The 288,358-nt window shown below is 41.5% G+C and overlaps 6 protein-coding genes, 1 long non-coding RNA gene and 3 pseudogenes across 17 annotated transcripts; 5 read left to right on the forward strand and 5 right to left on the reverse strand.

The window, feature by feature from the left end:
• Positions 1–456: 456 nt before the first annotated feature.
• LOC106995190 (uncharacterized) lies at positions 457–20,016 on the reverse strand. Its single transcript, XR_013412717.1, has 3 exons — positions 19,780–20,016; positions 7,480–7,564; positions 457–595 (listed from the first exon to the last, which is right to left on the reverse strand). It is a non-coding gene; the product is annotated as an uncharacterized LOC106995190 (long non-coding RNA).
• A 192-nt stretch (positions 20,017–20,208) lies between these two features.
• Positions 20,209–46,391, forward strand: ATP6AP2 (ATPase H+ transporting accessory protein 2). Its single transcript, NM_001257625.1, is given in 9 exon segments — positions 20,209–20,349; positions 28,250–28,380; positions 30,501–30,632; positions 37,065–37,160; positions 37,342–37,479; positions 38,489–38,542; positions 39,396–39,545; positions 40,566–40,685; positions 45,374–46,391. Coding segments are annotated over 9 exon segments (1,053 nt in total). The 5' UTR covers positions 20,209–20,312; the 3' UTR covers positions 45,569–46,391.
• A 15,779-nt stretch (positions 46,392–62,170) lies between these two features.
• On the forward strand, positions 62,171–63,529 carry MPC1L (mitochondrial pyruvate carrier 1 like). Its single transcript, XM_001093662.5, is given in 3 exon segments — positions 62,171–62,831; positions 63,166–63,370; positions 63,373–63,529. Coding segments are annotated over 3 exon segments (399 nt in total). The 5' UTR covers positions 62,171–62,690; the 3' UTR covers positions 63,426–63,529.
• Positions 63,530–66,340: 2,811 nt separating this feature from the next.
• Positions 66,341–86,591, reverse strand: CXHXorf38 (chromosome X CXorf38 homolog). 6 transcript variants are annotated; one of them, XM_015127180.3, is made up of 7 exons: positions 86,340–86,581; positions 86,042–86,176; positions 78,327–78,446; positions 76,330–76,479; positions 75,856–76,035; positions 70,016–70,175; positions 66,341–67,860 (listed from the first exon to the last, which is right to left on the reverse strand). In XM_015127180.3, exons 1-6 carry the CDS (start codon positions 86,553–86,555, stop codon positions 70,017–70,019), a joined length of 960 nt encoding a protein of 319 aa, XP_014982666.1. In that variant the 5' UTR covers positions 86,556–86,581; the 3' UTR covers positions 66,341–67,860; position 70,016. The 6 variants fall into 6 exon arrangements, with proteins under 6 accessions (XP_014982666.1, XP_014982665.1, XP_077843724.1 ...); XM_015127179.3 differs by having other exon boundaries at positions 66,341–67,981; NM_001193763.1 differs by lacking the exon at positions 66,341–67,860 and adding an exon at positions 68,425–69,560 and having other exon boundaries at positions 86,340–86,591.
• A 2,153-nt stretch (positions 86,592–88,744) lies between these two features.
• MED14 (mediator complex subunit 14) lies at positions 88,745–174,690 on the reverse strand. 4 transcript variants are annotated; one of them, XM_015127216.3, is made up of 31 exons: positions 174,662–174,690; positions 169,088–169,114; positions 166,187–166,292; positions 154,041–154,214; positions 153,267–153,396; positions 152,403–152,531; positions 151,669–151,776; positions 150,657–150,789; positions 149,493–149,643; positions 148,854–148,965; positions 142,616–142,741; positions 140,067–140,145; positions 135,957–136,116; positions 131,597–131,791; positions 131,072–131,206; positions 127,356–127,432; positions 121,499–121,659; positions 121,266–121,412; positions 120,508–120,599; positions 119,413–119,565; positions 118,515–118,784; positions 113,865–114,005; positions 110,521–110,632; positions 105,716–105,847; positions 103,395–103,577; positions 101,991–102,226; positions 98,488–98,667; positions 98,287–98,394; positions 93,976–94,101; positions 93,406–93,598; positions 88,745–90,918 (listed from the first exon to the last, which is right to left on the reverse strand). In XM_015127216.3, the coding sequence occupies exons 4-31, from the start codon at positions 154,212–154,214 to the stop codon at positions 90,845–90,847; spliced, it is 4,017 nt and encodes a 1,338-aa protein (XP_014982702.2). In that variant the 5' UTR covers positions 166,187–166,292; positions 169,088–169,114; positions 174,662–174,690; the 3' UTR covers positions 88,745–90,844. The 4 variants fall into 4 exon arrangements, with proteins under 4 accessions (XP_014982702.2, XP_014982701.2, XP_001085867.2 ...); XM_015127215.2 differs by having other exon boundaries at positions 174,526–174,690; XM_001085867.4 differs by having other exon boundaries at positions 174,002–174,690.
• LOC100430800 (putative uncharacterized protein MED14OS) lies at positions 174,177–180,188 on the forward strand. 2 transcript variants are annotated; one of them, XR_013412718.1, is made up of 3 exons: positions 174,177–174,594; positions 177,011–177,448; positions 180,004–180,188. XR_013412718.1 is itself a non-coding variant. In XM_015127217.3 (2 exons), the coding sequence occupies exons 1-2, from the start codon at positions 174,253–174,255 to the stop codon at positions 177,068–177,070; spliced, it is 402 nt and encodes a 133-aa protein (XP_014982703.1). In that variant the 3' UTR covers positions 177,071–177,708. The 2 variants fall into 2 exon arrangements, 1 of the variants encoding a protein (XP_014982703.1); XM_015127217.3 differs by lacking the exon at positions 180,004–180,188 and having other exon boundaries at positions 174,253–174,594; positions 177,011–177,708.
• A 16,820-nt stretch (positions 180,189–197,008) lies between these two features.
• Positions 197,009–197,980, forward strand: LOC705536 (divergent paired-related homeobox pseudogene; annotated as a pseudogene).
• A 608-nt stretch (positions 197,981–198,588) lies between these two features.
• LOC705648 (claudin-7-like) lies at positions 198,589–200,219 on the reverse strand (annotated as a pseudogene).
• Positions 200,220–262,290: 62,071 nt separating this feature from the next.
• On the reverse strand, positions 262,291–270,493 carry LOC144338656 (TNFAIP3-interacting protein 2 pseudogene; annotated as a pseudogene). Its single transcript, XR_013412912.1, has one exon. The product of XR_013412912.1 is annotated as a TNFAIP3-interacting protein 2 pseudogene (transcript).
• On the forward strand, positions 270,304–273,577 carry LOC705904 (putative E3 ubiquitin-protein ligase makorin-4). Its single transcript, XM_002806197.4, has one exon. It carries the CDS (start codon positions 270,426–270,428, stop codon positions 271,935–271,937), a length of 1,512 nt encoding a protein of 503 aa, XP_002806243.3. The 5' UTR covers positions 270,304–270,425; the 3' UTR covers positions 271,938–273,577.
• The last annotated feature ends 14,781 nt before the right edge of the window (positions 273,578–288,358 follow it).

Raw genomic sequence — 288,358 nt, forward strand, 5'->3', positions numbered from 1 at the left:
TTTTTTGAGACAGAGTCTCACTCTGTCGCCCAGGTTGGAGTGCAGTGGCACTATTATAGCTCACTGCGACCTCGATCTTCTGGGCTCAAGGGATCCACCCACCTTAGCCTCCTGAGTAGCTGGGACTATAGGTGCACACCACCACGCCTGGCTGATTTTTAAAAAATGTTTAGTAGACATGAGGTCTCGCTATGTTGCCCAGGCTGGTCTCAAGCTCCTGGCATCAAGCAATTCTCTCACTTCAGCCTCCCAAAGTGCTGGGATCACAGGCATGAGCCACCATGCCTGGCAATAAACATTTTTCAGTCTTTTTCTATATTAGGCACTATGCTATAAGCTTTATCTATTATCTCATCTGATCCTTACAACAGCCTTTGGGGTACATTATCTTCTTTACAGTGAGGAAACTGAGGCATAGAGAAGCTAAGGAATCTGCCCCGTTACTCAGTGGCCATGCTCAGATTTGAGTGGTGGTAAGCGTCCCGAACTCTTAATCACTATCCTCTACTGCCTCAGTGTGCCCAGCAACAAACTTGGGTGCTGAGAGAGCAAGATGTTCAAGACAAGTTCTTCACTTCAGGGAGCTGACCTAGAGCTAGAGAGATAAAAAAAAAAAAAAAAAAAAAAAAAGATCAAAAGAGCTCAGGAACAAATAATCCAGAAGGGTACTTAATAGGACAGATTTTACCAGTTTGGGATTAAATAGGTTCACATGACTTTTGTTTTTTCAACACCATGCCCTGCCTCAACATTTAACATTTTCAAGCTTACACAAAAGGAGAGAAAATAGTATAGTGAATCCTCATGAACCCATCACCCAGAATAACTAGCATCAATTTATAGCCAATCTGGTTTCATCTGTACCTCACTTTCTACTGGATTGTTTTGTTTTGTTTTGTTTTGTTTTGTTTGAGACAGGGTCTCACTCTATTGCCCAGGCTGAAGTGCAGTGGTGCAATCTCAGCTCACTGCAGCCTCGACCTCCCGGGCTCAAGTGATCTTCCTGCCTCAGCCTCCTGAATAGCTGGGACTACAGGCACATGCCACCATGCCTGGCTAGCCTACTGGGTGTTTTGAAGCAAATCCCAGACATCATATTTTTTAACCCACAAATACTTCAGCATGTGTCTTTTAAAGAGAAAGAATCCTTAGGCCAGGTACCGTGGCTCATGTCTGTAATCCCAGCACTTTGGGAGGCTGAGGCGGGCGGATCACCTGAGGCTGGAGTTGAAGACCAGCCTGGACAACATGGTGAAACCCTGTCTCTACTAAAAATACAAAAATTAGCTGGGCATGGTGGGGCGCAACTGTAATCCCAGCTACTCAGGAGGCTGAGGGACGAGAATCGCTTGAACCAGGGAGGCAGAGGTTGCGGTGAGCTGAGATTGCGCCACTGCACCCCAGCCTGGGCGACAGAGCGAGACTCCATCTCGAAAACAAAAAAGAATCCTTGTAAACATAACTGTAGTATCAATATTGCCCCCAAAATCATTAACAATAATACCTTAATGGTTACTGTCACTTTTTTTTTTTTGAATGAGGTCTCACTGTCACCCAGGCTGGAGTGCAGTGATGTGACCATGGCTCACTGCAACCTTGAACTCTTGGGCATAAGTGATCCTCCTGCCTCAAGCTCCTGAGTAGCTGGGACTACAGGCACACTATTATGCCCAGTTATTTTTTTTTTATTTTTTGTAGAGACAGGGTCTTGCTATGTTGCCCAGGCTGATCTTGAACTCGTGGCCTCAAGCAATCCTCCTGCCTTGGCCTCCCAAAGTGCTGGGATTACAGGCCTGAGCCACAGCATCTGGACTGTCCCTGAGTTTTGTTGATAAAAACCAGTAGTCTTTTTCTGTCCAGCCATCCTACTTCACTGCAGCCCAGCACCTGTCCAGGCCCTAAAAGCTCTCCAAGGAAGGCTGACTCCTCCCTTGGGGGACCCCTGGGATGAGGCACCAAGAGCTGGGATCCCAAGTGTATGGCTCCTTGCTTTTCCCTGAAACACTCAGCTCTTGTTTCCACAACACGTCTGAGGGGTTGCAGCAGCAGCCCCAACACACCCTCGATAAGAATCTGCCTTTCCTGGCTGGGCGCAGTGGCTCACGCCTGTAATACCAACACTTTGGGAGGCCGAGGTGGGCGGATGACCTGAGGACAGAAGTTCAAGACCACCCTGGCCAACGACATGAAACCCCGTTTCCACTCAAAATACAAAATTAGCCAGCATGGTGGCATACATCTGTAGTCCCAGCTATTGAGGAGGCTGAGGCAGGAGAATCGCCTGAACCCAGGAGGTGGAGGTTGCAGTGAGCCGAGATCGCACCACTGCACTCCACTCCAGCCTGGGTGACAAGAGCGAAACTCTGTCTCAAAACCTGCCTTTCCCAACAACAATCCGTACCCCGATGTTGAGCTTCGTCCAGCTTCTTCCTGCTTGATGAGTTCCCCAAGGGTTCCCATGTCCCCTGTCTGGCAGCTGAGCCCACCAAGACCCTTCTCCACCCATCAGAGAGGGTCAGACCCTGAATTCTCTAATCTCAGGAATCTCTTTGACCCCTCACAAAAACTTGCTCTGGGATAGTCTTTGTGTACCAACGGTTACTAGGAGAAACAGGTTATATCGAGACACAAAGAAAGATCTTGCTCTACCCCTCCCCGGGGCCAACGGTTGTCTGTTGCCAGTAAGATTTACAGCCGTAAGAGGGGTGGACCAAGGTCAGCTCCAAGGTGATCTGCTACCTCCTCCTAGACAGCCTGTGTTGTTGTTTTGCCTTCCTTTTGTTTGCTACTTAGTCTCACTTACTGCCCAGGTTAGAGTGCAGTGGCACAATCTCAGCTCTCTACAACCTCCGCCTCCTGGGTTCAAGCGATTCTCCTGCCTCGGCCTCCAGAGTAGCTGGGATTACAGGTACGTGCCACCATGCCCAACTAATTTTTGTATTTTTGGTAGAGACAGGATTTCACCATGTTGCCCAGGCTGGTTTCAAACTCCTGGCCTCAAGTGATCCACCCCCTTGGCCTCCCAAAGTACTGGGATTATAGGCATGAGCCACCGTGCCCAGCCATGTTCCTTTATTTTTTGAACTGGTAGTACATTTGCATGGTTCAAAATTCACAAAGTAACAAAAGATATATAGTCTCCCCACTCCTGCCCTCAGCCACCCATATTTTCTTCCCAGAAGCAACCAATTCGATCAGTTTTTTGTGTGTTTCCTTCAGAGTTATTTTATGTATATACTAGCAAATATACACATATCTCTATATATTCCACCCCTTTTTACATAAATGGTGTTATGCAATACAAAATGTTGTGCTACTTTTTTTTTCACTTAACAATATATCTACAATTGATCCATAGAGCTTTCTGTTCTTATTATAGCTTCAAAGTACAGTGTATTCCGAAGTATAAATGTATTCTAAGCTACTTAACTGAAAGTATTTTGTTGGTGGACTCTGGTTGGTTTACATGCCACTTACAAATACAGTTATGCCTCACATAACAATGGGGATACGTTCTGAGAAATGTATGGTTAGGCGATTTTATCATTCTGCGAAATCATGGAGTGTGCTTACACAAACCTAGATAGCCTAGTACAGACCTAGACTGTATGGTGTAGCCTATTGCTTCTAGGCTACTAACCTATACAGCATGTGACTGTATTGAATACTGTAGGCAACTGTAACACAATGGTAAGTATTTGTGTATTTAAACATAGAAAAGGCACAGTAAATGGTATGATTTTATGGGACCAACTTCATATATACGGTCTGGATTGTGGATTAAAACATCATTATATGGTGCATGACTGTAACCGTACTGAATAAACTTATGAACAGGACCCAGACAGCTTTTAACAAGTAAATTCTTTTGCTTAGAAATAAATTAAAGTTCCAACTAAAGGAGGCATCCTGCTGTGTAAGATAAAGAATAATAAAATACCCCAAAGGATCAGAAAAGATACAACTTACTTTTGGCTGGCTCAGGATGAGGGAGACGATGTGTGTGGAGTGAAAAAGACTGAGTCTAGCCGGGCACGGTGGCTCACGCCTGTAATCCCAGCACTTTGGGAGGCTGAGGCAGGTGGATCACCTGAGGTCAGACGTTCAAGACCAGCCTGGCCAACATGGTAAAACTCCCTCTCTACTTAAAATACAAAACATTAGCTGGGCTTGATGGTGGATGCCTGTAATCCCAGCTACTCGGGAGGCTGAGGCAGGAGAATTGCTTGAACCCGGGAGACAGAGGTTGCAGTGAGCTGAGATCGCGCCATGGCACTTTGGCCTGGGCAACAAGAGTGAAACTCTGTCTCAAAACAAAAAAGAAAAGAAAAGAAAAAGACTGAGTCTGCAAGAGGGGAAATCACAGATGGATTCATTTAGAAAAAAATTAAGTTACATTGAGCTATGTATAGAATGCACAGTATTGGGGGGTGAGTTGTTAGCTCAACTAAAAAAAAAACAAAACTCTAACTTAAAAACTCCAGTATTAAAATGGCATTATATATATTGCTTGCCTAGGAATGCAAGTATCAGGCTGTTCAAATAAATCACAGACCTACTGCAAAATCTGACCCAGTTCTTAGGAACACAGACTATAAAACACTGTAATGGAGGCAAAAATCCACATCAAAATCTCCATTGTCTCAGAAGACTGGATTTAAAGAAGCCCTTCTCTATTCAGTGACACTATAACTGGTAAATTAGAATAATACTATTCTTGCCTTTTGTCATTAACATATGCTTGCCACTTCTTGGCAAATGTCTTTGGTTTCTTTTTGGTTGGTGGGTAGAAAGTGAGAGTAATGCAGTTAAGGTGGCAAATTTTCCCACAAACAGGCACTGCAGACATGACATCTTCCCACAATGCACTTGATGCTCTGAATTATTAATTAGGGCGTTATATGTATTGCTTGGTGCATGAGGTTATATTTAACTCCATGTACTGAACAATCTAAGCTTTCTACCTTCCTGGGTTTGAAAATTAATTTGTAACAAGATTTCTTGTGTGTTTGTTCAGAAAAACATTCTTGTAACAAGGGTGGGAAATCATTTTAAACTGAGCTAGAGAAGTGAAAAGTCAGTTGAGGTCTGGGATAGAATCCCCAAATAGGAACATCCACAATTAACCCCTGGCACCCCCAGGTTCAATCTTCCAGAAAATTCTGTCTGGAAGTATTGGAAAAGACATCAATCAGATCTGAGTTCAAATCTAGATTCTGCCAAAATCTAAAATACGGCCAGGTGCAGTGGCTCACACCTGTAATCCCAGCACTTTGGGAGGCAGAGGTGGGTGGATCATTTGAGGTCAGGAGTTCGAGACCAGTCTGGTCAATATGGGGAAATCCTGCCTCTACTAAAAATACAAAAATCAGCCGGGTATGGTGGCAGACACCTGTAGTCCCAGCTACTTGGGAGGCTGAGGCAGGAGAATCTCTTGAACCTGGGAGGCAGAGGTTGCAGTGAGCTGAGATTGCGCCACTGCACTCCAGCCTGGGTGACAGAATGAGACTCCATCTCAAAAAAAGAAAAAAAAACTCTAAAATACAAAAATATTTTGCAAGTATTAAAAAGATTTTTGCAGACATTTTGTGAAACGGATAGTACTGCAGCATTTTATGTAAAGACAAAACACTGGAAGCAATTTAAATGTCTGTTGGAATGGGTTTGGAAAAATAAGTTATGATACGCTGATTATGTTGTGAAGTGACCTAGGCCAGTTTGGTCAGGCACACATGGAAGCTCTCTGCAGCCACCAATAGTCCAAAGTAAGTGGAGCCTACTTATTCCCCACCTTTCTAGTGGGTTAGAACAAAAGCAAGTTTCAGGCCCAAATTGGCCAAATATATTAACAAGCAGGCACAACAATTGTACAACCTCTTTGATGGACTCAAACCCAGCTCTTGGTCCTTCATGCAAGGTTCATTTGCGGCGAAGGCTACAGTGTTCTGAAAACAGGATTCCTTTAGCCTTGTAGGTGGAATCAGGCAACCAGAACGTCCAAATTCATGGCTGGACAAAGGCCTTATTGGACATCTAGCCTTAGGTGATACTGAGCATGGGCCACATGCCCATCTAGATTCAATCACCTTGGTTGTGCAAGGGTGAGGAGGATCTCTAACATAGCGCACAGCCAATCCATATACCTTGAATACTTCTTAATTCAACAATAAGAGCCTATTTCTAATAGCCATTGTGCAGATTGACTTGAACATTATGCTCATTAGCAACATATCTGGCAACACCTGTAAAGGGCAACTGACTGTTCCAAGAGGGTAGCTTAAGGTAACTACAGTAACACACATTGCTAATACACTATCTGTATATTACAGACACCATTACACAGACAATAGAATACGATGCACCTATATACTTCCTGACATGGCATGGTAGCTGAGATATTTTATCTTTTTTTTTTAGAGAGAGACAGGATCTCACTATGTTGACCAGGGTGGTCTTGAACTCCTGGCCTCAAGCAGTCTTCCTGCCCTAGGCTCTCGAAGTGCTGGGATTACAGGCATGAGCCACCTTACCCAGCTGCTGAGACATTTTAAAGTAAAATAAGCAAGAATGTGTAATGTGATATTTTTCTTAAAAAAATTAAAAATTATATATATGACTGAATAGGTATAGCAGAAAGTATAGACCAATATAGAACTTATTTTTACCTCTAGAGAGGGAAGAGATAACAGAATCCCTCCATGTTTTCCTTTTTTCTTTCTTTCTTTCTTTCTTTTTTTTTTTTGAGATGGAGTCTTGCTCTGCCGCCCAGGCTGGAGTGCAGTGGCATGATCCACCTCTGCCCACTTCCCAGGTTCAAGCAATTCTCCTGCTTCAGCCTCCCTAGTAGCTGGGATTACAGGCATGCACCACCACACCTGGCTAATTTTTGTATTCTTAGTAGAGATGTATTTTCACCATGTTGGCCAGGCTGGTCTTGAACTCCTGACCTCAAGAGAGCCGCTCACCTTGGGCTCCCAAAGTGCTGGGATTACAGGCATGAGCCACTGCACCTGGCCCACGTTTTTCTTTATGCATTTCTGTATTTTGAGGTTTGTTTTCACAACTACGCATTACTTTGGTAACATAAATTTTAAAAATAAAAACTTTTTATAAAGTGATGTTGCAGAATAATTATGTGATGAGATGCTGATAATATATTGTTGGGTAAAATAGTATTCCATTAGCTATGACAGCCATTGTCTCCCTACCTATATGCAAACCCCCATGGCAGATTGTATTTTCCAAAGATGGCCACACCAATAAATATCCTAACCCACAGGCTCTTCTTACAATGTGACTTTGACAAGCCTCTGCTGATGGGTGGGGGGGTCCGTGTTCCCTCCCCTTGAACCTGGGCATCCCCTTATATCTGCCTTGACCAGTAGAATACAGAGGAAGTGATGCTCAGTGACTTTCTAAAGCTAGGTCATAAAAGGTGCTATGGCTTCCACCTGCTTTTCTCCTTTTGGGGACACACACCTGAGCCTTTGGAGTCCAGAGTTTCCATGGAATCCATCTGATTACCCTGAAGCCACCTGCTAGAATGTCCACGTGTGGAGAGGTCCTGTAGAAATAGAGACAGAGTTGCCCAATATGCCCCGACACTTCCAGCCCCTAGATGTTTGAGTCTTTCCAGAACAGGTGCCAGGCATGTGAGTGAGGAAACCTTAAAGATGACACCACCTCCAGCCACCATCTGACTGCAGGAGCACTGAGAGACCCCAAGCCAGGTGCCACCCAGCCAAGCTGCTGTCAAATTCCTGATCACATAGATCCTGAGAGATAACAAATGGATATTGTTGCTTGAAGCCACTAAGATTTTTGTTGTTATTGTTGTTGTTTGTTTGTTTCTTTCTTTCTTTCTTTCTCTCTCTCTCTTTCTTTCTTTCTTTCCTTTTTTCTTTCTTTTGAGACAGAGTCTCACTCTGTCTGCCAGGCTGGAGTGCAGTAGCATGATCATGACTCACTGTAGCCTTGACCTCCAGGGCTCAGGTGATTCTCCCACTTCAGCCTCCCTGATAGCTGGGACTACAAGTGTGCACACCATGCCTGGATTTTTTTTGTGTTTTTGTAGAGACGAGGTTCCACCATGTTGCCCAGGTTGGTCTCGAACTCCTAAGCTCAAGCTATCCACCCGCCTCGGCCTCTCAAAGTGCTGGGATTACAGGCGTGAGCCACCATGCCTGACCCATCTTCATCATTATTATAGGTCAGGATGATGGGGTGTTCTCTAGCCAAGTACCGTCCTAAGCACTCTGCCCATGTTAACTCATGTAATCCTCACACGACCTATGGGGTCAATACCATTATCAACCCCATTTTACAGATGAGGCAACTGAGCACTGAAAGGTAAAGTAACTGATCCAAGGTCACACAGGCAGTTGGATAACAGAGTCCATGTCTTACCAGCTCTTTACCCCACATTGTTGTTAGATACCCTGGTATCCTGCCAGTAAAGGACCCACTTTTTGTTGAGGTCTCAAGGGGACCGAATGAGTCACTTGCAACCAAATCATTTCTGATGAAGCCAAGTGTGTATAAGACCATTCCAATTTGGTAAAATTTAATACAACTACATTTAACATTAATACAAGAGGGGAAAACGCAATGGTTGCAGGAAACACTGTGATGGGTTCAGGTACAAGTGTCACTTCAGGTCACTGGGGCTTCCAGAATTGAGACTCGTCTGCTGGTGTGGTAACTGCCAGCGATAGAGCTGGGGCAGAAAGAACTGTGGATAGGAAGGAGTGGAGGAGGGCAGGGGGCCATTAGGTGGGGAACATCCATGCCCAAGTCAAGGCAGTTCAGGAGAAGAGAGGAAGGAAATGAATCAAAACTCCAGCTGGATTAGGTAAAAACTGAGGAAATCTAAATAAAGTATGGACTTGGGTGACTGGGCACGGTGGGTCACGCCTATAATCCCAGCACTATGGGAGATCGAGGTGGGTGGATCACTTCAGGTCAGGAGTTTGAGACCAGCCTGGCCAACATGGTGAAACCCCTTCTCTACTAAAAATACAAAAATTAGCTGGACGTGGTGGCAGGCACTTGCAATCCCAGCTACTCAGGAGGCTGAGGTGGCAGGATTGCTGGAACCCAGGAGGTGGAGTTTGCAGTGAGCCGAGGTCGGGCCACTGCACTCCAGCCTGGGAGACAGAGCGAGACTCCGTCTCAAATAAATAAATAAATAGATAAATAAATAAATAAAGTATGGACTTTATTATTAACACATTAATATTGGTTCTGACAAATATACCACACTAATGCATCATGTTAACAATAGGGGAAAGTTGGATGTAGACTATATGATAATTCTCTGCACTATCTTTGTGGCTTGTCTATAAATTGAGACCTATTCTAAAATAAAAAGCTCATTCAAACAAATTCTAACTGGAAAGTTGAACCAGGCACCAAGTGGAAAGCTGAACTGTGGATGAAGGAGAGAGCAAATGCAGGATGAGAAGTCTGAACACCAGGAGAGTTAGGAACATGGGGCTGTAAGCTTCTCCAGGACGAAGGCTCAGTCTGAGGCACTCTTCTCTCCTCATCCCCAGCGCCACACCTAGTGCACACGGAACTCAAGATCTGTGCAGAAGAAATGGGTGAGGCCAATAACAATGCGAAGCCAGGCTTCCATGCTCCTCTGGAGGCTCTCCCTAATACCCAAGAGCGGGTCAGTGCAAGGTGCTCCCGCAGGCCACTAGGTGCAGGGTTCCTGGAATGGCCCTCCTGGGGATGAGGAAGGGTATCTAGAGACTGGAGATTTTTCGTTAATAAGTCATCGCATTCATAAAGAAGGGGAAGTAGCTTCCAGAGGTGATGAAAGAAGAGGGAGCACGGTTGTTTTCCTGAGGCTGGTAATGGATCCGTAATGACCAATTCACACTCCCGAGTCTAGACTCTTTCCCCTATGGTCAGCAGGACGATGCTCAATAACTGGGGGAAGCTGGAGTGTGGTCTCCCTAGAGGAGGGAGGGGCTTGAAGACATTGCTGGAAGCTTTAAACAGCTGCAGGGATGGGGAGGAAGGGAGGAAGCAGTGAGTGGGGCAGGAGAAAGGGTGGTCAGGCAGGTTTGAGAGCCCACACGACAGCCACTTCCCAGGGGTAGGGGAATTTCCACAGCAGTAATCAGCAGCCCATTATAGAAAAGGAAGGTGAGCAGCAACATGCTGGAAGGAAAGGGAATCAGGCTGTGGTTTTTTGAAACATGGGTTAAAAGCGGAATGGGGAAGGCAAAAGAGACAGAAGGGGAACTGGTGGGAGGAAATAGAGGAACTGCTCACAACATCAAGCACCCCAACCAGCTCCTGTCAGCTCCAGAGATTCTGTCTTAAAAAGAGTTGTAGCAGAGATGAAATCTTGCCCTGTCTTTGGTTTTTTACTTATCTGTGCTACCGGAAAGGGGTCCAGATCCAGACCCCAAGAGAGAGTTCTTAGATCTCGCGCAAGAAAGACTTTGGGGCGAGTCCATAAAGTGAAAGCAAGTTTGTTAAGAAAGTAAAGAAATAAAGAATGGCTACTCCATAGGCAGAGCAACAGCTTGGGGTGCCCAACTGATAGTACTTATAGTTATTTCTTGATTACATGCTAAACAAGGGGTGGATTATTCATGAGTTTTCCAGGAAAGAGGTGGGCAATTCCTGGAACTGAGGGTTCCTTCCCCTTTTAGACCATATAGGGTAACTTCCTGACATTGCCATGGCATCTGTAAACTGTCATGGTGCTGGTGGGAGTGTCTTTTAGCATGCTAATGCATTATAATTAACATGTAACGAGCAGTGAGGATGACCAGAGGTCACTTTCATCACCATCTTGGTTTGGGCAGGCTTCTTTACCGCATGCTTCATCAGCAAGGTCTTTATGACCTGTATCCTGTGCGGATCTCCTATCTCATCCTGTAACTGAGAATGCCTAATCCTCTGGGAAAGGCAGCCCAGTAGGTCTCAGGCTTATTTTACCCAGCCCCATTCAAGATGGAGTCACTCTGGTTCAAATGCCTCTGACATCTGGAAATTGAACTTACTGTGATCCCTTTACTCCCAGAAAGTTCCCTCCATTTCATACTTACTGATAATAGAAACCATTATTCGTTAATTTATTCATTCACTCATTCATTCATTCCTTCATCCATTGCTGTGTGCTTATGTGCTCTGTGTACATTGGGCCCTGCTAACTTGGAGCTGAACCATGTGGAAATAAGCTTTTTCTTCTTTACCCCTTCCGATGGGACATACATTCTCAGTTTTTTCCCTAAGATTCAGCTCTGAAGTTAGCAGGGCCCAGTGTTCACACAGTGCATTGTAAACACACAACATTAAATAAAGGGATGAATGAATAGGTGGATGAACAAATTCACAAATAATGTTTCCTATTCATGTGAGTTTAAATACACTCATCCCCTAGGGGCAAACTGAGAATACCCTACTTTTGAAACTTTTTAGATACAATTTGATATGGTAACATGCTTACATCTTTTTTTCCCCTTTCACACAGCTAACAACTCCAACCTGCATGAGTCTTAAGTGGACAACTTGTTGCATTTTCACCTATGTCTATCCCTCATGTAACCACCACCTAGATCAAGACACAGAACATTTCCGGAACCCCAGACAGTTCCCTTATGCCCTTCAAGTCGGCCTCCCTCACCTTCAGAGATACTGAATATTCTGACTTGTATTATCACAGAGTCAGAAGACACACTGCATTCGATTAGGTTTTTTCAGGGGAGTTGGGAAAATCCCAGAGTCACTGAAGTCAGTATGGCTCAATGAGATGAAGTGCCCACTAAAACTTGGAAATAGGTTTGTCCTCTGCCTCGGTCAGGGTTTAGTCAGGAAAACAAGATATATCAAGTAAGGCCAGGCTCGGTGGCTCACACCTGTAATCCCAGAACTTTAGGAGGCCAAGAAGGGTGGATTGCTAGAGCCCGAGAGTTTGAGACCAGCCTTGGCAACAAAGTGAGACTCCATCTCTAATTAAAAAAAAATCTCAGACCAGGCGCGTGGCTCACACCTGTAATCCCAGCACTTTGGGAGGCTGAGGCAGGTGGATCACCTGAGGTCAGAAGTTCAAGGCCAGCCTGGTCAACATGGTGAAACCCCGCCTCTAGTAAAAATACAAAAATTAGCCCGGCAGCTGAGGCAGGAGAATGGCTTGAACCCGGGAGGTGGAGGTTGCAGTGAGCCAAGATCACACCATTGCACTCCAGCCTGGGCAATAAGAGTGAAACTCCGTCTCAAAAAAAAAAAAAAATTCAGGCCAGGCGCAGCGGTTCTCACCTGTAATCCCAGCACTTTAGGAGGCCAAGGCGGGTAGACCACTTGAGGCCAAGAGTTTGAGACCAGCCTGGCCAGCATGGCAGAAACTCTGTCTCTACTATAACATACAAAAATTAGCTGGACGTGGTGGCACATGCCTGTAATCCCAGCTACTGGGGAGGTGGAGGCTGCAGTGAGCCAGGATCATGCCACTGCACACCAGCCTGGGTAACAGAGCAAGACTGTCTCAAAAAAAGAAAAGAAAAAAAAAATGCTGACAGATCTTAAGAAAAGTTTGTACTCATCAGAAGGTGAGGTTTGTCAGTGGAAGTATATAAGGAGCCTGAGAAAAGAATAAGGATAAGAATAAGGATAAGAATAAGAATAAGAATAAGAATAAGCAAGCAGTGTCCAGATGAGAACATGCTCATTTTAGCCAAAAATATTTTGGTTACAAGCCCCCAGACACCCAATCAAACCAGCTGATGCAAAAGGGAAGGTTGATGTCACATCCATTAGGACGGCTACTATCAAAAAAAAAAGAAAAAGAAAACAAAAAAACTCCAGAAAATAACAAGTGTTGCTGAGGATGTGAAGAAATGGAAATGAAACCCTTGTGCACTGCTGATGGGATTGTAAAATGGTGCAGCCTCTAAGGAAAATAATATGGCAGTTCCTCAAACAATTAAAAACAGACTTACCACATGCTATGGTTTAAATGTGTCCCCTAAAGTTGATGCGTTGGAAACTTAATCCCCAATGCAACAGTGTTGAGAGGTGGGTCCTTTAAGAAGTGAGTAGGTCATGAGAACTCTGCCTTCATGAATGGATTAATGTTGTTATTGAGGGAGTGAGTTAATTATTTCAAGAGTGGGCTTGTTTTAAAAAGCGAGTTTGGACCTCTCTTGCTCTCTGTCTCCCTCTTGCCTTCTGCCATGGGATAGCACAGCAAAAAGACCCTCGCTAGATGCCAGCACCTTGATATTGGACTTCCCAGGCTCCAGCACTGTAAGAAAGAAATACTTTTCTTCATAAATTATCCAGTCTGTGGTATTCTATTATAGCAACATGAAATGGCAGCTCCAGACACCATATGACCCAGCAATTCCACTCCTGGGTAAATACTCAAAATAATTGAAAGCAGGATCTCAAAGAGATTTTTTTTTTTTTTCTTTCTTTCTTTCGAGACAGGATCTCACTCTGTCACCCAGGCTGGAGTGCAATGGTGCAACCTCGGCTCACTGCAACCTCCGCCTCCCAGGTTCCAGCGATTCTCCCACCTCAGCCTCCCAAGTAGCTGAGAATACAGGTGCCCACCACCATGCCCAGCTAATGTTGTTGGTTTTTTGTTTTGTTTTGTTTTTTTGTATTTTTGGTAGAAACAGGGTTTTACCATGTTGCCCAGGCTGGTCTCGAGCTCCTGGGTCCAAGTGATCTGCCCACCTCAGCTTTTCAAAGTGCTGGGATTACGGGTGTGAGCCACAACGTCCAGCCTCAAAGAGATATTGGTACACCCATGTTCATAGCAGCATTATTCACAATACAAAAAGGTGGAGGGTGCCCATCCACGGATGAATGGATAAACAAAATGTATTGTATCCCTACAACAGAATACTATTCAGTCTGAAGAAGGAAGACAATTCTGACACATGCCACAACAGGAAAGAACCTTGAGGATTTTTTTTTTTTTCCTAAGTGGAATAAGCCAGTCACACAAAGATAAATACTGTATGATTCCACTTACACAAGGTGTCTAGAGTAGTCAAATTTATAGAGACAGAAAGTAGATCAGTGGTTACCAGGGTGTAGGGTAATGAAGGAATGGGGAATTCTTGTTTAATGGGTACAGAGTTTCAGATTTGCAAGATGAAAGAGTTCTGGGGATAGACTGTGGTGATGGCTGCACAACAATGTGAATGTACTTAATGCCACTGAACTGTACAGTTAAAATGGTGAAGATGGTCAATTTTATGTTACCTGTATTTTATTACAATTAAAAATAATTTTTACAGAGGTGGTGGATCACCCGGGGTCAGGAGTTTGAGACCAGTCTGGCCAACATGGTGAAACCCCATCTCTACTAAAAATACAAAAATTAGCTGGGCATGGTGGCACGTGCCTATAATCCCAGCTACTCGGGAGGTTGAGGCAGGAGAATTGTTTGAACTCAGGAGGCGGGGGTTGCAGTGAGCTGAGATAGTGCCATTGCACTCCAGCCTGGGCAACAGAGCGAAACTCCGTCTCAAAATATAATAATAATAATAATAATTCTTAAAGAAGAGGAGGTTGAGTTATAAGAATTCTGGGCCAACACACATAGTTCTAAGTCAGGGGATGCAGCTGAGTCTCCTCACGGATGAGAGAATAATTTTAGAGCTGGCAGGAATTGCAGGCACATTTGGTCTTTCCTGTCTACTTGTCTCTGGATGTTTGCTTTGCTCCTCTCTTTCTGCGGCCCAGCTTCTCCACCTCTGAGTATGTGGCAAAAGATGGTAATTCACAGGTCTCCCTGTTCAACTGTCATACAAGAATCACTAGCATCTTTTGGCCTCAATCCCAGAATTCTAGGATAGAGAAGCCCATTGGCCCAGTCTGGGTCATGTGACCACTCCTGCTTTAGTCTGCCAGGCATATGGACTCATAAAGTACAGACAGGGCCAGGCACAGTGGCTCATGCCTGTAATCCCAGCACTTTGGGAGGCCAAGGCGGGTGGATCACTTGAGGCCAGGAGTTTGAGACCATCCTGGCCAACATGGTAAAACCCCATCTCTACCAAAAGTACAAAAATTAGCTGGGTGTGGTGGTGCCTACCTGTAATCCCAGCTACTCAGGAGGCTGAGGCAGGAGAATCGCTTGAACCCGGGAGGCGGAGGTTGCAGTGAACTGAGATTGCGCCACTGCACTCCAGCCTGGGCGACAGAGCAAGTCTGCCTCAGGAAAAAAAAAAAAAAAAAAAGTACAGATAGGACTGTAGAGGTCATGGAAACAGTGGGAAGCTATCATAAATGGCAAAGTGTGGTCCTTGCAGTCATCCCCAATATATGGTTTATCATAGTGCCCTGTCAGTCTGAAACAAATATTCAGTCTGCTTGGTGTGTATGTTCCAGATGTGGACATGGATACAACAGAGTTTAACGCGTTAAATATTTGCTCTGATTGTATACTCACCAAGTCTATTCTGAGTAACTCAAAGAGTCCTATGTCACTTGCATTTTTGGAGAGAATACACTAGCCAGGTTGACATGAATATGCAGACTACTACGTACTTATATATCTCACTGTAAATGAACAAATTGCTATTCGCAACATTAAAATCTTATGAGCTTATTATTTTGGGTTGATGTCACCCAGTTGGATTAACTCTGGGATGCTGATAGAATTAGGATTCTCAGGCTGGAAGGCCAAGGCCTGGCTTTTGCCTCATAGTGAATTCCCACAGGAGATAGCATCTCTACTATCTCTTGGAAGACAGCCGTTAGCATGCCAACCACAACACTGGCCTTTCTTTGGAAACTTCCACACTCACTGAAGACATGTTTTGTAAACACAAGATTCTGCAAACACAAATTGAAACCACATACAAATAATTTCTACCAAGTGAAAAAGAAGTGCGCCTTCTCAAGACTCAAAAAAAAGCAAACTAGATTTTTAAAACCTTTCTACGGGAAAATACAGCACACAAGTGAACATACAATTTCAATGCTCAGAATATGGATAATCACAAAATGAACACTAGTGTAAAAACCACCACGACCACTCAGAAACGACCAGCATGCCCAAATACTTCTGCATGTCTCTTTCAGACACATCTTCCTCCCCTCCACTCTGGAGGTAATCACTATTCGAATTTTTTATGGTAACCGTTTCCTTGCTTTTCTTTAAACTTTTGTCACCTATGCTGGATTCTTTAAAAATATAGTTTCTGGTTGTTGTGTTTTTTTTTTTTTTTTTTTTTTTTTGAAAGGGTTTCCCTCTGTCACCCAGGCTGGAGTGCAGTGATGAGATCTTGACTTACTGCAGTCTCAACCTCCTGGGTTCATGTGATCCTCCTGTCTCAGCCTTCCCAGTAGCTGGGACTATAGGTGTGCACTACCATGCCTGGCTAATTTTTTTTTTCTTTTGAAGCAGGGTCTCACTCTGTTACCCAGGCTAAATTACAGTGGCACAAGCTTGGCTCACTGCAACCTCCGCCTCCCAGGTTCAAGCGATTCTCCCACCTTGGCCTCCTGAGTAGCTAGGACTACAGGCATGTACCACCATACCTGGCTAATTTTTGTATTTTTTGGTAGTGATGGGGTTTCACCATTTTGGCTAGGCTGGTCTTGAACTCCTGACCTCAAGTGATCCACTCACCTAGGTCTGCCAAAGTGCTGGGATTACAGGCGTGAGCCACCGCACCCGGCCCAGACTTTCCTTGTTTTTGATTACCTCTGAGGAGCAGCGGTCAGATATTTTGTAGAATGCCCCTCCATTGGCATTTGTCTGATGTTTTTCTCATGATTTGACTGGGGTGATGGGTTTGGGGGAGGAAGATCATAGAGGTGAAGTGCCTGCCATTATCATTGTATCACATCAAGGGCACACACTGTCAACATGACCGATTACTGTTGGTGTTGACCTTGATCACCTCACCTAGATAGTATTAGTTGGGTTTTTCCACTGTCAAGCTTCTCTGCCCTCCCCCACACCTTTCCATACTGTATACAGTACCTTTTGAAGAACAGAAATTCTTAATTTTAACTGCATGGTCTGTGAGAGGGGCATGATCTTCGCCTCCACAGGGCTCCTGGATGGGATGTCTCATTTGCAGAGATCAGCTCATGTTACTGAGCTCACTCTGGGATCACTCAGAACTCACTGCTGGACTTAATTGGGGGCTGAGGGCGGGACTTAGGGAGCAAATGGAATTACGTATTCTTTCAAATCTTGCATCGGGACCTCTAGTTTTGAAACTCAAGAGCCAAGAATTTGACATTTGTTTTCTGGTTCTCCTGAGAGTCCTCCCCTCAGGGCAACGGATGGCTGGAGTCTTGCCTATTTGGCCTGGGGCGAGAGGGGAGAAAGGCTTCTTTTAGGCTAACAAATGGGGTCATAACTTCAAATATTGTATTACCCTGCCACACACATATCCATCTCTAAATGCTTCAGTGGAAAAGTTAACCGTACATCACCAGTTGTTTACTGAGCGCTAAAGATTGAATCAGCAGGGCTGCATTCACCAAGCAGAACTGCTGACGATTCAGAATATGACCTTGAGTACATATGCCCTTCCCTAGGCTTCAATCTCTCAATCTATGAAACAAGGAGAGGGCTTCCGACAATGTTTATCTTGCTAAATTCCAAGGCTGTAAGGAACAACAATGCGTCTTTGCGACCTCAGGTGAAAAGGGTCCTTAGATGTAAAGAATAAGCTATTCGCCCTTAGCTCAAAAAGGGATGTTATTTCTCAAGATATAAATGGAGTGTGAAAGATTGCGAGGTTTTCTGGGGAAATGGGGGTGGGGGTGGGGATTTATTTTATATTCCAGTCCATTTACAAAATTTTTCATCTTCCTTAAATACAAAGAAATAAGAATGTACTAGAACTCCTTTAAGAACAGCGACATTCACTCCTTTGTTTCCTCAAGCTGGATGAAACCGCAGGAGGTCTGCCCCACTTTTAGCTGATTATGTCCCTAAATAAGGTTTAGATAAGCTCTTGCAGGGCCTGTGATTCAAAACCTGTTCTAAGACATGCAGAAAGATGGACAAAGAATGAAACTTTAGTTGGTGTGAAGAGATTGTGAATTTATCATGCTTAAAAATGAATTTTTAAAAGTGATTAATTTTTTTCAGCGGGGCGTGGTGGCTCACGCCTGTAATCCTGGCACTTTGGGAGGCTGCAGTGGGTGGGTCGCCTGAGGTCAGGAGTTTGAGACCAGCCTGGCCAACATGGTGAAAACTCCGTCTCTACCAAAAATACAAAAATTAGCCGGGCATGGTGGTGCGCACATGTAATCCCAACTACTTGGGAAGCTGAGGCAGAATTGCTTGAACTCGGGAGTTGAAGGTTGCAGTGAGCCGAGATCTCACCACTGCACTCCAGCCTGGGCAACAAGAGGGAAACTCTGTCTCAACAACAACAACAACAACAACAACAACAACAACACAAGTGATTAATTTTTTTCGAGTCAGTCACATTAGAGTGGACGTTTTGGAGGGGTGCTTTAGACATTTTGGTGCTAATAATTTCACATTCCTAATGGAAAAATCTCTCTTCTTCCTTTCAGAGTTCTCTAAAGTCCCATTTGTACAAATTCTCTAGAGGCAAAGCAAGTTTGAGAGTTTCCTGTTTCTTGATGATAGGTGAGGAAATCGACTCTATTCCCTAAATTGGGAGTGGCTTTGGTAAGCATAGTGTGTTCTAGAAAGTTCAAACTTTTTAGGGAGTGTTTTTCTTTTTTTGCTTTCTTTCTTTTTTAATAATAAAGAGACAGGGCCTCGCTATGTTATCCAGGCTGGTTTTCAACTCCTGGCGTCAAAGGATCTTCCCACCTTGGCCTCTCAAAGGGCTGGGATTACAGGAGTGAGCCACCACACCTGGCTTTGAGAGTGTCTTTCTGATTCAGTTTTCAGTTGGGCAAGGTTTTCCTAGGGTGAGTCTGCTACCTGGGGAACTCCTGGGGTCACTGCTTTTAACTCACTCTCATTTTTTCACCCTCAGGAAACTCCAAGAAGAAAATGGAGACTGGGAACTGAAGAAACAGTAAGGCTTCCCCGCCACCCCCCCCCCCCACAATAAATCTGTTTTACATTTGTGCACTAAATCACGCTCAAATGCCTTAGTGTAGGTCTCTTATGTGCAATTTAAAATCCTCAATGTCTCTAACTGAAAGTTTTAGCTCTGTGCCTCCTCTCTTATATAATCTCTTATTTGATTACTGATGCTCAACCTGACGGGGCTTTCTCCCCACCTTACCTGCAGTTTTCACTGAAAAAATCTCCCCATCTCCTATCCTTGGATATGAAATCATTTCCACCTTTCAAGGTCACCAGCTGGGGCGTCATTTTCTACCTAGAGACGCTATAGTGTGCCCCTTCTTGCCTCACATCATAGGCAAAAGACTATGAACTGCGGAAGGGGAGGATCCTGGTCTAATTACTATGTCTAGCCTTCATACATCCTCATGGAACACCTTGCCCAGATTGAAAACTGAGTGAATGGACAAATTAAGTAATTAATTAACTTTCTGTCCCATGACTCCTTGTAGATTGGAAAGCCTTTGGAGGTAGAGTTGCCAGACTTAGCGAATCAAAATATAGGCTACCCAGTTATATCTGCATTTCAGATAACCAGTAATACTTCTTTTAATATAAGTATGTCCCATAAATTAATTGCGACATCATAACAAATAATCGTTGTTTACATGAAATTCAAATTTAACTGGGCGTCCTGTATTTTATCTGGCACCACGATGTGGAGGGCAGGGGTTCCCTTTTGCGCCTGGCTTCTTCCCAGCAGGTGCTCGGTGTCTGTGTACCTGTTAGAGCGAAATCCTAACCAGCGCCGCCTTTCATAGCTGGCGTCCGTAGCCGGGCGGAGGCACACGACCAGGAAAGCCAGACATCCGGGTTGGAGACCATCGCTCGAGACTGGCAGAAAGGTCTGCACTCGGGAGGCAGCCTCAACCCGTGGGCTCCGGGACTTCTCGACTGGCTCCATCACCCAATCTGACCACCCGCCCTACACCCCACCTGGTGACCAGTCATCCCCGATCGGGGGGCGGGACTGCCCGACTTTTCAATCGCTGCCTACCATTGGCAAAACTCTCCATCCGTTACTTTAAGCCCCGCCTATCAGACTGACGCTCCCCAAGTTACGTCTCTTCCGTAGGCCGCGACGTAGCTGGTGATTGGTGGAGAAAGCGGCAGCTGTCCCAGCGGACGCGACGAAGGGACGGGCCCCGGGAGTCTGGAAGAGTCCGAGCGCGTCGCCCCCTCACGCTGCGGTTGTCGCTCGTGTCCCGCCGGCTCGCTCCGTGTCGCCCTGCACTGCTGCGGCCGGCGCGGCACCATGGCTGTGTTTGTCGTGCTCCTGGCGTTGGTGGCGGGTGAGGAGCCGGGGGCGGGCAGGACGTGCCTGGGGAGGCCCTGCGCCGCGGGGCTTGGGGGTCCGGGGCGGCCGCGGGCGAGTGACTGCGAGGCAGGTGCCGCAGTGCGGTCCGTCAGCGGCGGCCTCGCCTCAGCCGCCTCCCTGTCAGCATCTTCTCCGGATCGGCGGTGGCGGCGCGGCCTCACGGGCCGCCGGGGCCGGGGCTGGGCTGCGTAGGGGACCCTTGAGCCGGCCTCCACCCTCCACTTTGAGGAAGGCGCGTCCGGCAGGCCTCTTCCGCCTGGAGAGGCCCTTCAGAGTACGGAGATACATTTCTCAATGAAGTGGGATTCATTGAGTCGCAGCCCGCTGCCGAAAAAGGGAAGGCAGACTTTTTAGCTGCCACGATGTTTTTGCATTTGTACGGTGTCTTCATTTCTAGTGGTTGTCATCAGTAATTGCTGAAATCTCCTCCCCTCCCCTCCCCTCCCCTCCCCTCCCCTCCCTTATGTATATTTCAGGATACAAAAGTTGAGATGGAGTCATTATTTTTATATGATTATTTCTTAAGGCGAATACAAAGCACCTCTCAATAGTTTGTCACAGTTCCAAATTTTAAGGATTTGGAAACTAGGATGTGAGTCACATTTTTAGGGTCACATGTCAATACATGGTAGCTTTCTGAGTAGAACCTAGGTTCCTAAGCATTCAGCAAGAGGAGAAGAAATCAGCTAATACGTGGCCTCTTATTGCATATCATGTGGTAATGTATTTCATTTGACAGCAGTCCTTAGAAGTGGGTATCTTCTTCGTTTTGCAGGGTGATCAACCTAAATAAATTACTCAATGCTAAACAGGTAGTAGCAAAGCTGAATTTGATTTCAGATGAGGTGGTACCAGCGCATGGGCCTTTTCCATTATATATGTTGTGTTGCACAGGTAACGCTATTACTGTATGAGAATGTGGGAGTAATGGGGGCTGAGACTGGAGGCACACACAGTAGTGAACAAGAGGCCAAGTTGAGAACAGTTTGGAGGAATGGGTGCTCTGATCCTCAGTGTGTCAGTTTAAAACCTGTGGGAGGCCGGGCACGGTGGCTCACGTCTGTAATCCCAGCACTTAGGGAGACTGAGGCAGGCGGATCACCTGAGGTCAGGAGTTTGAGACCAGCCTGGCCAACATGGCAAAACGCCATCTCTACTGCAAATACAAAAATTACCCGGGCGTGATGGGGCACGCCTGTAAATCCCAGCTACTCAGGAGGCTGAGGTACAGGAATCGCTTGACCCCGGGAGGCGGAGGTTGCAGTGAGCCGAGATCGCGCCACTGCACTCCAGCCTGAGCGACAGAGCCAGACTTTGTCTCAAAAGCAAAAACAAACAAACAGACAAACAAACCAAAAACCTATGTGAGGTGTTGGGAGGTCCTGCTTTTGGAATGGCGATTTAATTCTGCACCAGTATGCTCTTGAAATCTGCAGATCTCCTCTGTCCCTAGAGGTGCGGGGGTTTTTGTGTGTTAATGATAGTTACGTTGTATCCATGCCCCAAACATTTTCAAGTTTTTTGTTTCTTCTGTTTCTGGCTCCGGAAAGGTCATTCTGATCTACTGAGATACTTTGAGGGAATTAATTTTAATTCAGTTTTTGAAATTTTAAAAATATTCCCTTTGATCCTATGGTTTAACTGAACATCTATTGAGATTCCATGTTTTAATGTTTTGACTGATATTATTTTGATTCAGTGAGGTGTAGGCTTTTTTGTTTTGGGTCTGAGATAAAATAATTGCTTCTGCACACGGTTTGAACATGCTTTCCTTACTAGCATAGCCGAGTTCATACAGAACAAGAACCTGATCCTGTCAGCTTCTGAATTGCTCAGTCTTGTCAGATGAGGCTCAATTATTATTTTCCACAATGACTAAATGTGATGTAATGGAAAATATCTTTAAGAGCTCTGACTTCTATATTCCAGGCAGAAACAAAAATAGAAATCCTTTAAAACAGTGTTGCCAAACTAGAGAGAGAACTAGGGACCTAGAGAGAGAGGAAGGGAACTAGGGTTTTGAATACCAAATCATGAGGAGTATTTGAAAAAATTCAGATATTTAGCCTGGAGAAGAATGGCCAAGGGTGAACACATGGAATTTGAAGTGATGTCATGTAGAAGAGGAGAGAGATAGGACCCATTTTATATTAATTGATTCCATCCACCATTCATAGATGATCATAGCACAGTATAGTGGAGTTCCTAGAGGGAAGGACACTTATCGCAGACGGGGGAGGCTGAGAAAAATTTCCCATGGGAGGTGCCTCCCAGGGCTAATGTGTTGAAAAGTTGGGGTGGGAAGAAAAGGTATTTGAAACAGAACAGCATGTGTAAAAGCAGAGCGATGTGAGAGTAAAGGGGCAATTAGTTTGGTGGGGCTAAAATGTACAGCGATTAAGTTGGGGAGATCCCAGAAATAATGTTGATGAGGTTACTTGGGTGTTAATGCTTTGGGTTTTGCCTCAGAGTCTCTGGGCAGTGAGAGGAGGCATTTAAGCAGAAGGGTGAATAGTCAGATCTGTATTTTGAAGCAGTTATGGGAAAATCTGGATTGGAGAGTGGCATGACAAGGGTCATAAGGCAACCAATTCTAGCATACCTGGTGAGGGCCTGAAGAGTGTGGCCTGGACATCGAGGGAAAGGATTTGTGAGATAAGAAAGAAAGATGAAATTCAGTGGCTAATTAGCTGTGTTGCTGAGGAAGGATTTAAAGACAACTGATTCCAGCCACTGGTTGGAAGGTGGTATCATCCGTCAAGATAGAGAATACAGGAGAAGCGTGTGGAAAGGTGGTGAATTGGGTGTTTTTGGTGTTTGCAGCCTTAGGAGTAGTTGGGCTCAGCCTCAGAGAGATGTAGAATAGGAAAGTAATAAAAGTCAAGATTGAGCCCTCAGATCTCCAAAGTGGAATATGCTAGGTGATCCATTTGGATGCCAGAAGAATGTACTAGAACTTCCATTTATATCTTTTTTGTTTTTGTTTTTGAGACAGAGTCTCACTCTGTCGCCCAGGCTGGAGTGCACTGGTGTGATCACAGCTCACTGCAGCCTCGACTACCCAGGCTCAAGCGATTCTCCCACCTCAGCCTCCCTAGTAGCTGGGACCGCAGGTGCATGCCACCATACCCAGCTAATTTTTTGTTTGTTTTTGTAGCGATGAGGTCTTGAACTCCTGGGCCCAAGTGATCCTCCTCCTCAGCCTCCCAAAGTGCTGGAATTACATGCAGGTGTGAGCCATTGCACCTGGCCTCTATCTATCTATCTGTCTATCTAGCGATCATTTTTTTTTTTTCTTTTTTGAGACAGTCTTGCTCTGTCACCCAGACTGAAGTGCAGTGGCACAATCTCGGCTCACTACAACCTCCGCCTCCTGGGTTCAAGTGATTCTTGTCCCTCAGCCTCCCAAGTAGCTGGGACTACTCTTGTTGCCCAGGCTGGAGTGCAATGGCACGATCTTGGCTCACCTCAAGCTCCACCTCCTGGGTTCAAGTGATTCTCCTGCCTCAGTCTTCCAAGTAGCTGGGATTACAGCCATGCGCCACCACGCCTGGCTAATTTTGTATTTTTTTAGTAGAGACGGGGTTTCTCCATGTTGGTCAGGCTGGTCTTGAACTCTCAACCTCAGGTGATCTGCCTCCTGAGTAGCTGGGACTACAGGCATGCACCACCACATCCGGCTAACTTGTGTATTTTTTTTGGTAGAGATGAGTTTCACTATGTTCGCCAGACTGGTCTCGAACTCCTGACCTCAAATGATCCACCTGCCTCAGCCTCCAAAAGTGCTGGGATTACAGGCATGAGCCACCACACCTGGCCTAATTTTTATATTTTCAGTGGAGATGGAGTTTCGTCATGATGGCCAGGCTGGTCTTGAACTCTTGACCTCAAGTGATCTGCCTGTCTCAGCCTCCCAAAGTGCTGGGATTACAGCTGTGAGCCATCATGCCTGGCCTATCTGTTTTTATCTTATCTCTTTTTAAGTAATAATGGTCAGGTATTTTGTAGACTGTCCCTCAATTTGGGTTTATCTGATGTTTTCTCATTATTAGATTGGGAAAAATATACACAGGTATCTCATCCTTTTTAAAATTTTTGTTTTTTTGTGCTTTGTAATATAGCACAAATCAAATACATAATCTATTACTATAGTAGAAGTGTATACTTTACATGGAGAGGATGAGAGGGACAGAGAGAAGAGAGAAAGGCTACTTTCCAATTTTGTGCTGATAGGGTTGAAATCTAAAAAGTTTGGCCGCCAGTGCTTTAAAGGGCAGGAAGGGAAAGAAACAGAGGAGAAGCAGTCAAAGGGATTGCAAGGAAAACCAGGGGCTGTGGCTGCATGAAGACCAAAGCAGGGGCTTTTCAAGGACAGAGTTGGTAGTATCAAATGCTTTGGTAAGTTAGATAAAATTAAGGGATGGAAATTGCCTTTTGAGTTTGGGGAGTCGTTTCAGTGGCATGGTGGGCTTGGAAGGTGTGGGCGGCCAGGTGCGGTGGCTCACGTCTGTAATCCCAGCACTTTGGGAGGCCAAGGCAGGCGGGTTGTTTGAGGTCAGGAGTTTGAGACCAGTCTGGCCAACAGAGTGAAACCCCGTCTCTACCAAAAAAATACACAAGTTAGCCACATGGGGTGATGCGTGCCCGTAGTCCCAGCCACTCAGGAGTCTGAGGCAGTAGAATCTCTTGAACCTGGGAGGTGGAGATTGCGGTGAGCTGAGATCCTTACCACTGCACTCCAACCTGGGTGACAGAGCAAGACCCTGTCTCAAAAAAAAAAAAAAATTAAAAGTTTTGAAAAATTGTGTGGGTTAAGTAGTAAATGTAAAATGAAGTATAGAAGCAAACGGTGGTTGACTGCTCTTCCTGGATTCTTCCTCTGAAGGGGAGCAAGGCTGGTAGCTGGTGGAGACTGGTAGGACCAAAGGAGGTTTTTTTATGGTTTTAGTTATAGAATGGGAGTGCCCTGAGTTTATTTTTATGCTGAAGTGAAAGGGCCAGTGGAGAGGGAGAAAATTGGTGGTTTGAGGTGTGACTTCATTCATTCATTAACTCAACAAGTACTTATTGAGCAGCAATGTGTCGGGCTCTCTTCTCAGCCCTGGGGATAGTGTGTGAACAAGACTGCACTGAAATCCCCGCCTTCATGGAGCTTGTATTCTATAGGGGCCATCTTTTGATGGCTGTTACCATATAGCCACCTAGCTCCTGATATGTTGTCTGTCCTAGAAGAGTGGCTTACTTAATAAACAGTGAAGGAGCGAAGGTCCCTGAGAAGGCTGAACACAGGATTGTCTTCGACTGGAGGAGGGACATCCCTGCCCTCATGTCTGGAGGGAGAGGAGATGTAGATAATTTGTGGTGGGGAGAGGAAGCAGGTAGCTCAAGAAATTCCTCTGTTCTCTCTGAAGCTGGAGATGAGGTTATCTGGTGAGACTGAGTCAGGGAGTGATAGCATAGGAAGTTGAAAGTTAGGAAGCCCATTTCAGTTCAGTACAAGGAAAAACTTTTCAAAGGATTAGAATGTTGGGAAAATGAAGCCAGTTGCTGGCAAATGTAGTTCGTATATTGAGGTGGTGTCCCCATCACTGGCAGTATTGAAATAGAGGAGGGGTGACTTTCTGCCAGGTATCCCTGAGACATGCTTATACTTACAATAAGCAGAAGTTTGGACAAATGACCTTTCTCTTTATAGGAGTCCCTGACTCTAGGTTTTCTAAAGCTCTGGGCTTCTAAAGGACTGTTATACAAGCATGGAAGTTGAAACTACGAAGTTGGGGCAAAGTTATTTGGTATAGGTTTGCTGGAATTGAATGAGTAGGGCCATGTCTCAAAACAAGGGTATCTCCAAATCAAAATATGGTTTTTTAAATGTGTATGGTACCTGGGGCTGGGTGTGGTGGCTCACGCCTGTAATCCCAACACATAGGGAGGCTGAGGCGGGCTGATCACTTGAGGTCAGGAGTTTGAGACCAGCCTGGCTGATATGGTGAAACCCCGTCTCTACTAAAAATACAAAATTTAGCCGGGCATGATGGCACACACCTGTAATTCCAGTTACTCGGGAGGCTGAGGCAGGAGAATTGCTTGAACCTGGGAGGCGGAGGTTGCAGTGAGCCAATATTGTGCCACTGCACTCCAGCCTTGGCAACACTGCGAGACTCTGTCTCAAAACAAACAAACTAAATATGTGTATGGTTCTTGGGAAGCATAGGTCTCTTGGTTACTCATTTTTTTTAGTGTTTGCAGTACTACTACTTTAGTGAACCAAGATATCTATCAGTTACAAAAGACCATTCCATTCTGCTAAATTTTTTTGGTCTATCTTCAGCTAGAGCAGTTTGGAAGTTCCTGTTCTGACGGCTGTGCTGGATTGAAATTTGTAACACTATGTATCAGCACCATCCTGAAACCTTTTATTTACTGTCAATACTGCAACACCAAAACATTTACTGTTGCTTCCAACTTTATTTCCATACCCTGTTAGTGGTACTTTCCTTAGGTCAAGAGAATAACACTGATGCTTTACTAAAGTCTAATTTTCCCATACTAGATGTGGCTAACATTTGTTCTAGACTTAGAGCTAATTTTTTTCATAGGAATGCAAAATTTAAAAATCAGCCAGGCATGATGGCATGCACCTGTAGTCCTAGCTACTCAGAAGGCTGAAGCAGGAGGCTGAGGCAGGAAGATCCCTTGGGCCCTGGAGTTTGAGGCTGCAGTGAGTCACGCAGACTCAAACTCAGCTTGGGCGACACAGTCAGACCCTGTCTCTAAAAAAAAAGAACTAGGTAAAAATTTCATCCTTAAATGTAAACAACCAATTGTGTTCACTTTGGTTGCCCAAAGACTACAAAAAGCTCAGGGGCTCTGCCCTTAGGCCTGGCAGTGAAGCAGTTCCCAGGCAGAGTTTCTGTTTTCAGGGGTGCTCAGGATTTGGAGAAAAGTTCCTTTCAGTGACTGAAATTAGCTACTCGTCCCCGTGTAAGCTAGACATCACTGGGTTAATAGATAATGGATGAAGAGGCCAAATACCTCATCCTTGGCTGTGGAGGGCTTGTAAAATAGTCCCTTTCTCATCTTTATCTTTTAATCCCCAAACCTTAGACTAGTTGACTTTATCATTACAGAATACCTTTTCTTACCTCTTGACATGTCAACTACAATTTCCTGGACTTTGTTTCTAAAGTCTGAAGTGTTTTTGTGTTTCTCCTTGTGACATGTATGCCCCATCCCCCCAACATTTGAGAGTCCTTATTTCACTAGGGTTGCCTGTGGGACATAAGGGAAGATGTTACCTATTCTAAGACATACTAACCTGCTAAAATCTTATAGTGAAATACTTGGAACTTTATGAATTTGTATTGTGTAGAGAGGATTGATGGTAGAAATAATTTAGAGATTTCAAGCTTTTCTTCCTTTTTAGTCTGTGCCTGGGCTTTGTTTTTTAAATTTTGGAGATATGCCACTGATTTCTAATTCCTGCCAAATTGCTACATGCCTCTATTAAGAGCCATCAGTAGGAAGGTGTCTATATCATTAGGAAACCCTGTTTTATAGTCGTACCTTTGTTGATCTCTTTTTGAGATTTTGTTTGTTTGTTTCTTGTTTTTATCAGGCAGTCCCTGAACCAGAATAGGTTCAGAGAGGCTCTGATAGTTGTACTTTTGTTCCAGCAGAATGTGTGGACTTAAATCCTTAGAGTGATACTTTGAAAAAGAATTTGTTATTGTTTAGGACTCAGCATTTCGGCCAGTCATAATTTAATATGTTAAGTCAGTGGTGAATGGGGAAACATGTATTATATTTAATAATTGTCAAGGTAAATGATTTATGGTGTTGATAATTCATTTACTAATCTGTTTTCTTTTCAGGTGTTTTGGGGAACGAGTTTAGTATATTAAGATCACCGGGGTCTGTTGTTTTCCGAAATGGAAATTGGCCTATACCAGGAGAGCGGATCCCAGACGTGGCTGCATTGTCCATGGGCTTCTCTGTGAAAGAAGTATGTATATATTTTTTTAAATGTTTGGAGCTGCTTCTAAGAACATTTTTACTGATTTCTGCTAATAGCCCAAGAAAGCATCAAACAAATGTAGGTACATTTGGTACAGATTACAAAAGTTAAAAAGCTCATCTGGACCAGGCGCAGTGGCTCACGCCTGTAATCCCGGCATTCTAGTAGGCCAAGGTGGGAGGATCAGTTGAACCCAGGAATTTGAGACCAGCCTGGGCAACATAGTGAGACTCCCATCTCAATTAAAAATAAATGAATTAATTTTTAAAAAGCCCATTTGAGTTGGGAAGATTTTGGATAAGTGCTTCAAGCTTGGCTTCTGAAACAAATCATTAGAAATCATTAACTATATAATTGTTTATTCATTGTAGTGAAATTCTTTATATATTAGAGAATGCATCTGTCCTACTGCTAATAGGATATCTACTTTGTTTTTTTTTTTTTCTTTTAGAATAGGCGATAGATTCACTACGAATGATAAAATATATATGCATTATGCCTGAGGTTAGGAAAATAGTGTAGTCAGTAGCCATGGGGCAGCCAAGGACCTTGGTTTCCTAGAATGAAGCTGTGACCTGTTGTAGTAATTGGTTGCTTATGTGATTGTAGGGGGTGGGAGGGTCTAGATCCAGTCAGTATGAGAGATCAGAAGCTAAGGGCTCAGAAGAAAGGAAATGCAGCTTGCTCTGTGCTATCATCTCCTTCTCTTTGTAAGTCTGCTGCTTTTGATGTGGTCTCTAGATATATATCATCAGTCACTGAAAGGAACTTTTCTCCAAATCCTGAGCACCCCTGAAAACAGAAACTCTGCCTGGGAACTGCTTCACTGCCAGGCCTAAGGGCAGAGCCCCTGAGCTTTTTGTAGTCTTTGGGCAACCAAAGTGAACACGATTGGTTGTTTACATTTAAGGATGAAATTTTTACCTAGTTCTTTTTTTTTAGAGACAGGGTCTGACTGTGTCGCCCAAGCTGAGTTTGAGTCTGCGTGACTCACTGCAGCCTTAAACTCCAGGGCCCAAGTGATCTTCCTGCCTCAGCCTCCTGCCTCAGCCTTCTGAGTAGCTAGGACTACAGGTGCATGCCATCATGCCTGGCTGATTTTTAAATTTTTCATAGAGACAGGGTCTCACTATGTTGTCCAGGCTAGTAGGTCTTTAACTCCTGGCCTCAAGCAATCCTTTCTGCCTCAGCCTTCTAAAGTGCTAGATTACAGGCACGAGCCACCACACCCAGCCTGTACCTAATTCTTTTATTTGTTTTGTTTTGTTTGCAACAGGGTCCCGCTCTGTCACCCAAGCTAGAGTGCAGTGGCCTGATCTTGGCTCACTGCAACCTCCACCTCCTAGGTTCAAGAGATTCTCCCACCTCAGCCTCCCAAGTAGCTGGGACCACAGGTGCACAACACCATGCCCAGATCATTTTTATATTTTTTGTAGAGACAGGATTTTGCCATGTTGCCCAGGCTGGTCTTGAACTCCTGGGCACAAGGAATCTACCTGCTTCAGCCTCCCAAAGTGCTGAGATTACAGGCGTGAAGACCATACCCGACCATCTAGTTCTTTACAACCTTAAACTTGATTACAGATGGCTGTTAAAATAACTTTGAGAAAGAATTATTAGTAAACTAATGATAGTTATTTTTAGTAGGAATTGTTTTATTTATAAAGAGCTTAGTCTAAAGAGGATGTTTTAATGACCATCTTGCTATGTTGCTGTGAAAGATAAAAGTGATGCTGTATATAAGGGCAAAAAATGATGTGGGGGAAGAAAATTTCCGTAGCTACATGAAGAAAAGAATTATTTTGTGATCTGTTATTTGAAAGGTACCTATGTTTTGTTTACTTGCTTTTTTCCACAAAAGGTGTGAGATAACTTACTATTAGACTTTGTTTCAAATCTGTAGAATTTTAAGAAAATGAAGAGGGTAGAAATCAGCATTCTTAATTAGGAGATTGCAGCGACTGCCACAAATAAAATGTTTACTTTCCCTGTGAATTTTCCTTGTCAGTGTCATCCCAGAACCCCTTAACTCTGCTTATTAGATGTTATTGGGGAGGTGGGTTCCTGAGTTGATAATTAAGCACCGTTTTGTGCTTTTCAATGTTTAGGACCTTTCTTGGCCAGGACTCGCAGTGGGTAACCTGTTTCATCGTCCTCGGGCTACTGTCATGGTGATGGTGAAGGGAGTGGACAAACTGGCTCTACCCCCAGGCAGTGTCATTTCATACCCTTTGGAGAATGTGAGTATTTATTATAAAAAATTAAAGGGATGTGTTTTACATTTTCCCTTGTCAGCTGCCATTATGAATTGCATTCTAAACATACTTATCTTATCTGTTTCTGATGCACGGTTTCTTTTGAAATTCTTTTACAAACACAATTTCTTTTTAAGAAAATTACATGATGATTGTAATTGATTGAGGCTTGGCTGTTCTCTGTGGATGAGAGTACTGTTTAAGATAAGAGATAGAGAAATTGCCCCACTCAGAATAGCCAGAGGCTCGAAAAAGAGAGCCACCAAAGGAGAAACCAGGTGGGGGTGTATCCTGCTGCCATTTTCTTGGCCATTGTCTTGTCATCTTCCCTGCAGGATTTTACCTCTTTTTGTGTGTAAGGACACTGGAGGCTGCTTGCTGGCTCACTTACTCCTTCACTGGCCATTCAGGCAATGTGGGTGACTGTGCTGATCTGAGAGGCCCTCCTTCCATTATAAGCATAGAGAAGTGCTTGAAAGAATGTCACAAAAACATTTTTACTAGCATAAGTAAATTTGAATGCAAGAGGGGGCGATATACACAGGTGTTACATATGGATGGAAAACTCAGAAGCCATAGTGGTGAGCAGGAGCTGATGCTGAAACTGTGTTTCCTGCAGAAATCCAGGGACTAGAAAATGCTGTCAACTTGTTCTTGAAAAGAGGACTGGTAAAACTAGTAAAGCTGGCTTGCTGCCCTTGGCTGTTGGACCCAAAGAGTCCCCTGAGAGAAATTAGAATTAGAATTATAGGCTTATGCTGTGTAGAGTGGTTCTTTCCAAATTCACATGACCTGCCCCATAGGGACACCTCCACAGCCAAGGGCTCCTTTGGTCAAATATGGAAGATGAGTGGAATTTACAAAGCACCTGAAGGAAAAAAAATGCCACGAGAAACTAGGTGCAACAAACAGAATTCATCTCCTTAGAACTACAGAGAATAGGCCAATTTCCAAGAGACCTAAAAATACATACGTTAAAATTGTGAAAAAAAAAAAAGGGCCAGACATGGTGGCTCACACCTGTAATCCCAGCACTTTGGGAGGCCAAGATGGGAGGATTGCTTGAGGCCAGGAGTTCGAGACCAGCTTGGTCAACATAGCAAGACCCTATCTCTGGGGAGGGGAGAAGAAGAAAGAAAGAGAAAAAATTTGTGAAAAAAAGGAAGGAACAGAAACTATGAGGGAGTTATAAGATATTTTTGATATATGGTGCTTTAGTTGATACTTCAAAATATTTCATAATTTGTATTGTGATTCTTTAACCCATGAGTTATGTAGAAGTATTTTTTCCAAATGCATGAGTTTTAAAAACATAATTTCTAATTTTTAAATTTCTAAGTTCACTGCATTGTAATACTGTGGTCTATGTGATGCTGAAGTTTTGGGAATTTTTTTTTTTTCAGACTTTCCTGTGGTCTAGTATAGATTATTTCCAAGCACACATGGCATACTTAGAAAAAATTACTATGCACTAATCCACAAGGCAAATCTCAACAAACAATAAAGAATCAGTATCATATAAACTACCTTCTCTGACCACAATGCAGTTAAATCTGAAAATAATAATAAAACAATATCTTAAAAGGGTATTTGGAGCCCGACACCATGCCTCATGCCTGTAATCCCAACACTTTGAGAGGCCGAGGCGGGTGAATCACTTGAGGCCAGGAATCCGAGACCAACCTGGCCAACATGGCTAAACCCTGTCTCTACTGAAAATACAAAAATTAGCCAGGCGTGGTGGCACACGTCTGTAGTCCCAGCTACTTGGTGGCTGAGGCACGAGAATTACTTGAACCCAGGAGGTGGAGGTTGCAGTGAGCTGGGATTGCGCCACTGCACTCCAGCCTGGGTGACAGAGCGAGACTCTACCTGAAAAAAAAAAAAAGAAAAAGCTATTTGGATCAACATTTCTCCTTTCCCCATCCACCTGTCTTCCCCAGCCTCTTCTAACCATCATTCTGCTCTCTACTTCTATGAGTTCAACTTACAAGTGAGGTCATGTAGTATTTGTCCTTCTATGCCTGGCTTATTTCACTTAACATAATGTCCTCCAGGTTTATCCATGTTGCAAATGACAGTTTACCCCACTTTAAAGGCTGTATAGTATTCCATTATGTTTATATACCACATTTTCTTCTGCCGAGACCAGCTGGGTTGGGGAGACCAGCGGTGCTAGAGGAATTAAAGACACACACACAGAAATATAGACGTGTGAAGTGGGTAATCAGGGGTCTCACAGCCTTCAGAGCTGAGAGCCCCGAACAGAGATTTACCCACATATTTATTAACAGCAAAGCAGTCATTAGTGTTGTTTCTATAGATATTAAATTAACTAAAAGTGTCCCTTATGGAAAATGAAGGATGGTCCGAATTAAAGGAATAGGTTGGGCTAGTTAACTGCAGCAGGAACATGCCTTTAAGACACAGATCGCTCATGCTATTGTTTGTGGTTTAAGAATGGCTTTAAGCGGTTTTCCGCCCTGGGCGGGCCAGGTGTTCCTTGCCCTCATTCCTGTAAACCGACAACCTTCCAGCTTGGGCGTTAGGGCCATTATGAACATGTCACAGTACTGCAGAGATTTTGTTTATAGCCAGTTTTGGGGCCAGTTTATGGCCAGATTTTGGGGGGCTTGTTCCCAACACACATTTTCTTCTTTCTGCTTTTTTCTTTTTTTTGAGACAGAATCTTGCTCTGTCACTCAGGCTGGAGTGCAGTGGTGCGATATCATCTCACTGCAACTTCTGCCTCCTGAGTTCAAGGGATTCTGGTGCCTCAGCCTCCTGAGTAGCTGGGATTACAGGTGCACGCCACCACGTCCGGCTAATTTTTTGTATTTTTAGTAGAGATGAAGTTTCATCATGTTGGCCAGGCTGGTCTCAAACTCCTGAGTTCAGGTGATCCACCCACCTCAGCCTCCCAAAGTGCTGGAATTACAGGCATGAGCCACTGCATCCAGTTGCACATTTTCTTTTATCCATTCGTTTGATTATGGACACCGACGTTGCTTCCATCCATATCTTAGAAATTGTAAATAGTGCTGCAGTGAACATGGGAGTGCAGTTACCTCTTCAGCATACTGACTTCAATTGCTTTGGATATATATACCCAGAAGTGGGCTTGCTGGATCATGCTTTAGTGATCTGTTGCACAGAATGGTGACTATATTAAATAATAATGCGGTGTATATTTCAAAACTGCTAAAGGAGTAGATTTTAGATACTTTTACCACAAAAAAAGATAAGTATGTGAGGTGATGGATTTGTTCATTAGCCTGATTTAATCAGTCCACTTTGTAAACTTATGACAAAACATGACGTTGTACCCCATAAATATATACAGTTACTGTTTGTCAGTTAAAAATAAAATGAAAAGTATTTGGAAATAGTAACAAACAAAAGATACGACTCCTCAGATTTAAAGCATATGGAACATCCAGTAGGCAAAAGCCAGATCCACACCTGGATACAGTGAAATTGAAGAGTCATCAAAGAAATGGAAAGTCTTAAAAGCTATCAGGGAGAAAAAAGACACTGTCATTACAAAGGAATGAGAGTAGAAGGAAAGCAAGGAAAATGCAGTGATTGTGTAGTATGAGCTAAGTTGAGTATTATTTACATTGTCATAATAATAAAATGATATTGATCCAGTGAAAATTTTGATGTAACTGTTGGGAGAGTGGGGAGATAGAAACAGAAGTGGAGCGCATGGATGGCTCAGGGGGTGGGGCAGTGTGGTTGGTGATGTGAGAGAGCTAAAGCCTCGTTTTCTATAATGGGTAGTAAATAGACAAGGCCTGAAATTGAAAAATCAGGAGATTTAATTTAAGTGTCTTATTTAGAGATGGTAAAAACAAAAAAAGTCAACAAGAAAAGATAGTTGGAATAGATGCACTCCTAAATAATTCATGGGTTGAGGAGGAGATCACTGGAACTTTCTAAATTATTTGGAACTGAGTAACAATGAACGTACCATTTATTTACAAAATTGGGAGGTGCAGCTAACGTGGTAAGAAAAGAGAAGTTTATAGCCTTAAATTCATGTTTTAGACAATTTAGCTTGTCTAAGAATGGAAATTAATGAGCTAAAGAAAGCAGAAGAACTTCAGAGTAAATACACATAAAGTAGAAGGAAGGGAACAATACAGATCAAAAGGCAGATTATTTCACAGGGAGCATTTAAGTTGTTTATTATGTGATTTCTGTGAAAATCATTGCAGAAGATTTTCTTCAAAATAAATATGTAAAAATCCAAAATGCCATTTTGAGATTTTTATTAGCATGTAATCCAAAAATAAAGATTTAACAACAGACTAGCCTCATTTTACATGAGAAGAAGCTGTGCTGTGCGAGGAGCTCATTTTATTGTTTGGCCCTGGTTGGCTGCTCAATACTTTTCCTAGCAGAAGATGGTAAATGAGAGAAAAGATTCAGGGGCAAACCCCACAAAACATAAAAATCAGAGTATCTTAGAATTCCATTTAACGTAGCTTCCATTTGATTAGCTAGCTGTTTTAGTTAGAATTTCAAGTCATACAGGTACAGAAATATGAGAAGAGATATGCATCTCCTTATAATACAGTGAGAGAAAACCATCATTCGTTATTATAAGCAACCAAGCTTTTTACTTTTTGAGCTTAGCTGCCTATATAATTATTTATTTTCCTTCATTGGTGTTCATCTGATTCATGAGCTGCTTCAATTTGATCTCTATGGACATGGTACCTAATCTTCAACTTTCCTGAACCAAGCGCCATTTCACTAAGTGAAGTGAGGCTGGAAAGTTTGCATGATTTACTCATGTATTCCCCTCACAGCCTGAGGAGGTAAACTGTATGATTGCTAAAGGAAAGCACCTCTAGCTGATTCAGGGCGGCTGCTAACAGTATGCTTTTGCAACTTTGAACTCTCTTCCCCCTCTTCACTTACTCATTAACTCATTTTAAGAGAATTTGGGGAAGAGTTAATAAGCATCTTGAGTAAGAGAAAAAAATTATTTCATTTCACAGAATCATAAAATTGATCACTTAATATTGATGTTGGGGCCGGGCGTGGTGGCTCATGCCTGTAATCCCAGCATTTTGAGAGGTCAAGGCAGGCAGATCACATGAGGCTAGGAGTTTGAGACTAGCCTGGCCAACTTGGTGAAACCCCATCTCTACTAAAAATACAAAAATTAGCCAGGTGTGGTGGTGCATGCCTGTAATCCCAGCTACTCAGGAGGCTGAGGCAGGAGAATCACTTGTACCTGGGAGGCGGAGGCTGCAGTGAGCCGAGATCACACCACTGTACTCCAGCCTGGGCGACAGAGCAAGACTCTGTCTCAAAATAAATAAATAAATAAATAAAAAATAAGTGATGCTGGGATTTTATCAGTAAGACATAATCACATTGATTTCTGCCTGTACCACATTAGCGTTACTTTGCTACTTGTAAACATGAATCTTTAAGTAGTAAGGGAACTACTGAACGAAAGATCAACGTAAGAAATCTCCATTAAAACAAAAACATGACTGTATTCCTTGTTTTAATACAGTAATACTGGGAATGAAATAATTTTTTGAGGGGAAAAATAACTAATTTATTTTTTAAAATCATGTAGTGCAAAACAAATCTAATGGAAATAGAAGTCAGAATTTTCATTACCCTTGAGGGTGGAGGTAGTACTTCGAGGTCACTGATAGTGTTCTGTGTCGGTCTGGCTGTGCTACCTGAGTGCATGCATTTGTAAACATTTGTTGAGCTGTTACCCCAAGATTTGTATACTATATTATATGTATTTTGCACTTTAATTAAAAAATTGAAGAAAAAAAGTAGGTCTTATCACAATTGGTTATTTCAATCTAATAATATCAACATGTCCTAAGATAAAGGCTTCAAAAACCTTGTGACATACTTAACATGTTATCCAAGAGTCTTTAGGCTATCTGAAGACAAATGTTAAATCTCATTAAACATTTTTAAAATTTTGAAATGAAAGATGAATTCCATTTTTATTTCAATTAAATTCAATACTCAGATTCCTCTAACCTTCTCTTAAATGCAAGTTAAATACTTTATTGTGGGATACGCATTAATCGTGGCACATTTAGTCAATATTGAAACCAAATGCCTTGCTACTTCAAATACATGAATGATCACCAGAAAATGGTTTGTGCTAGATATAGTGTTGTGTCCATCAGGTTTAAGTTATTTTCCTCTGAGGCACATTGGGAGACACAGACTCGGCCTACCAGGGGGCTGTTTAATCTTCTGTGCCCTCAAAAGAGCTTGTTTGGAAATGATTTTGGGTGTCTAAATTTCCATAGAAAGTGCTGGAAAAAAGTTTAAGCCTTCTTTTTAAATACCATTCAGATGAATGATTTTTCTTCCCACTTTGGTTCACATAATAATTGCGTTCTTACTCTTAAATTTCAGGCAGTTCCTTTTAGTCTTGACAGTGTTGCAAATTCCATTCACTCCTTATTTTCTGAGGAAACTCCTGTTGTTTTGCAGTTGGCTCCCAGTGAGGAAGTAAGTGATAATGTTTTTATTTAAGACATTTTAAAAAATAAGCTTTTATTATTTGGAAATTATGAAATGTATTTTATTATGAAAATTTAAAACTAATTTATGAACAATGTTGTCATACCTCTGTGTATTGGAACTAATCTGTAGAATGTGAGCAACTTAAAATTTTCTATTCTTCTTACAGAGAGTGTATATGGTAGGGAAGGCAAACTCAGTGTTTGAAGACCTTTCAGTCACCTTACGCCAGCTCCGTAATCGCCTATTTCAAGAAAACTCTGTTCTAAGTTCACTCCCCCTCAATTCTCTGAGTAGGAACAATGAAGTAAGTGCAGTTATTCAATGAATATATGAATATCATTAATTTCCCTCTTTTTGAAAAATAGAGACAGGGTCTCACTCTGTTGAGTCCAGGCGAACTCCTGGCCTCAAGCAGTCCTGTCTCGGCCTCCCAAAGTGCTGGGATCACAGGCATGAGCCACTGCGTCTGGCCCTCCCATTCCTTATACTACTTGAAATTTTGGAAATTTTGATATTTTAGAAAATGAAAAATTGTGCACATTTACTGCTGGGGTAGATTCTTCTTTAATGTAATTTTCTTATGACTCTCATGAATAAACTGATCCTTTTTTGTGAGGGGAGCTATGGTAAATAACATCACATTTTAGCATGAGGGTTGCCACCTAGTAATTCAAACAAGCCAGAGGTCATAGATCTACTTGGTGACTGGTGGAGCTGTGTGGATCTGGTAACTTGGGAGCCATTGTTCACTGCTTCTGCTGATGTGCTGCCACATTTTTCTCATTCATTCTGGATATTGCAGTGGAGGGAGCCACCTCTGCTTTTGACTCCTGTCCTTCAGCTTCTCCATCTGCTCATGCACCCTCTTAACCATGTGGCATGCCACTTTTGTGGTGGCCTCCCCTCTTTAGTTGCTGTGGATGACCAGGGCCATCATCTTTTATTCTCTGATGTGGAAACTATTCAAGGGAAGTAAGCAAACTGGGCCAATGGTAGGATCTCATTGCAGAGTGCCAGGATATCCCGATGCTTTGAAGGAAAACCACTGGAGAACTTGAATGCTTTATCATGGTTTTGTCAAAAATATAGCTATTGAGTGGCGGTCACTGTACTAGGGAATGGCCATCACCTTTTTGTTAGGAAATAATGTTTTATGTGCATTTTCAATTGAAGCAAACATACCAAATGGAAGATAATTATATAAATTCACTTATATCATCATTTGTAATATCCCATGCCTTACTTGATAAATGGCAAATAAAGATCTCTGGTGCACATTTAAAAGAATGCTCTTTTTTTTGGGCTCTCTGAAGGTTGACCTGCTCTTTCTTTCTGAACTGCAAGTGCTACATGATATTTCAAGCTTGGTAAGTAGGCTGCTCTGATTTTTCAGTTCCATTTATTTTGGTTTCTAGAGAATCCTTGAATGATAGTAAAAGCAGTTGAAAAGTTTGATTAAGTATGCCTTAGATTTATGATCCCATGAAAATTGAAAACTTAGTGGCAGTATTGGGAATTTTGAATATATCCATGTTATAGTCAAATTATTTTGCATTTCTGCTTTTTAGGGAGAGACAGCATATCTTCCAAGAACACAAGCCTGGGCGTAAGAACACCCTGGCCATAGTCCTAACTTGGCTGTTGATTTCTTGTCAGACTTAATTCCTATCTATATCTTTGGGCCTAAAATAGAAATAATAGTTTGGACTAATAATGCTGTCAGTCAAGTCAAGAAGGGACAAAATCCGTCTGAAGGGTATTTTTTTGGTGAATGATTTTTAAAAAATCATCCTTGTTACTGAAATAGAAATTCTTACCTGTTTGTTGTCTTCTGAGGTTGTTTTCCAAACTTTTTCAACAGGTGTTGGTTTGGGGAGTCTGGAAGTGTAGTGCATTCCTGGGATCAAACTGGTCCAGCCATCTGTTCTTTCATACCAAGGCCCATACCTGAGTTTTTAAAACTGAGGAATTTTGTTGAAAGCTTTTATTAAATATCCAAGGAGTCTTGTACTGCTCCTAAACATGAGATTCGTGTTGGATTTATCAGAAACGCTTATTCAAACCAGTTTCTTTTGCCACCATTTTAGACTGTTTGCATGCTGTAGTACACTGGTATGGTTTAGTTTAGCCTAGTTTGGGCATAAAACTTTAACTGGCTGTGTTTGACATCTTTCATCTTACTTTATCCACTACCTTTTTTTGTTTGTTTGTTCTCCTAAGCTGTCTCGTCATAAGCATCTAGCCAAGGATCATTCTCCTGATTTGTATTCACTGGAGCTGGCAGGTTTGGATGAAATTGGGAAGCGTTACGGGGAAGACTCTGAACAATTCAGAGATGCTTCTAAGATCCTTGTTGACGCTTTGCAAAAGGTAAATATCAATGAGACATGAGAGGCTGGAGTATGACCATTTCACTTTTAGCCTCTTAATAGAAAAATCTGCTGTTTCAAACACTGTTGACTGAGCTCTTACTTGCCTTCTTTGGGGTTCCTCTAGTTATATTGGCCAAGGATGGAGTAGGGTCAAAAATGTATATTGATATATTTCTTCCTAATGCTAGAAAGAACAGCATTAGGAAAAGTTATCTCACACAAAGCTTTACAAAATTTTTGTGGTAAAATATATATAACATAAAATTACCATTTTAACCATTTTTAATTGTCCAGTTCAGTGTTATTAAGTACCAGTACATTCACATGTTGTACAACCATCACTATCTTTTATTTCTAGAACTTTTTCATCTTCCCCAACTGAAACTCTGTACCGCTTAAACACTATGAGATAACTGAAGTAGAACACCCAGCACAGTACCAGACACTTAGTAGATGCATAATAAATGCTAGTTCCCCTCTGCCCTTGAAGTTCTTCACCTGCATCCTTTCAGTGAGGCTTCACATTTTAATTTTTATAGATGTTTGTGATTAACCAGAGACCACTTAGGAAGATTTCTTCATTTCTCTTTCCAACTTTCCCTCCTCCAATTTATATGCTGACAAATTCAGTCTCTTAATTTTATTCTGAACATTTGAATATATGTTAAAGCTCAACACTTTTCTGTATAGTTGAGCATAATCAAAACCTTTAATACTTGCTTATTTTAAGATGTAGTATATTTCATGAGCCAGGAGGTAAGTGTACATTGTTCTTGTAGCTGCACAAAAGCTTTAAAAATCATTTTAATAAGTATGTGTTTGACTCATTGCATAAAATGATAAGTAGTGAGGTAATGCATATGTTAATTAGCCAATGTGTACTTAAGCCATTTCACAATGTGTACATATTTCAAAACAATATGTTGATGTGATAAATATATATGATTTTAATTTGTTAATTAAAAATGAGAAAAGTACATATTTGAGATTCCCAATAACGTTAATAACTAACTTTCAGTTTGCAGATGACATGTACAATCTTTATGGTGGGAATGCAGTGGTAGAGTTAGTCACTGTCAAGTCATTTGACACCTCCCTTGTTAGGAAGACAAGGACTATCCTTGAGGCAAAACAAGCGGTGAGTATATTTTGAGATCCTGCTTTAAAACTGTAAAATTAACTTTTTATAAAAACAAAAACATACAAAGTCCTATATCACCTATGGGTGACATGAATGAGCAGTCAGTAAATCTGAAAAACAATTTCAGTTAAAACATAAGCTTCTTGTTCACATACGTATGTGTGTTTTGCCAGTGATAATCAATTCTTTGGGGTTATAATCAGATAATGCAAGAATTTTAGGGATCAAAGTAAATCTGTCCAAGATTATAATTCAAATATCAGTACACACAAGGAGACATCAGAAGTTAATGTGGCGCCAGGTGCAGTGGCGCACACCTGTGATCGCAGCTCCTCAGGAGGCCGAGGTGGGAGGATTGCTTTAGCTTGGGAGGAGTTTGAGGCCAGTCTGAGCAAACATAGCAAGACCCTGTTTTGAAAAAAAAAAAAAGAAGTGAATGTGTGCGGGAGTGGTGTGGTGCCCACATCCTATGGGCTCTGCTTTTCTAGCAGGCACATTGTCTTTGTGGCATAGTCCCTTACTTGCTGAGATCCTCTGTGTATACCTCTTTATGATTTTGATTTACTTCAACAGTTTTTTGGGTATGGATCTTGCTTCGAGTTTAAGCATTTAGAGGGTCAGGATTAAGCATTACCATGGTTGCTGGCCATGGTAAAACACATACCTGTGTGTGTGTATATGTATGTGCACATTTACATACATACATATATACTTACAGCTGCAGCAGAACCTAGGGAGGGTGATGAGAAAGAGTAGTGTAGATACTCCCTAACATCCTACGGTCGAGAACATTGCTTAGGGCTGGCTGCATCACTTGCAGCAGATAGATATCCAGTCAGTCACATACACCTCCACTTCAGAACCATTTGCAGCCCCCACCTTGCTCAGTTTTACTGACCTCAGTGTGGGACTTGGAGTCAGAAGGTTGAAGCCAGTGCCTGTTTCAGATAGTCTAGCGATTACTGGTTTGAGATTGTTTCTTTCTAAATTAAATTGGGGATGGAAGGACTCTGTTTCAGACAGCATGTCAGTCTAGACAACCACCCCAAATTTTCCACCATACAACATCTAGAAATGCTGGATAAAAATAAAGACCTTTTAAAAAGTACATAGTTTGGGCCGGGTGCGGTGGCTCACGCCTGTTATCCCAGCACTTTGGGAGGCTGAGGCGGGCAGAACACCTGAGGTCAGGAGTTCTAGACCAGCCTGGGCAACAGGGTGAAACAAACCCTGTCTCTACTAAAAATACAAAAATTAGCCGGGTGTGGTGGCGGGCACCTGTAATCCCAGCTAGTTGGAAGACTGAGGCAGGAGAATCGCTTATACCCAGCAGGCGGAGGTTGCAGTGAGCCGAGATTGCACCACTGCACTCTAGCCTGGGAGACACAGCGAGACTCCATCTCAAATTAAAAAAAAAAAAAGAAAAAAGAAATTATAAAAATAAAAAGTACGTAGTTCAGCTCATAAGAAAGGGAAATTCTCTTACAGAGTAAATAAAGAGGAAGCTGGGCGCAGTGGCTCCCGCCTGTAATCCCAGCACTTTGGGAGGCTGAGGCCGGCAGATCATGAGGTTAGGAGTTCGAGACCAGCCTGGCCAACATGGTGAAACCCCGTCTCTACTTAAAATACACAAAATTAGCCGGGCGTGGTGGCGCATACCTGTAGTCCCAGCTACTTAGGAGTCTGAGGCAGACAAATCACTTGAACCCGGGAGGCGGAGGTTGCAGTGAGCCGAGATTGTGCCACTGTACTCCAGCCTGGGTGACAGAGTGAGACTCCGTCTCAAAAAAAAAAAAAAAAAAAAAAGAAGAGGAACCCGAATGTGGTAAGCAGGCTGCCCTAAGGATATTTGCCAGCTAGGTCACCAAGAGTCCTTTGGTGCCTTGTGTGTTGGGGATGGGAATGGACACCTCCAGATAAAGCTGGGGACCCTGACCCTGAAAGAGCTGTGCCCTCAGTGAGAGGGCAGACTGGAAATTTTTGCCCACCAGCAAAGGCAAGCAGAAAGGCACCTGGGCTCTGGGTGGTGAGCACATGTGTTGAGAGTGGGGATGCCTCCGAGATAATTCTTTTTTTTTTTTGGAGATAGGATCTTACTCTGTCACCTAGACTGGAGTGCAGTAGCACAATCTCAGCTTACCACAACCTCCACCTCCCAGGTTCAAGTGATTCTCCTGCCTCAGCCTCCCGAGTAGCTGGAATCACAGGCGTGCACCACCATGCCTGGCTAATTTTTGTAATTTTAGTAGAGATGGGGTTTCACCATGTTGGCCAGGCTGGTCTTGAACTCCTGGCCTCAAGTGATCTGTTCACCTCAGCCTCCAAAGTGCTGGGATTACAGGTGTGTTACCTTGCCCAGCCTATGAGATTTCTTTTTAGGGTGATAGAAATGTTCTAGAATTAGATTGTGGCGATGACTATGAAACCACTAAAATTCCTTGACTTGTACACTTAAAATGGGTAGGAAAAAGAATCTGTTTATCAAAAAAAAAAAAAAAGGAAAGAAACAAAGAGGTCTTCATGGGCATGAAATCCTTTAATGTTTGCCTCAGTTCTGAGCTCCCCGCAGGTAAATATGCATGTCTGTGTACCCATTCTCTCCTACAGTTGAAATCACTCTCTTCCATTAGTTTAAGGAGACAGTTGGGAGTTTAAGGAACATTTACTGAGTACTCACAACGTGCCAGGTGCTGGGGCTGTAGGGACAAATAGATCTCAGTTACATTTTCTTTTTCATTCTTACTGCCAGGCACCCTGCCCCCATTTCTCCCACCTCATTTGGCTGCTGCCTCCTAACTTGTCTGGACTCATCTGTCTCTCTCTGTCCCAGCTGGCTCCTCCCAAATCCATCCAACACATTGTTATCAAAGTTATCTTTTTTTCTTTTCTTTTTTTGAGACAGGGTCTCGTCCTGTCCCAGGCCGGAGTGCAGTGGTACAATCATAGCTCATTGTAGCCTCAAACTCCTGGGCTCAGGTGATCCACCTGCCTCAGCCTCCTGAGTAGCCAGTTCTATAGGCTTGAGCCACCACACTCAGCTAATTTTTTATTTTAATGTTATCTTTTTAAGACAAACCTGATCATGTCACTCACTTTCTGCCTAAAGCTTGTCAATGACTCCTTATTGCCCAGAGGCTCATGTCAGATTTTCTGTAGCTTCCCTGCTTCTAGCTTCATCTCCTGCTGTGTTCCTACTTTTAAAATTCTCTAGCCAGAATGAATATTTCCCAAACTGTGCCTTTGTCAGAATGAATTCAGTTTCCCAAACAATGTTTTTACACAGCTCTGTATTTTAAAAAAAGTGTTAAGTAGATCATACATACATAAGTATATAACATATTTAATACTAGTTATTTAAATAATAAAAATAATAACACTTTATAGCTCCATTTTCACATGGCTATAAAGAACTACCTGACACTTGGTAATTTATAAAGGAAAGAGGTTTACTTGACTCACAGTTCCACATGGCTGGGAGGCCTCAGGAAACTTGCAATCATGGCAGAAGGGGAAAGGGAGGCAGGCACCTTTTTCACAAGGTGGCAAAAGAGAAAGTGCCACACTTTTAAACCATCAGATCTCATGAGAACTCACTATCATGAGAACAGTATGGGAGAAACTGCCCCCATGATCCAATCACCTCCCACCAGGTCCCTCTCTCGACACGTGGGGATTACAAATCAAGATGAGATTTGGGTGGGGACACAGAACCAAACCATATCAATAGCTTAAGAGAATGCTTGCTTCTTTGAAGCTCCCTATTTTCTCCCTCTACCCTCCCTCATCCAGAGGTAACTGCTGTCCTGGATATCATGTTAATCCCTTGCTTTTCTTTACAGATTGACTGCATATGTATTTGTCCTTAAACAGTGTTGTTTGGTTTTGCCTGTATTTGAATTTTATATAAATGGAATCATACTACATGTATTTTTCTGTGTTCTTTGTTCAGTATTCTTTTTAAGATTCACTCAGGCGGACAAATGTAGCTGTAGTTCAGTCATTTTACTGTTACATATTCTGCTGTAGGGATATACCACAATTATCCATTCTGTTGATGACTTTTTTTTTTTTTTTTGAGACAGAGTTTTGTTCTTGTTGCCCAGGCTAGAGTGCAATGGCACGGTCTTGGCTCACTGCAACCTCCACCTGCCGGGTTCAAGCAATTCTCCTGCCTCAGCCTCCTGAGTAGCTGGGATTACAGGCACCTGCCATGCCTGGCTAATTTCATATTTTTAGTAGAGACGGGATTTCACCATGTTGGCCAGGCTGGTCTGGAACTCCTGACCTCAGGTGATCTGCCCGCCTTGGCCTCCCAAAGTACTGAGATTCCAGGCGTGAGCCACTGTGCCCGGCCTTTTTGATGATATTCTTATACATGTCTCTTGGTACACATATAGAAATTTTCCCTAGCGCATGGACTTACTGGATCACAGGATATGCACACCTTCAACTTTATTAGGTATTGTCAAAATTTCCCAAGCATTTGGACTGGTTTATACTTCCACCATCAGTGCAAGTGTCTTGTCCACGAAGGCGCTCCTTCTTGCTTCCTCTTAGTATAAGTAGCTGTTATGCCACTTATGAAGAAATGTTTGTTAGACAAATGAATCACAGCCACTAGACTGGGATAATTTCCTATCTTAAAACTCTTCCCTCTTGATTTTTCTTTCTTTTCTATATTGTAGAAGAACCCAGCAAGTCCCTATAACCTTGCATATAAGTATAATTTTGAATATTCTGTGGTTTTCAACATGGTACTTTGGATAATGATCGCCTTGGCCTTGGCTGTGATTATCACCTCTTACAATATTTGGAACATGGATCCTGGATATGATAGCATCATTTATAGGATGACAAACCAGAAGATTCGAATGGATTGAACGTTCCCTGTGCCAGAATTAGAAAAGAGCGTTGGAAATTGGCTGTTTTGTTAAAATATGTCTTTTGGTGTGCTTTAAAGTAGATAGTATACTTTACACTTACAAAAAAAAATCAAATTTTGTTCTCTATTTTGTGTGTGCCTGTGATGTTTTTCTAGAGTGAATTATAGTATTGATGTGAGTCCCACTGTGGTATAGATTCCATAATATGCTTGAATACTATGATATAGCTATTTAATAACATGATTTCATTATGTTTAATGAATTTGGAAATATGTACTGAAAGAAATGTAAAACATTTAAAATAGCTCATGTTATTATGGAAAAAAGTGCACTGAATTTATTAGATAAACTTATGAATGCTTAACTTCTTTACACAGCATAGGTGAAAATCATATTTGGGCTATTGTATACTATGAATGATTTGTAAATGTCTTAATTTGATGTAAATAACTCTGAAACGGGAAAAGGTTTTTAACTTAGAGTGGCCCTAAAATATGGATGTGCTTATATAATCACTTAGTTTTGGAACTGTATCTGAGTGACAGAGGACAGCTGTTTTTTAACCCTCTTCTGCAAGTTTGTTGACCTACATGGTCTAGTATGGATACTAAAAATACTACATTGATCTAAGAAGAAACTAGCCTTGTGGAGTATACAGATGCTTTTCATTATACACACAAAAATCCCCAAGGGGCATTCTGAGGCATGAATATAAAACATTTTTATTTCAGCAACTTTTCCCCCTATGTAAGTTACTGTGGTTTGTGGTACAACTTCATTCTATAGAATATTAAGTGGAAGTGGGTGAATTCTACTTTTTATGTTGGAGTGGACCAATGTCTATCAAGAGTGACAAATAAAGTTAATAATGATTCCAAATTTGTGTCATTGTAGTACTAAATCTATTTTATATTGTAAAAACCTAACAAAATAGGCTTTTCTTTCATCAGGATTGGCTGTTTTGTTGTACAGATGATTTCATGCTGTTTCTTTTACATTTGTTTATTCTCACTGCCTCTTGAGATTTAGTACTAATGTAAGGAAGGCATTTTAATTACCATTCTTGTTACTGAATTTATATAAAATATATGAGAAGTTCATACTTTATGTAGGAAAGGGTTACATTTTTCTGTAGCTTTTTTTTTTTTTTTTTTTAATTAAAAACATTTTAGAGACCAGTCTTGCTATGTTGCCAGGCCGAACTCCTGGCCTCCAGTGATCCTCCCACCTCAGCCTCCCCAGTAGCTGGGATTACAGGTGTGCACCACTGCACCCAGCTCTGTAGCGTTTTTAAAAATGAATAAGCAACTAATTGGTTAGAATATGAAGGACTGTTTCAGGTAAAGGTTTAAGGTAACAATTTGTTTTCTTTTTCAAAAAACAGAATCTTTAACTTCATAATTATATAGCAAGATTATTTTAGTACGAGCATTGTAGCCCTGACCCTGGGATCCTCCCTTGTATTTAGTATTAGCTGTTTCTGCATCTTCTTTGCAAAGATCATCAAATTATTTATAAATAGCATTGAGTTTGGCAGGTTTGAGAAGGTAGGTTATATTTAGTTGTCACTTACTGCAAGATGCCCTTGACAATTACAGTTTCAAACCTCCATAGAGTGGAGGAAATGTGGGTTTTCTTTTTGCCTCTCATTGAAGTATAAATAATTGTAGGGAAACTGATACTCAGCTTCACAGGGAAGAAAAACTGTGTTGTTCTAAAATCACTCTTCCATCCCTACTTCCTACCAGAGTGATGGGGGTGAGGGTTTTTCAGCTGTTTATCACCAAAACAGTTCCCACTCTGACCCCATGGAACGCAACACGGCCTAAGTGTAGGAAGCAGGAAACTATCATGCTGCAGGGTGGTTAGAATCCACTTGTCTTTCACAACTTTCTTATATAAACATTGCCAGAGATGTTAGATTGTTATGATTATGAAGTAAACCAATGCCTTTGTAATTTAAAACTGATGAGACTTTTAAGTTCTAAGGGAAGAAAAAAAAATTAATTACATGACAGCACTAATCCGTATAGGGTAAATGGCATCAGCATCCTTCTATCTATGTTAGGCAGAGAGCAATTCATTAAAATAAATGTTCTGCCAAGATTATTATACCTGTTGCTGATGATTTGCTCTTAAATTAAGTCTAATTTGTTCCGGAACATAAATCACAGTGTCGATTTGTGTGAGAGGCAGAAAAGGCAGACTCATGGCAGATGATTCCACTGACAAAGAGAAAACCCAATCACTTTAAATCTCATTGGTGGACTGTTCCGGGTTTATAAAATATCTGAGATTCTACATATGCAGATATTGCTTATGGCCTAATTCTATTAGGAATAATATACAATTGATTTTTATTTTCTTTGGTTATGTGTTTTTTTGAAGGAATAATCTGAATCCATTTTCACTGATACCAAGTAATATGGAAACTGTAAATGTACTTTTTTTTTTTTTTTTTTTTTTTGAGACTGTAATCTCACTCTGTTGCCCTGGCTGGAGTGCAGTGACACAATCACAGCTCTACAGCATCAACCTCCTGGGCTCAAACTATCCTCCCACCTCAGCCTCCCAAGTAGATGGGACCACAGGTGTGTACCACCACACCTGGCTTATTTATTGTAGAGATGGGGTCTCTATGTTGCCCAGGCTAGTCTTGAATTCCTGGGCTCAAGCAATCCTCCAGCCTCAGCCTCCCAAAGTGTTGGGATTACAGGCATGAGCCACTGCGCACCCAGCCTAAACTTAACTTTGTTAGGGGGATAGAGTCTCACTCTGTCACCCAGGCTGGAGTGCAGTGGCGCGATCTCGGCTACTGCAACCTCCGCCTCCCAGGTTCAAGTGATTCTCCTGCCTCAGCCTCCCAAGTAGCTGGGATTACAGGCACCTGCCACAATGCCTGGCTAATTTTTGTATTTTTAGTAGAGACAGGGTTTCACCATGTTGGCCAGGCTGATCTCGAACTCCTCCTGGTCTCAAGTGATCTGCCTGCCTCAGCCTCCCAAAGTGCTGGGATTACAGGTGTGAGCCATCACGCCCCACTCTAAACATTTTTATTTTATTTTATTATTTTTGAGACACAGTCTTGCTCTGTCGCTCAGGGTGGAGTGCAGTGGCATGATCTTGGCTCACTGCCGCCTCCACCTCCTGGGCTCAAGTGATTGTTGTGCCTCAGCCTCCACGAGTAGTTGGGACTATAGGCGTGCATCACCACGCCTGGCTAATTTTTGTATTTTTTGATAGAGACAGGGTTTTGCCCTTTTGGCTAGGCTGGTCTTGAATTCCTGACCTCAAGTGATCTGCCTGCCTCAGCCTCCCAAAGTGCTGGGATTACAGGCATAAGCCACCGCGCCTGGCCTAAATTTAACTTTTTAATGGACAAGCAAACCAACAATTTTGCATGTAGGAACCAGGGTCAATGATCATGCCAACTGAGTTATACAGTGGCATCAAGCCTTCTAACTTTTGGGCACAGGTGGTTTTTTTCTAGCCTTTTCATGACAGAATGACTGACTATTCTGTGGTTTCTTTGGAAAATACAGTCATTGGGGAAGGCCATCAGTAGAAAGCATTGTGAGTAAAATACATCAAGAGTCATACCACTTACAAGTTGAACAATCTAGGGCAAATCCCTTAATCTCTCTGAATCAGCATTTTTAATCTATATAATGGGCGTAGTAATACCCCAGGTCTATAAAAATTAGCATTCAGTAGGAGAACACAATAAAGTTTATGAATGCTTAATAAATATAAACTACAATCTTAGTACTAAACTCAAGGAACTCTGCTTGGACCCAGCATTGCGCCATTGATATGTGCTAGCCAGTTTCTTGCAAGCAACAGGAACAAACTTTGGTTAAATTTTGCTAGTTGTCTTGCTAATGCCCTTTTACTAGACCAGGGTCCAGTCCAGGAGCACGCATTGTAATATCATGTTTCCTTAGTCTCCTTTCATCTGACACAGTCTACCTTTGAAAAGTATTGGCCAGTTATTTTATAGGACGTCCCTCAGTTTTGGTTTGTTTGATGTTTGCTCATGATTAAATTCAGGTTATGTATTTTTAGAAAGAATACCACTGGCTGGGCGTGGTGGCTCATGCCTGTAATCTCAGCACTTTGGGAGGCTGAGGCAGGAGGATCACTTGAGTCCAGGAGTTCAAGACCAACCTGAACAACATTGGGAGACCCCCGTCTCTACAAAAATTAGCCGGGCGTGATGGTGCATGCCTGTGGTCCCAGCTACCCAGGAGACTGAGGTGGGAGGATCACTTGATCCCGGGAGGTTGAGGCTGCAGTGAGCCAAGATCATGCCACTGCACTCCAGCCTGGGCAACCCTGTCTGGAGTGAGACTCTGTCTCAAAAAAAAAAAAAAAAAAAGAAAGAAAAAAGTAGTAGTATTCTGTTCTTACTGTTTGTGTAAGACGGGAAATAAGGAAACGTGCATATACAGGTTGACTACCCCTTATCTGAAATGCTCGGGACCAGATGTGTTCCATATTTCAGATTTTCTTGGACTTTGGAATCTGGTTGAGCATCCTCAATCTAAAATTCCACAATCAGAACTGCTTCAATAAGCATTTCTTTCATGTGTCATGTCTCAAGAAGTTTTGGATTTTGGAGCATTTTGGATTTCAGCCTTTAGATTTGGGATGCTCAACCTGTATCTTCTTACTTTTGTAAAGAGAAACATGGGAAATATAAGCCAGAAAACAATAAAGTTAATTATAAGATGTAGGAGTAGACAGAATGGAACAAATAAGGGAGGAAACAGCACGACTACAAAGAGTAGACCTTTTTGTATAGTTTTAATGCCAGAAGGTCAAAGGAGGCAGCTTCAAGGGGCTCCCACTGTCCAAAGTTGGGCCAATTTCAGCATCAAAATTAAGAGGACAGTAATAGATTATAACCCACTGAATAAAATGAAATAAAATGAATAGATTATAACCCACTAAATAAAATGAAATCCATGAGACCATATTGATAATAAGTAGATAAGTAAATAAATGGGGAGAGAAGGAAGGGTATTCCTTATATTAGAATGCTGACTGATATACGTATATGAATATATCCATATACACATATGTATACATATACACATATATGTATATATCACACATATACATATATGCCACCCAGGCTGGAGTGCAGTGACACAATCATGGCTCACTGCAGCCTCCACTTCCCAGGCTCAAGTGATCCTCCCACCTCAGCCTCCCAGGTACCTGGGACTACAGGCGTGTGCCACCATGCCCAGCTAATTTTTGTTGTTTTTTTAAAAAAATCTTTTTATTTATTATTTTATTTTATTCTTTTGAAACAGGTTCTTGCTCTGTCACCCAGGCTGGAGTGCAGTAGCATGATCTCAGCTTACTGTGACCTCTGCCTCCCAGGCTCAAGTGATCCTCCAACCTCAGCCTCCCAGTAGCTGGGACCACAGGCCCGTGCCACCACGCCCAGCTAATTCTTTTGTATTTTTGGTAGAGACAGGGTTTTCACCATGTTGCCCAGGCTGGTCTCAAACTCCTGAGCTCAAGTAATCCACTTGCCTCAGCCTCCCAAAGTACTGAGATTACAGGAGTGAGGCACCATGCCTGGCCCTAATTTTTGTATTTTTTGTAGAGATGGGGTCACGCTTTGTTACCCAAGCTGGTCTTGAACCCCTGGGCTCAACCAATCCTCGCCACTCAGCCTCCCAAAATGCTGGGATTACAGGCCTGGGCCACCGCGCCCAGCCAGTAGTCCCCTTTAATCTGGAATAAGACAGAGAAACAAAACAAAAGATTAGAGGAAACTGTGGTTCAATGGGGGCTGAACAAAACCCATTCCCTCCTGTCAGTTCATTGTACTGGGGGACCGAGACCAGACTACAATGACAAGGGGCATTTTATAGCTAGAGAAACTGAGGTACACAATACACTTAATCTAACATTTTTATAGCTACTGGAAGATGCTGGATAACCATACAGCCTTCAGCCATTGTATTCACATGAGAAAAACAATGAAAAAGGCAAAAGATTAGAATCAGGGCCGCAGATGGCTCTAAAATTACTTTCAGCAGTATCTGAAAATAGCGAGCCAATGTATCTGCCTATTGTTTTATTCATTCAGCTTCTCTTGAGGCACAATGCTATTTATTCCCTTTGGTAGAATTTAACAGCAAATATTCCAGGAAGTCAGTACAGGATATGGCAAAAAAAAAAAAAAAAAGTTTCATAAAATACTCAAATCCTAAGTGTTTTGTTTCACAGCCATAATTCAAGAGCAGGTATGTTTTTGTAAATGTGGGCCAGCATTCCATGGCAAATTTAATGAAATACATTTCTGATTTTTATTGTTTTAAACCACAGACAGAAAATCACTTAAAAAATATAATGTTGCAATCATTAGACTGATACTGACTCAGACAAGAATCATCGATGTATGCTAAAACTAGCGGGTTAAATATTTAATGAGGAAATAGATATTTACATAGTCTCAAAGTATCTCTGCACAAATTACTTATTAATTATAAAGGGAAAAATACTAACTTAGCAGTAGAGAAACCTGGTGAACACTACCTTAACATCACTAATAACCAGATATCACATGCCTCCCAGTGTGAGGCACTGGGGACATGTCGTTGCAGTGGTGTTCATGCCAAAAATGAACACCCTGAAGGTAGCTGTCTTAGTCCATTTGGGCTGCAATTACAAAATACGTTAGACTGGGTAATTTATAAACAACAGAAATGTACTACTCACAGTTCCGGAGGCCAGGAAGTCCAAGATCAAGGTGCTGGCAGATTTAGTGTCTGGTGAGGGCTCATTGTCTGCTTCATAGATGGCTCCTTCTTTCTGCGTCATCACATGGCAGAAGGGATGAACAAGCTCCTTCGGGCTCTTTTATAAGGGCACTAATTCCATCCATGAGGGTGGTGCCCTCGTGGCTTCATCACTTCCCCAAAGGCCCCACCTCTTAATATCACCTTGATGGTTGGTTAAGTTCCAACCTACGAATTTTGGGGGAAGGCATACACACCCAGATCATAGAAGCAGTCATGAGGAAACATTGAATGAACCCCAGTTGAGGGGCATTTTACCAAATTGCAGGCTTGAACTCTTCTAAAATGTCAAGGTCGGCCAGGCGCCGTGGCTCACGCCTGTAATCCTAGCACTTTGGGAGGCCAAGGTGGGCAGATCACCTGAAGTCAGGAGTTCGAGACCAGCCTGGCCAACATGGTGAAACCCCATCTCTACTAAAAATACAAAAATCAGCTGGGCTTGGTGGCACACACCCGTAATCCCAGCTACTCAGGAGAATCACTTGAATCTGGGAGGTGGAGGTTGCAGTGAGCTGACATCGCATCACTGCATTCCAGCCTTGGCAACAGAGCGAGACTGTCAAAAACATAAAACAATGTCAAGGTCATGAATGCCAAAGAAAGGTAGAGGATCTGGTCTAGATTAAAGGAGACTAAAGTGACATTACAATTAAGTGCCATGTGTAATCCTGGTCTGGATCCTAGACTAGAAAAACAAAATTGTTATATTGGACGTTATTGAGACAATTAGCCAAATAAGAATACTGATTGTAGATTATAGTATTATATCAATGTTGAATGTCTTGATTTTGATGGGTGTATTGTGATAATATAAAAGAAAGTTTACAAAAGTCTATATGCTTAGAAAATACATACCGAGGCCGGGCGCGGTGGCTCATACCTGTAATCCCAGTACTTTGGGAGGCTGAGGCGGGCGGACTACCTGAAGTCAGGAGTTCGAGACCAGCCTGGCCAACATGGTGAAACCCCATCTCTACTAAAAATACAAAAATTAGCCGGGCATGGTGGCAGGCACCTGTAATCCCAGCTGGAGATTTGGGAGGCTGAGGCAGGAGAATCGCCTTGAACCTGGGAGGTGGAGGTTGCAGTGAGCCAAGATCGTGCCATTGCACCCCAGCCTGGGTGACATAGAGAGACTCCATCTCAAAAAAAAAAAAAAAGAAAAAAAAGAAAATACACACTGATGCTCTTAAGAAATACTGTTAAGGGCCAGGTGTGGTGGTTCACACCTGTAATCCCAGCACTTTGCCAAAGCAGGCAGATGGCTTAAGCCCAGGAGTTCAAGACCAGCCTGAGCAACATGGCAAAACCCATCTCTACAAAAAATACAAAAATTCGCTGGGCATGGTGGCACACGTGTAGTCCCAGCTACTTGGGAGGCTGAGATGGGAGGATCACTTGTGCCTAGGAAGTTGAATCTGCTGTAAGCCATGATTGCATCACTGTACTCCAGCTTGGGTGACACAGAGAGACCCTGTCTCAAAGAAAAAAAAAAACAAAAACAAAAAACCAATACCCTTAGGCTAGAGAGAAGAGTAAAGCAAATATCGCAAAATGTTAACAGTTGGTACATCTAGGTAAAGGGCATATGGGAGCTCTTTTGAGCATTTGTTTCTCTGTTATACCTGTTTTAGATTTTTCTAAGTTTTCTCAGCTTGAAATTATTTCAAAATGAAAAGTTAAAAAGAACAATTAAAATTAAGTAATGCCACCTCTATGGTCTGCTGCACTGGACCTCACTGAAGATTTGTGTAGGTCCAGGGTCATGCCCATCAAGCAGGATTTCGTAGGAGCTGTGACCGAGAACCTTGGTTAGAAGAAAGAGTGCGATGCACATTTTTCACAACTGGGAAAAGGGATGAATCTATCGTTGTATTTGCTTGTCTTCTCCCGGCGTTTTCCTTTGAAAGATAACAGTAAACTTGCCAGCCATGTCTCGTGATTGAGTCACATAGGACCTGACAGCTTCACGTTTGTGAGGCAGCACTAAGAGTAGAAATGCCAAAAGCATTAACAGCAGATAAATATTATTTGAAATAATGAAAAATCTTTAGCTGTTCAGTCTCATCTATTAAGCACAGCAAACTGTACAGCAGAACTAATTTAGCTGTGAGGAGAGGTAATCGCTGGACAACATTACTGATGTTCTCTAATCCTAAAGCTGTTTCATCACTACCTTTGTTTCAGACACGTAAAATTCTCTACAGTTTTGCTCAATCCTAGCCCTGAATCTTCTCAATCCACCTTGGAGACCCTTTTACCTCTAAGTATCCCTTCAACTGCTGGCAAAGTTCCAAGATAATATCTTACCTTCTATTTCTAGTGTAAGTCTGGCCCATTTGTCATGATTATAACAATCAACAAATGTCTAGTAGACACATATGTTATACAAAGGCACAGCCAAGCGTCTACCAGGAAAGTTACATGCACATCGTCTGTACCTCCATTTCTCTAAAATTTCTGTTAAAGTGCTCCTCTGGGTGGGCAGGCCTTGTCTTATTAAATTTGGGCCACATCCAGTCAACATGTTAGAAAGGTTTGGAGGGAGAAGGAATATTTCATTTGGTGATTTCTTCCCTGGCCTAAAGGAATTTAACGACATAGTTGGAAAGACATAAACACATCACAAGTTACAGTAATTTGTGTAGAGGAGTGAGGTGAGAAATAGGAAACCTTAATCCTGGTTTCCCATGAATTCGCTGTCACCATGACAGATGACATGATCTCAAGGCCTCATACCTCCTTTGTAAAATGAGATGGATGGACTGGATGATAATAATGACAACAGCTAAAATACACTGAACACTTACTATATATCAAGCCCTATAGTAAGCATTTACTGTGGATTAACATGCTGAAACCTTGCAACACTGCTATGAGGTGGGTACCACTATCATCCTCATTTTACAGATAATCCATGAGATCCTTTCAACTCCAAATTTCTATAATTATGTGACTTCAAGTTAAGTAATATGGTAGACTGCATTTTCCAGAGGTGGACACAATATTTCCTATCTTATATGCTTGCTCTCTCTATATATACACACACACATATATGTGTATATATGTATATAGTATATACACATATGTACATATATTATACACATATGTACATATAATTTACACATATGCATATATGTATATGCACACACATGTATATGCACACATATACATATATACACATATATACATATATAATATACACATACATATATGCATATATACATATATAATATACACATATATACATAATACATAAATACATATATGTACATACACATATGTATACACATACATGCATATACACACATGAATGTATATACACATACATGTATACATATATAGACATATACATATATACACATACATACATATATACACACATATACATATATAATATACACACATTACACACAATGTACACACATACATATATGTACACACATATGTACACACATACATATATGCACACATACGTACACACATACATATATGTACACACATATGTACACACATACATATATGCACACATATACATATATGTATACACATACATATATGTATATACACGTATGTATACACACATACATATATGTATATACACGTATGTATATACACACATATATGTATATACACGTATGTATATACACACATATATACATATATATTTTTTTTGGCTGGGCACAGTGGCTGACACCTGTAATCCCAATGCTTTGGGTGGCTGAGGTGGGAGGATCACTTGAGCCCAGGAAGTCGAGGCTGCAGTGAGCTATGATTGTGCCACTGCACTCCAGCCTGGGCGACAGAGTGAGAGCAGATCTCAATCAATCAATCAATCAATCAATAAAGTATTTTTAGAGATGGGATCTCGCTCTGTTGCTCAGGCTGGTCTCAAACTCCTGGGCTCAGGCAATCCTCTTACCTCAGCCTCCTGAGTAGCTGGAACTATAGGTGTGTGCCACTGCACCCAGTTCCTATGCTCTTCTTGAAGTATAACTTTGAGAAGTGGGTCTATCTACCCTCCATTGAATTTGGGTGGCCTTGTGGCTATGAAAAAAGTGATGTCATGTTAACTTCTGAGGCTAAGTCCATAAAAACCAATATAGCTTATGTTAGTTTTCTATTGCTATGCAACAAATTACCCAAAACTTAGTGGCTGAAAACAATACCTGTTTATTAGCTCATGGTTTTGTAGGTCAGAATTCTGGGCACAGCATAACTTGGTTCTCTGCTCAGGGTGTCACACAGCTGAAATGAAGGCGTTAGCTGGGCTGAGTTCCTGGAGGATCAGAGTTGAGGTGGGGACCCGCTTCCAAGCTCACTACATTGTTGGTTGAATTCAGTTCTTTATGGTCATAAGACTGAGATCTCTGTTTCTTTGGTCAGCTGGGAGCTGCGTGCATTTTTCGCCATGTAGTCACCTCCACCTTCAGAGCCGGCTATGGAGAATATCCTTCACGTCAAATCCCTCTCACGTTTTGAATCTCTGAATTCTGGTCTCTGACCTCTAGACCCAGATTTAAATGGTTGCTGTGGTTAGGGGAGGCTCACTTGGGGAATCTCTCTGTCTTAAGATCAACTGATTCAAAACCTCAATTACATCTGCCAAATCTCTTTTGTCATGTAATCATGTGAATAATATCTAATGCTATTCATAGGTTCCGCTGACACTCAAGTGCAGATTATACAAGGGTGAGGGTCACTGGGGCCATCTTAGAATTCTGCCTACGCGATAGCTTCTACTTGATTCTCTTGTTACGTTTACTCCTGGAACTCAGCCACCATACTGTGAGGAAGCCTAAGCACCCTGTGGAATGGTCCACATGGAAAGAAACTGGCCCCAGTTAACAGCCCCAGCTGAGCTCCCAGCCAGTAACCAGCATCAGCGTGCTATGTGAGTGAGCCATTTTCAAAGTGGATCCTCCAAGCCGCAGGCTGAAATATCCCCACTGGTGATGCATGGGACAGATGAGCTGTCCCTGTTAAGTCCTGCCCAAATGGTAAATTTGGGAGTAAAATAAAAGATTTTGTTCTAAGCCACTAAGTTTTGGGGTGATTTTTTATACAGCAATAGGTGATCAAAACCAAGTAACTTATGTGAGACAGTCTGTAAGTACTGAAAGCTTCTGTGGACAAGGAGCGGTAGCTTCTATTTCTTTTAAGACATTGGAGCATCTGGCAGTGTAGGCCTAAAATGTCATTCAACACATGCTTGCTGATTTATTAGTTCAAACTTATACTGACCTGATTTATAACAGTATACCATTCATCCATATTTGGAAGCTCCGCATTTTAAAATAGTTATCTAAAAATTATGCCACTTTCTTTTGGAGGAATGGCTATACTATATATTTTTAAGCCATATTTGTAAAATGTTTGGGGTGTAAATAAACACAGATAATGAATATTAATTTTAAAGGTACAATGGGCTTGTGTGTAAATCACTACATAAAGCATTAGTATTTCAATGCATATTCAATCGCTTTTCAACAGTTGCTGTTTTTATTTTTTTGTTGTTGTTATTTATTTATTAGACGGAATCTTGCTGTGTCTCCCAGGCTGGAGTGCAGTGGTGCAATCTCGGCTCACTGCAACCTCCGCCTCTGGGGTTCAAGCGATTCTTCTGCCTCAGCCTCCCGAGTAGCTGGGACTACAGGCACGTGCCATCACACCTGGCTAATTTTTATATTTTTAGTAGAGATGGGGTTTTACCATATTGGCCAGACTGGTCTTGAACTCCTGACCTCAGGTGATCCTCCCACCTCGGCCTCCCAAACTGCTGGGATTACAGGCATGAGCCACTGCACCTGGCCAACAGTTGCTGTTTTTATTGGAAAAAACAGAAAGCACTGGAAAAATAATCACCAGTTTTGTCATTAAAGATTTTTCATCCACAGATATCAAAACTATTAGGTGAAAAACTGTTGGAGAGGCCAGGAGCGGTGGCTCATGCCTATAATTCCAGCACTTTGGGAGGCCGAGGCAGGCAGATCACCTGAGGTCAGGAGTTCAAGACCAGCCTGGCCAACATGGCAAAACCCCATCTGTATGAAAAATACAAAAATTAGCTGGGAATAGTGGCACACACCTGTTATCCCAGCTACTGGGGAAGCTGAGGCAGGAGAATTGCTTGAACCTGGGAGGTGGAGGTTGCAGTGAGCCAAGATCGTGCCACTGCACTCCAGCCTGGGCAAAAGAGCAAGACTCTGTCTCAAAAAAAAAAAAAAAAAAAAAATTGTTGGAGAATAGAATATCCATACACTCTCAAGGCAGTTCCCCCCGGATTATTTGAAGGGAAAAGGTAACTTTACAATGGAGAAACCCGGCAGATAACTTCTTTTTTTGGGGGGGGAATATATCCATTTTGTTAAATGCATCTTGTCTGAGCCATGGAAGATACAGAAACAATTTCAAAGAGCATTAAACACTGGTTCTCTCAACTGTGGACTGAAAAAACATAAAGCATATGGAGACGCTGAGTCTGATAGCTGTTCAAACAAGTGGGCCAGAGCTGGTTTCAATGGTGCCAAAAGTACAGGTACTCTACCTCCTGCCAAATGATCCTACCAAAAAAGATGCCAGAAGTACACAGAGAAGATGGTTAACAGACACTTGGAAGGTACAAATTCTCCATGATATGACATTTTCAACATACCAGTGGAACCCACATATGTAGGCTCCATTCTGTCTTGAACAATTCCAAAATATTAAAGAAAAACATCAGGAAGTAGGTAGATTACTTAGAGAAAAATTTGAGTTACTTTTAACCAAAGTTATTTCTACTATGCTTTATCACTCACTCAGTAGCTGCTCTCAAAACAAAGAAATATTTTATATATAATATGTATTTTACTAAAAGTATTTTTTACCCATCTCAAATGGGTTGATTGACCAGTCTCACTAATAGTAAGAGTGCTCAACATTTCCCATTTTGGGCCATTTCTATCACTCTCAAATTTTGGTGAATCTGCCCTAAGTTCCCAGCATCACAGCATTCGTGGATCTGAGTAAACATTCCAGAAAACACAGAGATGTTCCAATACTCTCTGTTCTTAATTTCATCTAATTAGTTTTAAAATTTATTCTCTACTCACAAAGAAGCATAAATAAAGGTTTCACTCTTATGTAAAGACCTGACAAAACATACTGATCCTCTGCTGATGTGGAAGCAAGGACAGTTTTCTACGATAGTCTGTTCTTTATAACCTATAACTGTTGTGGAAAAAAAAGAAAATCAATTTCTTATTGTAATTATTTTTCTTGTTTGAGGTTTCTTTTCCACACCCTGAATCTACAATGACCCAACCACAAGTTTGGGAACATTGCTTCTGAGGCCCATTCTCTGATTAGAAAGTTCAGTCCCACCTGGGGAAAGTACCCGAGTCCCATCCTTTTCAGCCTAACATTATGCCTAATATCTAGAGTAAGAAATCAGGCTAAGTGTGGTGGTGTGCGCCTGTAATCCCAGCCACTTGGGAGGCTGAGGCAGGAGAATCGCCTGAACCCCGGTGGCAGAGATTGCAGTGAGCAGAGATTGCACCAGTCACTCCAGCCTGGGCAACACAGCGAGACTCCACCTCAAAAAATAAATAAATAAATAAAATAAAACATCCAAGTATCCACCTTGGGTTGCAGGAAAATAGTTAATATTATGCGTTTTTAAAAATGTAACTATATAATGTGAAACACCATAAAGTCAGATGGCATTGCACGAGGCATTTTTGCTTCTTTTTCTTAGGGAAAAGGAGTTCTGTGGAAAATTCTCTCATCCTCCTCTCTCCGCCACCGACTCCTCTATGTCCAAAGGTTTTTTCCTCCCTCCACCCCCCGCGAGAGAGAGTCTCACTCTGTTGCCCAGGCTGGAGTGCAGTGGTGCAATCTCGGTTCACTGCAACCTCTGCCCCCTCTGCATTCAAGCGATTCTCCTCCCTCAGCCTCCCGAGTAGCAGGGATTACAGGCACGCACCACCACACCCGGCTAATTTTGTATTTTTAGTAGAGACAGGGTTTCTCCATGTTGGTCAGGCTGGTCTCAAACTCCCAACCTCAGGTGATCCGCCCACCTCAGCCTCCCAAAGTGCTGGAATTACAGGCGTGAGCCATCGCATCCGACCTAGGTTTTTGTTCAAAATTGGGCCTTTGTTCTTATTCAGTAAATCTATGTCACAGGATGAGCCAGGACTTAAATATATAAATATAATTTTTTAGTATCTTTCACGTCAAATTAGAAACACATATTTGGAACTTACTGCTGCAGTCTCTACTGTGCTTATCATGGTAGTGGTTGAAACTGGAAGACTTTTTTTTTTAAACCCTGAAGTCATCCATACTTGCTACTTATTTAGTCTTCTTGCTTGGAATGAAAAGTATTCACCAATACCACCAGCTAAGCATCTGTTTCAAATGCAACTCAGCCTTCAGCTTGCAAAATTATCTCTTTATAATTAAGCAAACAGCGGAAGACCCATGCGAGTTGTTTCTTTCTTCCTGGAGAAGTTGGCAGGATAACTGGAATCCTAGGAGCTCCTCTGTATTGAATTTGCCAAGTCCTGAGTTCAGAATTTTGTTTCTGAGATGAATATAAAAGCACCTAATGGTCAAGGAAACTTTTCTTCCTGTGATAAGGAACCTTTGCTTTAGTGTAGATGACCACTCCCCTCTGTAAGGTAGGGAGGAAGAATGCTCGGTTAGTTCCTTTCCTCTGGCCGATCTCTTTTTTTCTTCTCCTCGCACTGTACAACAGACGCACTCAGCCTCCCGGGGTCCCGGCCCAGAGGCCAGTTTATAGCTGCACGCCTCACTCCGCCATCTTCGCAGCTTCTCCGCGGATAACTTCTTAACCAAGTGGCCGAACTTAGTACCACCAATGCTGGAAGAAAGTGACGTCATGTGCCTCGCATTGTGATGCACTAAGAATACAACATCTCTTGTGAAGTTGTTTTATCAAAAAATGTTTAACCTAAATCTAGTAAGAAAACAGACAAATCCAACTTAAAGACATTCTGAAAAGCGACAAGCTTGGACTCCAAAAATGTCCATGTCATGAAACACAAAAAGCCAGGGAACTCTTCTAGATTAAATATTAATCAAAGGAGTCAACTAAACTTGAATTTTGATTGAATCCTGATTTCCCCCTCCAACAAGAAGGAAAAAAAAAAAAGCCGTAAAGCTATAAAATTTAAATATGCTCTGCATATTATAGTGTGGATTACTGCGTTGTGGTTAAGTAGGGGTCCATCCTTGTTTTTAAGAGACAGATGCTAAAATCTTAAGGTGAAATGTCACCGTGTCTGCAAGTAACACTCAGGCAAATTATGTAAGGGCTAAAATTCTGAACCTGGTTGAGGAATTTTGTATCAACATCTAGTCAACACTGTCCAGGGACTAGTCAGAACAAGTAGTTTCCCTTCGCATGGCTGAGAAGCAGGTAGCCTGACCCACTCCTCTCCGGGTGGCACGAGTAACCCTCAGCACTTAAAAGCGGCTGCAGCCCTGTGGGGAACGAAGGCTGAGGCTGTGGTTCCACTTCTGCCAGAGGACACACACATGCACGCATGCTGTATGCACTTTATGGCAGTCCATGGAAGGCACAAAAGTGCAAGGGTGAGGCTGCGCCCCTCCCCTAACCTCCACAGGAACATATGACAGTAGCACAGGCTGTCTAGAGCACTTTACAGTAGTCACGTCCGCCCAAGGGTGAAACCACACCCTTTCACCCCCACAGAACAGCGGCAGGTGCTGTCTGGAGCACTTTAGGGCAGTCAGGCAAACATGCGAGGATGAGGCCAGGCCCCTACACCCTGGCAGAACCGCTGCACGTGCTTGTGGAGCACTTTACAGCAGTCATGCAGAGGCGTGAGGGCAAAGCTACGCCCTTTCATCCCCACAGAACAGCGGCATGTAGTCTGGAGCACTTTACAGCAGTTACTTGAAGGTGCGACGGCAAAGCCACGGCCTTGCACCCCCGTAGAACAGGAGCACGTGCTGTCCGCGGCACTTTAACGGCATTCAGGCAGAGGCGCGTGGGTGAGGCCACTCCCTTTCGCCCCAACAGAACAGCGGCACGTGCGGTCCGGCGCACTTTACGGCAGTCAACGCGAAGGCGCCAGGGTGAAACCATGCCCTTTCATTCCGACAGAACAGCTGCACGTGCTGTCGGCGCACTGTATGGCAGCCACGCGAAGGCTCGAGGTTGCTAGCGTGCGCCCAGTCAGGGTTGGCTGCGGATACTGGGCTTTGCGCTCTATTTCGTTGTGGTCTGGCTGTCGGTCCGTAGGCACACCTACGGCTATTCCATCATGGCGAGGGTAGCGGTACCGTGGTGAACGATGAGAGATCACTTCCAGAGCAAGGAGTTCCGGGGATACGTGAGCAGCACTCACTTCTGGGGTCCCGTGTTCGACTGGGGCCTTCCGCTGGCTGCCTTTAAAGACATGAAGGCAGGCCGGGCGCAGTGGCTCACGCCTGTAATCCCAGCACTTTGGGAGGCCGAGGCGGGTGGATCACCTGAGGTCGGGAGTTGGAGACCAGCCTGACCAACATGGAGAAACCCCGTCTCTACTAAAAATAAAAAATTAGCTGGGCCTGGTGGCACATGCCTATAATCGCAACTACTAGGGAGGCTGAGGCAGAATTGCTTGAACCTGGGAGGCAGAGGTTGCGGTGAGCCGAGATCGTGCCATTGCACTCCAGCCTGGGCGACAAGAGTGAAACTCCGCCTCAAAAAAAAAAAAAATAAATAAAATAAAATAAAATAAAAATAAAGACATGAAGGCGTCGCTGGAGATCATCAGTGGCCGCATGACGACAGCGTTCATCTTGTACTCGGCGATCTTCATGCGCTTCGCCTACCGCGTACAGCCTCGAAACCTGCTGCTGATGACGTGCCACTGTACCAACGTGATGGCGCAGAGTGTGCAGGCCAGTCGCTACCTACTCTACCACGGCGGCGGCGCCGAGGCTAAAGCCCGCGACACTCCGCCGTCGCGGCCGCCACCAGCCCGGGTTCCCAGCCCCCGAAACAAGCTTCTTAAGAACTGAGAGGGCCTGATCTCATCTCTGCAGGTCACAAGCACTGAACTGTCATTCCTCCTGAAAAAAGGCCAATGAAGACCTCGGTTTTGACTCTAAAACAGTGCGAATCTGACTTAAACCTGCAGTTTGATTAATAAAGAAATACAAAGTAACATTGAACTGAAGTTGAGTGTTGCCTCTTTTGTAAACTGGAAATGTTTTTTAGAAGGGGAGGATGGATTAGCTGGTCTTTCTCTTCACAGGACCTGCAACTCAAGATAGTTTAATATGGGGGAGGAAGACTTTGAATGTAAAGCACTTCACAGCTTTTTTGTTTTTTCTTAAAGCTCTCTTGGGAACATATTTTTGTTACTTGTTTTGGATGTCCAGGGCAAACAGGGTTGCTTAGTATCACACATGACTCACAACTTGGTGCAGTCACAAATCTGTACGTCAAAAAACGTCTGGGGGCTCTTTCTACTGAGGGAAATGTTTCGAAGTGGGTTTTAAATGAATGTCGTGAGGTACAGTGTAGCCTTAACGAGTCCTCAAGAGAACCTAGGATCTCTTGGTGACGGAGAGCAATTATAGAATTAGCCATGGAGACAGGATAAACAATTCTGGGGACAATTGCCATCAACCCTGGGATTCTAGGTAAATAGGTAAAAGGACAAAATCATTCTTTCCTCCTTTTCTTATCCTTAAAAACGGGGGAAATGGCAGTTTGCAGAACTGGTTACCTATCACTCTGTCGAATGCTAGCTAGAGCTGGGGGTGAGGGGTCAGTGGTCAACAGCGGCAGCTCGGAGTATTCCCCTAGGAATCTTGGGGGGTTCCTACCGACTCTTAAATCACAGAGCCGAGAAAAGGGAAACGAGAAGGGTGGGGTAGTGGGGCAGTAGGCTAAGGCGATTACCTACATAGGAGAGGCTGCCCTCTACGATTTGACCCCAAAATTTTCCCTGCCCCTGCCTCTGAAGGATGCGGAAAGTTCCAGAGTGTTTACTGGTGAACCCCAAAGTAGGTGTTCAGAAGTATTCGACCCTGCTTTAGATAGAGTTTTCAAATGCAAAGAAATTTAAAAGCACTATCAAAGATTCTGAAGACATCAGTTCTTGGACAAAACGGGCACATTTGTGGAATTCTAGAAGATTCCCCTTTATCTTCTCTGGCATTAAAGCAGTAGTCCTCTTTGTGGGCAGTCTCTATGTTTCACGAAATTCTGCATGTGGGGACGGGGTGGGGGGTGGGTGGGAAACGAACTATGGGGAAGTAGTGAATTATCTATGGCCATGTAATCACCCCCAACACTTAGTTTAAAACAGTTACCTGACTTAATTTCTGAAGTTCAGGAATCTGGGAGTGATTTAGTGGGGGACTTCTGGCTCAGGGATTCTCAGCTGTCAGCTGGGGCTGCAGTCTCTGAAGATTTGACTGGAGCTGGAAGATCCACTTCCAAGCTCATTCATAGTTGTTTGCAGGAGGCTTCAGTTCCTTGTCATCTGGGCCTCGCCATACGGCTGCTTGTGACATGGCTTCCCCCAGAGTGGTGTTCCAAGAGACAGCCCAAGATGGAAGTTCTAGCCTTTTACAGCTTCATCTTAGAAGTTACATACCATCACTTCTGCTGTGTTCACACAAAACAACTCTGGTACACTGTGGGAGGACAATACGAGGATGGGAAGCAGGCATTGTTAGGGGCCATCCTGGATGCTGGCTACCACATGTGGTGCTAAAATAATTTTCATGCCTTTCTGGTAGTCAGTAGGAAAGTAAAGCATGTAAATTTGTTGCCTACCTTCCCAAAGAGAGGTCACAAAATGCTCAGTTTACTGTTTTGTGGTCATTGCTAACATGCACATATAGAGCATGGGTTTGAGAAGCAGAAATCTCTGGAAGATAACAGTGGGTCTTAATGTTTTAGATAATTCAGACTACAATGCAGTATTAAAAACCAGTTCTTAAAGTTATGAAATGAGTAACTTTATATCCACTTCACTAACAATTTCATAAGTAGAAATTAATATATTTTTAGGTTGTCTTACAATATGCATTTTGTAATTTGAGTCTATTTCAATGAAAGGCCACTGTCTGTTGAAGACATTTCAGAGCAGGTAGGTTTCTAATTAACCTCGTGAGGGAAAAGGAGGTAATCTCTGCTGCTAATTTCCTATTACTCTATACTTACAATTTAGAGGTCAAAACAATTCAAGGAAATGTCCAAAAGATTGCAACACCTCCACAATAATGCAATGTTCCGCTTAGGGCATCTAATTCACAATATGCCCACCCAACTAAGTGAGCTAACCCTTTGTTGCCTAGGATATTAGTGTTTAAAGCCAAATAGGTAATTCATACTTTAATAAAAATGAACCTTTTAAATCATTAGGGTAACAATCATTTCATAATCTTCCCAAACTCTCAAACGTAATCCTTTCTAACCTTGGCAATTTAAACTGTCTACAGATCTCCACAACTTTATAAAGCCAGTAACATTTTTTGAATTGGCAGAGCTAGTTTTCCAGTTTTTGTCACCAACGCACTTTAGTCATTTCCCAGAATCAGGTGTTTTACTCTGAGTTGAATATGTAATGTCTTCCTCCTTAGGTACTCTGAGCTCCCTGGTGAAGAACAGGATAAATCCAAAGAACTGCTTTATCTTTGCAACTATAATGCTAATACCATTTTTTTCCTCTAATTCTTTCAAAACTATGAACCACATATTGTGTCCCAGGGAGAGGCTGACAACAAATCATATTGCTGGACGAAGAAGACAAGGCGGTTCACAATGAAACAGACAGCCCTATGCAGAAAGTGATCCATGTGCTGGGCTTCTTCCCACTGCCCTGACAATTTGCAGGTGACCCTGGAGGTGGAGCTACAAAATGGAGGAATGGAGGCTACAACATAGCCCAGGAAATGCGACACAGCCAGCTTGCAGTTTGAATTTATATTTTATTATTCTGAAATATAAAATTTTAAAAACATTCAAAATACACCAGTACATGTTTGTTATAAAAATTTCACCCAGGAGGATATAAAACAGAAAAACCAAATATTCCTTCTAACTCTCCCCTCTACCTCAATTTCCTACAGAGGTAACACAGTGGAAAAAACTGGGGAAAAGCAAACAACTTTCCAGACCTCTACTATTCTAAAACACAAACAACATTATAGCTTGCTATGCATTGTTTTCTTGTGTTTGTTTTTTTGGTTGTTTTTTAGAGACGGAGTCTCCCTCTGTCACCCAGGCTGGAGTGCAGTGGTGTGATCTCGGCTCACTGCAACCTCCACCTCCCCAGTTCAAGCGATTCTCCTGCCTCAGCCTGCGGAGTAGCTGGGATTACAGGCACGTGCCACCATGCCCGGCTTTTTTGTGTTTTTAGTAGAGACAGGGTTTCACCATGTTGGCCAGGTTGGTCTCAAACTCTTGACCTCAGGTGATCTGCCCCACTCAGCCTCCCAAAGTGCTAGGATTACAGGCGTGAGGCACCGCGCGCGACTGCTATGCATTGTTAAGCCTTTTGCTTTTCTAGTTAGTATGTCTGAGACCACTGCACGACCACAGTGCGGCGTCGCTTCATTCTTTCCAACAGTTGCATAAGATCCTGTAGTATAATGCGCTACACTTTAACAGTGCTGCTGTACACATCCTGTTGTGCACACCCTTGTGCCCAGGTGCACAGTTCCGTTAAATAGAAAGATATCAACAGGTTGATGTCTCTATATATGATGCTACATTGCCTTAAAGTCCTCTCTGGGGCTTTAAAAAGTTTTCGGAACCGTATCTTTATCAGAGCGGACAAATCCAGTAAGATGACAGCTCGTATACCATCATCCATACCTTACACATCCTTGTATTTATATCTACTTCAGGGGCTGGCACATGGTGGACCCTTGATAAAAGCTTGTGGGCAAACTAACTAGACACAGGTATAAAATGGAAGCGTTCATAACCCAAAGTTCCTAAAATTAGAAGTCAGATCTTAAATTGGTTAATGAATCAAGATTCCATTTGATCCCAAGTTTTGTATTGCACATCTAGAAGCTCGGAAATATTTCGCTAAGTTTCTTATTTGGAAGAGTTGTGAGATGAATGAAATTTCTTTCTTTACTGTTGAAGTTTTCTCAAGGAATTCCATGAAATGAAGGGAGAAAGAAAATGTAAGACTAAAGATTAAATACTACCTGGACAGATTAGAGGAGGAAGTTACAGGCACATCTGCACTCATCTGGGCTTTCCAGAGTGATATTAAGTGCATTTTAACATAAAAATGTACACCAAATAAACCCCTGCCCTCCACCCATTCTACAGATGACATCCTTGGTAGGCGGCTGGATAGGCACACATCTTCACTGGGCTTGGAATGGAGCCCTTCCTGCAGGCAGCGAGGAACATGGCAATTCTGTTCCTGAAGGTCCACAGGCAACTTGACCCAGTTAAGTACCGCTGGCCTTGGAAACAAGTAGATGCGGGGAAAGGTGAAAGTGAGGCCGACTCCGCAGACCACTGCCTACGATGGGGCAGTCATTGCGCAGTTTGGGAAACCAGCAGGAGGAAGTCAGGAGTGGATGACTTTAGGGGTAAAAGGTATAGAAAAAGCATGAACGAATGTGTGAATTTGTTGAAAGAAAATGTTTGTCTTTGAATTTCCACAAGAATGATACAATTTCATTTTTAAATTTTGTAATGAAGGACCAGGCTTAGTTAATAGCATAACTAACATTTAGGCCTGGGAATACTCCCAAGCTAAGAGGGGCCCTTCACTCAAATGTTCACTGAGCATGTGAGGCCAGGCCCCAGGAGCTTACTTTTCAAATGTGTACCATAAACCAGCTGCCAAGCGAGAAGCTCCCCTGCTCCTGCCTGACATCCCTGCTTGTGATGCTGGCCTGGGTCCTGTCAGTCCACTGGTCACTCGAGTCACCATTCTCCAGCTCCCCACAGACCAGCCTGGGCCCACCTCCTTGCCCTACTGCCTTAGGCTACTCCAACCTAGTAGTAACAGTTTTTTGGGGTTTTTTTGAGACAGGGTCTTGTTCTGTTACCCAGGCTGGAGTGCAGTGGCATGATCATAGCTCACCACAGCCTTGACCACCTGGGCTCAAGGGATCCTCCCACCTCAGCCACCTGAGTAGCTGAGACTAAAGGTGTGTGCCACCATGCCCAGGTAATTTTTAACTTTTTTGTAGAGATGGGGTCTCGCCAACTTGCCCAGGTTGGTATTAAACTCCTGGGCTCAAGTGATCCGCCCACCAACGCTGGGATTACAGGCGTGAGCCACTGTACCCAGAGGCAGTAACATTTCTGTACTAATTGGAAACGACTAGAAAAATCGCCTTTCAGGCAATGTTTCTTCTTGCTTTCCTCTAAAAAGGAAATATTTCTTTCCTATCCCAGCATTTATATCCCAGCCCAGCCTTGGGCATCCTGGGTGAATAGGAATAGGACTTGCCTGCTAGTGGGTGGAGCACTCCAGGTAAGCCTCTGGCACAGGCCTGGCCACACACAGCCTTTACTAAGTTAAGCAGTTACAGTTTAGGACCAGAAAAGAAATTCACCTTTTAAATAGCAAAAAAATCCCTGGATGGTAGTAAGTTTTGTTGCTGTTTTTTGTTTTTTTGGGAGACAGAATCTCGCTCTATTGCCCAGGCTGGAGTACAGTGGCATGGTCTCAGCTCACTGCAACCTCTGCCTCCCAGGTTCAAGCGATTCTCCTGCCTCAGCCTCCCGAGTAGCTGGGATTATAGGCACATGTCACCATGCCCGGCTAATTTTTGTATTTTTTTTTTCAGTAGAGATGGGGTTTCACTATGTTGGCCAGGCTGGTCTCGAACTCCTTGCCTCAGGTGATCCACCCGCCTGGGCCTCCCAAAGTGCTGGGGATTACAGGTGTGAGCCATCACGCCTGGCCTGGTATCAAGTTTTGGCAAAGAGTATCTAATTTTTTTTATTGCAATAGATTATACAACCCCAAGTTTACAAATATTAAAATAGTTCCAAAGAGAGGAAAGTCCAGGACAAAACAACAAAAATTCCTTTTTGTCTGGGTACAATAGTCTGGTAACTTTTTCCTTTTGCACAGAAAAGGATGTCTGAGACGGAAGCCATGCTGACTTTCACAGAACATGCCTGATTTTTGTTGACAGGCAACCTAAAATGAAAGAGAATGTTTGATTTGATTTTTTGATTTTTTTTTAATTTGAGGGGAAAAAAGTAAAATGCTGAAGATAGTTACTCATTTTAAGAAGTTCTCCTTATGGAAACTAATCAATTGCTATTAATGCCATGGTAAGAGCCAGGCATCAATGGTGTCATTTTAAGGCAGAAATGCTTTTTGATTATGTTATAAAGCTGATTCATTTAATTCTAGACCAATGACTTCAGGTATATTTGGCTAAACAGGGAGTTGATGTTGAATTACTTCACAGACTTAAGAACCGTTAAGTAGAGAACGAACACAAACCTCAGTGTCCTCTCTTTGAAACAATAAGGACAAACTTCAGATTAGACTGTTGTGTGTTCATGATGGCCTCACATGAGAGAACAGACATGAAAGAGATGGGGCGATTCTGTCCTTCTTTAACACCATCATCTGCCTGAACTCACCTCAGGCCTTCCTGTCAGGTGTCTGTCTCCCAGGTTCCTGTGAATCCAGTTTCTGATGTAGACGGAGGCTGTCTAGCTTCTGCATATCTTCTGTAAGGCCATTTCTAAGATCCTCATTGTTTCTCAGAAATTCCTTCACCACTTCTAGTCGATTTGAGAGCTGCAAGAGGAAACCATGCAATGTACAGCTTAGACGATTTTATAGCAGATTTGTAATTCAAATGAAAAACCCACTAGCTCCCAGACTGGCTCCTACTCATATGCCCAAGAGACAGAAATCTTGGCTACAGGTATCTGTCCACAGACAGGTTAAAGTTTGAAAAACAAAAACAAAACAAACCCTTTAAAACAAAGCATCCTCCACTCAAAAAATAGTGGCCCAGGATAAGTGGTTCTGGGGGTACACAAGGGAGTATTTGCTTGTCTCCTTCCATTTTTTTGCTTTAAAACTTTCTGTCTTTACATGAAAGGGCATCATTTTATACATACACACACGTGTATGTGTATAAATAAATAAAATGACCTTTTCTTTTGAATTCTGTACCTGAATTATTATACATATGGATATATACATATATACGTGTGTGTGTATGTATATGTGTGTGTGTGTGTGTGTGTGTGTGTATTTTTTTTTGAGACAGTATCTCACTCTGTCGCCCAGGCTGGAGTGCAATGGTGCGATCTTGCTCCCTGCAACCTCCGCCTCCTGGGATCAAGTGATTCTCTTGCCTCAGCCTCCTAACTGGGATTACAGGAGCCTGCTACCACACCCGGCTAATTTTTGTTTTTAGTAGAGACGGTGTTTCGCCATGTTGGCCAGGCTGGTCTCAAACTCCTGACCTCAGGTGATTTGCCCACTTCGGCCTCCCAAAGTGCTGGGATTACAGGCATGAGCCACGATGCCCAGCGATGAATGCTTTTAAATGGGGAACCCTCAACTGCAAGTCAAGTCAGGATTATATAAATCTAATGAAGAAAAGTAACGGAGCACTCTGCCCTAAGAGAGCAGTAGTTCTTAAACTGCAGAGTGTATGTCACTGATTCCCATGCAGTAGGTCTGGTGTGGAACCCCAGCAAATACTCACGTTATTGTGAAGTAAGCAAATGAAAGAGCCAGATGCCAGATGATGGACGCTGGGGATGGGAGGGAGGTGAATGACTGGCTAAGGCTGTGGCCAGGACGCACAGGGAGTGGGGAGGGACAGGGAGGAGCTGCAGATGATCAGAGGGTTTCAGATTGGTCAGTAAGTAGACCGGGAATGTGCCCTTCAGGAGCTGGTTAATACACAGCTGGAAACTAGCCTAGAGCTCCTGCAAGATGCTTGGGCTTTAAATAATAAATCTGAAAGCCATAGACATGTGAAATGAAGATCACACGGATGACATGGTTCACAGCATGCGTTAGGAACTGTGGGCACTGCATCGTTAGCTCTCAGTGACCGTGCCCGGTGCCCTAGACACACCCCAGGGTCCTCCTGAGGCTCTGATCAGATGTCCGTGATGGCACCAGCAGGGCCTGGGCACCACACGCATACTCCCAGATAGACTTTTGCCCTCAGTGGGGTGCCCCTCCACTTGTGCGGAGACTTTCTCACATGATAACCTGGGAACGGTGGTCCTTCTGCTGCCACCTCCTGACCCCCCCTGCAGACTCTCAGGACTGATGTGCTCTGTTCTACTTAGTTTCTTTTCTTTTGTTCAAGGTTTCAGTTCACTTTTCCATCCCAAATTGCCTTTCTTTTCCATTATCTTCAACATGAGCGTCCCATAGCTGACATTTCTTGGACTTGTTTTCTCCTTTGTGAAATGCAACAAATGCATTTACTCTTGAAATGTGCTTAAGAGGTGTTCTGGATGGGGTGATTATTTTAGCTTGGGGTTGGCAGGATGAATCAAAAGGAGGCTTAAAAAAAAGTATTAAGAACAGAGAAGGCTTTGTATGTTTATATGTAAAGGGGGAGGAGAAAGTAGAGATGGAAAAACTGAAAGTACTAGAAAAATTTGGAATGTAGAATATTCAGACTTGGACACTGAAGCCCAGCTTTGTCACTTAATTAGCTGTGTGACTTTGGCCAAGACATTTGACCTCTCTGAGCTTACTTCTAGGTACACAAATTAAGGATGATGATACCAACACCACCTAGGATTCTGGTGAGGATCAGAAATAAACTACTAAAAGCACTTAGCAGCTTTGGTCCATTCCCTCCTCCCTAACTACATTCATTTAATAAATGTCCAATTTACTCACAGTCTACTACGTGCTGGTCTACTGTTGGAGGCAAAAGACGCTCGGCAACTTCACTCTTCCAGTCACCTAAGCCAAAACTCTTGGCCTTGCTTTGATCTCTTTCTTTCTCTCACATGCTACACTGGCACACCTTCACATCACCTCTACACTTCTACCCTCAGCCTGGCTACCACCATCCTTTACCTGGTCCACTGCAGTAGCCTCCTACCAGTCGCCCTGCTTCTATCTTGGCCCCTCCCCTCCAGTACCCCAGGGTACCCTCACCACTGCAGCCAGGGGCTCCTTTTGTCATCCCAATGGCTCACAAGGCCCAGTAGGACCTGCTTCTGCTCCCTTCACTTCTCTGACCTCTTCACCCACTATTCTTTCAAATCCTCTTCCCCCAGATACACGCATGGTTAATCCTCACCTCCTTCAAGGTACTGCTAAGTCTCACCTTCTCAAAGAGGCCACCCTAATTACTCTACTGCAACCTGACATTCGTCCCCACTCTGCCAATCCTGATCACCCTCCCTCTGCTCTACACTGGATTTCTCCTTCTACTGCCCCACATCATGACCTTATTATGTTTACTGTTTAGTATCTGTCTCCCACTCTGGAGATCTTTGTCTGTTTCACTCACTGATGCATACCAAGCTTCTAGAACTGTGCCTGGCACACAGTAGGTGCTCAATAAAAATTTCTTGAATATAACGAATGAAGTGCCATTTTCTATCCTTTCCCCAGTGACCTTGAGTACACGCTGTCATCGTCCCTTATCCCTAAGCTTCCCTGTAGGTCTCTGTGAAGGTGGCTCCCTCACCAGGGTTTAAGAAATCAGTCTTGATTTTAAAGTCTGTGAAAATTATTTTCATGTTTTTTAGCCACTAACTGTGCTCAATGTACTTTAGTTGGATTTTTTTTTTTTTAACTCCCAGATCCTAACAGAGCAATGAGGGCTGGCAGGACTATGTGAAGGGCACTTAGGTGGCAGCCGAATTCTGGGGCAGATGAGCCCATGGCCGACACAAACTCCATGTTACAAGGGGCTGAGCAGCTGCTACTGCCATTTGGCTCCGCAGCAGAGTAAAATCTCACAATCACAGCAATACATGCACAGTGTATTTTAACGTGAGCCCACTTTTTCTACTGTTCTATACCTTTAAGGTTCACCAAACTAATAGAAAACTGTGGAGATGGTGAGCTCTCTGTGGCACTCCATGATGTGTTTGCAGGAGGTGTCACACTGAATTACTACCATCAATCATTTTTCTCAACTTAGCTTTCTAACCCTACCCCTACTTCTTTTGGTTTGTTTCTTAGTTTGTTTCAAGAGATGGGGTCTCCCTATGTTGCCCAGGCTGGTCCCAAACTCCTGGGCTCAAGTGATCCTTTCACCTTGGCCTCCAAAAGTGCTGGGATTATAGGTCAGAGCCATCGCACCTCGCCTTTACCCCTACTGTTTTAACAAAAACAAGAAATAGTTCTTGATAACATTTATAACAAAAGCCCTGGGGTCATAATATAATCACTGTATTTCCTGATCCCAGGATGCACATTTTTTCCTATTCTAACATCTCAAATGAGAATGCATCTTACCATTGATAGTGTCTTATAATAAACTGGCAGCATTGTTTTTTCTTTCTTAGAAGTAACTGAAATAATGATATTTTACAATTGACAGCATTTTAGATTCATTGAAATCTGGTCTTAACAAATCCTCTGACTTTGGCAACTAACCCGAAAGAACATGGATAATCATATAGGGTACTGAACTTTCAGAAGTCGTCAAATTTCATATACACAGAAACCTGACTTCCAACTTTTTTGAGATAACATGCCAATCAATCCTCACATTTTGATCAATTGAAATATTATGAGAAATGCCAAGGTCTGCTGAAGAGAAAGCATGAAAAATGAGAATTTATTAACTCCACCTAGAGACTCCACCCAGAGAACAAGCCAATTAATCCCTATTTCCTTTCTGTAAAACAGAGATAATGGGGGTTCAAAACTTACAGCTGCCAGCTCCTCAGTATATAAGATCTGCAGCACAGCAGGCAGGAAGCCACAGGATCAGAAGGGGGAGACCTGCGGGCCAGCCCTCAGCCCCAGTGCAAGCTCTTTGGGGCCCTTGCCTCACATGCAAAGCAGGGGATATAAGATGACTGCCAGGTTCCCTTCCAGCTCTCAACTGACACAAACTCCTGGCTCTAGCTTCTGAAAACAGCAGCAGAAAGAAAACTGGGGCTCTAATGGCATTATAAAATAAAGACAGGAACCGAAACACACGGATTTAGGAAAGAGAAGATTAAACATTCTAATACATCATTTTAAATACCTATGGTGTACCATGGTAGGCACACCCAAAAAACCAGGGGTACCAAGTCCTTGTGCTAAAGGGGCTCACCATGCTGAATGAAGCACCTGGATCAAAGCTGGAATGGTTAATACAGGCACAGTTACCTGCAAGGAGCATGGTTCTGTGAATTTGCATTTAATAAACCCTCCCTATGTTTAATGAGGTAACCAGCAAAACTACTTTCCTTGGACAAGGAGGAATGGAGAGGTGAAATGATTTTTCCAAGATCTCCTGGTGATCTAGAAGTCTAATCCAGCCAGTGCTGGAATATTTCTGAACCTTGCTGGAATACAATTCAACTACTGTTAATTTATTTTATACCTTGCATGTGACAAAGGAGATTTGTTCCTCCTGTACCTGGGAGTTTAGACCATCATTAGCCTGCAGGTCCTAAACTAGAAACATTGATGATTCTTTAAACACTCCCCTCCCTACCTTCTCCACCCTTTTCCAGCCCCATGCCATGCTCCAAGTAATCTCCCTGGCCACCAAGATCCATCAGTTCTGCCCAGGCACTGCCTCCAGAATCCAGTTCCTCCACAGCCCCTAGTTTCTGTTCTCTCTCACCTTCACACGACTGCAAGAGCCTTCTGGGTAGTTGCTAGCCACTCATCCAACCTCCAGCTACCACAAGAGTTAACTTTCTAAAAGCTGTATCTGATCCTATTACCCTTTCTTGACTGCTTTTTGGGAATGAAGCCAAAACCCTGTGGCATGGCCTAGAAAACCTTTTGGCATGTGGCTCCAGCCCACTTTACCATCCTCAAACCTGGCCATGGCTCCTGTGCTCACCTGTCCTTGCCCAGGCTTAGACTATCCTTCCCTGCTTTTGCAAGTACTGTGCTCTCTGTCAAGAATCATCTTTTTCTCTTGCCAATTTGTCAGACTCTTATTTGATTCTGTGAGTCACAGCTCAACAGCATCTTCTTAGCAAAATCTTTTTTTTTGGCAATCCCCCTGACCAGCAGAGAACGTCTGGAGCATTTTTTTCAGAATTCTATTGTAGCCCTTACCAGATTTTTCCACTTTGTGGCACAGATTAGGCACTCAAATGTTTGCTGATGTGAAAGTGAAAATATTTGTTAAGAGGTAATATTAATTTGTGCCAAAAGCATATTCACACTTCTGGAAATTATTTGACTTATAAATCAAAACCACCATTAATTATTTGTTAAAATGAGCTACTCTTCCTCCCCAGAATCTTTCTTTGTGTTGTTTACTCACACGGAGCCTATAACACTTTTCTTTTACCTCTTCAGGCAACACCTCTTGTTCTTCTGCTTGAAGATATATCTCTTGAAGTTTCTCCTTTAGTAACTGCATTTCTATTTCATTGACTTGGCTCTCACTCAGGTAAGTTCCCGTTTCACATTCACACCCATCTCGCTGATCTTCCTCAGGGATGTGAACAGCCCAGTCAGATGTCAACAGCTGAGGGATTGCCACACAAATATATGAACTGATTTCATGAAAAACGCATTCCACTGAATTACTCAAATAATTTGTAATTAAACATAATGAACTGGATCCATATTAATAGTGCACCGTGATCACAGAAAAGTTTCTCAGCCCAGTATAATTGCAGATTTCATATCAGCATTCTTTCCCCTGCTTACATTCTAACATTTAGGTTAAATCTAATAAACTTCAAATTCTAAATGTGTGGCTGTTGTTGTTTTCTGTCCCTTCATTCTGTATGCCAGAACTATTAAACATGATTTTTACCTGTTCTATTCTGGAGTATACTGCCACAATCTCTGGGATGTTCCTGAATTCATTCAGAAAATTTTGGATCTTCATCTGAAAATCTCGAAGCCACGTAGAAGATACTTTCATCTCTGAAGAGTGCATGATCTCATTACGACATTTAATTACCTGCAGAAAGACAAAAAGATAAAAGGCTTCAAAATCAAACAATGGGGTAAACTGAGATCTTTGACCCCAAAGAAAAATCATAGAAAGGCTTTGTTAATTACAAATTAACAAAAGCAGTCGTCAGAAGAGAAGGCCTGGAACTTTCTTGGGATCATGGGCATAAGCTGGCATGTACCTGTATCAGAGTGGAGGACACTTCAGACCTCCAGCCCCGTAAGTCAGATCCATATTTAGTTCCATCCTGTCTAGAGGGCAGACACCAAGAAGTGAAGTTCTCCTTCTGTCTTCAAGGGTCAGGCAGGTAGCCTGAGGGAAGCTGGCCATGTGTAATGGTAAGGAGTCATCTCCCTACTAAAAGACTGGTTCAGAGCTAACTGGACAGCAGAGGCCCTATCTGAAGGGGCAGCCTCTACTTAACATGCGGCTTGTTGCCATGGGAGTTGTATGAGCCTATGTTCCCAGATCTTCTGATTTTTCATGAGAAACTGGAAATTTAGATTTTTATGACAACTAATTTGAAATTTTAAAAAATCATGCAGGGCACATAAGACATGACAATAAGTCAGATTATGGCCACAGGATTCTAGGAATAAAAAGATGGCTCCTGGGTAACAGTTCAGCCTTTTCTCCCTGCTTGAGTCTCTGGAGCTGATTTCCAAGCAATCCCGAAATTCCTAACATAACCTGTAGGTACCTGTTGGTGCCGCTGAGGCTTGAGGGATTGTTCAATCCCCAGTCACACAAATAAACATTAGTGAGTGTAAGAAATACAAATAAGCCTACAACTATCCTTAGCCCTTGAAGTCTTGTGGCCAGCTGGATATTCCACATTCCCCCAAAATCCCTTAACTTAAAACAACCTGCCAAAGAACAAGCTCATTGGCTCTGGGTATACCCACAGGATGAAGCAGCCAACACAAAAGTCTTTTAAATACTGTTGGAGCACCAGGAAGCTGGGTCTAGGGAGTTTCCTGATGTGGAAACCATGATGAAAAGAAAATAAACTTTGGCCACTATCTTTAGAAAAATGGTCTTGTCTAATCATGTATTAATATATAATTCATATAGTCTTCCACAGTTTGGTTAAAAGATATCAAAGGGTTCAACTACTATGATAGTTCTTTGTTTCTGCTGATATCATAAAGGAGTCTCAATCCTGGTAGTTGCTGGTATGCAGACAAAAGATACATGCATTTTCTCTACCTATTATAAATAATCCAGGTATAGCTATATACTCTTTCCAATGACCTTCAGGGTAATAAATGTATGAATTGTTCTCTGGTGAACTAGAGAAAAATTTAAATTTCCCAGAGGAAATCTAACAAGCACAGTGATCTATTCTGACACTGTTACCATCAGTATTCAAGTTTTCTTCAGTTCCATATCATTTGGTCTTGCAGCTGCTTAGCCAATGAGATTCAGAAGGGTAGGATTCCAACGCTGGCATACAACAGGCAGAATGATGCAATGTTCTGTATTTTTTTTAATAAGGAAAATTATTTTGGTTCTGTTTATGGCAGAACAGGGAAGAGACTTTTAGGTTCATCTACTTCAGCGGCAAACGGTACAATGAGTTGTTAGGAAACTAATTCAGGAGAACTACTCTTGACTGCGTTTGCACTGGGGTTCTTGGACATCACAGAAGACATGATATGAGTCACACTAGCTTGCTTAGTGATGCCAACTTTGAACCCAAGTCTAACTTTCTTTGTACACCACTGTTTCGGGGAACTACTACGTGCTATACCCGCATGGCTGGCTTAGCATCACAGGTGTATCTCATGACTGGCTCTCACAGCATAGACCCAACAGACTCAGGGTATGCTTTTGAATCTGAAAGCTCTTACCTCTGTGACTTTCTTTCGATCAACCACGAAGTGATCGCAGGAGTTGATGAGACTTAAAAGAGCAACCGCATCACATTCCTCAGGTCCTCGTTTGTCTGCTAGTCCTCGGGGCATGAAGGCCTATAGCAAGGGAGGGAGGAGGGGGACCTGAGCCTCTTCCAACTCTAGGAGATGGAAAGGCGATGGTTACTTGTCTGTTTTCCAAATGATGACTGAAATTCTCTTACGCACTGAGGTTTCAACTTAGAGCCTCATGGGCCCAAAATGCAAGTAGGGAAACAGTGTCACAGCTAAACCTTGGTCAAGGGCAATAACTGAAGGGTTGTACTATCCCTGCTATTAGATACATATGATATAACCGGCTTTCCATCCTGTCTTAATGGCATATAAACAGAAAGCATGAGTAGAAGGCACCTTTTTTCTTTTCCTTACTGAAATTTCAGTGGTTGAGTTGTTAAATAAAAAGATTTAAAAATAAAATAAAAGTGGACAGATTCTAAACGACTTGAGGAAGTTCGGTATGGAAGTAATACATTAAGAGTCTGGGCTTTGGAGTGAAAACTGGGTTCAAACGCCAGCTCTGTCATTTGCCAACTGTGACCTTGGTCAAGTCACCCTCAGATTCCTTATCAGTAAATGGGGGATAACTGTCCTTATCTACTTCAAAGGATATTGTGAGAATGAAATAAGAGAATGCAGGTATAGCACTAGCACAGTGCTCGGTACATGCCAGTAACCAGGACATCAATGCAGGCAATTATTATGTAGATGGTGCAAGGCGAGTAGGACCCACATAGGAGTTACAGATAGAATCCGGGGATGGGAGATACTAGATATACCAGAAGTGCCTCAAGCTAGCAGGATCTTGCCTTTAGTAGGATTTTATGGCACAGACTCCCAAAATGGTGTTACAGGAAAGCTTGGGCGTATTTCTTTCCTGAAATATTTCTCAACTTATATCGGGATGCAACAACTTTACTAGGCTAAGAATCACAAGGGTACTCTCCTGCCAAGGAAGTAACAAAAAGTTACTCACAATAAACTCTAAATAGGCTGGGTACAGTGGCTCATTCCTGTAATCCCAGCACTTTGGGAGGCAAAAGCAGGAAGATCGCTTGAGCCCAGGAGTTTGAGGCCAGCCTGGGCAACAAAGCAAGACTCCCATCTCTATTAAAAAAAAAAAAAAAAATTAGCCATGCATGGTGGTGTGTGCTATAGTCCCAGGTACTCAAGAGGCTGAGGCAAGAGGATTGCTTGAGCCCAGGAGTTCAAGGTTGCAATAAGCTCTGATTACACCACTGCACTCCAGCCTGGACAAGAGAGCAAGACCCTGTTTCAAAACAGAAACAAAAACAAAAAACAACAAAAAAGACCTATTTTATTTAAGAGACCTGTTCCATTGAAAACACATCTCAATAGGCAAGCAACTACAATGCCTCCTACAGGGCTGCTCATGAAAGCATTCTGAAAAGGCTGGGGTAAGTGCTCATGTATGCCAAGGAGAGTCAGCGCTACGTTCCTGATGGTGGTGAAATCATACACCTGAGTCCCACATAATTCAGAATTTTGTAAACCCTGGCTGGCCCCTATCAACAGGTACAGTAGCCAGTACCATCACTATCTTTCTGTGCCTTAATAGCCACAGACATGCTGACCCTCTGAAAGAAATCTATTATGGGCCGGGCGCACATCTGTAATCCCAGCACTTTGGGAGGCCAAGGCGGGTGGATCACCTGAGGTCAGGAGTTCAAGACCAGCCTGGCCAACACGGTGAAACCCCATCTCTACTAAAAATACAAAAACCAGCCGGGTGTGGCGGCACGTGCCTGTAATCCCAGCTACTTGGGAAGCTAAGGCAGGAGAATCGCTTGAACTCAGGAGGCAGAGGTTGCAGTGAGCCAAGATTGCTCCACTACTCTCCAGCCTGGGCAACAGAGTGAGACTCTGTCTCAAAAAAAAAAAAAAAAAAAAAGTCTATTATGAATGCTACAAAGGTTAACGAAGAAGCTAACTAACTTACCACAGGCAAACTAATGCCATGAAACTGAGGAAAAGAAGCTCTGAAAAATACAAAAAAAAAAATTAGTCAGGCATAGTGGCATACACCTGTAGTACCAGCTACTTCGGAGGCTGAAATGGGAAGATCACTTGAGCCCAGGAGGTGGAGTTTGCAGTGAATTGAGACTATGCAACTGCACTCAAGCCTGGGCGACAGCGCAAGACCCTGTCTCAAAAAGAAAAAAAAGAAACTGCTGAATTCAGCTGTTGCTGGGAAGAAAATGCAAAGTTAGTGGGGTCTTAGTCACCTCCAAATCAGGTGTAGTAGTTTTTCTTTTCCATTATAAGGTAGGTCCTGTCTGGCATTTTTCTCACCAATATAAGCCAATCTCTTCCACGTTAAAGTTTTTGTTTTGTTTTTTAGAGACAGGGTCTTGCTCTGTTGCCCAGACTGGAGTACACTGGCACAATCACAGCCCACTGCAGCCTCAAACTCCCAAGCTCAAGCGATCCTCCCAACTCAACCTCCCAAGTACCTGGGAGGATTACAGGCATGCACCACCATGCTTGGCTAATTTTTTGTATTTTTTGTAGACATGGGGTTTCGCCATGTTGCCCAGGCTGGTCTTAAACTCCTGGAGTCAAGTGATCCACCTGCTTCGGCCTCCCAAAGTGCTGGGATTACAAGCGTGAGCCACTGTGCCTGGCCTTGTTAAAATTTTATTTTAGTAATTATTCCCTTTCTTCAGAACTGGAAGCCAACAGGGAGGCTCTGCGGCATCCTTGCAGTGAAAGCAGTGTCTTAAAATTGTACTGCATACCACCGTGTTCCACACGCCAAACGCACAGCAGTGAGAAACATGTTATTGCCTCTATCCTCCACTGTCTCTTTGCTGAGTAGGAGATGGGGCTGGAAAATAAACAGAGGCCCAATCGTGCCAGGCCTTATCGGCTCTGGAAAGGTGTGGGGTTTATTCTAAGGCCATCAGGAAGCCATCCAAGGGTTTTAGGATGATCTGATTCCCATTTGAAGACTGTACATGCTGCTGTGTGAAGGACCGACCACAGATGCTCAGAGCAGCAGAGGCCTGGTAGGAGGCCTGGTAGAGGCCTGGTAGGAGGGTGAGAGTTGTGACGTGGAGATGGAAAAGAGGATTCCAAAAGTATTTTGCAGGTACAAACAAGGAGAGAGGGGGTACTGAGAGGGAAAGAGATGAAACGAGTGATTCTAGAAAGTTGGTAATGGGGAATGGGCATAGGGTAGGGGGCAAAGACAAACTGTTCTACTTTCAAACTAAATAAAATGTGCTCCATAGGCGATGGAGTGGAGGGGGTAAGTAAGCAGTTGGATGTGTGCGTCTAGAACTCAGAAGAGAGGGCAGGGCTAGAGCCACCAATTTGGGAGCCAGTTAGCATTTAACACCACAGGCCTGGGCAATGTCACCAGAGAAGAAAGGAACAGAAGATGCCCGGCCCCGAGTCCCGGGGAAGGCCAAAAGACATTCAGAAGGAGGCTGAGCAGGAAGAGCCAGGGAGATGGAAGGAAAGCCAAGAGGGTTTCAAGAGCAGCCAGTAGTGCCAAATGGCTCTGGGAGGTAAGAGAGATGAGGTCATAGATGCAGTAGAGTGACGGGGGCAGAAGCCGAGGCAGAGTGGGTTGAAGAGGAAGTGAGGGCAGAGAAGAAGAGAACAGGCATGAAACCTCTTTTTTGAGAAGCTTTGCTGGATATGTGTATAGGAGGCAGATAGAGAAATGGGGAGACAGCAGGAGAGAATGATCAAGGGACATTTTTCTTTTTGTCTTTTTTTTTCTGAGACAGGGTCTTACTCTGTCACCCAGGCTGGAGTACAGTGGTGCCACCACAGTTCACTGCAACCTTGACCTTCTGGGCTCAAGCAATCCACCCATTCCAGCCCCCCAAGTAGCTGGGATTACAAGCACACACCACCACAGCTGGCTAATTTTTTTTGTATTTTTTGGTAGCACACACCACCACAGCTGGCTAATTTCTTTAGGTATTTTTTTGTATATTTAGGGGTTTCACCATGCTGGCCAGGCTGGTCTTGAACTCCTGAACTCAAGTGATCCACTTGCCTCGGCCTCCCAAAGTGCTGGGATTACAGGTGTGAACCACCGCGCCCAGCCACGCCCGGCTAATTTTTGTATTTTTTTGTGGAGACAGTTACAGGGTTTTGCCATGTTGCCCAGGCTGGTCTCGAACTCCTGAGCTCAAGCAATCTTCTCACCTCTGCCTCCCAAAGTGCTGTGATAACAGGAATGAGCCACCACATCTGGCCTCTTGAAATCTTATTTTCCAAGTATTTATTCAAGTGTTTTTTAAAAAAACAGCTTTCTTGAGATATAATTCACCCATCTACACATTACAATTCAGTGGTTTCCAGCATATTTAAAGAAACCATCACTACAGTCAACTTTAGAACATTTTCATTGCCATGAAAAGAAACCCCATACCCATTAGCTATCATCCCTCATTCCCCAAAGCCCTAGCAACCACTAATCTACTTCTGCTTCTGTGGATTTGCCTATTCTGGACATTTCTTTTCTTTTCTTTTCTGAGACGGAGTTTCGCTCTTATTGCCCAGGCTGGAGTGCAATAGCACAATCTTGGCTCACGGCAACCTCCACCACCCAGGTTCAAGCGATTCTCCTGCCTCAGTCGCTGAGTAGCTGGGATTACAGGCATGCGCCAACATGCCCGGCTAATTTTTTGTATTTTTAGTAGAGACAGAGTTTCTCCTTGTTGGTCAGGCTGGTCTCAAACTCCTGACCTCAGGTGATAGGCCCATCTCGGCCTCCCAAAGTGCTGGGATTACAGGCGTGAGCCACCGTGCGGACATTTCTTATAAATGGAGTCTAAATGGAATTTATATAAAATAGACATGTCATATAAATATAATATGTGATTGGTTTCTTTCACTCAGCATACTGTTTTCAAGATTTATCCACATTGTAACATGTATCAGTACTTCATTCCTTTGTTACATTGTTACAGCAAAACAATATTCCATTGTACAGAGATACTGCATTTTAAAAATTCCATTCATCAGCTGATGGGTATTTGGGTTGTTTCTACCTTTTGGCTATAGTGAATGGAGCTGCTATAAACATCTGTGTACACTTTTTTGTATGAATGTATGTTTTCATTTCTCTTGGGAATATACCTAGGAAGGGAACTGCTGGGTCATGTGGTAACTGTTTAATTCTTTCTTTTAAAAAATTTAAATAAACCATGGCTATATTAAAGCTTTTTCTATGGAGATGGGAATGAGCTGCAAGAGAGAGAGTGGACAACTGAAGCCTCAAAGGCCTTGAGCAAGAGAAAAGGGATAAGATCCAATACATGAGTGGAGGTATGAGGCAATAAGAGGAGAGACACCCTTCCTCCTCTGTAGCAGAAGGAAATAGATGGTGCACATGGAGATTAGTTGGTGTTGGCAAAAAGAAGAGGAAGTATAGTCAGCCCTCCATATCTATGGGTTCCACATTCATAGGATCAACCAACTGTGGATGAAAAATTCTCAGAAAAATAAAATAATACAATAGTAAAAAGTAATAGAAATTTAAAAAAAAATAGCATAACTATTTACATAACACTTACATTGTATCAGGTATTATAAGTAATCTAGAGATGATTTAAAGTATATAGGAACATGCAAATGCCACATACATCGTTTTGTATCAGGGACTTGAGCATCTGTGGATTTTGGTATCCTTGGGGGTCCTGGAAGCAATATCCCATGGATAAGGAGAGACAACTATATATGTCCAGGGGCCTCCATCAATTCCGTGAAGCATGAGCAAGGGCGGAGGAACGGGAGTGGGGATTTGCTGAGGAAAAGTAGTAGTCTCCAGAAACAGAAGCCTAGAGAGAGATGTGGCCAGACCACTGGGGCTCATGATCAAGAATGAAAGTGAAACTAGTCAGCTCCCTTGTGAGATTCTTTCCCACTAATCAGAAGTAGAAAATGTTGTCATCAGGACTGGAGTTGGGCCAGGCAAGTTCAGAGAAAGGAGGAAAAAAAAAAAAGCGGAGATAACAGCAAGGGACTGATTATACTGATAGGCCATGGAATCTGGGCTAGCTGAGGTGACAAAGGCAGGCAGGAGGGCAGAGGGTGCTGGGTATTCAGGAAGCAGTGGAAGCCTCAAAGAAGCGGAAGTAGTATGGGGCACAGGGTTGGGGGCAGGGGTGTGTGAATAAGTGTGCCAAAGGCCAGCAGGATGTTAGACACTGAGACTTCCTGTGCTAAGGTCCAGGGTGTGGGCATGCAAGCGGGAGGCTGAGTGGGAGTACAGCAGAGGATGCTAGAATCAGGAGCCCAGAAACTGAGAGGATGGGGTTGGACTAGAAGGTCTGTAAATGACAGCAACCAAGAGGAGCAAAGAGGGGTATAGGTAGCATAGGCTACAAGAGGATTCCAACGGTGTGAAAGCAGCAACGGAGACCAAACAGATGAGGGACAGGCATTGCAAAGGGCAGAGTTTTCTTTCTTTCCGTTTTTTTCTCTTTTCTAGGTAAAAGTAGAAGTCAGCAACTCTATGGCTGCAGTGGGAAAAAAATGGGGAAGAATGTGTAGGTGTGGTGGGTTTGCCGGCTCGTGATACCCAAAAGTCTGGGGACCCCTGATATAGTTCAATTTTTTAAGACAGGGTCTTGCTTTGTCACCCAGGCTGGAATGCAGTGGTGTGATCACAGCTCCCTGCAGCCTAGACTTCCCGGGCTCCAGCGATCCTCTTACCTCAGCCTCTTGAGTAGCTGGGACTACAGGTACGCACTACCACACCAAGCTAATTTTTGTATTTTTTGTAGAGATGGGGTTTTGCCATGTTATCCAGGGTGGTCTTGAACTCCTGAGCTCAAGCCATCCTCCCACCTTGGCCTCCCAAAGTGCTGGGATTACAGGCATGAGCCACCGCGCCCAGCCCCAATTCCTTTCATTTTTGAGATTGGGGAGCACAAGCTGGCGCAGTGTCACACCACAGCAGCTGAGCCAGGACTCAGATCACCTGCTTCCCAGGCACTGCTCCTTTCCAGTGCCCACTCTGTGCCTGCTGATGACCATGGCATGTAGACTGACTGCTAAAGTCAATTTGTGTTAGGAAGCCACTTCTGGCTGTCCCTCTCCGTCCCTTACTGGGCAAAAAAATTTCCCACTCGGTCTACTTAGTAAGTGACATTGCCAAGATCTGAAGACAGATCCGGCTGCCTACCCCATCCCCAGCTCCCCAAAGTGCCTTTACCTGGGCACTTAAGGTGCTTTCTATTTTAGCTCTAACTTCCCTTGGCTTACTCTGTCATCCTTATAGCTTCCTATAGCCAAAAAGAGCTGATGAGCTGTTCAGTGAGTCTACCCTCAAACAGGCCACACATGAGTCTCCCTCCCTCTCTGCCTGTGCTCATGATGCTCGCTCTACATCTTGCCCCTACATCTCTTGTAGAAATCTTTCCTATAACTTTCCAAGCAGGGGTAACAAACTCAAATGCCCTCAGGAAGCAGACAAATGCCCTCAGTGAAGCTTCTACTTCACTAAGCTGGGTTGGGTCCCCCACACCACCCTTGAACCGCCTAGATCCTTGATCAATCTCTCTCTCCGCATCTGTTTATGAGGCCCCGGCGACCACAGGACCAGACAGCCATCCCGAGTGCTGGGTGACCCGCCGCCTCCTCCTTCCGTCCCAGCCTCAGGCGCTTACCTTGGCCACCTCCCAGGCGTCCACGGGCCAGCGGCCCGGCCGGCAGTTTCCCCAGTGCACGTCTCCATTTCTGTTGACGTGATGTCTCAAAATCTCCTGTTTCCATTCAGCGCACACCTGACACTGAGGCTGAAACTACAGGAGGCGGCGGTGAGCAGGGGCCCAGGAGGGAGGGGCGTCGCGATTGGCCCTGCCTCGCGGAAGGAACAAGACACTTGCGCTCTGGGTCTGGGACAGGAACGGGGATGAGGAGGGGTGGGGTGGACACGGTGGTCAAGGCCCCGAGCCAGGTGCTCACCTGACGGGCGCGCGGGCTGCACCGTGAGCCGCCGCGGCAGACGGCGCGTGGCCCCAGGCCGGGGGCTGCGGCGAGTAGGCCGTGGTGGAAGGAGAGCACCTCACGGCCGACGAAACCCTGCAGGCAGCTGCGCAGCAGCAGCAGGCAGTGGCCCGCCTTCACCCAGTTCTTGTACTCAGCGCAGTTGAGGCGCGCCGCTAGCTCCGACAGCACCATGTCTCCCCGCTTGTACCCAGGAGACTGCGGGGCGTGGCGGACAGCAGTGCGCAGGCGCGGCGGACGGCAGTGCGCAGGCGCGGAGCCTGGGAGGTGCCCGAGGCAGCGACGCCTGCGCCTGCGCCTGCGCGGCGCGGCGCCACCGATCCCGGGGCGGGGCGTCTTGACTTCCGGGGCACGTCGGCTCCACCCAACTTGGGTGACGTCTGACGTCTAAGAACTTTGGTGCTTGGGGAAGCAGCCGCTATTTGAAACCCTTAGGCCTTCTTCGTCCCCCAGAGACCCTGTCAGCATCCAATTCGACTTCCTCTCCTAATGTAGGGCACTTCTGTTTTAACTTTTTTTTATTGTACAGATGTACAAGATACTCAGGGCACATTACTTGAATCGTGTGTGTTCTTTGCATTATACAATTCTAGAGTTACTGGTGCCTAAGCCCACACACCAGCTGTAGCAAATTGAGGTATTAGTGAACCGTGACCGCTGGCTGCCGGCGGTGTGCCAAGCTGACCCAAAACTCAAAATCCCCCGCCACTGGACCACCTAGAAGGGGGTATTTGCCTGTTTAGGGCAACACATCATTTGGATTCTAGAAGGCTGCACGTCTGAGCCAGATAAGGACATCCTGAAGCACCTAGCAAAGGTTAGACGATAACTATCTAGTATTCTTGGTTATATGATAATTAGTGCTCCTTGCACATGGAAGTCTGATTTAAGTTCCCAAAGAAGTGCCACAAAGGTCAGAAGGCATTGGGATTGTCAACTCCAAGTGACAAGTCAAGTCAGTTTTAGTTGTTTTTAGTGAGCTTTCTGAGCTTGGAAAACATGTCAAAATTGTGTGTAGTTAAAAGCCTCTGAGGAAAGAGTCCAAAACATTAAACCTTCCCCTGACTGTGGTTCACAGCAAAAATGCCCAGTGTTTAGAAGCACTAGCTCAGACTCAAACTGCCCCTTCTTAGCAGTTCGATCTTAAGCAACCTTAATTTGATCTCAGGCAAATTACATTTCTCTCGGCCTCCATTTAGTCATTTTTAAGAGGAGGATATCAATAACCTACCACACTGGGTTGTTGTGAGGATTAAACACACATTGAAATATTAAGAAAATGCCTAGCACATAGTAAGCTCTCAATAAATACTTGCTATTATTTTATATTGACCTAAATATGCCCTTTCACCAATCAGTTATATTCTTGGGCAAGGTATTTTAACAAATCACTGGTCACTTGGAAGTGGAGGCAACTTACAGAAAATTGTGAGCATATCATGGAGTTCCTGGAGTTGTGCAGCACAGTGCTGGTTGGCCTCTGCTAACTTTGTCTTAATAACCTCAATGCTAAATCCATCCTAAGTAAATTTAAATCACATCCTTAGACACAGTGTCCATTCTCAAACCAAATGAAAAAAAAAAATTCCACAAGAAACAATGAAATATACATTAACATTTTCCCTCTATGTCCCTTGAATGTAAGTTCTCTTAAAATTTTCTGTATACTGATTTTATATCAAGAACACTTGGATGATAAATAAATATTAAGGTAAAATGTAACAGACATTTCTTTTGGGGGGAAATAAACTATGAAAGGAACAACTTTTTATATTGAAATTGGATCAGAATCCAGGGTAGCAAAGTTATAACTTCTTCAAGTTATCAAATTAACCACAGCCGAAAGAATGGCTGTTAGTATCCTTTGGCTGAACAGATTACTGTGTTAATTAGAACACAGTTATTAGTGGCTCTTAAATTCAAAGTCATATATATTTCAGTTTATGCTTGCACTTAACTCACTCAGTTAATTTTCAAACATAAGGTTCAGCTCCTGTTATTAACAACTTGACATGTTCTGTTGAAGCTCTCACTTTTCTTCTAATTCCGAAAGTACTTTTATACATTCTGAAGTGGCATTTCAGCAGATGGAAAAATGAAGATGGCAAATCAGGACCAATTTCTTATTTCAAGGTTAAATTAATACTAAACCAGACTATTAACGAAAACATCTTCATCAAAATTAACTAGAGAGAGTTGGTAGTTCTCTGAAACTTTGTATAAATTTTATTTATTACTGGAAAATACTAAAATCACATTGAAAACACCTTAAAGTTAAGTCCCAACCCGATTATTAGAGAAAATCACTTGGGCATCCAGTCCCTTTGATTGAACCTGGGTAACAAAAGAGGCAAAAGACATGATTTGTGATGAAACTTACTATTCAAATGCTAAATGTTTTCAAGCTTTAATAAGGTATATATCAATTCCAAGTACCAAGCATAATATAAAAATTCAAATTCATGGGTTTACTCTTAATAAGCATCAAAAGCAAATTCTGTTCACTGAATCCTATCTTTTGATTGGCACAATGCATTCAGAGATGAGTTATAATTAGGAAAAAAGAGCGTCCACTGAATGCATCATGTGTAAAAATGCAATTAACATTTCAAAACCACATTAAAAGGGAAAATACCTAAAAAGTTAACTCTTAATAAAATTATTTGAAACAATATTATCCTGCAGATAAAAATACATTTCTTGTATATACATGTAGATTTCTACATGAAAGAAAAGATTCAGCTCCAAATAGAAAAGGGCTGACCCTTGATAAAGACATCTTAGATTGCCAAACTGATGTGATTACCACTGTAAGAACTAAAAACAGAAGGATAAAAAGGTTAAGTTAAAGGAAGGATAAAAGTTTAGTCAACTGCTCCTGAACAGTGGCAGAGTTGGGTGAGAAGTGGGAGATGAAGGCAGAAATAAGACAAAGAAGAAAGGCAAAGAAGGCCTCAACTCTGATTGAAAATGAGTGGAGAATCAAGCAAAGTTGAGAACAGATATAATATAGGTGCAGTGAGACACTTCAAACTAGAATTTGGTAGTTGATAGTTATAGAAGCTCAATTAAATCATCTTAAAGTAGAATTAGACAAAGCATCTACATTTTAATGGAGAACCAGTCTTACAGTGACCAGATAACTCGGCATGGTATTATCATTTAAAAATTTTTCCTAAATACCATGAAGTCGGTAGAAGACCTTTGCATCAGATCATGTTCTTTGAAGCTGAAAAAAGTCCCTGACTGACTAGGAAAGACAGCACAGTGCTCCAAAAAGAAACCCTGCAGAGATGTATCAACACCAAAAACTCCATTTGACCCTGGACAGGCCCAGGATTTGGGATTCTTCAAAATGAGGGGAATGGACCAGGTTTCTTCCAAGCAAAACATTCTATCGTTTTGTTGACAATGAATTAAATTGAAATTGTTTAGAACAATCCCAATTTTGGTGGGGAAGGCAAGGAAGATAAGTTAAGCAAGATAAAGAAAGCTCACAGAAACTTCATGCAGGGGTACAGCATTAAAGTTCTTTGTTTCCTAATTAATGTTGTATGCAGAAGTATTCTGTAAACTAAATTTTCCTGATAGAAAAGTTCCCACATCCTCAACAAATGAGAATGATTGCATTATTTGGGATCCTTGATCAATATGAACCACGTACTGTCCCTTCTCAAAGACTAAGTTCCTTATTTTTCACCCAAATCCTATATATTGAAAGACAACTGAGGTGCTAAATGTTAACCACTAGTCAAGTTAGGAATGTCTGAAGAAAATATATTAACCTTGACATAAAGATGATGTTTTCGGTCAAATTTCAGACATGTATTATTATAAATTAGTAACTGGCTCCATCCACCAGGTTAAAGATGAAGGAGGGCCTAAGATGTCTCTTAGAGTTTATATACACACAAGTGAGTGTCACTGTTTTGTTTTGTTTTTGACCTAGTTTTATTAAATATTGCTTCCTTGGGGTGTGTTTATAACAACTCCCAGAACATTTCATGTAAGGATTCAAAGCGGTCATATTAAAATACAGCTTCAATATAAAGTTTATCACAGTTTTACAGTATTCAAAAATGACAGACCTGCCTTAAAAAACAAAACAAAAACCAAAAAAGGACTATTACACCCAAAACATAAGAAAACAATTAAATAAACAAGTTTGGCATTTTCATAACTTTATAGTATAAAACAGAATATTAAATTTATTACTGGCAAACGGACACTGATTTATTTCCTTTGAAATGTGTCCCATTTAAACACACTATACAAGTTCATTATACAAAAGATTGATGATCATTTTGATGAAAGAAGTGCACCCTGAAAATTTTTGCCAGTTTAGAATATTTAGCTCTTAAAGTGTTTAAAAAAAGTCCTTTTCCTTTTTTAAACTGAAGGCTGAATTCAGATTTTTTTTGTTGTCTCATCTGTCAGCCTTCCTGGTTTAAAAACAATAGTGTCTATGGACGCCCACCAGGGGGCAGTGTAAGATTAGCCATTAAATCACGAACAGCTGCAAATATTGTGCATTCACCTGCAACAGAGAAAAATGGTCATTAGCTATTCGCAATACAGGTAAGATGATGTTAACACACCGGTGGGGGAAGGGGTAATTAAATCTAAAATTAGTAAGAACTTTAAAGATCAAAATAAAAGACAATTTTAACTGCCCAGATTATTGGGGATTAAAGCTGTGAAGTATCAGATTATATTTGTTTGGATTTTTTTTCTCAGGAGGAAACTTCGAGCAAGTCCCAGTTAGGTCTGAATTTAGGAAGATATGGCTAGAGTTTCTGTTTAGAAACAGTGTAGCATTAGATAAGCCTTTGAAGTTGGGCTTTAAGGCTACTGAGTGCTTATGGGCATTTTGGATATCATAAAAACATCTAGTTTATATTTATGCATTAGTTACAACTTTGGTGGTATCTTTCAAACATTGCATTAAAGGCCAGATAAAAAATTTTTATGACAGCGCTGTCCAATAGAACTTTTTGTGATGATGGAAATGTTGTATAAGTGTGCTATGACTACTAAGCACTTGCAATATAGCTATTGTGACTGAGGAACTGAATTTAAAGTTTTATTTAATTTTAATTAAATTTAAGTAGCCACATGCTGGCTAGTGGCAGTTATACTGGACAGTGCAAGTCTCTGACATCTATTGGAGTTTTCTCCCAAAATTCAAGGAAATGGTCAACTTCCAGAGTTCAACATTAAAATCAATTATATACAAAAATGATTTTTCTTAAAAGCACTTCATCAGAAGAGAAGTGATGGGTGTGGGAGGTGGGGTGGGAGACTGAAGTATGGTGCACCAACAATCCAAAAACAAGATTTGTGGGTGGGGAGGGTGCTGGCAATTCATCCCCTCAACTTCCCCTTTGCTCCAAGAAACCAAATACTCTGCTTCTTGTAAATATTACAAGTATTTAAATATTATAAACCAAAAGCTGGATCCCTTCCTCTAGAGCATGGTCTAACACTATATACAGTGGCTGAAAGTGGGAGAACTGAAGACCTCATGTGAACCATCGCCTTTCAGCAAAGGGCAGGATGTGCAGTGATCCTGTGCACATGAGAAGGTACAGAAAGAAAAGGAAATCCAAAGGTCTGCCCAGTCCAAGGGGGATAAAAAAGGAAAACACTTCCAAAATATCTCAACAATTTCTTAAAAGGAGAAGTGATATTGTTTTTTAAAAAACACATTTTCATTATTGATAGGCAGGAAAACTTGCTTGATCCCAATTGGATCAAAACATTTTCCTTTTAATTTTAAATTCCACAAGACATAATACATAAAAACACATAAGATAATGATAGCCATCTTCTTGTGAAGGAATGGTGTTTATTATCAAGGTTCTACTGGACTGTTACTTTGAGAATTCTGATAGCTTTAAACTTTGATTCTTGAGGACCTATTTTTAGCTGAAAGAAGAGAGAAGTCAAAGGATGAAAGCAGAAAATTTGAAGAAGTAGAAGAAGTATTACAACAAAAGAAGCACACCCTTCTCTACTGCCCAGTGTATTCCTTATACACTAAAGTGAGAACTCGCCTGCATATCCAATGTGGGGAAACAAATAGTTAAGTATATCATTTCTTTCCTGATTCCTAGTTCTAGAAAACTTTGGACACTGTAGTACCTAAAAATGTTTCAGAGAACAACTTTCCCTCATTTAAAAACATAATTGTTATTTAACTATTCTAAACAGAGAGATACAGAGAACTTCCTTAATATTACAAATAAGCAAATTTTAAATTTAAATTTCCTTAATATTAGAAATGAGCAAAATGGAAGAAAAGTTCTCTTGGCTGAGCTTTGTATTTCGCAACCCCAAATTTAGCACTGCCAGGAGTTACGTGTTAAGTGAAGGCTACTCCAGTATTGCAGGGACCTTGTTTATCTTTCTAGAAACATTCTGGTTTCCTCGGAAATGTTCAGTTTGAGAGCTTCATTGTGCACATGGTGAAAAGCTTCACTTGCACCCACCTGACACTTATATAAGAAGCCCAAAAAAGCAGTAATGCCATTTGTATCAGATTTTATTCTTCACAAAACATTTAGAAGATACAGAACTTTTAATAATATTCTTCTATTCATGATTGAACCATGAAATATGAGAAACCAACATGCATTTCAACTTTGTGATGTACAGAGTGGCAGGTATTGATGGTAGGGCAGGAATTCACAGCCATGGAAAGTTCTATCATCCTAACCTAGGTCTTTGTGGCAATGTGTGCTATAAATACAAGCTTCTGGCATTAGCAACTGGGTCAGTCCCAATAGTAAGTAAATCACTATCAAAAAGTCCAGGCAGCAGAGAAATGGACAAAAATGAAGAACCAGTGAGAAAGGAAGAAAGCGACAGGCAGACATTAAGAGGGCCACAGCAACCAGACCTCTACTGCTATGACTGGGTGGTAGAGTAGGTAAGGAGGGAGAAGAGAAGAGGAGAAAGGGGTGTCTCTCAAAAGCACTTTTATAACATCTATGCAATAAAATATTTTCTACTGGTCATGTACCTTGTCGTGGTGGATTCATCTCTGCAAACCTCTTCAGAATGTTGCTGACCATCATGGGAGCAGCAACAGAAGAGTTCTGCTGTCTGGGAATGTCTGCCTGCTGGGTTGTACCTGAAGCCATGTCATAAATGATTGGAACTATAATACTAACAGGTTCTTGGGGAGGGACCGATGTTTTCTGAGTTAGTTGAAGCTGTATACACACAACACACACAAAGAGAATAAAAACATCATAAAACATCTGTCTAAATGTATCAAAGGTACTATCATTTACTATACTTTCAGATTAAGATAAGCAAGCAAAAGAAAGTTACACATGACAAGAAAAGTGACAAACAACTGAATATTATGGTTAAGATGCAACTGTGCTACACAATTACCTGGTTCAATAAATTTCTGTTTATTACTAAAGGAACCAGGATGTCATGACATCTATGCTGACAATTAAGGAATCTTGGGCTCTATTTGGCAACAAAAGATAATTTATGCAGTTATCCAAAAGTTGCTCTATTATCACGTGGCTTTCTCCTCAGAAGCTCTGTACATGCACAGATGCTGGGTGGTACTTACAAAAAATAGCATTTTGGATTTCAGCACCACAGCAGGTGTCCCAGGAGGTGCAATTGGTGGTGCGCTGGGAGGGATCGTTAGGCAAAACTGAACATTCCATTTCAGCTGTGTTGCCTGGTCAGGGAACTGTTTTGAGGGGGAAAAAAATCAAGATAAAGGCATATAAACATTTAAAATCATATTCTACTACGAAAGTCTGAGAGGTTAGAATTTTGTTTCATACCCAATTATTAACAGAACATAAAGTTGATAATCTACACTTTTTCAAAACAAATATATACATGAAGTTGCTAACAGAAAAGTCAAGTGTGGATTTATGTAAGATTTCCCCCTTCCTTCCCTCCCACTTCGTTAATTCCTAAGGCCTATGGATTCAGCTTCTGCAGTGTCTCTGACATCTGTTCCCTCCTATCTATATTCATTGAGGCCACCATGTGCAGGGCTTTATTACTTCTCCTGTGCTCCCCTAACAGCTCTTTCCAGTGGCTGCGTCTTCCAGTCCATCCTTATACCACCATCAGACATAGGTCCTACAACATGGTTCTACTCAAGCTCACAAATGCTCAGTGACATTTAGTGACATATGCTGTCCCCCTACCACCCACAACTGAGGACCAACACCTAGCATTCGAGGCCCTTCTTAACTGTGCCAATCTAGACTTCCCAGTCCTGTTTCCAACTCTTACCCTAAACAAACTAGTCAAACTGTGTGAAAGACTTTTAAATTATATCCATTGGTGCTTTTTTAGCCACATAAATATTTACTCCTTTAAAAATTCAAATGGATTTCTTTTTGACATAAATAATGTTTCCTACAGCCTATTAGATCAGAAGCCAAATGTTGAGACTATTAGCAAAAGAATACTATTGCCCCAATATGTATAGTAAAACGCTAACTAAAAAACCAGTGAGGTAACTGAAGTTACTCAAATCAACACTAGAAACATTAAAATGAAAAGACCACTGTAAGATTGAAAAAATATATCAGCTGCCATCTTGATTCCATCTATATAACTACATACTTTCACAGGAAAGAATTCAAAATCTCCCCATACAGAGAAGATTGATTATATGATAAATTAGCATCTGAAAAAGTTGGATCCATACCTCCTCACATTTGACACCAAAACAAAGTGAGACCCTGTCTCAAAATAAATAAATAAAAATAGATTTAAAAATTTAAATAATTAAAAAAATGAATCCAAATGGTATTAGAAAAAAAACTTTGGGAGGATAATTTCAAAATCTGAGAGTGAGAAGAATCTAACTGATACAAAATCAGGAAAACTTAAAAACCAATATTGATACATTTATACTATTTAAAAGAAAATTTTGCATAGCTAAACCTACCAAAAGTCAAGTCAAAACACAAATGAAAAACGAGGAAAAAATATTTACAATGAATATCCCAAGGGGCTAACTTCGCTAATGTACATACCCAATTCCTACAAATCAAAAGACCTAAAAATCTACAAATCAGAAAGACCCAAAGTCTAAAGACTGATAAAACTGTTGACAAGGATGTGGGAAAAAGCCAGTACTCTCATTGGTGGTGGGAATATAAACTGGCATAACCTCTGTGGAGAACAATTTGGCAAAATCTACCAAACTTACAATTATATATATCCTTCGACCCAGCAATTCTACAGGTATACTGGCACATCCATAAAAAGGCTCTTTATTGTGGCACTGTTTGTAACAGCAAAATATCAGAAGAAACCAAAATGGCCAACAAGTTGGGAGTACTTAGAAATTTTAATACATTCACCTAATGAAATACTAAGCTTTGTTAAACAACACAAAACAAAGACATCCTTTATATACTGATATGGAAAGATCTCCAAGATTTGTTCAGTGAATAAAGCAAGATCCTCCTCCATTTCAAGCAATACGCCAGGTTTGATATCCTGGACATCATCACATCCACCACAAACACTAAAAATATTGAGGGTGGAAAGGCATCTTTTTATTTTTTATTTTTTGAGACAGAGTCTTGCTCTGTCACCCGGGCTGGAGTGCAATGGTGTGATCTCGACTCACTGCAGCCTCTACCTTCTGGGTTCAAGCGATTCTCCTGCCTCAGCCTCCTGAGTAGCTGGGATTACAGGTGCCCATCACCACGCCTGGCTAATTCTTTGTATTTTTAGTAGAGATGGAGTTTCACCATGTTGGCCAGGCTGGTCTCGAACTCCCGACCTCAGATGATCCACCCACCTTGGCCTCCCAAAGTGCTGGGATTACAGACATGAGCCACCACACCCAGCCAAAAGGCATGTTTTTAAATGCTGTTATGCATTGAATTGCACACCTGAAAAAGACACGAATTCCTAACCCCCCAGCACCCATGAATATGATCTTATCTGAAAACCAGGTCTCTTTGTAGATGTAATCAAATTAAGATGAGGTCATTAGAATGGTCCTTAATTCAATATGACTGTTGTCCTTTATAAGAACAGAAGAGACACAGGCAGAGACACACACAGAGAGAACACCATGTGATGACAGAGGCAGAGGTTGCAGTGATGAGTCTATAGCTAAGGAATACCAAAGACTGCTGGAACCACCTGAAGCTAAGAGAAACGCATGGAATAGATTCAACCCTAGAGTCTTCAGAGAGCATGGCCCTGCTGACCCCTTGATTTAGGATTTATGGCCTCCAGAACTGTGAGATAATAAATTCCTATTGTTTTAAGCCACTCAGCTTGTGGTAATTTGTTGTGGCAGCCCTAGAAAACTAACACGAATGCAGACTGAGCTATGCAGAAACTAAGGGAAATCCCCAAAGGGCCAACAACAAACCAAGAACAGATATTCCGTGCTCTGAAGGCAGCTGCTGCCCATGGAGCATCCTGCTGTCTCTTACTTTGCACTTCAGATTGACTGATTGATTGATTTTTTTGGAGACGGAGTCTCACTTGGTCATCCTGGTTGGAGTGCAGTGGCATGATCTCGGCTCACTGCAACCTCTGCCTCCTGGGTTCAAGCGATTCTCTCGCCTCAGCCTCCCAAGTAGCTGGGACTACAGGCATGTGCCACCATGCCTGGCTAATTTTTTTGCATTTTTAGTAGAGACGAGGTTTCACCATGTTGCCCAAGCTGGTCTGGAACTCCTGAGCTCAGGCAATCAGCCCGCCCTGGCCTCCCAAAGTGCTAGGATTACAGGCGTAAACCACCGTGCCCGGCCTTTTTTTTTTTTTTTTTTTTGAGACAGTCTCACTCCATCACCCAAGCTGGAGTGCAGTGGCGAGATCTCAGCTCACTGCAACCTCCGCCTCCCAGATTCAAGCGATTTTTCTGCCTCAGCCTCCCGAGTAGCTGGGACTACAGGCCATGCCACCATGCCTAGCTAATTTTTTTGTATTTTTAGTAGAGACAGGGTTTCACATTGCCCAGGCTGGTCTCGAGCTCCTGAGCTCAGGCAATCTGCCTGCCTCAGCCCCTCAAAGTGCTAGGATTATAGGTGTGAGCCACCGCGTCCGGCCTACACTTCAGTTTTAACAGCTATTCAGGACATAAAGTCTAGGACCAACAAAGATGAGGAGTCAGATTTTTTAAAATTACATGTTATAAATTTATACATAAACTAGCTCATAATAAAAATGGAAAAAAGTACAAAACAGGATGTGTAAATATCATTTCATTTAAAATATTTACAAGAAGGCCACGCACGGTGGCTTACACCTGTAATCCCAGCACTTTGGGAGGCCAAGGTGGGTGGATCACTTGAGACCTGAAGTCTAAGACCAGCCTGAGCAACATGGTGAAACCCCGTCTCTACAAAAACAACAACAACAACAAAAGCCAGGCATGGTGGCGTGCATCTGTAGTCCTAGCTATTCAGGAGGCTGAGGTGGGAGAATCACCTGAGCCCCAGAGGTTGAGGCTGCAGTGAGCCGAGATCGCATCACTGCACTCCAGCCTGGGCATCGGAATGAGACCCTGTCTCAATCAATCAAAAGTTTATGAGAGCAATGCTATTTGCTTTTATGAATGGACCATCTCTGGAAGGAGAGGCAAGTCATGGTAACTGGTTGGCCAGAAGACAGTTGGACAGGGATGGAGGGGACAGGGATAGCTAGACAGGAACTGATGGGAAATTTCTCACTATATTATCTTGTTTTAAATTCAAAAGATAAAACAGAATTGTGTTACCTATTCAAAGATAAATAAAATTTAAGTTAAAAATATTTAAGAATTTAAGAGAAAAATAGAAGAAACTATATAGATGGGTGAAAACCAATAAACACTGCTCCCACCAAGTCTAACCTCCTCAAACAAACCTTGCTGGAAATGTATATCTCTGTAACTTACCAGCTCCAGCTTCATAATGTGCACACAATCCCTCAGGATGTGTGTAGGAGCTCCTAATAGCTTGGTGAAGGCTATTAACGTATTAGCTTTAAATGGTGGTCCTGCAACCTACAGGGATAAATAAAGCAAGTTATTCTTCATTCTACATTAATGCTTCTGTTTCATTAATTATATTCAAATTATGCATTATTAAACACATACTCTTGTTTCAAAGAATTTCTCTAAAACTTGAAGTTCATCAGGTTTCCACTGTCCTGCATTTTCAGGTGTCACTTTTAGCTGAAGCGTTTGGTTGGTTTTGGGACTAAGGGCAACTCTGCATTTCAGTGCATCAGTCTTAAACATGATCACTCCGGGTTCATTGGAATTTATCAGCTGCAGCTGCAAAATAAGGACACATCAAATTAACATGTAAATCAAAGAGAAAATGAAGATGTTACTGAGAGAACTGTTCCAAAAGCAAAACCACTAAGTTGATACCTATTCCAAAACGAAGGCACCTACAGCATTCAGCATCAACTGCTGTCAACATTGCAAAAAGAAATGCAATCAGACATTATGTGCCTTTTGATGGAAGAACATAATTCTACCTATGAAGTATTCTTGCAAAACAACATCAAAAAACTTGAGCCTGAATACATTCAGTAGCTTGATCCAGAGGACTGACCAATGTGACAGAAAACATAGGGATCAAAAAAATATTCAATGATTCCAAATTGTATAAGGATGAAGAAGGAGAACTAGAGGGGGGAACCAAAACTTTGAACGGGACTTAGAAAAACTTATTTGAGTTCTGATTCGAAGTGTAAAAAATGAGACAACCTGGGAAATCTGGATATTAACTAGATATGTGGTGATAAAGAAATTTTTTTTTTAGGTAGAGAATGGTGCACTTTTTTTTAAGAGTCCATACCTTTTAGAGACACATGCAAAAATTTTTATGGAAGAAATTATGTCTGAGATTTGCTGTGAAAATCTGAGGGGAGGAGTTCTAGATGAAACAATACTGATATTAGTTAACTGTTGGAGGTGGGTGATGAGAGTACAGAAGTTCATTATACTATTCTACTTCTGTATATGCTGAACATTTTCCACTATATATATATATATATTTTTTTTTAAAGTGGCACATTAGAAAAAAAGAATACAGAGTACAATTACAAAAGGTTAGATCTGGATTAGGCTCTTATTTTAGCCCAGGGGTTGACAAACTTTTTCTGTAAAGTGTTATATAGAAAAAGTTGCACTATATGGTCTCTGTCACAACTATACAATGTTGTCATCACAGCTGAAAGCAGCTATAGACAATACATAAATGAACAGGTGTGGCTGTGTTCCAATAAAACTTTATTTACAAAAACAGGTGGTGAGAAGGACATAGCAACCAGGGGCCATAGTTTACTGACCCCTGTTTTGGCAGAGTATGTTGATTATGCAGCTGAGCAAAATGAGGTCAAAGAGCTGAAAGCTTACATAGATAGTAAGTGGCATAGCTGAGGCTAGATCCCAGGTCTGATGATAACCATTTTGAGTGCTGATTTTAGTTTATTTTATTATTTTTCTCTTTTTTCTTTTGAATGCTAATTTATTCAAAAACGTTTCCGTACCAACTCTTAGTATGAAGGTTGCAAAATGGCTTCACACTAAGCATGGAGTGAATATTTTAAACATTCATCATTTTTAATTCTTTTTTTATTTTTTGAGATGGAGTCTGGCTCTGTTGCCCAGGCTGGAGTGCAGTGTCACGATCTCGGCTCACTGCAACCTCTGCCTCCCAGGTTCAAGCGATTCTCCTGCCTCAGTCTCCCAAGTAGCAGGAATTACAGGCATGTGCCACCACACCCAGATAATTTTTGTTTTTGTTTGTTTGTTTTGAGAGAGAGTCTCTCTCTGTCTGCTCAGGCTGGAGTGCAGTGGCATGATCTCAGCTTACTGCAACCTCTGCCTCCCAGGTTCAAATGATTCTCATGACTCAGCCACCCAAGTAGCTGGGATTACAGGCGTGTGCCACCACACCCGGCTAATTTTTGTATTTCTAGTAGAGATGGGGTTTCACCATGTTGGCCAGGCTGGTCTCGAACTCCTGGGCTCAAGTAATCCGCCTGCCTTGGCCTCCCTAAGTGCTGGGATTACAGGCATGAGTCACCGTGCCTGGTCTTGTATTTTCAGTAGAGGTGGGGTGTCGCCATGTTGGCCAGGCTGGTCTCAAACTCCTGACCTCAAGTGATCTGCTTGCCTCGGTCTCCCAAAGTGCTGGGATTACAGGCATGAGCCACGGTGCCCAGCCTAAACATTCACCATTTTGACTACCTCATTAATACATGCATCTACCAATAATAACAGTAATTATAAATAATGAAAATGCCAAGACATTATATTAAGGGCTTTACATGAAATATCTCAAATCCCCACAACTGTTATCAGTTAGGTAAATACTATTATCTGAAGTAATTTGCCCAAACACACATTAGCAGGTAGTATGGCTGGCTACAAACCCAGGCAGCCTGACTCTAGAACTGGTGCTCTCAATTATAAATTATCTCCTAAGGCTTTATCACCATAGGATAAGTTAGAAGTCTTCTTTCTTTCTTTTTTTTTTTTAGAAGTCTTTTTTCTACAAGAGTTTTTAAAAATTCAATTGTTTATCTATTTATTTATTTATGAGACAGAGTCTCGCTCTATTGCCCAGGCTAGAGTGCACTGGCGCGATCTCGGCTCACTGCAACCTCCGCCTCCCGGGTTCAAGCAATTCTGCCTCAGCCTCCCATATAGCTGGGATTACAGGTGCACACCCCCACGCCTGGCTAATTTTTGTATGTTTTAGAAGAGACGGGGTTTCATCATGTTGCCCAGGCTGGTCTTGAACTCCTGACCTCAAGAGATCTGTCCACCTCAGCCTCTCAAAGTGTTGGGATTACAGGCATGAGCCACCGTGCCTGTCCTGTTCATGTATTTTAAAAGAAGCTTTTGTCCTTGTAACCATAAATAATTTTCTTTAAATTTTTTTTTCTATTTTTATTTTTTTAGAGACAGGGTCTTACTTGATCACCCAGGATAGAGTGCAGCAGCATGATCACAGCTCAGTGTAACCTGGAACTCCTGGTCTCAAGCAATCCTCCTGCCTACACCTCCCAAGTAGCTAGGACTACAGGTGCATGCCTGATAATTTTTTTAATTTTTTGTAGAGAGAGGGTCTTGCTATATTGCCTAGGGTGGTCTGGAACTCTTGGGCTCAGTGATCCTCCTGCCTCAGCATTCCAAAGTGCTGGGATTATAGGTCTAAGCCACCACATCCAGCCAATTATTTTATTTCCATAAAGACTCAGATTCAAAAAATCAGTCTGCCTGCATGGGCACTCCAGAAAGCAAATAATTACTGGTATGCTATTCTCTGCAAGGCCAGATCCTGTGCGCACTGGTCCTGTGTGCTGCAGAGACCTATCTCCAGGTTCATGTTAGCCACATAACATAGAAGCCACAGCACAGCAAATTGTATAATGCAGAACTATGTTAACGTAAGAATGGAAAAGAAAATAATGGAGTCCATTTTTAATGCCAGTTTAGGGTGAAAAGCATAATTCTAACGAGCTTGTTAAAGGAGGGAAGGTGAAGGAATGTCACGTTAGTTCAGATCCTATCCTGCAGGACAACTGAGCATTTTACCCTTAACAATCACCACTTAGAAGGTCACTAGGTACCCATACCGTTTCTTGTTGAATAATTCTTTGAAGATGTCGTCTCATGATGACTGATCCAAGGAATCTCTCAAGTGGAGAACAAAGGTAACTACCTGCCAGACCAGGCACAAGGCCTGGCGTTGGAGAGGGCAGCAGTAAAATGTTCAAGGCACTGTGAGTGAGGATGGTAGGTATGGATGCCGCCCAAGAGCGCTGAGGTAGTTTACGAGGAGGAGGCATGTTTGTTGGCATTGTTTGAGAACCTTTTGGGAAGGAAAACATGTTATGTCATTTACAAATACATACTATCTCACTGCTTCCTGTTTTGCCTTCATCACACATCTTTGATGTTCTAAATCATTCTGTACTGTTGCAGTTACTCCTTGTGGTGTAACAATCGTATATTAACAACCTGTTAGCAAAAATGGCCACTATTTTTCTCCTTCTTGTGTCCAGGCCCCTTGCAATATGACTTTGCAGCAACTCCTTTAAGGGGTGAACTCTATTTCTCCACCTGAAACCTGGCTGGCCTAGTGACTTGCTTCTGACCAACAGAATGTGGTGGAAGTGACACTGGGCTAGTTGTAGGCCTCAGCTTCTACTCCCTGCCTTAAAATCCTGTTGAGCCACCATGTGAACAAGCCTCAGATCAAGTGCGAAACCACACAAAGCAGAGCGAAACCTTGCCATCTGAGGCCATCTTAGATCAGCTAGTCCCAAACAAACCCAGCAGCTGACTACAGACACATAAGTGAGCTGCCCAGCAGAGCCTGAAAGAATCACTCAGCTGTGCTCAGCCTAAACTGCCAACCTGCAGAACTGTGAACCAATATATAACAATCATATATTGTTTTAAGCCACTAAATGTTATTGTTATGTAGCAAAAGCTAACCAATAAATGTATATAATTCTCTTCTGTGTTAATATGTGTGATATTGTGAAATATATTTTTGGTCTTTGTCCTAGCTCCTGGCATACAAATCCTAAAATTTTTTGAATCTTCAAAGTGGTTAAGTGTCCTTTTGTATGCTAATGAGATGGCTGATGGCTGGCAGCCCCTGGGTAGCTTCAGGAAGGGGGCTGATCATAGGAAAAACAAGGCACGATTAGAAGGTTGGTAGTTTCAGCCCCATCCCCAAAGTTGATCACCAGTGGCCAGTGATTTAATCAATAATGCCTACGTGATGAAACTTCCATAAAAACCCAAAAGGACAGAGTTTGGAGAACTTCCAGATAGCCAAACATGTGGAGGCCCACAGAGGACATGGAAACTCCACTCCCCTTATGCATCTCTTCATCAGGATCCTATGTAATATCCTTTAAGTATCCTCTCTCAAAAAGTAGATCATGACTTTCAAATGTGAGGATGCAACAAAATACGTCACTTTGAGTTATACTAAAAAAGAACATAAAAATGTTGATGATACTCACTTGTTCCAGCTCGAGGGGAATGAGAAGCATCTGGAACCGGAGAATGTAGTGAGGGGTTGGCTGGTGACATTCCAGGCATGCGTGCTGCTGGTGAGGGGCCGGACACTTGAGGAGATCCTGGCCAGTTCCCTGCTCGTCCACTTGGTGACACCATAGTGTATGGGGAACTAGGGTCAAGAGTCCCTATAAAAAAGGTAAACAAATGATTCTCAAAACCTATATTTTAATAACTGAAAATTACTTGACAGCATTCAAATCTTTACATAGTAATAATTTTATTTTTTCTTCCAATAAGATGTTTCACTGAAGCTTGATGTGTGTTAACATGTCATGACTGAATCTCTATTTTGTGTAAGGTACTTTTTAACATGATACAAAAATTAGAAAAATATAAAGATAGAGGATAAAATTTACCTTCACACAAGCTTCAATGTGTGTAATATGTAACAATGTATGCTACTATATGCATGAAAATATTAAGCAAACAATCTCAGAGTTCCTTTAAAGGCAGAAATATATTTTTAAACCAACTTCGACAAATCAGGAGAAGGAAATTTTCCATATTCTTTATTTAGGCTACGTTGACTAAGAAATGAACCAAGACTCAAGTTTTGAAAGCAGTGACTTCCTGAACAATCTGATATTTAAATTTCATCCTCCATTGGTATCCAAGAAAATATTCAAAAATAAAAAATAAATTTCATCCTCCAGATACCTTCAACATATTTTTTATATCCCTCTATAACCAAATGACAAACTGAAAAAATACTTTTACCATGTATATGTCAGAGACTAAATGGTCTTTACTTAAGTCTTAAAAATGGGTAAGAAAAAACACAAGAACATAGGTAAAGCATATATAACTGGGAGGTATAAAATAAGAAACACCAAAGACCGGCCAGGCATGGTGGCTCACACTTGTAATCCCAGCACTTTGGAAGGCTGAGGTGGGTGGATTGCTTGAGTCCAGGAGTTCGAGACCAGCCTGGGCAACACGGCAAAACCCCATCTCTACAAAAAAAAAAACCCACAAAAACTAGCCAGGCGTGGTGGTGCACATCTGTAGTCCAAGCTACTTTGCTGGGGAGGGGATTGAGGCAGGAGGATCACTTGAACTTGAGAAGCCGAGGTTGCAGTGTGCTGAGATTGCACCACTGCAGTCCAGCCTGGGTAACAGAGAGAGACCCTGTCTCAAAAAAAAAAAAAAAAAAGGAAAAAAAGAAACACATTAAACAATAAGATACCATTTTTCACCTATCAAAATGGCCAAGGTCTTTAAAATATGTAATACTCCCTGCTGGCAATGATGCAGGATAACAGACATTCTTGTATGATGGTATGGGAAACTGGTACAGCCTTTCAGATGAGCAGTTAGCAATATGTTTCGAAAGCTTTAGAATTTCTCAAAACCCTTGATACAACAATTCCATTTTTGGAACTTAAGGAAACAATCATGGATATGAGCACAGATGGCACCACTTTTAATTGTGAAAAAAATGGCAACATTCTAAACATATAACAATAGGAGAGCAGTTAAGTCATGGTACACCCTGACAAGGGGATATTATTACGCCATATGGTATGATGATGTGACAGAAATGTTCCCACAAATATTAATAGTAAAAACTAAAATCCCAGGTGCTATACAACTTAAAAACTGAGGAACCTGTTTATGTTCTATGGTATCATACTCATGATATATTAAGTGAAAAAAGGCACTGAACACTGTAAAGTATGCTGTGTTGTGTGTAAAGGAGAGGGGAAAGAACACTTGCATGTATTTGCTTGTGTATGCATGAAACAGCTCTGCAAGAATATCTACATGTTTCTGGGAAGAGGAACTGGTGGTTGGTGGAATAAAAAGGAAACATTTCACTGACTTCTGGTTCTAATTTTTATCTAGTTGAATCAATTCAAAATAAAATTTTTTAGTTAAAAAGTTAAAAAATTCAAGTCTCAAAACAATTCCTATGTTAGGGTACCCACTGTAGGGGGGCAAGGGCAGGTATTTGAAGGGGGAGACAAGCAGCTGGGTAGAGAGCAAGCGAGAATAACAGAAACGTGAGAGGGCAGGCAAGCAGGGCATGTGACAGGAAGGGCAAGGCAGAGCAACAGCAAGGGAGAGTCCAAGGCAGAGACAAACTCACTGGTCATTACCTCTGTGTGGTGGAATTAGATAAATTTGATTCTTTTTGCTTGAGCAATATTTTTGCTACTTCCTCAATAAACAAGTATTAATTTTGCAATGAAAAAATTTACTCAACAAAAATTATTTTCACATCAAGCTCTTACGCTGTATCGATTTCCATGTATGGACTCACCATGTGGACTAGCAAAACTGGCCCCTGGTCCTATTGAGATTCCATGCGAGGATGGGGGAGGAGTTGGAACAAATGACGCTGGTGATGGGGCTCTCAAAGCCCCACTTGGGGAGCTGGCAGCGTGCAGACTTCCTAATAAAGGAAAATAATTATAGATAATCTTGCAGGACACATTTTATGTCCTGTCCAAGGACCCCAAGTTAAAAATCTCTCTACAAACTAAGAAACGAGTAGTATAGCTCCCATATATATAACACAGAGAAAAACTGGCAAGATTTCATTATCGAAAGAGAGTGTTCAATTCCATGGGCCCAAATTCTAGCTCTTATATTGACTGATTAAAAATCCGGTGTACTTTTTATTCAGTTATTCATTCAACAAGAAGGCCTGAATGCCAACTTCATGCCAAGCACTGTTTTAGGCATTGGGGATGCAGCAGTTAACGAAAGAGACAAAAATTCCTGCCCTAACAAAGCTTATATTCTAATAGAATGAGAAAGACAAGTATCTGTCAGGTAAGTGCTATGGAAAAAAATACAACAGGGTAAGGGGACAATATCGTGTAGTGAAGGAGGTGGGTATTGTTCCTTATATATAGCAATCAGAAAAGACCTAAGGAAAGGGGCACGTGAGCTGACACGTGAAGAAAGGATTAGGCATGAGGATACCCAGGGGATGAGATATTCCAGCCAAACAGAGAGCTAGTGCAAATGCCCCAAAGGTGGAAGCAGTTATAAATAACAGGGAGGAAGCCAGTGTGGCAAGAACAGAGTGAACGAGGTGGGCAGTGGGAAGAGAGGACACCAGAGAGGCTGGAGGAAGAGGGGTGGGTCCCAGATCACATGGGGACTTATGGGCCACTCTAAGGACTTAGGGTTTACCCTGAATGAGTGGGAATCCAATGCAGAGTTTGGAGCGGAAATCATGGACGAACTTCTGTCCCAGAAGGATCACTCTAGCTGCTGTGGGACAGACTATAGAGCAAGGGTAGGGGTAGGGACAGGAAAACCAGTTAGAAATGACTGCAATAATTCAGGTGAGAGAGGACTAGTGGCTTGGATAAAGGTGACAGACTATGGTAGTGAAAAGTGGTTGGATTCTGGTTAAATTCTGAAAATCAAGCTGACAGTATTTGGTAAATGACTGAACATGGGTATGAAAGAGACGTCCAGCATGACTCGAAGAGCTTCAGCCCAAGTAGCAGGAAGGAAGGGCCTGCCATTTACTGAGCTGGGGTGTCTGTGGGAAGAGGAGCACTGGGGCAGTGAAGAGATCCGGAGTTTAGTTTCAGCCATGCTGAGTTTCAGGTATCTACCAGACATTACGTGGAAATTATGCCGAATAGACAGTTAGAAAATACAATACGGGCCGGGTGTGGTGGCTCACGCCTGTAATCCCAGCACTCTGGGAGGGCGAAGCGGGCAGATCACCTCAGGTCAGGAGTTTGAGACCATCCTGGTCAACATGGCGAAACCCCGTCTCTACTAAAAATACAATCATTAGCCAGGCACAGTGGCGCGTGCCTGTAATCCCAGCTACTCAGGAGGGTGAGGCGGGAGAATTACTCGAACCTAGAAGGCGGAGGTTGCAGCAAGATGAGATTGCTCCATTGTACTCTAGCCTGGATGACAGAGCAAGACTCTGTCTCCAAAAAAAAAAGAAAGAAAAAAGAAAATACAATACTAGACTTACGGAGAGACTGAGATTGGAGATATAAAAAACAGGCAAACGTTAACTTATTTAAAGCCACAGGACTAGTTTTAATTTAGGATTATGAAAGGGTGAACTATGGCTACCAAAACTATGAATAAATGCAACATTTAAACACTTGCTACATTATCATAATTACCTTTAATATCAGCATGTTTCAAATTCTCTACTATAGCAGTCCCCGCCTTATCCACAGGGGATATGTTCCAAGACCCCCAGTGGATGCCTGAAACCTCAGATAGTATTGAAACCTGTTTTTATCCTACACACATATATGATAAAGTTTAATTAACAAATTAAGTACAGTAAAAAATTAACAACAGTAAAATAGACCACTCTTAGCAGTATATTATCAGAAAAGTTATGTGAATATGGTACCTCTCTGTCTCTAAATATCTTATTGTACTATACTTGCCCATTTTTGGTCCTCAGTTGATCTCAGGCAACTAAAACCTCGGAGAGCGATAAGGCGAGGGGAACTGTACTATGTGAGATAATTTCATATTTTTGTGTTCTGTAATACCTAAAGCACTGCCTTACTTTCAGTCAGTATGTTGATCAACTTGACCAACCTTTAAGTGTTTATGTTTACTTATTTAGCTGTATGATCTGGACAAGCGACCTAACTTCTCCATGTCTCAGTTTTCCTCCATAAAACGGCAATAATAATAGGACCCACACCACAGGTTTGCTGTGAGGATTAAATGGGTAAAGTGCTTAGACTAGGGCTTGGCACACAGTAAGCACTATATATGCTTGTCTACTACTATAAGTATTTCAAAATATTTTTCCCTTCCTACTGTATAAAAACAACGTCAACTCCTATCCTAGAAACACACTCCCCTGGGGTTCTACAATCCTGTTTCTCCTGTTTTGCCTACTTCCTCCCTAGCTGCTACTTCCCTACTGACCACTGGTATTCCTAGGGGTGGACTCAACTACCCACTTGGGCTTCAATGACCCTAGACATGACAACAACAACTTCCAAGTCTTCATCTGTGGCTCAACCATCTCTGATGAACTACAGGCTCATACAGCCAACTGCCTACTGGACATCTTGACTTAGGAATCTCTGGGGACTTGCAAAATCAACAGGTTCAAGAGAACGCCCTGCTCCTTTCTCTGTGAAATCTGCCCATCCACCACTCTTGTCACTTTCAGTTGTATAAATTTAACCCAGACTAAAATCCAACAATGGCTTCCTATTTACCCATACAATAAAGGCCAAAATTTTGAACAGAGCCCTGTCTCTCCACACACCAGCCATTTGGAAGAGTCTACCATCTTCTGGGAGTTCAGACTCCACACACCCTGCACAGTCTGCCTGAGATATCCTCCTCGTCCATGTCCCTGCATCTGGGTAACTCTGACCCACCCTTCACGTCTCGGCTTAACTAGTGTTGAAAGGAGGGAGGCAAACAAGGCATCCCCAAGAAACAAACAATTGAACCCCTCCTTATTGAACGCTCTTTCAGAAGCCCAAGTGACCCTTTTTGTAACACTCATCATACTTGGCATTACAGATGAAGACTGTTTATCTAGGAATCTAAGCAGAGGAAGCATACCCCACCCCCCAAATAAAAGTGAATTTAAAGATTTAAAAAATGAGGATCTATTTTTTTAAAACGACACCACTGAAGTAATGTGAAGAGCAATATGAGTGGCTACGTGTGAGACATGGTGGGGGTGGGATCTGCCAGGGTGCGAGTGCCTAGGCAGTGCGGGATGTCGAGCAGCCCAATCTGGGCAACAAGACAGATTACAATGGACTGGTCAAAGAGGCATTTGTCACGTACCACGCCCCAGGCTAAACACTTTATGTGAACTATTGCATTGAATTCTTACAACATCCCTATGGAAAAGGTTTTATATTATTCTCATTTTACAAATGGAATTAGCTATTGAATAAGTTATGTCATTACATCTCCCACCTGCAGATTAACGGATTTTCTGGTCAATACAAATTTCTCATATACAGACACACATATACATATCTATAAGAATTTTCGTATTTTATAAAGGAGAAAAGTATGCACCGCAAATTCTGCTTTTCAAAGTGAAAACTTAAAAGCAGATGTATTTGTTGGGTTTGTTACTTAAAAATCAGGATTTAATGTAGTTTTGTTTGTCCTGTTTTCTGATAAGCCCGAATGCCTTCAATTGGTACTAAACTACTTAATGTATTCTTTAGTTGAGTGGACTGATATATTTACAGTAGATAAAAGGTTTTATTATGCATGCTTTTAAAAATCATTTAATTTCTTATATTTTACATCCTATATTACATATCACATCTTTTATGCTAAAACTTTCTTTGAAAAAACCATCATTATGCTCTGGACATATTACCAGGACCTAGTAGGCAAGGGGTCATTCTCCCCAATAAATCTGATGACCTAGCTTCCTTGCTAGATGATAAGCTCAAGAGCAGGGCTGATATCTGGTTCACTGCTAAATCCCCAGCACCAGGCAGCATTTGGCACAGAGCAAGTGCTCAAGAGATACCACTGAATCATTCAGTTAAAAGCAAAAATTTGGCATTCTCAAGCACTTTTACGGCACACTTCATAGGGCTGCCAACAAAGTCATTATGTCTGGACAAACAGACTGTGCACTGCCTGACTCGGAGCTTGGGGGCAGGCCACCCTTCCACCTATTCCATGGCTTAGCAAACTTTTTCTGTAAAGGGCTGTCATAGTGGGAAAGCAGCCATAGACATTACATAAACAAGTGTGGCTTCATTCCAATGAAACTTTATTTACAAAAACAGATGACAGGCAGGATTTGGCTCTATAGGCCTTAGAGTCTGTCGATCTGTAATATAGATCATGTTGTGATTAGCACCCCCTGGAGTTGTGCTGTGAGTCTGGCTCTGGGTGACATTAATTTAAACCTTTTAAAGTGCTCCTGAGCCTGGACACAGACTTCACAAACCTTCCATAATAAATGAGTGACAACTATCTAGCCATAGACTAGAAAGGGAATTCTCTCTGAAGCCTGAGGCTAGATGCACAGTGCTTCTCAATGTGGGGGGGGGTGTGTGTGTATTTTGGATTTGAAAGTTGAACATGACAAGAAAGTAAGTGATATCTTACCTGGAGACTGTGTGTGCATCATAGAGGGAGACTGATTGACTGTGCTATGATAAGATGTAGGGGGTGAAGTAAGAGGATAAGCACCTGATGTTCCTGGCTGCTTTGGAAATGGCTGAAAAGAAGAAAATTAAATGTTGGTAAAATGGCCAACTGCATGGAGCATAAGAGTGTGGCTTTCACTAATTATAGCAACAGTATTAATATTTACACACTTTGTTGGTTACCAAATAGGAAACATGAGGTATAAAAGCGTGCAAAATAAATACACATCAACAACACAACCCTGACTTTCGAAATGTTTTAAAATAGCAACATCCTCTTTCCCGATCTTGCAATGCTTTCTATCCCTCAAGATGTTTTTTGCTCATTTTATATCTAGCATATAACTGATTTATCTCTATTATTTATCTACCATTTCATTGATTCTAAGACATTTTCCCCCCACACTTTAATATCTCTAAAATCAGGGTGTCTCTTTCCATTTATGGGATGTTAGTTTAACTGGCAGTGCTTTTTCTTTCTGAGCAGTAGATAAAAACTGATGCATCTTACATTTGGTGGTGTTTAGTATCAATGAAATATGGTAGCTCAGCCTGACCTTTACTCATCTTTATCACTTTCACAAGGTAGTTGTAACATTTTACATATTTTCTAGTGCCACACGAGAGTTTCAGTTGTTCCTAACATCAAATGTTGGAAATAATTATCAATTTGTTTCTTAAAGTCATTTTTGTGGGTGTGGAGTGTTACCTCATTGTAGCTTTAATTTGTATTTCTGTGATGGCAAATAATGTTTGAATACCTTTTCTGTGCTTATTGGCCACTTGGACATCCTATTATGTGAAATGACTTGAATCTTTTACCTATTTTTAAAACCAGATTGTCTACTTTTTTTTTTTTTTTATTGATTCTTTCTAAGCTATCTTAAAGAAATTATAGAATTCAGGCTAACTCATAAGCTACAAAATCATGTATTTGCCCATACTGTTTTATCCAATAATGTAGAATGTACCTTTATGTTTGGAAATGTAAGCCATACTAACTTGTTAATTAAAACTATGATATTCATAAACTTTTATATTTTCTTCCTTTCCTTTCTCATGGACTAGCTTATACACTAAAACAGCATTTTACATAAAAGAAGAAAAGCTACCTGCTAACATCAAGTAAAATGTACATGAATCCCTTTATGAACATTTTTTTCTCACAACTGTCTTATCAGGGAGATGAACAGTTTACAAATAGAAGCATTGCACAGATATCCGATAAGCAGAAAAAACTGAAAACTGAAACTGCTCAATAAAAGGCTCAATCTTTAGGAGTACATAAAGCCAAAGCCACCGACTAAAGACATTTAACCATGGCAGATGAATATTCTTTTAAAAGGATTCTGACTTGGTATTAAGTGTCAAACTTTTTAACTTAAAAACAAAACAAACAAAAAGGCTCTACCTACAGGTTGAATACAGAGCAAGAAAAAGCAGAAAATTCCTCAAGTTTTCCCAAAGTGACAAATCATTCTAACTTTTCTAGAATATCCTAACCTTTGGCCAATCTACCCACATCTAATCCTTCTGCCTTAGCTTGCAACTATTTTCCTAGTTAGAAATCTCATGTTCAGTATGAAATGCTACTGGGTGTATAGAGCTCTTAGCCAAATCAGAGTATCTAATAAACTAGCGCTGCAGGCTCTCACTGTGTCAAATTATGATTTTTTTCAGTAACAACAGCACTTTGGGAGGCCAAGGCAGGCAGATCACCTGAGGTCGAGAGTTTGAGACCAGACTGACCAACATGGAGAAACCCCCTCTCTACTAAAAATACAGTATCAGCCGGGTATGGTGGTGTGTGCCTGTAGTGCCAGCTACTCGGGAGGCTGCGGCAGGAGAATCACTTGAACCTGGGAGGCGGAGGTTGCGGTGAGCTGAGATCACACCACTGCACTCCAGCCTGGGCAACAAGAACAAAACTTCATCTCAAAAAAAAAAAAAAAAAAATCATTATAGAGGGGCCAATGAACAACTTATCTTGGGAGACAGAGAGAATAATGGACCACATTCTCCCTCCATTCCCCCTATAACATTGGCCCTGCTACGGCCATGGTCATGAGATAGCCCATCTCAGTTACTTCTTTCCCCCAAAGGATGTGGCTCATTCCCTGCTCCATATCAGGTACAGGAAAAATAAAAAATGCAAGAAAGTGGCTTCCACAAGGAAAAAGCTGCTCTGATATCCGCTGGGCCAAGGTACTTCTCTCCCATGGTGGCCCAGCATCCTCAGAGGGCTAGTATCTCATCTGAGTCAATGTCTGTCACAAGAGTGCAGCACCTTGGCTACACAGAGACATTCGCATAGGCCTTTACTGAGCTTCCCTGTTCTACATGAAGGCCAAGAAGGGAAACAGCGAGAAGGCAAGTAACCCTAAATAGCTGCCAGGAACAACAGAGCTTCCAAAAAACCCTCCTTCTAGTAAGAATCTAGTATTTTTTCAAAGATTTAAGCACTGGAAAGTTGTAGTCACTAAGTAGCCAGACCAGAAGCTAAGCAATAAAATAAGCTAAGAGGATTCTCTGCACAATGCTGGTTTCAAGCAATGCTATTCATGAAAGCTTCTGGGTGAGAAGCAGTGAGCTATTTTGTAAACCAAAACTAAAGGATGTGCCAAAGAGCCTTGCCTAGAGGCTATGTGCTCATATACAACTAAAAATGGAGCCCCTGAAGACTCCAGCCCAGAGTCTACAGCCTCAATGAGGATTTTTCAGACTAGGGAGTCACACAGGACTGTTGAAGGGCTAAATGATCACTGTTCACCTTCTATTTCAGGAGGGTCTGTGAGAAAACAATGGCTGGCCTAGGGGCCTGTTCAACTCTCAGACATGTGAAGGTGACAGGACAGAACTGAAAGCTCTTATGGTTCTATGATGTGGCTTATCCAAATGGTCTGAGGACAGAACCCTGAAAATTTGTCCACCTATTCTCTGTAGCAGTCCCTACTGAACATCGCTAGACATTTAGTCCACTGTGCTCTACTTTAATAGCATCTGTCCTTCAAGACAAGGTGAGGAAACTCTCTCAAAGATCTCACATCCTGCGGATGATATTTCCACCCCTGGAATCATATAACATCATTTTAAGTGCGTGAATGATCTGAGATTAATGCTGTTTCCAACACTATTCATTTCTTGTCACTGGAAGTCTCCTCCTCACCTCCTTCTGTAACTCATTATTTCATAAGTATTTCCTGGGCATCTCGGGCCCACCAAGGACCTCCTTGTCTTTGATGCCTATAGAACCTGTGAAGTTACAGAAATGTGATACCACTTGGAATTTTGGCTAGATATTACCTGTTGCTGGGGTGGTGGCTGGAGCTGCGATATTAAAGAATCCATCATATCTCCTCCTATAGGAGAAGGGGGATTATCGTCCTCATTTACAGACCTTCTTCGAGCATCCTGATTGCTGTCAACAAACATATTCAGGAACGTCTACGGATATAAACAGGTAAAAATTAGATTATTTTACCTAACATTATTAGCAAAACATTTTAAATTATTTAGAATATTTAAACAGAAACATAGTATGTTGATCCTTGAAGATCATTACTAGGACAACCTAGAAGAAATATTGTTAATTTTGAAGCTGGAAACTAAGGAAAACAGTTAACAAAAACAGCATCTAAAAAAAGGTCATATCAACTAAGAAATATTGTGTGAGCAAAAAGTTGAAGAAAGAAGTACATCCTGGCACCTCTTACCATCAGATCATAATATTTTCTTATTAACTTCTAATCCAGAAATGGGGGTAAAAAATGAAAAGCATATTGGCCATAACTTGGAAAATTCCCCAGCTAGTGAGCGCTCTCACTTTTTAAACTAGAAAATATGAAAGGAAAACTGAGTAAAAAACGATCCAATTTTTTCCTTTTTTATATTACATGATTTAATCTTGAACCATTAAGAGTGGGACAGCCTTGTTTTTATATATTGTCAAAACTGAGCAAGGCTATCAGAGTTTATGTTTCAAGCACAGATTCTCTTTAACACTCCTTACATCCCCAGTATTCTATCATAAGCTTATCAGAATCACTAGAGAGCTATTAAAAGTCCAAAGTGGGCTGAGCACAGTGGCTCATGCTTATAATCCTAGCACTTTGGGAGGCTGAGGTGGGAGGATCCCTTGCGAGACCAACCTGGGCAACAATGGCAAAACCTCATCTCTACAAAAAATACAAAAATCAGCCAGGCATGACAGTGCACACCTGTGGATCCAGCTACTAGGGAGGCTGAGATGGGAGGACTGCTTGAACCTGGGAAGTTGAGGCTGCAGTGAGCCGTGATCCCACCACTGTGCTCCAGCCTGGGCAACAGAGCGAGACCCTGTCTCAAAAAAAAAAAGTCGACAGTCTACTTTTAATTAAAGATGATGGGCTCACAACACACACTGCATTCTTTCCCCACTAAAACTACTGGAAAAAAAATTTTGAAGCAATAAGTAACAAAGACAAAAAGAATGGGAAAACAGAAAAAACAGCAATACATCCTGGAGGCTGCAAAGCAGATGGTTTAGTAGCAACTAGAACCATCCAATGTGAGAAAGCTGTATCCTAAGTAAGCTGTGGGGAAAGCCAAGAAGCAAACTATTTCCATCCAGATCCCCGAGACACTTTGGAACTGGCAGTATCAGGCACTGATATGGTTTGGCTCTGTGTCCCCACCCAAATCTCATCTTGAATTGTAATCGAATTATAATCCCCATATGTTGAGAGAGGGACTGATTGATTGGATTATGGGGACAGTTCCCCCCAGGCTGTTGTGATAGTGAGTTCTCATGAGATCTAATGGTTTTATAAGTAGAAGTTTCCCCTGCTCTTGCGCTTCCCCTTTACCTTCCACTACAATTGTACATTTCCTGAGGCCTCCTAGCCATTCTTTCTGTTAAGCTTGTGGAACTGTGAGTCAATTAAACCTCTTTCCTTTATAAATTACCCAGTCTTGGGTAGTATCTTTATGGCAGTGTGAAAACGGACTAATATGGGTACCTTTGGAAGTGGGGATAAAAGTGGGACTAATAACAGAAGGACTAAGTGAAAGTCTAAGAGACACTTAGACCCTCCCAGATCCTCTGCTATTCTCACTGAGCTGGGTTGATCTCTTCCACCCTGGAGGAGGATCTCTGACTTGAGGGACGCCAAGATCAATTGAGAGAAGGACTACCATATAAAAAATGGGGATCAAAGTCTACATAAATTTGAGAATACTCGTTTTCTCATTTGACTTTCCCAATATTGAGAGCCAGATGCATACCATCTATGCAGAAGATTTGGATACTTCTGTCTTGGTACTCACACCAGTCCAACAAAAAGACCTAAAGCTACTGATATCAGGAGTTTCCCAAAGAAATGGCACAAGGAGATCATCCTGCAATAAAGACCACAGTCAATAAGTCTTACCTTTAAATAAGAGCAGGGAGTTAAGAATCGCTTAACATTTGAGGAAAGACACTAATATAAAAGAAATCAATACCACACCCCCACATACACAAAAGCAAGGTAAATAAAATAGAGATTATGTAGGATAAAAAGAAGAAAAAGTAATGTTGTCATATAATAGAATGTTTAAAATAAACATTTTGAAACAAAAAAAGACCTTTTGAAAAAAATTTTTAAAGAATGGCCAAAATAAAATATTGATAGAAATAAAAAATAGAGGGATAAGAGGAAAAAAGTGAGGTATCTCCCAGAAACAAGAGACCAAAAAAAAAAAAAAAAAAAAAAAAACAAAACAGAAGAAATAAGAAAACTAGAGGACAAGTCCACAATGCCTAGCATCAGAACACTGGGAGTACCCAAACGAGCTAACAGAGAAAACAACGGAGATGAACAAAGAAATAGTGCAAGGAAATTTCCCAAAGCAAAAGGATGTAAGTTTTCAGACTGAAAGAGCCCAGTCAAGTCACATAATGTTCAACAGTGTGAACTCATTACACATCTCAATAGTCACAATGCAAGCTACGAGACAATGAAGTAGTATCTTCAAAATTTTTACAGAAAATGATTGCAACCTAGAGTTCTTTACCTAGCCACTTCAGTTAGATGAGGGTAAACTAAAGATGCTTTCAGGCATACATGATTTCAAATTAACTCTCTACCCACCACGTACCTTCTCCCAGTAATCAAAACAATGAAATAAACTAAGAAAAAAAACAAGGGGCCCACGACACAAGGCATGCAACATGCAACATAAAAGAGAAATAGAGGAATCTCCCTTTTCATCCTTTTGCAGATTCCTAAGTGAAAACTGTGTAGAAGGCCCAGACTGCTATCAGTTAAAATTGGAGCAGGTCAGAGGCCTATTGAAGAGATTTCTTCAAGATTAAATCAATAAGGTATCTTGATATGTTTGAACATACTAAAAGGAGTTATATAAATAGGAGAGAGTTTAAGGTTAATTAGTGATAGGTACTATAGAGAAAGTGAAACCAAAAAAGACCCAATTAATATTCCCAATAAAATAAAATGTTGAGCAAGACAGGAAAAATAATCATAGTAAGCTTGGTTGCAGCAATGCTTACATATTCATAACAGTGTAAATGCTGAAAAATAATCTAATCAAAATTGCTACCTAACCATGTTACCAAGATAGGAGGAAAGGCAAATGTGTTTATGTACTGAGAGCAGCCTGGAAGGAGGAAGGCACACATAAAAAAGAATTTAATAACAACTAAAGCCTGGGCAACATGACAAAATCCCATCTCTACAAAAAATACAAAAATTATCCGGGTGTGGTCCCTGCTACTGGGGAAGTTGAGGTGGTATGGTGGGAGGACGGATTTAGCCCTGGTGGTTGAGGCTGCAGTGAGCCATGATCATGCCACTGCACTCCAGCTTGGAGGACAGAACGAGATCCTGTCTCCAAAAAAAAAAAAAAAAAGAAAAGAAAAGAAAACAGAAAAAAAAAAAAAAAAAAAGAATGCTCATCTTCCATTGTGAGAATCAGATAATGCCCTCAACCAAAAAGTAAACAAATAGCAATGTAGGCATTCTACTTAGAGATAAAGATATAAATACCAAGATAATCAGCTATATAAGAATTGAAAACAGGGCATCTGGGGAGCAAGAAAATGACAAGAGTGAATTGCAGGAGACTATTTTTCAAATCAAGCCTTTTAGATTTATTTGACTCCAGACAAAAAACACATACAACTGAGCTATCACATCAGTTAACCACTCTGGCAGTTGTAGTCCAGGAACTTACATTTTTAAAAAGCATCAGGCCAGGCACAGGTTACTGTGATCCTAGCACTTTGCGAGGGTCCAGGACCTTACATTTTTAAAATGCATCAGGCCAGGCACAGATTACATCGCGCCTGTAATCCCAGCACTTTGGGAGGCTGAGGCGGGTGGATTACTTGAGGTCAGGAGTTTGAGACCAGCCTGGCCAACATAGTGAAATCCCATCCCTACTAAAAATGCAAAAATTAGCCAGGTGTGGTGGCACATGCCTATAATCTCAGCTACTGGGGAGGCTGAGGCAGGAGAGTCACTTGAACCCACATGGCTGAGGTTGCAGTGAGCCAAGATCATGCCACTATACTCCAGCCTGGGTGACAAAGTGAGACTCTGTCTCATAAATAAATAAATAAATAAATAAGCATCACAGTAGAATTGATGACCAAATCTTTTCAAAAATCAATGATAAAAACTACTTTTAAAGTTCCAAAGACCAAATACAACTCTTTTTAGTATCTTCATCCTACTAATCAGAAGGTAAGAATGTAAAGAAAAATATTTTAATCATCTCATACACATAAGCACGGCACTTTATGAGAACTTCTAGCTCCTTCAGAATGAAGTTATAGAGATGATGAATTAACACTGCTACTTATATTAAATTTAAACAGGAATTTGTTGCTTTTCCCCATTATTTCCCCATCAAAGAAACTATTTTAGAGATAATTTTTATGTTTACTCATGTTATAACACTAAAGTCTGTTACCTTTAGTCCTGGTGCAGGATAGAAACCTTCAACTAATTTGCTGTTATCAAAAAGACTATAGGCACCATCCCGTATTGCCACAACACCTCGACTCCGGCAGTATATATCGATGCAATACATGTTCCTGAAGGCCAGTCTGATGTGGGTGGATGACTGTGGTAGAATGGAGAAGCACTGGTAGGCAGTGTTGGTTCTCTGGGTCAAGCCCAACATGGGCACAGTGGGGAGTTTGTTGATGGCATTTAATGGAGCCTGAGTATCAAACAGTACCTAAAAGGAACAAACACAGTGAGAGCAGCCAGTTTCTGTACAAACGTTAAAACCTCAGAATTTTCAGTGTATAAATGTCAAAAACAAGACAACGTCCTTCTGGCAGATTCCATAAAACATCCCCTTGAAGAGAATGCAAACTAGATCACTGGGTCCACATTGAATCAAAGAAAATTCTCAAAGAAGTGTTCAAGATATAGAAGACAAAAGTTATCAGCCTTAGTCATTAAAGACAAGTCTCCATGATCTTTTGAAGAGTTTTGCCTGAGACACTAAATGCGGTTTTTGTTTGTTTGTTTGTTTTTTAAGACAGGGTCTCATTCTGCCACCCAGGCTGGAGTGCAGTGGCACAATCACGGCTCACTGCAGCCTTGACTTCCCCAGGCTCAGGTGACCCTCCCACTTCAGCCTCCCAGATAGCTGGGACTACAGGCGTGCATCGCCACACCTGGCTAATTTTTGTATTTTTATAGAGACAGGGTTTTGCCACATTGCCCAAGCTGGTCTTGGACTCCTGAGAACAAGCAATCCTTTCGCCTTGGCCTCCCAAAGTGTTGGGATTACAGGTGTGAACCAGCACGGCTGGCACACTAAGTCTTATTTTTAGACAGAAAATAAACTTAATTACCTGTAATAACTGAACCACATTTGGTGTTTTGTTGAACATTTCTTGAAGCTGATGGAGAATGGTATTGTGACAGTTACTGCAACCTGAGTTTGGGCCAACAGTTCCCAAAGAAATGTGGAATTTTTGATGGACTGAATTCCATTGGATACTAATCTAAATGAAAAAGATTACATGTTTCAGAAACTGAGAAAGTAACAGATTCAAGTAGGGGGAAAAAAATGTTAAAAGTAAGGCAAAATGCCAAAAATCTAAAGGAGATTTTTTTTTTGGAAAACAAGCAATAAAATAAGACTGGATTCAAACTCCAGATGTGCTAATATGTGTTAATATTGAAAGTACATTCCCTGACCATGTGTTAGTCCTCTTTTACTAAATAAAACAGAAAGGCGCTAAAACAACTTTATTAAACTTTATTTGAAAATTATCATTAGTTTTTCTTTTCATTTTTCTCTTGAACTAAAGAAGAGTCACACTCTTGGTACCATCAACTAAGGAGCACTGTCATAAAGGGGAAGGGTGCCACTCTGAACACAGATACATTTGGTTAATAGATTTTAAAAAGCTCAAGTAACCTGACATTACTTGACGTAGAAGTCTAGAGAGAAACCAGTTGGCTGCATTTTTATACTACATTTCTAGGACTTTACATGTGAGGTGGGAAAAAAATAAAGAACTACAGATTACAGGAAATACTTCAAGATTAAGATGAAACAATGTTAACATTCATGTGCCCAAAAGCAAAAACATCCCATATTGTTATAACCACTCATACATAATTTTCCTTACAATAATCACATTGCCAAGCAAATCTGTAATCAGTGAAGAAAAAAATACAAACACCATCAGTACATTACCTTATCCAAATTGCTTCAACATCATATACCCCATCACAGGGTTATTATTTTTGTTTTCAATTTTAAAGAGTTAAGCATTATAGTATACTATATTTATAGCCACAAGCATTTAAAATTTACCATTTTATCCCTAACTTTTACTTGAGCTCTTACTTATATTAAGGTAATTTTCATGTTTTTTTAATTCTTGATTTTTAAAAAATTCATAAGACAGGAACTTCAGCATTTCAATCAGACTTACTGAGCTTCCCTTGGTGGTTCCATAACACAAGATAAGTTTGCGGTAATTATAAACACGAACTTCTGAGAAAATATTTAGATGAGCGGGTATGTCTAAACCGAAGGAAACAAAAAGGAGATTAATATTATACATGTAAAATTTTAAAATATAAATTTGAATAAGACGGCATTTTGGCAATATTATATGCCCAGACAGGTCTCTAGTTAAGTAACTTAGTTTTAAAAAAAGCAACAGCATAATAAATAATATGCTTCCATTTCTACAAAAGGGGGCAAGGGCAGGTGAGATACACTGAAGCAGTCTAGCATAGTGGTTAAAGGGTTCCAATTCCAACTCTGCCACTCACTAGCTATGGGACTTTATACAAAGTTCTTGGTCTTTGCAACTTGTTTTCTTCTGTAAAATGAGGAATAATACTCACCTCATGATTGTGATTGTGAAGACTGTGAAGATAACTCATTTGTTAACACAAGCAAACTGTTTATAATATTGTATGGCACACAGTAAATAAGCACTATTATTATGATACAGTACACCTGTGTGTAAAATTTTTGCAAACAAAAGAAACTTAACAGTGGTTGTCTTTAGGGGAAGGAAATTGAAGTCTGAAGTGAAAGGAACACTTAAGTTTTATTAGATATACTTTTGATTTTTTTGCTTTGAACACTGCATGTTTTACTTCTTCAGTTAAAAAAAAAAGGGTATGGACTTTTTTTTTTTAATTATTTATTTAAAAAGGAGATTATCTCTACATGTACCTGGTAGAGAACGTGCAAATTCCAACACACACTCATATAATCGTGCAATGCTATTCCAGTCATTAAGAAACATTTCAACCACTTTTCTACCACCAACAGGCTCAGACAACAGATTTTCATATGTCAGGTAAACGTGCCGGGATGGGCCTACAGGATTAAAAGAGAATATTAATAGTAACCGATACTAAAAAAATCCAGAAATATGCAAAGACAAAATGTGTGAAACATCTCACCTTGCTCCCTGGTAGAAGTGCCATTAAGTGGACAATTTGCAAACACTAACTCTGCTACCCAAGTGCGGTTATTTCTACCTTGTAATCGGAAAGTGCAATCAAGAAGACAGCGGTCCAGAGCCTTTTGGGTTTCCTCACTTATACCCTTACAGGGAGGAATTCTGGTGATAAAAGACAGCATATGAAATACACTTTACACGACAAAGCGCAATGTACACAATGACAGACAGGGTATGACATTAGAGCTTCAGTTCAAACTCCACTTCTAGATACCTTCTGCCAAGGCAGGAAGCAACTCACAGCAATTAATAGTATTTAATCCATTTCCATTCACATCAATATGGATTAGAACTCTCATTTTAACAGTGATGTTTGTCTTTATTCATAATTTTGTTCTTTAAAAAAGACTACAATTCTACAGAATGAAAATCAAGAACACTGGTTTTCTACAAAATCTATCTAGAACATCCTCAAGGAAAAGCTAAGGGGAACAAATCCTTATAAAACCACTCTTTGAAGACAGGATGATACAGTACAAACAATAAGGGCCTTGGAGTCAGAGACCCACATTCTAACTCTGACTCAGCCACATTTAATGTCTCTGAATTTCCCAATTACAAAATAGAGATGAAGAATTACTTTATGTGTCATTGATGAAGAAAATGAAAGTGCTTATGGTGGCTGACACAGCAGGTATTCATATGTTTTGTTTTTTAAGAGATGGAGTCTTGCTGTGTTGCCCAGGCTAGCCCTGAACTCCTGAGCGATCCTCCCACCTCAGCCTCCCAAGTAGCTGGAATTACAGGTGCACACCACCAAGCCTGGCCCCATGTATGTTAATTCTCCCTTGCAGTAAAACCAAATCTTGGTCACTGACTGAATAACCATGATAAAATTCCAGGTTCATTATCCCCACTTTACCACCTCCTCCTCTGTAGAGGTAACCCTTATTTTCATAGACCTTTACATGTATTAACTCGTTTAACATACATATTGTCACACATACATCACATATACAAGAGGAATGTATTAGCTTGGTTTCTTAAAATACCTACCTATCCATTTTCTTTCTACAGCTTTACAAACTATCTCATTGGTCATAAAACATTATGAGGTAATATATTTTAGCTATTTATGAGTTAATTTCAGTAAGAGATAAAATAACGAGATATTATAGGCCGGGCGCGGTGGCTCACGCCTGTAATCCCAGCACTCTGGGAGGTCGAGACGGGCGGATCACGAGGTCAGGAGATCGAGACCATCCTGGCTAACACGGTGAAACCCTGTCTCTACTAAAAAATACAAAAAACTAGCCAGGCGAGGTGGCGGGCGCCTGTAGTCCCAGCTACTCCGGAGGCTGAGGCAGGAGAATGGCGTAAACCCGGGAGGCAGAGCTTGCAGTGAGCTGAGATCCGGCCACTGCACTCCAACCTGGGCAACAGAGTGACACTCTGTCTCAAAAAAAAAAAAAAAAAAAAAAGAGATATTATTTAATTATATATAACCTTTACCTCATACAGAAGGTGGTTAATTCTCAGATTTGGTATAATAAATATCTATATTGAGGCAAAAAAAAAACCAACAAATATAATTGGAATTATGGAATCTTGGTTCAGACCCCTTAATTCAGAATATAACACCTAGAACAAAGTTTCTCAGTCTTGGCAGGATTGGCATTTGGGGCTGGAAAATCCTTTGTTGTGGGGTAAGGGGGCTGTTTTGTGCAGCCCAGGTCTCTACCAACTAGGTGCCAGTAGCACTTCCTACTCCCTCTTCTCAGTAAATGATCAAAAACATCTGCAGACATTGCCAAAAGTCCCCTGCAGGGCAAAACTGCCCTGGGGTGGAGAACCACTGACCTAGAATAAACAACTTGAGAGCAAAAAACAGATTGCATGTGCTAATTAAAACTTCTATCACAGCTCCTCTTCAATATACAGCTTTTGAAGTTTTTCAAAAGTTAATCTTTCACACTGTATAGTTTTTATCACTACCAGAAAGATTTTGTGCAACTACATTTTGGGTAGTTATTACAGAAATTGCATACACTTATCTGTTCTTCAACTTGACAGGTATACTGACGACTTGCCTGCCCTTACCCCTCACAACACAGCCCTCCCCATAGGAATTATAAAGCAGCCAATTCAGACAGATTTTTAAATCTCAAGTTTGAAAATATAAATGCAGTACATTATCTTCCTTTCAAATAAAACAGGTTTTTCACAAAATCTATCTAGTTAGAAAAGGAAAGCACAGAAGCCAGTATGTGTTCAAGTGAGAACTAACATTAGTGTAAGCCTCTTTTCCATTTATGCTCTTAGGGACAGCAGAACCCTGAAAGTGCATTGTATATCACTTCAATCTGTGAAGCAGATACAATGAGCTCTACCTCAAGGCACCCGTAAAATAGTTACTTGCTTTTAAGGTTATGAATGGAACAGAATGAATAAAAATAAACTGTAACTTTTATCTTTCCAGCATGATCATGTGAGGGGGAAAAAAATAACAACCCAAAACCAGGTTCCCCAAAAGGAAACCTGACAAAATTGTTACAAACTTAAAATACTGCAAAATACTACTATAGTAGCCAAAAATTAAGAACCGTGGAAGATATTTTCTGGACAATGGATTAACCTATCTGAAAAGTTTTACCAATTCAAAAATGTTTGCTTTACACAGCTGCTCCTAACCAACTTTTCTCCTGTACTTCTCAGTATTAAACAAATTGAGGAGCCAGGTTATGGTCTTTTATGGTCTGGCAGATGTGTGTTAGCTTTGTTGTGAGGGCTTTTACAAACATCATTAACCCCACTATGGCCCTGCAGTGCAAAAGCAGGGAGATCACTGAAAGTACTAGCAAAAGCAGCATGAGTGTGCCTAAAAGGAAAGTGAAGAGGTTTTTATAAAGACTGTACACGTGTGTGAAGGACAAGCTGGGCCGCACAACTTGCAAAAACAGAGCTGTGCCTGTGCATTATCAGCATAAGCTATAGGAGGCAAAGACACACAATGGAGGAAATGAAAAACCCTCGTGGGTGTGGCCAGAGGACCTTTACTACTGCGCATGACTGTGACATGAGTTCAACGAGAAGGTGGGAAGTTTGCTGAAGTGTTCAAAACTAGGCACCATGAGCATGCCGCTCTCAAAACTTGTGTCCCAAGCCTGATTTGGGTTATAGGATCAAGGTTCTTGAATTTGCACAAGGCAACAGGTCCATGAACCATAGCAACTGAAGAAGTTTACCATGATACATTTGATACTATGATTGCAGAGATGCATCAAGGAGGCCTGCTCAATACATTTTCAAGGAGATAAAGTAGAACAAGAACAGAATGTATTTTTGGCAAAGAGAAGGAAAGTGTGCCAATTTCAAAGCTTTGAAGTATCAACTCATATTCATATTCAATATTAATATATCCAGGACTAAAAGCTTGTTACAAGAGTTTCTGAAAATAAATGCATGAGTCCAATTCCATACTAACTAGGTCTATATAGGATTTTAATAAAATCATGTTGAGACATTTATTATTTACTTTTTCCTTCTTCACTTCTATACCCTACTCCAACAATGGACAGCACTTACTGGACAAACAGTTATCTTTAACATATCCATTTATGTATATTTTCCTTTACATTTTAAAATAAAGAAAACAAAAGCCAGGATTAAAGACTTTAAGAGTTATTATAAAATGAAGCTAAAAAAATATAAAGTACTTCCTTCCTAGGTAGGACTCTTATACATTCCCTTGAGTTCAAGAAGAAAGGAGACTGAAATTTCTCTTGTAAAAATGCCGAGAACAAGATATTATGCAAATTATCAACTTATCTACAGGTGCCAAGAAGAGTAAAAAGAAAAAATAATAACCTATATTCAAGGCAAAGCAATTCAAAACCAAACGCAATTGAAAGTATTGCATTTTCTTACTGATTTCCATTATAAGACTAGTTCTCTCTCTCCTGAAAATGTTTTTGTAGAAATGGTGTTAAGATAGCCTGGAAGAGGAACTATTCTAGTTCCTCAATTCTGTGGTATCTAAAGGGAGCACTAATGACACATGGGTCATGTGACACTATTTGCTAGCTCTACCTTCCACAGAAACAGATTCCTATATAACAAATGGTAAAGCCCCATTGCTCAAATTGCAGAGCTGCTATGTCTTAGCAGACAGAGGAATTCAATAAATAAAAATTGCTTATATAATTTATATCATTAAGCAACACCTGGGAAACAATAAAGTGTACCTCTCCTTTGCAAAGAAATCTGTTTCCTGGACCAAAAAGGTTGATCTCTTAGATGGTATTCTGGCTATGCAAGTCCATACTGGGTCACTTTATAAAGCACATGTACCACATTAGCTTTACTTCTAAGCATCCTTTGGCTCCTCGTCCTTTGTCCATTAGAACTAAGCCCTATGCCCATTTCCTGCATATTCTTTCCTGGTGATATAATTTACTACCCCAGCTCAATTACTATCACCATGGTGATGACTTTATCTACTTCTCCTTCCCAGATCTGTTACCTGAGCTTGAAACACATGCCCAAAGGGTATTCAGGCACCTTAAACTTAGCAAAGTCCGTTCAAACTCACATCTTTGGTGTCCCTTATCTCAGAAAACACTGCCACCATCCATCATTTGCCCAAGATAAAACCAAGAATCATCTTTGCCACTTTCCCCTCTTTCTCACCTTCAACACCAATCTAATCACAACTTGTGAATACTATCTCTCCTAACTTCTTGTGGAACGTACCCTGCTCTGAGCTACCAACAACTCTAATGTGAACCATTTCACCAACTTCATTACTTTAGTCTTGTTCCCCTTCAATTTATTCTCCATATTGCTATCAGGTTGAGCTTTCAAAAACACCTATCTAATGATGTCAGTTTTAGCTTAAAATCATCTGATAGCTTCTTAGTGCCATTAGGATAAAACCTAAATTGTTGAAGGACATTTACATAGGCCTAAAGGATCTGATCAATTCCTGCTTACATTTCCAGCCTCACTTCTCCCATCTCCTGCCATGCCGAACTCCTTTCAGCACAAAAATGCCAAGCTCTCTCTTCCCTCTAAGCCTTCACATTAGCAGTTATCCCTCTGGTTAGGACCTCCACTACCTCTGCCCCACTTTCCTTATTCTCACCTCTCCTTCAGTCCGAGTACAACTGGTACCTCCTCAGGGATACCCTTCCTGACTTCTGAACTAGCCCATATTCCTCTGCTTTATGAACCGACAGCATTCTGAGGGGATGTCAGAATTCAAGCCTGACACACAGTCACACTCAATATATATCTGCTGAATGAAAAGACATCCAAAAATACCAAGTGAGGCCAGGTGCAGTGGCTTATGCCTGTAATCCCAGCACTTTGGGAGGCCGAGGCAGGTAGATCACTTGAGGCCAGGAGTTCGAGACCAGCCTGGCCAACATGGCAAAACCCTGTCTCTACTAAAAATACACAAAAACTAGCCGGGCATGGTGGTGTGCGCCTGTAGTCCCAGCTACTTGGGAGATTGAGGCACAAGAATTGCTTGAACCTAGGAGGCGGAGGTTGGGAGGTTGCAGTGAGCCAAGATTGTGTCACTGCACTCCAGTCAACCTGAGCAAAAGAACGAGATTCTGTCTCAAAACAAACAAACAAACAAAACAAAACAAAACAAAACAAAAAAAACAAGTGATGCTGGATTGCCACTCCATAGATTAAAGGGAATCTTCCCCCAGACCCTAGTAACTCTATGCAGAAATCCACAACACCCACAGGTTCTGAACACTGCTTTATGTTGTCTCATGGAAGAGAAGCAGCTTTCAGAGTGTGACTGCAACATATGGCACCAAGTGAAACACATGACAGGGGCTTACTTTAATAAGCGAATTGCATGGCTGAAGCCATCACCTTCCACTTGCACTCCTTGATGTGGAATCTCCAGATTGGACAACTAGAAAGAGAAAAGCAGAATTATATCAGACCACCAATTTTACAAAAACAACTACCATTTCTAAGTACTACAGTCTCTATTCTTGTGGCACGTTATAGGGCCATTCTTTCCCCAAGTTACAACGTATTAGGCATGAGTATTATCCCCATCATTAGATTTCCTGGGAAACTATACAAAGTCCAGTGGAACTCAAAGCTGTCCCAGAGCATCTAGTTTAAGAAACACCTCCACAAGTGGCAAATATTCAAAATTCAGGAGATTAGTCTAATTTTTGCAGTGAGCCAAAAGTAATCTAGAATCAATTTTAGTAATTCAAGAGGCCACTACAAAATAAGAATAGTTTTCTCGTGTAATTCTATACTGTTTGTTCAAAACAATGTTTGAGTCACTGTCGTAGCTTATTTCTAAACAATATTTTTTAGTTTACAACTCTTCTGAAATATATTTTTAAGAATTAAACTACTTCCTATGTGAAACCCAAGAAAAGATTTCCAATTTGTGCATTTACCCAATGACATCTCTTTCCCAATTAAAGGATTCAGAAAGCAAATTAGAAAGATAAATGCAGAGATAGTGCCTGAAACCCTATCCATGGGACTGCAAGTAATTACAGTATGCCAGAAAGTCATCTGATCTAAAGAAATGCTTGCCTTTGGCAGATATTCCCAGGTCTTGCATGACAGACTATTTATATCTACCATGTTCTGGAAAGGATTTAAGGAAGTTCCAAGTATTTAAGTGAGCCCCGCTCTTTGGGCCTGGGAAAGGGAAAGGTTTAGAAAAATAGCTGCTACCAGATAGGAAGTAGGGGTTCAGATTCAAAAGGAAATGAAGTGTGGGCCAGCTCAAAAATGCTGCTGCTATTCTACCAATCAGATATATAAACATCCGGCCGGGTGCGGTGGTTCACACCTGTAATCCCAGCACTTTGTGAGGCCGAGGCGGTCGGATCACCTGAGGTCAGGAGTTCAAGACGAGCCTAGCCAACATGGTGAAACCCCATCTCTACTAATACAAAAATTAGCCAGGTGTGGTGGCACATGCCTGTAATCCCAGCTACTTGGGAGGCTGAGGCAGGAGAATTGCTTGAATCGGGGAGACTGAGGTTGCAGTGAGTCGAGATCGCGCCATTGCACTCCAGCCTGAGTGACAAGAGTGAAACTCCATTTAAAAAAAAAAAAAAGATATATAAACATCTCTTATAAGATTAGATTTAGTTTTAGTCACATCTCAGCCTAAATTACTTTAAGTAGAAAATGTGCTTGCTTTTATGTTTAACATAGCTAGAATGTTCACTGAGAATAAAAAGTAGGTAAGTTTTTAAGAGTTTGAGTTCAATAGAGCACTACAGAATGTTCATCTGTGTCCCATATGTGCAGCAAGTATAAGAATACAGAGAAGGTGGAAAGAGAGGATGTATGTCTACAGTCATTAACCTACGTAGGCCTACAAAGACGCACATTTTTGCAAATTCTGGCCTGTGGGTAGGGAAGAGAGGATATAAATGCACTGCTTTGCCCCAGCACCATATATCCATCTTCCCTTCCCACTGCAAAGGTAGTTAACTGAATGACATTCATATAATCAATCCAAATAACACAATAAAAGAGTCCAAGAATACAGTCAATTACATAGGAAACATGGACACACTACAGTTTAGGAGCTAAGGCCAGTATCCAGATAAGAGGACATTCATCAAGCTCACAGTTCTAGGAGCTGGGTCATCAAGGACAAGAGTATTTATTTTAGGTGCCTGTTTCTAGGCTTGGGTTTCTCTCTGGGCTCTTTACAATTTCACACCTTATCCTCTGCCTGCAGATCCCAAAGTCCTGTAAAGCAGGGGTTGGCAAACAACAGCTCATGAGCCAAATCCAGCCCACTGCCTGGATTTTCTGTTTGTTTGTTTGTTTTGAGAAGGAGTCTCGCTCTGTCGGCCAGGCTAGAGTGCAGTGGCATGATCTCGGCTCACTGCAACCTCCGCCTCCCAGGTTCAAGCGATTCTCCTGCCTCAGCCTCCCGAGTAGCTGGGATTACAGGCCCCCGCTACCATGCCCAACTAAGTTTTGTATTTTTAGTAGAGACGGGGTTTCACCACGTTGGCCAGGTTGGTCTCAAATTCCTGACCTCAGGTGATCTGTCCACCTCGGCCTCCCAAAGTGCTGGGACTACAGGCATGAGCCAAAGCGCCTGGCCCACTGCCTGCTTTCGTAAATGAAGTTTTACCATAACACAGCCATGCTCATTTGTTTAAATATCAGCTCTGGCTGGTTCACACTACAACAGCAGATTTGAGTAGCTATAACAGAGACCACTTGACCCACAAAGTCTAAAATATTTATATTTGGCTCTTTAAAGAAAAAGTTTCCCAATCCCTGTTCTAAAGCATGAAAGCTATTTTCAACAAATCTTCCCAAGGCCATCATCATCAGCCCAGCTGAAAAAGTCCATTTCCACATTTCCAGGTCTCTCCTTCATTCACAATAACTTACAGAAGAGGGGATTCTTACAAAACATAAAACTTTAAACTACAGGGAAATAACTGGGGTTTTAGTGTATCACTTTTGAGCGGCTACCCATCCTTGGCCAAACTCCTTTTTGGAAATACAAAAAATGCAGGTCTGTTACCTCCCTTTCATGTTTGAGGATTATATTGGATATCACAACTGCATATTCTTTAAAGGCACTAATTCTGCATAAATCTATTGCTTCTCCCATGTGAGAAAAGTAAAAATTTAGTTTAATATTCTTTCTGATCTGCTTCTTAGAAAGGATCCCAGTTTTACTAGGGCTTAAGCAATATACATGGCTTTACCAACTCAAAAATAAGCCACCCAGCTATCAACTAACCGTCTCTAATAGCCTTAAACAATGCTCCTACTAAGAGGTATAAAAGTAAAATGTTAATTCTTAAAAACTGTCCACTTGTTTTTCTTTCTTTAACTTTTTAAATAGAGATAAGGTCTTGCTATGTTGCCCAGGCTGGTCTTGAACTCCTGAGCTCAAGCAATCCTTCCACCTTGGCCTCTCAAAGTGCTGGGATTATAGGCATCAGCCGCTGCACTCAACCTGTCCACTTTTTCTTTTATCCTTTTTTTTTTTTTTTGAGACAGAGTCTTGCTCTGTTGCCCAGGCTGGAATACAGTGGTGCAATCTTGGCTCACTGCAACCTATACCTCCCGGGTTCAAGCAGTTCTCCTGCTTCAGCCTCCCAAGTAGCTGGGATTACAGGCATGTGCCACCATGCCCCAATTATTTTTGTATTTTTAGTAGAGACAGGGTTTTACCATGTTGGCCAGTCTGGACTCAAACTCCTGACCTCAAGTGATCCACCCGCCTCGGCCTCCCAAAGTGCTCGGTGTGAGCCACCGTGCCCAGCCCTGTCCACTTTTTTTAACTGGGAAAAATTTACATTCAATTTCCATAAAGAGCAGAAGACCCAGAATCTGGAATCAGAGAGATGAAATAATTCAAGCCATGTTTTACATGTATACCATAAGATGCTATGATTGTAACCCTACCACTCTGAACAGGATCACAAACATTCTGCTTTTCCTAGTGGAATCTATATATACCCTGAGCAACACATTTTAAAAACTACTCTTTCATTTGGGGTATTCAGAACTGTTCCAAAAAAATTACCTCCAACCGAAGTCCTACAAATGGCATATTTGTATCACACATAGCGACAAAGTGAGCTAAAACTTTATTGAAGGCACACATTTCTCCTGATCGTTTTGTTTTCTTGGATTCTACTGGACATGGATCATCAGACAACTAGAATTTAAGTAAAGAACACAAACAGGTAAAAAAAAAAAAAAAAGTACATGTGATACAATTCATTAAGATAGTTAAAATACTGGAAGAAAGCTCAGGGTTAACCAAAACAAATGTTATTGTATTTACCGAGTAAATACTGACCAAAACACTAGTAATTTATTAGTAAATATTTTGTGTTTAACAAGTTATCTCATGGAAAATGGTGGACAATTATTTAATTAAAACAGAAGCATTTTCAAGAAAATGTAGACAATTGTTACTTAAGCCTTATTGCTGCCTCGTCTCTTAAAAACCGTATCTTAGTTCTTTCTCATATTAAAAATGAGTAAAGAACACAACCAAGTTAACACACACAAATTCTGTGCTCATTTTCATATGGAATCATACCTTGCGCTTGGCATTGGTTCTGGTCTGTTTCCCGGTTTTTGTACGAAAAACCAAGTCCTGGATGTTTTCCTTGAACTGCTGTAGCAGCAATGCCATTGCAGGACTGTCTTCACGATCTGCAGCATTCACAGACATAAAGTAGTACTTGTACGACAGTTGTGTGGGTTTATTGGGAACCTCCAACATCTCCACAACCTAAAAATCCCAAAAAGAAATAAGACTCAGAGAAATAAGAAGTGTCAGATATTTTCCTCTGTACATCATCAAGTAAGGCTCAGAATTATAAATCTAATGTAGATGTCTTAAAAAAAAAAAAAGATAAAAAGAGGTTAAATCAATCGTATCAAAAAAGAGCATTCCTAGTAAATACATAATTTGTTTTCCAAAAAGTAGATGAGACCAAAGAAGAATGATAAAAGCAAAAGCAACCATAAAGTATAACAAATGGGGCATTTAAACTATTATGTGTTAGGTGTTCTTGATATTCATACCTCAGCTTTTAAATTGAAAATAAAAAATTATGCCTAAATCCAATAGGTCTGTGATATGGTTTGACTTTGTGTCCCCACCCAAATCTCATCTTGTAGCTCCCATAATTCCCTTGTGTTGTGGGAGGGACTCGGTGGGAGATGACTGAATCATGGGGCGGGTCTTTCCTGTGATGTTCTCATGATAGTGAATGGGTCTCACGAAATTTGATGGTTTTAAAAATGGGAGTTCCTTTGCACAAGCTCTCTCTTTACCTGCCACCATCCACGTAAGCTGTGACTTGCTCCTCCTTGCCTTCCGCTGTGATTGTGAGGCCTTCCCAGTCACATGGAACTGTGGGTCCAATTAAACCTCTTTCTTTTGTAAATTGTCCAGTCTCAGGCATTTCTTTATCAGCAGCGCGAAAACAGACTAATACAGTCTGCTAGATTTTCTAGAATGGTATCTATTTTAAATTGCTCTGCTGCCTCCCTTAACCACTCAAACATCCTAAAAATTCCATTATTAAGGCAGAGAAAAATGACAACCAACCCTCATACTTGGAAATATGTAAAAACAAACCCTAATTTTTCAACTGAAAAATATGGTCACTGTGAGGGTAACAATACTGACAGTTAACACTGATACAAAGCTTAATATGTGCCAAGTATTGTCCCAATACTTCACAGATGCTAACGTATTTAATCTTCCTAATAACCCTGTGAAGTAGGTTTTTTCGTTTATTTGTTTTGAGACAGAGTCTCACTCTGTCAACCAGGCTGGAGTGCAGTGGCACAATGTCAGCTCACTGCAACCTCCGCCTCCCAGGTTCAAGCGATTCTTACGCCTCAGCCTCCCAAGTAGCTGGGATTACAGGCGTGTGCCACTACACTAGGCTAATTTTTTGTATTTTTATTAGAGGAGGGGTTTTGCCATGTTGCCCAAGCTGGTCTCGAACTGCTGACCTCGGGTGATCCGCCCGCCTAGGCCTCCCAGAGTACTAGGATTACAGGCATGAGCCACCGCAACCAGCCTATCTTTATTTTTGCGATGAGGAAACTAAGGCACAAAAAAAGCAAGTTACTTGCCCAAGGTCACACATGTAGTGACGGACTCATGCTTTGATTCCAGAAGTTTGGCTCCAGAGGCCTTGCTCTTCCTACTATACCTGCTTACTGTTTCCAAGGTGTAGCTAAAATTTAAGAAAAGTCCCTAAATACTTTAGTGACAAAAGTAAGTGCCATTAGGAAAGGCTCCTGACCAACACACATTCTTTCCCATCTCTCTTCCTGCTTCCTTTGTCCCTTGCTACCCCTCCTCCCCACACATACTCTTCAGGAAAGCATCACACTGATGAGGTACCTCAGGAAATGTTAAAATTAAAAGTCAAATGGCCATTTCACCAAAGAAGATAGGATGAGCACATGAAAATATGCTCAACATCTTCAGCCATTAGGGCAGTGTAAATTAGGCCTACGATAAGACACCACTACATACCTATCAGAATGGTTAATATTTTTAAAAAATTCTAATGACTAACTGTTGGTAAGAATGAGGAGCAACTAGAACTCTCATACATTGCTGGCTGGAATGCAAAATAGTACATCACTTTGGAAAACAGCTTGCAGTTTTCTACAAAGTTAAACACACATTTACCGTATGACCCAATAATCCCACTCCTAGTTACTTATCCAAGATGAAATAAAAAATGACAACTTATGCACACACAAAAATCTATATGCAAATGTTTAACAGCTTTAGTCACAATTGCCCCAAACTGGAAACAACCCCAATGTCCTTCAATGAGTGACTCATTAAACACAAACTGTGGTACTCCCACACCATGGAATGCTACTCTGCAACAAAAGGAAGAAACTATTATATACACAACAACACAGATGAATGTCAAAGGCATTATGCTGAGTCAAAGAAACTGGACAGAAAAGGCAAACCTATAGAGACAGAAAACAGGCCAGTGATTACTAGTTGGAGGGGACTGATCATAAGGGGTATTGTGAGGGAATTTTGGGGTATAATGGATCTGTTCTGTGTCCTCAGATGGAGGCTACACAACTGTATGCATTTATCAGAACCCAGGCTAAAAAGTCTGTATTTTTACTTTATGTAAATTATATCTTAATAAAGCTAACCAAAAAAGAAAGGTAAAATGGCAGAAACACATTTAAAGGGAGATCAATTGCAGCAAGACTTTCCTCTGTTCTTCTTAATGTCCATGGTAGTAGTTCTTTCCACTTCCATGAACATATCTCCCCTAAGTGATAAATCTAGAGGACGAGGAGTAATCTACATTCAGTTTTGGTCTAAACCATGTGAAACAAATTATTGCTTTATAATAGATCACTGGTCACTGACATTAAAGCCTGGTTGTTTGTTGATGCTAAATGTCAGAAAATAATAAATTATAACCATTTTTATTTTATTTTGTGCATGGCTGATTATAAGAGATCTTTGTATGTTCATGGGTTTCGCTATGATGCATGTATTCTGTATTATCATTTCACATGTAGACCAAGCAAGCTCACTGAGAACTGAAACAATAGTCTTTTGTTGTGGGCCAAATCTAGTTCTACAGCTGCTGTTTTAAAATTCAGAAAAAAGTAAAATTCAGATCAATGACAGACTCATTAGTCTACATAAGTATCCCGAGCTTAAGATATGTTAGCCTACACATGGTGTCCTTTTAAAATAATATCTTTTAAAAGTACAGGTCAAAACCTTAAAAAGTTCACTCCTATTACTTTCAACCAACAATCTTGAATTAAAATTTTTATTTTTATTTTATTTTTGTAAGAGACGAGGTCTCACTATATTGCTTAAGCTGATCTCAAACGTCTGGGCTCAAGTGATCCTCCTGCCTCAGCCTCCCAAAGTGTTAGTTTTACAGGTGTGAGCCACCACACCTGGCCTGAATTAATATTTGTAAAACATAGATTCTTAGCCAACACATCTACTTGGTATACTTGGTATATATACAGAAATTTCTTTTTTTTTTTTTTTTTTTTCTGAGACAGAGTCACCCAGGTTGGAGTGCAATGGCGCCATCTCAGCTCACTGCAAGTTCCACCTCCTGGGTTCACGCCATTCTCCTGCCTCAGCCTCCCAAGTAGCTGGGACTACAGGCACCTGCCACCATGCCTGGCTAATTTTTTGTTTTTGTATTTTCAGTAGAGATGGGGTTTCATCGTGTTAGCCAGGATGGTCTCCATCTCCTGACCTCGTGATCTGCCTGCCTCGGCCTCCCAAGTGCTGGGATTACAGGTGTGAGCCACCACGCCCGGCCAGAAATTTCAACAAGCAGGAAAATATATTCAGAATGAGCTCATATTTCAAATTATTGCAAATTTAAACTAATTCAAAAATAAAGAAACTAGAAAACATACAGAAACAGTGAAAAAGGAATAAGAGAAGACCTCACTGTGCACTAAAAGGAACACATACTCAATAAAAAGAAAGATGCCTTCAATCAATGAAGGATGAAAAAATAAAGCCAATTCAGCCAGTCCATATTTGAAAGGTTTCACTATACAAGTTAATATTCAAGTCAAACAACTTTATTTGACATCAAAACATCACCAGACCTTTACAGGAATTGCTCTCAAATTTTTTATTCTTACAGAGATGTCTCATTGCAATCAAAGACTAGGCCTCATGACAGGACAGATCCTAGAGTGAGGGATAGGGTTATACCTTATGTTCCCCAACTGAGACATGACATTCCTCTCTCCCCCATTTCTAACCCCCTGGGTTGAGAATCACTATATGAAAGTCAAATATTCAATAAAATTCATTGGCAAGTTAAATAATAAGTCATTTAAGATACTAACAGAATTACTAAACTTGATCACTCCAAATCACTCCTTTGCATACTTACAATGTAGTATTGTGGAAGGCGGGTAAGTTTAATGAACAGTTTATTCTTAGAAAGGTTTCCAATAGGATGAGTTGAGTAATTGGAAAGCTGCAATGTTTCACTGCTTATCGTAGGCAGATGTTTTATAGACTGCTTGCAACGCTGCTGTCCAAGCCAAAACCTGAATTTAAAAGTGATAATCCACATCAAATCTCAGACTTTTCTGATTATCTGTGTGCTATCGATTTACGAATGATTAAAGACCATTAAAAAAAACAATTAATTGAAATTTAACTGAACTAATAAAAGGACACATGGCCATAATGACAAATCATTTCTTCATAGTTTTGCATTAGACCGTCAATTCTAGTTTTAGTTTAAGAAGTTTAAACCACAATGTGAATGATCTTAGTTATAAGGTAGAATTAACTATAAGGATGAGATACTATATTAGTTTATTATAAGGAGTGACAGATTTCCTATAGTTTAAAGACAGCATCAACTAATCTCAATATTCTTTATATAGCCCCAGTTTTTAAATTGTGTATGTGTGAAGTGTGTAGTATACCTAGCAGGTCCCAGTAGTATTAACTACCTTTGTTCCCACAAAGGTAAGCTGCCAGATTTCACTGATGTTTTTAATATAGTACTCCCCTTATTCCTTGTATGTGATTATCTATCCTTGAAACTAGGATACCATATAATATGTAAAAAAGGGATAAAATGGCTGGTTCACAAACTCCACTGATGCATAATGAAACTACAGAAAACAAGAATTTTCACAGCAGCATAACAATGCCACAACATCCCAGCTCATATCAGCAGCCTTGCCTTGATGAATAGGGCAAAGACCAGTTTGGGTGCTGATACATTTGTGTGGCAAGTTGCATGTGGTACAAACTGTATACCAGTCATGTGCAGTAAAACCACGTTATAATATATGACATTTTAAGGGTAGTTTATCAACTGTTCTGGAAACCGTTTTGTTTTTTTCATTGAAAGAAAAATTTAACTACAACTTTACGATCAAATGCAAGAATTGGTTACTGATGAAGGAATGAAGATAAATTTTGAAAATATACCATCACTTGCTTCATTTTGAATAAAAATTAAAAATTAATATCCTGAACTTGCTAAAATTTCTTTCAAATCTCTACTTTGATTCCCATCAACATAGCTTTGTGAGAATGATATCTCTACTATGTATGTTATTAAAAGGAAAACATGAGAAACATCTCTCATGATTAGCATGATCATCAATCTAACACAGACAAGTTATTACAAACAAGAAACAAGCTCATGTGTCACATTAAAAATTCTAACTACTGATATACCAGGTGGTCTTTTCAAAGTCGATCTGAAATGGCTATCTCACTCTTCACTATTTGTTATGATTCTGTGGGACAAAAAACTTGAGTCTAAGTGACTTTCTATATTAATTGCGTGTGTGTACACTTTCAATGAAAAATGTACACAGTTTCCATAATTTTCTTTTTTCCTATGTTTGTTCTGATTATATTTAGTGAAGTGTAACTTTATCTGTTGATTCTAATAAAAAAACACTGGGGCTTATATCTTGTACATGTTCTTTCATTTCTTTTTTCTTAGAATGCATTTTTATTGCACATTATTTAAAAAAGTAATCACATGAACAAACAGATGCTCAACATCATTATTAGGGAAATACAAATCAAAATTACAATGAGATACTTCTTCATACTCATTAGGATGTCTATATTCAAAGACAGTAACAATTGTTGGCAAGGATGTAGAGAAATGGAAATTCTCGCAACATTACTGATGGGGTTGTAAAATGGCACAGTCATTCTGGAAAACAGTTTGGCATTTTCTTTTAAAAGCTAAACAAATTACTGTACGCCCTAGCAGTTCCACTCCTTGGTGCCACTCCAAGAGAAAAGAAAACATAAGTCCATATATAGACTTACATGAATGTTCATGGCATCATTATGCATAATAACCAAAAAGTGGAAACAATCCAAATGTTCATCAATTGATGAATGGATAAACCAAACGTGGTATATCCATACAGTGAAATATTATTCAGTCATAAAAAGGAATGAAGTACTGATATATGCTACAATATGGATGAACCTTGAAAACATTATGCTAAGTGAAAGAAGCCAGTCACAAAAGACAGCATATTTTGATTCTACTTTATATGAAATGACCAGAAAAGGCAAATAGAAAGTGGATTCAGAGTTTTCTGAGGTTGGGAATGGTTAACTATAAATGGACATTTCTTTGGGGTGATGGAAATGTCCTACATGTTCTAAAAGTAGATTGTGGTGATGGTTGCAAAAGTCAGTAAATTTGCAACAAATCATTGAATTGTACACTTAAAATGGGTGCATTTTTATGGTATGTAAATTATACCTCAATAAAGTTATTTCAAAAAATCAGCGTCCCATGATAGATTAGTGACAAACTGGTCATTCACCACAGATCATTTGAGAAACACTATTATAAATGACAATCAGGGGACTTTTCTTATAAATAAATTATGTAAGTTTACGTACAGGCACACATTTGGTGAGTTAAAGGCTTCTGGGACTTAGCTTTCTGGTTTTAGTTTATATTTTGGGCAGCTAGAACTGCCAGATAAACAACCTCAAGTTATGCAAGATGTGAATTATTAAGCATGTTAGGATATTTAAACCTTGCTTATTTAGCCAAAATGCACAATGATGCTAAAACACTAAAAGTTTTAGAAATCGCTACCCAGATTAATGACTGATTTTTTTTTTCACATACAGATAAACTAAATAGCTGCTCAAAAATAAAGGCTCACATAATATTATCTATCTACTGGCTTTAAAAATCATTCCCTGGGCTGGGCACAGTGGCTCATGCCTGTAATCCCAGCACTTTGGGAGGCCAAGGCAGGCACATCACACCTGAGGTCAGGAGTTTGAGACCAGCCTGGCCAACATGGTGAAACTCCGTCTCTACTAAAAATACAAAAAATTAGTTTGGCATGGCGGCACACACCTGTAATCCCAGTCATTCGGGAGGCTGAGGCAGGAGAATCCCTTGAACCCGGGAGGCAGAGGTTGCAGTAAGCTGAGATAACGCTACTGCACTCCAGCCTGGGCAACAGAGTGAGACTGTCTCAAAAAAAAAAAAAAAAAAAAAAAAAAAAATCCCTGAAAACAAAAACTGGCTGGGCATGGTGGTATGCGCCTGTGGTCCCAGCTATTTAGGAGGCTGAGGTAGAAGAATCGCTTAAGCCTGGAAGGCAGAGGTTGCAGTGAGCTGAGATCACGCTATTGTACTCTACTCCAGCCTGGGTGGCAACAAAGCAAAACCCTGTCTCAAAAAAAAAAAAAAAAAAAAAATCATACCCTGTTAATGAAAACATTACTTGGTTATATTGAATTTTTCAAATATTGGCTAAAGGGAAGGGCAGAGGCTAAAAGATTATAAGAACAATAGATCCCACTTTATAGTCTTTTCTTTAGACAAGCCCCACTTGCCCCCCGTACTGCCTTCTCCATTTGCCAGTTTTGGTTTTAGTCTCTGAATTTTTTTTATCCTTTGGAATTTTGTTTTATTAATTTTAAGAGTTTGTTAGAGTTGCTATAAGGGTACCTTTGTGTACCAGAGTGGCAATGAAACTCCACAGAATTATATCTAGCTCCATTTTCAATTTTATTTACTTTAACAGTGTGAAGCATTTAAAGGATTTTGAGCCAAATTGAATGACAGTGTTCGAGAAGCAGAAATGACTTTTGAAAGTGTCAGTTGGTAGTCAACCACGATGATTACCCTGGATAAGAACAAATAGGACTTTATTACAGAGAACACTTGATACAATAAAATTCATTGTTTAAGTGATTTGTAAAGTGCTTGTACAGAAGAAAATGTGGTAAGGGATGAAAGTTGAGTGTTATGCCGTTCACACCTATATTTGCTCTAGAGGAGAATTTGATATGAGAAACTGACATCTTGGAACTATTTCAAGATAATTTAGATTCTAAGGTACCAAAAGGCACTTAAGTTTCATGTCATAAACCTTAAGGACAGTGACTGACCAAAAGTAATGAGGGAGAAGAAAACATCTTGTCAAAATAAGTTTCCATTTTTAGTCTTGAGCTATATAAATAAGCTTACTTAAGTTGCTGAATCCAGGGTATGATTCGTTTCATATCATCATTCACAGACTTCTCCATGTCATCCAGGGTGGCCTGGTCTACAGAATAAAGCACCTAATTAATTAACTGCTTACATGGGAAACAAAACCTTTATCTAAGTAGTGTAAAACAAATGAAAATTATTGTTTAAGGCAGAAAATTATGTTGTTTTTGAGTCAGAGAAAAATTAAACTAAATGTATCATGAGAAATAAGCCAACCTAGTTTGTTTTCCCTCTTTAACATTTAGGCAGCATTATAGATACGACAACTAATTAATAGCAAATGTACACTGGCAGCAAGAACAAGTAACAAACACATGAATCCATTTTTTGCCTATATTTTAATTCCCCAAACTCTTAGTCTACTTAATCAGTATTTTTAAATTATAAGTATTTAAAACTCACAGTATTAGTAGACTTAGAACCTTAAAAATCATAAAATCAAAAACTCCACTGAAATGTTTACTTATGAAACACAAATGATCTCTGGCATATGCAAGAGCTGTTGGCTGAAGATCAGCTTGCAAATTAAGTCAGTTAGAATTTTTAATGACAGTAGAAAATGCTAGTAAATAATGAGCAAAAAAAGCAAGACACAAAATGATTTTGATTAATGGGGACAAAGTATAGAAAAAATTAGAAAAGCACTGCTATGGGGTCAACTATGTCCCCCCAAGATCCATATGTTGAACCCCTAATCCTCAGTGTGATGGTATTTGGAGAAGGGGTCTTTGGGAGGCAATTAGGTTTAAATGAGGTCATGAAGGTAGGGACTTCATGAAGGATCAGTAGTAGACTCATAAGAACGGAGGCCAGAGAAGTTGCTCTCTCAGCCATGTGAAGACACAGCAAGAAGGCAGCTGTCTACATACAAGCTAGAAAGAGAGCTCTCATCAGAAATCAACCACGCTGACACCTTGATCTTGAATTTCTGGCTTCCAGAACTATGATAAAATAAATTTCTGTTAAGTCACCTAGTCTATGATATTTTGTTATGGCAGCCTGAGCTGCTAAGACAAGCATACATCCCTAAAGACTATTTTCTGTTGCTTTTCTAATTTTTGTGCGTTTAAGTTTTTTATTTATGAGTATGTACTATGTTAATAATCAGGAAAACAGTTAAATATAAGTTTTTAATAACAAGTAACATTTGCCTTATTTGGAACCCACAGTTAAAGTAATTCATAAATGCGTCATTTAGCCATCATAAATGTGATGTCATTCAAAGTAATTAGTTCAGTTTTCCATGAGCAGCCCATAGAAAAAATCTATGGCTATAAAATATAACCAGAAAGTCCTTTATTTTCAACCTTTCTAGCTGAATATTAATTTCAAATAGCAGATGTCCTAATATATTCAAGAACACTGTCCAGTAGCAATACAAAAACACTAAATTCTTATTTCATCATTTCAGAACACCAACTCAGTAGCAGAACAAGTAAGAAATCAAACTTTAATTTCTACTGTGTTTAGCCCAGAAAAAAAAAAATCCTTTCCTCCAGGATTCTGTACCTCAAGTCATCTTAGCTGTTTCTACTGTAATAAAAATGTTCTTCAGCCACAAATGACATTAGAATTCCTTGTTGTAATTTCCATGTCACCCAGTGGTAAAATAGAAACTGAGCTACTGGGACAGATAAGTTAACCTAAAAAAACAGCGGCCATCAACATTATTTTACATAAGCAAACATGAATATGCTTTATACTGGGAAGTTCAACATCTGCTACAAGAAAATCCAAAGTAGAGTTAAAAACGCCCTGAGGAACTGACATCAGCCAGAGTTATTGTTTCCATACCCACTTTCGACACTACATACACCATTCTTTCTTTTTCAATTTTTATTTATTTTATAATACTTTAAGTTCTAGGGTACATGTGCACAATGTGCAGGTTTGTTGCGTATGTATACATGTACTATGGGTGTGCTGCACCCATTAACTCATCATTTACATTGGGTATTTCTCTTAATGCCATCCCTCCCCTCTCCCCAGACCCCAAAACAGGCCCCAGTGTGTGATGTTCCCCACCCTGTGTCCAAGTGTTCTCATTGTTCAATTCCCACCTGTGAGGGAGAACATACGGTGTTTGGTTTTCTGTCCTTGTGATAGTTTGCTCAGAATGATGGTTTCTAGCTTTATTCATGTCCCTACAAAGGACATGAACTCATCCTTTTTTATGGCTGCATAGTATTCCATGGTGTATGTGTGCCACATTTTCTTTTTTTTATTATTATTATTATTATTATACTTTAAGTTCTAGGGTACATGTGCATAACGTGCAGGTTTGTTACATATGTATACTTGTGCCATATTGGTGTGCTGCACCCATCAACTCGTCATTTACATCAGGTATAACTCCCAATGCAATCCCTCCCCTCTCCCCCCTCCCCATGATGAGATCACTTGGACTCGGGAAGGGGAACATCATACACCATTCTTTCTAATACCTAATGACAGAAAATGTTTATTTTTTTGTTGTTAAAAATAATTTTTCTTACATTGAATGATTATATCATTTAGTAACTTACCAAGTCCATAAAGCATCAATTGAAACATTCCAGAATGCAAATCTACAAAAATGTGCAGACACTCTGAATTACCACAGGGCTCCAAGATGGGAACAACAAGAGCTGGGAGTGCAGTCTCTATGGAAGCTGAACAATCAAGAATTAAAAATTACTTTTCCATCTGAATATTTTCCAGAAAAATTATTTCTCAATCAATGAGTACAAACAAACCAACTATTGAAGGATCCTAAATGTTAGAGGAAAAACATGATTTTGCAAAATTTGCAATCGTATTATCATGTCAGTTAGTAGTTCAAAAAGAAAAGAAATTTTCAAGGTGACTTGAAACAAACATGCCCATCTCAAATACTACAGCAAAAAAAATCCAAAATTTCTTAAAGAGGGTTGAAATAGTGAAAATTCAATTTCATCAGTGAGCTGAGTTCTAGTTTTACTTTCACTTGGTAATTACTAATAAGTTAATTAATTTTTAAGGATTTTCTCTCATATATAATGGAAAGAAAACTGGTTGTTTGTAAACAGAATAAATATCTTCTATGGCCGCATGATTTTCAATGCCATTCTTCATAAAAAAGAGGTATTCTGGCAATTAGAGCCCATGTGTTTAAAGAAACACTTGAAAACTAATAAACATTATTGATTACTCAGGAAGAAAAATTTTTTTCAAGTCATTTGTGTACTCCATTTCAAGTCCCAGATGAATTAAGAACATAGGCAACTGCTAAACACAAATCCCCAAAGCTGACAATATACCTGATCTAGAGTTTCATAGTATTTCCACCAGGCCCAATTAACTTTTCTCTTAATTCTGCAAGTGACATAATGAAATCCAGTAAACAAGCAAAACATTGAAAACACACTAAGTGCTGATCAGATTGAGGGGTTGTAAAAGGAATATGCTCTTCTTGTTACCAAGTTCCTCTGAAGCTACAGCACAGAAAAAGAAAGGCAGATACAGAGGGGAATGGCGATACAGGTGCAGGAAGGAGAGGTAACGTGGCAGGCGCAGAGGGGAGTGGCGATGCAGGCTTTTCACCAGGCGTGGCTTCTGCCTGCTACTTTGTCAAACAAGGACAATAACATCTTCCCCTCTATGCCACAGGTTGTTAGGATCAAGAAATGACAAGGCTGTAAAAGTGCTTTAAAAAGCAAAGTGTTCGACAAATGTATATTATCTATATTCCTTTTGAATCAAAGAAACAAACCAAAACCTCTTACTATAAATTTTCAATAATTCAAATGGGTGACATTACCATTGGTACTGTCTACACAAACAAATTATCAAACAAATTAATAAAGTAAAAGATTGCAGAAGATATATTTAATTAGAGAAAAATAAATTGCTTTAAAGCACAGGGTGAGCATCCTAAACTCCAAAATTTGAAATGCTCCAAAATCCAAAACTTTTTGAGTGCTGACATGATGCTCAAAGGAAATGCTTAATGAAGCATTTTGGATTTCGGATTTTCAGATTTGGGATGCTCAACCTGTAAGTATAAATACAAATATTCCAAACCTGAAAAAAACATCCGAGATCTGAAATACTTCTGTTCTCAAGCATTTCAGATAAGGGATACTCAACCTGTACATCTAATACATATTTGTATACAAAATGTTTAACATGCAAATCCAGCAGAACTCTGACCTGAAAAAAACAGAACAAAAAGGGCAAAAACAAAAATTTCTTTTACCATATAATTCAGACCAATGTGACAAATTAGTTCAAATCAGTGATGTTTTGCTGAACTTACTATGTTAACATAATAAAAAGTTATTACAAATATGAAACAGAGTTACTGATTTTTGAAACATTTCCATACTGTTACAATTCCTGACAGGGTAGGAGTGGATTCTCTAAAGCAAAACCATTTCTAAAGTGTGGCAACGGAGCAAAACCAGTTCTGGGAATTGGGGTAACAATTATAATTTCAATCTAATTACCACAATTGAGTATTCTTAGAAAAATAGGGCATCAAAGAATACAGAGAACACAGTTCAAAAGACAAGAAATACTTAGACATAAATTGATGTACATATTTTTTAACCACCAATGCCCACAGTTTTCTTTACAGAAAATAAAATACATAATGCCCTAAAGCATATAAAGGCAACAGGTTTTAGGTATACAAAAATGGGGAAACTTGCAAAGAAAATAAAGAAGAGGGAATTAAAAGCAGTGTAAGATGACAGGACTTGCTGCTATTTCGTCCCGCAAGAACACATACGTATCTCCTTTTATTTCTATCATTTATTGAGAACAAGATGAGGAATGGATGAACAGACAGTAATATGAAGTGTGAAGAGTGAAGAGCAGCAACTAAGCTCAATTAGGAATGGCTGTGTGTGGTTCATAGCTTCCAAACTGATCAGGATGCCCTGATTACAAGCGCTGAAGGGTAGAGTACAACACAAGGGAGCAGCACCCTGGCTTTCAAGAGTTAGGCAATGCTGCCAACTGGGCCATATCTCAAGTTACTTTTAGTGCCTTGCACTGCCTTTTTGGAACTTATCTCCAAAGTCCTGCCTCCTCTCCCCTAAACCATTTCTACCCCCACGAAACCACATACCTGAGCTGCTCAAAATCTGAAGTCTATGCCTTCCCCTAGCCTTCCCTTGAAATGCTCCATTCTCTGAGCTACTCATTTCCTTGGGTTATTCCAGTTAGGTGTTAAAAGAAAAGCCAGCTGATTTAAGGGTGACTGCACTAAGGGATTCTAAGAATAGACTATGTAGTCCCTGGTTCCAGTAGGGATCTTAATAAAGCATGCTCACCCATCAAAAAAGGATCAAGTAAGACTACATGGAGAGTATAAATGCATGCATGTGAATTTTAAAAACAAGTTAAAGCACACGCTCTAAAATGGTGGGTCGGCAGACCCTTTCCTCTAGCAGTCCTCATTTCTAGAACTGTCCTGATTAAAGCAGAACTGAGGAGATCAACCCCGCATGCAAGCTTCCCCGTTCCTTCCAAATTATAGTCCCTAAGGCACCCTTCTCTAACACCTAGGACTCTACAAAACACCTAGGGCTTGAAAACCACTGGTGTAGCACATTCCTACTAGAGTTTAAGATCTAGGAAGAGCCTGGACTATTATAATATCCTCAAATTTCAGATGAGGAGAATGGCCCAAATAGTATAAATGACTTGTTTAAGAGCAGACAGCTGAACTCAGATCTCTAACATTTCTACAAAAAGGAATTTTACACCTGAGTTCTGAAGACTTCTCTTTAGAAATCTTCAGAACCTAGGTGAACAGTACACAAAACCATTCCTATGTAAACATATGCTTTGAGTTTATTTTTCAAAGTAATTTATCCCTTGGCAGTCATAGTTTTTTGTTTCTATTTTTTAACTTACAAGTTTTTGCTCCGTTTTTTTACTAAGCCTTGTTTACAGATGATACTAAAGTAAACCAAAGCCTATCAAAAGATTACACACCCCCTATTTTCTGGAATCTCAACAACTGAAGTTTTGAAAAATTAGAAAAATTAAGATTGCAAAATACTTAAACTCTTCCTTAAGAACAAAAGAGGTGGACATGGTGGTTCACACTTGTAATCCCAGCACTTTGGGAGGCCAATGTGGAAGGATTGCTTGAGCCCAGGAGCATAAGACCAGCCTGTTCAGCAGGCCATGGACTTAAAATAGATAGATAGATAGATAGATAGATAGATAGATAGATAGATAGATAGATAGAGAGATAGACAGACAGACAGACAGACAGACAGACAGATAAAGACCAGCCTGGGCAACACAGTGAGACCCCATTTCTTAAAAAAGAGAGAACAAAAGGGGAATTTCAACAAGGGTGACAAGACAATTAAATAGGAAAAAACAGTCTTCAACAAATGTTACTGAGATAACTGCATCCTCACATAAAAGAATGCAAACAATAGCAAGTATTGGTGAGGATGTGGACAAAATGAAACTTTCCCACTTTGCTGGTTAGATTGTAAAGTGGTGTTAAACACGTCAAAAGGTTAAACAGAGTTACCACAAGACCCGGCCATTACACTCCTAGGTGTACAGCCAAGAGAAATGAAAACTTATGTCCACACAAAAACTTGGGCATGAATGTTCATAGCAGCATTATCCACAATAGCCAAAAAAGAAAAACAACCCCAATGTTCAACAATGATGAATGGATAAACAAAAGACGGTATAGCCATACAATGGATTATTTGACAATAAAAGTGAATGAAGTATTGAAACATACTGTGAACCTCAAAAAAATTGTGTTAAAAACAGTATGTAAGAGACCACACATTATGATTCCATTTATATGAAATGTCCAAATAGGCAAATCTATAGAGGTAGAAAGTAGATTAATGATTGCCAGAAGGGAGACAGAGAAGGAGAGGGGTGACTGGGTTGTGACTGCTAATGGGTACACAGTTTCTTTCTGGGATGATTCAAATGTTCTAAAATCGGCCAGGCGCAGTGGCTCACGCCTGTAATCCCAGCACTTTGGGAGGCCGAGGCAGGCGGATCATGAGGTCAGGCGATCGAGACCATCCTGGCTAACATGGTGAAACCCCGTCTCTACTAAAAATACAAAAAATTAGCCGGGCACGGTGGCGGGTGCCTGTAGTCCCAGCTACTAGGGAGGCTGAGCCAGGAGAATGGCGTGAACCCGGGAGGCGGAGCCTGCAGTGAGCTGAGATCACGCCACTGCACTCCAGCCTGGGCGACAGGGCAAGACTCCATCTCCAAAAAAAAAAAAAAAGTTCTAAAATCAAATTGCAGTGATAGTTGCACAACTCTTTCCGTAAAAACCACTGAATGAGGTAATTATATGTGAATTATATCTCAATAAAGCTATGAAGAAAAAAACACCAAAAGGGGGCAGTGGTTAGTAGCCTTTCTAACTCCAGTGAGAGTTTCAATTATACTTTCCAATCATAATTTTTAGGTCTGTATTTAACATCTTTGCTTGAGGGATTAAAGGGGAGGGCCTTCTAATGAAGCTTTTAATTAAATTAAGATAATGAAGTACTGATGAAGCTAATGTTAAACCCTGATAGGGCTAATGGACAGGCACCCCCAAGATACATCTAACCAATAGATTCACCAAATTTCTGGCAGATTCTTTATTTCTTTTATAAGGCCCATATTTGCATTTTTGTTAAGTTAGGCTGCCCCTCTCCTTAGTCTCTTTAAAAATATAAGCTAATGCTTTGGTTTATGCTTTTTCACCTCTATCTTTTCACTTTCTTTGAATGAGTATGTATTCTAAATGCACATTTCGTTTTCTAACTTTCTGTCTTTCCTTCAGGCAATTTTTTAAAAATCTATTTCTGTCAAAGTGGTTTTAATTCAGAGTTACTAGTACATACCTAAGAAGCAGCTTTTTTAAGTATAATGGGTTGAGCTGGGCTCTGTGATGACAAAAGGAAGTACCTTCGTTACTAGCACTGTTAAGACTTCCTACTTATAAGGCACTTCACTTACGTCATCTAACTTAATTAAAGACTGTGCACTGCAGGCACAAGGTAATTATGGCCAAAAACAATTGGGGCAGGGATAGTAAATATGCTCATTATGATGTTGTGAACCTATATTCCTAGAATGAAAGGGTTCACTTTCTAAATGACTGTCCCTCAAAGCTCTGAATATACTTGCTAGGTAATTAAACTTGGAAGATTTTTCACTATGTCCATGTACCTGCATTTCTTATTTGAACTCTGTTAATAATTTTTAAAACTTTTAAAAAAAGACAAGGGATGAATTCTGCTTCACTCAAAGGGGCATATTTTACAAGTATATTATAAATATTTGGAATGTTGTTTTATCACTAGAAAAAAGTTTTAAAATCATTCATATTAAATTGTTAGCTCATGTTTCATAAAGTTTTTCTTTTTTATTTAAAAAATTTTATAAATAGACACGGGGTCTCATTTTTTGCCCAGGCTTGTCTAGAACTCCTGGCCTCAAGTGATCCTTACATCTCGGCCTCCCAAAGTGCTGGTATTACAGGCATGAGCCGCCATGCCCAGCCCCATTTCATAAAGTTTTAAGGAAATCCAATACACAAATGTTTCAAAAATGAGGCCAAGCTAAATAAGTAATAAGGGAAAAATTACGACAAGTTTGGCAGATCACAAGTTAAATGCAGAAATACCAGCTTCCACAATAAAAGCAAAATATCAGGAAAAAGTCATATTAAGATTCCCATCAAATAAAACTGGATACTAGTTTAAACCAAAGAAAAACAAATGTCAGTTTAAAAGAACCTACAGTTTTCATTGGCATTGAAGCCTCTAAGAATGGCCTTCAGTTCTTGGAGCTTCTGATGAGCTCTTGCATGGACACTGTCAATCAGGAGTTTTTCTATTGATAAGTGGTCAATCTGCATAAATAAGAACAACAAATTCATACATGCAATTTAAACATTTTTACTTTAAAAGCCCAACAGTAGATTACTGTGCTTCAAAATATTTCCTTTTGGAATCACATTGATTAAGTGTTAACCACTAATAGAAAGCAAACTTAAAGTTAAAAATTAACTAACATGGTATTGAGTTAAAAATTAACTTACATGGTATTGATAGCTTAAAAACTATAGTTAACATTTTGGTAAGTAAAGGCAAAGATATTACAAATTAGTTATGGTGCCCTAATGCCAGACCTTAAAATTAAAATGGTATCTGATCTAAATTATAAAATATGAAAGAATATCTTAAAAATTATATATTATAGTATCAGATGTTTTTAAAAAAACAACAAATGTAAGAAATGTAACATTTACTTAAAATAAGTTTCATAAAAGGTTTTAGGAAGAATTAGATATTTCTAAAAATTTATGCTAAGAGTTTAAGGATAAATGGCAAGTTACATTCATTTAAACCAATATTAAAATATATTGAGATCTTTTACCTTCATGGCTCTTTCTACTAATTTGGAATCAGAAGCTGGCAAAGGAGGATCATGAAAAATCTGTAAAGGCTTGGAGACATCATTCTCATCAATTTTAATTGTAACTTTGTGAACAGATGCTGTTCCAGTTTTTCTCCCAAGAACCTGTTGACTAAAGAAAAAAAAATGAAGAATTTTTTTCAACACCGTCTGTTAACTTCTAGAATAAAATAGAGACAATCCATTGTGCAGTTTAGCCAGAGCCTGGAATATGGCAGGCCCTCAGTGTTTGTGGAGGGAATAATAATGGGAAGATAGCTATTCTGTAATCCAATACAATATTTGATTTATTGCATTAAGATATATAATTTAAAAATAAAACATATACACACACGAAAAAGAACCCCAAAACAAAAACTACCTGTTTTCAAAGTGGCATCTACTCACCTCTGACTCCTTTACAGAAAATGGTGGTCATTTGGGATAATAAGATGCGGGGGTGAGGAGAAAAACAGGAATCAAATAAAGTTCAAACAGGGAATTGAGAGTTGTAAACAGTCCAATACCGATTTTCTCCCAAAGAAAAGTTTTTAACAGGCACAATTCAAAGTGGAAAACTGTGGTAAGCATGTATGTTTTTAAAAATGATATCCAACAATCTAACCTAATGGTCTTTTAGCAATTTGGTATAAGTCCAGAGTAAACTAACCTCTCAAACTTTTTAAGAATAGTAAGTCTTAGTACAAATAGGTAAATGTCTATGTATTTAAAACATGTTCTACAACAGGTGTCAACTATGGATGTCCTAGGTGGTCTACATAATACCATGGGACCTTACTAAACAAAAGCATCTTACTAGAGGTGCATAGCTATTGGTATACAGTCATTCCTTGGTATACTTGGAAGACTGGCTCCAGGATTCCTGTCCCAATACCAAAATCCATGCAAACTCATGTCTTGCAATCAGTTCTGCAGTCAGCCAGCAGAACCCACGTATAGGGAAGGTTGGCCCTATACGCACGTTTCGCATCTTGCAAATTGATCTGCATATAAGTGGACCCACACAATTCAAGCTTGTGTTATCCAAGGGTCAACAGTATATTAAATCAGATGTATGAGAGAAAAACAGAAATAAAAGAGTATTTACAGTCATAGCACGAACCCACCAGAACTGATTTTACTTACTTCCAAACTGAGAGGGAGAGGCACTTTCCAGCATGATACCTTTCCACCTGTACAAGGTCTCCCCACCGTTCTCGGATTAACATTAGAGTTTGGGAATGTAACACTTCTAACTGAAGTGATAAACAGAAAGAATCTGATAGATGTTGTTAAGTAAAATTAATATGTTACACCAACAGTCAATCAAATACAGGCAAACTTCATTTAAGAAAGGCTCTCTTATTGAAAAACTGGAGAAAAATTTCTGAAGAAAATTTCTGAAATGATTATTTCTCCAATGGCTCATCCTAAAAAGTGTTATAATTTATAGCATAATTTCAGAAAAAGGTTTTATATTTTTTAAACCAATATAAAACCATAAAGTGTGGGTTGTGTCTTAATTTATCATAGTTTAGAGAACACGGATTGACCAAAGAGTACTATTTTTTTTCACCAAACAGTACTTTTTTATTATTATTATTTTTTGCTTGTGGTGACGGAGTCTTGCTCTGTCATCCAGGCTGAAGTGCGGTGGCACAATCTCAGCTCACTGCAACCTCTGCTTCCTGGGTTCAAGCGACTCTCCCGTCTCAGGCTCCCTAGTAGCTGGGATTACAGGTGCTCACCACCACAACAGGCTTTTTTTTTTTTTTAAGTAGAGACGGGGTTTCACCATGGTGGCCAGGCAGGTCTTGAACTCCTGACCTCAAGTGATACACCCGCCTCAGCCTCCCAAAGTGCTGGGATTACAGGCGTGAGCCACCATGCCCAACCTCAAACAACACTATTTTTAACTAATCACTTTTTGCTTTTACCTGCAAAGTCAACAGTAAAATTTTAAATTTGGTTTATTATAAACATATCACTATTCTTCACAGTGGCCAGTTCTCCAGCTCTATTTGCACCCTAAAAAGGGTGGGGGAGATGGGGGCAAGGAATGTAGACTGCTACAGTACAAGACTAAGGACAAATGAAAAATGTGGGAGAGGTACCACAAAACCCTTACAAATACATGTCTCAAATATCAGAAGGATACGCAGGCAGTTGTACATATCCTGAAGAGGTTTCTCATCAGCAAAGAGCCTAGACTGCACCAGCTGATGGATGAAGCTGATTTGCATGCTATGAACCAAAGCTCGCCCATCTTCCATTGGCAGAAGAAAAGAAGGTAGTTAATCAAATAGGTGTACAAATGTGTCACTATACCAACTAAGGAAGCACATAATAACAATGAATTTTTTTAAGAAGCACTGAAATTATCTACAGAAACTTGACATTGTACTCTGAGAAACACTGAAACTTCCACGGTCAATAGGTAGATACAATTACAAAACTTGCTTCAAATTACAGGATAAATTGCTACACACATTTATTATTTTGCAGGAATATATATATATATTTTAGAGACAGGATCTTGCTCTGTCACCCAGGCTAGAGTGCAGTGGCATGATCATGGCTCACTGCAGCCTCAACCTCCCTGGGCTCAGGTGATCCTCCCACCTCCCAACCCCAGCCTCCCAAGTAGCTGGGACTATAGGAGCACAACACCACACCTGGTTAATTTTTAAATTTTTTTTAGAAATGGGGTCTTGCTATATTGTCCAGGCTGGTCTCAAACTCCTGAGGTCAAGCAATCCACCTGCCTCAGCCTCCCAAAGTAGTGGGATTACAAGTATGAGCCATCATCCCCAGCTGGGAATATTTCAATAATATAAAAATATCAAACATTTAAATTAATACTTATGATTTAAATCACTACTTATGATTTACCTCCTGTTTCCTTATCCTCAACTAGAATTTCTAGCTTGAGAAGACGCCATGGAACATCAGGGTCATCTCCCATCACAGTCAAGGTGGCTTCAAATTCTCCTTCAACACGAAACTTCACCCGGCCATTTGCTTTTAGAAGAAAAAGATGAAGAAAAAGAAGTGTACTTTGCTAGAAAATGAGAATCTTCCCCCTGACCTAGAACTTTGAGTCTTACTTATAAAAATTTTTAAATAGATTGAAGGTTCTTTCATAAGGTTCCAACAATTCAATGGTTCCTGAATAAGAAGTAGCCAGCTTCCAGGTCAAGAAATGAAAGGCAACTCTTCTAACATAAATGAACAATATTTTCTTGAGGCTCAACTCTGGGGAGCCTCCTCTCTTTCCAGCCCCACTCCCAAGCTGCAAATACCAGCACTGTATTTCTGGGTACTAAAGAGAAATGATATGGCTGACAAGTCATAGAATCAAACACCATAAAACTGTCAGTCAAATCTTCACAATGCTATTTCTTTGAATAAAACCCAAAAAGCTGTTCAGGAAAATATTCTAACATGCAAATTCTGTCGCCCAGGCTGGAGTACAGTGGTGCAATCTTGGCTCACTGCAACCTCTGCCTCCCAGGTTCAAGCAATTATCATGCCTCAGTCACCCAAATAGCTGGGATTACAGGTGCGTGCCACCACACCCAGCTAATTTTTGTATTTTTAGTAGAGATGGGGTTTCACCATGTTGGCCAGGCTGGTCTCAAACTCCTGACCTCAAGTGATCTGTCTGCCTCAGCCTCCCAAAGTGCTAAGATTACAGGCATGAGCCACTGCACCTGGCCATCAAGTCTTAAAAAAAAATAAATTTCAGATACATACCAACTGTAAGATTTGCTAACTGAGGAGGAAGATCTGTGGTTACAAGCCGATGTCTAAGAATCTGATTCAGCTGATGGAGTGTGGCTTGTTTTTCAATTTTGGTAATTGGGTCTGGGGGAATAATTTTATCCTGCAAAAAAATTTAAGTGATTTGTAAATAATGTACGAAAAGGGATTTAAAAAAAAATCTTTTCCTGTTTTTATACAGTGTTTTCATATTTTACCTAAGAGAATCTCAACACACATTTCTGCAGTCTACATCCAAAAATAATGGCCATAACTATCATGCATAAGAGCAACAATGATTCCGGTCATTTAGCTGAGATCATAATACAACATGACCTCCTTTATGCTCTATTTACAAAGCAACTAAACATCACTTGATAACTTCCACAAGTTCTTACAAGTATAAAATACAATATGGCACCAAAATACCAAAATACAATTTGGTAGTCAGTAAACTACCAAAACAATAAAAGTTTAAAACACTTTCAAAAAGCAACTAGCATGCAGCATTTTCACATCTGAAATAGATGTTATGTCTGCACATCCGCGCTCCCCTGGGGAAAAAAAAATAAAACCTTCACCCATTTTGATATCTACTCACATCTGGCCCCAACTTATTTCAAAAAAGTACAACTTTAGTTATAGAGAAAAAAGCAAACTATATATACTGTTTGTTTTAACAATGTTTTTTGCTGGGCTACTTAATAATACAATCCAACCCAATGGCAAAACCTTTAGTTTTTAGGAACATGGGGGCAAAGCACTTACCCTAATGCAGGTTGGCAGCCGTGGGTAAGAGCCAGTAGTCAGTACATCAATGGCATATGGGATGGCAAAACTAGGCAGGCGTGCATGGACCAGAGCATCTCTAGCTAACGAGGCCAGGCGATCAGCAGTGTCCACAAACAGGATGGCTTGCTGATCTAAAAAGCTTGAAATCATCTTTAAAGTAAAGGGTAAATGTATTAAGCATCCCTGAAAACTATCTCCTTTTCACACTAAATATTGTTAAATCATTCCAAAGTAAACTTCAAGGGGAATTAATATAATAAGTTTTCCCTATTTCAAAGTAGTTCTTCAAACATTTTCCAGTAATCTGAAGAAGAAATATTTAATACATTTGTATTTGATATTAAGAGCAATAATTTTCTGTCACTTTAAGTAAAAGCTTTCTAATTCATTTATCCATTCTTAACATTACACATACATAATATCAACATTAGGAAAAATAAGTAGAATAAAATGGTTTTTTCTTCTTACAGACTTCCAGAGTTGGTTGGTAATGAAGGAGTTAAAAGCATGTACTCCTAGACCCAGACTGCCTTGTTCTCCATTTTAATTCTACTACTTACTAGCCCTGTAACCTTGGGCGAGTAACTTAACCTCTTTGTGCCTCAGTTTTTTCAGCTGTAAAATGGAGGTGATCATGATTACCAATCTCATAAAGTTGTTCTCAGGATTAAGAGTTAATGCAAAATAGAGAACACAGAAATCCACACATAGCCAACTCATTTTCCAAAAAAGCACCAAGAACATACACTGGGGAAAGGGCAGTTTCTTTAATAAATGGTGATGGGAAAACTTGATAACCATATGCAAAAGAATGAAACTAGACCCCCATCTCTCACGCTATATAAAAATCAACTGAAAATGAATTAAAGGCTTAAGCGTGAGACCTGAGACTATGAAACTACTAGAAAAAAGCATTGGGAAAATGCTCTAAGACATTAGCCTGGGCTGGGCGCAGTGGCTCACGCCTGTAATCCCAGCACTTTGGGAGGCCGAGGCAGGCAGATCACGAGGTCAGGAGATCGAGACCATCTTGGCTAACACAGTGAAACCCCATCTCTACTAAAAATACAAAAAAGTTAGTGGGGCGTGGTGGCATGCGCCTGTAGTCCCAGCTACTCGGGAGACTGAGGCAGCAGAATGGCGTGAACCCAGGAGGTGGAGCTTGCAGTGAGTCGAGATTACGCCATGGCACTCCAGCCTGGGCAACAGAGCGAGACTCCATCTCAAAAACAAACAAACAAAAAAAGACAAGCAACAAAAGCAAAAATAGACAAAAGAGATTATATCAAGCAAAAAAGCTTCTGCACAGCAAAAGAAATAATCAACAGTATGAAGAGACAACCCACAGGACAGGAAAAAACGCCTGCAAAATATCCATCTGACAAGGGATTAATATCCAAAATACATAAGGAACTCAACTCAATAGCAAAATAAAGCCAAATAACTCCATTTTTAAAATGAGCAAAATACCTGAATAAACATTTCTCAAAAGAAGACATACAAATGGCCAAAAGGTATTACGAAAAAAATGCAACATTACTAATCATCAAGGAAATGTAAATAAAAACCACAATATCATCTCATCCCAGTTAAAATGACTATTATCAAAAAGACAAAAAATAACAGATGCTTGTGAGGATGTGGAGATGTGGAGGAAAGGGAATCCTCACGCTGTTGGTGGGAATGTGAAGTACTACAGCCACTACAGAGAACACTATGGAGGTTCCTCAAAAAAAAAAAAAAAAAAAAAAAAAAAAACTAAAAATAGGCTGTGTGTGGTGGCTCACATATGTAATCCCAGCGTTTGGGGAGGCAGAGGCAGGAAGACTGCTTGAGCCCAGGACTTGCAGACCAACCTGGACAACATAGGGAGACCCTGTCTCTACAAAAAATTAAAAAACAAACAAATTAGCCTGGCATAGTGGTGTATGCCTGTGGTCACAGCTACTAGGGAGGATCACTTGAGCCCAGGAGGTTGATGCTGCAAAGAGCCATGACTGTGCCACTGCACTCCAGTTTGGGTGACAGAATGAGACCCTGTCTCAAAAAACAAACAAACAACAACTACGAAACACTAAAAATAGAATTACCATAAGATCCAGCAATTCCACTGCTGAGTATATATCCAAGAGAAAGGAAATCAGCATACCAAAAAGACACCTGCACTCCCAGGTTTACTGCAGCACTATTCACAATAGCCAAGATACAGAATCAACCCAAGGGTCTATCAACAGATGAATACAGAAAATACAGTACATATACACAATGGAATACCATTCAGCCATAAAAAAGAATGAAAGCCTGCCATTTGCAACAGCATGGCAGTGTGTTCACTGTGAAGTGAAGGTCACTATGTTAAACGAAATAAGCCAGGCACAGAAAGACAAATATTGCAAATTCTCTCTCATACGTGGGAGTTAAAAAAGTGGATATCATGGAAGTAGAGAGTAGAATGCTGGTTAGGATAAGCTGGGAACGGGGGAGGAGGTATGAAGAAAAGTTGGTACAAAAATACAGTTAAAAGGAATAAGTTCTAGTATTTGATAGTAGAGTAGGGAAATGATAATTAACAGTAATTTATTGTATATTCAAAACAACAAGAACTGTAACATTCCCAACGAAGAAGAATGTCTGAGGTAATGAATATCCCAATTATCCTGCCTTGATCACTATGTACATGTATCAAAATATCACATGTACCCCCAAAATATGTACAACTATGATATATCAATCGAAAAAAAAAGAGTTAACACATAAAAAACCTTTAGAACAGTGCCTAGAAAGAACATAGAAAACACTCCAAAACACCCATTATGAGATACAGGTCAACTTCATGCCCAATACAGAAATCCTTTCCATCAGTTTTCTACCCAATGCATTTCATAAGGATACCTAAACTAGTAGAGCTCATCACAGAGCTAAAAACTACCACACTAAAACTTTTATCTTCTAGTTCATGGTTTGTTTGTTGTTGTTGTTGTTGTTGTTTTGTTTTGGAGACAGAGTCTCGCTCTGTCCCCCAGGCTGGAGTGCAGTGGCACGATCTCTGCTCACTGTGACCTCCGCCTCCCGGGTTCAAGCAATTCTCCTGGCTCAGCCTCCTCAGTAGGTGGGATTACAGGGGTGAACCACCACCCCCAGCTAATTTTTGTATTTTTAGTAAAGACGGGGTTTCACCATGCTGGCCAGGCTGGTCTTGAACTCCTGACCTCAGGTGATCCACCCGCCTCAGCCTCCCAAAGTGCTGGTATTACAGGTGTGAGTCACTGCACCCGGCCATCTTCTAGTTTTATTCTAGAACAATACTTAAAGTTTTCTCTCTCATGTCCTTCGAACAGGCTGTCAGTGGCCAACTTAAAACATAGTACCCAGAATTAATACCAACATCACAAAAACAGTGCTCTACAATTTCTTAGTGTTTTCAAACACTTTATTTGATTTTTGCAACTCTAGGAAGTACAACCAGATAATTACTATGAGCTTAGAGATGAGAAAATTGAGGCTTAGGTTAAGACGTTTGCCCAAAAGGTCAATAATCAGAAGAAGTGAAACAACAACAACAAAAATATTTCTTCTAATTCTTAGTTAGACCCAATATACAGCATGGTCCAGTAAAAATGCTACTTTCTATGACTAGTACAATGAATTTCTATCAATGCCACCAACATTAACTTCTTATCAACAGTCATGACACTGCTAATACATTCTCAACTTTTTAACAGGCTTTTACTCAGATTTAGGCCATCTCATATCTCCCTTAACTCAGGTCACTGTAAAAATGCTTATCAGACCAAAGTCAAGCTCAAAGAGTACCAAAGACCTCCCCAGCAGAAAGACATGCATCAACCCTACTGGGATGCCACAGTTATCCAGCCCCTATCGCTCCACTTAAACATAAACAATGAATGAAACACTATCTAAACTACTTCACTGAACTCAAAATACACTAGCTTCAGCTACATTTCTTGAACTTAGAAATATAATTAATCAAGATAAAACGTGGCTGGGTGTGGTGACTGACACCTGTAATCCCCAGCAGTTTGGGAGGTGGAGGCGGGAAGATTGCTTGAAGCCAGGAGTTCGAAACTAGGCAACCAAGTAAGACCCCAACTCTACAAAAACTTTTTAAAAATTAGATGGGCACAGTAGTGTGTGCCTGTGGTCTCAGCTACTCAGGGAGGCTGAGGTGGGAGGGCTGCTTGAGCCCAGAAGTTGGAGGTTACAGTGAGCTGTGATTACACCACTGCACTCCAGCCTGGATGACAGAGTGAGACTCCATGTCTTAAAAAAAAAAAAAAGAAAAAAAAAGATAAAACTTGAGTTTTGAGTAACTGATTAGTGAATCCATTCACATAGACAGTCTTAGTTCACAAGAACTAATCCATGTTATTTTTAAGTATTCACACACCAGTTGTGAATATGTTTAATAATAATCTCCTTTAGAATTTAACACTGAATAAATGTTTCTCTAAACAAGACACACAAATGGCCAATAAGCACATGAAAACATGTTCAACATCACTGGTCATTAGGAAAATACAAATTAAAACTTTAATGAGATGCCACTTCATACCTATTAGGATGGCTAGACTCAAAAAGTCAGGTAACAACAAGTGTTGGCATGGATGTGGAGAAACTAAACTTCCATACATTGCTGGTGAAAATGTAAAATGGTGTGGCCACTTTGTAAAACAGTCTGGCAGTTCCACAAAAAGTTCAACAAAGAGTTACCATATGACCTAGCCATCCCACTCCTAGGTATACACTCAAGATAAATAAAAGCATACATCCAGACAGTTGGATATGACTATTTACAACAGCATTAGTCATAATAATCCAAAACTGGAAACAACCCAAATGCCTATTAACTGAACAGATAAACAAACATGTAGTATATCCATGCAATTCAGCCATAAAAAGGAATGAAGTAGTGACACATGCTACCACATGAATCAATCTTGAAAATACTACACTAAAAAAAAAAAATGCTAAGTTAAAGAAGCCAATCACAACACAACACATTTGATTCCATTTATATGAAATGTTCAGAACAGGCACATCTATTGAGACGAAGTAGATTAGCGGCTGCTTAGGGCTAGAGGAGAGCTGGGGGTGACAACTAAAGGGCACAGGTTTTCTTTCTGAGGTGATTAAAATGTTCTAAAATTGACTGTGATGAAGGTTGCACATATCTGTGAATATAACAAAAACCACTGAATTGTATACTTTAAGTGGGTGAATAGTATGGTATGTAAATGATAGCTCGATAAAGTTACTGAAAAAAATCTCCAGGAGAATGAGAGATATTTTCTCTTTTTCTTAGGCAAAACATTATCCAGGTTGTTTTACCATTAGTCAGAGTTCTATAAACTATGGATCTATATACTCATAACACATCTGGCATGGCTAAAGATCATTATCAAGAATCTCTAATAAAACTAGTTAAATAATCATTAGGTTGAAACATGAACAATCCCTCTAATTCTCATTGACGGACTGTATCCCTGACATAAACACATCTGTATCTACATTCAGAAAACAAAAATGCTGAGAGGGTCAGAGCAAGATAGTGGAATACAAGCCAACACTAGTCACCCCCTCTCCAGGAAGATGAAATTTTTACTATCTGCACGCAGAAAAGCACTGTTACAAAAACCAAAAATCAGGTAAGCCATCACAGTACTTGGTTTTAACTTCATATCACTGAAAGAGGCATTGAGAAGGGCAGGAGAGGCAGTCTTGAATAGCTGACACTGCTCCTCCCCCGCTACTCCAGCAGAGGCCCTGCACTTAAGGGAGGGAGAGAACAGTGATTGGGGGACTTTACACTGAACTCAGTGCTGCCCAGTCATAGTGGAAAGCAAAGTTGTGCTGGGCCAGAAGGAACATTTGGACCAGCCTTGGCCAGAGAATTGCCCATCGCAGCGGTCAGAACTTGAGTTTCTCCGCAAGCCTTGCTAATGTGGGCCAAAGTACTCTGGAGTCCTAGGTAAACATGAAAGGCAGTCTAGGACACAAGTACTGCAATTCCTAGGCAACTCCTAGCGCTAGGCTGGGCTCAGAGCCAGAGGACTAGGTGGTACATGACCTAGGGATACACCAGCTGGGGGCCTAAGGGAGTGCTTGCACCACCCTTCCACAAACCCCAGGCAGCGCAGCTTGTGACAACAAAAGAGACTCCTTTCTTCTGCTTGAGGAAGAGAGCAAAGAGTAAAAAGGACTTCGTCTTGCATCTTGGATACCAGCTCAGCCACAGTAGGACAGGGCACCAGGCAGAGTAGTGAGGCCCCTATTCCAGGCTTTAGCTCACAGATGACAAAGACACATCCTGGGCCAGCAGGGAACCGGCTGCCTTAAAGGAAAGGACCCAGTCCTGGCAGGATTCATCACCCGCTGAATAAAAGAGCCCTTGGGCCCTGAATAACCAGCAGTGATACCCAGGTAGTATGCCATGGACCTTGGGTTCTGAGATGTGCTGACTTCAGGTGTGACCAAGCACATTCAGAGCTATAGTGGCTATGGTGAAAGACTCCTGTTTGAGAAAAGCAGGGGGAAAAGTAAAGGGGACTTTGTTTTGCACCTTAGGTACCAGCTCAGCCAAAGTGGGGTACAGCATAAGCAGGCTCTTGGGGTCCCCAAGTCCAGGCCTAGGCTCTTGGACAGCATTTTTGGACCTCCCCAGGGCCAGAGGGAAGCCCACTGCCCTGAAGGATGAGTCCCAGGCCTGGCAGTATTCACCACAAGCTAACTGAAGAATCCTTCGATTTTAAGTGAACATCAGTGGTGGCCTAGCAGAACCCCTCCCATGGGCCGGTGATGGCCAAAGCGGGAGGCTCCTCTGCCTGTGGAAAGGGGAGGGAAAAGCAGGAAGGAAATTGTATTGTGGTTTGAATGTCAGCTTAGCCACAGTAAGAAAAGAATATCAGGCAAATTACTAAGGTTTTTGACTCTAATCCCTGCCACCAGACAGCATCTCTGGGCTCACCCAAAGCCTGGGGAAACTTGCCACCCTGAAAAACACAAACCTGACTGGCTTTGCCACTTGCTGATCACAGAGCCCTAGGGCCTGGAGTGAAGGCAAGTGGTAGCCAGGTAGTGGTTACACTGGGCCTTGGGCAAGACCCAGTGCTGTGCTGACTTCAGGTCTGAGCTGGTGCAGTCCTAGTGGTGGTGGCCATATGGGTGCTTACATCACCATACCCCCAGTTCCAGGTGGCTCAGCACAAAGAGCAAGACTTTGTTTGGAAGAAACTAAGGAAAAAGAACAAGAGCCTTTGGTTGGTAATCCAGAGAAATCTTCCAGATCTTATCCAAGACCATCAAGGCAGTACCTCTATGAGTCGGCAAAAACCACAGCATTATTGAGCTTGGGGCCTAAGTACCTTCAAATATCTGGAAAGCCTCCTCAAGAAGGACAGGCATAAACAAGCCCAGACTGCAAAGACTACAATAAATACCTAACTCTTTGAGGCCCAGATCTAAAAGCATCAAGATCATCCAGGAAAACAGGACCTCACCAAATGAACAAAAGAAGGTACCAGGAACCAATCCTGGAGAAACAGAGATATGAGACCTTTCCGACAGAAAATTCAAAATAGCTGTTTTGAGGAAACTCAAAGAAATTCAAGATAACACAAAGAATGAATTCAGAATTCTATCAGATAAATTTAACAGAGATTGAAATAATTGCTTTAAAAATCAAGCAGAAACTCTGGAGTTGAAAAATGCAATTGGCATACTGAAGAATGTATCAGAATCTCTTAATAACAGAGTTGATCAACCAGAAGAAAGAATTAGTGAGCTTGAAGACAGGCTATTTGAAAATACACAGTCAGAAGAGACAAAAGAACAAAAAAGAATGAAGCACACCTACAAAATTTAGAAAATAGCCTCAAAAGGACAAATCTCAAAATTATTGGCCTTAGAGAGGAGGCAGAAAAAGAGAGATAGGGGTAGTAAGTTTATTGAAAAGGATAACAACAGAGAACTTCCCAAACCTAGAGAAAGATATCAACACTCAAGTACAAGAAGATTATAGAACACCAAGCAGATTTAGCACCCACATGACTACCTCAAGGCATCTAATAATCAAACTCCCAAAGGTCAAGGATAAAGAAAGGATCCTAAAAGCAGCAAGAGAAAAGAAACAAATAACATACAACAGAGCTCTCTAATACATTTGGCAGGAGACTTTTCAGTGGAAATCTTACAGGCCAGGAGAGAGTGGCATGACATATTTAAAGTGCTGAAGGAAAAAAAACTTTTACCCGAGGATAGCATATCCGGTGGAAATATCCTTCAAACATGAAGGAGAAATAAAGACTTTCTCTGACAAACAAGCTGAGAGATTTCATCAACATCAGACCTGTCCTACAAGAAAAGCTAAAGGGAGTTCTTTAATCTGAAAGAAAAGTATATTAATAAGCAAGAAGAAATCATCTAAAGGTACAAACTCACTGGTAATAGTAAGCACACAGAAAAATACAGAATATTATAACACTGTAATTGTACTATGTAAACTACTCTTATCTTAAATAGAAAGACTAAATGATAAACCAACAGGAAATCATAACTACAACAACTTTTGAAGATACAGAACTTTTCAAGACAATAAGAACTAAAGAGAAACAAAAAAGTTAAAAAGGAGGGAGATAAAGTTAAATTGCAGAGTTTTCATTAGTTTTCTTTTTGCGTGTCTGTTTATGCAATCAGTGTCAAGTTGTCATCAGTTTAAAATAATGGGTTATAAGACAGTATTTGCAAGCCTCACAGTAACCTCAAATCAAAAAACACACAATGGGCCAGGTGCAGTGGCTCACGCCTGTAATCCCAACACTTTGGGAAACCAAGGCAGGTGGATCACCTGAGGTCCGGAGTTCAAGACCAGCCTGGCCAACGAGGCAAAACCCCGTCTCTACTAAAAATATAAAAATTAACCAGGCGTGGTGGCATGCGCCTGTAATCCCAGCTACTCAGGAGGCTGAGGCAGTAGAACCGCTTGAATCTGGGAGTCAGAGGTTACAGTGGGCCAAGACTGCGCCACTGCACTCCAACCTGGGCAACAAAGCAAGACTCCGTCTCAGAAAAAAAATAAAATAAAATACAACGGATACAAAAAATAAAAAACAAGAAATTACATCATGTCACCAGAGAAAATCACCTTCACTAAAAGGAAGATAAGAAGGAAGGGAAAAAGGAAGAGAAGACCACAAAACAACTAGAAAACAACAAAACGGCAAGGGTAAATCTCTACTTATCAATAATAACACTAAATGTAAATGAACTAAACTAATAAAAAGGCACAGAGTGGCTGAATGGATTTAAAAAAACAAGACTCAATGATCTGTTGCCTATAAGAAACATAATTCACCTATAAAGACATACATACACAGACTGAAAATAAAGGGATGGAAAAAGATTTATATGTCAATGGAAACCAAAAAGGAGTAGGAGTAGCTATACTTAGACAAAATAGATTTCAAGACAAAAACTATGAAAAGAGACAAACGAGGTCATTAATGATAAAGGAGTCAATTCAGAAAAAGGATATGATTGTAAACATATATGTATCCAACACTGGAGCACCCAGATACATAAACCAAATACTAATATTATTAAAGAGCAAGATGTCAATACAATAATAGCTGCAGACTTCAACACCCCACTTTCAGCACTGGACGGATCTCCCAGACAGAAACTCAACAGAGAAACATGGAACTTAATCTGCACTACGGAACAAATAAACCTAATAGATATTTACAGAACATTTTATCCAAAGGCTGCAGGATACACATTCTTCTCCTCAGCATATAGATCATTCTCAAGGATAGACTGTATGTTAGGCCACAAAGCAAATCTTAAAACATTTAGAAAAACTGAAATAATATCAAGCATCTTCTCTGACCACAATGGAATAAAACTAGAAAACATTAAGAGGAATTGTGGAAACTATACAAACACACGGAAACAATATGCTCCCAAATGAACAGTGGGTCAATGAACAAATTAAGAAGAAAATTTACAAATTTCTTGTAATAAATGATAATGGAAACACAACATACCAAAACCTATGGGATGCAGCACTAAGAAAGAAAGTTATAGTTATAAGTGCCTACATCAGAAAAGAAGAAAAACTTCAAATAAATAACCTAAGGATGCATCTTAAAGACTATAAAAGCAAGAGAAACCCGAAACCTAAAGATCAGGGCAGAAATAAATGAATTTGAAATGAAGAAAACAATGCAAAAGATCAATGAAACAAGAAGTTGATTTTTTGAAACAATGAACAAAATTGACAAACCTTTAACCAGACTCACAAAGAAAAAAAGAGAGAAGACCCAAATGAATAAAATCAGGGATGAAAAGGAAACATTACAACTAATACCACAGAAATTCAAAGGATCATTAGTGGCTACTGTAAGCAACTACATGCCAATAAATTGGAAAATCTAGAGGAAATAGATAAATTCCTAGACACATACAACATGTGAAGATTGAACCATGAAGAAATTCAAAACCCAAACAGACTAATAACAAGTAACAAGATTGAAGCTATAATTCATTATATTAATTATAATTTGTCTCCCAGCAAAGAAAAGCCCAGGACCTTATGGCTTCACTACTGAATTCTACCAAACATTTAAAGACGAACTAATAACAATCCTACTTAAACTATTCCAAAAAATAGTGGAAGAGGGAAAACTTCCAAACTCATTCTACAAGGCCAGTATTACCCTAATACCAAAACCAGACAAAGACAAATCAAAAAAAGAAAATTACAGACCAATATATCTGATGAATGCTGATACAAAAATCCTCTCAACAAAATACTAGCAAACCAAATTCAACAAAACATTAAAAAGATCGTTCGTCATGACCAAGTGGGATTTATCCCTGGGATGCAAGGATGGTTCAAAATATACAAATCAATCAATGTGATATATCATATCTATAGAATGAAAAATAAAAACCATGTGATCATTTCAACTGATGCTGAAAACACATGTAATAGCATTCAACATCCCTTCATGATAAAAACCCTCAAAAAACTGGGTATAGAAGGAACATACCTCAACATAATAAAAGTCATATTTGACAGACCCACAGCTAATTATCATGCTGAATGGAGAAAAACTGAAAGCCCTTCCTCTCAGACCTGGAACACGACAAGGATGCCCATTTTCACCACTATTATTCAACACAGTACTGGAACTCCTAGCTAGAGCAATCAGACAAAAGAAAGAAAGAAAGGGCATCCAAATTGGAAAGGAAGAAGTCAAATTATCCTTGTTTGCAGATGATATGATCTTATATTTGGAAAAACCTAAAGACCCCACCAAAATCTATTAGAACTGATAAATTCAGTGAAGTTGCAGAATACAAAATCAACATACAAAATATCAGTAGTATTTCTATATGCCAACAGTGAACAATCTGAAAAAAAAAAATCAAGTTTTTATTCCTTAACGCTTCTTGAACATAGCATAAAACTTTATTTCTGGTAGATTTTAGCATCTCTGGTACACTGCACTGCATGTCACTTTGCATTCCAAAGAGTGATTCAATAGTCAAAAGACCATGAGGTTCTCGAAGGCAGGGGCTATTCCTTATTGAAGATTCCATCCTCTGTCCCCTATACCCTGTGCTTATTAGAGGTTTGGAGAATTAGTAGATAAACAAACAGAAAAATGTTGTTATCAGCCTCTGTGACCTTGAAGAAGCCATATAACTTCTAGGAACCTTATCGTTTCATCATCTGTAAAAGTGGAAAAAAAAATTACCAACTCTGCCATTCTCACAGGATTGTCAAGAATTAATAAGCAAAATGTAAGGGAGAACCTTGCAAATTCTAAGGAATCGTACAAATATAAACTAACAATTTTCCCCCTTTTTCCCCAGTCTCATATTTAAAGTCTCCTCATGTATGATGTCTCCAGCTACCTCCTCTTCTTTCTGATCAGGTGTCCATAAACAAATACTAAGTTTCTGCAGAAATATACATTATCATTCAGAAATATGATTATTCACGTCACTCAAATCGGCAAGGATAGTTAAAGCTAAAATGTCTATCATAACATCCGAAAAGTTATTTTATACAAAGTAAAATAAAAAGTTTAACTCACCGCACATTTTTCCACTTTGCCAGCATTATTAGCCCATTTCACTAAAGCTAATAATCGAACGAAGAGTTGGCGTGTCCGGCTAGCAAACTGCACTATTTCTATTTTCCTATAAAATAAAACAACTCTTAAAGAACCAACATATTAGAAAAAGTATTTCACAATTTATTTCAGCTGAGCAAAAAATAAATAAATATATAAATAAATCAGCCTTTGCTTAAAACCACTACAAAATGAGCCACCTAAAGTATTTATCTAAATATGAACTATTGTCACATTTTGTATACTATCTGCATATGCTTTTTCACCTCAGAGCAATAAACCAAATAGAATGTTTTAGCAATGAGTCACATTTTTAAATTGATTGTATATTGTAATAAAAGTTGTTTACAAAAATATACTAAATTCAGTATATGGCAGTAGAAGTAAACTGGTTCACAGAAGGGATTAAATGAAGAGTTATGAATTATCAACTCATAACTGAAATTAGGAGTAATTTAATTAGTAAGTAATTAGTAACCCTTTCGGTAAGTGAAAGGAATTGAAACTGATCATTACCAAAGCCTGAAACTGTATTCATTCTACAAAAGGGCACCATTTCCCATCCTGCACCAGCATGAAAGATTGAATAATCAGGCCGGGCGCGGTGGCTCAAACCTGTAATCCCAGCACTTTGGGAGGCCGAGACAGGCGGATCACGAGGTCAGGAGATCGAGACCATCCTGGCTAACACGGTGAAACCCCGTCTCTACTAAAAACTACAAAAAAACTAGCCAGGCAAGGTGGCGGGCGCCTGCAGTCCCAGCTACTCGGGAGGCTGAGGCAGGAGAATGGCGTAAACCCGGGAGGCAGAGCTTGCAGTGAGCTGAGCTGAGATCTGGCCACTGCACTCTAGCCTGGGCGACAGAGCGAGACTCCATCTCAAAAAAAAAAATTGAATAATTAAAGAACTTAACTATGTAACTCTTTACCAAACTAATTTCAGTGACAAACTTGGATACATTAAAAAATATCCAAGCAAAGCTAAAGAAATTACTTTGAGTACTAAAAATAAAAGGTCTGTCCATATCTAGTTTTATCCTATACTCACTATTATTCCTTTTCCCCCAATACTCATTAGTACTTTTATCTCATCCTAAGGCCCCAAAAGCTTTACTAATGTCAATCAACGTGTTAGCTAGATCTCTCAACTTCATAGCAGCTATAAAACTGATAATCATATCTTTCATGGTCTAAGACACTGAAAAAAATATTCAACAAGCCAGGACTGATGACAGGACCCAGCAGGACACCAACCTCCCTCCAAGTAGGCTCTGACCTATTAATCTTAGTACAGCTGTTCAATGACCTACAGATCCAATCCACATCTCTGCATCTTGCCAATACCACCACCATAACGCAATGCACCAAAGTAAAAGTTCTTGCTGAAGTACAATCCTGACTGAAGGCTAGAGGCTAGCTCCTACTGAGAGCACACATAGCCCACAAGCACCCTAAAAGGCTCTCTTAAAGATAGGCCAGCAATGATTAGTGGTACTATAAAGAGAAGAATCAAGTGCATAATTATAACTCTTTGCCAGTGTCTATGAAGGATCATGAGACAAGACTGAGACACAGCAGAAATGTTAAACACACATTAAGATCCAGCAGATCTCAGGGCTGGGAACCTCAGTACCTTCACTCTAACTCAGCAATGGCTTATAGAGGATGCAATGTTTCTGCTCCTCTCACAGAGCAGACACACTTGTCTATTATTAATTCGGTTTCCCAAATGCAGTCCTCTACTAGAATGGAGATGTCCCCCTTGTAAACTACAGTAACATGGTTTTCTGACACCATGTCGTCCCAAGTGATAGGGAACATGAGTTTTCCAAAGGCCCAGTTTCCCTTCATACCCCACAGGAGACAGAACAAATCCTTGACTTAACGTTTTCCCCCTTTAATACTGACCAGCCAAACCATAACACAGGTTGCCTTAATTGTCTCTTTTACTTCTACCTTTTTGATCTCTAAGTCGATCAAAAAGTTAAGCTGGGGTTGGCAATGGAGTGTTGCCACTAAGAAATGCTAAAAAGTTGCCAAGTGATTTGGTATTTAAAAAAAAAAAAAAAAAATCAACCAAGGAGCATAAGTAGTGCCAAAGATATGGTCAAGTACCGTATACTGTAGTTACAATTTAAATCTCCATCAAATGATTTTTTTGAAACTTTAATTTAGCTTGTTCCTTTGGCCTCTGGAAACATTTTAGCCTTAAGTTAAATCTTAAGCTCCAAGCTCCAACTGAACCAAAATGTTAACTATGTAACAGTAGGAGCAGCAGGCAAATGTCAATTCTCTAAAGATACTTAATAGCATCATTGTTGCAAGTGATAAATTAGCAGCCAACTTTGTTTTTTTTTTTTTTTTTTGAGACAAAGTTTCGCTCTGTCGCCCAGGCTAGAGTGCAGTGGCCTGACCTCGGCTCACTGCAACCTCTGCCTCCTGGGTTCAAACAATTCTTCTGCCTCAACCTCCTGAGTAGCTGGGACTACAGGCGCATGCCACCATGCCTGTGGCAGTCAACTTTCTAAAGCCAGTCTGCTGCTCCTCAGCGTCTTCCTTTACAGACTATACCTTCTACATCTTAATATCACCCTTAGGGACTTGACCAGGTCAGTCACTCAATAAAGGTTTGTAGAATAGAAGATGTAGAACTGGTCTCACACCAACTATTGTTAAGGGTTAGGAAATTACATTTCCCAGGACTCCCTAAACCCATGGTGTGAAAAATCATTCTAGACTCTTTGGGCCTAGGTTTCCAATCCACAGCCCTATACCACCCATACCCACACACCAACACTCATAGATTGATCAATAAAGAGACTTTAAGGGTTTGTTTGTTCGTTTGTTTGTTTTCATACTCACCTTTCCACATCAGATTTCCTTGGCAGTCTAAGACAAAAAAAAAAAAAAAAAAAAAACAAACAAAAAAAAACAAATTGATTAAATACATGTATACCTTCATTCTAATGTGATAATAGTCTTTACTTTGACTCTATTAAATACATTAATGTTTCAGAAAAACTGGCTAAACAGCTACTACAGGGTCATGTGGCTACCTACGCTTTTTTAGATTTATGAGTTTCCAGCAGCATGGTTGTAAGGCAAAAACCAACCAAAGAACATTTCTCTCCATTCAAAATACTTCAAAACGTATTGCATGAACCTCAAACATTTAAAAAGCCCAAGTCCCACATTAGCACACTATATCATAGGGTAACAGAAAAAAGATTATTTTAAAACCAAAATGGTCACAGATGCAGAACTTACTACTTTGTTGCCAGCCTCCCTGTATCCAATGGATACCTGTTTCCAAGCAATAATCCCTCCATGTTGTGTTATGGTGGACAAAACTGGAAGCTAAGCATACAAAAGGGCCAGTGTATGTCAAGGGTTTTACAGTAATTATGTTGCATGGTGGTTAGATGAAAAATGTTTTATTGCTTTTAAACAGCTCCAATAGGATTTTTAAATTTCTTTTTGCTAGTCCTCCAATATTGATAGCCAGCAACCAATGTCAGCTTCTTCCCAGATAAGTTATACCATTTAACATTCACATCCACTGATGTCTAGAAAGATCCTTAATGCCTCCTGAATTGCCACATTCTGTTAACCTCTATCCCACAGTCCAAGATTCAATGGCCTAAACAACTCTCATGCCTCTTTCACAGCTAATCAGTTCTTGAAGTATACACACCCAGCCATTTAGATTGTCTCCCACCCATGTGCCACAGGAACAGAAACTAAAACTACTTCCAGAGGTTCAAAGTACAAGGAGGAGAAAATATTAAAATGAGCTCTGGCTTATAGTTACCTGCTATTCTTAGGGTAGACAGTGAGATGGAAGTTAAAGTTATGGTCAGAATGATAAAGAGAGCTAGGTGGGATGAAGACCAGAGGGATGAAGCAGAAATTAAGGTCCTGTTAGAAGACTGCAAATAAAGGCAGCTACTGGCAAGTTCCTCTACATGCCAAACCTCCTGAGAACACTCCTTGAGAATCCACAGCCCTTCCCCTGTCTTCACCTCAAGGGAGGGGGAGAATGAGAACGATGGGTATCTATAAGGGGAGAAGGGGAGTAGAGCCTCTGGGGGTAGAAAGAACAGCAATCATTGTTCCCACTCCTCCTACCTGCCTCAGAGACCCTAAAACGACCATCTTATGTCAGAGGCAGCATCAGTTCAGGGACAAAAGACAGGCTTTGCTGCCTGCCTCCCCTTTCCCCTATTCCTCCTAATCTATTTGAAATTCTTTTATGGATAAGAAAGTTACCACATAGGGTAAAATCTCTAAAATGCAAATGTTGGGAGGTAAGGCATAGAAATTTATTTACACCAAAGCACAATAAGACAAGATGCCATGACTGAGATCCTGGCATTTTCTGATTTTAATTAAAAGAAGTTAAAAAAAAAAAGGGGGGGGGGGCAGGTACATGGCTCATACCTGTAATCCCAGCGCTTTGGGAGGCTTGGCGGGGGGCGGGGGTTGGGCTGCAGATCACTTGAGTTCGGGAGTTTGGGACCAGCCTAAGCAACACGGCAACCCCATCTCTACAAATAATACATATTAGCCAAGTGTGGTGGCAAGTAGTCCAGCTACTTGGAAGGCTGAAGTGGGAGAATCACCTGAGCCCTGGAAGTTCAGGCTGCAGTGAGCCATGATTGTGCCACTGCATTACAGCCTGGGTGACAGAGCAAGACCCTATCTCAAAAAATAATAAAGAGTAGAACCTAGGTCTCTAAAAAGTCAAGGCAAAGAGTAAACTCTAGGATGAGAGCGTGTATGTTGAGGGGGAAGGGAGGTGGACAAGCAGAAAAACCCAGAAATCTGAGACCAAAACAAAACCACCTAAGTTGCCAAGGTTGTCCTTTTTACCTTCGATAGTTCACACACAAGCATCACTTGTTACTGAAATAAGTAACTGTTTCCCTAAAGACTCATGAAGTATAGCTAGAACAGGGGCTCTACATTAACATATTAATCCTGACAGTTTTTAGGGAAAATATACTATTTAGGAACTTCCATGGTAAGTTTCCAAACTAATTTTATTAATAATTACCACAATCAAAAGTGAAAAAAGTTTTTTAGTATACCTGTGTATCAAGAGCAAAAATAACTTTTCCTATTAAATTTCCCATGATTTACAATTCTTTTTGAACAATATTTTTATTGATGCATTAAAGATGTATGGTTTCACAGTACATATAATTTCATACATTTATATAATTTGTAAAGATCAAATCAGTGTACTTGTGATATCCATCACCTTAAATATTTTTCTTTATGCTGGAAACATCTGAATTATTCTCTTCTAGCTATTTTGAAGTGTACAACAGATTCTTGCAAACTAGTCACCCTACTGATTTATCAAACACTAGTTATTTCGTCTATCAAACCATATATTGATTTATGACAATTCTAAACATTCATGTATTAAATCAATAAATACTTAGTTAAGCCCTGTGTGCCAGGCATTGTTCTAGGCCCCAGGGAAAGTCATAAACAAATCAAAATCTCTGTCCTTATGGGGTGGGAACGAACAACAAACTAATAATGTCAGGTGGCAATAAGTGCTGTAAAGAAAAATAGAGCAGCAAGTAAGAAGGATAGAGTGAAGGGGCAGAGTACTATTTTATAGGTGGTCAGAGAAAATCTTTCTGATAAATTGTATGTAAACAAGGACCTAAAGGACTAATGAGAAAGCAATCCACACAGATTTCTAGGGAAAAAGCAAGGGCTTGAAGATGGCACCGTGCTAGGCACTAACAAGAAACATCAAGAAGGTTTGGAGGCTGGGCGGGATGGCTCACACCTGTAATCCCAGCATTTTGGGAGGCCAAGGAGATTAGATTACCTGAAGTTGGGAGTTTGAGACCAGACTGGTCAACATGGTGAAATCCCATCTCTACTAAAAATACAAAAATTAACCAGGTGTGGTGGTGCATGCCTGCAATCGCAGCTACTCAGGAGGCTGAGGCACAAGAATCACTGGAACCCGGGAGGCGGAGGCTGCAGCAAGCCGAGATCACACCACTGCACTCCAGCCTGGGCAACAGTGAGACTCTGTCTCAAAAAAAAAAAAAAGTCTGGGAGGCAGAGGTGGGAGGATTGCTTAAAGCCCAGGAGTTCAAGATCAGCCTGGGCAACATAGTGAGACTCTTGTCTCTATCAAAAATTAAAAAATTAGCTGGGCGTGGTGGCACATGCCTGTAGTTCCAGCTATTTGGGAGGCTGAGGCAGGAGGAGCAGTTGAGCCCAGGTCAAGAGGCTGCAGTGAGGAAGAATGGAGATACTATTTAGTGAGATAGCAAAGAAGGTTTTGCAGGAGGGAGGACAGTGGAATCAGGAGTTTGGTCCTGGAGTTGCTATGTTGAAACGCCTATCAAGATACTGAAATGTAGGCATCTGGATATAGAGTCTGGAGTTCATCAGAGAGGTCTGTGCTGGAGATACAAATATGGGAATCATCATATAAAGGGTGTGGGACTATAACTACATACTTATTCTACAGCAATAAAACAGATGTTCCTCTCTTCATACACCAACTCCTAAAATAGTAAAAAGACAAAAAACCACAATTCAAGGAATTTCTACAAATCCCCTATGGAAAAGCAAACTACACCACCGATAGCATCAGTTTTCAACATTTTTTTTTCCATAGCTCTATATAGGACAGTGACCTTCACATACATTAAACTTTCTCATGGATATTTTATTGGATTTTTATGAAATCCAACAATAAATGGTGCAGAGAGGTATGTCATTACAATAGTCCCTAATCCTGACAGCTATTTAAATTTCTCATTAGCCATGGGCAGGCTTCTTTAACTCTACTTTTTTCTGTCCCATTCAAAAAAGTACAGTACATCAAAACTGAGAATGACGTTTTACAGGAGTAAGTGGAGCCTATTCTTTCAGCCATCTGCAAACAAGTATCTGTTATCAATCTCTAAAAACGAATTACTGTGACGCTTTACAGCCTAATATCTGCATACTAATGTATCTCAACTGATAACCCTGATCTGAAGTCTTGCAATAGATAAAAAATAAAATTCTGATTAACTTTTTCTGAACCTGGGTTATAAGATGTACAACTGAGTCTCAAAATGTTACGGTGCCTTTTCTTCACACACTGAAATTCATTAGTATATTCTGATCCTATTCTGAAGGGATTAACAACTTAATCATGCCCCAAGGCATTTCATGGGTAACTAGGTGATTTATAAACCCCCTTCATACTCCAAGAAATAACAGACTACATACAAAAAAAATTTTACTCACACTAACTTCATTAAGACCTCAAACACTCAAAAGTTCCAGAAAAAAGTACTTTGAATTCAAATTTGTATTTTATACACAACGCATGTAGCTCCTCTATTAACTTAGAAGCAATAACAGCTTACATTTAAAACGTATCGTCAAGAGGCTGTAATACAAATTTCCCGTCTATGGAGTTTTTTCTGAAAGCTCGAATATTATGTATTCCAGCCAAGAAATCAAGAGAGTTCTGTCGGGAACTCGGACAAAAATTTCATACAATTTTCAGTGGAAGTGTAACAACACGCAAAATTAACAAGTCTCGGTTGCATCGTTGCCAGGAAGACCCCAGATACAAAGCTTCTTCTCCACCTCCGCTGAACCCCAGGAGTTCAAAAATTCTAGACTAAGCAGTCCAGCGGAGAACACAGCAGCCTCTCGGAGAGAGGGAGGTGCAAACGTCTCAGCCGGTTGGGCGGGAAGGGGGGGCTGGGGAACAGGCAGGGGTTTCGGGGCACTTACAGGTCCGTCAACACCATAAGCTCCGAGTAGGCCCGGTGCAGCAGAAATTCAATGAGGGTGCTCAGCCGGTAGCCCGGGCTAGCCGCAGCTGCAGCGGCCGCCGCCACGGCGGCTCCCGGGGGAGGAGGGGCTGGGGCTGACGGGGGTCCGCCGCTGCCCCCGCCGCCGCCTCCGGGCGGGACCAGCTGGTGGTTCTCCAGCTGCACTGGGGCCATGGCGGCGCAGGACCGGGCTTGGCGCAACGGCACACGATGCGGTCCTCGAGCCTCCCGGGCGCTCGGTCACCGCGCCGAAACGGGAGCGGGCAGAGTCGCCACCGCCTACCGCCGGGCCGCCTCAGAACAGGAAGCCGTGCGCCGACCGCGGAAGCCCGCCCCCATGTAGCGAGAAGTCCGCCGACCCCAGGGACGGGAGCGAGGGGCGGGGGGAGGCGGGGATCGGGGGGAAGCAGGGCGGCCCCGCAGAGGGGAAGCTGCGCCTCCGCAAACGCTCAGAAGCAGCTTCGCCAGACAGCCGCAACGTACATGTTGACTGCCCGAGGCGGAAGTCGATCGGCAGAGCGGAAGGGGGACCTGCAGAGGACCTTCCGACAGGTCTGTGTCTGTTCTCTCAGCTGTCTAGCGCGGCAGCGCTGGGGGGCGCGTGGGAGTGAGGCGGTACCTGTGTGCGCGCGCGGGAGAGCGGAAAAGGGAGCCGCGCGCCGCCGGAAACCAGGGTGAGGGCTGAGTCGGAGTCGTCAGCGGGAACGTCAGCAGTTGCCCCGCCCTTACCCTTGCCGCTCTCCCTCCCGCCTCCGCCCCCTGGCGTTGTAAAGGCGACAATTTGCCCAGAGAAATCCACCATCGCTCCGTAAGTGGGGCACAAACACAGCCGAGGGAGGCCTCCTCTAAATGTTCGTGAATTCTGGTTCTGGAATCGCGAAGAAATGGTAGCGGCCGCGCGCTTGTGATTCTCAGGCCTTTGCTCCTCCCATACACGTCCACGGCGCGTTACGTGGGAGAACGTTTTCGCCCTTTTTTTTTTTTTTTTTTTCAAACTGTGGGAAAAGGTGCTAGAAAATATGATTGCGGGTAGGGACAGGGCCGCTGGCAGAATAACTCAACTTTAATAGAGTCGGGTGTATGCTGAGGGCGTCACCGTCCCCCAAATCCTGTCAGTCCCACACGAGAACGGCCCTTAAATCTCCTGCCACGGGCTCTCATATAGTTTTTGTCCTTGCTCTCGCAGTCACCGCTCTATTCTGAAGGGCTTTTCAGTTCATCCATGCCTACCACCGTCCCCCTATCAAAGTCCACGTTTAATTTTTTGCACCTGCTTTAAAACAGCGATTCTCAACCTCGGCTGCACTTTGGAATTATCTGAGTTTTGTTTGTTTGTTTAAATACTTAGGTCTATGGGGTTCCACCCCTATAGATTCAGATTTAATTGGTCTGGCGTGAGGTCTGGGCTTGGGGATTTTTTGAACTTTCCCAAGGAGATTCTAGTATGCAGCTAACGTAGAGATTCACCATTAGAAGCATTCGTTGCTGCGACCCCTTTCAAACATCTTTTTGCAGTTTCATCTCCTCTTAGGTGTAAGGGATGTTCATGATGTCCCTAAGGTTAGAATACTCTTGCTGTCATCACTTGAGTAATTCTTTATCATTGTTGAAAGCGGCTCATCTGCTTCTGAAGGTGTAACCTCACTTGTTCCCTCCCTTTGCGGTCCTAAAGCACATTGGAAAAGAATATCATTGTGCTAGTTATTAAAATGCATTGGGATTATTTATACCCCCTACAGATACAGTTGCTGGAAGGCAGCTACCTCATTTTTAAATGTTATTTTTATTTTTAATGGTTGATAGTATATACTTATGGCATACAATGTGATGTTTTGAAACATGTAACCATTGTGGAATGAGCAAATCAGGCTATTAACATATCTATCAAATGATATACATACTTACTTCTTTTGGTGAGAACATTTAAAATCCACTTTTAGCAATTTAGGAAGATACAAAAGGTTATTGTTAATTGTAGTCACATTGCTGTGCAATAGATCACCAGAACTTATTCCTCCTGTCTAACCGAAACTTTGTACCCTTTGACTAATATTACCCCTTTCCCCATCCACTGCCCTACCCAGCCTCTGGTGGTAACCACCATTCTACTCTCTACTTGTCTACTTCTTTTTTTTTTTTTTTTTTTTTTTTTGGGACAGAGTCTTGCTCTGTCGCGCAAGCTGGAGTGCAGTGGCGCGATCTTGGCTCACTGCAACCTCGCCTCCCAGGTTCAAGCGATTCTCCTGCCTCAGCCTCCTGAGTAGCTGGTATTACAGGCGCGTGCCACCACGCCTAGCTAATTTTTTTTTTTTTTTTTGTATTTTTAATAGAGATGGCCATGTTGGCCAGGCTGGTCTCAAACTCCTGATCTCAGGTGATCCACCCACGTTGGCCTCCCAAAGTGCTGGGATTACAGGCGTGAGCCATCATGCCTGGCCTGAATTTAATTCTTTTTTAAGGCTGAATAGTATTCTGTTGTGTATTTATATCTCATTTTTTAATTCGTTCATTGGTTGATGGACACTTTGATGCCACATCTTAGCTATTATGAATAATGGTGCAGTGAACATGGGAGTGCAGACATCTCTTCAACATGCTGATTTCAGTTCCTTTGGATATATACCCAGAAGTGAGATTGCTGCATCCTGTAGTAATTCTATTTTTAGTTTCTTAAGGAACCTCCATACTGTTTTCCAAAATGGGTGTACTACGAATTTACATTCACATCAAATAGTGTACAAGGGTTCCCTTTTCTCCACACCTTCACCAACACTTGTTATCTTTCATCTTTTTGATTATAGACATTCTAACAAAATTTGTTTGCTCCCTACACAAATTAATTGTGTGGTTTTAATTTGCATAGAGAGGCAGGCAAAGGCTACTCTGCTAATGGCTTTAGAGGCCACAGTAAGAAGTTTGGGTTTTATTCTAAATGCAAAGTCATTACAATGTTCTCATTTTTTTCTAGGTTGGTCAGACCATGCCCATGGTTCCTCCTCGACTTGACTATGAATGCCGCATCTGTTGAATGAATGCAGTTTCTGCTGTTGCTTTCCATTTTGGATAGAAGTGATTGCAAATCTTATCGAAATAATGAAAAAAATACTTTTCAATTCCTTTTCAACCCTTTTGAGTCTGAGGGGCAGCTGTACATTAAATGAAACCATACGTATCATAATTTCATTTTTCCATCAAAAAGGCTTTAAAGGAATTTCCCCTTTTTCTCCATGTTTTGCAATCTTTTTTGTTCCTTTTGTTAAAATCAGATTAATCTCATGAAACATCTGAAGCATTTCAGTCAATTTAAGAGCTGAGAAAATATCATGCTGCTAGTTCTGAAACGATCTGAAGTGTGAATCATGTGATCACCAAATAGAGGAACAACTGAAAAATGTGAATGAAAGAAGTATGTACCTATACTATAGTGTCAAATATTTTACTGTAAGCTTTAAAATGATAAATTGGAAACTTTCCAAAAGTGCTTTAAATATGGGTCATTTCTTTAGTAACTCAGCCAAACATACTAACATTTTCGTTCTTTCCCCATTAATTTATTCTACTAGCCCTTCCTATGTTTGCCAAGTGGCTATATTACTGGAATCAGCCCAATTGTCACATAGAACCGATGTTTACAGTCTTTTAAAATAAACATAGATATTAACCCTTCCAGTTTTAAAGCTTGAAACTTATATTTGTCTTAACTGAGTTCCTTTCTCAGGAAAATAACCCTCACGCCTCCCAGATAGTTTCAAGAAACCGAAACCAGGTCACCATATCTAGACAATGAGAAGCCAGGTCCCTCATTCTTCATGATTTCCTTACCTCTCCCTAATTCCTGTTTACCCACATGTAGTTATATTCCTTTCCCACTATATAAACCCCCAATTTTAGTCAGTCAGAGAGATGGAATGATTACTTCCCTGACAATAGTCGTTGTCTCAGTGATTGGCTTTCTGTGCAGGGAGCAATGGGACCTAGACCAAACCCCTGGCATTTTGGTAACACTATCTGGTTGGGAGGTGGGATATCACTGCACTCAGGAGCTTTCGTTTACTTTACCTCTCTGGTCTCCAATAATTCAAGCACAGTAAGTTTCATAGTCCTATTGCTGAATTTTCACCCTATTTTTCTTTAGAATATTATTTTTCATAAATAATACTTTTCTATTTTTAAAGATATCTATTCAACTCACAGAAATTTCAATAAACTCCCCATCTCCTGCCGCTTATTCCCTTACTACACTGTAACTTCACTGGTTACATAGTACATGCCATTCCCTCCCACTGAAGATATCTTGCATTATGTTGCAGATACTTGAAATATTGTTTCCTGGCTGGCTTTTCATCCTTCAAGAATCAGTTTTAATGATAAAATCCTCAGAGAGACCTTCCTGACTATCTTACATTAGGCATGTACAAGGAACTTCATTGCAGCTTTATTTGTAGAAGCAAGAAAATATGAATGATCTTAACTGTCTCTCAGTAGGAGAATAGATAAGTAAGCTACTATATTTTTGCCCAGGCATGGTGGCTCATACCTGTAATCCCAGCACTTTGGGAGGCTGAGGCAAGCGAATTGCTTGAGGCCAGGAGTTCCAGACCAGCCTGGCCAACATGATGAAAACTCTGTCTCTACTAAAAAAAAAAAAAAAAAAAAAAAAAAATCTAGCTGAGCGTGGTGGTGCAAGCCTGTAATCCCAGCTGCTTGGGAGACTGAGGCACGAGAATTGCTTGAACCCGGGAGGCGCAGGTTGCAGTGAGCCAAGATCCACCACTGCACTCCAGCCTGAGTGACAGAGCAGGACTCTGTCTCAAAAATAAAATAAAAAATAAATAAATAAATAACTATATTTTTACGTAACTGTTCAAATGTATTACAGCTATGTAAACCAACATGGATACATCTTAAAAACAATACTGAATGAGAAAAAGCAAACTTTTTGATACTATTTGTGTCCATTTTAAAAGCATACAAAAGCCGGACATAGTAGCTGATGCCTGTAATACCAGCACTTTGGGAGGCCAAAGCGGGCAGATCACCTGAGCCCAGGAGTTCGAGACCAGCCTGGTCAACACGACAACACTCTGTCTCTACAAAAAAATACAAGAAATTGGCTAGGGGTGATGGCATGCACCTGTAGTCCCAACTACTCGGGAGGCTGAGGTGGGAGGATTGCTGGGGCCTGGAAGTCAGAGGTTGCAGAGAGCTGAGATCACACCACTGCATGCCAGCCTGGGCAATAGAGCGAGACCTTATCTCAAAAAAAAAAAAAAAAAAAAAAGAAAGAAAAAGAAAACACACAAAATAATACTCAATAATATTCAGTATATTGTAGTAAAAGTAAAAAATATAAATGCGGATGATATATACCACCTGTAGGATAGTAGTTACTTCTAGGGAGGGCTAAAGGATAAGATGATGCTTTGTTGGTTACTAGCTATTTTATCTTATGGATTTCTGGAAGAAAAACATAAAGGAAATGTGACAATATTAATATCTATTAAATCGGGGGATAGAGATCTGATTGTTAATATATTCTGTACTTTTCAATATTTTTAAATATTTCATAATTTTAAAACATTTAAATTAAAGTGTTTCTATTAGTATAATTTACACTAGCTGCCATTAAAACTCCAAAATCTTGGTAACTTAACAGAGTAAGAGTTTATTTCTCATGCTCACGAATCTCAATAAAGATGTACCTGATGGGGACTGTCCTCTAAGTAGTAACTCAGAGACCCAAGCTCCTTCCATTTTGGGAAGCCATCACTGTATGAGATTTTTTTTTACGTCCACCCATGTTCCATTAGCCAGAATTAGTCATACAGCCCATTTAAAGTCTAGGGACCTGGAAAATATGGTCTTCTTGTATGCTTAGGGAAGAAATGAAATAGTATGATGAACAGATAGCATTGTTTTTACCACAATATTAAAGTAGTCTCCTCTTTTATTTCCCTTTAGGGCACAGCCTCTGAAATCAGATTGCTTAGATTCAAATCCTAGCTCTACCACACACTATCTGAACGCTCTCCAGCAAGTTACTTTACTTTGCATGATCTCAGTTTCTTCATCTGTGATAATACTGCTTACCTCAAAGGATGATTGTGAAGAATGAATGAATTGACATTTGCAGAGGGCTTAAAACAGTAAGTGATCTTTATCCTTTGATGATCAAACAGTAAGTGATCATCATCATTTAGGATCAATAAGTCTTGTATTTGCTTATTCACCTAATAACCTATGAACTTTCTTCTCCTGTCCTCATGTGGCTATCTTCCTGATCTCCCCACCTACCACAGTGCCTAGCTACCTGGCTTTAATGAATGAATGGGATGAATATATTTTTGCACCAACCTAATATTTCTTCATTTATATGCTATAGTTCTATTTGTATTACATTTACTTCTGTAGGATTAAGATTGACTTACAGGCTGGTCATGGGCTCACACCTGTAATCCCAGCACTTTGGGAGGCCAAGGCGGGCAGATCAGGAGGTCAGGAGTTCGAGACCAGCCTGGCCAACAGGGAGAAACCCCGTCTCTACTAAAAAAAAAGAAAAATACAAAATTAGCCAGATGTAATGGTGGGCACCTGTAATCCCAGCTACTTGGGAGGCTGAGGCAGGAGAATTGATTGAACCCAGGAGGCAGAGGTTGTAGTGAGCCGAGATTGTGCCATTGCACCCCAGCCTGGGCGACAAGAGCAAGACTCTGTCTAAAAAAAAAAAAAACCAACCAACCAACCAAACGTTGACTTACATATATTTATGTGAAATAAAGTGTCAGGATTTTTTGGGGGGAAGGAGGGGGACAGGGTCTCACTCTATTGCCCAGGCTGGAGTGCAGTGACACAATCACAGCTCACTGTAACCTCTATCTTCTGGGCTCAAGGGATCTTCCTGCCTCAGCGGAGACTACAGGCACACATTACTGCACCCAGCTGATTTTTAATTTTTTTTGTAAAAAGGAGGTCTTGCTATATTGCCCCAGCTGATCTCGAACACCTGGCCTCAAACTGGCCTTAAGGGATCCTTCTGCCTTGGCCTCCCAAAGTGTTAGAATTACACATGTGAGCCTCCATGCCTGGCCTCAGGAATTTTTTAAAAAATGCTTCAGAAAGCCAGACGCGGTGGCTCACACCTGTAATCCCAGCACTTTGGGAGGCCAGTGCGGGTGGATCACAAGGTCAGAAGATCGAGACCATCCTGGCTAACATGATGAAACCCCATCTCTACTAAACATACAAAAAAAAATAGCCGGGCATGGTGGCGGGTGCCTGTAGTTCCACCTATGCGGGAGGTTGAGGCAGGAGAATGGTGTGAACCCAGGAGGCGGAGCTTGCAGTGAGCCGAGATTGCGCCACTGCACTCCAGTCTGGGCAACAGTGCAGACTCCGTCTCAAAAAAAAAAAAAAAAAAAAAAAAAAAAAAAAAAAAAAACTTCAGAAAAAAATGTTGGGGAGTTAGATGAAATAAGATTAGCAGAATGTTAACAGTTGTTAAAGCTGATGATGAATACATGGGTGTTCATTATAGTCTTGTTTTCTGTGTTTTAGAATATACATGATAAAAAGTTCAAAAAAAAAAAAAAAGACTGGAAATGGATAGTCAACTAAAGGCTCAGATCTTTTCTCTTTCCTAATGAGCAGACTTTAATATATATGTATTCGTTTTCAGATTTAAAAAATTCTAATATACAGAGTGTCTAACATAAAAAAGAAAATGACATGGAAACTTCAATTATAATTGCCTATAAAAGATATAAAAGTGTCAAATATTTTAACAGTTTTGGTTTCAGGCCTTGAAAAGAATGTTTCCGAGGAACTCTTAAAAAAACTTATACGATTTTATAATCTTAAAATTTTCTAACTATGCTAAAATTCAGTATCTTTTGAATAAATGATTTATAATGGGTGAACAAAAGAAAAAGAAAAAGAAGGGCATTACTACAAATAGAAAGGAGAAGGAGGGAAGGAGTCCATTTAGAATTATTATATTCTTCATTAAGAGATAAAAATCTTGTCTTGCCTTGTTCTGTTTGTTGGAGAAGAGCCCCCCACCTCTGGAAGGGGCAAGGGAGTAAACCTGCCATCCATAGCTGCTCAAAATAAACAATGAAATCAGAGTAAGACACCATGGCAAACAGCAGGGGCATGAGCATGGTAGCTCTGGTTCCAATGCCTCCAAGTCTCACAGAATGTTGTGATGAGCATGGAGACTATATGCACAGTGAGTTGTGCCATAGCTAATGGAACCCAGGGCTGAGGGCTCCATGCCTTAATTCTTACCATCAGATTGAATCAAAGTTGCCTTGGTGCACATATGAGGAAGGAGCTGAGGTGTCAGACACAGCCAAATAGTCATGTTATTGTGAGGGTGTCAGGTATGGCTAAACAGTGCTGCTATTGTGAGAGTGTCATGTGCAGTGAAATAGTTCAGATCCTGCCATACCTACATGAGTGTTCTATTTTTATAGCATGAGGATAGGAATGGTAAACCCAGCAGCAGCGTTGTGTTGCCAATTGCAGCTGCCGCCTGACTCGGGTGGACCAAGTGATTGTTTTGCCATGCTGCAGTGCTACATCTAGGGACAAAGAAAGCATTAAATGTTTTCCCCCTTCTCACACCTCCTGGGGACTAAGGTATTCCTTCCCCAGGTCCCAGGTTTATTGCTCTTTCCATATAGTCCATTTGTTTTAAATCAGTAGCCACTATTTCTCCTTTCCCCCAGCCATCCACCACCTCTACCCAGATGGATGAAGGCTCATGGGAACTGGGCACAATGGGTAGAACTTGCAACAGCCCATGACATCCTCTAACATTGCCCAAGTAGGCCACTGTAGGGGTACTCTAGGGCCCATGAATTTCACCAACTATTATCCTCATGGCCTGTACTCTTCTATGTCCAACAACTGAAACCGAGTCATAGCAGAAGCAAAAGGTTGCAGTCACCTTCTTCCTGTTGCCTACCCTTAGGATGAAACCAGTCAGGCTTACCAGGCACTAAGGGCTAGCAGAAAAAAAGACTAGGGGTGGCTGAAGATTGTCAGGATTCTGTCACAGATACATAGCACCAGTCTCCCATTCCTCCTACCCCTCCCATCCTGGCCTTCCCTAGGCAATGGGAAATTTTAAATATAATTGATCAGAAAACTCATTCAGTCATGTGCATATTCTAGGAATATCTAGTGTAGGTAAATTGTAACACATGTCTATGAGAAAGAAAAAATTTAATATTTATTTCACTTAAAAATATAGAGACAAGTAAGTTTAAATAATAGCCTTTGTTACTATAGTTACATCCAGTGAGGAACGAAGGGGGAAGAGCCCCTCATAACCAACAGATCTTGTGAAAACTCACTCACTGTCACGAGAACAGCATGGAGGAAACTGTTCCTATGATGCAATCACCCCCAACTGGGTTCCTCCTTGGACATGTGGGGATTATGGGGATTACAATTCGAGATGAGATTTGAGTGGGGACACAGAGCCAAACTGTATTATTCTATCCCCAGCCCCTCCCAAATGTCATGTCCTTTTCACATTTCACAACCAATCATGCCTTCCCAACAGTCCCCCAAAGTCTTCACTCATTTCAGCATTAACACAAAAGTCCAAGTCTCATTTGAGACAAGGCAAATCCTTTCTGCCTATGAACCTGTAAAATAAAAAACAAATTAGTTACTTCCAAGATACAGTGGGGGTACAAGCATTGAGTAAATGTTCCCATTCCAAATGGGAGAAATTGACCAAAACAAAGGGGCCACGGGCCCCATGCAAATCCGAAACCCGGTGGGGCAGTCATTAAATCTTAAAACTCCAAAATGATCTTCTTTGACTCCATGTCTTACATCTGGAGGATGCTGATGCAAGAAGTGGGCTCCCACAGCCTTGGGCGGCAGCTCCTGTGCAGGCTGACATTGAGTATCTGAGGCTTTTCCAGGTTCATGGTGCAAGCTTTTGGTGGATCTACCATCCTGGGGGCTGGAGAACAGCGGCCCTCTTCTGATAGCTAGTTCTATAGACCCTTCAGATTGGGGGATAGGATCTATAGTCTTAGTTTAATTTTGGACACGCTTGTTTCCTAAAAGTATACTATAAAGTCTGATTATAAAATATTCTGTTAGTATTTGTCTGGGTTACAGTGTTCATATGTGTGATCTTCAGAGTCTTAAATGCTATTATTCAGTCATTGTCACATAAATTGACTCAAAAGTTCATCTTACAGTGAAAGAAACATGAAGGATTGATTTTAATCCAACTATCCAAATAGACTTCCTATCAATGGAACTCAGACAGTAGTGCACATCTGGATTTCACAAAATAATGTTCTATGGTCCGAATTTAATAGCCCTTGGCCAAAAGAAAGGACTAAGAAAGTACAACCTAGCTCAGAGTGAAAAAGTGTTACAGAAATCTGTCCAGCCATTCATTAGACTGGAATAATACACAGATAAAGTCAGCTGCACAGTTCAGTATCAGGGGATGGTTAGGCCTTAGTGTGGCACACTTAGCAAGACTGTGCAAAGATCTTTGAGACCTATGGTGGACTACCTCACCTGTAAACCAGTGGAAAGATTTGTACAGAATTCACTTTTACTTCCAAAAATATTAGCCCATTATTTCTAATGATTTTTGAAGAAGATAGAATTGAGCCAAAAAGGAAGGAAACTTCAAATTCTAAGATAAAAGTAAAGCTTAGAGAGAAAACAATGCTCCTGAAGAAAATATGGATTATAATTTTAGTTTTACTTTGATATTTATGAAACATGCCAAAATTACTTCCTCTGGATGTTATCAAAAGGCATAAATAAAATGTGAAAACATTTAGGTCTGCATTAAAAAAAAAAATAAGAGGAAAGTGATTAGAGCCCTCCAAACCAGAGATAATAGGCTAAAATTTGAAAGAAAATATAAAATCAGTATATTTTAGACAATTAGAAACCTAAAAGAAGAATTGAAATGCTAAGAAAAGAGCAAGACATTATGAAAAAAAGAAAAGACAGGCTGGGGAAAAATAACCATTGAAATGTAAAGATTAGAAAATTCGGAGTTGCTTCTGAAAAGCAATTTAGTGAATAAGTTAGAAAGCAGATTAGACAGCTAAAAAGAGAAGAAATAAACTCTACAATAGATTTAAGGAAATTTTTCAGAATGCTGTGACACAGAGTTACTCAAAGACTGAAAATATTAAACAAGTTAAAAAGACCTAGAAGATAACATGTGTAAGATTCACAGCAGTGTTTATAGAATGCTATCTTTGGCGTAAGAAAAAGGAAAATAATAATATGTATTCATATGTTATTATATTCCCATAACAAATTCAGAGGATACACAAGTAGTACATCTGTTTGAATGTGGTTGTGGTGAGGGAAATAGTAGATTTGGGCAAGGGTGGGAATGAGACTTGTATTACTGTATACATTTTATATTGGTTTAATTCACAAACCATGTCTGAGTCCTCTGAGAAGCAGAAGCCAACATGGGATTGGATATGCAAGGACTGATTGGAGAAATCCTCTGAGGGTAAAAGGGGAGGGAGGGATCCCCAGGAGGTGGGAAGAGCCTTCAGGCCACTCTGCAGGTCTGACACCAATGAAAGAAGCATTGGATAGGCAGAGTCTAAGACTGCAGCGAGATTCTAAGAAAGGTTCCGCCAGGTTGATGAGGCATCCTGAAGCCAAAGTAGCCTGTCAGAGGAGTCACATGTCTTATAGGAATGGGTCTACCTTATTATCCCTGCCATGCGGAATCACTGACTGAAAGCAGCCTGTGTGAAGTGTGGTCTCCATGCTAACGGGCGGTAGATTTGTAGTGCAGCAGCTGAGGCCATCTGTCAATTATGCTTCCTGTAGCAAGAGATCTGAGTGGCATATTTTCATAGCGGCCACACCATGGGACTACATTTTGTATTCAAAGAAGAGCAAAATAAAGACATTTTCAGACAAAGATTAAAGGAGCTTATCATTCACAGACTGTCACCCTGAGAACCTCTAAAGGATTCACTTTAGAAAGAACTGTTTTGAATCCTGAAGGATAGTGTAGGATGCAAGAAGCAATGGTGAGCAAATAAATTGGTAAACCTGTGGGAAAGAAGTTAGTAAATATGCAGATAAATCTAAATAGACATTGACTATTAAAAAAAAACTAAGAAAATGGAAAAAAGCAAGAAAAATGGCAATAATGATTAAATTGAGTATATTAATAACAAGATGGAATTAAAATATTAGCAATAACATGAAAAATTGGAAGGAGAAATTGGAGGTAGAGTATTTCAAAGTCCATGCCTTAGTCAGGGGGACAGTAAAGATATAGATTAACTTTATTTTTTGTTGTTGTTTTTTTTTTTTTTTGGAGTCAAGTTCTCACTGTGTCACCCAGGCTGGAATGTAGTGGCACTATCACGGCTCACTGCAGTCTCAGCCTCCTGGGCTCAAATGATCCTCCTGCCTCAGCCTTTCAAGTAGCTGGGACTACAGGCACACACCAGCACATGCCACTAATTTTTTTGTATTTTTTTGCAACGACGAGGGTCTCACTATGTTGCCCAGGCTGGTCTCTCAAATTCCGGGGCTCAAGCAATCCTCTGGCCCCGGCCTCCCAAAGTGCTGGGATTACAGATGTGAGCCACCGAGCCTGGCCAATATAGATTAATTTTAGATTTCAAACCAAGTATGCCAAATTTAAGAGAAACTACTACAAAAGTACAAATGGATTATATGACTTCCAAGCCAGAAGAGGACAAAGAAGGGAAAAAATGAAGCATGGTGAATCCATAGTTGACATAAAATGAGGAGGAAAAAATAAAGCAAAAGAATGGGAAATAGAAAGCATAAATTAAGAAAAAAATAAATACCAATATGTCAGTAATCACTATAACTATGGATTATTTTCTTTGCACTAGGGATATCCCCCTTGTAAAGAGACCAAATAAATTGCAGGTCAGTTCCTTTATTTCCTTCTTGCAAATATGTGTATGTGCATGCATGTGCATGTGTACACACATGTGTACATTTACACACATATTTGTTTCCACATCTGTCTCTCTCTCTCTCTCTCTCTCTCTCTCTCTATATATATATATATATATATGCCATGAGTTCATACTGATACCTCATATTTCAATCTAACACCACAGGTTCATTCTAGTTTTCCCCCTTTCCATATTTGTAACTTCCTTTTCTGACAGTGAACAATCTGGCTCAATATATTTATTTGCTCAATCCTAGAATACATAGAAAGTCATTTCAGAATAGATAATCTATACCATTGTGAAAAACTGGCCTTCTGGGTTTGGAGGACAGTGGCAATACTGCCTCATTCTGAATCTCCCTACTCACCCCTCTCTCCACAAATAAAACTCATAAAATAAAGCAACATATGACTGATATAGTTTGGCTGTGTCCACACCCAAATCTCATCTTGAATTGTAGCTCCCACAATTCCCATGTGTTGTGGGAGGGACCTGGTGGGAGGTAATTGAATCATGGGGGTGGGTCTTTCTTGTGCTGTTCTCATGATAGTGAATAAATCTCACGAGATCTGATGGTTTTATAAGGTGGAGTTTCCCTGCACAAGTTCTCTCTCATCTGCTGCCATGTAAGATGTGCCTTTCACCTTCCACCATGATTGTGAGGCCTCCCCAGCCACGTGGAACTGTTGAGTCCATTAAACCTCTTTTTCTTTATAAATTACCAAGTCTCAGGTATGTCTTTATCAGCATCATGAAAATGGTCTAATACAGTGACTTATGCCTTCATCAGTATTTTTTAAAAGAGAATATTCTGATGTTCAAATTACTTGTAAGTAAAGAAATAAACCAAATTCTAATAGAGCTCCTGCCATCTGTCTTCTGCTGCAAGCCTGTGGGTGCAGAGTGCAGAGGAGAAGAGGCATAAAGAAATGCCATGAAAAAATATAGCGGGGCATAGAGGACTTGGATAAGGCACAGACAAAATAACCCTTAGAAAGAGAAAGCCAGATAAGATAAATGCCAAAATATATAATATATAGATCAGGATATGGTAAGTTTATGGTAGTTTGTTATGCAACAATAGAAAACGAATATGGATTTTAGTACCTGAAAGTGTGATGCTGCTATAAGAAATATTTAAAAATGTGAAAGTGTCTTTGGAACCAAGTTTGAAGAGGATTTTGTGGAGCATGACAACAGCCTAAGTTTCCTTGAACAGAATGTTAGTAGAAATATGGACTGTGGGAAGGCTGCTGGTGAGGCCTCAGAAGGAAGTGAGGCTCATGTTATTAGAATCTGGAGGAAGTGAGATCCTTGTTATATATTGGCAGCAAGCTTAGCAAAACTGAAACTTGTGTCCTGTAGTTATTTGGAAGGTAGAATTTGAAAGCAATTAACTCGCATATTTAGCTGAAAAGATTTCCAAGTAAAGTGGGTTATTGTTTTTGCTAGTTTTTTTTTTGTTTTGTTTTGTTTTGTTTTATTTTAGAGACAGGGTCTCCCCTGTTGCCCAGGAAGGAGTGCAGTGGTACAATTATGGCTCACTGCAGCCTCAAACTCCTGGGCTAAAATGATCCTCCTGCCTCAGCCTCTCAAGTAACCGGGACTACAGGCATGTGCCACAACACCTGGCTAATTTATTTTTATTTTTATAGAGATGGGGTCTCGCTGGACTGGTCAAGTAAAGTGTTAAAGGTGCCATCTAGTTTCTTCTTGCTGATTTTAGTAAAACCCAAGAAGAGAGAGACAAACTGAGGAAAGGACTGGTAAACACAAAGGAATTGGGTAATTCTCAGCATATCAAGATTGACGAAGACACTAAAATTAAGAGACAAAAGGTTAGAGTATTTGATCACAAGAGGTTTATGCTGTGCCTCACAGATCTCATTCAAATCAGTGGCTTCTAAGAAGCTTAAGGGTGTCCCTGAGCCATCTCAGCAGCAGCCAAAGCTGGAGAAGGAATGATCTCTACCAGATTTGTGGACATGGCTTCTGTTCAATGTAGTGAATTCCCATGACATCCACTCAAAGCAGACAAGGTTCTTGAGAAATTTATATCAGCAGAAATACTGCCAGCTTGGACTGAAAGTGACAGAGTTTGAAGTGAAAGGAAGCTGTCAAACTCCCAGAATTCCTCTGGCAGAAAGGAGGTTGACAAAACTACTCAGCTGTAAACACATTCTACCTTTCATGAAAAAAGGATGGCTCAGAGAGAGGAACTGAAAGCCCAGGGGGCACAGGCGAGAGCCAGAGGGCAGAACTGAAAGGCACGTGGGAATATTTCCAAGTCTTGAAACCCAAGGGAGTTTCCCAGCTTTTAAAACTGCTTTGGACTGGCGATCTTTTTTACCTTCCATTTTTCTCCCTTTTGAACTGGAATATGTCTGTAACTCTTATCTTATGCCTGTTCCATCATCATGTGTTGGCGATAGAAAACTTGTTTCTACAGTTTCATAGGTCCACAGATGGAGAGAAATTGTGCCAGGTGTCTCACCCACACCTAATCTAAGTGATTTGATGATGAGATGTTGGATTTTTGAATTGATGAGATTTAGATGAGAGTTTGAACTTTGAGTTTAAGCTGTAATGGGATTGACACCCTTGGGAAATTTAGGAGAAGGTGAATGTATTTTGCATTTAGGAGACACATGAATCATGAATCATTGGGGGCCAGAGGGCAGACTGTGGTAAACAGAATTGTTCTTTTTTATTTTTTTATTTTTCTTTTGAGACAGGGTCTTGCTGGGTCACCTAGACTGGAGTGCAGTGGTGTGATCATAGCTCACTGCAACCTCGAACTCCTGGGTTCAAGTGATCCTCCCTCCTCAGCCTTCTGAGTAGTTGGGACTGCAGGCATGCATCAATACACCTGGCTAATTTTTTTTTAAAAAATGGTAGAAACAAGGGTCTCCCTATGTTGACCAGGCTAGTCTCGAACTCCTGGCCTCAAGTGATCCTCTTGCTTCAACTTCTCGTAGTATTGGGATTACAGGCATGAGCCGCCTTGCCTGACCTTGATGTTTGATACATGTTTACATTGTGGAAAGATTAAATCAAGCAAATTAACAAATTCACCACTTCAAATACTTAAACATCTCCCCTTTCCATGTCTACCCCTCTACTCCTCTGGGAATTGCCATTGTACTCTCTACTTGTATGAATTTGACTTTTTAAAATTTCACATGTAAGTGAGATGGTATGATATTTGTCTTTCTGTGCCTGGCTTATTTCACTTAACATAATGTCCTCCATGTTCATCCATGTTGTCACATGTGACAGAATTTTATTCTTTTTAAAGGCTGCATAGTATTCCATTGTGTATATAGACCACATTTTAAAAAATCCATTCATCCATTGATGGACACTTACCTTGCTTTCAAATCTTACCCTCTGTGAATAATGCTGCAATGAACATGGGAGTACAGATATCACTTTGACATATTGATTTTAATTCCTTTGGATTCCTTTTAATTCCAGTAGTGGGATTGCTGGATCATATGGTAGTTCTATTTATTGTGGGGCTTTTTGAGGAAATTCATAATATTTTTCATAATTGCTATATTAATTTATATTTCCACCAACAGTGTACAAGCATTCCCTTTTCTCTACACTCTTGTTAACACTTGTTATCTTTTGGTTTTCTGATAGTAATTCTATTATCACCTATTCTATTCTATTATAGATTTCATTATATTCTATCATATCACCTCACATTTGGGTGTAACATGATATTTCCATTGTGCTTTTAATTAACATTTCCCTGAGGATTAGGGATGGTAAGTATTTTTCATATATCTGTTGAACATTTGTATATCTATTTTTGAGAAATGTCAAGTCATTGGTCCGTTTTTTAACTAGGTTTTTTTTTTTTCTCTTGCTATTGAGTTGTTTGAGTTCATTATTTTGGATATTAGTTTCTTGTCAGATGTATGGTTTGCAAATATTTTCTCCCAATCCTTGAGTTGTCTCTTCATTCTATTAATGGTTTCCTTTGCTGTGCAGAAGCTTTTTAATTTGATGCAATCCCATTTGTTTATTTTTGCTTTTGTTGCCTTTGCTTTTGGGGCTATTGTGGAGCATTTCCCCCATGTTGTGGAGCATTTTCCCCCATGTTTTCTTCCAGTAGTTTTACAGTTTCAAGCTTTATGTTTAAGTCTTTAATCCATTTTGAGTTGATTTTTGTACATGGTATAAGAGTCCCAAGTTCATTTTGCATGTGGATGTCCAGTTTTCCCAGCACCCTTTATTGAAGAGATTGTCCTTTCTCATTGTGTGTTCTTGGCACCTCTGTCAAAAATCAATTGATTGTAAGTGCTTGGGGTTATTTTTGGGCTCTATTCTGTTCTGTTGGTCAATGCATCTTTTTTAATGCCAGTACTATGCTGTTTTGATTACTACAGCTTTGTAATAGATTTTGAAGCCAGGTAGTATGATGTCTTCAGCTTTTGTTTCTGAGCTTTGGGCTCCAGTTTTTTTGCTCAAGATTGCTTTGGCTATGCAGGGTCTTTTGTGGTTCCATACAAATTTTAGGATTTTTTCTAGTTCTGTGAAAAATGACATTGGAATTTTGATAGAGATTTCATTGAACCTGTAGATTGCTTTGGGAAGTATGGAACTGTTTTAACAATATTAATTCTTCCAATACATGAACATGGGATACTTTTTCATTTATTTGTATCTTTTCTATTTCTTTCATCAATGTTTTATAGTCTTTAGTGCACAGACCTTTCACCTCCTTGGTTAAATTTATTCCTAAATATTCAATTTTTTGATGCTATTGTGGATAGGACTGTTTTCTTAATTTCTTTTTCATATAGTTCACGTTTAGTGTTAGGAAAGGCTACTGATTTTTGCATGTTGATTTTGTATACTGCAACTTTACTGAATTCATTTATTAGTTCTAACAGTTTTGGCAAGAGTTTTTTGGGTTTTCTATATGTAAGATTATGTTGTCTGCAAACAGGGGCAATTTAACTTCTTCCTTTCCAATTTGGCTGTATTTATTTCTTTCTCTTGCCTCATCGCTCAAGCTAGGATTTCAAGTACTATATTGAATAGAAGTGGTGAGAGTGGACATCCTTGTCTTGTTCCTGATCTTAGAGGAAAAACTTTCAACTTTTCACTGTTGAGTATGTTAGTTGTGGGCTTTTCATATATAGCCTTTATTGTGTTTAGGTATGTTCCTTCTATGCCTAATTTGTTGAGAGTTTTTATCATGAAAGGATGTTGAGTTTTCTCAAATGTTTTTTCTTTCTGCATCTATTGAGATGATTGTATAGTTTTTGTCCTTCATTCTGTTATGGTTTATCACATTCATTGATTTGCAAATGTTGAACCATCCTTGAATCCCAGGGATAAATCTCATTTGATCACGGTGAATTATCCTTTTAATATGCTGTTGAATTTGGTTTGCTAGTATTTTGTTCAGGATTTTTGCGTCTATGTTTATCAGGGATATTGGCCTGGAATTTTCTTTTTTGGTGGTGCTATTGCCTGGCTTTGGCATCAGGGTAATGCTGGCCTCATAGAATCAGTTTAGAAGTATTTCCTCTTCTTCATTTTTTTGGGAAAAAGTGTGAGGAGGATTTGTATTAGTTATTTAAATATTTGGTAGAATTCCACTGTAAGGCCATCTGGTCCTGGGCTTTTCTTTGATGGGAGATGTCTTATTATTGAGTCAATCTCATTGCTCATTATTGGTTTGTTCATATTTTCTGTTTCTTCTTGATTCAGTCTTGTTAGGTTTTATGTTTCTAGGAATTTATCCATTTCTTCTAGGTTAACCAAATTTTTGGCATATAATTGCCCACAGCAGTCTCTTATGGTCGTTTGTATTTCTGTGACATCAGTAGTATCTCCTCTCTTATTTCTGATTGTCTTTATTTGAGTCTTCTTTCTTTTTTGCTTAGTTGTTCTGGCTAAAGGTTTGTCAATTTTGTTTACATTTTCAAAGAACCAACTTTTAGTTTTGTTGATGTTTTCTATCATCTTTTTAGCCCCTATTTCATGTATTTCTGCTCTGATCTTTATTCTTTCTTTCCTTCTACTGATTTTGGGCTTAGTTTGTTCTTCTTTTTCTAGTTCCTTGAGGCATAAGGTTAGGCTGTTTATTTGAGATTTCTTTTTTAATTTTTTTTTTTTGATGTAGGCATTTGTTGTTATAACTTCCTTTGGTGATGTATGTGTAGGCTTGCATTTGAAGGAACAAACCCCTCTTTCAGTCTTTACAGATAAATTTTGGCAAGTTAAAGTGTTCTCCTGTTAGGTATTGTATTAGTCCATTCTCACATTGCTATAAAGAAATATCTGAGACTGGGTAATTTATAAAGAAAAGAGGTGTAGTTGGCCCACAGTTCTGCAGGCTGTATAGGAAGCATAGTGGCTTCTGCTTCTGGGGAGGCCTCAGGAAGCTTCCAATCATGGCAGAAGGCAAAGGGGTTATGAGGTGTCTCACATGGTGGGAGCAAGGAGCAATAGAGAGAGGGGGGAGGTGCTGTACATTTTCAACAACCAGATCTCAGGAGAACTCTACCATGACCATGAGGACGGTACAAAGGGGGATATGCTAAACCATTCATGAGAAATCCACACGTAATACAACCACCTCCCACCAGGCCCCACCTCCAACACTGGGGATTACAATTTGACATGAGATTTGGTGGGGGTACAAATCCAAACCATATCAGGTATCTGGATTGATGAGATTGCCTCCAGGATCCCAGTTGAGTAGGGTTGAATCTAGATCATGTTGCCGGTGCCGGGTCTGCAGTGGAGACCAAAGTTAGTGAGCATGGGTCCTATATGGTCCGCTAGTGGACTGGAGTATTTCCAGGATCTTGGTCTGTGGGGCTGGTGCTAGGATGAGGATCCACTTCAGGATTCACAGATGGCAGGCCCATTAACAGGTGTACTGATGGGTATAGCTTCCTCCATGATTCTGAGAGAGTTGCTGCTGGATCACTGGATGAGCCCCTAGGCTGGCCATATTGCTCTGGTCCATGGCTGAGAGGGGCTAGAACAGAGACACAGGATTGTTTCAGGGTCCGCAGCTGAGACTGAGATCTTCAGTCCTGTCTCCAGGGTCGGGGTGGGTGTGTCTCCCGGTGGGCTTCTGAGTGAGCAGGCCTGCTATCAGGCTGCAATTGAGTAGGGTTGGAGTCTATTTATAGGGCTGTTTCAAGATCCATAATGAGACCGAGGTCAAGGAGTCAGCCTTCAGGGACACTGCCAGACATGCCTCCCTCCAGGACCAAGATCCAGGGACTCAGAAAGGCATGTCTCCTGGCGGGATCCCAGCTGGGCAGAACTGCTCTCAGACCACAGCTGGGAGGGGCTGAAACTGAGCTTCAGTGCTATTTCAGAAACTGCTGTGTGACTGATATTGGCAAGCCCAACCTCGGTGGCACCATCAGGCAAGACTCCCAACAGTTCCCTATGTGAGAAGGATTGCTCCAGGACTGCAACTGAGAGGGGCTGGAACTGAGATTCAGGGCTCCTTTAAGAACCACTAGGAGACAGAGGTTGGCAAGTCTGTCCCAGTGCATCTCCCAGTAGTTTCCTGCATAGGGGGAATAGCTCTGGACTGAAGCTGAGACAGAGTCTCTTCAGGGTCTGCTATGGAATGTAGGCTGGCAAGCCTGTCCTGAAGACAGGCATGTCTCACAGCAGTTCTCTGTGCTTTTGGGTTTGTTCCCAGACTGGGCTGGAGTCAAGCTTCCGGGCCCCTTCAGGATCTGCTGTAGGAAGGAAGCTGGCAAGCCTGTCACAGTGGCTCAGACAGACTAGTCTCCCAGCAGTTCTCTGCGTGGGTGGGAATACTCCTGGGCTGTGGCAGAGAGGAGCTGGAACTGAGACAGGGCCCCTTCAGGATCTACTGTGGGATGGAGGCCAGCAAGCCTGTCCCAGTGGCACATATGGGCAAATTTCCCTCTGGGTCCTTGTGCAAGTAGTACTAATCTGGGACCATTATTGAGAGGGTCTGGGGCCAAGTTACAGGATAGCTTTTGGGTTTACTACCTAGACCAGTGTTGGCAGGCCTGTCTGTTGAGGCACTAGTGTGCCTGATTCCTCCTGGACCCTTGGCAAATGGTTTTGATAGCAGGCTCAAGGCCAAATGGGGTCGTAGCCAAACCCTTAGAAGAACAGGGCTATTTCCAGGTATGAAGCCAGGATAGCAGTCAGCTGGTCTGCCACCTAGGTGTGGGTCTGCACTCTCAAAATGACCCTCCTAGGTCTTGGGCTCCACTGGGTTTCACAACTTCCTATCTGTATCCCAAGGATCCCACAAAGACACTTTTGTCTGTGGATGGGTGCAGAATTCTTGTTGTGGGGGGATATGAGTGAGGGAACCTCCTATTCTGCCATGTTGTTCTCTCCTGTTTCCTGTTACAAGTTTTTTAGCTTAACCTTTTATATTTAGGTCTCTGTTCCATTTTGAGTCAATTTTTGAGTATGGTGTGCATGTAGATATCCAATTTTCTCAGCACTATTCGTTGAAAAGACTATCTGTCCTTTCCCCATTGAAATGCCTTGCACTTTTGTCAAAAGTAAATTGACCATTAATGTAAAGGTTTAGTTCTAGATTCTCAATTCTGTACCTTTGGTCTGTATGTCTGTCTTTATGCCAGCACCACACTGTATTGATAACTGAGCTTTGTAATAAGTTTTGAAATTGAGAGGTAAAAGTCCTCCAACTTTGTTCTTCATTTTCAAAATTGTTTTGGATATACTGGATCTATTTCATTTAATTTCAGGATCAGTATGAAGTCAGAAACTGTGAAGGGTCTGAGATTTTACCCTACTTGCAAATTAGTTTGCGACAGTTTCACGTATATATGCTGACAGAAGATATCAGACCCCTATGTCAAGGACAGATGGTTTATAAGTCATGGCAAAAGCAGCATCCAGAGTACCATCTCACTAGTGCCTCCTTCCCCATGCCCCAGTTCTCCACAGGGCAACACAAATGAGAGCCAGATGTTTACCTGTGTAAGCAATGGGTTTCATCACAGGAGAAAACCCCCCAAATTAGGAGGCTCTGAAGTTTATACAAGGTTTGCTGGCACATCTGCCCATCCTCCCCTTTAGGAAGGGAGAGATAATGACTTCATCTTTTCTCTTGAATGTAAACAGATCTTCACTGGAAAGGGGAGTGGAAGGCCTCTAGGTTTATTATCTTGAAATGTAAGCAAATGTCTACTGGGGAGACACAGCTCGAAATCTCTAGCTTCCAAGGCCTTTGCCATTCAAACAAGCTCTTTGTTCAGAAGATCTGGACTGTGTGGAGCTGTGAAATATTCATGGAGAATTGTCTCCCAGCAATCAATTTGTCAATTTTCTAAAAAAAAAAAAAAAAAAAAAAAAAAAACTGTTGGAATTTTGATAGAGATTGTGTTAATCTACAAATCAATTTTGAGAGAATTGCCATATTACTGAGTTTTCCATGATCATGGGATGGATGTCTCTCCATATATTTAGGTCTTCTTTAATTTCCCTCATCAGTATTTTTAAATTTTCACTGTACATGTCTTACACTTATTTTGTTAAAATTATTCTTAAGTGTTTTATTCTTTTTAATACAATCATAAATGGAGTTATTTTTTAATTTCACTTTTGGAATTTTCATTGCTCGTACATAGTAATACAATTGATTTTTGTATACTGACTTAGTATCCCATCACTTTGGTGAACTTATTTGTTCTAATAGTTGTGTGTGTGTGTGTGTGTGTGTGTGTGTATAAATTCCTTAGGATTTTCTACATGATGATCATGTCATTAGCAAATAAAGACAGTTTTACCTTTTTACAACCTAGATGCTTTTTAATTTTTTTTTACTTTATTGCACTAGAACCTCCAGTACAATGTTGAATAGAAGTGGCAAGAGTGGGTAGTCTTGCCTTCTTCCTAGTCTTGGAGGCAAACATGCAGTCTTTTATGATTAGGTATGACGTGAGACAGAATTAGGTGAAATCCAGGGGGCTCTGGAGGATCCAGGAATCACATTGGAAGCAGATAGGGCAGAAACAGTTGGAAGGGGTTGGGAATCAGGTGTGGCTATGGAGTAAGCTATTTAAGTCTGGATTCAATCTCTACTAGTTCTTATCATTGGATCTGAACACAGGAGCACATCTGCATTAGAAGATGTCAGACTCAGAGGATCTTCCCAAAGGCAAGCACCAGGTGCATTCACACAGGAAATGAACCATGTTCACTGAGAAACTACTGGAAGATTTGAACAGCTTTTTCTTTTTTTTTTTTTTTTTTTTTAATTTTATTTATTATTATTATACTTTAAGTTGTAGGGTACATGTGCATAACGTGCAGGTTTGTTACATATGTATACTTGTGCCATGTTGCTGTGCTGCACCCATCAACTCATCATTTACATCAGGTATAACTCCCAATGCAATCCCTCCCCCCTCCCCCCTCCCCATGATAGGCCCCGGTGTGTGATGTTCCCCTTCCTGAGTCCGAGTGATCTCATTTGAACAGCTTTTTCAATGAGAACCTATACCCAAACCCCAGCCTTCAGTGGGCTTCGAAAATCGAAATACATCCAACAGTACTGGAGGTCTGGTTCGAGAACCACAGAGCAAAACTTAAGAAAGCAAAATGCGAGCATGTTCAGCAAAAACAAGAAACTCAACAACCATCAATACCAGAGGGCGAAGTCAAGACCAGTGCTGGCCTGAGAAATACAGACACGCTACTCAGATTCCCCAATGCTGTTCATCCTATCGGCCTGGTGTATATGAATCTTCGGGCACCTTCATTCCTACTCATTCTGTACCCCAACCTTAAGGTCCCTACAAATGACTTCCCTGGCCAAAAAAATTGTCCATTTTGGCTGCTGCCAAAATCCTAACATATACTGCCTCTAGCCCATTTGGGAATCCCAAGTTTGTTCTCCACACTTCAATTCTAGTTCTTCTTCCTGTTCATCTCTACAAAGTTGAGAGAGATGCTAAATACAAAAAATTACATATTGTAAAAACAAAACACTGGTGGTTTTTGTGGATACTCTTCATCAGGTTGAAGGTTGAAGAAGTTCCCTTCTATTCTAAGTTTGTTGAGAATTTGTATTATGAATTTGTATTTTTCTGTGTCCATTGAAATGATCACATGGTTTTTGCCCTTCATTCTATTATGTTCATTTCCACGTGAATTTCATTTTCCTGAACTTTTACAAGGGAAATATAGATTTTATAACTTTATGACTAGAACTCTCCTGTTGTTTTTGTGAAGTGTCAAAAAATATGGTGGCTTGATTTCTGAGATCTCCAGACTCTGTTCCCCTCCCTACTTTTTCTGGCCCTGTTCTTTCTTTTGTCTGTATTGTCACTATCCTGTTCAATTTAGATTGATCAGCAAGTCTCCTCAGTGTGGATCTTTATCCTCAAAGGATGCTTTGGCTAGTTAGTTCTAAGAGCTCGTATGATCCAGACTATTTTAGATCTCTTATATCTTATTGCAGACCATTGTCATGGAGGTTTACCTCTACAGTTTTAGTTCCTGTTCTCACTTTGGCTCTCTAAACTTTCAGTTAGTGCCTTTTGGTTATTTTGTTGTTCCCAGGTCAGTGAGATGCCCTGTTGCTTCCCTAAGCATGTTTCTGTACAGATGCCAGTACTATAGGTATTGTAGCTAGCTATCACTGGTCTATCCCTACTTGCTCATATATATCTTTTTACTTTCCAAAACTTATTTTTTATTACTATACAAAATGTGCACTCTCCTCTCTTTTTGTGTCTCCCACCCCACCCCCCAGAGAACAGTACATGGTGTGCAGGGATGGCGTGACCAGGAGGCCTTTGTCCTGCGCCCTGCCCACAGATTGAGCTCTGCCCCAGGTCTTTTCAGGCATCTAGATACACCCATAGCCTGTCAGGCTGGGGCAAAGGGGTCCCAACTCACATGTACTCCTTGGCAGAGTTGGACTTAGAGTAAGAGTGAGGTACATGGTACCCAGTTTGGGTCTTATTCCCAGGACAAGAGCAAGAGAATAGTACACCTCCTAGGAGGGCCAGAGAAGACCCTGCCCAGTCAATAAAGATAGCAGGACCAAACTCATACCTAATATTCAAGGGGATGAAGGGGTTGTAAAAGTCCGTGACAATCTGATGGCCATACCAGAAGAAAGCTACCAAGTCAGCAAGACCTGCCATGATGAAAATGACGCCTCTAACCATGCCTATTGTATTAGTCTGTTTTCACACTGCTATAAAGATATATCCAAGACTGGGTAATTTATAAAGGAGAGAGGTTTAATTGACTCACAGTTTAGCATGACTGGGGAGGCCTCAGGAAACTTACAATCATGGCGGAAGGGCAAGCAAGGACCTTCTTCACATGGCGGCAGGAGAGAGAAAGCATGTGAGAGAGCAGGAAAAACTACCGTTTATAAAACCATCAGGGCTGGGCACAGTGGCTCACCCCTGTAATCCCAGTACTTTGGGAGGCTGAGGTGGGCAGATCACCTGAGTTCAGGAGTTTGAGACCAGCTTGGCCAACATGGTGAAACCCCGTGTCTACTAAAAATACAAAACTTAGCTGAGTGTGGTGGGGGATGCCTGTAATACCAACTACGTGGGAGGCAGAGGCAGGAGAATCACTTGAACCTGGGAGGCAGAGGTTGCAGTGAGCTGAGACTATGCCATTGCACTCCAGCCTGGGCAACAAGAGTGAAACTCCATTTCAAAAAACAAACAAACAAAAAACTGTCAGATCTCCTGAGAATTCACTCACTATCATGAGAACAGTATGGGGGAAACTGCCCCCATAATCCAGTCATTTCCCTCCCTTGACATGTGAGGATTACAGTTCAAGATGAGATTTGGGTGGGGACACAGAGCCAAGCCATATCAGCTATACAGGCCTTCTTCACTTTATCATTTCCCCCACAACACATGCACTTCATGCCCATCGTGGCCACACACATATGGTCAGGAAGCCCAGCACCAGGTATGCCACCATTAAGGGCTCGAAGGACCTGCATGGCTGCTGGCAGGGCGAGCACCAAGTCATACATTTCACAGCTCATCAAGCCCATGCTCTGCGTGATGTAGTCCATTCACGGTCCCTTGTGATGATGCTGTTGCCCACACATGAGCTCATCTGCCGCTGCAGGATGGTGGTGCAGGCCACAAGGCCTACCCAGCCCAGCAGAGTCATGGAAAAGTTCAGCAATTGCAGGCCCAAATTGGCCATTTCTACTCTCAGAAAAAATTGGGGGTGCTGGGCAGGCAACCCTACAGTAAAACAAGTAAGACTTTGGGGCATCCCCATGAAAGACATCTTGGGGTAGAGTTTTTAAGTCATCCAAAGAGACAAAGAAGTTTTTGGCCAGGTGACCGCAAATCTTGTCACCTGAAGTACACACAAATTGACCCCTCTGGTGGAGTGATAGTCTCACAGCAGAGGGAACAGGCCCATATTTTGTGTTTTGAGGAAAACAATTTATTGTCTAGCTTTGTTGTACAAATAACTCTTACTTTAAAAGAAAGCTAGCAGCTGGATAACTTGAACATGAAAATGGGAAACCAAAGAACGAAAGTGAGGTATGGCAACCCCTGGGACTATGACAGGTGTGTGTCGGGGGAGGGGGAATCATTTTTGTTAGATCACATCTTTGTACCAGGTGGCAGAAATAATTGGGAATGGAAAGGAGTAAACAAACAACAAAAACAACAACAACAAAGGTGACACTTCACCTCTATTACTTCAACTACTACTTTAACTTACTAATTTGTGTTTTTTAAATTTAATAAAAATTGAGTTACATTAGGGAAGCTGGAATCATATTGCATGCAGGTAGTTATGAGTGGGGAAGAAAGGAGACTAATGAGCTGATGCACTGGTGTTGCAACAGATGTAATTTGAGTCCTTCAAAAAAAATGCTTGACATTTTTATCATGGTGAGATAATGAGACCTGTTATTATAGCAGATTCTCTCTTCAAGGAGGGAGACCTTGAGAGTGGATTTTACTCACAACTGCCATCAGTAGACAAATAAAATAAGTGAATGTTCATGACCTAAGTACAAGTGTTACTCAACAAGATTAATGAAGTCTAACAAATTTGAAACCAGTAAAAGTCATCTAGAGGGTCTCGGTGGATACTTTTTATTTTATTTTATTTTGAGAGGGAGTCTTGCTCTGTCGCCCAGACTGGAGTGTAGTGGTGCGATCCTGGCTCACTGAAACCTCCGCCTCCCGGTTTCAAGCGATTCTCCTGTCTCAGCCTCTGGAGTAGCTGGGACTACAGGCATGTGCCACCATGCCTGGCTAAGTTTTGTGTTTTTAGTACAGACGGGTTTCACTATGTTGGCAAGGCTGGTCTCGAACTCCTGACCTCAAGTGAGTCACCTGCCTCGGCCTCCCAAAGTGCTGAGATTACAAGTGTGAGCCACGGCGCCCGGTCATTGATTTTAAAAATAAATATTTTAAAATCTGGCATGCCATGTGATTAGAATCCTCAGTCACTAAATCAGGAAATTTCCATTTTAAAAAGTAAAATGTTGGTCTTTTGGATATTTCAAGCCCTCCTCCACACACACTATTCTTATCCCAAGACTTTTATTTCAGCCATCATGTAACATCTTAAATTTCTCCACAAATAACTTTATACTTTTATCTTAAAATCCCCAAATGTTTAAAATCATGCATTTTAAACCTTTTAAAAGTCCTAGTACTCTTAGTAATTTAATGGTGTCCAAATGTGGAAGTGTAACTTCAATTCATTAGCTGAGAATAACTTTTTAAAAATTGCGGTAACTAAAACAATAAGGATTAACAGAAAGCATTTGTGTTGAATACTGAGCTTCCATGATAAAAAGTAGTAGATATACTTCTCAAGTCATTATATTTTATTAAGGACACATAGAAGCAAACTCACATACTTATCAAATATTTTAATGTAAATGCATTAGAAAGCAAATATTTACTTTTATTTATTTACATATCTATTTAGAGACAGGGTTGCACTATGTTGCCCAGGCCGGGGTGTAGTGGCACAACTACAGCTCACTGCAGCCTGGAACTCCTGGGCTCAATCAATCCTCCCACCCCAGCCTCCTGAGTAGGTGGGACTACAGGCACATGGCACCACACTTAGCTAATAAAAAAAGAGAAAAAATTAGAGATGGGGTATCACTATGTTGCCCAGGCTGGTCTTGAACTCCTGGCCTCAAGTGATCCTCCTGCCTCAGCCTCCTAAGTAGCAGGGAGGGATTACATGTATGAGCTAATGTTTCCAGCTAAATCTTCATTTTTGAATCAACTTAGTTTCAAATACCTTTCTGACTGTCTGTAATATTCCAATTAAATGGCATAATAGCTGGTTTTGCTTTAAAATTTTGGGAAAACTAATTAAAAGTTTTAATAAGGAAAATTAAAAATACATTGCAGAGCGATGATGTTGCCAAACAAATTGAAAATCAAACTTAAAATTAATAGGCAAGTGCCTCATTAACACCATCAAGCAATTCTAATATTTGAGGAACACAGATGCTAGTTCCAGAAGCCTCCCCTGCTTCTTTCTTTATCCTTCCAACTTAATTTGTACATGTTGTCAATAGAGATTTATAGTAAGCAGAGTTTGATGAATAAAATTGTATACTTACTAATATCTGTATCTAAGAAATACTTAACTTATTTTACTTAAATCTATTCAAAATTGAGATAACACTGAAAAGGAGATTACAGTGAAAGATTTGTTTTTCTGGATATCAGTCTGTCTCTCAAATTTCTAGGGTGGAGAACCGGGAAAGGAGATGAATGAAATAAGAAAAGAAACAGATCACAAAGGAATTACTGACGGGAGAAAGAATAATACATACCTAAGAACAAAACATACAAAACCCAACGTTATCAAATTCTGCAGTCTGAAGAAGGAGGAGCCCACATTCACAACTCCTATAAACACATTGAATGAGGATCTGACAATGTTGTATTTTATTGTTTAGAGTTATAGCTATTGATACTGTTCAAAGGTTGGGATTGAAGGATGTGGAAGAAATAACTTGTCAAAAATATTTGCTGGCCAGGCACAGTGGCTCATGCCTATAATACCAGCACTTTAGGAGGTTGAGGCAGGCGGATGACCTAAGGTCGGGAGTCGGAGACTAGTCTGGCCAACATGGTGAAACCCCGTCTCTACTAAAAATACAAAAATTAGCTGGGCGTGATGGCGGGCGCCTGTAGTCTCAGCTACTTGGGAGGCTGAGGCAGGAGAATCACTTGGACGTGGCAGGCAGAGTTTGCCGTGAGCTGAAATTGTGCCACTACATTCCAGCCTGGGCGACTATCTCAAAACAAAAACAAAAACAAAATACCACATGTTCTCACTTATAACTGGGAACTGAACAATGAGAACACATGGACACAGGGAGGGGAACAATACTTTGGGGGACTGTCAGGGTTGGGTTGGGGAGAGGGAGAGCATTAGAAAAAATAACTAATGCATGCTGGGCTTAATACCTACGTGATCGGTTGATAGGTGCAGCAAACCACCATGGCACACGTTTACCTATGTGACAAACCTGCACATCCTGCACATGTACCCCAGAACTTAAAAGATAAATAAATAAATAAATAAATCAAAACAAATTTGCCCAGTGACCATTATAGTCCTTAAAGCATAATATTGAGCCAACAGCTCCCTGTTCAAACACAATTAGAGTAGGCAACATGATTCATTTAAAATACTTACTTAGCACCTACTATATGCCAGGGATGATTCTAAATACTGAGACTAAATAAAATAGGTAAAAATTCCTACCTGCATAAGATTATATTCTGGTAGGAAAAGCCAATTGAAACAGGATAAATAAGTAAAGTTATGGAATACAGATATAGATATAAAAAGAGTTATGTCAATAATGTTAAGTACTAAAGAGAAAACAATAAAACCAGGAAGGGAAATAGGATGTTTGGGCAGGAGTGGCAGTGGTGGTGGTATGGATATTAATACATCATCTGACTTATGATTTTAAGAGGATCGCCCTGACTACTGTGATGAGAACAGAGTGAATCAAGAGAGGGCGTTTGTATAGTCTGTTCTCATGCTGCTAATAAAGACATACCCGAGACTGGGTAATTTATAAAGGAAAGAGATTTAATTGACTCACAGTTCAGCATGGCTGGGGAGGCCTCAGAAAACTCACAATCATGTCAGAAGGGAAAGCAAAAACATCCTTCTTCACATGGTGGCAGGAAAGAGAAGTGCCGAGCAAAAGGGAGAAAAACCCCTTATAAAACCATCAGAACTCGTGAGAACTCACTATCACAAGAACAGCATGCGGGTAACCACCCCCATGATTCCATTACCTCCCACTGGGTCCTTCCCAAGACATGTGGGGATTATGGAAACTACAATTGAAGATGAAATTTGGGTAGGGCACAGCCAAACCATATCAGCATCCTTTTAAGATTAGAGATATAATAGCTTCTTTGTGGGTACACTGATGGAATAGTCCAGTAGAGAGGGTAAAACTGATGATGCAAAAGAGAGAGGGGATACATAATAACTTATAACTTATCGGCAATTTAGCAAAGACAGCTAACCAGTACCTTAGGTGACATGGTTTGGATGTTTGTCCCCTCCAAATCTCATGTTGAAATGTAATTTCCAATGTTGGAGGTGGGGCCTGGTGGGAAATGATTGGATCATGGGAGTGGATCCCTTATTTACGGCTTAGCTCCATCCCCTTGGTGGTAAGTGAGTTCTCACTCAGTTCATGTGAGATCTGGTTGTCTAAAAGTGTGTAACACCTCCCCACCACCACTCCTGCTCTTGTCGTATGATGCTGGCTCCCCCTTCACCTTCGGCCATGATTGTAAGCTCCCTGGGGCCCTCACCCAGAGCAGATCTTGGCACCATGCTCCTTGAACAGCCTGCAGAACCATGAGCCAATTAAACCTCTTTTCTTTATAAATTATCCAGCCTCTGGTGTGTCTTTATAGTGACACAAAAACAGCCTAATACATTAGGCAATCCAAATGTATCTAACATACTATATAATTTACTTATTTATCATATTCATTGTTCATCGTCTATCTGCCCCCACTAGAATGCAAACTCTATGAAGGCAGGGACTTCTGTTTGTTTCATTTGCTTATCTGTCCCAAGCACAAGCTGTTACCCAGCACATAGCAGGTGCTCAATAAACGTTTGCTGCACGAGCATATTTTATGGGCATAAAGAGAAAAAACAGTCTGTCATATAAGTACAACCACTTAGTTTGGAGTGTGGGGCAGCACTTGGGGATGATGAAAAGAGATGGTGCCTAAAGAAATACAGAGAGAAATGCTAAGATAGTCATTGGCCACCCACCATTCCATGGGGACACAGGAAATACATTGTCTTTTTATCCTTCATGTTTTATGCTTATTTTTGAAATCCCTTTGTATCCAGAGTAAAATGTAGGGAAAGAGTGTCATCTGTCACGTGTTTACCTGAAGTATATGCTTGATAAATATAGTAGTTTGAAAGGCTGCCTAGATGGAGGGTTCTACACTGTTTTCCACAGGGCTCACCAGGTCAGTGATTCTGGGGTTAAGCCATGTAAATCTCCTAAAGCATCCCTATTCCTGAAATACACACACCCAGCACTGAGAATCACTACAAAAGATGAAATATTTTTAATTTGTTAAAGGATATTTTTAGGGAAGCATTACATATTCACTTGATCAGACAACAAAAGTCAGTTCTCTTGACATTCTTATACAATATGCTGACAGTTATACAATTCTCTCTGACAGTTACCAAGGCCTGAGGGAAAGTGAATCTGCTGTGACACAGTGACCCTCTTATCCAGAGCATAAAATAAATGTCAGATTCTCTCCTGTAGTTTGCAAAATGTAAGAAAGGGTATATTCTCTATAACATAAGCTATAATTTCTATGCTTAAAGGTAACTTATTTGAAAATAATTCAGATTGAATTGCTATTTCAAGGCTGAAACTCACATATTGCTTTGAGCTTAAATGATCGTTGCTCAGCAAATAAATGGGACATTATTGTAAGTGACAAATACATTTATCTCTTTTTATAGAGAATAACACTTGCTTTTCCTGTCCTTGAAGAAACGGTTGTCATCATCGTAACCTAATAAGTTACAACTGAGTTCATCATCTCATTCACACAAGCCTGCCATTTTAAACAAGGGAATTACTGCAGTAAACAACTTCATAAATAGAATGGATAGAAGCCATATCTTTCATTTATTTTACAAATTTATTTTTTTAGAGATGGGGTCTCACTATGTTGCTCAGGCTGGAATGCAGTGGGTATTCCCAGGTCTCATCATGCCCCACTGTAGCCTTAAAGTCCTGGCCTCAAGTGATCCTCCTACCTCAGCCTCCAGAGTAGCTGGGACTATAGGCACGTACCACCACACCTGGTTAGAAGCCATATCTTTTAAAAGATTTCTTGATCCTTGTATCTTAGGGAAAAGGCAATTTTGATATATCTTGTGACAGAGATGAACTGATCTGATAGGTTACTGGGTTTTTCTTTCTAATCAACATACAGTATTATTGACTTTTCTGTGTGCATATACTTCTGTGAATTTTAACACATTTATAGATTCCTGTAACCATGCCACAGTTGGATACAGAACAATTATATCTCTCATTCCCCACCCTGCCAACTCCCTTAAACTCTGTCATTGTCACAAGAGTTGGCAAACTACACCTGAGTCAAATCTGGTCCATGGCCTGTTTTCTCAGGGCCCAGAAGCTAAGAATCATTTTTACATTTTTGAAGTTTTGTAAAAAGAACAAAAACCAGAGACAAAAGTAAAGAATATGTGACACAAAGCCTGAACTATTTACTATCTGGCCCTCTACAGAAAAAGTTTGCTGTCTCCTGCTTTAGAATCACACCTTCCTCCAACTACTAATCCTTGGAAATCACTGATCTGTTTTTCTGTCACTGTAGTTTTGTCTTTTCAAACATAGCATATATATTCCATTTATAACTGGAATCATACAGTAGGTAGCCTTTTGAGTCGTTGTTGTTGTTGTTGTTGTTGTTTTTGACACGGAGTCTCACTCTGTCGCCCAGGCTGGAGTGCAGTGGAGAGATCTTGGCTCACTGCAACCTCTGCCTCCCGGATTCAAGTGATTCTCCTGCCTCAGCCTCCTGAGTAGCTAGGATTACACGCATGTGCCACCACGCCCAGCTAAAAAACAATTTTATTTTATTTTTTGTCGCCTAGGCTGCAGTGCGGTGGTATGATCTCGGCTCACTGCAACCTCAGCCTCCCAGATTGAAGCAGTTCTCCTGCCTCAGCCTACTGAGTAGCTGGGATTACAGGCACACACCACCGTACCTGGCTAATTTTTTTTTTTTTTTAGTAGAGACGGAGTTTCACCATATTGGTCAGGCTGGTCTCAAACTCCTGACCTCATGATCCGCCCGCCTCGGCCTCCCAAAGTCCTGGGATTACCAGCATGAGTCACTGCGCCCAGCAATTTTTTTTTATTTTTAAAAGAGACGGGGTTTCACCATGTTGGCCAGGCTGGTCACGAACTCCTGGCCTTAAGTGATCTGCCCACCTCGGCCTCCCAAAGTGCTGGGATTATAGGCGTGAGCCACCGCGCCTGGCCTCCATCTCTATTCTTTTGTCACTTTGAGAATATTATATAAACGGAATCATATAGTATGCGACATTTTGAAGTTGGCTTTTTTTGACTCAGTGTACAGCAGAATACCCTTGAGAACCATCCAAGTTGTTGCATATATTAATAGTTCATTGCTTTTTACTGCTGAGTAATCTGTGGTATGGATGTACCACAGTATGTTTAACTAGTCAACTATAGAGAAACATTTTGATTATTTCAAGGTTTTGAACATTGCAAATAATGTTGCTATGATCATCTGTGTACAGGTTTGTATGCACACAAATTGTTATTTCTCTGGGATATATACCCAGGAGTGTGATTGCTGGGTTGTATTTTTAGTTTTTGCCCCTTTTAAAAATTGGACTGTTTGTTTTCTAACTGTTTGGTTTTGAGGGTTCTTTGTATATCCTGGACTGGACATACAAGTTCTTTTTTTAAAATGGATCGTACTTTTGGTGTTGTGTCTAAGAAATCTTTGCCTAACCACTGATGATGATGATTTTCTCCTGTGCTTCTTTCTAAAAGGTTTATAGTTTTATGTTTTACATTTAGATATGGAATCAATTTCAAGTTAATTTTTGGAAAAGAGATGAGGTTTAGGCCCAAATTGACTTTTTTTGTTTAGGGATGTACAATTATTTTAATACCATTTGTTGAATAGTCTTCTTTCTCCATTGAATTGCCAAATGTGGTATTAATATTAATATACCATACAATGGAATGTTATTAGGAATTAAAAAAGGAATGAAGTACTCATACATGCTACAACATGGATGAACCTTGAAAAGATTATGCTAAGTGAAAGAAGCCAGATCACAAAAGATCACATACTGTATTGATTCCATTTATATAAAATGTCCTGAATAGGCAAATCTATAGAGACAGAAAGTAGATCAATGATCGCCTAGGGCTTGTGGTTTTGGAGGGTAAATGAGGAGTGACTGCTAATTAGTACAGTTTCTTTCTGCTGTGATAAAAATGTTCTAAAATTGTGGTGATGGTTGCAAAACTTTTAATATACTAAAAGCTAACAAATTGTACACTTTAAATGGGTGAAATTGTATGGCCTGTGAATTATATTTCAATAAAGCCATTATAAATGTTTGCGGGGGAGAAGAGAAGAGGAAAGTGTCTTGCTCTGCCACTGAGGCTGGAGTGCAGTGGCACAATCATGGCTCACTGCAGCCTTGACCTCCTGGGCTCAATCAATCAAAATTGTTTTAAAAAGAAGGAAAAATGTTTATGAATCAATCAATGACAGAGCATAGCAACAAGCAAAAATTAGGATAACTGAGCAAGAGGTAAATAGTTTTGGACAATTGTAGAGCAATAATATTAGTAAGAGGTGCTCAGAAAGCAATGTAGTAGGCCAAGCGCAGTGACTCACGTCTGTAATCCCAGTACTTTGGGAGCCTGAGGCGGGTAGATCACCTGAGGTCAGGAGTTCGAGACTAGCCTGGCTAACATGGTGAAATCCCGTCTCTACTAAAAATATATAAATTAGCCGGGCATGGTGGTGGGAGCATGTAATCCCAACTACTTGGGAGGCTGAGGTGGGAGAATCACTTGAACCTGGGAGGTGAAGGTTGCCGTGAGCCGAGATCGTGCCACTGCACTCCAGCCTGGGCGACAGAGTAAGATTCCATCTCAAAAAAAAAAAAAAAAAAAAAGCAATGTAGTGAGTTTATGAAGTGTTGAATGAGCTTTGAACATAAAGTTCTTTAAAATGACCCGAGCCTGTTACTCATAGAGTGCTGGTAGCAGTATACATTGACATAACATTTATGCAAAGCAATTTGTTAATGTATATCAATAATTTTTTTAAAAAAACAAACAAACCTAAGAATCTTTTCTACCATTGAGTGGGGGCGGCAGAAGTCTATGAGATTTTCTTCTCCTTGCTCTAGCATTAATTCACCCCTCTTATTCGATGTGTCTGCTGAACTATCCCTCTTCTTTGGTCAGAATTTTAACAATTATGCATTTTAAGTGTAAGATGATGATTGTTTTAGACAATTGGGTGATAAAAAAGAAACCAGCAAAGTTAACTTTAAAAGTACCAGGGACCAAATGAGAAGACAGGTAAGCCAATATAATAAGTACCTGAACTTGTACTTGCAAATGACTAAGTACTTGTGAGGTTCTTATTTTGTTGAGATCTTCTCTTACAGTTATGGATGGCCGTATGACTAAGTGCTACTTAATGGGATGTAAGCAGAAGTTTTGGGTGGAGGTTCTGGGAAAGCTCTTTTAAAACGAGGTTGACTCACCTGGCAAGCGTCCTTTTGCCTCTTCTCTCTTCAGTCTTCCTCTTTCCTTCAGCCTGGAATACAGACATGATGGCTGGAGTTGCAGTGGTCATCTGGCAACCAGGAGGCAAACTTTAGAGTGGAAAATGTGTGCTAAGAAGGACAAAGCAGAGAGATAGAAGGAGCAAGGGACTTGGATGACTTCATGGGCTTGGCATGCCACCACTGGATTGTCTACCTCTGCCTGCAAAAGATAGAAAATAACCTCCCAATTTATTTAAACCACTCTTTATTTAGTGTCGATTGCTAGCAGCTGAACACAATTCCTAAAGCATGCACTAACATCCATGTAGTGGCATCATCTTATCTTCAATACCCTTCTTCAGATGACGCTAGTGTAAACCTTACATGGAATATTTTGAACCACTGAGGTAGGGCATTGCGTCTCGGTCAATCTCTCCCTCCACTTCCAAACATAGTGCCTGATAAATAGTAGGTGCTCAGTTAAAATGGATTGACCAGTCATGAGCCTGGCTAAGTCTTGAGCCATACTAACTCTCGCACCCTAGTCTTCAATTTGGCCAGGCTAGCTAAATTGAAGACTATAGCCATTGTGGTTCCTTGAACACAGTAAACAAACTTTACTTCAGTTTGAAGGTAGTAGAGTCCAATACCATCACAAATGTATTTAATAAAGAGCCAATGAAAACATGAGAATAAGACAACTCCTAAAATGAAAAAAAAGGGCAGATGATGATAGAGAAGAAATTATTGCTGTTAAGTTAAGTTTAGCCTAAAGCTGCCTCCTGATATATTTTAAGTTCAGCCTAAAGGCATCTCCTCACAGAGTGACCTGTAACCCAACTGGATGTGTAAACAAACTATCACCTACTCTGGTGCCAACCACTGAGTTTTGGCTAATCACAGGCAGCCAACTGTTTAAACCGTGTGTGTAACCAATCTGGCTGTTTCTGTACCTCACTTTCTTTTTGCTGCCTGTAAATCTTCTTCCACACGTTCGCAGCATCGCGGACTCTCTGAACCTATGCTGGCTTCCTGAACTGTGAACAGTTCTTTGATCAATTAAACTCTGTTAAGCTTAATTTGTCTAAGGTTTTTCTTTTAACACCACACACCAAAAAGTAACTATGGAAGGTAATGGACATGTAAATTTGTTTGACTGTAGTCATCATTTCACTATATGTATATGTATATGTGTATCAAAACATGTTGTACATCTTAAATATATACAGTAAAAAATAAAAGATGAGATTCCAGACCTGCATTTCTTTTTCTTTCCTAATCCATCTCTCTGTGGTATATTTTGTGTCTCTTGTTCATCTCTCCTGTCCTTTAGACTATAAATGCTCATCTGCTTCAGCATTTGTAAAACTATCATTTTAAAATAAAGTGACCTACATAAATAAGTAATTACCAGGGATGAATAAATAATAAAGGAAGGATAAGGGAGTACACACACATGCTCATGAGTCACACACATAAAGAACCAGCAGTGGCATTCGGCTGGGTCACCAGGATAGAGGAAAATCACCAGGAAGGAGAGAGGAGTCACGCAGAATATGCCCGGGAAAAGGAAGGTTCACATAAATATTAGAGGAAGGAAGCATTACAAACCAGATTGGAAATTTTGTCTTCTGACTTTCAAAAATGCATTTTTAAATGCCTGGAGGGGCTGGCATCTAGCTCTCCTTTCAGACTGTGGAAACTGTGTTATCCCTATGACAAACCTACAGCCAAGGAAAATAAAATGTAGTCAGCCCTTCAGCAAGAAGTGTCTGGAGACCATGTCTGTAAGGAAGAAGACATGAAACAGTTTAAGCTATAGAGCGATGAATTTCTCATACATCTTTTCTTGTGACCTGAGATCAGGAGCTTCTGACCCTAACATTATGGAAGAGTGTTTAGCTCCTGATTTGAAAAATATATGGCATATGATAGAATGTTCAGCGACAGACAACAGGGTGGACTTGCAGGAATAAGGCCGTGAGAAGTCATAGACTTGGACTTCCTGTCCATATTCTACTTCTAACTTTGCCCATTTCAACTTTGCCTCCTACATTTTTGGCTCGGCATCTTTTAAGAAATTTTTTTTTTCGCATCATTTTCTTTATCCTACTTCTTTATACTGAAAATTTTTAATCCTATAGAAAAGTGTAAAACTAGTACAATAAACACCCACATACCCTTTACCTAGATTCGCCACGGCTAATTTTTGTATTTTTAGTAGAGACGGGATTTCACCATGTTGGCCAGGCTGGTCTTGAACTCTTGACCTCAGGTGATCTGCCCGCCTCGGCCTCCCAAAGTTCTGGGATTACAGGGTGAGCCACCATGCCTGGCCCTCTTTCCTTTCTTTTAAAGATTATCCTGAGCTTTTTTTTTTTTTTAACCTTTCATAGCATTGACATTTTGTAATAGTCCAGGTCAGCTGTTTTGCATAATGTTCCTGAATTTGGTTTGATTATTTCCTAATGATTAGAATCTTTTTTGGGAGGAGGGGGCAGGAATACTTAATGTGTGATCTGTGTCCTTAGTGCATCACATCAGAGGGCACGTGATGTCAATTTTTCCCATTATTGGTGACATTAAATTTGATCATTTGGTTTAAGTGGTGTCCACCAGACCTCTCCATTATAGAGGTACCTTTTCCCCTTTATAATTCATGATTACAACTAGTGGTACTTTGAGACTGTGAATATATTATTCTGTAACATTTTACTTAATGATTTTACATCTATTGATGATTCTTGCCTGAATCAATTATTACAATAGTGATTGCGCAATTTTGATTTTCTAATTCTAACAATCCTACATTAATTAGTTGGTCTTCTTCTGTAAACAACTTTCCCTTCTCCTCCTCCCTACCTCTTAATTTTTTTAAGAATAGGGTTAGTTTGAATTCTTTATTTAATGTGTTACGATCTGTTCCAGTCCTTATTTTAATACTCAAAACTGTCCCATATTTAGCAAGTGAGAGCCCTTTTAAGCTGGCTTCTGCCTTTTTTTGGCATGACTTTATCAGTTTTGTTTTTGTTCAGTAAGTCCTCACTTAAGGTCTTCAATAGATGCTTGGAAACTGTGACTTTAAGTGAAACAAAGTATTAAAAAGTATTTAAAAACCCAGATTCCTTCCTTATCAGTGTTATGATGAAACAATGTTATTCAAGGACCTGCTGTACACCATTTCGCTTGAAGTTGCAGTTTCCAAGAACATATCAATGAGATTAAGTGAGTACTTACTGCACTTCCATATTTCTGTCCCACAAGATATTCCAAGTTCCCTTTATACTTTCCCCACTCCAGCCACTCCAGCCTAGAATCATCTATTTCTCCAAGAAGCCCTGGTTCTTTATAGTGGGAAATAATCTCTACAGACTAAGATCTGGGCACTAGATATGCTCATTGTTATCAAGGTATTTTCCACAGATTTTTATTTTATTTTATTTTGAGACAGAGTTTCGCTCTTGTTGCCCAAGCTGGAGTGCCATGGCATGATCTCGGCTCACTGCAACCTCTGCCTCCCAGGTTCAAGCGATTCTCCTGCCTCAGCCTCCCGAGTAGCTGGGATTAAAGGCATTCGCCACCACGCCCGACTAATTTTGTATTTTCAGTAGAAATGGGGTTTCTCCATGTTGTTCAGGCTGGTCTCGAACTCCCGACCTCAGGTGATCCACCCGCCTCAGCCTCCCAAAGTGCTGGGATTACAGGAGTGAGCCACCACACCTGACCTATTCACAGATATTTTAAACAGAAAAGAAATATCGAGAACAGTCATTTCCGGTGGGCTGTGTAAGGCTGAATTAGACAAGAATGTAGAAAGTATAAGAAGAATTTTAGAAGGTAGGTAATATTTTTGATAATGGTTTTCATTTGTGTAAGATGAACTAAGTGCATGACACCTGGTAATGTCAAAATTGACTCTCATATTAAAAGCCATATTGAACATGCCATGCTCTCATCAGCATGGTAATATACATTTTCCATATATAATCTAGAATGTAATTTGCATCATTTAACATAATTTTTTTTTTTTTTGAGATGGAGTCTCGCTCTGTTGCCCAGGCTGGAGTGCAATGGCACAATCTCGACTCACTGCAACCTCCGCCTCCTGGGTTCAAGCAATTCTCCTGCCTCAGCCTCCCAAGTAGCTGGGATTACAGGCATGTGCCACCATGCCCAGCTAATTTTTGTATTTTTAGTATTGGGGTTTCACTGTGTTGGCCAGACTGGTCTTGAACTCCTGACCTCAGGTGATCCACCTGCCTTGGCCTCCCAAAGTGCTGGGATTACAGGCATGAGCCACCGCACCTGGCTCGATTTAACACAAATTTTTTTTTTTTTTTTTTTTTTTGAGACGGAGTCTCGCTCTGTCTCCCAGGCTGGAGTGCAGTGGCCGGATCTCAGCTCACTGCAAGCTCCGCCTTCCAGGTCCACGCCATTCTCCTGCCTCAGCCTCCCGAGTAGCTGGGACTACAGGCGCCCGCCACCTCACCCGGCTAGTTTTGTTTTGTTTTTTTTTTTTATTTTTAAGTAGAGACGGGGTTTCACCGTGTTAGCCAGGATGGTCTCGATCTCCTGACCTCATGATCCACCCGTCTCGGCCTCCCAAAGTGCTGGGATTACAGGCTTGAGCCACCGCGCCCAGCCGATTTAACACAAATTTTAACCCCACATTTATTTATAGTGAAATGTTCTTCCTAGGTTTGCAACCTTATTCACACTTACAACTATTTTGGGATTTTATTTGAGAAGAGGAGGAGAAAAGACAAATGAAGAAAGAGAAAGGAAACACAAGGTGCTTTAATTAGAAAAAACCACTAGTAGATTCACTGGTAGTTGAATCTATCATCTGAATGAGTATTGACATAAAGCATAGGTTTATAGGTTTATAAAGAGATTTCCTTAATTCTCAGGGAAGCTGTGTGGCACAGGCTATTAACTATCCAATACTGCCCACTCCTCTAGAACTGAGCAAAGTAGGAATCTTCATAAATTATTTTTTAAATGATTATTGTATATGTAACCCACATAGAGCTGAGCTGTACCATGGCCCAGTCATAACATAGTGCTGTTTTCGAAGAAAACAGTTCAACATTCAAGAAACAAATTCAAAAGTAATTTAAATTTTAATAAATCATCTTAATTTTCTTTTATTTTTGGTAAAACATTTTTTAAATTCCAAAGGGAGGTTCTATTTATATTACATGGGAAAACTTGTATAAATCTTTCCCCCACCATTTCTCCCTCTCTTCCCATCCCTAACTTCAACATCTTATGCACGTGGCAGAAATCCTCTATCCAAAACCCTCCATCCTGTCTCCAAAACTCATTTAGAGCTAGCTGTCTTCTTTTTCTGCCTCCTTTATTACCTTCCAGATCTTCTCATTTCTTTTCTTCTAGTATCCCCTGCCCTTTTTAAAACAGACTTTATTTTTTTAAAGCAGTTTTAGATTCAGAGCAAATGTAGGGGGAGGTACAAATATTTCCCATACTCCCTTTCCCCATACATGCATAGACTCCCACATTATCAACATCCCCCACCAGAGTGGTATATTTGCTACAATTGATGAACTTACACTTGACACATGATTATCATGCATAGATCATAGTTTACCTTAGAGCTGCCTCTAATGTATATTCTATGGATTTGGACAAATGTATAGTGACATATATTCACGTGGAAGTAACTGATTTGTTTTTTATTTTATAGGCTCATAGGCAGAAGGGATTTGCCTCTTCTCAAATGAGACTTCAGACTTGGACTTTTGAGTTAATGCTGAAATGAGTGAAGACTCTGGGGTACTGTTGGGGAGGCATGATTCGTTTTGAAATGTGAAAAGGACATGATATTTGGGAGGGGCCAGGGTGAAATGATATGGTTTGGTTTTGTCCCCACCCAAGTTTCATCGCGAATTTTAATCTGAATTGTAATCCCCATGTATTGAGGAAGGGACCTGGTGTGACATGATTGGATCACAGGGGCGGTTTTCCCCATGATGTTCTCATAATAGTGAGTGAGTTCGCAAGAGATCTGGTCTTTTGATAAATGTCTGGTGCTTCCCCCTTCACTTTCTCTCTCTCCTGCTGCCATATAAAATGTGCCTTGCTTCCCCTTTGCCTTTTGCCATGATTGTAATTTTCCTGAGACTTCCCCAGACACGCAGAACTGTGAGTCAATGAAACCTCCTTTTATTATAAATTACCCAGTCTCAGGTAATATCTTTATAGCAGTGTGAAAACGGACTAATACACCATGTATTTAAAGGACTTGAGTGTTATGATCTAAGTTTTTGGTCACTGCAGCCAGTATTATGGTAACCCAAGTCCAGTAACACTGTGGCTCTTATAGACTCATAGAGGTGTCACCTTGGTGTTCTTGGATAAGATGTGGAAGAATTCCCTGTATTACCAGGCGAAGATTCTTGTTCTCTTCCCTGATTTTTTCCCAAACAAATGGAGCCTCTCTCTCTCTGTGCTGAGCTGCCCGGAACTGGGAGAGGGGTGACACAAGCACCCCTGTGGCCACTACTACTGGGACTGTGCTGGGTCAGACCCAAAGCCAGAACAGCACTGGGTCTCACCCAAGGCCTGCTGTAACTACTGCCTATGTTTGTTCAAAGACCTAGGGTTCTACAATCAGCAGCTGGTGGAGCCAGTCAGGTTTCTGTCCTTCTCTTCAGAGTGGCATGTTCCCACCAGCCCTGGGCAGGTCCAGAGATGCTGTTTGGGAGCCAGGGCCTGGAGCCAGAAACCTTAGGAATCTACCTGGTGCTCTATTCTACTGCAGCTGAGGTGGCAGCTGAGTCACAAGACAAAGTCCTTCCCACTCTTCCCTCCACTTTCCACAAGCAGAGGAGTCTCTCCCTGTAGCCACCACCACCCCAGGACCATGGCAGGTACTACCTGGCTAAAGTCAATGTTCACTTAAGGGCCAAGATCTCTTCAGTCAGTTTGTGGTGAATGCTGCCAAGCCTGGGACCCTCCCTTTAGGTCAGTGGACTCCCCTCTGGCCCAAGGCAGGTCCAGAAATGCTGTCTAAGAGCCAAGGCCTAGAATCAGGGACCCCCAGAGCCCATTTGGTGCTTTGGCCAAGCTGGTACCTCAGGTGCAAGACAAAGTCCTCTTTACTCTTTCCTCTCTTTTTCTCAAGCAGAAGAAGGCTCTCCCTGTAGCCACCACAGCTGGGAATGTGCTGGGCCATATCTGAAGCCAGCATGTCTCTGAGTCTCACCCAAGGCCCACGGCAAGTACTGCCACTGCTGATTATTTAGGGCCCAAGGGTTCTTTAGTCAGCAAGTGATTCATCCTGCCAGGACTGGGTTCTTCCCTGCAAGGCAGCAGGTTCCCTTCTGGCTCAGGGTGTGTCTAGAAATGTCATCCAGGAGCCGGGGCCTTGAATGGGGGCCCCAGGACTCTGCCTCATGGCCTCTCCTACTGTGGTTGAACTGGTATCCAAGTGGCAATAAATATCCTCTTTACTCTTCCCTGTCCTTTCTTAAGCAAAAGGAAGGAGTCTCTCCCAGAGCTGCAAGCTGTGCAGCCTGGGGTTAGGGGAAGGGTGGCACAAGCATACCCTTGGCTGCTCCGGCTGGTGTCTCACTAGGTTGCATGCCTCCCAAGCCTACTGGCTCCAAGCCCAGCACAGCACCAACACTTGCCCAGGAATTGCAGTTCTTGTGGCCTAGACTGCCTTTCAAATTTATGTAGGACCACAGAGCACTTTAATGCATGGCGGCGAGGCTTGAAAGAACTCAGATTCTGACTGCTGAGATGGGTGATTCCCTTCCGGCTAGGGCTGATCTAAATGCTTCCGCCGTGGGCACCAGCTGAGTTCTGCCTGGTACTGCTTTCCCCTGTGACAGGGCAGCACTGAGTTCCAATGCAAAGTCCCACAATCACTGTGCTCTCCTTCTCCCAAGCCCACAGATTCTTTTTTCCATACCATGCCGCTGCTGCTGGGGGATGGAAAAGAAGTGATGTCAGCAATTCAAGACTGTCTTTCCTACCCTCTTCAGTGCCTCTTTCAGTGATAGGAAGTTAAAGCCAGGTACTGTGAGAACACAGTATTAGTCTGTATTAGTCTGTATGAGAACAGACTAATACAGACTAATACTAATACAGGTTCTTATGAAAGTGCTTTTGTGTGTGGATAGTTGTTCAATTTGGTGCTCCTACAGGGAAGATGATCAGTGGAGGCTTCTATTCAGTCATCTTGCTTCTCTGAAAAGCGTTTTGAAAATCTCCTATGGAAGTCTGACTTTCTGGTACTTTCCAAGGAATGGGTTTTCTTTCTTATGAAAAATAAAGATTTTATTATATTTGTGATCACTGCTTTTAAACAAGCTCTGTCAAATGTAACTGTATCTTTCTATGGAGATACCCACATGTTTGTAATCAGAGAGTATAAATAACAATTGCAAATCCCATCTTTATACTTCAGAATCTCCATGGCAACCCCACCTCGCCCCCTTGTAGATAGGCAGAGCCACGTGATTTGTTCTGGCCAATGTTCTGTGAAGGGAGGAGTCATTCCTGGACTGAGGTGGTGAAAAGTTCATGTGTGATTCTGTCACTTCCTCTGCTGGGGGACTAAAGAGGCTGCATGTTCCAGACAGTATAGTTACAAGGTGTTGAAGCCTCTGACAGTATAGGTACCTGGGTGACTGAAACAGACTTTCGTTGTACTGTATCAGGCCACTAAGATTCAGGGCTTGTTTGCTACCTCACTCGTTATAATCAGCCTCTCCTGGTTTTTCATATCTGTTCACTATAAGTAACATTTTAAGCTAAACTATTTAAGTAGATGTATATTAACTATATATACATGTATATACATCTACCAAAAATCAAGTATATATTATGTATATTGCTATGGTTTGGCTGTGTCTCTACCCAAATCTCATCTTGAATTGTAGCTCCCATAATTCCCACGTGTAATGGGAAGGACCCAGTGGGAGGTAATTGAATCATGGAAGGAGGATCTTTCCCATGTTGTTCTCGTGATAGCGATTAAGTCTCATGAGAGCACATGCTGTCCTTGCCTGCTGCCATGTAAGAGGTGCCTTTGCTACTCCTTTGCCTCTGCCATGATTGTGAGACCTCCCCGGCCATGTGAAACTGTGAGTCAATTAAACCTCTTTCCTTTACACATTACCCAGTCTTGGATATGTCTTTATTAGCAGTGTGAGAACAGACTAATACATTTATATAATATATAAATTATAAAAGTAATATATCAAGCATGTGTATGTTATATATATCTACTAAATATATTAAATATATGTAATATCTTCTCCATACCTCAGCCGTGACAGCTATTGTCAGTTTGATTCATATGCTTCCAGACTTTTCCTATATAAAGGTATGAAAGCATTCAACATCTAGGTTTCATACGGCAACTTTGTCACTAATGTCAAGCTTTACCTTTATTAACTAACTCCAAGTCCCCAAAGGAAAGTAAAAATTTGTTCTTTTAAATGTTGAAATATTGAAGTTTGTCTTCCACATTTTGCTCAGAGTGAAAACTCCCTTATCTCTCCTTCTTCTGCCTCAAATGGTTCTTTCTTCTTGGATGAGTAGTTCGAGTTGATCATTGAGAGGGCAAGAGAGCCCTCAATCTCCCTGGCTCTTGACAACTGCTTCCTTTTGCTGTAAAGGTTGAAGAAGGAAAAGAAAGAAAATTCCAAGACACAGTGTCCCAAGTATAGCTCAAGCAGGAAGAGGCGCTTTTCCAATGTACTCTTCTTAGTTTCCCCACCTCCCAGCATCTTGTTAACCTTTTCTTTTCTTTTTTCCTTTTTTTTTTTTCTTTCTTTCTTTTTTTTTTTTTTAGACAGAATCTGGCTCTGTCACCCAGGCTGGAGTGCAGTGGTACGATCTCCACTCACTGCAACCTCCATCTCCCGGGTTCAAAAGATTCTCCCACCTCAGCCTCCTGAGTAATCCCGAGCTGGGATTACAGGCATGCACCACCATGCCTGGCTAATTTTTCTATTTTTAGTAGAGGTGGGTTTTCACCATGTTGGCCAGGCTGGTCTCAAAGTCCTGACCTCAGGTGATCTGATCGCCTCAGCCTCCCAAAGTTCTGGAATTACAGGCATGAGCCACTGCACCCGGCCTCGTTAACCTCTTCAACTGGACTACTATAGCAGATAATATTGCAGTCTCACAATTAATCCCTTTTTCCAGCCCAGAAGTTACTGTGGACACTCCCCATGCACACTGGTGGCTTCCTGCATCTCTCTGTGCTTTCTGGATGACTAAGCATGCTGAAAATGTCTGGGAATTAACAACCTCGGGAAGAATACTCAGGACCTCCACTTATGAGGGATAAGAATAAATAAATACATAAATCCTCACTTAATGTCATCAACAGGTTCTTAGAAACTGCCACTGTAAGCAAGCAACATATAACAAAACTGATTTTCCCATAGGCTAATTGATATAAACAAGAGTTAAGTTCCTGTAGCATATTTCTGGTCTTCGAAACATGACCAAACTTCTAAATAAAGACCCAAAACACTTGTAATATTAAACATTGAAATAAATACGAACCATACATACATTTAACAAAGATTAACAAAAAACAGTAAGATAATTATTTACCCAATTTTTGGCGCATTAGCGAGCGATGACAGTTGTGGTGGTGGTGGGTTAAATCAAAGAATAAATGTTTGCAAAGCAAACATTGTAAGGAGCATCTCCTACCACCACGCAGTTCAAAACCACTCATAAATAGAGCAGGCTCACTGAGCGCTTTTGTACCACATCTTTTATTGATTGTTGTGGACTTTATGAATATTTATTTGACAATAATTTGTACTCACTCATTCATTTTCCAATCTGTTTATTCCAGTTCAGGGTCACGGGTGGCCAGCGCCTATCACAGCAACTCAGGGCGCCAGGTAGGAACCCATCCTGACCAGGAAGCCATCTCATCATGAGCGGCACTCACACACCCATACTCACTCAGACTGGGGCCATGTAGACAAGTCAGTTCACCTCATGTGCACAGCTTTGGGATGTGGGAGAACACTGGAGTACCTGGAAAAAACCCACACAGATTCCACACAGATCCTGGCCCCACCCAGGGATCGATTTTATTTTTTCTCATCAACCTTTTAACAAAACAGCGTTGAATGAAACAGTGTTATTGGAGAACCTACTGTACGCCAGCTTCTTTGACCCCCAGTGGCACAGTTCTGAGACATCTTGTACTCCCTGTCTCAGAGGACTCCTGCTGGAATTGAGCCTCAGTTGCCTAGAGTAATAACTTGCCCACTGACACACCCTTTACAAGCTTCCCTCCTTTCCTTGTCTCACTTCCTCACTCTGTCACTGTACTTCCTGGGATCACCTCCTAAATAAACTACTTGTTTCCAAAACTTTGTCTCAAGATCTGCTTTCAGGGGAGCCGAAATGAAGACAGCCATAAGGAAACTTGGCTGACTACAACACTACCTTGTCTCTCTAAAGGCCAGAACTCACAACTTCTCCCTAGGCCAAGGTTTCTACTTTACCCTGAGATGTCAAGATCAGTCAGGAAGTATGTTAAAAATACTGAAATATGTGAATGATTTCCTTTGTAAGTATGAGTTAGAGTAAATCCAAAGTTACCCTGTGAACAGTGCCATTCTCCCTCACTGAGACAAGATGTGAACTTATAGCTCACTAGGAATTGGTCCCACCTGTGTCACCCATCTTCTATGTTTCAGTGGAGAAATTCCTAGGCAGGTTTTTTTTTTTTTTTCTTAAAAGATCGTATTCAGTCACTCAACAAGTATTCATTGTTTATTAAATGCCAGGCATGATGCTAGGTAGTGGATATCACATTATAAGTATTAAAATTTTTATATGAGTAGTTGGTAACTATGATACATTAATTTAGAAACTTCAGTGGGATGTATATACTTAATTATGTTCTTTAAATATACTAAAAAGGAAATCATGACTGTTAGGCAAATACTGTAAAATGGCTCACTTAACTCCTATTCTAACGTTGGTGGTATTTCAGGTGAAACTTTCCCGTGGGGTGATTGTGTATTTTTACTACTACATTTTCCTGGCTGCATTTCTGGCTGAGTCATATCCAATCTCTTTCTGCTTAAACTAGCTGGAATGAACCTGTTGTCCATAACTAAGTAGAGAAGAGAATTGTAAGAGAATTGTAAATACCAGCTTGCAAAAGATACACACACTGGTCTGAGGAACAGGAATATGGATGAACCTATAGGAGAGGATACAGAGCATGGGGACTTTTGTGTTTCGTATTAATGACCACCAGAGAGCATCCACATAGGTGCACAGCATGATCCATCTTGTGTATGTCAGCCAACCTCTTTCCTCGGCCACCCTAGTTCCTGTGAACAGAGTAGTCATGGTGGCAGTGATGGAAGCTGTGTATGGGCCCAACAACAAGTACTCCCTTTCATCATGGCTGATCTAACTACTGTCTCTGCTAAATGCCCAACCTTCCAGCAGTAGGTACCAATGCTGAGCCCTCAAAATGGACGATTGCTCTGGGAGATCAGCCAGCCAACAGCATATGTTGTCAAACTTTTGAATTTTTGTCAGTCTCGTAAGTGAGAAACGTTATCTCTGTATCATTTTAATTCGCATTTCTCTTACTGTAAGTAAAGTTGAATATCTTTTCACATGTTTAAAGGCTGTTTTCATTTCTTTTTCTGTGAATGATCTATACATATCTCTTACAACTTTTTCTATTGGGTTGTTAGTCTTTTCTTCTCAATTTAAGAAGTTCATTACATGTTAAAGACGTTTGCTTCTTGATTATTATGTAAGTTGCAAATATTTTTTTCCAATTGGTCATTTGTCTTCTCACTTTTGTATAATGTTTTCTGACATGCAAAATGTTTTTATTTTTATTTGATCAAATTTATCTTTTTCCTTATTGCTTCTGGAGTTTGAATCATAGTTAGTAATGTTTTCCCTCTCCCAGACTTCAAGGGATTCACCCATATTTTCTCTTATTATTTGTGTAGTTTCATTTTTCACACTGAGAATTCTTCTCTATCTGGAATTTATCAGTGTAAGAAATAAATTGGATCTTATCTTTTTCCATATGGCTATCAAGTTGTTCCAGTGCCACTTATCTAAAAAGTGTTTCTTGGGCTGGGCGTGATGACTCATGCCTGTAATCATAGCACTTTGGGAGGCCGAGGCGGATGGATCGCCTGAAGTCAGGAGTCCGAGACCAGCCTAGCCATCACGGTGAAACCCTGTTTCTACTAAAAATACAAAAAAATAGTTAGGCGTGGTGGCAGATGCCTGTAATCCCAGCTACTCAGGAGCCTGAGGCAGGAGAATCACTTGAACCTGGGAGGCAGAGGTTGTAGTGGGCCAGGATCATGCCACTGCACTCCAGCCTGGGCAACAAGAGCGAAACTCCGCCTCAAAAAAAAAAAAAAAACAAAAAAAACACGTGTTTCTTTTCCCCATGATTGAAATAAGCTTTTATCATATACTATATTTCATGTGCGTGTGGGTGTATTTCTTGCTTGCTTTATATTCTGTTCCATTTGTCAATTCATATGCCAATATCATACTGATTTAATTATAAAACTTTTAAATATGTTTTCATATCTCTTAGAGCTAGTCCTCCTCATCACTTTTATTTCCTAAGGAATGTCTGTTCTTACTTATTTATTCTTCTAAATAAACTTTATAATCAACATTTCTGGCTCCAGAAAAAAAAGACTGATGAAATTATATTGAGATGGTGTTAAATCTGTAGATTAGCTTATAAATAATTGACACTTTTATGTTGTTAAATTTTCCTATAAAGAATGTGGTAATCTACTTATTCAGATATTTTAGGAGTGTTTCATAGTTTCTTCATAAAGATTTTCCATGTTTCTTGTTATGTTTCTACTGTAAGGCACTTTATTTTATTTTGCTCTTGTAAATGGTGTTTTCTCTTCCATTATTTCTTCTAACTGGTTATTGATTAGAAGAAATATTGTTAAAATGTCCATACTGCCCAAAGTGATCTACAAATTCAATGCAATCTCTATCAAAATTCTAATGACATTTTTGTCACACAAATTTTTTTTAAATCCTAAAATTCATATGGAACCACAAAAGACCCTGAATAGCTAAAGCAATCTTGAGCAAAAGGAACAAAGCTAGAGGCATCATACTAGCTAACTTCAAAATATGCTACAAATCTGTAGTAATCAAAACTGCATGGTACTGACATAAAAACAGGACACATAGATCACCAGAACAGAATATAGTGCCCAGAATAAATCCACACATTTACAGTCAATTTATTTGTCAGTTTTTGACAAAGATGCCGAAAACACACAATGGAGAATGAACAGTCTCTTGATTATTATTTGCAGTAATTTGTTCATTGACTCTTTTAGGTTTTCCAGGTATATAATATCAGCTGCAACAAAAAAGATAAAATTTTACTTCTTTCTTTCTCCTTATTATGCCTCTACTTGATTTTTTTTTTTTTCTAATTGCTTTGGCTAATACCTCTACTTGATTTTTTTTTTTTTTCTAATTGCTTTGCCTAATACCTTCAATACAATTTTTAAAACTAGTGGATCCAGACCGGGCGCGGTGGCTCACACCTGTAATTCCAGCACTTTGGGAGGCCGAGGAGGGCAGATCAATTGAGGTCAGGAGTTTGAGACCAGCCTGGCCAACATGGTGAAACCCTATCTCTACTAAAAGTACAAAAATTAGCTGGGCGTGGTGATGTATGCCTGTAATCTCAGCTACTCAGGAGGCTGAGGCAAGAGAATCGCTTGAACCCGGGAGGTGGAGGTTGCATTGAGCTGAGATTGCACTGCTGCACTTCAGTCTGGGTGACAGAGCGAGACTCTGTCTCAAAACAAAACAAACAAACAAAAAACTAGTGGATCCAATGGGCCTTCTTATCTCAGTCCTGACTTTGGCATGAAAACCTCCCTTATTTCATTATTAAGTAAGATGCTGTACTTTGGGGTGAGATATATAAATATATAATCATGTTAAAGAAATATCCATGAGGTCCTGTTTTATCATTTTTAACGTGTCAACTCCTAAATTTGTAAGTGGTAAAAGAACGAGTCACATTATTTATCTCAAAGAAAACCTGTTAATGTAACACATGATCAGAGTAACTTCACAGGCAAGTGTGTTCAAGAATGTCTATTCCAGGAGGCTTACAATCCCAGGGGAGGGGTGCTGCAAGAGCCAATCACAGAATAATTCAAAGGCTCTAGGATGGAGAGTAGGGACAGTATAGTGTAGTGGGTCTCTATATTAAAAAGACTCAGGTTCGAGTCCTAACTCTGCAACTGTGATAATGGGCAAGTTACTCAGCCTCTCAGGGCCTCAATTGCTTTTTATGTAAATGAGGATAATGATCCTAGCTACCTGAAGGATTGCTGTGTTTAGTGAGATAATTGCCCCTGAAGATTTAGTTTAGGACTTGGCACATACTAAAAGCTCATTAAGTGGTAGCTCTTATCATTAAGTGCTAAAACAAGTAGTAAAGATAATAAATGCTATGAGGGGGTCTCTGGACGAGGGGGACACTTAAGCCAATTCTTTGAAAGGTTTGTAGGGTTTGAATAGACAGAGGATTAAGGATGAAAAAGAGGACTTTCTAGGTAGGAGGGGAAAGATCTTTAAAATGTAAATAGTCATGCCAAAACAGTAGTTCATTTTAATTTGTGTTTTTTAAAAGGTCCAATTGCTTTTTTTGTCCAGTTGCCTTTTAAAAGCATCATTATTTAAAATCAAGCTGGGCATAGTGGCTCACACTTGTAATCCCAGTACTTTGGGAGGCCAAGGCTGGCAGATCACTTGAGGCCAGGAGTTTGAGGCCAGCCCCATCAACATGGCAAAACCCCGTCTCTACTAAAATTACAAAAATTAGCAAGGCGTGGTGGCACGTGCCTGTAATCCCAGCTACTTGGGAGGCTGAGGCACAAGAATTGCTTGAACCCAGGAGTTGGAGGTTGCAGTGAGCCAAGTTTATGCCACTGCACTCCAGCCTAGGTGATAAAGTGAAACTCTGTTTCAAAAATAAATAAATAAATAAATAAATAAATAAATAAATAAAGCATCATTATTTAAAATTCGATTTGCTCTCATTACATTTTGCAGAATACTTGAATATGAATAGCATGTTTTATTATCCATATGAGAGAAAAACACTTTGAATCAACTTCCATGATGTCTATCTTTTAGGCCCCCACTGGCTTCTTCATCCTTTATAATTTTTATCTAGCTGCTACTTTGCATTTTAATTTGACCCTGCCTTTATTTATTTGCACTTATTACCAGAGCACTTTCTTAAATTAATTTTTTTTGTGTTTCCTGTTCAGTATTTGATGACTGTTTATTATTGTAATTCATTGTTCAGAAAAATGTACCACATCCCACATCCATCGTTACACTCCATTCTCCATGGGGTCTAAACCATTTTACGGAGTCATTAAATGAATATGTTATTTGGGAATTAAATGAATGGAAAGAAAGTGAAAGGGCATCCAGAGGTGGTGAGGAGGTGAGGGAGGCAGTGGTGGGACTTATTCAAAGCACACTCTCCAATGCAAGCAGGAAGTACATAAAAAGCCTGAGCCTTTCCGTTTCCCCTATCTCCCCACTCTGCCCCTTAGTCCTCTAATTTAGTGGAAACTTGCATTAATCTCCTTCAGACTGAGATTGGGAGTGTGCAGGGCAGTTGAACAAACATTTGTGGAACATATTGGTTGTCTCAAGTTTTCTTATCCAAGAAGACTGATATGGTTTGGCTGTGTCCCCATCCAAATCTCATCTTGAATTGTAGCTCCCATAATCCCCATGTATCATAGGAGGGACCTGGTGGGAGGTAATTGAATCATGGTGGTGTGGGGTTTTCCCATGCTGTTCTCATGATAGTGAATAAGTCTCACAAGATCTGATGGTTTTATAAAGGGCGGTTCCCCTGCACAAGCTCTCTTGTCTGCTGCCATGTAAGATGTGCCTTTCATCCTCATTTGTCTTCTGCCATGATTGTGAGGCCTCCCCAGCCATTTGGAACTATAAGTCCATTAAACCTCCTTTCCTTTGTAAATTACCCTGTCTCAGTTATTTCTTCATTGCAGTATGAAAATGGACTAATACAAAGACCCTGAGTCAAGAATTTTAATGCCAATAGTTCATCTGGGAGGTGATTGTCAAAAAGAACGGTGGGGAAAGGGGGAAGTAAAACAGGAAGGAGAAGGAAGCCATGTTAAGGAGAAGGAAGGTATGTTATTGTCAAGAACTATAAAGGGTCATTTATTCATTTAAAATTTTGAAAAGAATAAATGCTTACTGGAGGAATTCCAGAAAAGATGTATATGTATACAGATTATATACATGTATATTATGATATGATATAAATGTCAAGAAGTGTGGAGGTTCTGAGATTTTACCATACTTGCAAGCTAACAAGTTAGCCTGCCACAGATTCATAGATTCTGGCAGAAGACAGGAGACTCCTGGATTAGAGGAAAGGGATATATTACTCATGGCACAGCAGGCAGTTCCCCACATTTCCACAGGGTGATGGGGAATGGTCCATATGGATGCTGCACATGCAATATTTATCACCAAATTCTCATCCCTTTCTCACTAGGGCTGTTCTGGGGACCTTAACTCCATGGCACTTCTGGTCTATTCATCATTCTACCACACCCAGTTGCCAGAGCCAGTCCTGACCAAAATATGGAATTGGCTTTGATTGCCAACTTCCCCTTCTCCAAACTTTCCCCAAGGTGACTGTCTCTACCTTCCCCAAGGAGAAAGTGGATCCACATCTTTATGTGTCTTGGATTCTTTTATTCTCAATGAAGTCTGCCATTGTAAACTCTTCATTTGCACTAGGGAGTAAATGGCTGGGAACAGCTGTGTTATCCTTGGAACTGGGATCAATGTCTTAAAGCTAAAGATTTAAACACCTCATCTAAGTGAAACAGGAGAGTTCCCTGATTCCCCTTGCGGATGTGTGATGGGATGTCACTTGCTTGGTCGCCGGCAGCTCAAATCCCTAGTGGGAGCCTGCAGCTAGGCAGATGCAGAGGCCGTTCTGAGCACTTTTGGGCTCCGGCCCCAAGCCAGCATCTTAGGGATGGGTGTCTGCAACTCCCAAAGCCCAAGTGGGCATGTGTTATCAAGCTCTTTCAGATTTGCCATCTGCAGATGGCTTGTATGTTAATCAGCTCAATGGACCCTCTGCCTTATTGCAAGGGCTGGGGGCCAGTGTAACAGCCTTCTATATCCTGAGTTATTGCCCAGTGTACAATAAGAATCGGATCACACTTTTATTTTATTTTATTGATTTTATTGAGTGGTGAAGGTGGCTCTCAGTGAGATGGACAGGGAGTCAGAAGGGGGTGGATGGAGTGGGAAGGTGGTCTTCCCCTGGAGTCAGGCCACCTAATGGCCAGATTCTTCTCCGACCGCCCCTAGCTGAATTCCCCTCGGCATCCAGATGTTCCTCCTCTTTTCTCTTTCTTTGCTGCGTTGTTCCACCATCGCTGGTCTGCTGGTCTTGACATTCAGCCACTTGTGTGTGTGCCCACTAAGGTCTTGGGTTTATACAGGGGCAGGATGGGCTGGGGGGCACCGCAGTCCAAAAGGCAACTTTTTGGGTGCAAAAACAGAAATGCCTGTCCTCATTTAGGGCCGCATGTCTTCAGGCTTGAGGGTGGGGTCTTTGCCGGGGAACCACCTCTTCTACCCACTATTTCCCCATCTCCTGTCCATATCATTTCCCTCCTCTGAAGAGGTACATCTAACTGCTGTTAGAATATGTATGACGACTGATCTTAGCTACTTCCTGCTGACAGGGAGCATTGTTTTGGGGAAAATAGCAGTCAGATTCCTCCCAGAGGTCTATCGAAGGGTCCCCAGCAAAGCAGAGTCTTTGTCTGAAGCTCTGGTTGCCTGACCATTTGGAGTTCGATGGTTTCTAGGTGTGAGAGAATAAAACAACTTTTATAAGGTTAAGTATCCATGGGTTAAATGTGTATTATGTAAGGAAAGAATCTAGTGCCAAGGGTTACAGAGATAAGATGTGAGGCCGGGTGCCATGGCTCACCCCTGTAATCCCAGCACTTTGGGAGGCCGAGGCAGAGGGATCACCTAAAGTCAAGAGTTCAAGACCAGCCTGGCCAACATAGTGAAACCTGTCTCTACTAAAAATACAAAAGTTAGCTGGGTGTGGCAGCGCACACCTGTAATCTCAGCTACTCAGGACGCTGAGGCAGGAGAATTGCTTGAACCTTAGAGATGGAGGTTGCAGTGAGCCAAGATCATGCCACTGCACTCCAGCCTGGGTGACAGAGTGAGACTCCATCTCAAAAAAAAAAAAAGAAGTGAAATATATGAATTATTCTGAAAACACTATTGTGCCCTCTGGTATAGAACAGAACATGTCCGGACACAGTGGCTCATGCCTGTAATCCCAGCACTTTGGGAGGCCGAAGTGGGCGGATCACGAAGTCAGGAGATCGAGACCATCCTGGCTAACACGGTGAAACCCCGTCTCTACTAAAAAAAAATACAAAAAATTAGCCTGGTATGGTGGCAGGCGCCTGTAGTCCCAGCTACTCGGGAGGCTGAGGCAGGGGAATGATGTGAACCTGGGAGGTGGAGCTTGCAGTGAGCGGAGATCGTGCCGCTGCACTCCAGCCTGGGCAACAGAGACTCCATCTCAAAAAGAAAAAAAAAAAAAAAGGACAGAACAAAGGTAAGAACAGCAAGCATAGGCAAGACTATAAAGAGGATATCCACGGAAGGCTAATTATTAATGCTTATCTTTTGTGATTTTTAGCTTGAGGTCCCCAGCCTCTTCACATTGGTACTTTGGGTGTTCTTCTGGGTGAATGGAAGACTCCGTTGGCTTCCCAAGCCTCTACTTGGGTATAATGAATCCAAGAGTCTATTCCAGTGACCTTCACTGCCATAGGAGTAGAAAAGAGTACAGTGTAGGGTCCCTCCCAACCTGGGCCTATAGAGGGAGAAAGGGAAGGGATATCACTTTTACTAGCACTAGGTCCCCTGGGTTGAATAGATGTGGCCCTGGTTCACGGGATTGGGCCTCCAACAGTTGTTTCAGTTCCTGTTGGAAATGGACCAAAGAGGTTATATGCTTAATTAAATCACAGGTTTCTTTGTCTAGCAAGAGATAACTGGTGAGAAAAGGCTATCCATACATAATTTCAAAGGGACTCAAATCTAGCTTTGAAGGAGTGTTTCTGACATGTAGCAGGGCTTTGGGGAGAAAGGTAGTCCAGGGGAGATGAGTCTCCTGAGACAGTTGCCTGAGATACCTTTTGGTAATATCATTTGTCTTTTCTACCTTTCCCGGGGATTGTGGTCTCCAGGCACAATGAAGATAGTACTGTAGAACCAGCTGGCTTTGAGACCCCCTGGATGGCAGCCACCTTGAACGAGGGGCCATTATTGCTCTGGAGGTACTTAGGAAGTCCAAAGCAGGGAATTATCTCATTGATTAGTACTTTTATCACCTCAGAGGCTTTCTCTGTCTGACATGGAAATGCTTCTACCCAGTTAGTGAACGTATCTATTTATAGTAGGAGGTACTGGATGCCCCTTGCCTTTGGCATATGGGTGAAATCCATTTGCCAGTGTTCCCCAAGGTAACCTCTTGTACTTTGAGTTCCTGGCCGAAGACGCTGTCAATTAAGGGGGTTGTTTTTATGGCAGATCTTGCCACCCTTAACAATTTATTTAACCCTTTGTATTAGGTTTTTACCTGAGAACAATCTCTGGGCCAGTTGATAGGTTTTATCCTTACCTAGGTGGAAGGCCTGGTGAAGGCTTTTAAGTACTTTCCATTGGTTGGCAGCTGGTAGATGAAGCTTATTGTCCTCCAATTGTAGCCATCCTGAGGACTGAAGGATGTATCCCCAAGAGGTGGCCCATTCTATTTCTGCAAGAGAGTATTGAGGTTTTATTTCTCTGATGCAGCCCTCCCAGATCAGTGGGGCTTCAAGCGGATCAGAGACCTGGGCCCCTTTGCTGCTGATTTAGCTGCTTTGTCTGCCAGCCAATTTCCCTTGGCTACCTCATCCATCGCTCTTTGGTGGCCTTTACAATGTATTATTGCCAATTCCCATGGGAGGAAAACCTAGGAAAATAGTCTTACTAATTTCCTGATGGTAGTTAATGGGAAATTCATTAGCTGTGAGGAAGTTCTTCTCTTTCCAGATAGTAGCATGGGCATGGAGGACTAGGAAAGCATACTTAGAATCAGTATAAATGGGTCAGGTGTGGTGGCTCACGCCTGTAATCCCAGCACTTTGGGAGGCCGAGGCAGGTGGATCACCTGAGGTCAGGAGTTCAAGACCAGACTGATCAACATGGAGAAACCCTATCTCTACTGAAAATATAAAATTAGTCGGGCGTGGTGGCACATGCCTGTAATCCCAGCTACCCGGGAGGCTGAGGCAGGAGAATTGCTTGAACCCGAGAGACGTAGGTTGCAGTGAGCTGAGATTGTGCCATTGCACTCCAGCCTGGGCAACAAAAGCGAAACTCCGTATCAAAAAGAAAGAAAGAGAGAGAGAGAGAGAGAGAGAGAGAGAGAGAGAGAAAGAAAGAAAGAAAGAAAGAAAGAAAGAAAGAAAGAAAGAAAGAAAGAAAGAAATAGAGAAAGAGAGAGGAGAGGGAGAGAAAGAAAGAAAGGGAAAAAAAGAAAGAGAGGAGAGAGAGAGAAAGAAAGAAAGAGAGAAAGAGAGAGAGAGGAGAGAAAGAAAGAAAGAAAGAAAGAAAGAAAGAAAGAAAAGAAAGAAAGAAAGGAAGGAAGGAAGGAAGGAAGGAAGGAAGGAAGGAAGGAAGGAAGGAAGGAAGGGAAAAAAGAATCAGTATAAATGTTAACTGTTTTTCCTTTGCTTAACTTGAGCGCCCTCTTGAGGGCAATTAGTTTGGTTAGTTGAACACTTGTGCCCGAGGAGAGAAGTGCACTCTCAACTATATCGTTTAGAGTAGCTGTTGCGTACCCTGCTTTATGGGTTCCTTGTTCTACAGAAGAACTCCAGTCCGTAAAGAGAATCCAGTCTGGGAAAAACAGACTCGGGGCTGTTGCAGGGTGCACAGTGGGAGTGAGACCAGCTCTTTGGTTTGCATGGGATCTGGGCGAGGCCTGTGACTGCCGGCTTTCCCCCACTTCCCTGACAACTTGCATGACTCAGCAGAGGCAGCCATAATCCTCCTAGGTACACAACTTCAGTGACCTGGGAATCTCACCCCCATACTCCATGGCAGCCGCAGCAAGACCTGCTCAAGGAGAGTCTGAGCTCAGACACGCCTAGCTCTGCTCCCACCTGATGGTCCTTCACTACCCACCCTGGTAGCAGAAGGCAAAGGACATATAATCTTGGGAGTTCTACAGCCTGCCTACTGCCAGTCCCTCTCCACACTATTATAGTTGATGCTTTCTGGAAAGCACCACCTCCTGGCAGGAGGCCAACCAGCACAAAAATAGAGCATTAAACCAACAAAGATAAGGACTCCCATGGAGTCCACTGCACCCTCTGCCACCTCCACCAGAGCAGGTGCTGGCATCCATGGCTGAGAGACTCATAGATGGTTCACATCACAGGACTCTGTACAGACAATCCCCAGTACGAGCCTGGAGCCGGATTGACTCATTGGGTGGCTACACCCAGAAGAGAGACAACAATCACTGGAATTCAGCTCACAGGAAGCCACATCCACAGGAAAAGGGGGAGAATACTATATCAAGGGAACACCCCATGGGACAAAAAAATCCGAACAAGAGCCTTCAGTCCCAGACCTTCCCTCCGACAGAGCCTACACAAATGAGAAGGAACCAGAAAACCAACCCTGGTAATATAACAAAACAAGGCTCATCAACACCTCCCAAAAATTACATTGGTTCACCAGCAATGGATCCAAACCAAGTAGAAATACCCTATTTACCTGGAAAAGAATTCAAGAGGCTAGTTATTAAGCTAATCAGGGAGGGACCAGAGAAAGGCAAAGACCAATACAAGGAAATCCAAAAAAATGACACAAGAAGTGAAGGGAGAAATATTCAAGGAAATAGATAGCTTAAAGAAAAAACAACCAAAAATTCATAAAACTTTGGACACACTGTTAGAAATGCGAAAAGCTCTGGAAAGTCTCAGCAATAGACTTAAACAAATAGAGGGAAAAAACTCAGAGCTCAAAGACAAGGTCCTTGAATTAACTTAATCCAACAAAGACAAAGAAAAAAGAATAAGAAAATATGAACAAAGCCTCCAAGAAGTCTGAGATTATGTTAAACACTCAAACCTAAGAATAATCGGTGTTCCTGAGGAAGAAGACAATTCTAAATGCTTGGAAAATATATTTGGGGGAATAATCAAGGAAAACTTCCCCAGCCATGCTAGAGACCTAGACATGCAAATACAAGAAGCACAAAGAACACTTGGGAAATTCATCACAAAAAGATCATCACCTAGGCACATTGTCATCAGGTTATCCAAAGTTAAGATAAAGGAAAGAATCTTAAGAGCTGTGAGACAGAAGCACCAGGTAACCTGTAAAGGAAAATCTATCAGATTAACAGCAGATTTCTCAGCAGAAATCCTACAAGCTAGAAGGGATTGGGACCCTATTTTCAGCCTCCTCAAACAAAACAATTATCAGCCAAGAATTTTGCATCCAGTAAAACTAAGCATCATATATGAAGGAAAGATACAGTTGTTTCAGACAAACATAAACTGAGAGAATTCTCCATTACCAAGCCACCACTACAAGAACTGCTAAAAGGAGCTCTAAATCTTGAAACAAATCCTGAAAACACATCAAAACAGAACCTCTTTAAAGCACAAATCACACAGGACCTGTAAACCAAAAACACAAGTTAAAAAGCAAAACAAACAAACAAACAAAGTATGCAGGCAACAAAGAGCATGATGAATGCAAGGGTACCTCACATTTCAATATTAACATTGAACGTAAATGGCCTAAATGCTCCACTTAAAAGATACAGAACCGCAGAATGGATAAGAACTCACCAACTGGCCGGGCACAGTGGCTCATGCCTGTAATCCCAGCACTTTGGGAGGCCGAGGTGGGAGGATCACAAGGTCAGGAGATCGAGACCATCCTGGCTAGCACAGTGAAACCCCATCTCTACTAAAAATACAAAAAATTAGCCGGGTGTGGTGTCGGGTGCCTGTAGTCCCAGCTACTCGGGAGGCTGAGGCAGGAGAACGGCATGAACCCAGGAGGCAGAGCTTGCAGTGAGCCGAGATCATGCCACTGCACTCCAGCCTGGGCGACAGAGCGAGACTCCATCTCAAAAAAACAACAACAGCAGCAACAACAAAAAACAGAACAAACAAAAAAAAAAAGAACTCACCAACCATCTGCTGCCTTCAGGAGACTCACCTAACACATAAGGACTCACATAAACTTAAAGAAAAGGAGTAGAAAAAAGGCATTTCATGTAAATGGACACCAAAAGTGAGCAGGGGTAGCTATTCTTATATCAGACAAAACAAACTTTAAAGCAATAGCAGTTAAAAGAGACAAAGAGGGACATTATATGATGGTAAAAGGCCTTGTCCAACAGGAAAATATTACAATCCTAAAAATATATGCACCTAACACTGGAGCTCCCAAATTTATAAACAATTACTAATAGACCTAAGAAACATGATAGACAGCAATACAATAATACTGGGGGACTTCAGTACTCCACTGACAGCACTAGACAGGTCATCAAGACAGAAAGTCAATAAAGAAATAATGGATTTAAACCATACCTTGGAACAAATGGACTTAATAGACATATACAAAACATTTCATCCAACCGCAGAATACACATTCCATTCAACAGTGCATGGAACTTTCTCCAAGATAGAGCATACAATAGGCCATAAAATGAGCCTCAATATATTTAAGAAAATTGAAATTATATCAAACACTCTCTCAGACCACAGTGGAATGAAACTGGAAATCAACTCCAAAAGGAACCTTCAAAACCACCACGCAAATACATGGAAATTAAATAACCTGCTCTTGAATGAGCATTGGGTCAAAAACCAACTCAAGATGGAAATTTAAAAATTCTTCGAACTGAATGACAATAATGACACAACCTATCAAAACCTCTGGGATACAGCTAAGGCAGTGCTAAGAGGAAAGTTCATAGTCCTAGATGCCTACATCAAAAAGTCTGAAAGAGCACAAACAGATAATCTAAGGTCACACCTCAAGGAACTAGAGAAAGAAGAACAAATCAAATGCCAAACCAGCAGAAAAAGGAAATAACCAAGATCAGAGCAGAACTAAATGAAATTGAAATTTAAAAAAAAAAAAAGGCACAAAAGTTAAATGAAACAAAAAGCTGGTTCTTTGAAAAGATAAATAAAATTGATAGACCATTAGCAAGATTAACCAAGAAAAGAAGAGAGAAAATCCAAATAACCTCGCTAAGAAACAAAACAGGAGATATTACTACTGACACCACTGAAATACAAAAGATCATTCAAGGCTACTATGAACACCTTTACACAAATGAACTAGAAAACCTAAAAGAGATGGATAAATTCCTGGAAAAATGCAACCTTTCTAGCTTAAATCAGGAAGAATGAGATATCCTGAACAGACCAATAACAAGCAGAGAGATTGAAATGGTAATTTTAAAATTACCAACAAAAAAAAGTCCAGGACCAGAAGGATTCACAGAAGAATTCTATCAGCCATTCAAAGAAGAATTGGTATCAATCCTTTTGACACTATTTCACAAGATAGAGAAAGAAGGAACCCTCCCTAATTCATTCTATGAAGCCAGCATCACCCTAATACCAAAACCAGGAAAGGACACAATCAAAAAAGAAAACTGGCCAGGTGCGGTGACTCACACCTGTAATCCCAACACTGGGAGGCTGAGGCGGGTGGATCACAAGGTCAGGAGATCGAGACCATCTTGGCCAACATGGTGACTCCCTGTCTCTACCAAAATACAAAACATAGCTGGGTGTGGTGGCACGTGCCTGTAGTCCCAGCTACTCGGGAGGTTGAGGCAGGGGAATCGCTTGAACCCAGGAGGCAGAGGTCGCAGTGAGCCGAGATGGCATCACTGCACTCCAGCCTAGTGACAGAGCAAGGCTGTATCACAAAACAACAACAACAAAAAAAAAAAAAAAAAAAAAGAAAAGAAAACTACAGACCAATATCCTTGAGGAACATAGATGCTAAAATCCTTAACAATATACTAGCTAACTAAATCCAACAACATATCAAAAAGGTAATCCACCACGATCAAGTGGGTTTCATACCAGGGATGCAGGGATGGTTTAACATATGCAAGTCAATAAATGTGATACACCACATAAACAGAATTAAAAACAAAAATCACATGATCATTTCAATAGATGCAGAAAAAGTATTTGACAAAATTCAGCATCACTTTATGATTAAAACCCTCCACAAAATCAGCATACAAGGAACATACCATAATGTAATAAAAGCCATCTATGACAAACCAACATGATACCGAATGAGGAAAAATTGAAAGCATTCCCTCTGAGAACAGGAACAAGACAAGGATGCCCACTCTCACCACTCCTCTTCCCCATAGTACTGGAAGTCCTAGCGAGAGCAATCAGGCAAGAGAAAGAAATAAAGGGCATCCAAATCGGTAAAGAGGAAGTCAAACTGTCCCTGTTTACTGATGATATGATCATTTACCTTGAAAACCGTAAGGCCTCCAACAGAAAGCTCATAGAACTGATAAAAGAGTTCAGCAAAGTTTCCGGATACAAGATTATGTACACAAATCAGTAGTTCTTCTCTACACCAACAGAGACCAAGTGGAGAATCAAATCAAGAACTCAAGCCCTTTTACAATAGCTGCAAAAAAATAAAATAAAATACTTAGGAATATACTTAACAAAAAAGTTGAAAGACCTCTACAAGGAAAACTACAAAACATTGCTGAAAGAAATCATAGATGGCACAAACAAATGGAAACACATCCATTGGGTAGAATAAATATTGTGAAAATGATCATACTGCCAAAAGCAATTCAATACAATCCCCATCAAAATACCACCATCATTCTTCACAGAGTTAGAAAAAACAATTCTAAAATTCATATGGAACCAAAAAAGAGCCCACGTAGCCAAAACAAGACTAAGCAAAAAGAACAAATCTGGAGGCATCACACTACCTGATTTCAAACTATACTATAAGGCCATAGTCACCGAAACATGGTACTGGTATAAAAATAGACACATAGATCAATAGAACAGAACAGAAAATCCAGAAATAAACCCAAATACTTACAGCCAACTGCTCTTCGACAAAGCAAACAAAAACATAAAGTGGGGAAAGGACACCCTTTTCAACAAATGGTGGTGGGATAACTGGCTAGCTACACGTAGGAGAATGAAACTGGATCCTCATCTCTCACCTTATACAAAAATCAACTCAAGATGGATTAAGGACTTAAACCTAACACCTGAAACTATAAAGAGACTAGAAGATAACATTGGAAAAACCTTTCTAGACACTGGCTTAGGCAAGGATTTTATAAGCAAGAACCCAAAAGCAAATGCAATAAAAACAAAGATAAATAGCTACTACCTAATTAAACTAAAGAACTTTTGCATGGCAAAAGGAACAGTCAGCAGAGTAAACAAACAACCCACAGAGTGGGGGAAAAGTCGTCATAATCTATACATCTGACAAAGGACTAATATCCAGAATCTACAACGAACTCAAACAAATCCGTAAGAAAAAAACAAACAATCCCATAAAAAACTGGGCTAAGGACATGAATAGATAATTCTCAAAAGAAGATATACAAATGGCCAACAAACATATGAAAAAATACTCAACATCACTAATAATCAGGGAAATGCAAATCAAAACCATAATGCTATATCATCTAAATCCTGCAAGAATGGCCATAGTCAAAAAATTAAAAAACAGTAGATGTTGGCATGGATGCAGTGATCAGGGAACACTTCTACACTGCTGGTGGGAATGTAAACTAGTACAGCCACTATGGAAAACAGTGTGGAGATTTCTTAAAGAACTAAAAGTAGAACTACCATTTGATCCAGCAATCCCACTACTGGGTATCTACCCAGAGGTAAAGAAGTCATTGTATGAAAAAGATACTTGCACACACATGTTTACAGCAGCACAATTCACAATTGCAAAATCATGGAACCAACCTAAATGCCCATCAATCAATGAGTGAATAAAGAAACTGTGGTATATATATATATATATATATATAAAATATATATGATGAAATACTACTCAGCCATAGAAAGGAATGAATTAACAGCATTTGCAATGACCTGGATGAGACTGGAGACTATTATTCTAAGTGAAGTAACTCAGAAATGGAAAACCAAACATCATATATTCTCACTGACATGTGGGAGCTAAGCTATGAGGCCGCAGAGGTTTAAGAATGATACAATGGACTTTGGGGACTTGGGGGAAAGGTGGGAGGGGGACAAGGGATAAAAGACTACAAATAGGGTGCAGTGGATACTGCTTAGGTGATGGGTGCACAAGGATCTCACAAATCACCACTAAAGAACTTACTCATGTAACCAAATACCACCTGTACCCCAACAACTTACAGAAAAATAAAATAATTTTTTAAAAAGACAGAATCCTGTCTGGGTTCTCTAAGGGGGTTTCCTTGAGGTCCTCTCTGGCCACATAGGTTTGTACTACTATTTGTTTGCAGTCATGTTCAAGTTCCCCAACTTCCTCTGGGAGGAAGGTGGCTGGATTTAGGGAGGGACAGGTTCTTAATTGGACCACAAATCCTTCTAATAACACAGCTTGATACCTCAGGAGGCAGTTGTCTGTTAGCCAGAGACTCCCCTTAGAAGACAGTAGTCCTGCCACATTAAGTTATTCCCCATGGTTAACTTAGTAGCCTCTGCTACCAGCAAGGCTACTACTGTGATTGCCCGGAAGCAGGCCACCCATTCTTTGGCTACCAAATCGAGCTCCTTACTCAGGTAGCCTACAGGCTGCTGGGCTGGACCCCGGGCCTGTGTTAGGACTCCCAGTGTCATTCCCTTTCTTTCTGACACGTAAAGATTAAACGTTTTCCCTATGGGGAGACTGAGGGCTGGTGTCTTAAGCAAGGCTTGTTTTAGTTGGTTGAAGGCCTTTTTAGCCTCCAGTTCCCAAGTTAGACAATGAGTTTCAGCTGCCTGAGTCTCCTTTATTATGTGATAAAGGGGATGAGCCATTTCACCGTATCCAGGTATCCATACTCTGCAGAATCCTGTAATGTCCAAGAATCCCCTTAGTTGCTTGAGGGCTTTGGGGAAAGGAAAGGAGGAGATAGGATTAATCCTCTCTTTGCCCAATGTTCTGGTCCTCTCTGACAAGACCAAGCCTAGGTACTTCACTGAAGTCTGACAGAGCTGAGCTTTAGATTTTGAAACTTTATATCCACTGGTAGCCAGAAAATTAAGAAGAGCCTTACTGCTCTTCTGAGAGATTTCCTCAGTTGGAGCACAGAGGAGAAGGTCCTCCAAATATTGCAAAACTTTAACCTGAGGATAAAGGAACTCAGAGAGGTTTCTTAATAATGTCTGCCCAAACAAGTGGGGACTGTCTCAGAACCCCTGAGGTAACATTATCCAGGTTAACTGGGTGGTTTGGTTGAAGGGATCCACAAAGGCAAACAAATACTGGGAGTCAGAGTGTAACAGTATGCAAAAGAAGGCATCCTTTAGGTCCAGGACTGTGAACCATTTAGTTCCCTCTGGTATTTGGGATAGCAGGGTATATAGATTGGGAACCACCAGCTGCATTGGAACCACAGCCTCATTAACAAGGTAGAGGTGCTGAACTAGTCTCCATTCCCCATTGGGTTTTTGTACCCCTAATACTGGGGTATTACAAGAGCTGTTGCAGGCTTTGAGGAGGCCTCGCATCTTCAAGTTATCTATGATGGCTTCTAGCCCTTTCCTAACTTCTGGTTTCAGGGCATATTGTTTCTGGTTAGGAAAGGAGGTGGGATCCTTAAGATGGACCTGGACCGGTATGGCGGTGGTGGTTCTGCCAATCTTCCCGCGAGTTGACCAAACTTCTGGGTTAATGTTGGTCTCCACTAGGATGAGACAAAGAGTTTGCCCAGGGGCCTTCAGGATAGTGGTCCCCATGCAGGCCAGGATATCCCTTCCCAGCAGAGGAGTTGGGCTTTCAGGCATAATTAGAAAAGCATGGGTGAACAAAAGGTCTCCCCAGCTACAACTAAGTGGTTGGGAGAAATATCAGGTTAAAGGCCTTCCACAGACGCCCCTCACAGTTGTGCTAAGAGAGGAGAGGAGGCCCAGATTGGAGAGGAGAGCTGAGACTAGCCCCAGTGTCCAAAAGGAAGTCCAATTTCCTCCTTCAATTTCCAGAATTACTTGGGATGCCTGGATGGTAATGGTGGTCTGGACCACCGGAGCTGGGGAAAGGGGCCCTGGGACCCCTCAGTCCTGCTCCTGGACCATTTGGATGATTGGTTCTGGACCCAGTGATCAGCATTCCTGGGAACAGTCCACCCCCCAGTGGTTCCCATTGCAGATTGGACAGGGTCAAGGTGGCTTTCTCATGCCAGCTGGGTAATCCTTTTTGAAATACCCTGGCTTGCCACATCTGTAGCAACTAGGCGCACCCTGGGAATTCTGGTGTTTGTGGGCTTGCCTGGTGACCATTAAAGCCTCTGTCTCTTTCCTGTATTTCCTCTCTCTCTCCTGGGCCTCCCTATCTCTATTATAAAAGACTGAAGTGGCTACTTTCAGGAGGTTCTCTAAAGCACTATCTGGTCCCAGGACCTGTTTTTGCAGCTTCCTCCTGATATCAGGGGCTCCCTGAGTAATACATTTATCCTTTAGGATTATCTGTCCGTTGAGTGAATCAGGAGATAAAGCAGTGTGCTTTACCAAGACCTTTCTTAGCCTTTCCAGGAAGGCAGTGGTATTTTCATCAAATCCATGGTCGATCATGGACAACTTCATGTAATTGAGAGGCTTCGTCCTAGTCCTACGTAAGCCCTCCACTATGCACACCTGAAAGTGTCTCCTCTTCCAGGTTTCCCTCTCGTCATTGGGATCCCATTTAGGGTCATCCATTGATACTGCTTCTCTTCCAGCTGGATAATGTTTTCCCACTTCCCTGATGCTATATGTGATACAAAGCTTATCCCCAAATCTCTCTGCTGCTTGCAGAGTGGCCTGATTCTCAGCGTCTGTCAGGGTTTGATTCAAAAGTAACATAACATCTCTCCAGGAGAGTTCAAATATTTGGGTGAAATTCTGGAAAGCCTCTATATATCTGTCAGGGTTATCTGAAAACTTACCAAGATCCCCTTTACATTGCTTTAAGTCCTGTAGAGAGAAGAGGACCTGGACCTCACTGGACCCAAATTCACTAGGCACCTGTTGGAGGTGCAAGAGTGAGACTGGGGTTTGTCTAAGGCAAGGATTTCTAGGAGAGGGCAAGTGAGAGGCCGAAGCTGGACAGGGAGGTTGGGGTGGACCCAGAGTTGCAGGGCTGGAGGGAGCTGGCTCCTCTGCTGAAGGTGCCTCTGGAATTAGTATCTTTAGTTCCCTGGGCTTGCCCCTTGCCGCCTTCCCTGAGACGGCAAACAGGAGGGCTGGGTCCATCCTACACTGTCAGCAAAGGTCTGGATTTCCTTGCAAGGTATAGAAAGCCTGCACAGATGGAACCTCAGACCATCTGTCCTCACGTCTACAGAAAAGGTCCAACTGCTGAATGGTACAGAAATGAATGAGGCCAACCCAGTTCTTCGTAATTTGGCCAAACCTTTGTGCAGAGGGCTATGAGGCGTTTTCCCTCCAGATTCTGAGGATCTAAGCAGTCCCAACAGTTCAGGATTTTCCAGAGGAGTATAAGGTGAGGATGGAGAAGAGAGCTGGTTGCCCATTCTGAAAGACAGGGAATAAAGGCACCCTTCAGTTCTCTTCCTTCTTTCAGTGAAAAACTCGGAGTGTGATGGAGACAGAAAGTGAGCATCTTCTTTTCTCTTCCATCTTTTCATCCCCGAGTCCCAGTGACCTTGGCAAGTGATGAGCATGACTGCCCATGCAGCACACACACATGAAGCAGGGAAGGCCTAGAGAATAGGCATTATCTGCACTGACCTGTGCCTCTGTCTTCGCCTGCTGTTGACAGCCTTTGAGTTCCCTGGGCCTCATTTATGCCATGGACCATGGCCTCCTTCCACGGGGGTGGGGTGTTCAGTCAGCAGGAATTGGACCTGCCCATTTACATTGTGCCTGTTGCCTGGCTTTGGATCCCTCAGATCTGGTTTTCCTTTCTAGGGCCTCAGCCTGAAGCTTGGAATTGAGTTTGGGACTAAAAGGTATTTTAAGGGGCTGCATGTATCTTTTTAGATTAAGGCTCAAATGGGCCCTGCCAGCGGGAGCTGCTCCTCCGTTATTTTCCCTATCAACAGCAGAGTGCTGAAGAGGGGAAACCCTCTCACTTAAAAACGAAAACACACACACACACACACACACACACACACACACACACACACACACACAGTTTGAGGGGTGAAAGGGGAAGGTCCTGGGGGAAGAACCCCTTGCTCAGTGCAAATGGGTTCCGTCAGTCATTGTATCTTTCCCCCAGTTCAAGCCTGGCTGAACTACTTGGCCAGATAAGGTAGAGTTCCGATGGTGTGGCAGGTGGAAAGCGCTGACCAGCCAGCCCTGCAGGGTCGCAGCAGTGGCTGTGGTTTTCTCCTGTCCCTTGTGGCCATTGGGCATGACCTGTGCATGCTGTGGACATGCCCAGGTGCCTGAGCTGGGAGGGGAGGGGGTGTGCTGCCAGCATCTGTGGCTGTCGAGGTGGAGGCAGGGATTGCACCTCGGGGTAAAAACAGAAACCATATTGTTCTGATTTGCTCCTTTGGTGGCTGAGCCAAATGCTCATTCCATTTAATATTATAGCCGCAGCCTGTAGCTAAACTCTTAACATTATAAAGAAAGAAATAACAGCCGTTTCAAACCGTGGGGGAAAAGACATCAATCAAAGTCTGGGGGAATGGCGGGAGACAGAGTTCAGTCTTGGGGCCTTCCAGCAAGGGATGCCTTTGGTTGCCCCAGGTCTTTACTCAGGTCCCATGCGGTGGTTAGACCTCCCTGAAGGGAAACACAGCCTTTCTGCCATGGGAAAGAGAGAGAAGAGGCGTATTAGATAGTTTCGACAGTTTTGCATTTGTACTCACCTTCTGATGAATATCCCAGATGGGGCCCCAGCTGAAACGGTAGAGTTCCCAGATTCCCCTTGCAGGATGCGTGCGACAAGGGTGTGGCCTGCTTGGTCACCCCGCAGCTCAAACCCGTAGGGGGAGCATGTGGACGGGCAGATACAGAAGCAAGCATGAGCGCTTTTGGGCTCCGGCCCATGGCAGCGTCTAGCGGTGGGTGTCTGTGACTCCCAAGCCCAAGTGGGCATGTGTTACCCAGCTCTTTCGGCTTTGCCAGCTTGTGTGTTAATCAGCTCAATGTACCCTCTGCCTTATTGCAAGGGCAGGTGGCCAGTGTGATAGCTTTCCATATCCCGAGTCCTTGCCCAGTGTACCAGAAGAATCGGATCACACGTGGGCTGGAAGGATGAGTACAAGATTTTATTGAGTGATGGAGGTGGCTCTCAGCCCTATGGATGGGGAGCCAGAAGGGGGCGGATTGAGTGGGAAGGTGGTCTTCCCTTGGAGTCGGGCCACCCAGAGGCCAGAATCGTCTCCTACCACCCCCAGCCAAACTCCTCTTGGCGTCCAGATGTTCCTCCTCTTCTCTCTTTCTCTGCCACCGTGTTCTGCCATCGCTGGTCTGCTGGTCCCAACATTCATCTGCTTGTGTGTGTGCCCTCTAAGGTCGTGGGTTTACATAAGGGTAGGATGGGGGGCATGGCCGGCCAAAAGGCAACTTTTTGGGCACAAAACCAGAAATGCCTGTCCTCATTTAGGGCCGCAGGTCTTCAGGCTTGAGGGTGGGGCCTTTGTCGGGGAACTGCCCTCTTCTACCTAGTATTTTCCTGTCTCCTGTCCATATCATAAGGAGACCTCAGACATCAGATGGCAAATGGAGGAGGCTACAGGATAGAGGGAAAATGCCAACTTCACCAAGAATGGGATTTCCTGGATGATTCTCAGGTGTCCCCAGGTGGTTTAATGCCCTATTCTGCTGAGTGCAACCTCCTAGGCCTTGGGAAAAAGAGCCCATTGACATCCCTGCATCTTCCTACTGCTTCCCTCTGATTCAGCTCTGTACTTAATCACTTTGATTTCTTGATAAAATTTATAGGAGCCCAACAACCTTCCTACATTTACACTGTGTCCATTTTCCTCTCCCTTCCCTCCCTAAATTATAGATCACTGGACTGAAAATAAAATTCACTTGTTTCAGATGGATGAGTCACAGCATGACTAAAGTACAGAGACTCCATTCTTCCTTCATCCTGTAACCACCCAATGGGTTCACCTTGCCCACTGCCTAGACAGAGCCAATTTATCAAGACAGGGGACTTGAAATAGAGAAAGAGTAATTCACACAGAGCCGGCTGTGCGGGAAACCAGAGTTTTATTATTACTCAAATCAGTCTCCCCTAGCACATTCGGGGATCAGAGTTTTTAAGGATAATGTGGTGGGTGGTGAGGGCCAGTGAGACGAGAGTGCTGATTGGTTGAGTGAGAGATGAAATCATAGGGAGTCAAAGCTGTCGTCTTGCGCTGAGTCAGTTCCCGGGTGGGGGCCACAGGATCAGAGGAGCCAATTTATCAGTCTGGGTGGTGCCAGCTGATCTTTTTAGTGCAGGGTCTGCAAAATACCTCAAGCACTGATCTTGGGTTTTATAATAGTGATGTTATCCCCAGGAGCAACTTAGAGAGGGTCAGAATCTTGTAGCCTCCAGCTGCATGACTCCTAAATCATAATTTCTAATCTTGTGGCTAATTTCTTAGTCTTACAAAGGCAGTTTAGTCCCCAGGCAGGAAGGGGGTTTGTTTTGGGAAAGGGCTGTTATGGTATTTGTTTTAAACCATAGAGTATAAACTAATTTCCTCCCAAAGTTGGCTTGGCCTACGCCCAGGAATGAACAAGGACAGCTTGGAGGTCAGGAGTTAGTTAGGTCTTTCACTGTCTCAGTTATAATTTTGCAATGGTGGTTTCGATCCCAGAACATTCTAGTGAGAGGGTCACAGCATGATTAAAGTACAGAGACTCCTTTCTCCCACCATTCCCAGTCAGCTACCCCAGAGGATAGACAGCTCGGCATAGCTTACAGACTTGGGACCAGCTAGCACCACCCTCAGGGGAGGGAGCAGCATGGGTTGGAGGGACCTCAAGTCCTCAAGAAACTAATGAACAGAGCTCCTTGGGCTTTGCTCTAATGTCCAAATTTACCACTGTGGTCCACACTGCTGAGCTCAGTGTCTTTCCACTCTTGCTGAGGTCTATCTGAATTTCATTCACCCCAACTGTCTTTTTTCCAGGCTCGCTCTGAGCAAATGAAATGAATATAGTCATGCATCACATAAGGACAGGTATATGTTCTGAGAAATGTGTCAGTGGGCTATTTTGTCCTTGTGTGAACATAATAGATGTACTTACACAAACCTAGATGGTATAGCCCACTGTACACCTAGGTTATAAGGTATAGCCTATGGTTCCCAGGCTACAAACCCGAACAGCCTGTGGCTGTATTGAATACTGCATGTAACTGTAGCACAATGGTAAGTATTTGTGTATCTAAACATAGAAAAGGTAATGCATTGTGCTATGATGTTACCATGGCTACAATGTCACTAGATGATAGGAATTTTTCAGCTCCATTATAATCTTATGGCACCACTGTCATACATGCAGTCCATTGTTGACCAAAATGTCATTACGAGGAGCATGAGTATATGTATATTCCATTTTCCAATGATTTTTTGTATTTATAAGATAATTTTTTTCTTTTTTTTTCTCAGTGGATATAATAGTGGGTCAGGAGACAAGTATCTAGGACACTTAGCACCTTGCTATTATTATCGTTGCTATTGCCTACTGAGACTGTTCAGAGAAGATCTAGTGGTTTCAGAAATACATCCTTTTTTATGACATTTATTTTTCTGAAATTTGCATTAGTTTTCTGTAGATGTTTCTAATCATCTCTTCTAGACTGTCAAAGGTCAAGTCAAACATCCTTATATCCCAGGACATACTCTGCTGTGCACTTAGTAAGTGCTCAATTAACATCCATTGGCTGGGTGCGGTGGCTCACACCTGTAATCCCAGCACTTTGGGAGGCCAAGGTGGGTGGATTGCCTGAACTCAGGAATTCATGACCATCCTGGGCAACACAGTGAAAACCCGTCTCTACTAAAATACAAAAAAAAAAAATTAGTCGGCTGTGGCAGTGTGCACCTGTAGTCCCAGTTACTCGGGAGGCTAAGGCAGGAGAATTGCTTGAACCTGGGAGGCGAAAGTTGCAGTGAGCCGAGGTCGCGCCACTGCACTCCAGCCTGGGCAACAGAGCAAGGCTCTGTCTCAAAAAAAAAAAAAAAAACCAAAAAAAACCAGTTTCTATTCCAGGGGGAGAGGGTGTTGGCCAACTATCAGGAAGTTGCTGCCACCCAGGAACTGAAGCTCATGAGCAGATACTTACTGCTGATATTACCTGGACCGCTGCTGCCACTGCAACTTCACAGACAGAATGGCTTCTACCTTCTTACTGCTTTCTAATCTAACACGACTGCCTCCTGTTGTCAGAACCCAACCACAACCCAGCTGCCAAGGGAGTCTGGGAAATGTGAACTGTAGGCTTCCAGCCCTAGTGGTATAACACAGAAGGTTAGTATGGAGGTGAATGGCAACAGACATCTGGGATAGATGATCAGGCCAGTGCTGATTCCACTGAATCCGCTGCAGTGGAAGGGGTACGCAGGAGAAGAGCTGATCTCCATATTAGAACTTTGCAGCAATCCCATCTTGGGGTCTGAGGCAGGAATTGCCTAGCAGCTGTCAGTCCTGACCACTTTGGAATAGCAGAACCAAGTGGAGGCAGAGTTCCCTAGTCCCATCAACAGTCACTGATGCCTCCCTCACACGAGAGCCTGGGACTCTAGGGTGAGTCATCACCCCTTTCCTCAGAAGTTCATCACTTCAGTTAAAAGGCAGAGAGAAAAGTGGCAGATGGGAACACAGCAGGTGCAGTAATCCCAACCTACTGAAAATATTAAGTTCAAACCATTTAGCAATTTGGACCATAATGATCTTTTACTTTGCCCCCTTTCTACTGTTTCTGAGATTGGGAAGGTTCGCATTTATAGAGTGAATCTGAGAAGTAGAAAAAGCCGGATCTGATCCCATTGATATTTATTTATTTATTTATTTATTTTTTTTTTTTTTTTTTTTTTTTTTGAGACGGAGTCTTGCTCTGTCACCCAGGCTGGAGTGCAGTGGCCGGATCTCAGCTCACTGCAAGCTCCGCCTCCCGGGTTTACGCCATTCTCCTGCCTCAGCCTCCCGAGTAGCTGGGACTACAGGCGCCCGCCACCTCGCCCGGCTATTTTTTTTGTATTTTTTAGTAGAGACGGGGTTTCACCGTGTTAGCCGGGATCGTCTCTCGATCTCCTGACCTCGTGATCCGCCCGTCTCGGCCTCCCAAAGTGCTGGGATTACAGGCTTGAGCCACCGCACCCGGCCTCCCATTCATATTTATTGAGCAGAATTATCTAGTCTGGTTGTCTCCACACAGCTTTATCTCATCAGATAACAATTAGTGCTTTCCTTGACACTATTCATATGAATGTGGCTTTGTGGAACCAATTGTCTCTTGCTAAAGTGGTGATAGATGCAGGAGGAAGATAAGGGAAAGGGTCCCCAGAGAACCTGCGACTGGCCTGTGCCCTGGGAGAACAGGGCGGAGCCAGGGGAAGTTTGCACTGTTTGCAGTGGGGAGGAGTCTGGCCTCTTCAGTTCCTGTGTGGTGGCCTGGGATTCAATCTGTGAGGTGGGGGGCCCGTTAGCAGGACTCTGTCTCACTTTACTGAGTTTTTTTTTCATTTTTTCCCTTTTCACCCAATAAAATCCTGCTCTACTCACCCTTCAATGTGTCCACATGCCTAAATTTTCCTCGTTGTGGGACAACCACCTGGTTTTAGCTGAACTAAGGAACAAAGTTCTGCAACAGTGGGGCAGGGAAAGCAGAACTAGGTATGGTTGCTCTAGCATTGACAGCAGAGATAGTTTTCCCTCTCTGTGTCTGCCTGTGGCCAAGCCTTAAACATAGGCTACAGAGCCCAAAAAGATTATGACAGAGCCTGGAGCAGTATGTGACCAAGACACCCTTATTTGTCTTTGGCATACACCACTTTTGAAATAAATGAATAAAAAGAGATTTGAATTCCCCTCCCTTGACGAGAAATGTTTTACTCTGGTCTGTCATGAGAGAAAAAAAATGTGTAGGCCAGGCATGGTGGCTCACGCCTGTAATCCCAGCACTTTGGGAGGCCAAGGCGGGCGGATCACGGGTTCAGGAGATCGAGACCATCCTGGTTAACAAGGTTAAACCCTGTCTCTACTAAAAATACAAAAAAAATTAGCCGGGAGTGGTGGCAGGTGCCTGTAGTCCCAGCAACTCGGGAGGTTGAGGCAAGAGAATGGCGTGAACCCAGGAGGTGGAGCTTGCAGTGAGCAAAGATCGCACCACTGCTCTCCAGCCTGGGCGACAGAGTGAGACTCCATCTCAAAAAAAAGATGTGTAAATTTCTTTGGCAGTGTCTTTAGTCTACATGGAATTTATTTTTGTGTGTGGTGTGAGATAGGAGTACAATTTATTTTTTTTCTTTTACACACAGAGATCCAATTGTCTCAGACAATTTATTGAAAAATTTATCTCTTTTCACTGATCTGAAATAACCACCTCTGCTGTATTCTGTGTTTGTGATTGTGTAGGCCTATTTCTAGGCTTTCTATTCTGTTCCATTGATCTCTTTATCTGTAGTACAATACGATACTACCTCAATTATTATACCTTTATATTGACTTTTCATCCAGTAGAGCAGTTCTCTTTGCCTTGTTTTCCTTTGGGAGTAATTTTGATATTCTTGTCCATTTGCATTTCCTTATAAATTTTAGAAGCAGCTTCTCAGATTCCACAAAATGCTTTTTGGGGTTTTGATTGGGTTTGCATTGAATCTATAGATCACTTGGGAAAGAAGTGACATCTTTACAATATTAGTCTTCTAACCCATGAACATGGTATATTTCTCATTTCATTTAGATCTTTAATATTTCCTGATAGTTTTATAATTTTTTCCATAGAAAATCAAAACATTCTATTTTCTTTAATGTTCCCTGAAGTTGAGGTATACTTCCTGTTCACCTTTACGTTAAAGGAATAAATTCTTTGGGTGGGGGCTCCATATTGTTCCACTCCAGAAAGCACCATATTCACATTTTCAGTGAACATGTTGTAGACTACAGTATGAATGGAGGTGCTTTCTATTGTTCTATTGTTGGGCAATATGGTGGTACTGCCTGTAGGGTCCCAGTTTTATAGGAAGGGTTTCCTATTAAATGTTCCACTTTGTGTGTGCTCTGATCACAGTCATCTCTTCTTTGCACTCCTTGAGACAAGGAGTTCAAAAAATTAAGTAATGTTGTTATAACAAAACTTCTTTCATTACTGTTTACTTATTTACATGGGTAATTTTTCTCAACACTTTCATCTACAAAAATGAAAAATAGGGATAATTGATGTTCAACGTGTCTCATTTTAGCAATAAATACTAGTCATCCATGGATACATGGACTATGAAAAAAGCCCATCCAACTTATAAGCAATGTGTTTTAAATAAAGGTTTAATAATTAATTTTTTAAATCTGTAATAAATTTATGTTGTTTTGATCAACTGGGTACAACTAATTATTATAATGATAACTTAATCTAGAAGAACAATTATTTAACACTTGGAGCCTTTTGATCACAGAAAATTAAACACTTATTTTAATTTTAAATATATCTATATTTGTATATTCCTATGTACACATACATATGTACACACATATTTTTGCTTTCATAGAAGTATGATAGGATGATTAATAAAAGGTTTTTAAAACTAAAATATATTACATAAGCATAACATTTTTGGAGGAGATGAAATGGAATTATGACTTCTAGGAGAGAAAGGAATAATATAACATATCCAGCTGTTAAAGAAGAGCTCGTTCAAGTATTTACAAAAATTGATAATGGTGGATGTTAAATCACTACAGAATTTGGTGGTGGATATTAAATCACTACAGAATTTAGCAACCATTGGATATATTTGATAAAATGATGTATATTTCATTTTAAAATTTCCATTTTAAAATGTTGGCAATTATATCCTGTGATGGAAATTGCTTGCTGTCCCCCAAAATCTATTCTCTCCATTATAGTAACTGATATATGGCTACCCAACTAGGGACTAAATTTCCTAGTCTCCCTTTGTTACCAATGGAAGGTGTCCAGGTTCTTGACAAAGAATTGGACAAAATACACAAACAAAGCAAGGAAAGAATGAAGCAACAAAAGCAGAGATTTCTTGAAAATGAAAGTACACGCCACAGGATGGGACTGGGCCTGAGCAAGCGCCTCAAGGGCTCGGTTACAGAATTTTCTGGAGTTTAAATACACTCTCGAGGTTTCCATTGGTTACTGAGTGTACACATTATGTAAATGAAGAGGATGAAGTAAAGTTACAATGTCATTTACTTGGTGTACAACCTATGTAAATGAAGAGGATAGTTCCTGTCATAGCTGACTTGGTCTTAGAAAGTTGGGGTTTTTCCATTTAATTTAGTTGAAGGAAGTCCTTAGGTTCCCTGCCCCCAGACCCTATTCTCCTGCCTCATTTCCCCACTGAAGGACATGATCCCCATAAATCTTTATGGGACGCAGAGGGACTGATCGTCTTTCTTCTGCAACTGCTTCATGCTGGTTTGGGGTATAGTCGCTACTTACTAGGGATCAGGGAACTCTCACCCTGCTCTGTCTAGTGGAGATAGGGTAGCTCCTTGATGGCCAGGGGTAGTGTCTTCACCTGGAACTGGTGATCATCTGAAGCTTGATGGTGTCTAGGCGAGAGGAAAGCAATTTGGTTAAAAGATTTAATGGGAGCTGGGAGTGGTGGCTCATGCCTGTAATCCCAGCACTTTGGGAGGCCGAGGCGGATGGATCACCTGAGGTCAGGAGTTCGAGACCAGCCTGACCAACATCATGAAACCCCATCTCTACTAGAAATATGAAAAATTAGCTGGGCGTGGTGGCAGGTGCCCGTAACCCCAGCTACTCAAGAGGCTGAGGCAGGAGAATTGTTTGAACCCAGGAGGTGGAGGTTGCAGTGAGCCAAGGTTGTGCCACTGCACTCCAGCCTGGGCAACAAGAGTGAAACTCTGTCTCAGAAAAAAAAGAAAAAAGAAAAGATTTAATGGGAACTTCAGGGGTTGGATACCTATGCTGTCAGGAAGGTTTGTTATAGAGATTTTCAGGAGAAAAACAACCTGGTCTGTTCTAGGATCTAAGTGTTTCCTTAAAGTCTTAGCACAAGCGACTCCATTTTGGTTTGGTTTGTTGGGGCCTAATGCATGAGCTCAGTACAAAACAATGGCCTCCAGAACTTTGCTTCAAAAACATTACCCCTTTTTGGTCAGGTTCTCACTTGGGTGAGAGTGTGACCAAAGCTTACGGCCTTAGCATCACTCTCAGTTACCATCGTTTTATGTTTCCCATCTCAGCACGTCGTTCATAGGTTACAGTGTACTCCTAGTCACACATTTCTTTCAGCTCTTGTCATTCCAGTTGAAGAAAGATCATTTGACATTCTAGACATCTCTAGAATGCATGCAAACATTTAAAACCTTTGAGAAAATACAGCTCACAAGGGAGACTATTATTATTACTATCAGGAGGATAATACTAAGAGTTTGGAGTTTGATCCTTACCCGGGGTCCCCATAATCCAAACCACCTAAAATCAAATAGATCAAAGAATGAGCTAGATAAAGAGTCTACTCACTTAACTAAGCACTCTCTTCATTAATCCTCTACCGCTGAATCTCTGTGATTTTCATTTGATGTATTTCTCTATAGTCCACAAGTGCCAGCAGCTGCACAGATACTTCTCTGTTCAGCCAATTCTATCATAACTTTCACAAAAGAATTTAAAGTCTGTTGTGTAACTATAGCCTTTATGGCGGATGTTCTCAGAAGAGCCACTCTTTGGGTTGGAGATTGTGAAGGGGTTGATTGTCCTCCACGAACCATAAAAACCTTTGTTAACCTGGTGAAAATACAATGTAGCATAATAATCTACTGTTAAAACATCAGCCCTCTTGCAGGGGAAAGCTTTTATACAGCCAGAAAACATGCATTGAAAATGACAATTGGCTGGGCACAGTGGCTCACGCCTATAATTCCAGCACTTTGGGAGGCCAAGGTGGGTGGATTATGAGGGCAAGAGATTGAGACCATCCTGGCCAACACGGTGAAACCCCGTCTCTACTAAAAATACAAAAATTAGCTGGGCATGGTGGCACATGCCTGTAGTCCCAGCTACTCAGGAGGCTGAGGCAGGAGAATCACTTGAACCCAGGAGGCAGAGGTTGCAGTGAGCCAAGATTGCGCCACTGCACTCCAGCCTGGTGACAGAACAAGACTCCATCTCAAAAAAAGAGAGAAAAAAAACAAACAGAAAGTGACAATTGAATGAAATCTCTTTGTAAATGTTTAAATGGCCCACCCATCAGATAGCCAAATGTACCTGAAGCTTTGATTGTCTTCCCAGGAATATGGATTTGACAAACCAAACTTTGGTTATAAACTATTTTAGGCTGCGTATGGTGGCTCACGCCTGTAGTCCCAGCACTTTGGGAGGCCAAGGTGAGTGGATCACTTGAGGTCAGGAGTTCGAGACCAGCCTGGCCAACATGGTGAAACCCTGTCTCTACTAAAAATACAAAAAATTAGCTGGGCACAGTGGCACATGCCTGTAATCCCAGCTACTCGGGAGGCTGAGGCAGGAGAATCACTTGAACCTGGGAGGCGGAGGTCACAGTGAGCCGGGATCATGCCATTGCACTGCAGCCTGGCAACAGAGTGAGACTTCTCACACTCCGCCCCCAAAAAAAACTATTTTGGCAATTTATACGTCACCACACCAATATGTATTTAATTTGGAACCTTTAATAACAAAAGTTTCAGCGGCTGTCCTGGTTCTCCATGAATCTATGCTTATGTTCTCTTGAATCATTTGCTAAAATATAACCTGAAGAAGATTAAACATTATTTTTTATTTTGACAATGCTTCCCATGTAACTTAACATGTCAAATAATCCTGTTTACCTCTCTTTTGAATGCTTCAGGAGCCCTCTGTAGCATCTCAAAGTTAGAGGTCAGAAAATACAATCTTGAAGCTGAAATTTGATTTTGGGAAGACTATTAAATATGTTAAAGGTTTAAAATACTTCATATTATGACATACTGACATGAATTAAGAATATTCACAAATAGTTTACAAATTTTGGAGAAATTAGTCAAGGAGAGAGAAATATGACACAAATTCTATTTACAAAAGTATACTTAATCCTTAAGTCCAGCATTATCACCATACATCCTGTGCAATCAAGAAATTCACTCCAGGCACATGACCAGTAAATACTACAGTGCCAGCACTATACATGCAAAACAGTAAACATAGTGTGAAGCAATGCAAGCATGTATGTGAAATTTGGCTCCACACTTAGTGGAGCCGGCTTCATGCTTAACTATATTAAAAAAAGAATTGCCGGCCGGGCACGGTGGCTCACGCCTGTAATCCCAGCACTTTGGGAGGCCGAGGCAGGCGGATCATGAGGTCAGGAGATCGAGACCATCCTGGCTAACATGGTGAAACCCCATCTCTACTAAAAATACAAAAAATTAGCCGGGCGTGGTGGTGGGCGCCTGTAGTCCCAGCTACTCAGGAGGCTGAGGCAGGAGAATGGTGTGAACCCAGGAGGCGGAGCTTGTAGTGAGCCGAGATCTCGCCTCTGCACTCCAGCCTGGGCAACAGAGCAAGACTCCGTCTCAAAAAAAAAAAAAAAAAAAAAGAATTGCCAAACTGACGATGCATTTCTTTACAATATTTCTTGTTTTACTTTAATCAAGACTAAGAGGTTTAACTATGAAAATGTTAATTAGCCAAATGTCTCTAATTCTCTGTCAGGTTTTAAAGAATATTTTATTATCTAAACTTTTTCCATAATTTTAGAAACATATTTCCCCATATCACAATGCTTTTTTTAATTGGAAATTACCTAGATATTCAATGAGCATAAAAAATAGTTTCAAGTTTATAACTTACACAAGAAGTTTACCTAAACATTAATCTCATTTACCATACTCAGTTCTTTCATATTTAACAGTTTATCTAGATTACTTCTGTAAACTGAAATATTAGCCACTATCATTGTTTTTAATAGCCATTGAACATCAGGTGCTCACCTAATCCTAAGTAAGAGTCTCAAAGTTAAATACATAGGTATTTTTGCCAGTAACTCAGAAGATTTAGCTAACATTAAATTACTCTCATTTGTAAAAAAAAAAAAAAAAAAAAAAGGCACGCAAACCAAGATAATTTCGTTTTGGCTGGGTTAGCAGCTTTATAACCTTCTATGCCCAACATTGACATCTCAAAATATCTAGCAAAGACAAACATAAAATCCAGACAAAAATGTATGCTGACAATTCTGAAGGTATTTCTATTTTTATTTTACCAATAATTTTAAAACCAGCTTGTTTAGTAAAGTTATACTTAAGTCACATGAACTTGAAAATTGCTTAGACTTATTTACTTAATTTATGAGTACTCTTACTTATAAGCTAATTTGGCAGACACAGTATATAACAATAAATGTACATACAACTAAACATATTTAGACATGTATACACACACACACAAATGAAGATCCAATAGCTTTTACCTTGGAACTCTAGCCATGAGATAGCAATACAGGCTTAACAGTTTTACTTTGTTTGCCCTAATAGATAATCCAATAAAGGCTTTGAACCAAAATTTTGGGTAAAGCAGTTTCCATGGCAGTTTGATTTTTAAAGGTCAAACCTCCCCAGATTGCAAAGAACACTGGGGGCAAATAGTACCAAAGGAGAGCATCACACATAAACCAGGACCCCGCTTAGAACAGCAGCACAAAAGCCTGGATACATGCAACTCCATCCCACTTTCCCATTCAACAGCAAATTCCAGATTCTAAACAATATGGGAGCCAAACAATATTGTAACTGTGAGAGAAAATTCTAAGGAGGGCTTAGTACTAGGCCTCAGAATCTCTGCCGAGGGCATCCCCTTTGGGGAGGTTGAGGTCTGGAGGATCCTTCAGGGTGTCCCCCTTTGGGGTCCAATTTTCGAGTGTCAGACATCTCTAACCTTAGGTGGGGTGGGCACTGGTGCCACTTTGCATGCGTTCCCTCCAGAGGCAACAGCCTACTATGAGCTTTCCTTTGTTTCCTGGGTGTAATCCTGACTTTTAGTATCCTTATAATTTGATAAGGCCACACTTTCCCATGTTTCCCATTCCACTAGAGTGATAGCCATGAACTGTAATGATAGGAACTGGAGGCTGGGTAAGTTTCCTTTGTCCTTAGCCAATTGAGTAGGGGGAAGGGAAGAATTTAGCATAAAAAAAGAAGGTTTAAGCCATCTGAAATGCGTGCAAGTTCCCCGGGGGGAGCCAGCTCCACAAGTAGGGATCAAGGACCAAAACTGGAAAAAATAGAAAAGAGTCCTTCCCCTTTCTGGGCTGGGCAACTATCCTCTTTCACGTCTTGGCCTTCAGATAACACTGGAGAGTGGCCGCAGCCAGAAACCTGCAGTTGCCTCCATGTTTAGGCGCTGCCCACCAACGGTCCTGAGTTGGAAAGGAAGAGAGAGAGAGAGAGAGAGAGAGAGAGAGAGAGAGAGAGAGAGAGATTTCCCTGTATAGAGCAGAAAGAGGAGAAAAATAAATCCCAAACTTTGGGCTTATCTCCTGGCTGCCTCACTAAAATATGTACCAGTGGAGGGTGTTCAGGTTCTTGGCGTTTTTAACAAAGAATTGGACAATACACACAAACAAAGCAAGGAAAGAATGAAGCAACAAAAAGCAGAGATTTATTGGAAATGAAAGCACACTTCACAGGATGGGACTGGATCCAAGCAAGCAGCTCAAGGACCCAGTTACAGAATTTTCTGGGGTTTAAATACCCTCTAGAGGTTTCCATTGGTTGCTTGGTATACGCCCTATGTCAATGAAGAGGATGAAGTAAGTTACAAAGTCATTTACTCCGTGTGTGCCCTATGTAAATAAATAGGATATTTCCTGTCGTAGCTGACGTAGCCTTAGAGAGTTGGAGTTTTTCCATTTAATTTAGTTCTAGGAATTCCTTAGGTTCCCTGCCCCCAGACCCTATTCTCCTGCCTCACCTTGAAACTAGATGTTGAAAAAGAAAAGAAACTTTATCTGAGGAATATGAGCCCCTTTAAATTATCAAGCCCAGAGAGGCAATGAAATATAACAGTAGTCACATCTCACTTTCTGTTTGAGATAAGTAATCTCACCTGTTGAAATCACTTGTTATGTGGGTTCTAGAATGACAGATGTCAAGTAGCCATAAATTAACCTAACAATGCCATATTCTGGACACCATAACTCATATCTTGTAGTTCAACAATATATAGCTAATTACTAATCAATGTTATTTCTGTAAACCAATGAGATTCCTATCAAACAACTTTATATCAACCCACTCTTTGCTTCCTTTTGCTTTTAAAATCCTACTTGTAACAAAGCCCAGAGTACTTCCCAGTGTTTCCTGGGCTGCAGTCCTCAACCTTGGCCCAAATAGACTCTCTACTTGTATTAATTTTGCTTCAGTTTATTTATTTAAGTCAACAATGTGACCATAGGTCTGAGCTCTCATTAGTAGAATTTGAGCAGAAATAATGAGTACAAGTCTATTGCTTAAGAGACAGTTCCTGGCCCCGGATGATTCCTCCTTCTCCTGTTCCACTGGCTGGAATGAAAATGACTACAGTGACCTTGGAATTCTCATATTAAATATGGCAGATCTGTCAGAAGCCTGGATCACTGTCTGACTATGTGGAAACCTAGAAGCCTCAGGTTACAATGTGACATGAGATAAATAGACTTCTTTGTTTTTTAAGCCTCTAAATTTGATGGAGCCTTTTTGTTACAGCAGCTAGGCCTGCCTTAACTACTACAACAGTTGGTACCATGAAAGTGGAGACTACTATAACAAAAACCTAAATTTTACAGCACTTGTTTAATTCTCAGGCAGTGAGTGATGAAGAAATAGTGTGAGCCAGAAAGCTGGGAGCCTCAAGACAACTGGTAAAACTGTTACCTATATTATTTAATAACTTAAAAGCCAGACCACATGCCTACCAGTAGCTCTCCGGTAAGATCCTGAATGCTAACTGGTAGTGGTTTAGCAAGGTATTACAAGAAAGAGATAAGCTCAGGCAAGAATTGGTCAGTTTGCAAACAGAAGTGAAAGAGAATACAGAGAATCTTTATATTAAAAGCCTGATGGGATTGGAAAATCTAATTGTTTCTGGACCCAAGAGATAAGCCTCTCATTCAAAGTTCATTTCAATAAGTAAGCAAAATATTTATCAGGAAAAAAAAAGAAAACAAAATTCATTAGGTTGGTGCAAATGTAATCGCGGTTTTTGCATTGTTGAAATTTGCCATTTGATATTGGAATACATTCTTAAATAAATGTGGTTATGTTACAGGTCATTTTAATGCACTTTTTTTGGCGTTTTTTGGTAATGACTTACTGCTTACTGTTTATTTTATATTTATTTTAGACTATGAAAATGATGTTAGAGGCCGGGCGTGGTGGCTCACGCCTATAACCCCAGCTCTTTGGGAGGCCGAGGCGGGTGGATCATGAGGTCAGGAGATCGAGACCATCCTGGCTAACACGGTGAAACCTCGTCTCTACTAAAGAATACAAAAAAATAGCCGGGCGTAGTGGCGAGCGCCTATAGTCCCAGCTACCTGGGAGGCTGAGGCAGGAGAATGGCATGAACCCAGGAGGCAGAGGTTGCAGTGAGCTGAGATTGTGCCACTGCACTCCAGCCTGGGCAACAGAGCAAGACTCCGTCTCAAAAAAAAAGGAAAAAAAAAAGAAAATGATGTTAGACAAAAAGCAAATTTGAGCAATTTTATTCAAATGGGTCATAAAGCAGTGGAGACAACTCACAACATCAACAACGCATTTGGCCCAGGAACTGCTAAGGAATGTACAGCGCAGTGGAAGATTAGAAATTATGGTTTTGAAGTCATGCAGCTGCAGGCTACAAGATTCTGACCCTCCCTAAATTGCTCCTGGGGATAACATCACTATTGTAAAGCCTAGGATCAGTGTTTGAGATATTTTGCAGACCCTGCACTTGATGGATCAGCTGGCACCACCCAGACAGATAATCATCTGATCTTGTGGCCCCCACCCGGGAACTGACTCAGTGCAAGGGGACAGCTTTGATTCCCTAAGATTTCATCTCCAACCCAACCAATCAGCACTCCCAACTCTCTGGCCCCTACCTACCAAATTGTCCTTAAAAATCCTGATCCCCAGCCAGGCGCAGTGGCTCATGTCTGTAATCCCAGCACTTTGGGAGGCTGAGGCAGGCAGATCACTTGAGCCCAGGAGTTTGAGACCAGCATGGGCAACATGGTGAAACCCTGTCTCTGCAAAAAATACAAACACTAGCCGGGCGTAGTGGTGCACACCTGTAGTCCCAGCTATTCAGGAGGCTGAGGCAGGAGGATAGCTTGAGCCTGGGAGGTAGAGGTTGCTGTGAGCCGAGATCGCACCACTGTACTCCAGCCTGGGCGACAGAGTAAGACCCTGTCCCTGTCTCAAAAACAACAACAAAAAGCCCAATCCCCAGTGATTTGAGTACTAACAAAACTTCAATCTCCCGTACAGCTGGCTCTGTATGAATTAAACTTTCCTGCAATTCACATGTCTTGATAAATTGGCCCTGTCTAGGCAGTGGACAAAGAGAACCTGTTGGGCTCTGTATAAAGTAAAGCAGAGGTTCCTCTTCAAAGACTTTCCTCCCCATCTAATTAGGAATAAATAGTAACTTCTCTTAGAAGCAAAATTTATTCAAAGACCTGTGCTAACATTCTTAAATATCTGCTAGCCGTGGTAAAGAAATCAATATACTTTATGTTCTTAGCTCCCACAATTTAACCTAAGTATTTGCCCTGGCATGCTTATACCGGTCCAAGCAAGCATTAGGTCATAGTCTGTTCCTCTTCCTTATTTGAAGGTGTTTTTACTTTTCTCAGCATTCCACAAGTTACTTCCTCCTTCCTTTGTTCTCCTCTGCCTTTGCCACTTTAAAAAGTTCTAAGTTGCTAGCCAATCAAGATGAATACAGAATGTGAGGTCCCATTCCAGACAATGGAAACTGGACACAGCAGTAGGGTGGACGCATCAGGTTATAAATGTTTGGTGTACTCTCGTGGCAAAACTGCTGGCGAGTGTACCCTCTCTGCAAGAAGGAAAAATGGCCTTGCTGAGAAAATTAAATTTATGTTCAAGTGCTATTTCTTTACAGCACTGGGGAACAAGCATTTCAAACAGAATCCTTGGGCCCTTCCTGGGACTGTATTAACTTCTTTATTCTTTAAACTACTAAATGTTGGGGACCTCTTTGTTATAACATGTAGCCTTTCACCATAACTAATATACATAATTAGCAACTGTTTAAACTTATAATGAAAAATATGAGATAACTTCCAAATGTGTGAAAAAGTAAACAGTTTGTTTAAAAATTCTTTCTTTTAAGGGGTCATAAACGAAAAAAGTTTAGACTCCTAGAATAGTTTATGCTTGATCGTCTCCACTTCTTCACCTTCTAGTCACTCACCAACCTATTGTACCTTGCTCTCTCCCTCTCCAGAAAGAGAAGATGCAGATTCCAAAGAGGTTGATATATCGATCACTTGCTCTGCCCAGAGCAACCTCTAGAAATATCCATTGACTTCTCTGCCCATAGTCCCTTCTAAGGGAACCTACTCCACCTTCACCTCCTATTGAGACAGTTTCCTATTTTGTTCCATATGGCCTAGTGTGCCCCCTTCCCTACCACCAATCGTGATGATAGCAGACTTGGCCAGGGTGGGCACCTGACCAATGAGTGACAGTCAATCCATAGGTAGTCCCAGAACCTATGATGTAGCCTGGCCCAAAAGCCAAACTGGCTTTATCATATTACCTCTCTTGGGTATCTGAACTAGAAAACATGAAACAGATGGCAAGGAAGCTGAAGATGAACACATGTTTAGAGAAAGGCCATGAATTACTGCTGGGACCATTAAGGGTCAGAACAAACTCAGATTACAAAGCAGCATAAACTGTGAATTGGCAAAAACTCAGAGTTAGAGAGAGCTATGCAGAAAAGAAGAAAGGAGTAAACCAGAGATGGCATTCTGTTTCATGCCAGTTATTTTTATTTTTATTTTTCAGTATTTTTGGGTTTAGTTGTTTTGTTTTGTTCTGAGACAGAGTCTTGCTCTGTCGCCCAGGCTGGAGTGTAGTGGTGGGATCTCAGCTCACTGCAACCTCTGCCTCCCAGGTTCAAGCGATTCTTCTGCCTCAGCCTCCCAAGTAGCTGGGATTACAGGCACATGCCGACACGCCCGGCTAATTTTTGTATTTTTAGTAGAGACAGGGTTTTGCCGTGTTGGCCAGGCTGGACTCAAAATCCTGACCTCATGTGATCTGCCCGCCTCAGCCTCCCAAAGTGCTGGGATTACAGGCGTGAGCCTCCGCACCCGGCCACAAGCCAGTTATTTTCAAAAACCTTCAACTACAAATACATAGGAATTCTGGGTAAATATAACAAATATTCCTTAAAATGAATAGCTGAGGTGAAACAATTAAATGTGAGGGGAGACAGGACAAAGCGAAAGTTGAAACCAAGTTGGCAAGCTTGCATTCATATTTTGACTGCCCTGGGGTAAAGCAAACAAGAAGCAAGGCAGGGATGAGAGATAAAAGGTCCCTCAGTGAAAGGATGAACTATTATTCTACTCACCAGCAAGGGACATGATGAGGATACTTGTCAATATAAGCTAGACAATTTCTGCCCTTCCTACATCAGTTGGGGAACACAGATGAACAGTGTCTCCAATGTGGCCTTCTGGGCAGGTGATAAACCTTAGAGTTCTGGGTTCTGTCTGAATAATTGAGTCTGGTCCTCATTTTTGGAGAGGTTGACTGAAGGGCAGTCAGTCCAGCCTGTTCTATTTGTCCACACCACCAGCTTGGGGGCATGTGTCACCTCATGGAATGACCGAGAGATGGCTATAAGAATGGGATTGGGGAAGACATCTGAAGATGCTGACAGCTGGTTTGTGTGAAAGTTTGTCAGCTTCTCCACTGTTTCTGATAGACTTCTCAGTAGGACAAAGGACAACGGTGACCAAATTGTAGTTAGAGCTGACTAGCAGAGGACAGCAGACCTAGAAGTCAGTTTAAAGTGTGCAAGCAAAACAGTTATGGAGAGCCACACCAGGGAATTTTTCCTTCAAAAGGAAGGCTCCAGGGGTGGTTCCAGAAGATGAAAGATCATTAATGTTCCTCCCTCCCCTGTTCGCCTTGGCATCTGGAGTGTTTCCTCCCCAGGTGCTGGCATTGTTCTCCCTCCACCTCCATAAAATTGGTGTGGCCTATTCCAGCAGTTATAACTTCACCTTTTCCCAATCATCCATTACGCATATCCAGACCTTTTGTCCACAAAGGTCAGATGCAAGAGGGACAAGGATATTTTAATAAAACTTATAGAGACCCATTATGTTCCCCCACTTTGGCCCTCCCATGTGGATCATTGTAGGATGGGGGGGCCAGTGAGCAGTGTACTCAACCAAGTGGTCATTATCCTTATGATCTAGATGATGGCAGTCCAGCAAGAGAATCCAGATGGCTGAACTAGAATTAAGTTTCAATACTCTAGGTCCATTTTGAGCTGAGCTGCCATACAGAGAGTAAACCAACCAGGCTGGCTTGGGTTTCCATTAAGGGAAAGAAAGAAGCAGAATGCCTAGAAATGATTACAAAAGTACTGAATTTTCAAATAGATCTCTATAAACCCCACCCCTTTGTCCTGATCATTACTTAGGCAATAGCTGAGAAGGGACAGTTTTCTTTCCTGGGGACAACAGCATTCACTGACAAATTGCCTTACTAAGGCAAGTAGACCAGGAGGAGATGAGGGAAATAGAGTCAGAAATTTTTTAATTTTTTTATTTTTTTATTTTTTTTTTTGAGATGGAGTCTCGCTCTCTTGCCAGGCTGGAGTGCAGTGGCGTGATCTCGGCTCACTGCAAGCTCTGCCTCCCAGGTTCAAGCGATTCTCTTGCCTCAGCCTCCCGAGTAGCTGAGATTATAGGCATGTACCACTATACCCAGCTAATTTTTTTTTGTATTTTCAGTAGAGACAGGGTTTCACCATGTTGGCCAGGATGGTCTCGATCTCCTGACCTCATGATCCACCTGCCTCAGCCTCCCAAAGTGCTGGGATTACAGGTGTGAGTCACCATGCCCGGTCAGAAATTTTTTAAAGTTGATTTTTGAGGAGGTTGGTTAGACTCCACAATACCAGATGCCTTTGGATGGTAGGGAGCATGGAAGGTCCATTGAACACCTTGACAATCAGCCCATTGTGTGTGGCTTTTGCAATAAAGGGCATTATTGTCAGCCTGCAAATTGTCTGGGAAGCTGATCACATGATATAGATTAGTTTCAAGGGTCACAGTGATTTGTTTGGACTCTGCTGATCAGACTGGAACAGCAACACAGTAACCTGAAAAAGTGTCAACAGCAGTGGGGCCTTGCTGACAGGCCCAAGAGGGGATCAAAGGTCCAATGTGGTGCGGTCAATCTTGCAGGAGCAGTGCCCTGTGCAATGTGGGCTCCTTCGCTATGAGAGAGGAGTCCCAAGTCTGGTATGCCACGATAGCCTCTGCATCAGAAACATAAAGTCCTTCATTTTGTGACCAGTTTATGACGGTGGCTGTCTTGCCATGTCTAATCCAGGCAGCAATGGTGGTAATCTGGGCAGTGCAGGTTTGATTAGCAGCTTGCTTGGTCTCATCAGAGAACAGGCCTTTCCATGGGCATCTACGTGAGTGACCCAGATGGTTTGATCAGCCAGTCATGATTTGTTTCCACAGTACATAGCCCCAGAGAGAGATGTCTTTAAACTGTCAGGCTTTCATTTTCCATGAATTCATTTTCCATGAATTTGGCAAACCAAATAGGCCATCGGCAATAGCCAAGAAGTCAGTAAAACCATAACAAGGTTCATCAAAGGAAGTATTGGCTGGAGCTATGAGAATGGCCTTGACTTCTACCCGTTAAGTGGAGCCACATTCATTTTTGCTTCTGCATAGCTGGTGGTGAGGTCGAATAGCTGCAGCATTCCAGTAGACACTATTGGGTTTCAGTTTAGCTGAACCATCAGTGAAACAGGCCCAGGCATTAGAGAAACTTCTGTGAATCAACGGTCCCATTGAGTCAGTGGTTTTGCTTCAGGCAACCACTTGATTTTTGAGGAGGGTGATCAGGGGAATAATTGAATGGGGATAACTGTTACTTTTTCATCTAAGTCAAGATGCTGCTTGGACCAGGTCAGCTGCTTTCTTGAATACATTTCCTTTTGACAAGGAAAGCTTATTGGGCCCATTCCGACCTGTTAGTCACCGAGTTTGAGTCGACCCACCCCAAAATAAGGATATAAGGCTGGAGAGTCTCAAGGCCTCCATGAGTCAGGTGTTCAGTTTTGACAAGAGCTGTAGCAAGCTAATAGCTGCTTTTCAAAAGCGTTGTTTCTAGTAATCTTATATCAAGGAGACGACTAGTCCTAAATCCCAAGGGGCATTTCTGGGTGGAAGCTGCCTCCCTTTGTCAGAGACTTCAATTAGCAAAATAATCTGTCATGATCATTAAGTTTATAGCACCCTAAAGGTAGAGAGCATGCCACAGCTTGCAGGACAGCTTCAAACACAATTTATTGGTTTAAGTCCCACTCAAAGGATGCTGATTTGGCAAGTTCACTGATAAAAAGATCAAGTAGCATGACTGAGTGAGGCACATACTGTTTCTAATACCCTAAGAATCCAATAAGGTACTGGACTTCCTTTTTGATTTAGGGAACCAAAGAGAGAGTGGTTTTTCCATGACCACCACAGGGATTGAGTGTTATAAATCCATCCACATAGTTCCAAGAAATTTTGCTTGGTAAGCCAACAAGTCACCATCTGTATAGTGAAAGCTTTGGACATCAAAAGGTAGAAGAACTCATGCTAAATCCTGACTCACCCACTGGTGACAAATGGCAGGAGACCTTAAGTACCCCTAGGGGAATGCCTATAAACATACACCGGAGGCCTTGCTACGTGAATGTGAACTGATATTGATCCTCAAGTGTCAGTGAGAAGGTGCTGGTAAAAGTCTAAGATAGCAAACCAGGTGTAATCAGCCTGTGTAATGGATTCAGTTGCAGTTGCAATATCTGGAACAGCCATGGCTATGAAAACAACAATAGATCAGTCAGCAATAATCTACTCTAAGCCTTCATCACCTGCTTCACTGGTCATACAGGGTTATTGTATTGAGATAATGCCTTATTTTTCACTTCTGATGCCTTTAAGCCCTTAATCAAGGCTATGATTTCCCTTTCTCTTCTTGGGATTCTTTAGCTTCTGTTGGACCATCAAGGAGGAGACAGAGAGGTGGGTTGAGAAGCAACTTATACCTCCCATAAACATTTCTCTATATGCCACTCTTCTGAATCCTGCAAATCTCCCCTCACCCAACCCTGGCACTTATGGGATGGGAATATAATACGTTTTTCCTACTGTACATTCAGATGCAGAAGTAACAACCACAGTACATTGAATTGGCCCAATGGACCTTACCCACAAGTTAGATTTCCTTCTTCACTGTGAACCCTGCCTAAGCACCATTAGCTGGATCTGAGGGCTTTTGCCTTCCCCAGGTCTGGGTAGGATAATGACTTGGGCACCTATGTTCAACAGAGCCATAGCAGTTTAAATTCCTCACTTTCCCCAAATTCCTCTTGGATGAGTAGACATGGTTTTCAATTCTCTTTAGGGTCAGGAAAATCTTGGCCCCACCTCTAATAATCTTTCTTTTTAAAGTAGCTGAGGTTGGGGTAGAGAATGAGGGAGAGATCAGGGACATGGAGGGAGAGAGTGGCTCTGAGCTATTAAACAAAAAAGCTTTGCATTTAAGGAGTGTGGCAGAAGCTTATGGTGCAACCAAAAAAACTTTCAGTGTTTTTTCCTACTCACACTTTAAACTGACTGGGTAGAGATCCTGATGGTTGACACTATCAATTTCAGCTTTGGAGACCCCTTCACTCAGTCATAGCTGCGTGTTTTCTAGCTGAAGCTACTGGGTTTGTGACCCCTGGCTGACTTGACCCAGGCTTGCACAGCAGCAACCTTCTTTGAGAATTCCACTTTAATTCTCAAAGAATTTTGAGAATTAAAATTCTGCTGCCCCATCACCAAGATAACATCGCTTATGTTCTCACCCAGTTTCAACACAAGGCAAGTTTTCCAGGGCAGCAGCATCTACCTAGGTTTGATCGGGTCAGTTTCTCATTCTCCAGTGGATCACCTTTGCCGGCATCGTAAGCCCCAATTCAAGGCAGTAAGAGCCTGAATACTACTCAATGCCTCATCTATGGTTTCCCATGGGAGTTTGTCTGTCTCAGAAATCTCCCTGAAAGGCTCACAGCTCCCTTATTGCAGCCAGGATCTATTGCAAAAAAAACCCCTCTAAGACCTTTTACTGTTCTCTCCTAGTGGATCTAAGGCAGACACGATGGACCGCAGGAGGGGCTGAGCCATAAGACCCAGTTTACGTTGCCATTCTTCCTTGACAAGCATTACTAGCCCCACTTCCTCATCTCCCAAGTGAACCAGCCAAACTCCTAATGATGTGCGTGGTTTCTGCCCACAGTGGTCATAAATTTCCCTCCTTCCACACATCTCTGCAATTGTTGTCCAAAAGAGGGCAGAATCTTTTATGTGCACCAGACAATACCTAGTACTAGTTGTTACAGTGGGGCAGACCTGAAGCTAACTTCAAATTGTTCAGGAAGTTCTACACCAGCAGGAGAGTTAGCAAGAACCAGGGCACCATTTGAGCAGGGGTCTTTGAACCTGCTTCCTGGTACTCAGCCTGCATCCACCTCTTCAATCTCCATCATTAACAGGCAATAAAGTGAAGAACTATTTATGGCCTAGTTGAGCAGATAATTTGGTCAACATATTTCAGTGACTTTCCTCGAATTTATTTTCTTGCTCTGTTGCCCAGACCGGAGTGCAGTGGCATGCTGTTGGCTCACTGCAGCCTCGACTTCCCAGGCTCAAGCAATTCTCCCACCTCAGCCTCCTGAGTAGCTGGGACCACAGGCACATGCCACCATGCCCAGCTAATTGCTGTATTTTTAGTAGAGACAGGATTTTGCCATGTTGCCCAGGCTAGTCTCAAACTCCTGAGCTCAAGCAATCTGCTTGCCTTGGCCTCACAAATTGCTGGGATTACAGGTGTGAGCCACCAAGCCTGGCCCTCAAATTTCATTAAATGTACCCACAATATCCTCATCCTTCTCCTTCTAGAAAGCCATGTCTCTGTCAGTATCCCACCCTCCTCACTAAAGCTGTCAAGAACTATAAAAGGTCTGAGATTTTGTCCTACTCAACAAGCTAACAAGTCAGCCCACCACAGTTTCATGGAATCTGGTAGAAAACATGAGACACAGAGATGGACAGTGTTTTACTGTAGAAAGGCCAGTCACCAGATATCAACATTTTGGCACCAGTTTCTTGAGCCCCGATTACGCAGGGGAACTCCTCTGTGCTGGTGCCCTGAAAACCGTGCATACATCCTCAAAGGCCATGTAGGCAAGGCTCAACTGCAAGCCGATGGCAGAAGGCCCTGTGATCCTCCCTAGGCAGTCTTGTGAGGAGCTGCCATACCGCCATTCCTTATTTGCCTCTCTATTTTTTTTTCCCACAGGAGCAAGAACATTTATTATAAAAATAGGTGGATAAAATAAGTGTGCTTTAACTTCTGGATATACGACAAATGCTATTGTGATGCAGTTTTTAAATGCAGACATGTGGCTCTGCAATGACAGGGATGGGCCCCCTAGTGTGATGTGCAGCCACAGTGCTCCATTTGACAAACCTCTTGGTTCAAGGCAGAGAGGAGACACCTTATTCTATAGAACAGGATGGGGGTTCAACCCTGGGGACCATACAAGTGGCTCCCATAGGCAGCCACCCTTTTCTGGCAAGCCGTGGCATACCCAGATGCAGGCTGGGGGAGGGGCTGGCACACTGGCCCCAGATTGCTCTGGCTTCAGCCTGATGGAGACACAAAACTGGGATCTCCCTCTGCCAGATGTTCCTGACCCCATCACCACCTCCAGCCTCTAGCCTCACTGGGAGTTCCCTGTGACCCAGCCTGTTCCATAGCCAAAGGGGGACCAAAGTGAACGATCACAGTGCCTCACACCTATTCTAGGGGCCTTGGATCTCAGTGGAGCTTAATCCATGGCATCTGAGAGCACGCACCCTGTCCCTGAGGGCAGCTGTGCCGGGCAAGGGGGACGCAAGGGCATGGGTGGAATCTTGGTCACTGGCAGCACTCGGCCACATGCCTGAGGAGCTCTTTACCTTGTTAGTCACAGAAGCACTGCAGGCAGTGAGGGCACTGAAGGTCCCCCTGGCCTCTCTGGGCTGTGCCAGGATGCCCGCCCTCTGCAGGGGGTTCCAACTGCTGGGACCCAGTCCCAGGCCTCCAGCCACCAGGCGCAATAAGCTCCACTGCATCGGTGGCCAAGTACTTGGCAGTTTTGCTCCCAGCATGAATCCAGCAGGCATCTGGCTCTTGAGAATCCTGTCTCCAGGAGGCCTGGTGCAGCAAAGAGGTGACCTTTTCCTCCAGTTCCTGATTCCTACCTTGAGCCCGTTCCCGATCTGCCCTTTCTGACATGAAGTCATCCTTGTAAGCGAGAATCTGCTGTTCCAGTATCTGCATCCATTCCAGTGCAGCATCTGGGGCCGTCCTTGAGGCCGCCAGCTTCTACTTCACTTCTGCACAGTCGTTTATTTTCTCTTCCAACTACCTGTTGAGCTGGGAGATCTTCCTCATCAGCTCGGGCTCCTGGAGGGTCTGCAGCCCCCTGAGCTGTGCATGGAGCCCCCTCACGTATTCGTCCCTGCTGACATCGTATTGCTGCCACTTGGCATTGAGGTCTTCAACGTGAGTCACCTTCTGTTTTAACAGTCGATTTTCTTCCTCAATAACACTCTGGACAGAGGTGTCCCCACCTGTATGTTCTGACTTTCAGGACTTCTCTCCCCCACGTTCCTTTGTGCATGCTGTCGTTCATCCAGACACTTGGTCAGATGCTGACACATGTGGGCAGTGGAGGTCAGCGTCCTCCGCAGTTGGTGGGTCTCGTTGGCCAAAGAGAGGCACAGAACGTCACTGGCCCGCCGGGCCGGTTTCCCCTCCTCCATGCTCCTCCGCATCAGGACAACTTCCTTCTCTCGCTCATGCTGTGGCTGGCTCAGCAGCTGCTGCATCTCCTTCTCTTTCACTCCTAGCCGCTCAGTAAGCCTCTCAACTTCCTATTTCCTGGTGCATCTGGGCCTCCGCGGCGCCGTCCTCCTGCTATTGCAGCTGCTCCCGGAAGCGGGCCACCTGCTCCAGCAGCGCGTCCACCAGGGACCGCGCAGTGTCCCCCTCCAGCGCGGTCAGCCAGGCGCGGAGGCACGCAATGAGGAAGTCGCAGGCGGCCAGCTGGTCCTGCAGGCGCCGCAGCCACTACCCGACCTCGTAGTATAGGCCGCAGAGCTCCGAGCTGCGCGCTGGGCCCCCTCCCAGCCGCCCGACCCCGGGTCCCCGCACGTGACTGTGGGCCTGCCTGGGAGGCCGTGCGGCCACCAGCAACTTCCGTGCCCGGGCCCTGCCGGCTCTCTATCTTGAGGGAGTTTCTCATCGCCTCTTGGTTTCAATGAGGTGTGGGAATTTCCAGCTTGTCCCTTCTCCCTTAGGGAGGCTAAGCTGCAGGCTATAAAACTACTTAGCTACAGTATAGAAATGGCTCCTCTGGCAAGGTGGCTCACGCCTATAATCCCAGCACTTTGGGAGACCGAGATGGGTGGATCACTTGAAGTCAGGAGTTCCAGACCAGCCTGGCCAACATGGTGAAACCCTGTCTCTACTAAGAATACAAAAATTAGCTTGGTGTGGTGGTGTGTGCCTGTAATCTCAGCTACTCAGGAAGCTGAGGCAGGAAAATCACTTGAACCTGGGAGGTGGAGGTTACAGTGACCCAAGATCATGCCCCACTGCACTGTAGCCTGGGCGACAGAGTAAGACCCTGTCTCGAAAAAAAAAAAAAAGAAAGAAAGAAAGAAAAAAAGAAATTAAAAAAAAAAAGAAAGAATAATGAAATGACTCCTCAGCAACAGGGTGCCCCAACACTCATGTTTCTTCTCATTTGGCCTCTTTTGTTTTGGTGTCCTACTGTGGGACAAGGAATGCAGGGAGCTGACACCATGCTGTTCTTTTTCTGTCTATGTAATAAACTGTCTGAATCTAATCAGTGCTTGTTGTCCCCTTACCAGTCAAATCTGTAAGCCTGCTCAACACATTCTCACAACTCTAAAGAGGACCAGGTAACACCTGCATGTGCAGTGGATTGCATTATAGGAGAGAAACCCTGGACTTAGGGAATCTGAACCTTTTATAATGGGCAGTAATCATTCCTGCCCTTCACTCCAGAGGGAGACTATTTTTATTATAGTGGACAGTAAGTATGCCTGCCCTTTGCTTCAGATGTAAACATTATCTTTACTATGTTAGACAGTAAGCATGCTTGCCCTTTTCTTTGGAGGGAGACACTACCTCTGTCTTTCAAGGATGCACTCTATACAAATATCCTTGAAAACATAGTCCAGAACACAGGACAGCACAGTGCTTTACTTGCAAGATGTGCAAGCACACAAGACCTATGAAGAACTGTCTCCCAACAAAGGATACATACAGAAGGAGAAAAAAACTCTCTTAAACAAAAAGAGGCGGAGCCGGCAGGGACCGAGCAGGTGCCTGAGTCTCCTTCCCCTCCCCTCACCTGGTCCTCGCCATCTTCTCCTCACAGCCAGACCGGAACTATGTGATCCTGGAAGTTCCGGGGCCTTTGGCCCTATGTGATCCCGGAAGTTCCGGAGCCTTTGGACCTATGTGATCCCGGAAGTTCCGGGGCCTTCTGGGGCTTTCCTGGGCGTTCCAGGGCCTTTGGAGCATTGGATAAGCAGTAATGGCGGAGGCTGCAGCTCCCGGAACAACAGCCACAACATCAGGAGCAGGAGCGGCAGCGGCGGAGGCGGCGGCAGCGGTCTCCCCGACTCCGATCCCCACAGTCACCGCCCCGTCCCCGAGGGCGGGCGGAGGGGTCGGCGGCAGCGACGGTAGTGGCGGCAGCGGCGACAGTGCTGCGAGCGACGACAGCGGCGCGTGCGGCGGCAGCGGCGCGTACGGCGGCAGCGGCAACAGCTGGACTAAAGAGGTCACCTGTAGGTATTTTGTGTATGGGATTTGTAAGGAAGGAGATAACTGTCGCTACTCGCATGACCTCTCTGACCGTCCGTGTGGAGTAGTGTGCAGTTGTTTTAAGCGAGGGTACTGTCTTTATGGAGACCGCTGCAGATGTGAACATAGTAAGCCGTTGAAACAGGAAGAAGCAACTGCTACAGAGCTAACTACAGAATCATCCCTTGCTGCTTCCTCAAGTCTCTCCTCGATAGTTGGACCACTTGTTGAAATGAATACAAACGAATCTGAGTCAAGAAATTCAAACTTTGCAACTGTAGGAGCAGGTTCAGAGGACTGGGCGAATGCCATTGAGTTTGTTCCTGGGCAACCCTACTGTGGCCGTACTGTGCCTTCCTGCACTGAAGCACCCCTGCAGGGCCCAGTGACCAAGGAAGAATCAGAAAAAGAGCAAACCGCGGTGGAAACGAAGGAGCTGTGCCCCTATGCTGCAGTGGGACAGTGCCGATATGGGGAGAACTGTGTGTATCTCCACGGAGATTTATGTGACATATGTGGGCTGCAGGCCCTGCATCCGATGGATGCTGCCCAGAGATCACAGCATATACAATCGTGCATTGAAGCCCATGAGAAGGCTATGGAGTTCTCATTTGCTGTGCAGCGCAGCAAGGACAGGGTGTGTGGGATCTGCATGGAGGTGGTCTATGAGAAAGCCAACCCCAGCGAGCACCGCTTCGGGATCCTCTCCAACTGCAACCACACCTTCTGTCTCAAGTGCATTCGCAAGTGGAGGAGTGCTAAGGAATTTGAGAGCAGGATCGTCAAGTCCTGCCCACAATGCCGAATCACATCTAACTTTGTCATTCCAAGTGAGTACTGGGTGGAGGAGAAAGAAGAGAAGCAGAAACTCATTCAGAAATACAAGAAAGCAATGAGCAACAAGGCATGCAGGTATTTTGATGAAGGACGTGGGAGCTGCCCATTTGGGGAGAACTGTTTTTACAAGCATGTGTACCCTGATGGCCGTAGAGAGGAGCCACAGAGACAGCAAGAGGAAACATCAAGCAGACACCAGGCCCAAGGAAGGAACCACTTCGTGGAATTCTTTGAGGAAGGAGCGAACAGCAACCCCTTTGGTGATGAAGAAGAGGCTGTCACCTTTGAGCTGGGAGAGATGTTGCTTATGCTTTCGACTGCAGGTGGGGACAACGAACTGACAGACTCTGAAGATGTGTGGGACTTGTTTTGTGATGAAGAATTTTGTGTCTTAGATCTATAGAAACCTTGCGTGGTGTGTGAGCTGGTCTGCTGACCCCAGACAGCAGCTGTCCCCTGGGGTGGTGTGGCAGTGCCTGTGTTCTCTCCTAGGCAGGCCTATCAACTCCAGGTGCTGTGGTAAGAATATTTACCCAGGGCCTGTCTTCTCAACCCCCTCACCTTTCCCCAACGAGTGTGTTGTTTTCCCTGTTGAAAAAAGTTACAAAAATAAGTCTTAAAGTTAGTTTTTTTGTTTGTTTGTTTATTTGTTTGTTTTTTGAGACACGAGTCCCACTCTGTCACCCAGACTGGAGTGCAGTGGCGTAATCTTGGCTCACTGCAACCTCCGCCTTCCGGGTTCAATCCATTCTCCTGTCTCAGCCTCCTAAGTTGCTGGGACTACAGGTGCATGCTACAATGCCCAGCTAATTTTTTTTTGCATTTGTAGTAGAGACGGAGTTTCACCATATTGGTCAGGCTGGTCTTGAACTCCTGACCTCAGGTATCCACCTGCTGCTGCCTCCCAAAATGCTGGGACTACAGGTGTCAGTCACCGTGCCCAGCCTTAAAGTTAGTTTTTTGTAACAGGGATGAGCCACCGCGCCTGGCTTTAAAGTTAGTGTTTTGTAACAGGCATGAGCCACGGCGCCTGGCTTTAAAGTTAGTTTTTTGTAACAGGCATGAGCCACTGTGCCCGGCCTTAAAGTTAGTTTTTTTGTAACACGAATTTAACTGTCGGACAGTTAGTTTAGGTGTGTTGCATCATCTGTTTTCAACCAGATTGTGTTTATGGACTTTTCACACACTAACTTTGAGGACCCCAGGTTCAAAACTAAAAGCAGTGGCCCTGCTTTGGGATCCAATGATAGGAGTGATGGGTGAAGGGATCTAAGCTGGCCAGTAGCCTTCTAAGCTTCTCAAACCTGCATAGATGCAGTATTATTGGCCTTGGTAGAAGACCTTGGTTTAGTGGTTTAAGTCTTGTATGGCAGTTAGATCTTAAAGGACAAAGCAGTATATTGGTAGTTGTCAATATAGCAGTACTAGCTATGTTTATATAAATAAGAGAAATGGAGTTAGCCATAGAGGTTAAAACTACCTGGTTATCCCATATATTAACCCAAACTGGGTCTTGGATACACAGTTGTATTTAATGTTTTACGATCTAGTCTTTCCAATATAGGCATTTTCTGAAAAACATTTGTCCTCATTTGGGGCATTTTGTTGTGGGTTTCACCATGTTGGCCAGGCTGGTCTCGAACTCCTGACCTCAGGTGATCCACCTGCCTCAGCCTCCTGAAGTGCTGGGATTACAGGCGTGAGCCACTGCGCCCATCCTGACACTTTGATTTTAACTCAGTAAGACCTGTGCCGGACTTCTAACCCCCAGAATTGTTAAGATGATACATTTGTGTTGTTCTAAGCCATTGAATTTGTGGCAATTTGTTACAGCAGCCTGACATTTTGATTTTAACCCAATAAGACCCCTGCCAGAATCCTGACCTTCAGAATTGTTAACATAATAAAATTGTGTTGTTCTAAGCCATTCAGTTTGTGGAAATTTGTTACTGCAGCCTGACACTTTGATTTTAACCCAATAAGACCTGTGCCAGACTTCTAACCTCCAGAATTGTCAAGATAATAAAACTGCGTTCTAAGGCATTCAGTTTGTGGCAATTTGTTACAGCAGCAATAAACAACCAATACACATACTTTAAGTGGAGACCAATATTTAATTTTCCGTGCTTTTATAATAATTATAATGACAAGTTAATCATAGTAAATGCAAGTCAGGAAATTTTTTTTTAATGTCTTGAAGTTTAATATCTGGTTCAGAAAAGCATCTTTGTCCTATGAAAGACATGAGCTTAAAAAATTGTCATTCCATGGGAGTATAAATTGATACAACTGTTTGGAAGGCACTTTGGCAGTAGCTAGCAAAATTTTAAATGTGAATACTCTTTGACTCAACAAGGTAATTCTAAGAATTGTGCTACTGATTTTCTTTCATAAATTGATGATAATGTATAGACAAGAATGTTTATTAGATTGTTTGTGATTAAAAATTGCAAATAACTTACATGCTTACCAAAAGGGACTGGTAAAGAATAGTATACAATGGCATTTTGTGTAGAATTAGCTCCATCAATAAGTACTAACATGTCCATAACACATAAGGGAAATAAGCAAGTGGCAGGTAGTGTGTATAGAATAATTTCATTTTCTTTTTTTTTTTTTTTTTATTATACTTTAAGTTCTAGGGTACATGTGCATAACATGCAGGTTTGTTACATATGTATACTTGTGCCATGTTGGTGTGCTGCACCCATCAACTCGTCAGCACCCATCAACTCGTCATTTACATCAGGTATAACTCCCAATGCAATCCCTCCCCCCTCCCCCCAATAATTTCATTTTCATAAAAGGAAATGTGTATGTATATGTGTTTATATAACACAAAAGCATTCTAAACAAAGGTATAGTAAATAGGAAAAAATTCACTCACTTTTTACTGTCTGCATGTCAGTAATAGTTATGGCTACTAATATTTTTGTTTTGAGAACGAGTCTCACTCTGTTGCTCAGGCTGGAGTGCAGTGGCATGATATCGGCTCACAGCAACCTCTGCCTCCCAGGTTCAAGCAGTTCTCATGCCTCAGCCTCCCAAGTAGCTGGGACTACAGGCGTGCGCTACCACACCCAGCTAATTTATGTTGTTTTAATAGAGACGGGGTTTCACCATGTTGGCCAGGCTGGTCTCGAACTCCTGACCTCAAGTGATCCATTCCCCCTCCGCCTCCGAAAGTGCTGGGATTACAGGCATGAGTCACTGTGGCCAGCCATTATGGTTACTAATACTTTTGCAGTTGGAATATATCAGCTTCATCATAAAATGAAAACCTGAAGAAATAAAAAAAATGTTTTGTGATAACCCTTAGGTGATTTGATACTCCCACATGTGATTAGCAATTTGGCGTGCCTCTAATTCCTAACTGGATTACTAAGTTTTTAAGTGACTGAAAAAAAGCAAGAAATGGCTTCTAATTCAGGACAGTACAAACCAAATAAGGAACAAACAAGGGGAACAGCCCACAAGGCCACTAGGGGTTCAGAGGATGAAAAGACTGCTATGGGCTCTCAAAGGTGCCGTCAGAGTCATTGGTGGCACCCATGAATTAGGACATGGAACAACTTCACTTTGACTAGACTTGGGGACCGCTTGAGGTTACGCAGTGGCTGTAAGAATGCACCTCACAGGACCGGGCACAGTGGCTCACGCCTGTAATCCCAGCACTTTGGGAGGCCAAGGCAGGCAGATCATGAGGTCAAGAGATCTAGACCATCCTGGCCAACATGGTGAAACCCCGTCTCTACTAAAAATACAAAAATTAGCTGGGCATGGTGGTCCATGCCTGTAGTCCTAGCTACTTGGAAGGCTGAGGCAGGAGAATCTCTTCAATCTGGGGAAAGGAGGTTGTAGTGAGCCGAGATTGCACCAGTGCACTCCAGCCTGGCGACAGAGTGAGACTCCGTCTCAAAAGAAAAAACAAAAATGCACCTCACAGACTTGCAATGACAGAGAGCATAATTGAACAAGGGCCCCCAATGCTATAGTCTGAAATCCGTTGCCATGTTTGCACTAAAGCCACACCTCCCATGAGTTACTCCCAGCCAGTGACAGCAAGGATACTAAGGCTGACACTTTCCTCAGATACACAGGACTCCTTTGTGAGCTGACTTTGGCTCGAGGCTCCCCCTAGTCCTTGCTGAAACTTCCTTAGGCTTCATGGTAGTCTAGGATGTTTCCTAGTCTTGACCTTCTGTCTCTCTCTCCACTTTGGGTTAGTCTTGCGTCACGATCTGACAACTTGCCCAGCCTCTATCTGACTTTCTCCCCATTTTGTATAACAGCCTTTATCTGGCTCCCTCTTTATCTGGCATGTCCTCTAATAAAATAGTACCTACCTTATGAGTTTATCTTATCACTTTATAGATGAGGACATTGAGGCTACAGTTCTGGAGGTCGAAAGTCCAAAATGGATGTCAGTGAACTAAAATCAGGGTGTTGGCAGGACTGGTTCCTTCTGGTGGCTCCATTCCCTTGCCTTTTCCAGCTTCTGGAGGCTGCCTGCAAAACCAGCAATCACATCACTCTGACCTCGGCTTTTGTCATCATGTCTCCTTTTCTGACTCTGATCTTGTAAAAACCTTGTGATTATAACAGGCCCAACTAGATTCAGAAAAATCTCCCCATTTCAAAATCCTTAACGTAATCACACCTGCAAAGTGCCTTTCACCCTGTCTCAAAAAAAACCAAAAAACAAACAAACAAAAAATAGTGTATTCGACTCATGGTTCTGCAGGGCTGTACAAGAAGCAGAGTGCTGTCATCTGCATCTGGTGAGAGCCTCAAGCTGCTGGCACTCATGGTGGAAGGAGAAGGGGAGCTGGCAGAAATCACACAGTGAGAGAGAAGGTAAGAGACGGGAGGGAGGTGCCAAGCTCTTTTTAACAATTATCTCTCAAGGGAGCTAATAGAGTGAGAGCTCACTCACTCCCCACTCCACATGGGGAGGGCATTACTCTATTCATGAGGGATGCATCTCCCATTACCCCAACACCTACCATTAGGCCCATTTCTCTCTCTTTTTTTTTTTTTTTTTTTGAGATGGAGTCTCGCTCTGTTGCCAGGCTGGAGTGCAGTGGCCGGATCACAGCTCGCTGCAACCTCTGCCTCCTGGGTTCAAGTGATCCTCCTGCCTCAGCCTCCCAAGTAGCTGGGATTACAGGTGCCCGCCACCACACCCGGCTAATTTTTCTATTTTTAGTAGAGACGGGGTTTCACCATGTTGGCCAGGCTGTTCTCGAACTCCTGACCTCAAGTGATCCACCTGCCTCAGCCCCTCAAAGTGCTGGGATTGGCCAGGCGCGGTGGCTCAAGCCTGTAATCCCAGCACTTTGGGAGGCCGAGATGGGCGGATCACGAGGTCAGGAGATCGAGACCATCCTGGCTAACACGGTGAAACCCCGTCTCTACTAAGAAATACAAAAAATAGCCGGGCGAGGTGGCAGCGCCTGTAGTCCCAGCTACTCGGGAGGCTGAGGCCGGAGAATGGCGTGAACCCGGGAGGCGGAGCTTGCAGTGAGCTGAGATCCGGCCACTGCACTCCAGCCTGGGCTACAGAGCGAGACTCCGTCTCAAAAAAAAAAAAAAAAAAAAGTGCTGGGATTACGGGCGTGAGCCACCACACCCAGCCAGGAAAAGGTATTTTATATTTATATCATTGCTGTGCTGTTTATTCATTTGTATAAATTTAAGTTCCCATCTGGTATTATTTTCCTTCAGCATGAATAACTTCTTTGAACATTTCTTGTGGTTCATGTTTGCTGGCAACAAATTCTCTCAGCTATTTATCTGGAAAAGTCTTTATTTCACCTTCATATTTTACCTGTATTTTCTTTGTGTACAGAATTCTAGGTTGAAATTTTTTTTCAGTGTTTTAAATATGTCATTTCATATTCTTCTGGTTTGCATAATTTCTGATGAGAAGTCTGCAGTTTATTTTCTATTTCTCTCTCTTTTTGCTCCTCTGCAAAGCCATTTCCTCTTGCTATTTTTAGTATTTTCTCATTATCATTGTTTTATAGGAATTTGATTATGATTTTCCTTGGTATGATTTCCTTAATGTTTATTCTATTTGGGACCATTGAGCTTCTCATAGCTGCATATCTGTATGTTTATAATTTTCATCCAGTTTAAAAAAATGTTTTTGAGAAAGAGTCTCACTCTGTCACCCAGTCTAAAGTACAGTGACATGGTCTTGGCTCACTGCAACCTCCGCCTCCCTGGTTCAAGTGATTCTCGTGCCTCTCAGCCTCCTGAGTAGCTGGGATTACAAGTGCATGCCACCATGCCCAGCTAATTTTTGTATTTTTTGTAGAGACACGGTTTTGTCAAAACTCTCGACCTCAAGTGATCCGCCCACCTCGGCTTCTCAAAGTGCTGGGATTATAGGTGTGAGCCACTGTGCCTTGCCCAGTTTTTAAAATTTTGACCATTATTTCTTCAAATATTTTTTTCTGCTACTACCCTTTCTCTCCTCTCCTGAAAGTCAATTTTGAGTATGCTAGATTGCTTGATATTGTCTCACAGGTCAGTGAGGTTGTTTTCCTTTCTTCTTTTTCTTCGGTCTTTTTCTCTGTGTCTGCTGCATTTTGGATAGTTTTTATTGTTATGTCTTCAAGTTCACTAATTTTTCTTCTGCAGCATCTAATCTACTATTAATCTCATCTTTGCTGACTTCAATTACACATCTGTTAGATCATTAATATTGTTTCTCCCAGGCCACTGAGGCTCTGTTCATTTTTAGCCTCTTTTTTCTCCTTATACTTCAGTTTAGACAGACTCTATTGCTATTTTTTAAAATTCATTGACCTTTTCTTGTGTAGGTTCTAATCTATTGGTAAGTCCATCCAGTGAATATTTCATTTCAAATACTATATTTTTTGGCTCCAGAAGTTCCATTTGGCTCTTTTTTAAAAGAATTGTGGTACAATATACAGAACATAATATTTACTATTATTACCATTTTTAAGTGTCCAGTTCAGTGGCATTAAGTATGTTCACATTCTTGTGCAACCATCACTGCCATCCATCTCTAGAACTTTTTCATATTCCCAAATTGAAACTCTGTACCCGTTAAACAAAAACACCCAATTTCTCCCTCCCTCCCAGCCCCTGGCAACCACCAGTTTACTTTCTGTCTCTGTGAATTTGACTATTCTAACTGCTTTATATAAGTGGAATCATATAATATTTGTCATTTGGTTCTTTTTAAAAAGTCTTCTGGCTGGGTGTGGTGGCTCACACCTGTAATCCCAGCACTCTGTGAGACTGAGGCAGGTGGATCACTCGAGGCCAGGAGTTTAAGACCAGCCTGGCGAACATGGCGAAATCTCATCTCTACTAAAAATACAAAAATTACCCGGGTGTGGTGGCGCACGTCTGTAATCCCAGCTACTCGGGAGGCTGAGGAAAGAGAATTGCTTGAACCTGGGAAGTGGAGGTTGCAGTGAGCCAAGGTCACGCCACTGCACTCCAGCCTGGGTGACACAGTAAGACTCTGTCTCTAAATAAATAAATAAATAAGTAAGTAAAACTTAAAAGTCTTCTATTTTTCTCCTCTTTATGTTATGTTTTCCTCTAAGTATATAAACATACTTATAATAGCTGTTTAAAGTCCTTGTCTGCTAATTCCCTAATCTCTGTCACCTCTGGGTCTATTTCTATTGGCTAATTTTTCTCCTGATATGGGTCACATTTTTATGCCTTTTAGCAAGTTTAGTAATTTTGACTGGATGCTGAACATTATGAATGTTACATTGTTGAGGTCTGGATTTTATTATATTCTTTAAGGCATGCTGAGTTTTGTTTTGACACACAATTAAGTTCCATACAGTTCAGGCTGATCTTTTCATGGCTTATTTTTTAGCTCTCTTACGGCAGGTCTAGAATAGCCTTTCATCTAGGGCTAGTTTAGACCTATTATTGAGGCTTAAACTTTCTGGGGTCTACTGAATACCCTGGTGTTTCTCCACTCTGAGTGGTCAGAAGTCAAACATCTCCCAGTCCTATGAAAACTCTGAGAATTTTTCAGCTAACAGCTCCTTGGTGGTACTCCTTTATGTGGTAGTTATCCTTTGCCTAATCTTGTGGGGTCTTACCTATTATGTATGCATTAATTTATAGTCAGCCAAAGGAAGTCAGCTGATCATTTTAGCTTTCTCTGCATAGCTCACTCTTCTCTGGTAGTCTTCTCCCCAAATTCCAGCTATCTCAGCTTTCCTGAACTCCAATCTTCATCTCTTCAACTCATCAAGACTTCTGTGCTGTGCTTGGATTTCCCCTCTCACACTGCATTCTGGAAAGTGCCCCCAGTGAGTAGGTATCTCTTCATTTGGTTACTTTCTTTCAGATATTGCAATTCCATGCTGCCTAGTGTTCAATGTCTAGAAAAAGTTGTTTCATGTATTTTGTCCAGTTTCTAGTTGTTTACATTAGAAAGGCAAGTCTTGTACTTGTTGCTCCATCATGGTTGACAGAGGAATTTACCCTATCTTTTTTATATAATGCTGGCAATTTAGTTCCTTTTATACGCTCCCTTCATGTGAGTTTAAAAAAAAAACAAAAAACAAAAAACTTTAGGACAGGCACAGTGGCTCACACCTGTAATCCCAAACTTTGGGAGGCCAAGGTGGGTGGATCATTTGAGGTCAGGAGTTCAAGACCAACCTGGCCAACATGGTGAAACCCCGTCTCCACTAAAAATACAAAAATTAGCTGGGCGGTAGTGGCATGTGCCTGTAATCCCAGCTACTCAGGAGGCTGAAGCAGGAGAATTGCTTGAGCCTGGGAGGCAGAGGTTGTGGTGAGCTGAGATCGCGCCACTACACGGCAATCTGGGTGACAGAGCGAGACCCTGTCTCAAAACCAAACAAACAAACAAAAAAACTTTAGACAAAAGAAATGTAACAGAGTTTAGCTGGGCAAAGAACAATTCACAAATCAATCAGCTCCCAGAACCAGAATAGGTTCAGTGTGACTCTGGGGCTACCACATTGTCAGATAATATTTATGAACAGAAAAAGGAAAGCAATGTACAGAAAATGGAAGTAAGGTACAGAAGCAGCTGGATTGATTGCAGCTCAGTGTTTGCCTTGTTTAAATACTGTTTGAACAGTTGGCTGCCTGTGATTGGCTGAAGCTCTGTGATTGGCACAGAGTAGGTTATAGTATATTTATACATCCAGTGAGGCTACAGTTCACTATGTATGGAGAAATGTTTAGGCTGAACTTAAAATATGTTAGGAGGCAGCTTTAAACTTAATTTAACATGTTTTTATGGCTGGGCACAGTGGCTCATGCCTGTAATCCCAGCACTTTGGGAGGCCAAGGTGGGCGGATCACCTGAGGTCAGGAGTTTGAGACCAGCCTGGCCAACATGGTGAAACCCTGTCTCTACTAAAAATGCAAAAATTATCAAGGTATGGTGGTGCGTGCCTGTAATCCCAGCTACTCGGGAGGCTGAGGCAGGAGAATTACTTGAACCTGGGAGGTGGAGGTTGTAGTGCGCTGAGATTGCACCACTGCACTCCAGCCTGGATGATAGGGTGAGACTCAGTCTCAAACACAAACAAACAAACAAACAAACAAAAAAGACATGTTTTTACAACCAATTCATCACCAATTTTTGCCATATTATTGCCTACATATCTCCACCATCAATTTCTTCTCTCCAATACCATTGCTACTTCTTCAGTTGAGGCAATCTGCAGTTTGTAGTGTGGAGTGCTTCAGAGTTTTCTTTCTTTATTTTCTGAGACAGAGTCTCGCTCTGTTACCCAGTCTGGAGTGCAGTGGTGCAATCTTGGCTCACTGCAACCTCTGCCTCCTGAGTTCAAGCAATTATCCTGCCTCAGCCTCCCAAGTAGCTGGGATTACAGGCGCCCACCACCACACCCAGCTAATTTTTGTATTTATAGTAGAGATGGGGTTTCACCATATTGGCCAAGCTGGTCTTGAACTCCTGACCTCGTGATCCATCCACCTCAGCCTCCCAAAGTGCTGGGATTACAGGTGTGAGCCACTGCACCTGGCCTCAGAGTTTTAATAAAAGCTTCATTTTTTTCTAACATTGTGTCCCTCTGTACCATCTGCCACACAATACTCAGAATATTTGTAAAATACAAATATGACCCTATTGTTCTTCAGCTTATGAAACTGCCTTTGCAAAAATTTTAACAATGAGAAAATTATGTCAGTGAAAGACATCTGACCTAACCAACTCCATCTTGCCTTTAACCTCCAAACTGCCCTTGGTCACTCCTGGGCATGGGCCAAGCTAACTTTGGGAGAAATTTATAGTTTAAATGATAATAGCCCTCCCAAAACTAAACTGCCTTTATAAAGCTTAAAGGCCACAAGTTTAGGATTATGAAAGGGGCCTGAATTCTGCTAAGATGTAGGTATAGTTAAACTATTACCAGCCATTGTTCTGGAGCTCACAAGATTTGTATCTCCCCCAATTACTCCTATAAATAACATCACTATTATAGAAGCTAAGATTGGCCTTTTGAGACATCCTTTCCTACCTTTGCATTTCTGACAAACAGATGACTCCACTCAGACCCAAGACTCAAGACTCAACTGGTCCTGTGGCCCCCACCCAGAAGCAGACTCAGTGCACAAGGACCATTTTCCATACCTCTATGATTGCACCTCCAACCAATCAGCAGTACCCATTCCCTAACCCCCTGCCTGCCAAACTATCTTTAAAAAACCCTAGCCTCTGAATGTTCAGAGAGGCTGATTTAAGTAATAATAAAACCCTAGTCGAGGTGGAGGTTGCAGTGAACCAAGATTGCACCACTGTACTCCAGCCTGGGCAACAAAATGAGACTCTGTCTCAAAACAACAACAACAACAACAACAAAAAAAAAAAAAAAAAAAAAAAAAAAACCACACACACACAAAAAACCTGGTCTTCTGTTTAGCCAACTCTACATGTATGAAACTCTTTCTCTATTGCAGGTCCCCTGTCTTGATAAATTGGCTCTATCTGGGCAGTGGGCAAGATTAACCTGTTGGTGGTTACACATAAACCTTACAGTGGCTTCTCACTGCCTATGATAAAGTCCATTCTCTTTAGCTTAGTTTATGAGGTCGTTCCTTTAGGATCCCAAACTAGATATGGACATCTCTTCCTGCCCCACCCTTCTTCCCTTTACCCTCCAACAACACTAAACTCCTGGTAGTTCCATAAATGCTGTGTCAATTCAAGGGCTCTGAAAAGCAGAGGCAATGACAGATGTAGATGCACATGAGGTTTATTCAGGGAAACACCTCAGAAGGATAAAGGGCAGAGGGAGTGGGAATAGACAGACAGAGCCTTCAAACTGTGATAGAGTTCTAACACCTATGAAAGAAGAAAAGGATAGAAGGAAGAACTGGACAGGAGGAGCTTAGGTTGCAGTGCAGCTCTCTGAGAAAGTCTTGGTCAGGCAGGTTGAGAACCCCAGGGTAAACACTGACCACTAGGGAATCCCTCATCAGCAAGAAATGGCTCAATTCTAGAACTCCTGTCAGAGGCATCCTAACCAGAGTGACTGCATCTTGAAAACAAGTGGGATAAAGTCAAACCTGCTGGGTTACATTCCCAGGGAATTGGGCTCTCTTGGTCACAAGATGTTTATGGTCAGTGACGCTGACTAAGTAAAGAACCAGAACTTATGCAAATGTCCAAATATATTAAGAACAAAAAGCAGCCTGGCAGGCGCAGCAGCTCATGCCTGTAATCCCAGCACTCTGGGGAGCCGACCAGGTGGATCACCTGAGGTCAGGAGTTCGAGACCATCCAGGCCAACATGGTGAAACCCTGTCTCTACTAAAAATAGAAAAATTAGCCAGGTGTGGTGGCGGGCACCTGTAATCCCAGCTACTCGGGAGGCTGAGGCAGGAGGATCGCTTGAACCCGGGAGGCAGAGGTTGTAGCGAGCTGTGATCCGGCCACTGCACTCCAGCCTGGGCAACAGAGTGAGACTCCATCTCAAAAAAAAGAACAAAAAGCATTCTTAGTTTAAGAATAGGTTTTGTTTTGAAGATAATAGTACACTTGTAAATTCTTGTTGAAATCAATAGTAACATAGGAAAATAACAATACTGATAGCCTAACACAAGCTGATCACAAGCTTTTGTGATCACAAGCTTTTTTGTACACTATTCTTAACAGCCTATATAAGCAAGCACTATGCTTAAGATCGGGGAGTTTCTCCTCTTGCTTTCTGAGGATGCCCTACTCTGTAACAGCGTAATCTCTGATAAACTATCTTAACTTCACTATACTCTGCGACTCACCCTGAATTCTTTCCTGTGTGAGATCCAAGACCTCTTGGGGTCTGGGGCAAGACCCCTTTTCCAGTGACACTCCTGCCATGCTAGATCATTGGCGGGAGTAAAGCAGAAAAAAATTTGGCCTCAGCATGAATGCAATGGCAGATCCTGAAAGTGAGGTATCTGGAAGCTGTTGACCAACTACACTTCCTATAGCAGGTTTTCTGGAAGGGAGATCTTAGAAGCAAGTTCACCTCCGTGGCTGCCTAGTGTGATTTTTCCCACTTCTTTGTCTTTGCTAACACAGTTTCTGCTATTTGAGGTGCCTGACCTCCCCATCTATTTCCCCCAGGACATGCATACTTATCTTTCAGGACTGACTTAGCCATCAGTCTTTCAAGAAGCCTTCCCTGACTGTCTATCCCAGCCCCCATTAGATGTCCCACCTTATACATAGTTTTATCATAGCACTTAGCATTCATGTTGTAATTGTCCTTCACGTGTTTTGTCCCTTGCCCTTTATGGTGAGAAACCATTTCTTTCTATCTCCAGTACCTCATTCAGTGCCTGAAACATGGTAGGGGCCAGATTGTACTTTACCTTAACATTGTTGCACTTCATCAGCGTTGCTCCACAAATGCCAGAAAGTACGTGTGCAAATGAAATTATTCTCTATCAATAGGCTATAGAGGTCACAGTCCTTAATGCAGTCCTTTATTCGTACAATTTCCATTTTGTATTATATGTGTTCCTGTGAGAATCCATTGATAATCTCTGACAAACTGATTTACATTACAGTAAGTGGCACCCCCACTCTGGCATTATTTGCATTTAAAAAAGTGAAGTCTGAAAGGGGGAATTCCTTTTGCCAAAGAGGAATTTCAAGCATCTGTTGCTGGCCAGTGAGGTGAATTTTTTTGAAGGGGCCAGAGGCTGTTTCAGGGAGCAACTACCAAATCATCCCATAGAAGGAGGTGATTTTATTTTGGTCATAACTAGTGACAAGAGCTATCTTGAAGACTTCAGCAAAGTCCCTAAGGAGGCCTGAATTTGGAAAGGCAATGGGAGTGACCGCACTAGCATTTAAAGAGACATTTTTCGTTTTCCGTTTTCCATAGCTAAATGCTCTGGTTGAATCTCTGCCCCTTCCCCCCATGTTTTTGTGTGAGAGAAATTCTGCTTCTGCCAGCAGTGCCTGGGATTCTGTCCAAACAGCGTGCTGTCAGCAGCATCAGCCAGCAGGAACGCATAATCCTCCCACCCTTTGGTTTTAGTGGGTGATGTTAACTAAGAAAATACTGCAGACTTTTCTTGTTCTCATGGTGTAACTCGCTCACTTCAGACCTGCCCCTTTCTCCAGTAGTTGCCCCCTATACTTGAGGAAATTTTTTTTTTTTTTTTTTTTGCAATACAATAGCCAATTCAGGAAACTAGTCAGCATCTCCCAGGACAAAAGGCAGCTTTTCAGACTGCAATGTCACTTTCTTTCATTACTGTCATTCCTTGGGTCAAAGGGGCACAGTGACCTCAAGCTTTTAACATTTCTGAAATCGAATTGTTACAGGAAAGGGGTCCTGATCCAGACCCCAAGAGAGGGTTCTCGAATCTCATGCAAGAAAGAATTCAGAGTGAGTCCATACAGTAAAGTGAAAGCGAGTTTATTAAGAAAGTAGAGGAATAAAAGAATGGCTACTCCATAGAGCAGCCACAAGGGCTGCTGGTTGCCCATTTTTTATGGTTATTTCTTGATATATGCTAAACAAGGGGTGGATTATTCATGCCTCCCCTTTTTAGACAATATGGGGTAACTTTCTGATGTTGCCATGGCATTTGTAAAGTGTCATGGTGCTGATGGGAGTGTAGCAGTAAGGATAACCAGAGGTCACTCTCATTGCCATCTTGGTTTTGATGGATTTTAGCCAACTTGTTTTATCAGCAAGGTCTTGATGACATGTATATTTTGCTGACCTCCTATCTCATCCTGAGACTTAGAATGCCTTAACCATCTGGGAATGTGGCCCAGTAGGTCTCAGCCTCGTTTTACCCAGCCCCTATTTAAGATGGGGTTGCTTTGGTTCACATGCCACTGACAACACTGTACTACAACCTAGTTCAAGCCAACAAAATTTATTGAAGATTTATTATATGCCAAACTGTATGGTGTACATAGAGCAGAATGATTTAATTTGGTCAAAGCATATTGAGGCTCACATGGAGCTGGCACTAAGGCTATAAAGAATGAATCATGGCCCCTACCTTAATTAGCTCAGTGTAGTCAGACAGACAGTCTACAATTAGAAAACAATGTGATAGGCTGGGCGCGGTGGCTCAAGCCTGTAATCCCAGCACTTAGGGAGGCCGAGGCAGGCAGATCACCTGAGGTCAGGAGTTCAAGACCAGCCTGGCCAACATGGCAAAACCCCGTCTCTACTAAAAATACAAAAATTAGCTGGGCATGGTGGTGGGTGCTTGTAATCCCAGCTACTTGGGAGGCTGAGGCAGGAGAATCGCTTGAACCCCTGGGAGGCAGAGGTTGCAGTGAGCCGAGAGAGATTGCACCACTGCACTCCAGCCTGGGCAACAGAGCAAGACTCCACCTCAGGAAAAAAAAAAAAGAAAGCAAACAATGTGATAAACACTATAGTGGAAGTACGGAGGAAGAAACAGTACAATTTTGTTTGGGGAATAAGACTTTAAAGTTCCTTACACAGCACTGTAATAGCTTTCAAATCCTTTGCCTTATCCCACAGTAAGTAATCCACATTTTTAATTGATGTTTTTATTGAGATAATTGTAGATTCACATGTAGTTGTGTTATGTAGGTAGCTAGTCAGACATAAACAAGGCAGGAGAGGGCCTTCCCAACCAGGAATGTCAGGCGACCATCAGGTGAGGGTCAGGCGGTTGTTAACTGTCTCTCTAAAATACTAATTCGTTGCAGCCAGTGCCAGGGAAAGGCAGTCTCCCTACAGAGAGGAAACACCCGAAACTGGTGATCTGTAGCGCCCCAATAAGATCTCAGGAGCTGGGCGAATGGGCTCAAGCATGCACACAAAATGGCAAAATGTCAGAGTTTAACTGGTATATATGACTTCCTAGGGACATTTGGCTGGTAAGGGAATAATGCCTCAAGTGAGCATGCATACAACTCCAGTAAACACACCGTGCATGCTCCTCTCCCAAGTGCTGGCAGGCCACTGCGCATGCGGACAGCCAACTTCAAGGGAAGAATCAGGGGAGAAGGGATGCAAGACCCCGGAAGTAGGCCAGCATATAAAGCCCCAAGTCAAAAGGTCAAAGCACACACTTGTCTTTCAAGTCATCCACTTGGTCCTCTTTCAAGTGTATTTTCCCTCCTTTTGTTCCTACTCTAAAGCTTTTTAATAAACTTTCATTCTTGCTCTAAAACTTGCCTTGGTCTCTCCTTTTGCCTATGCCCCTTAGTTAAATTCTTTCTTCTGAGGAGGCAAGAATTGAGGTTGCTGCAGACCCATATGGATTTGCTGCCAGTAACAGTTGTAAGAAATAATATAGAGCGATCCTTGTACACTTTGTTCAGTTTCCCTCCAATGTTAACATTTTGGCAAACTATATTGTCGTATCACAACTAGGATTTTCTTTTTCCAAGAGTTAGGGCCTTGCTCTGTTATCCAGGTTGGAGTGCAGTGGTACAATCATAGCTCACTGCAGTCTCCGACTCCTGGCCTCAAGCATCCCAAGTAGCTGAGACTACAGGTGTGCACCAACATACCCAGCTAAGTTTAAAAATAATTTTTCTTTTTTAAAGATGAGGTCTCACTATATTTCCCAGGCTAGTCTCAAACTCCTGGCCTCAAGCAATCTTCCTGCCTCAGCCCAAAGTGCTGGGATTACAGGCATGAGCCACTGCACCTGGCACAACAATTAGGATATTCATATTGATACAATACACTGAGCCTTTTCAGATTTCTCTAGTTTTACTTGTACTCATGTATGTGTATGTATGTTTGTGTGCTATGTGTGTAAGTTCTAAACTATTTATTTTTATTTATTTATTTATTTATTTATTTTGAGACGGAGTTTCACGCCATCTCAGCTCACTGCAATCTCTGCCTCCTGAATTCAAATGATTCTCCTTCCTCAGCCTCCCAAGTAGCTGGGATTGCAGGTATGCGCCACCACACCCAGCTAATATTGTATTTTTAGTAGAGACAGGGTTTTACCATGTTGGTCAGACTGGTCTCAAACTCCTGACCTCAGGTGATCCACCTGCCTTGGCCTCCCAAAGTGCTGGGATTACAGGCATGAGCCACTGAGCCTGGCCCTAAACAATTTTGTCACCTGTGTAGGCTCATGTATCCACATCATCATCCATCACAGTCAAGATACAGACCATTTCCATCACTACAATGATCCCTTCTCTTACCCTTTTATAATTATACCCACCTCCCTCTCACCCCCATTTGCCAACCACCTGCAACCACTGATCAGTCCTATATTTTGAAAATGTTGTCATTTCAACATATGTTACGTAAATGGGATCACACAAACCTTTTGGGTTTGGCTTCTTTTCAT

This window comes from Macaca mulatta, chromosome X (genome assembly GCF_049350105.2).
Source record: "Macaca mulatta isolate MMU2019108-1 chromosome X, T2T-MMU8v2.0, whole genome shotgun sequence".
Taxonomy (NCBI): Eukaryota; Metazoa; Chordata; class Mammalia; order Primates; family Cercopithecidae; genus Macaca; species Macaca mulatta.

What these genes read in the sequence shown, in the direction of transcription:
- CXHXorf38 (XM_015127180.3), bottom strand. Translation starts at nt 86,555, where the DNA reads ATGGTGCTGTCGGAGCTAGCGGCGCGCCTCAACTGCGCTGAGTACAAG. An exon ending in ACGCCTGGGAGGTGGCCAAG is followed by an intron (nt 78,447 to 86,041) that starts GTAAGCGCCTGA and finishes CCCTTGCTATAG; the next exon opens with GCCTTCATGCCCCGAGGACT. An exon ending in TATACTCCAGAATAGAACAG is followed by an intron (nt 76,036 to 76,329) that starts GTAAAAATCATG and finishes GCAATCCCTCAG; the next exon opens with CTGTTGACATCTGACTGGGC.
- MED14 (XM_001085867.4), bottom strand. Translation starts at nt 174,216, where the DNA reads ATGGCCCCAGTGCAGCTGGAGAACCACCAGCTGGTCCCGCCCGGAGGC. An exon ending in GAACCAATGCCAAGCGCAAG is followed by an intron (nt 131,207 to 131,596) that starts GTATGATTCCAT and finishes CTTAAATTCTAG; the next exon opens with TTGTCTGATGATCCATGTCC. An exon ending in ATGTGGTTCAGTTATTACAG is followed by an intron (nt 118,785 to 119,412) that starts GTAATTAAGTTT and finishes TGTTCCTTTTAG; the next exon opens with GTACTGTTTGATACTCAGGC.
- LOC100430800 (XM_015127217.3), top strand. Translation starts at nt 174,253, where the DNA reads ATGCGGTCCTCGAGCCTCCCGGGCGCTCGGTCACCGCGCCGAAACGGG. An exon ending in TGCAGAGGACCTTCCGACAG is followed by an intron (nt 174,595 to 177,010) that starts GTCTGTGTCTGT and finishes ATTTTTTTCTAG; the next exon opens with GTTGGTCAGACCATGCCCAT.
- LOC705904 (XM_002806197.4), top strand. Translation starts at nt 270,426, where the DNA reads ATGGCGGAGGCTGCAGCTCCCGGAACAACAGCCACAACATCAGGAGCA.